Source organism: Culex quinquefasciatus, chromosome 3 (genome assembly GCF_015732765.1).
Source record: "Culex quinquefasciatus strain JHB chromosome 3, VPISU_Cqui_1.0_pri_paternal, whole genome shotgun sequence".
Taxonomy (NCBI): Eukaryota; Metazoa; Arthropoda; class Insecta; order Diptera; family Culicidae; genus Culex; species Culex quinquefasciatus.
Window position 1 is genome coordinate 74,238,647 of NC_051863.1, and position 244,619 is coordinate 74,483,265.

General features: G+C 38.1%; 4 protein-coding genes and 1 long non-coding RNA gene across 6 annotated transcripts in view; 1 reads left to right on the forward strand and 4 right to left on the reverse strand.

The window, feature by feature from the left end:
- Window positions 1-33,349, reverse strand: part of LOC6039236 (acetylcholine receptor subunit alpha-like 1) — a 232,809-nt gene extending 199,460 nt beyond the window's left edge. The window contains exons 1-2 of the mRNA XM_038264193.1: window positions 32,507-33,349; window positions 650-1,970 (exon numbers count right to left, since the gene is read on the reverse strand). The gene's annotated coding sequence lies outside the window, so the exon portion shown is untranslated. The remainder of the gene's footprint in view (window positions 1-649; window positions 1,971-32,506) is intronic.
- Window positions 33,350-129,058: 95,709 nt separating this feature from the next.
- LOC6039226 (acetylcholine receptor subunit alpha-like 2) lies at window positions 129,059-206,672 on the forward strand. Its single transcript, XM_038259016.1, has 9 exons — window positions 129,059-129,851; window positions 149,816-149,860; window positions 150,737-150,846; window positions 173,539-173,719; window positions 195,442-195,601; window positions 196,191-196,594; window positions 203,092-203,273; window positions 203,479-203,680; window positions 206,169-206,672. Exons 1-9 carry the CDS (start codon window positions 129,633-129,635, stop codon window positions 206,370-206,372), a joined length of 1,707 nt encoding a protein of 568 aa, XP_038114944.1. The 5' UTR covers window positions 129,059-129,632; the 3' UTR covers window positions 206,373-206,672.
- LOC119768654 lies at window positions 136,327-141,736 on the reverse strand. 2 transcript variants are annotated; one of them, XR_005278127.1, is made up of 4 exons: window positions 141,502-141,736; window positions 141,128-141,436; window positions 140,909-141,059; window positions 136,327-136,531 (listed from the first exon to the last, which is right to left on the reverse strand). It is a non-coding gene; the product is annotated as an uncharacterized LOC119768654 (long non-coding RNA). The 2 variants fall into 2 exon arrangements; XR_005278126.1 differs by lacking the exon at window positions 136,327-136,531 and having other exon boundaries at window positions 140,491-141,059; window positions 141,502-141,733.
- LOC6039227 (carboxylesterase 5A) lies at window positions 191,697-193,815 on the reverse strand. Its single transcript, XM_001848816.2, has 2 exons — window positions 191,973-193,815; window positions 191,697-191,920 (listed from the first exon to the last, which is right to left on the reverse strand). The coding sequence occupies exons 1-2, from the start codon at window positions 193,709-193,711 to the stop codon at window positions 191,746-191,748; spliced, it is 1,914 nt and encodes a 637-aa protein (XP_001848868.2). The 5' UTR covers window positions 193,712-193,815; the 3' UTR covers window positions 191,697-191,745.
- Window positions 206,673-222,194: 15,522 nt separating the features above from the next.
- On the reverse strand, window positions 222,195-242,143 carry LOC6039224 (acetylcholine receptor subunit beta-like 2). The gene is made up of 9 exons (XM_001848813.2): window positions 241,933-242,143; window positions 241,358-241,869; window positions 241,162-241,294; window positions 240,978-241,105; window positions 240,739-240,914; window positions 240,522-240,674; window positions 236,926-237,005; window positions 233,578-233,687; window positions 222,195-222,782 (listed from the first exon to the last, which is right to left on the reverse strand). Exons 1-9 carry the CDS (start codon window positions 242,003-242,005, stop codon window positions 222,567-222,569), a joined length of 1,581 nt encoding a protein of 526 aa, XP_001848865.2. The 5' UTR covers window positions 242,006-242,143; the 3' UTR covers window positions 222,195-222,566.
- Between the last annotated feature and the right edge of the window lie 2,476 nt (window positions 242,144-244,619).

A 244,619-nucleotide genomic window follows, 5' to 3' on the forward strand; every position in this document is an offset into this window, starting at 1 on the left:
TGACAATATTTAATTTAAAGACTACACAAACTCTCTAATCTGTGATACCCTAATTTTAATGTAAAGCTTGCCAAATCCTCCTATTTGCCCATGACTGATTAAGGGGCAAAGTAGAGCATATAGCCGCAACGGTAACAAGACAGCCCCAAATTCTGAATACATCCATAATTTTGGTCTAATAAATTGACATTTAAGTATGCACAGCAACTAAGGGAGCGATCTTTGATTATGTAACGCAGTTAGGAAGAGGGGGAGGGTCTGAGGTTGTGTTACGCTCGATACATTTTTTTTAATTTTGTTACGAGGGGGAGGGGGTCCAAACATCCATTTTATTGCGTTACGTAAAAAAAGAACGCTCTCTTAGGAAGTTATGGCCTTCTAATTTAAAAATTTGCTAACTTGTGGACCCAATACTAAAACAATCTGATTGTAAAAATAGTCAAACTAGATTCTAAATTATTTTGTAAACAGTACTTCAGAGGATGAATGAAATCTTGTAACTGATTTTTTTCTGAAGTTTTGATGAAACGACGAAAGAAATTTGAAGAAATATTATTTTCTTTGATGCGGTTAATAGAACTCCACTACTTTGTAATATGCTCCGCAAAATGTGTGAATTCGAAAAATAAAATCTGAAAGGGTTACTCACGGTCGATCCGCAAATCGGTGCATCGCCTGCAGCTGGCAGCCTAGCGCCCCTGCGGAGCCCCCTTCCGTAAGAAGGCGGCACCTTTGGCACCTTTAGGGGGCGCCGTCCTTGAGAATCGTTCTTGGCTCGTGGTGTGTAAACGTGTGTGTGGTCTAAATTCACTTGACGGACACCCTAGTCCTTCTGCCTAACACACACGCACCCTGCTCACACACTACCTCTGTATTCGTCGTCGTTGATGTCGTTGGAGGTTGTTGGGGATGGGCCCTCAACCGAAAGGACCGCAAGGAGCTCTCTACCTTTGTTTACTGTTTACGAGTGCACTGTGATTGAACTGTAGGTTTAATTTTATGCATTATTTCTTGTGGTTAACATACACTTACACACACGCGTCAAACGTCGAGATTTAAAGCCATTTACATGAATTAGATAATATACTCATTAACTAGACTAACACGCTAAAATCTTCGTCGAGAAGCGCTAGTATCAATATTTTATTTTTTTTACTTTATTTATTATTTGTTGTTATTGTGGTAATCTGCAATCGTTATCGCGTACAAATAGGATGCAAGAGGAGACTATTTTACAGGTGATGTTGGGGTGTGCGCTATAGGGGAGTGGTGGTACAAACACTATCCCGCTTCACCGTAAACTCGTGGTTGCCTTCCGGAGGCACGTCCCGTCGCTGAAGAGGGCAGCAGTTCAGTTCCCATCAAACCCGTCAACTCGTCGTCGTCGTTGTGTGCGCTGAGCTTTACACACTCTCACACAGACACTTCAGTTTCTGATTCACCTTTTGTTCTTCCTGTGCTGCTCCCGCTTTTCTCTGTGGCTTCTTTTGTTTCTCCCACGAATGCCTTTGTTTTGCGCCCTCACTTCTGTTTCTTCTTTCACTTTTTATCCACTTTTCTCTCTCCCCACTCGCTAACGGACACTTGCGAAACAATTTCGCCCTCTCAAACCGAGTCGTTCTCGTTCGCTTCTTCCCGGGAAGTCGACGACGACGATTCTGCTTCTGCCCCGTGCGTCATCTGCTCTCGGAACGCTCGCGCACAGTCACTTTCTTCGTTCAACTTTGCTTTTGCTTTGGCTGCTTCTGCCTTGATGCACTTCGTTTCGCTCGACTCGGCTCGAATTCATTAAAACTCATCAAATGCAATTACGTCTCTCTTTCCGGATTTTGCTCGGTGCGTTTCCGGTCGGTCGGTCGGCTTCACCTAGCTCAGCTCAGTTCCGGGCTGGTTTGGTCTTCCTGGTGCTCTAGCGTGGTGCTGCTGGTGGTGGTGCTCCTTCGCCGGTGGCCATTTAGATCGTCGGCATTCTGCGGAAAGAAGAGAAGATTTTCTTGGGTGAATCTGCCGGGATGTCTTCCAGAGTGGCTACTCGAGTTGGGAAATTGGGTGAGCAGGATATTTTTCTCGTTTTTACGCTCAAACCCCGATGGTTTGACACCAACTGTTGTCAAACGAACGTGGTCACTTTTTAGTTTGACACCCCTTTAACACGGAGTTCACACATTCTATCAAACGTTTGTTTTGATAGTGTGCGTGAGCGCCGTGTAAAAAGTGACAGTTCGTCACTTTTTCGTTTGACTTTGACCAACCAACGGGGTACAAACTAAAAAAGTGTCAGAGGAAAAGGTGACCAACCACCGGGGGTTGAGTGTACCCACAACATTGATATCATTAACACACTTCAATTTACTACAGTCTATACTTGATTGTTCGGATTCCCTTCGAATACAAGCAAAAATTCCATGCAATATGTGGGAGTTGCGGACAGCACTAATTCTTCAAACAAACTTTGGAGAAAAATCATTCGGCTCTGTCTAAAAATTTTTGGGACCCCAAAGTTCCTGCTTCCCCTCGGGTTGAACCTGCGTAGAAATTTTGTTAGTCGGTGATACACATCGTTGGATAGGTAACTTTTACAAGAGAAAATTTGGCAACCCTGTCTCAAGTTATGCATACTTTGCCGAGCTATAGTAATCGTGAGGTTACGAGTTTCACCCTGTAAATGATTCGATTCCTGTTCAGATATCTGTTCTATCCGCTTCAAACTAAAATTTAAAAAAAAAATCAAAACTATTGTTGTTTTGAACATTTTTCAATGAAATTGGAACCCGCACTGTTCCGGATTTATTACGGATTCTGTTTTAAGTAGATTTAAATTTTGAAAATAAAATTACATTTTGGAATTTTCTCCCACACAAATTTTTGATTCTAATTTTTTTCAACCTTTCTTGGAGAACAAGCTACAAGTTAGTTGAAAACTACGAAAGTAATAAATTTTTGAATTTTAGAAGTTAGTCTGGTAGGTATCGATGTCACAATTTCAATTTGACATTAATTAGTTAAAAATTATAAAAAAAAATATTGTTTATTTTTAATGTAAATTATCAGATAGGAACTTAAAAAACGCTCTCCGTAATCCCATATAAATGAAAATAATATTGCATTTTCAAGGATAAGATCTTAAAGCAAAACACAAAGAATTTAATTTCATAAAGCTTGAAAACCTGTTTCAGCTTTGACTCAAAACTGGAAAAAAAGTAAATCTTAAACTATAATTGCACCCTGCAAACCCAGCCGCCTTGGAAAGGCACGGGCAAATGTGAAAGTTTGTTCTTTTGCTAGAAACTTGTTCTCGGTCCGTCTGTCAGGAATTCTTTCGTTGAGTAGGCTGCCCCCAAGGGATAAGGCAAAAACTCGGCATTTCTGGACGGCCGAGTTGTGTGGCAGGTTCGATGCAGGGAAGAGAGAGAGTGAAAAAAAAAACTTTTCTTCTCAAGTGCCTCAAGGTACACTCACATCCGCAAGAAAAAACTCTCACGTGGCGCACGGGCAGGCAAGGGGTGGGCAATATGTGATGAAATTTGTTAGGAGCTTTTTGCTCGGAAAAGTTCACCCCCGCACCCGCCAAGGAAGAATCACACGCACATCAAAGTGCCTCCTCCTGGCTGGGGTGCTGGAAGGAGTGATGAATGTGTTGCCGTGCAATTTATGGGCCAAAATTTGGGGGTAAATCTGGAACGAGACGCGGGAGAGGAGGGGGTGGTAAAAATTATGAAACAAATCCAATTCTCGAGGGGTTGGAAAAGTTTGGCGATATGTGGCACCTCCCCTGGGAGGAGGAAGCAAGAAATGGTGACGCGCATTTTCCCACACTGACATCTGCGATTTACGACTTTTCGGGTCAGTGCAATAATCGGGCCCGAGACACGTGACTCGCTGGAATCGGTTTCAATTATGGTTATTTTAATTAACCTGGCGGCTTAGGTAACGATGGTGCGAGAAGTGTTTTGGTTATGAATTTCATTGAAGTTTTTTTTTGTTGCCTATTTGGCGTTGGGTTAAGTTTACTGCGACCATCTGAGCAGGCTATCTTTTGTGATGTACCCTGGTTACTGTACATACTACAAATTACTCGTATTCATTGGATCGGAAGACGACGGGTTATTTTGCAGACATGGTTTATCCCAATTCGGCGCAATACAGTCGATGAACTGTATGACCTTCTTGGGATGGGTGTGGTGCCATACATCGTACGGCGTAAGAAGGTGCGATCCAAAGAACCGCAGCCTTCGAGACACAAGTGCTCCGCAGAAGCAGAGTAAATGTGCCGAGCTTTCCAGCTCATTTAAACAAAAACGACAGAGGTTGTTAGGCCACCTGCCGATTTTGTGCAGGTGATATCTGGCAGGACTATGTCCTATTAGAAGCCCTGCGAGTATTCGTAGTTCCCTACGGTTTAAGCCAAGAAGTTTCTTGGCAATTGAAGTACTTGGAGTCATAACAGTTTTAGCTTTTCTCAATCCTCGCATCTCGCCCCAGATTGAAGCGAATTGCGATTGTCCCCAATTAGTTATTTCTTGCTTCACGGCACATTTTGAGATTTCCAGTTTCATTGAAATTGAAGACATGTTAGGGTAAAGGCAGTGGTGATTCAAATCACGAGCGCTCATTGAGTGGTTCGCGGCTCATTTGTAGTGCTTTTCCGAGCAGGGGTAAATAACAAGGGAAATGCGTAATAATACCTTTCTCTGGTATCAATACCAAATTTTGGCATTTCTGGACCCTTTAAAATTTGTCTTAAGGATTATGCAAAAGCAAAATGTGGTACCATACAAATTTAAGGTATAGTTTTGAAATTGCAAAATTGCAGAATTTGCGCTAAAATGATGTTTCAAAGCGAATGCCTTTATTAAAAATCGAAAATTTCAAACTTGATTTCAAACATTTTTGATATACCCCCTAAAAAAATGACCTAAAATTGTGGAAAATTTTCTAAGTCAGGATGCTCCATTTAGGTATTATTTAGATATTTAAGTGTTTTATCAAATTCCTCTAAAACCATGGGAAAATGTTGACCAATTTTGACAAAATAATTAATTTTGTGCTCAACTGATGTCTCAAAGCGAATGCTTTCATTGAAAACCGAAAATTTCAAACTTGATTTTAAACATTTTTGATATAACCCCTAAAGAAAAGACTTTGAATTGTGGTAAATGTTCGAAGTCATGATACCCCATTTGGGTATTATTTAGGTATTTAAGTGTTTTATCAAATTCCTCTGAAACTATGGGAATTTTTTTTATAAATAATGACGAGATAATTATTTTGCGCTAAAATTACTTGAAACCCAAAAATGTTAAAGCTAATTTGATTTTTTTATATACCCACCATGATTTTTCTTTAAATCGTTGAAGTTTTTCTAATTTATTGGCAAGGAATTTAAAAGACCTTTCAAAATAGTCAAAAATATTGAAGATCTGGCATCCTTGTCTGATGTTACGACCACTTATGTTATGTTTATGTAGTTTGTTTTAAGCCGGATCTCACTTAACTGTATGAGAGCTATGTCCGGATTCATCATCCGACCTATCTTTAGTTAGGTAATTAAAAGACCTTCCAAACGAGTCTAAATGATTAAAGATCTGGCAACCACTTAATACCACTTCAGTGATATTTATGTGTTTTCCAGAAAAAACATTCGTCCTTCATAAAAAATTAAATAATTACAAACAGCACGTGGTTTTTGAGACACTCTGTTTTTCCAATAAGTAAAAGTTGGTCGGAGTTATATCCAACACTATTTCAAGCAAAACAAAGTAAATGGATAAGTATGAATTTGTAATTAACAAGTGCGTCCGACGCAAGTAAGATGTGTTTACAAAACCACAGTGATGTATTTTCTTTGTATTTCTTGAATTGTAAATGTTTTGCCTTCCTCACTGAGGTAAGGCTATAATCCTGCTCGAAAAATGAACTTTTGAAAAACAGCTCGTAGACCTATATTCATGTATACCTATCGACTCAGAATCGAAAACTGAACAAATGTCTGTGTGTGTGTGTGTGTGTGTGTGTGTGTGTGTGTGTGTGTATGTGTGTGCGTATTCCCCTTGGTGCTCAAAATTCTTGCCAAGTTTTCTCGGCACTGGCAGATCCGATTTGAGTCAAATAAGTTGCATTCGATCTGGTTTGGTGCCCCATACTGCACTATTGAATTGTTTGAAGATCCTATAAGTAGTTCAAAACTTAAGTATAAAAAAGTGTCAGAGTTGCGAATCGGATCTCACATAAATGCATCTAAACTATGTCCAGACCCATCACCCGACCCATCGTTGGTTAGGTTATCAAAAGACCTTTCCAACGAGTCCAAAACATTGAAGTTCTGGCAACCCTGTCTCAAGTTATGACCACTTAAGTGATATTTATGTACTTTTTTGATGCCGGATCTCACTTAAATGTATGTAAACTATGTCCGGATCCATTATCCAACCCATCGTTAGATAGGTTATCATAAGACCTTTCCAATGAGTCCAATACATGGAAGATCTGGCAACCCTGTCTCATGTTATGACCACTTAAGTGATATTTATGTACTTTTTTGATGCCGGATCTCACTATGTCCGGATCCATTATCCAACCCATCGTTGGATAGGTTATCAAAAGACCTTTCCAATGAGTCCAATACATTGAAGATCTGGCAACCCTGTCTCATGTTATGACCACTTAAGTGATATTTATGTACTTTTTTGGTGCCGGATCTCACTTAAATGTATGTAAACTATGTCCGGATCCATTATCCAACCCATCGTTAGATAGGTAATCAAAAGACCTTTCCAATGAGTCCAATACATTGAAGATCGGGCAACGCTCAGTCACAAGTTATGACCGCTTAAGTGACATTTGTGTATTTCTTTATTGAGAAACAAGCCTTACCTGATAAACTTCGTTCTGTCTTTTTTCGTTTGTTGACGTTTTTGACTTTTTTGCTTGTTCAGCCTCCTGTGATCGAAACTTGATTTTAACCTTTCCCATACAATCTGCAAATTTTCCGGAATCAATTCCAGAGTGGCCAAAGTTGTAACTTTTGGCGTAAGAACCTTCCTTGGACTCACGAACTTACCATACGAACCCAACGCAACAAAGAGCACCTCGATCGGACGTTCCGTGTTGAATTGATTCGTGTTCGAACAAAACCGTCGAAATTTTGTATATATATATATATATATATATATAGATAGAATTTGTGTCCAAACCCACCACATCACCAAACGTTGGTAAAAAGTGAGGAAGGCAACAACCACATAGGTGGATTAAGTTAGTTTTTCAATACAGTCTAGACTCGATTATCCGAAGCCTCGATTATCCGAAGTTTCGATAATCCGAAATTCGATTATTCGAAGGTTTGTATGGGACTTCGGATTATCTTGTTTCAAACATCAAATTCGAGTTCTGCGACCCTATTTTAGTCAAATTTGAATAGTTGATTGCTTATTAAATAATAAAATACATTTTTTCATTATCTCGTCACCACTTTAGCGTAGTTTTTTTGCATATATCACCATCATTTTTTGTTGATTATCCGAAGTGATTTTTTCCGAGGCCTTCGGATGATCGCGTCTGGACTATATTTGATTGATTTTAAATGAGAGGAATAGAACAAAGCTTTGAATAGCTTGTATAAAAATATTGCATTAACAAAAAACCCCGCGGAATTTTTGGCGATTTTTTCCACGTGCTAAAAAAAAGATGGGTAATTCTCTACCAACTCACACGAAATCGGAAAAGTTGCCCCGACCCCTCTTCAATTTGCGTGAAACTTTGTCCCTGATCACGAATCCAAGGTCCGTTTTTTGATATCTTGTGACGGAGGGGCGGTACGACCCCTTCCATTTTTGAGCATGCGAAAAAGAGGTGTTTTTCAATAATTTGCAGTCTGAAACGGTGATGAGATAGAAATTTGATGTCAAATGGACTTTTATGTAAAATTAGACTCCCAATTTGATGGCATACTCAGGTACGGTCACCCACCACAGACACGGACGACGAAACAAAGAGAAACGCATAAAGTAACCTTATCAAAACTTTTTTTCGTAAAATCGCGATAACTCGTGATGTTTATAAGCAAACCTCTTATGTCTATATATTAAAGTTTTTGTCATTGTCTGCTCTACAACTTTTTAAAACATTGTTACACTCTAAAAAATAACCCTGCAATGTAAGAAAAAACATAAAATTTTTAAATGAAAAATTTTGTTCTAAATGAAAAAATGACCTTTCTGGGTCAATGTTGATTCGAAAAGTACATTAAATTTCCCTTAAAATGACATGTTTCAAATTTTTTTAACAGTCGAGTAACGGAAAATGGGAGAATTTTTAAAACTTTTTTAGTGTTTTTTTCGATGAAAAATACGTTTTTTTCGGAATTCTGAGTACGCCATCAAATCGGGCGTCTAATTTTATATAAAAGTCTCTTTGACACCAAATTTCTATCTCATCACCGTTTTAGACTGCAAATTATTGAAAAACACCTCTTTTTTTCGCAAAAATGGAAGGGGTCGTACCGCCCCTCCGTCACGAGATATAAAAATAATGGACCTTCGATTCGTGATCAGGGACAAAAGTTACCCCTTAGGACAAAGTTTCACGCAAATCGAAGAGGGGTCGGGGCAACTTTTTCCGATTTTGTGTGAGTTGGTAGAGAATTACCCAGATAGAATGATGTTTTTGATCGCAAAAATTACAAAAAAATCGAGTTTTGCAAAGTTCTAGGATCATCTAGACATCCTTACAAATCACTGGATTGGTTAATATATGTCTGAGAACCAGCAGCGAGTTGAAGTTACCGTTCCAACTTTTTTGAGCCTTGGGAGTTGGATTTTTAAAGAACAACTCTAGAAGTTTGAAGAAACGTTACTTAATCCACCCTTAGGTTGTTGGTGCCTCTCTCACATTTAAAGTGTAATGCTATGTAATTGAATAAAAAATACAAATTTTGGTTTTGAAATTCAAATTTGGTTGAGAAAATTGATAAACAGTTGAATACTTACGAAATCGATAAGAATTGAAAAGCAAAAAATGTATTTTTGCATATATCACCATCAATTTGGCTAATTATGGAAAATTGTTAAAATTTTAATTCACAGATCTGAAAAATGCCAAGCGAATTTTATTTTTTTGTTTAAAATCGAGTTTTGCAAAGTTAAGTTTAAAAAAATATCAGAAAATAAGTAAAGAAATTAGACATCTGTTTTGGTCAAATTTATAGTTTTTTATTGATTTCGGTTTAAAAAGGAACACAACAAAAGAATTAGTGAACCGATTTCCAAATTTATTGCACTAAAATCTCCAGTAAATTAAGAATTTCATTGTTGGAGTAATTTAACAGCCTTTCCTCAGTGAGGTGAGGAAGGCAAAAACTAAAAAATGTATGGACAAGTTTTTCTATAATTTCATTGGCAGGCAGAAGGTTATTATAGAAAATTTGATGCTCTACAACTTTATTGAGCAGACCATAGCTGTACAACTTGGTCCTGAAAAGTAATCAGCATTGAAAAAAGTCATTTTTGTAAGATAATCATTGTTCTCATCAACTTTAGCTAGGGTATCAATCAATGCAATCAGTTGAATTTGTTTAAAAATGGCCCGGACGCCTAAAGTAACCCAAAACCAGTTATCTGCTTGTGGAGCAGGGTGTCATTTTTTCTAGGCACCCTAATCTGCAATCACTTTATTTTTAATCAGAAAATGGATTAACTTGTTTAGAAATTCTACAGGGCTGAAAAAAATATGAGTGTTAAAATTTGATTTCAAATATACGGAGACTACAAGTGCAAAAAATGTAGCCAAACTAGATTATAATTTCCATTCAAAGATCACCTCAATAGGACACTAATCAATTACCGTAATATGAAGACAATAAAAAAAATGCTCCAACTCACGATATCTCCAATTGCCTCACAGAAATCATCCTTCTTTGCCCCATCGTTGGGGCTCATAAAATCAGCAGTTTCCTCCATTTCCACCCCCTCCTCTTATTGTCAGTGTTCCCAGTATTTCCGAAATGAATCCGTCCTCGCATTGAATTACAGCATTTCCGGCAGTCGGTGGAAGCAACAAAAAAAATGATTACGATCCTTTCAAGCGGAAATTCAATCACCTGATGGATCGACAGAGCGTCCGCCACCGACGACGGTTGGTTTGGCTCAGAATCGATGAACTGGCAGTCATCGTCATCCTCGTTGGCTGTCGTCGCCGGTCGATGGCAGATGCAATAAACAACACTCACACCTCCCACACCCACAACCCCCACCCAGTCGGTGCAGAAGGAAAACATAGTGACGACCCTCGTTGACCAAGTTTGAGCATTTTCATTGACGATTGTCGCCCGCTCGTTGCTGGCGATATTAAATTTTGATGACCTTTTGGGGGTGCAGAGCGAGCCAGCCAAATCGTTACAGAATCGAAACGTTACAAATCATTGGCGGTTGAGGGGGGAATTTTGGCAACCGGAGTCTGTCACAATGATGTGACAATAAAAAAGAGCTGATAAGTTGATTTTTGCTGTCAGTTTTCTAACAAAAAATTATTCGCATGCAAAAGAATTTATTACCGTAATCTGGGGTGAATCGGGACTTCAGTCTGAATAGGGACAGCAGTTTTTAGAGCACTTAAAGCTTTTAAATTTGGAAATGGATGTACAAATTTTGTTGGTCTGAGTTTGTTCTAACCAAAACCAACCAGAAAAATTAAAATATTTTGCTCCAACATGGTTGAAACTGCTGTCCCAATTCGCCCCATATGTCCCGATTGACCCCAGTTTACGGTACACATCTTTGTTAGCTAAAAATAGTGCAACAACTAATGTCGATCGTCGTATTGTTTGTCAAAACGTCAGTGGGCATTGGAAATGAAATAATGTCACCGTTATCGCTCCATTTTGCTGTAAATATTTGTTTTAATTAGCAAAAGGATTTAACTGAAACCGATACTTTCCAGGCACAAACCCCCAACAAACTCAATAACGGTAGCAGTGGTGGACAATATAATGTTTGACATCGTGCCTTAGAGTGGAAAAGTGTGTACAAACAAACGTCGATGGCCACCAGAGAGCCGACAGTTGCAAGTCAGCAAAAAGTTAATGAAACATCGTCATGATATCGTCAGCCACAAGCATAGATAAGTACACACACACACACACGCTGATGTGATGATGTTTACCGTGGTCATGTGGCACACTCCAACCAGCGTGTTTGACGATGGCTGGCTGGCTTGCTGGTGATATAATTATGTTGTATCTTGATACGGGACGGAAGGAAGGAAACATTATCAGAGTGGCTAAGCTGGCACTCATCCGGCGGGTGAAGTGGATTGAGTTTCCATTGGTTACAGGATTATGAAAATTCAAAGTTGAGTGGAGTATTATGTAACGAAGTAGTGATTCATTCGCGCAGCGATTTGAAAATTCAGTTTTTATTATCACAAAATTAATATCTCAGAAACGTACAGGTCGACATCTCCATATTTTTGTAATATTTTGGTGAAATGTTTGATCTTGGAGAAAATTTACTTCGGATAATTCAAAGGTTTCCAGTAGCTTTTACTACTTGCCAGTCTGCCAATTATTCACTCAAAGTACTGGTTTGGAATGATTAATTACATACATTATTTAATTACTTTTCCAAAATGATAAAAAAGAATAAATATTAAATTATTTTAAGTTTTTATTTCTACGGTTCTAAACTTAATTAATCATAAATAGCTCATTCGATTGCTCTGTCAAAAATAAAACTTTATAAAATAAAATAGAAACACTCAATATCAGGCAAAGGAAGAAAGTTTTTTTTGTTCAACCAAACCGATTATTTTTTAAGCCAAACATAAACTTTAGAAAATATTTGCAGCGGCTCTTCATGAAAACTGCGAAATTCATCAAATAAGCGTTAAGCTTAAAAATGTTTTTCGAACATTGGTTTAACATTATTTTGTTAGTTTTTTTTTCAAGCATATTAAAAAAAATCCGTTACCAAAACTACGGATAATGTAGAATGTGACATTTACATTGGATTTAATTTCATCATCTGAATATTAGTCAACAACATTGAATCATTTGTCTTAGAAATATCTGGAAATATTTCAGGAAAATATTTAAGCTCTTAAAAAAAGATATTACAAGACTCTCAAATTCTGCAGACTATGATTTTTTTCACGCTTAATTTTATTTCTATTGGTTTTTAAACGGCTATCACTTGAAAACTTTGCCTTTATCAATGATAATTGAAATATTTGATCCACATAAACTTCAAATTATTTTGACTGCATATTACAAGGAAAACATACAAACATAATCAATTCTAATGTAATTCTGGCAAAATAAATCTTATTTTTACAATTATTTAATAAAAAATAAATAGATTTTGGATTCATAAAACATTTTTCACTGGGTAATATATCATGGCGTTCCTTTTTGTTGGTAATCAGCTTCCCTAAACAACACGTTAACAATAAATTTTAGGAAAGTTTAAGAAGAGAACTATAGTGAATAAGGCCTTCTACATACAGAAACAGTCTTTTTAATCTTTGTCTTTTTTATCTTTGTGTGAAACTCTTATTTGAAGTAAAAAAAACTGTTCCAATAGATTATATATAAACATCTTAATGTTTCGTTTAATTAGAACAATTTCACAAAAAAAACTTGATTTATTCAAAAATGACTTAAATTACCATTCAAAAACTTTAAATTACTGTAATTACCATGAATTAGCATGAATAAACTAATTACCAGCTTAAAATCAAAGTAATTATTAATTACTTGTGAGTCTGAGGCCTAGCTGGAAACCCTTGTATGAGCCTACGGTCTTAGATTTTTGCTCAAGCGCAGTTTTTTTCATAAAATTACGATTTTTTTATTACAATATTTTTAAACCGTTATCTTTTGCCCTGTAGGTCAACAAGACAGCACTTTTTGGTCTCATTTTTTAAATATTTGGAATCCTCGAAATTCTATGTATGTTTGAGGTATTGTACACGGAGAAAAAAGAGTTCCCAAAATCGCGAACAAGCGTTCATCGAAATGGGAACCACGAACAAAGTGTTCAAACCCCATAGTACGATTTTGAAAAACGTACCATGGCATTTGAACACTTTGTTCGTGGTTCCCATTTTCATGAACACTTGTTCACGATTTTGGGAACTCTTTTTTCTCCGTGTAGTCATAAACTTGTCATTAAAAAATGCCTTTTAGAATGAATTAAAATTGTTTTTAACAAATTGGCGCATTAGGTGCAAAAAGGGGTTGATATAGCATTTGACGTTTTGATCGCAGGGTAAACAAATTCCATGAATTTTGGGGTTATTTCAAAGAAAGCTAGAAAACTGGTAAATTTGGGTTGGAAACTTTTTATCCGAGGTCCAATATGTAATTTAGAATCTCTTGAGGCACATTCCTAGGAAATGTGATGGATTTGAACATGAACTGGGACCGTGGTGTAGGGGTAAGCGTGGTTGCCTCTCACCCAGTCGGCTTGGGTTCGATCCCAGACGGTCCCGGTGGCATTTTTCAAGACGAGATTTGTCTGACCACGCCTTCCGTCGGATGGGTAAGTAAATGTTGGCCCCGGTTTAACCTAAAGGGTTAGGTCGATAGCTCAGTCCAGGTGTAGGAGTCGTCTCCCTGGGTCCTGCCTCGGTGGAGTCGCTGGTAGGCAGTTGGACTAACAATCCAAAGGTTATCAGTTCGAATCCCGGGGTGGATGGAAGCTAAGGTGTGAAAAGAGGTTTGCAATTGCCTCAACAATCAAGCCTTCGGACACTTAGTTTCGATTAGGAATCTCGCAATCGAGAACGCCAAGGCAATGGTGTAGAGCGAATAATTTGATATTTTTCGAACAAGAACCCATCGATTTCCATCGACTTTTCTGAAGAAAAAACATATAAAATCGAAAAAAATCTTCAAAAAAAAAGTTGCTCTATACCCCCCGACGAAATATTTCGCCAGACCCCGCAAAATGTCGGGAAAGAGCACTTTCTTTCATGGTGCCAAATATCTGACTTGCCGAATTTTTTATCATAATGTTCTCGGAAAAATACACCGTGATTAACTTTTTAAATATTTAAATAAATTATTTTTTAAATCAAATTAACAACATAAACACCTCAAGCTTACGTGGAATTTTAAAATTAAGAACAAAACGTGCCGTCTTGTTGACCTACAGGGCAAAAGTTAACGCTGTAAAATGTTTGTCTTACAGAAATCGTTAAACCATGTGAAAATCTGTGTGTAAACAAAGCGAAATACATGATTTTAAGTGGTGCTGACAAGGAAATTGACAAAAAATCATCAACAGGTTGGTTTTCTTGGAGAAGTTCGCCTGGATGCAGCAATAAATTTAAACGTCTGTAGAATAGCTCTATCTCAATCAAGCTATAAGTAATGCTTAGCAACTTTCAACTTGCCATAAACGTTTTTATTTGAAAATCTCATCAATTTGTGTATACAGCATATGGACTTGCATTCAAAATTAACATTGTTTTTCATCAGCAAGATATACAAACAAGCATCTGCTTTCGCTGATTAAATTATATCCAGCATCGACAGGGATTAACTTTCCTCTTCCAGTGGAGAAGCTCAGCAAACATTCTGCAAACAAAGTTCTAATCAAAAATGTCCATTCCTTTCAGGTCCGAACCCTCCAACTTGGCAAGTGTGGCCAGCAGAAAAAAAAGAGGAAGAAAAAGAAAAAAGTACGATCCTCCAGGCCACTACTGAGCAAACATCACTGAAACCGTCAAAGCCACACTCACACACTCACTCACACGGGGACGGAAGTGGCGAAAAACAGTCTCAAAACAAACATTGGCTCTATTTTAAGCCGACGACATCAACAGCCGCTCAGCAGAACCCGGAGCAGCAAATTTATTCCATGAATACCAGCTGAACCCCCTGATATGATGTTTATTTTAACGAAACATGGCATATCAGTGCGAAGAAGAAGACCTTCTGGTAGTGGCGGTGAAAGCACCTCCACACACACACACACTATGCAAACTCACCGGAAACGGCCTAACCGGGAGGAGAAAAGCCTCGCCAAACAGTTTCCGCGAGAGACCAACAGGGGGGGTTGGGTTTGGTTTGGGGTGTCGACAGCATAACCGACCTGGCTTTGCACTAGCGAAAAGAGGGACTTCGCTGGGAACGCTTTTTTTCAACATTACGTACGCATAATGATATGAACTGGTCGTCCCCCCCAGGTCGTCGCCCGGTTTGTTTGCCAGCTGCTGCCGGTGGCGATTTGGTGGCACTTTGAGCATATCAGTGTCAGCAGAATCAAACAAAAAATGAAAGACATGAAACGACGGAGTAAAGCGACATCCAATGATTAAAAAATTAAGGTGACTCAATAGACATGGATGGTGGAAATGGGGAGTAGAACTACTTTACTTTGAGAATCTGGAGAACAATTTCAGTAGTACACTGAATGCGTTTATTTGCGTCATAACACTGATAAAAGCTAATTCAAAATCCAAACACTTTTGCTTATGAATCGCTTTAATTTGGACTGGTCTCAAATAAGCTGGTTACATCAAAATAATAGATATTTTGTACAAAAATATGCAAGAATTTAAGAAAATAAAATAACCATTAACTTCTGCTTTGCCTTCCCGGTGCTTCAAATGCCTATGAAATATTTCAATAAGATGATTCACATTTTTGGTAAAATCATATTTTTATTTTATTGTTTTGGTAGTTTGAAATGAAAGTTCATGTTGAATTTAGCAAATAACACATTAAAAAAAATATTATACGAACTTATATCCAAATAAATAATAAAAGAAAATTTGGTGTCCGGGTTTCAAAGCGTCCGGGAATTCGAAGCATGACGTTACACTTAAAACATGGTTTTGAATAGTAAAGATAACACAGCTCAAAATTCTTAGCCAACTAACACGAAATCGCCAAAAAAAAGTTGCACCGACCCCCTTCGATTTGCGTGAAACTTTGTTCTAATGGATAATTTCAGTCCTTTATTACAAATTGGAGGTCAATTTACGATATCTCGTGACGAAGGGACGAAACGACCCCTTTCATTTTATGGAAATTTAATGTTCTTTACAAATCGTCAATATCCCAGAAGAGTATTTTATCATATAGAACAACAATTTTCATTTGTATTTGTTTTTTGTTTTTTTTTTTATACTTTGCAGATTAAATTTTTAGAGAGTAATAAAGAGTGTTCGACCATTTTAAAGTAAAAAATAACAAGCAAGCAAGCCTTTGTTGATTTTTCAGAAAATGGTGTGTTGATATCAGAACACTGCAAAAGTCAAAGAGCTTAAGGTTGTCGATGGTGTAATTCTCTCTTTTTGGCAATAACTGTCAATTATGGTTCTGGTACGTTACTAGAATTTGAAGGTTATAGTTTAAAAAATACAATAAATGACTATTCGTTTATCGAAGAAAAATCCCCACATTCCAGCAATGCACGAGCCACAAAAAACGTCCAATAAGTCGTTTTTATGACAAAATTGCTGAATTTGCACACGTTAGAATTTTTATGTTTAAAAAAAACAGGTCTAAACATCACTAGGGTAAGTAAATTTTCACGATTTCACGGACTGCGTTTAATCCGTGAATTTCCACAATTTTCGCAAAGCTCGTGAAATTCAAAGATTTTCTGAAATCAATGCATAAAAATAACAAATATTACAAATATTTTATCCACAAACGGATAGTGGTACCCGTGAAAATTGCACTTTTTTTCGTGAAAAGTCACTATGCCTAATCATCACATTTCAAACATCTTTTTCATAGATTTCAGATAACTAAGAGAGCAAGCAATCTCCTTATTTATGCGTAAGGCTACCAACTCTTGCTGAGCAAAAATCCGTACACTTTGCCGATATGACACCATGGTGTAACAAAAACTGTCAATGAATTATTTAGATAAATTAAATTTAATAAATTTGAGAATTAAAAATATAAAACTGTGTCGTTTTTAAAGCTAACAAATTTCACAAAGTGCTATCAGAATGCTTATGACTTGCAAGTTTAAAAGTATTCATAAAATAAACCGTGATTTGAATCAAATCATTATGTTCTTAATTTTTTTTTTTTGTTAAACGTTTAAAAGTTTACGAAATGTCAAGTTTGCTTTTACGAATAATATCGTTCTTAGTGTTTTCAAGTACACTTTTCCAGAGTTTTTTTTTATTGAAAAGGTCCTATAACATGTGAAACACAACAGTTTATAGGACCTTAAAAAAACTCTAGATTTGTTAATTTAAATGCTCAAATGTTTTCACAAGTTTTAGAAAGCCTTTGGAAATGGATAAATATATTTAGTAAGGAATTTCTAGAAAAACAATTCTTAAGTTTTTTTTCAAAAGATCCTATCAACATATGAAAGACAATAGTTAAAAAAAACTCTAGAATTATTGATAATCAAGTTTGAATTGAGAAAACCCCGGAAAACTCTCCCTTTTTAAATCAAACCCATTGTAAAATAGAAATTTATAGTTAACAAAAGCTTCGACCAAATCAAAGCTTGATTAAAAAGTTGTTAAAATTCCGTACAATTCCGTATTATGCGTAAAATTCCCTACCAAAATTCCGGCCTGTTAAAAATCCGCTAAGAGGTTCGAAAATCCGTATGGTAAGGAAAAAATCCGTAAAGTTGGTAGCCTTATTTATGCGTCATAGGTTTTGTTTTTCTCTACTCTACAACTTCGAACACTATTGTTAAGAGGCAGTATTTGTAGATTCTGCTCGGTTTGTTCTAGAGGTCGTATCGAGGTGCTCCGATTTGGATGAAACTTTCAGGGTTTGTTTGTCTATACATGAGATGAACTCATGCCAAATATGAGCCCTCTACGACAAAGGGAAGTGGGGTAAAACGGACTTTGAAGTTTGAGGTCCAAAAAACATGAAAAATCTTAAAATTGCTCGCATTTCCGTAAAACTTCATCAATTCCAACTCTCTTAGATGCATTCAAATGGTCTTTTGAAGCCCTTCAAAATGTGCTATAGACATCCAGGATTGGTTTGACTTTTTCTCATAGCTTTTGCAAATTACTGTTAAAAATGGATTTTTTTAAAACCTTAATAATTTTTCCCAACAGCCTCCAACACCCATACTCCCATAGGTCAAAAGTTAGGGAATTTCATGGACTATAAGCCTACGGTATTAACTTTTTGACCAATTGCAGTTTTTCTCATAGTTTTACGATTTTTCTAGAACAAACATTTTACAACGTTGGTTTTTGCCATATAGGCCTCCATAGCGGCACTTTTTGGTCTCAATTTTGTCATATTCGGAATCCTCGGACAATTTCACGTAAGTTAGAAGTATTGGAGTTGTAATATTGCTTTAAAAAATAATTAAATAAAACATTTTTGAAAAAAGAAATAGATCTTATTTACCCTATGCTCAATACGTCAAATCGTCGCCATCGTGCTAACTTGTCGTACGTGCATTTTGGGCCAAATTGAGTTAAGAACGCCATTTTGTGCAGCTCACAATGCCTCACCTTTTGACCTTCACAGATCCCCAAAATTCGACTTCAATCCTGAGATATTCAACAAAAACCGAAAAAACTCCGTGCATTTTTGTCACTTTACATATGAAAGTAGTTTCAATCTTGTCGTGCTATCTTGTCACTCCATGAAAATTGATGTAAGTGCGACAAATGGCCATAGGGATTTCAGGCCAGGAAAGTCAGGATGCGTTTGTCGCACGTACAAGCTAGACTACCGTAAACATTTGTAATTATAACTCGGGACTCCAGCAACCAACTTCAACCAAACTTTGGGACAATGCACAGAATGGTGAGCCTAACAAAACGTGTTTGTTATTGTTAACATTGCGTGCTCTCGTTTTTGTTTATTCAAGGTCAAACATTAAAACGCGTTTTTCTCGGAACGTCAAAATGGCGGGTGCGACAAGATAGCACGACGACGTCGAAATGCTGTATCAAGTAGGCGGAAACTTGTTTTACCCTTAATCCGACAAAATGCTAAATAATATTTTAATTAATTCTAAATGGCATTTTTTACAATCAAATTCAAAATTACAACACCTCAACCTAATGTAAAATTTTCTGAGGATTCCGAATATGTCAAAATTGAGACCAAAAAGTGCCGCTATGGAGGCCTTCAGGGCAAAAACTAACGTTGTAAAATGTTTGTTCTAGAAAAACCGTAAAACTATGAGAAAAACTGCGATTGGCCAAAAAGTTAATACCGTAGGCTTATAGTCCATGAAATTCCCTAACTTTTGACCTATGGGAGTATGGGTGTTGGAGGCTGTTGGGAAAAATTATTAAGGTTTTAAAAAAATCCATTTTTAACAGTAATTTGCAAAAGCTATGAGAAAAAGTCAAACCAATCCTGGATGTCTATAGCACACTTTGAAGGGCTTCAAAAGACCATTCGAATGCATCTAAGAGAGTTGGAATTGATGAAGTTTTACAGAAATGCGAGCAATTTTAAGATTTTTCATGTTTTTTGGACCTTAAACTTTAAAGTCCGTTTTACCCCACTTCCCTTTGTCGTAGAAGGCTCATATTTGGCATGAGTTCATCTCATGTATAGACAAACAAACCCTGAAAGTTTCATCCAAATCGCAGCACCTCGATACGACCTGTTTCACATCGGTGAAAAACTCGCTCTTAACCATTTAAATTAATCCAGCAAGTTGCAAAATACGCAGATTTTAAATGTACAATAAATTTCCTATAAAACTCTCGATTTTGAGACACAAAATTGCAGCGGCCTAATAAAAAAATTATGAAAAATGCGTTTTTTTTTTTCTTTTTCTTATTTTGAACACAGTTATTCCACGTATTTGGTACACTCACAAACATGGAACACTTTTATGGCAATTTGAAGCAACTTTTCTATTGACATTTCTTAAGGCTTACTATCCCAGTAAAAGTTGTTTTATTTTTCAACAAAATACTATGTTTCAAAACAATTTATCAAGTAAAACTAAACCTACTTGTGAGACGTTATTGTACTTTCCAGTATGAAGAACTTCGATTTAACAATTCAACAAATAAAAAGTAATGCGACAATTGTTAAGGCCGAAATAAAGCTCCAGTTTTTAAGTTTCAGCGTTTGAATTCATTGTTTTGTTTAAAATGTGCTCTTTCAAAGAGAATCTAGTTTTGCTTACATCTCTAAGAAAAAGATAGAAGCACCAAGAAGTCCATTGATGACGAATTGTTTTTTGGGATATAACCTCCTGTTTCATAAATCTGTTCGCAGTTCACTGGAAAGATGTTCCTGGACATGAATTAAAGCGAACTTTTTTGAAAGGATTGGTGTAAATATGAGATTTATGCCCCTTCGGCCATACCATACCTTAAAACACTTCGGAGCCCAGGGTGGCGAAGTCCTTGTAGATATGTTTGGTACTAGCAATAGTGGCCGACAGCTATAAAGTCAACTTCGTTTCTACCAAGAGCCATGCGCCTCCATATTCTTGTAGGTGGCTCATGCTTTTTGAAGGGGTCGCATGGTGTTTAACACTTGTAGCACCAACGGGGTCAAAACTTACGCGAAGCACCAAGGGAGTCAAAAAAGTTGGAAATGCAACTTCATCCGGCTGTATCTCGGCGAAAACTCAACCGATTTGGATTATTCTTATTGCATTCGATCCGGAAGTATGTCAAGAATCACCTCCAACAAGGTAGATCCAAAACAGATGCGTCTACCTTAAGTTATAATAAAAAAGGCATTTCCAACTTTTTTTCAGACGGTTGTATGAGCCGGTGAAAATGCTACAAGTTTTAAGCATAGCTCAAACTGTTCATGTTCAGAATGTAGCATGAACAGACAAATGGTGAATTATCAACGTAGAAGTTGCTGGTGAGTTGCTGGATATGTAAGGAATCCAACCTCTTGAATTTTATTGAGCTAATACTGCCCAATCACTCGATGCATGAGATCTCGAAACAAAAACGTTGAAAATTGAAATAAAATGGTTTTGAATATTGATCAATCTAGAATTACAACTAACTTCAACAAATTGACTAGTTAATTTTTAATTCTGTCAACCTTTCACTAAATTTTAATAGAACTCAACCAAGTAATGTTCAAATGTTTATCACGGATACTTATTTTGTCTAACAATTTACTAAAGAAATTTAAATTAAAACCCATGTTAAACCCCCTCTGAATTTAAAATGTTAATGAACCCCCTCCCCCCCTTTGGTTTCTTTTTTGGGGGGCCATCTCAGTTTAATGCACTTTTTCTCGGCTCCGCTCCGCTTGGCGTGTGGCTGCAAATTCGAGTATTTACACACTTTCAAAACAGATTTCCGTTTTAACACCACTCTTATAGTGCTATAAACCGGCCAGAGGAGATTCTGGAGACCCGGGGTCTGAGCCCGCGTTTCGGCAAACGACACCAATTCAGAGGGGGCTGACTGGCTGGCTGCTATGCAGAAAACAATAAAATGCCGAAAGTAATCACACATTTTTATTCGGCCTCTGCCCCGGACTGCTGGGCGCTGCTGGCACTCTCTGGCTGGCACTGGTACTTGCCAACTTGAGCGGTTTTTTTGTGGGCCAACCCAGCAGCCCAAAAGCAGCGATGACGACGACGACGACTGGCTGACACAGGAAAAAGGCAGAGGAAAATCGATAATTTGCCGAGCAGGGGGAAAAAGCAAAATAATAACAAATTGTGGGGTCGTGGGAAAGCTCCAATTTTGTATTTGGGAGCTTCGTTTGTGCAAGAAACAAAGCAAATAAATTCCTTACTAACATTTATGATTTTTTTGGGATTGTTTAGAACATATATACAAGACATATTGTTTGTAGTTGATACTTTTTGAAGTCGGGGTGTGAACTCAACGACATTTTGAATAAAAAAAAACTACTTCCTTGGAGTCACTGGTCAGTGGATGGATTCGCAATCCAAAGGTCGTCAGTTAAAATCCAAAGGTGGAAGGGTCCCTCGAGTAAAAATAGATGTTGGTGATCTCTCCCCATTCTAGCCTTTGGATGCCTAGGTTCACATGAGTAAATCATTTTGAAACGTTTTCTATTTTTAACTCTTAAACAATTTTATTAAACTTTATGATTTTCAATGCCAAGCTATAGGACTTGAAACTGGGCCGATGGACAAAATCCGTTCAACTGGAGCCGAGAAAACTGAGTGCATATTTTTTATTAACATCCCAGCACAGACATCAACTCATAATTTGATTCTGAGTCGATATGTATAAATTAATGATCTAGGATGGCCTAGGAAGTATAATTAATGTTCGTTTTTTGATTGGTTTTAACCCTCTACAACTTAACCCCACTTTTAGACGGACTTCGATCTGAAAAATCGCGAAAAATCCATTTTCAAACAAATTTTGATCTTTTAAAAGCATTGGAAAGAAGAACTCTTTAAATTTTAGAAAATTTTTGGGTTGGAGGTTTTACTTGTTTCATTTAACTTTGCCAATGTTTTTAAAAAAGTCATTTTTTAGGGTTTAACCTAGGCAGTGTCTTTTACTAACATTTCCTATATTTTAAGTAAAAAAAAAGTATGCAGTATTTTTCTAGTGAACCAGACTATGTCTCTACGCTTTTTTTACAATTTAAAAATGCCTATGAAAACATGGGAAAATTAGATAGGCAAAATGTAATGATAGGAGGTATTAAAATAGGCCAAATACTACCAAAAACAAAAATAAACTAATCAAGATAAAAATACAATTAAAATACTAAAAATAAAACAAAAGAAGTAAAGATTTTCGTAAAACAAAAGCTGCTTAAAATGACCTAATGAACACAGGAAAAATAAACATTTTCGAAAAAAAATTGGGATGTAGAGGGTTAATGCATTTCTTCAGTGAGGAGGGCAAATAAACCATAATCAAAGTTAAATTTATTTATCAAATATGGTCATTATAAAAAATCAACTTTACTCAATGTTATTTTTGCCTTCCTCACCTTACTGAGGAAAGGCTATAAAATCACTCGAAAAATTAACTTCTAAATTCGACCTCGTAGACCTACCTTCACGTATACCTATCGACTCAGAATCAAATTCTGAGCAAATGTCTGTGCGTGTGTATGTCTGTAAGTCCGTGCACCGAAAAATATGCACTCGATTATCTCCGGACTGGCTGAACCGATTTGGACCGTTCTGGTCTCATTCGATCCGTCTTGGGGTCCCACAAGACCCTAGTTAATATTATGAAGTTTTGATCAGTACTTCAAAAGTTATGCTAAAAAAACGATTCTGGCTAAAGTTTGAAAGATTGTAAAAGGGTGGTTTTTGTAAGCAAACTCGTCTGATCATACATTTTTAGAAAGGAATTTGAAAGACCTTTCCAACAAGCCCAAAAGATTGGAAATCTGATAACCCTATCAAAAATTATGAGCACCTAAGTGTCATTTGTACACATTTCAGAGGCCGGATCTCAAATATGTTGATGAAAAAGTTGTCCGGATCTATCATGCGACCCATCGTTGGATAGGTAATCAAAAGACCTTTCCAACAAGCCCAAAAGATTGAAGATCTGATAACCCCATCAAAAGTTATGAGCACCGAAGTGTCATTTTTACACATTTCAGAGGCCGGATCTCATATATGTTGATGAAAAAGTTGTCCGGATCTATCCGGAGATCTGGCTCCCGGGATTTTGTTGATTTGAAACTCCCGGGAAAAATTAACAAATATTTTTTTTTTACTGCCTGAAGGCTTACAAAACTTTTAAGTAATAAAACTATTGAAAGTGAACAGTTCTCGTGAAACAGTCCCGTAAGTGTTGTTCTAATATTACGTCCAATGATTTTTGGGATTCTAGACCCCATACTCCATGTAGATATTTTGTTAGAAGTAAAATTTAGATAAAATTTGTAGGTTTCACATTCTTACTACAGAAACAAATATGTACATAATTGTGAGGAAGGCACCAACCACCATCGGTGGATTAAGTAATGTTTTTTCTACAAGAATCAAAAGAACTTCATTTTTTGTGATAACATGTTTTGATTTCTCAGCTAATTAAAATGTATAATAAATTGAGATTTTCACTTTTATATTTCCACCCGCCCAGATTTGAAAAATGCCTCAAAACGGACGCCACCATGGGATAAAAAGAAGTGACCGGAGAAAAAAAGACCACTCCAGCACTCTCGAAGAATGCTGTTGTTCTGACAGACTCTGCAGAGAAGACCGGTTCTCTGGCCACCCCGACCGACCGGCCCGGACTCTGAGCTGGTAGATTAAATTTGGAAAGCCTAAGATAGCAGAGCAAAAGCACCAGCACCAGCACCAGCTTATCTGCTTTCTTGAGCTCTTCCAGTTAGTTGGGCACACAAGTCTGCCAGAGTTTTTCCTTTTCCTGGAATTGGCACAAGAGGAAAAAAATCGCTGCACGGAATGTTTGCGTGTGTGTGTGTGTGTTTGTAATGTAATGTGTGTTTCTGTCGGAAGGGAAAACAAAAATCCTACTCACTATAGAGCGCAATGTATTACACATCGCACACACCTCTGTACCGGAAAGGACGACGTCGACGGCGAGGACTGACAGTGTTTGTGTTTGTTTTTCGCACACGGCAAGTGAAATCACTGTTCCGAGACTAATAATAAGCCGAGCTAGGGAGCAGAAGCGAAGAAACGATGGGATTTTTCATTTGTAATTTGAAGTTGTTCTTTGCTGAACAGCAGACGTTTGCGAGAAACAACTGAAAATAACAATCACGTGGCTGTCTCAAACAGGGGGAAGGCATTGTGAGCCTGCTCGCAAGTGATAACAATTTGGAATTCTAAAGTAACTTTCAACTACACGTGGGAGTAATGCCAACATGTTTGGCCGAGGCTTTAAGGAACAGGAAACAGGGAGAACATCACTCCAACATGACGGATTATCTTTTTTATTGTAATGATTCAGGATTTCAAAACTATTATTTTTTCAAAGGATGAAGGATGAATTATATTATATAAAGTAAACAAATTCGTTGAAAAAACAAAAATTAAAGTTTGAATGGAAATATAATAGTTCAAATAATTAATAAATCGTAAATAATTTATTGGCTCACAGCTGAGTTCAATACCTCGTCATTGGGATTTGTAAGCAAAAATGCGATTTCGTAAACCCAGGGTTGCGAATGAGCGAGCGTTCACGGAAGGCGTGCTCGCTCCAGTTGGAGCATGAGTTTTTATCAGGTAGTTCGTGCTCGCTCGCGCTCACCGGAGCGTTTTGCGTTCACGTGAGCTGGTGAGCCAAAGTAGGTACATTTTTCCCTGTTGAAGCAGCTGTTTGGCATGAAGTTTCTTGAACTATCTCCGCACAGGCAGGGAAAACAAACAAGACAGTGGTCAAATAAACAAAAGTAAGTAATGAAATGGAATTGGAAAATTCATTGACGTGAAAGATGAACTTTTATTGAAAAATCCACATTTGAACCAATAACATTGTATTGATCGAGCAAACATGTACAAACAGTTTAAATTATTGATTTATTATTTTAATTTTTTAGTTTTTAAAATTCGGAGATTTTTTTAAAAAAAGTTCCAATAAACCATTTTTATTGTTTTTGTTCTGTGTTTTTGAATACCTTAAATAGATGGTTTTAACAGGTGTCGCTGTTTGTGTGCTTGGGTGCGTGGTTATTATAATTAAATAATGGCATCATTAGTGCGCTGACCACGGGGACGCGTTGTCTTGTTTTTGCATGCTCATTTTCATTTCTTTTGTGTCGCTGTTTGTGTGCTTGGGTGCGTGGTTATTATAATTAAATAATGGCATCATTAGTGCGCTGACCACGGGGACGCGTTGTCTTGTTTTTGCATGCTCATTTTCATTTCTTTTGATTCGCTGTGATTCGTATGGAGTGAGTGATTGTGGTAATCGAATAATAGCATCATTGGTGCGCTGGAAGTGGGGACGCGAAATCGTGATTATGCAGGTTATTTTTTTTTTGTGTGCTTTTGTGTCGCTGTTCGTTAGGGGTGAGTGATTGTGGTGATCGAATAATAGCATGACTTACTGAATTATTTGTTTCTTGAGCGTAATTTTCGTTGAGTAATTGGTGTTTTTTTTGTGATTTTTTTTTTTGAGATCTTAATTAATTGTTTTGTGATTTTCAAAGCCCTTCCTATATCATCGTTGATCGGAAGGCACGGCGTCGGGTAAATTGTGTATAATGTTTTGAATCAGGTTTTATTTTTTATGGTGAAAAGCCATTTCTATATAATGATCGAAAGACGCACTGACATTTTGGATTAATTAATAGTGGAGTGAAATAATTGTGTGTGAGTGACTTTGTGTGTTAACCAAAAAGACCTCCCCATAGCATCGTTGCTCGGAAGGCTCGCCGACGGGTCTGCTATGAAAGTCCTCCCCATAGCATCGTAGCTCGGGAGGCATCGAAAAGCCAATACCTTATCCTACTAACCCAAAAAATAATAATCACGTGATGCTTGAAGGAGATGCTGTGGATTCAACGGTCTCAAGCGGTATCAACAAGTATATAGCGAAAAACTGTGTGCTTGATGAGTCTGCAACTTCAACTATCGGACTAACATTCCTCCCTTTCGTTGAACTGCAGGCTTCTTGGGAGGGCGCCGGTATTGACTAATAAAGTAGGGATCTTCAGAGGTTAAACAGTGAACGGATGGTTGGCTCCCACTGATCATTTTTGATTCATTGTTTAACTTCAGCTGATCTGTCAATAACGGAGTAGCAGCTCATTGGCAGTCAACCATGCTCATGCTCATGCTCATGCTCACCTTAAATAGATGGTTTTAACACAAAAAACTAACTTAATCCACCTATGTGGTTGGAGCCTTCCTCACTTATTACCAACAATGGCTGATATGATGGAATTGTACAAAAATTTCATCTATTTTTAAGATCCGGAATAAAAAAGTACATAAATATCACTTAAGTGGCCATATCTCGAGACAGGGTTGCCAGATCTTTAATGTTTTAGACTCGTTGGAAAGGTCTTTTGATAACCCAACCAACGATGGGTCGGATAGTGGATCCGGACATAGTTTACATACATTTAAGAGAGATCCGGCTTCCAAAAAGTTCATCAATATCACTTTAGTGTGCATATCTCGAGACAGGGTTGCCAGATCTTCAATGTTTTAGGCTCTTTGGAAAGATCTTCTGATAACCTAACCAACGATGGGTTGGATGGTGGATCCGGACATAGTTTACATACATTTAAAGAAGATCCGGCATCCAAAAAGTACATCAATATCACTTAAGTGGACATATCTCGAGACAGGGTTGCCAGATCTTCAATGTTTTGGACTCGTTGGAAAGGTCTTTTGTTAACCCAACCAACGATGGGTCAGATGATGGACCTGGACATAGTTTACATACATTTAAGTGAGATCCGGCATCCAAAAAGTACATCAATATCACTTTAGTGTGCATATCTCGAGACAGGGTTGCCAGATCTTCAATGTTTCAGGCTCTTTGGAAAGATCTTCTGATAACCTAACCAACGATGGGTTGGATGGTGGATCCGGACATAGTTTACATACATTTAAAGAAGATCCGGCATCCAAAAAGTACATCAATATCACTTAAGTGGACATATCTCGAGACAGGGTTGCCAGATCTTCAATGTTTTGGACTCGTTGGAAAGGTCTTTTGTTAATCCAACCAACGATGGGTCAGATGATGGACCTGGACATAGTTTACATACATTTAAGTGAGATCCGGCATCCAAAAAGTACATCAATATCACTTTAGTGTGCATATCTCGAGACAGGGTTGCCAGATCTTCAATGTTTCAGGCTCTTTGGAAAGATCTTCTGATAACCTAACCAACGATGGGTTGGATGGTGGATCCGGACATAGTTTACATACATTTAAAGAAGATCCGGCATCCAAAAAGTACATCAATATCACTTAAGTGGACATATCTCGAGACAGGGTTGCCAGATCTTCAATGTTTTGGACTCGTTGGAAAGGTCTTTTGTTAACCCAACCAACGATGGGTCAGATAATGGACCTGGACATAGTTTACATACATTTAAGTGAGATCCGGCTTCCAAAAAGTACATCAATATCACTTAAGTCGGGATATCTCGAGACAGGGTTGCCAGATCTTCAATGTTTTATGCTCGTTGGAAAGGTCTTCTGATAACCTAACCAACGATGGGTCGGATGATGGACCCGGACATAGTTTACATACATTTAAGTGAGATCCGAATATATGTGAAAACACATTTTTATACATAACTTTTGAACTACTTATCGAAACTTCAATCTGTATAAAACTCGATCTATGGGACCCTAAACCAAGTCGAATGCAACAGGTTCGGGTCAAATCGGTTCAGCCAGTGCCGAGAAACATGAGCTAGTTTGTTGGTCACATACATACATACACACACACATACACACAGACATTTGTTCAGTTTTCGATTCTGAGTCGATATGTATACATGAAGGTGGGTCTACGACGTTTTTTTGCAAAGTTCATTTTTAGAGCAGGATTATAGCCTTACCTCAGTGAGGAAGGCAAAAAGCAAAATATTGAATTTTTTTATTGTACCTATAAATAAAACCAGAAATAAGCTTTAAAAGAGTAACAATCATCCCCCATATTCTGAACATTGTATACCCTATTTTTTAGAATAAGAAAGACAAGGATTAACTTTATCAAAAATAATCAGCCGATTCCAATCACTGAGGGATTTATTAAATGTAATGATTTTTTTTAATGGTTGCACATTCTGACCCGCACTCTGGAAAGGTAGTCATAACAATTTTTAGGTACATAAACCAGTTCAACATTACACATATTTTAATCAACCAACACATAACATTGAATCGAACTTACCAGAGCATAATTCTTCTTGAATCAATTCATTCTTTTGTAATTTTTTTAAGGGTTTTCAGGCCCTTTTGTGTAGGCGCCCATACCCTTCCCCCAGAAATTGTCTCTGCTTACCTTAATTTGTATTAAGGTAAGGCCTGTCCTGTATTCAAATATATGTATACTTTAAACTCTGACTGTAGGTCTCCAAAATGTTTGACCCTTTTGAATCCAACCTATTATTCAAAAGCAGCAATTCCAATTAATATATCCAAAAAAAAGTTCGCTAAGTAATGTTTCCACTGACCTGCTGCGCCTTAAGAAAAAATCCACCATTTCTAGTACCAACCACTGGTGTCTTCCTTTTATTTACAAGGACTTAACCGCCCTGGGCTCCTAAGTGTAAGTATGACAGTAAGTATGGCACGGAGCGATGGCGCCGAGTATCCATTGTTACACAAAATTTTTTGAGCGCCCGCTTCGGGTTTCGAACCGGAGATATCTGGATTGTGAGTCCTGTGCGCTATCCGATTGATCCACATGGGCGGGATAAAAAATCCATCCAGAATTAAAAAAAAACTTTCTCAAACACGTAAAACGATTAGCGATGATTCCACGCGAGATGAAAAAATTGGAGCAAACGTGAGCGCGGGCAAACATGAGCTAGCTCGCGCAGCGCTCCTCCTCACAAATGAACGAAAAATGAGCGCTCACGAGCGCGTGAGGATCACAACACTGCCTAAACCTCTTCCAATTCGTCTCAAAATTAGCACGGATACTTTTTTTTCACTAAGCAATCATAGCCCATAATGTCCATTTTATTTTATTGTCTCCCTAAATTACAGATGTTCTGCACCCACAAAAATATTTGCATCCTGTGTGATTCAAACTCAGCACTCACAGGTAAGGATCGGTGCTTTAGCCATCAGACCGTTGAATTGCGGGAAGGATTTCGGTCAATATTAGCTTGGCATTTTGGTCACGTAGTTTTCCCATAATGGTGGGCTGCATAAATTAGCGTGTAAGTTTACATGAAATGACATAAAATGATGCCTTATAATTTTCTTGCTCACATTAATATATCTTTTTTGGTAAAATAAAAATGTCTAGCCTACAAATGTTTTCTTAAAAAAAATCTTCGTATACTTTTAACTCGATAGGGTTGTCAGATCCAGAGCTGAAAATGTCAGGGGTCCTGACGCGAAAATAGGCGACGCATACACGATTTTTTCAGATCCATTCACTGAACCGCAAAACCGTGACATAAACAAACCCGACTCAGTCGTGAGTGCCCTAGCTCACTGAGCAGCTGCAATGCGAGGCAGTAGTCGACCAACGCTCATTCGACGTTGCACGCACACACATAAAGAAACAAGTTTTTACACAAAAAGTTGGTATTTATGCGTGGAAATGTAATTTTGAATATAAGTTATGGTTGTTTTAAGTGTTTTGCACAGTCTAGAACCATTCAATTGTTAAAAAATAGTCAAAATAGTGTTTAGAGAGGATTTTACGAGTCAGTCATATGACACGGATTGAGTGAGTGTAGCTCAATTTTTCACGTCTCTCATTCTCCAGCAGCCGACCGGCACGAGTCAGGCGGCAGTGGTTGAACGGACACAGTAGGCTTACAGTCACATGCTAGCAGTGAACTGACATTTTGGTTTGCTTCATGTGTACGCTGGGTTGGAAACATTTTGCAGGCCTGGTCAGATCTTTAATCTTTTGGACTCGTTAGATAGGTCTTTTGATTACGCATCCAACGATAGGTCGCATACGGACATCGTTTCCATTGAAATATCTGAGATCCGACTTCAAAATAATGTATAAACAACACTCAAATGCTCATAACTCTTGATAGGGTTGACAGATCATCGATGTTTCATTTTCTCATTGGAAAGATCTTGTAAATACCATTCTAAAAATATATAACAAGACGGGTTCATACAAAAACCACCCTTTTACAATCTTCCGGACTTTGGGCAAACTCGTTTTTTTATTATAACTTTTGAAGTATTTTTCTAAACTTCATATTATCAATTAGAGTCTTGTGGGACCCCAAGCCATATTGAATGAGCCCAAAACGATCAAAATCGGTTCAGCCAGTCCGGAGATAATCGAGTATTTATCGGTGCACGGACTTACAGACATACACACGCACAGACATTTGTTCAGAATTTGATTCTGAGTCGATTGGTATACGTGAAGGTAGGTCTAAGAGGTCGAACAAAGAAGTTCATTTTTCTAGAGATTTTATAGCCTTTCCTCAGTAAGGTGAGGAAGGCAAAAATAAAGTACCGAATGAATTTTGCTCTCTCTAAATTTGGTCGTAGAAGGCGTAGATTAAAAGATGAAAGTTTGGTGTCTTCGACCAAGTTGCTTGGATTGGCAAGCCCAACAACTTTCTAGAAGACAAAAATAACAAAAAATATTCCTGAAATTTTTTTTTATTTTTGAGATATCATTTTTGGCCAAAAACGTACCTCAACTTTAGACAGCTGCCAAAATGACAGGATTTGTTCTTGGAACAAAATTTATTTCAGCTTAGTCATCGTAAGATGTCACATCCCTTTTAACAGAATTTAATTTCATTGATAAGAACCTTAGAAATAGTTTAATCCGTAATAAATCGCTTTCATCCAATCTCACTTCCCAGATCGAAATTAACCCCCACTGACGGTAACAAAAAATGAATTCAAAAAAATAGAATCAACATACCCTCCAATTCCCACCGTACACCCTAAAAATAATGTTTTATGGTGCGTAGCTTAGTGTGGATATTCTCGTCCAGCCTAAATTTTGAATTTGTATTCTTATAGGCAATTACTCGTAAGTTGAACGCAAACCAATTTTAAAACGGTATTTAGGAATGCCACTTTGGACTTATTGCAATTGGTAACGAAAAATGTAAACAACCAGAGATCATAGCGAGCGTTGGGAGATACGCCCTTGTTCGTTGGATTGCAAAAGGAATCTCAGCAAACATTTTCATTCAGTAAATATGAAAATCAGAACCAGTTTTTTTTAAATATATATTCAAAAGCATATTCTGCATCTTTCAATTTATAAGCTTCAAAACACTCTCCTTCAAACCCTTTATCCCTCCAGACACTCTCGAACACGTCAGCAAAATTGCACACTGCTTTTATACTATGCTTCAATACTTGGTCCAGATGATGCGACGACCAGCAGCAGCAGCAAAAAAAACTCCCAAAAACCAAACCCCAGAACACTCCCATCCCGAGCATAACGTCATCGCGCCCCAACAGCGTCATCAACACAACAGAGGACACCCCAAAAATGGGCACACAGAATCGCACAACAAAGGGGCTAAACCCGTCACACACCGCAAGTAACGTTGCAATTTCGGGTGTCCCTCCCAGCGCCTCAACCTTGGTGCAATGTAAAAAAAAAATCCCGAAGAAAATGTAAAATTAAAAGCTCCAAGGGTGTCCACCCCAGCAGAAGAGAGGGGTGCGGGGTTGGGGGTCACCTCCTAACCTCAACTTTGACTCCCACACCCCCTCCCAACCTCCTTTCCTGCAAAAGAAAGTAGGTGGAAATTTTGGGGTTTTGCTTTTCATCTTTCAATCTTTTACCGCAGCGGCAGCATCCACCCCAAGTGCGGTGACGTTCTTGTTTTCGGCTGTGCACGCCTTAATCTCGGTCAGCACCCCAAACGTCAGTCAACCCCGAGCGCGATTCAGCGCGCCACCACGTTCCAACAGGTAATGATTAGGGATGATTAATGGGCCGCTTGGAGTTGGTTATCCGGAAACTTACTGTTGAATTTTTTGGTGGGGGGGAACTGCTGGATATCCACAATGTCTAGGTAGGGTCTGCTCACTTTGGAAACACTAAATTTCACTGTTTTCTGACTTTTTTTTATTTTCTTTTCCGGGGGTTGAGCTTCCTCGAGATTCACTCACTTTGGCAGCATCACTTGGGAGGAGGAGGATGAGGAGGACGGGGAATTTGTAACCATTCTGGCCTTCACTTGTGACGGGTATCGTCGCCCCATGGAATTTTCTTCTCGTGCGCCCCAAAAATATTCCGTTTCACTTGGCCAATCCGGGACCTTTCTCAAACAATGCACATCTTGAACTCACACTGCCAACACTGCTCTGCACAACCCCGTTCTAGCTGCTGGGACTACGTTTGCTGGCCAAATTCAGCCATCCAGGCGATTCCAGGATCTGGCCCAGCTGAGGTTTTGGGGTTTCAGGGGAGGTCGTCAGCATTCGTCAGCAGCAGCACTGTCTCGACATTGTCATAGTACACGTCGAGGGACCTCACGACTCTGTGCACGCACGCACAGGATTTTTCCTTTGCTCACCAGCAGTACCAGCAGCACTACCTTCTTGTTGGGCTTGGCAAAACGGGGAACACTGCTCTTGGAGCTGGTGCTGCTGTGCTCTACTGCATCGGTAAGGTCGTCCTCCTTGCGGCGACGACGACGAACGGTTCCGTTCCGCACAATTCCTTCGACCGCGACCTCGCACGTCCCAGGCGCCGGGATGGGTGTTACCTTAACGAGCTAGGTTAATTATAGTAATTTTTAACAAAAATTATCTAATATGACAACAAATCGCAATCGTAACAAACAGTCGAGCGATTTCATCAATCCGCGGGCTCAAAGGCAACTGGAGATGGCTGAGAAAAGATCAGTAGCCGCGCAACTGCGCAGGTCTGCAGCAGTTCCACGCGCAGCCCACGGACGGGAGAACCTCCGGCTCTCCCAGCTCTCGCCGAACACAGTAAAGGGAGTGTCCCCTCCATGGAATTTGCCGCGATAGTCCCGTAAAAAAATCTAACTTTATCAATAACATCTAAAAATCTCGTTGGAAGCATTTAAAGCCTAACCTCAATCGAACCTTCCCAAAACTCCAACCAACCTGTCAAACCACAAACCAGCCCCAAAAACCCCCAACTCCCACATCCTCTCATCACACCCAAAATCCTTCTCATTCCGCCCGATTCCATGGTTCACGTGTGCGTTCGCACACAGCATCCGAGCATCCGAAAGCTCTCCAACGCAACCATTCTCTCTCTTACTCTCTTTCCGCTTCTCGTGCTCTAAATGGACCACTCGCTCTCAAATTGAGCGAAAAATCTGTGTGCGTGAGCTTTTTTTCGCTCCTTCTTTTATGGGAGTTGGAGCACACACCAGAAAAAAAACGCACATCTCGCTTCGCACCGCACGTCTGTGTGTCACTTTGTCGGAAAATGTGCGAGTGTGTGTGTGTGTGCGTTCAAGTTCCGTTTTGGGTTGGGTTGTCGTCGTTTTGCATCCGACGACGACGCCTTGGTGCGATCAATTTTCATCTCGCGCGGCCCCGACCAGTGTGCGGTGTGTGGTCGGTTGTGTGTGTGTGGTGTTGCTGTAGGAAAAAAAACTAGCGGCTGTGTTAAGTCCCCAACACAGCACACACTGTGTGTGATGTGGTGAGCGGATCATACGGATGCTGGAAACCGGAACAAGTTTGGGTGGCACAGCTGGACTGCATAGTTTAATAAGAAAGAAGAATTTTTTGATAGTTTGAGTTTTGACCCAAAACAGTGATAATAAACCATAATTTTACAAAGTTATGAGTTTTAGTAAAGCATGGCGATTTCAGTATTTTCAAGTAACAAACAATTTCATCTAAAAGTTCTGAAAATGAATATTTAAGACAATAGTTGAGCCAGTTGCAATGTAGCAACAGGCATGCAACGGATAAAATTTTTGAAATATCAATGAATTTTTGAACATATCGATTTTCCTAGAATGTTTTGTCTATTTTTGATGTGTGGTCCGTTTTTTGATATCTCGTGACGGAGGGGCGCTACGACCCCTTCCATTTTCGAACATGCGAAAAAAGAGGTGTTTTTCAACAATTTGCAGCCTGAAACGGTGATGAGATAGAAATTTGGTGTCAAAGGGACTTATATGTAAAATTAGACGCCTGATTTGATGGCGTACTTAGAATTCCGAAAAAAACGTATTTTTCATCGAAAAAAAAACTAAATAAGTTTTAAAAATTCTCCCATTTTTGGTTATGACGGTAATAAGTTTTGGAACATGTCATTTTATGGGAAATTTAATGTACTTTTCGAATATTCATTGACCCAAAAGGGTAATTTTAACATTTAGAACAAAATGTTTCATTTTAAAATTTCGTGTTTTTTTTTCTAAATTTGCAGGAATATTTTTTAGAGTGTAACAAAGTTGGGAGCGGCCGTGGCTGACTGGTTACGGTGTTTGCTTTGTAAGCGAATGGTTCTGGGTTCGATTCCCATCTGCTCCCAACGAGAAAGTTAAGAACACAGAAATTTGAATTGATGAATATGAACGAAAAACCAAAGTCGGGCGATTCGATCCCCCGTCCTTTAGATTGGTAAGCAAAAATGCTAACCACTAGGCCATGACGAATTAGTGAGCATAGAATGGAATTAGGAATACTGTTACAACCAACCCGCAACGCCTTCCGAGGTGTATCCTAGGGTTTTACCTCTCCTACTAACATTGAGTCCAAAACTTCCCTACAAACATCTATACCACTAAAGTGACGTAGGGGTCCTTGCGCACTTTAGATAGGTGTTTACTAACGATCCTCCCCATCCCTGAGGATAGCTTGGACCCGGCCCGGACCCCCTTATGCCCTGGGTTGTATTACACACTCATCAAAAGATGAAGACATGGTATCTCCCGTGTTGGATTATTGTTCCGGATGAGGGTCTAACACAACCACACCAAACAGTGGGATAAGCGTTGAGGAGCCTTCCGGTGGTGGGGCGTCCTCCAAAATGCTAATGCTAATGCTAATGTAACAATGTTCTACAAAGTTGTAGAGCAGACAATTACAGAATTTTAATATATAGACATAAGGGGTTTGCTTATAAACATCACGAGTTATTGCGATTTTACGAAAAAAAAGTTTAAAACGTTCCAAAATGTTTTAATGTTTATTGTTTATTCGTCAAGCTTATATAGACTACTTACAATTTTCTTACATACTAGATATTATTTCTATTGTATAGATTTTTTCGTAGTTCCGGTTTAGACATGTCGAAATGTATGTACTGTGAATTTTCATTATAAAAGCGCATCATTTGATTTAATGGCGAATTTTTTAAATAATTTGTCGTGTATGCAGTTATTCTAAAAAGTGGTGAATGTTTACAGTCGAGTAACCGAGTATGGGAGAATTTTTAAAACCTTTTAAGTGTTTTTTCGATGAAAAATACGTTTTTTCGGAATTCTGAGTACGCCATCAAATCGGGCGTCTAATTTTACATAAAAGTCCCATTGTTCGTGCAAGACGGTATTTGTGTCCATCCCCTGTATGTTTACTTCCTTACCACTATTGTACTGACCAGAACAGAACAATAAAGCTTTTGCCAGTTCGCGCGCTGACCACCGTCCGAGACGGTTGGCTCAGCAGTCACCTCTAACGATTGTTTTATTCAATTAAGAAATTCTACGCGCCTGGACTACAACAACAAAAACACAACGTAGGGAATTCGATTATTGAAAAATACCTCTTTTTTCGCAAGCTTAAAAATGAAAGGAGTCATACCGCCCCTCCGTCACGAGATATCAAAAAACGGACCTTGGATGCTTGATCAAAGACAAAAGTTACCCCTTAGGAAAAAGTTTCACGCAAATCGAAGAGGGGTCGGGGCAACTTTTCCCGATTTCGAGTGAGTTGGTAGAGAATTTTCCATTTTATAAAAATTATGAAATGATTTAGACAGAAATATAAAAATATCTCATTGAATTTTGAATTTTTAAAAAATCATTTATTTAATTTTTTTTGCAAACTTTACATTTAAGCAATGAATTGCCGGATAAACATTGCTCAAAATAAGAAAAAAAAAAGTTTACCAACCTTATGACATTTTATTAGAGGTGATAATTGGTACTATTTACAAATTTGAAACAAAACAAAATAAAAAATCTAAAAACTCGAAAAGGAGCATAGCATCATAAAACATAAAACAAAATTATTTTTTTCAATTTCGTCGTTAAACTTCTTACTTTTCCTGTCATTCTCGAACGACGAAACAGCCTACTTTTCTCTACCAAAAATAACAGAATCGAATTGTAACCCTTTTCCAAACAAATGCTGAAAAGTTCCAAAGTAGAACTTTTCAGCACTTGTTAGGAAAAGCTGTACTTTTCAACATTTTTTTGATTTCAACCATTCATTGACTAAATGCATGGATATTATTTGTCCTATAATGGTGTTTTTCGGAATTGCAAAAAATGGTGTGTGCAACTCGTTGCAAAACTTGATTTTTCATCACTCGTCGTATTTATCCAACTCGGTGAACCTCGTTGCCTAAATGTACGACTCGTGCTGAAAAAAACCTCATTTTGCAGCTTGTTGCATAAATTACTATTTTATTCATTTATAATATAAAAAAATAAATGTGGTGGTATTATCGAAAATTTCTAAAAATCTTTTTACAATTCTAAACAAAGCACCAACAACAATTCCTAAAATTTTTATACATATTAAAAAAAAATCTACGCAAACTTTGCCAAAGTTTGGTGATCAGAAAATCCAATCCAATCAGATTTTCAAATAATTTCTTAGCACTTGAGAATTACAAGCCCCCATTTTGGGCATAAGATATCGTTAGACAAAGTTCCAAACAAATCCAAAAGGGTAATGAGAAGTTGATTTGCGAATACGACGAGAATTAAACACTTCGTGGAAAAAAGGGTTGGGAAATTTTTCGATTGCGAAAAGAGATCAGCTGACGTATAGCCTCACTTGTGTGGTTCAGGTCCCACTTTGGGAAACACTGATCTTGGCCCATCGAGACATCCTGCCAATTCACTGACTAAAATCTTCCTAATTGGTTGAGTTTAGGTCGGGAACCATATCAACTAATTTGGGGCCAACATATCTTGGCTGTTTTTGGAGAGCTCAAATATACTGTTAAGGTATAATTTTTACAAAACAAAAAAGATTGAAAACCTGCGAGCTACAATTACCTTTTAAATTTTAATTTCAGATATTTTATTACAAGCACCCACTATGCATAACTCCGGCTGGAAAACTTCCCAGCATTTTTCGCATGGCATATGGCAAAACATAAACACGAGCGACGAACACACAACCAAGTTCCAACGACGACGACAGAGGAACTCCCCGAAGGGCAGTTAATCTTTAGCCCTCTCCACTGACTGCTGCTGCTCCGTTGAGAGGACAACAATCAGAGAACTGGAGCTGTAGGTTTGTGGAGCGAAAAAGGTTCAAAACCACACAAAAGCTGGGAGGGTGGCCAACCAGATGGTGCGGGTTTTATTTTTTTTATTAACTATTTTTAAGCTACTTTAAAAATTTCGAATTCAAAACAGCTTCAAATTCATTTTAAAAAAATAATAATACAAAATAACAACATTAGAAAATACTAGCAACCACCGAAAAAAGGGATTGTTTTCCTTCGCTCAAATTTTCCGCACGTTCTCAGTCACGGCCGTGCCCGTCGTCCACGTGTCTCTGTGAGCTACTCTTCAGGACTTCTCTGGGTGAGAACGGCTGGAGGAGATCTCTTATCTGCGATTTCATGCCGTGCCGAGCTCACTGTTGTTGTCTTCTCATCGACCGATAGACATGCTGGCTGGCTGGACGAAAATCTCCGCGAAAAGTCCGTGAACAGTTGGGCGTGAGACCTCTCACGAAAGCATCACAAACTCGGCTGGTTTTTCTTGCTTCCTCCGTGGAAATTGGCACAACAGACCCCGAAACGGGATGCTGGAGAGAGGACAACCGAAAGAGAGCGAGAACAATTTTCCACGAGAGCATTTCCCAAAATTCTCGCTCTCGCACGTTCGGCAAACTCTCTTTTTGTGTGTGCAATTCCGTGTGGCCACTTTGGCCAACGCCGATCTGCCGATCCGCCCTGATCCAGGCTGCCATCCATCATCGTAAACATCACCCTTCTGGCTGGCTGGCTGGCAGCCTGGCTGAGAAGTTGACACCAGTTTTGAAGTGCTTTTAGAGCGGAGCAAAAAAGCAAAAACAAGCAGTAAAGTTAAACACCCACCCACACTCTGCTGCGGCAGCTGCTGATGGCAGCACTTCACGACTGGTTGGTCGTCGCCAGCAGGACGAATATCAGTGCCACCAGGTCATCCCGCTGCTGCTGCAGTGTGGGAAATGTGACGGGGAAAAATAATTGACGAGAAGAATCGGAACTGGAAAGTGGAGCAACCTGTAAGACGTAGCGGAGTGGAATGGGGTGCTCGATTCAACTTAATGATTAAGAATTTCCTTTAACCCTTTTAGAGATTAAAAAACTAATGACTTCCCAAGATCATAAAAAATTATAAAGTAGTTTTGGAAATTTTGATTATTGGGTCATACATGGCCAGAATGGTTAACCATAGAATTTAAAATTTTAAATAATAAAATAGCTTAATGGAATGATACTGATTGCTTCTTGTGACCATTTGAAATTATGTTTTCACAAGACAAGTGACACAAGACATAAACGATCAATGCTGTAAAGGAGCAAACCCACATCTTTGTTAAATAATGTAAAACTGTGGTTCATGTATTTAGAAAATCTAACACTCAAACGCTCGGGTAGTCATTCGACCCGTACTTTTTTTTTCTTAAAAAATCTAGTAACTTTTGGTAGAACTGACCAAATTGGATGCTTCCGGTTGCAAAAGATTCAGATTTGTCTATATTTTGAACTGTCAGATGTCGGACAAATATGGTCCATTTTTACTGGAGATATTCCGGATTCCGTTGGGATACTTCGGACCCTTGGTCAAAATAACAAAATCTTTTCGATAGAACAACCTTCGGGGCACCGGAACAGGTTCCACCCGAAAACGATGCCAAATGGAACCGGCCCCGGTGCCCCGTACGATTTAACTAGGTCAATTATTTTTATGTTTTATGTTTTATGTTTTATGTTTTATGTTTTATGTTTTATGTTTTATGTTTTATGTTTTATGTTTTATGTTTTATGTTTTATGTTTTATGTTTTATGTTTTATGTTTTATGTTTTATGTTTTATGTTTTATGTTTTATGTTTTATGTTTTATGTTTTATGTTTTATGTTTTATGTTTTATGTTTTATGTTTTATGTTTTATGTTTTATGTTTTATGTTTTATGTTTTATGTTTTATGTTTTATGTTTTATGTTTATGTTTTATGTTTTATGTTTTATGTTTTATGTTTTATGTTTTATGTTTTATGTTTTATGTTTTATGTTTTATGTTTTATGTTTTATGTTTTATGTTTTATGTTTATGTTTTATGTTTTATGTTTTATGTTTTATGTTTTATGTTTTATGTTTTATGTTTTATGTTTTATGTTTTATGTTTTATGTTTTATGTTTTATGTTTTATGTTTTATGTTTTATGTTTTATGTTTTATGTTTTATGTTTTATGTTTTATGTTTTATGTTTTATGTTTTATGTTTTATGTTTTATGTTTTATGTTTTATGTTTTATGTTTTATGTTTTATGTTTTATGTTTTATGTTTTATGTTTTATGTTTTATGTTTTATGTTTTATGTTTTATGTTTTATGTTTTATGTTTTATGTTTTATGTTTATGTTTTATGTTTATGTTTTATGTTTTATGTTTTATGTTTTATGTTTATGTTTTATGTTTTATGTTTTATGTTTTATGTTTTATGTTTTATGTTTTATGTTTTATGTTTTATGTTTTATGTTTTATGTTTTATGTTTTATGTTTTATGTTTTATGTTTATGTTTTATGTTTTATGTTTTATGTTTTATGTTTTATGTTTTATGTTTTATGTTTTATGTTTATGTTTATGTTTTATGTTTTATGTTTTATGTTTATGTTTTATGTTTTATGTTTTATGTTTTATGTTTTATGTTTTATGTTTTATGTTTATGTTTTATGTTTTATGTTTTATGTTTTATGTTTTATGTTTTATGTTTTATGTTTTATGTTTTATGTTTTATGTTTTATGTTTTATGTTTTATGTTTATGTTTTATGTTTTATGTTTTATGTTTTATGTTTTATGTTTTATGTTTTATGTTTTATGTTTTATGTTTTATGTTTTATGTTTTATGTTTTATGTTTTATGTTTTATGTTTTATGTTTTATGTTTTATGTTTTATGTTTTATGTTTTATGTTATTTGCTGTTAAAAAATCGTAGAAGCATAGTCTGGGGCAGTAGAAAAAAAATGTAATACTTCTTTTGACTTAAAATGTAGGAATGTGAGTAAAAAGCACAGCCAAAGTTGACCCCTGAAAAAATACATTTTTTTAAACATTGGTAAAATCAATAAAACAAGTCAAACTTCCAAACAGTGAATTTTCTAAAATTTTAGGAGTTCTTCTTTCCAATGCTTTTTAAAGTTGTTTTAAAGATTAAAAATTGATTGAAAATTGGATTTTTAATGTCGAAGCCCGTCTAAAGGGGGGGTTGGGTTGTAGAGGGTTTATGAGTTTTTTTTTGCCTTCCTCACTGAGGTAAGGTTATAATCCTGCTCGAAAAATGAACTTTTCGTAAGAACTGCGTAGACTCACCTTCATGTATACATATCGACTCAGAATCGAAAATTTAACAAAAGTCTGTATGTATGTGTGTGTGGCTGTACCGATTTGACCAAACCAGTTGCATTCGACTTGGTTAAGGTTCCCATAGATTGAGTTTTATACAAATTGAAGTTTCGATAAGTCTTTAAAAAAGTTATGCATAAAAATGTGTTTTGTAAAATTTACAGATGTTAGATAAATGGTGAGAAATTGGTTCAAATACCGTCATGTTACAGAGCGTTGGTTAGGTAATCAAAAGACCTTTACAAAGTGTCCAACACATTGATGATCTGTACCACTCTAATGCATATTAAACCAGCCCAGTTGTGTTGCTATCATTCTTATATAAATATCTGAGTAATTAGCAAATTTTAAATTTTGCCTGAAACATTTTTTTTACTTACATCGCAATTTCACAAAACCTAAAATATTGTTTAACTTACTAAAACATTCTTAATATGATTATCAACACAGAAAAATGCATGACAAATTGTATTTAGTTGCTAAGACATTTATTTCCATTATCACTAAAGAAAAATGTATTTTTAGTTTTTTAGATCATAATTTTATTTTAAAGTTTTTTTTTGGTTTTTTTTCTTTGTTTTTGCTCGAGAAATACCTAGTTTACAAGATAATGAAACGTATCTGATATTAACTTCATACTTTTTGAGTGTTTATTGAACCAAAGTTCAGGATGAATATTCATAAAAAGTGTCTAAAATTTTGAATAATATTTTGAAAAGTCTTTAAGTTCATTTCATCCAGCAGGACCTACAAGTTCTTCACCTTTTGGTGTAAGTTGAAAATCCACATTTATTTAGTTTCAATACGAAATAGAAGTTTATGTAAAGAGTTGCAAAAAGACGATTTTTTTCAGCACGAGTCGTAAATTTATTCAACGAGATTCACCGAGTTGGATAAAAACGAGTTCCATGCAACGTTTTTTGCAATTCCTAAAAGCACCTTTTAGACAGAGTTATAGGACATATGTCCATGCATTTAGTCAATGAATCGTTTAAATATTTTTTTTGAAAAGTATAACTTTTCCTAACAAGTGCTGAAAAGTTCAACTTTTTAGCATTTGTTTTGAAAAGGGTATTCGATATTCGATCAGTTATCTTTAATACAGAAAAGTAGACTGTATTGTTGTTCAAAAATGACAGGAAAAGTAAGTAGTTTCACGAAGGAATTGCAAAAAAACTGATTTTCTGCTCTTCCAATCAAAGAATATATTTAAATCTCTGCACTAGACTATATATAGTTAAACATTTAAATACCATCATCTTCAAACGACTCGTTACACCCTTAAGCAGCATGCTCCTTCCTACAGATACACTGTAATTTATATCGAATGCGCTCTCGCGGAACCCAAACAGTACGTGATTAGCGCCATGATTGACTCCATTCCGTCGGTGCCTGTCGACGACTGCTCCATGAACCCTAATATCAAACCCTTAAAAGGGGGTGAGGTACGACGCGGACGGTACCGCAAAAAGATATAAAGAGAAAGCACGTGGGAAAATGTGGGAAAATGAAAAAGCTGATGCCGAGCCCGGAGGTTGATGATTCCAGATATTCCTGTCAACCCCAACCCCCAACACGAAGGGCAAGGTGTTGAAGGAGGGGCACTCCACGCCGAAGAACCAAAGAAAGGAGAAGAAAAAAAAGAGTCACCAGCACAGCAACTCAACAGGGCAGCACCCTCCCACCGCCCACATCTGTCACCACCCAGAGAAGGAAAGATAAATGGGCGCAAGAGTGACGGCGAAACAAGGACGATCAGCCACTTGGCCATCCGCGTCGCGGCGGCGATGATGGTGGCGACTTGCAGCCCCTCAGCTTCACACCCAGAAGCTAAAACACGAAACCATTTTTTGTCGCGCCACTATTTCTGCTGCTGCTGCTGCTGCTATGAAGTGAAATAATTTTAAATAGTTTCCTTTGCCGTTGGCTGCACTCACTGTTGTCCTCAGCCGCGCCATCTTTTGCCCATGATGCAGCTCTGGCCAGCATGCCAGAAATGTCCTTTTTTCGGTGTGTTTACTATTTTTCCAGAGTGCTGGAATTTGTACTACTCGTTTGCAGTTTACTTTTTACCAAGTGAAAAATGAATTGCAGGTGATACCGGAGACTAATAAGATGAATTTGTAATAAGATTAGGGAGGTAAAAAAAGATTATGTTTCTTACAAAGATGGATAGAAGACAATAGTTATTGTTATCTTTCCTTTTCTGTTATCGGCTTATCAGAACTTTGATCATATATTACAACTTTCATAAAGTAGGTTTGACTATTTCAAAGCAAATAATTGCTCAAATAAAAATAAGCAAGTAACTCTGTCTTGTTGATTTTTCTAAAAATGTTGTTTGAAAAGCGGCAAACTGGAAAAGTGACGAGTACACGGAGAAAAAAGAGTTCCCAAAATCGTGAACACCCGTTCATGAAATTGGGAACCACGAACAAAGTGTTCAAATGCCATGGTACGATTTTCAAAAACGTTACTTCAAACCACCTTAGTGATTGATGCCTTCCTCCTAAAATCAATTGAAAACGCTTTCTGCTTGTATTCAAATGCGCCTGAATACATGCAAACAAATGCTATAAAAGCTTTACTTACGTTTCTGCTATAAAAAGCCATAACATGAAGAAAACTTGGGCAAACGAGGCCGATTCCATAAAGCTTAGTGCTGCCTCAGCCAGATCTTTTCCAATGTTCACGCTTTTTTGTATCTGTCACAATTATGTTTTAGCACAATTGCTCATAACTTTTGTCAGATCTTCAATCTTTTTTGCTCGTTGGAAAGGTTTTTTGATTACCTATCTAACGGTGAGTCGTATGATTGATCCGGACAAACTTTTCACCCAAATTTTTGAGATCCGGCCTCAAAAAAGTGTATAAAATACACTTAAGTGACCATAACTTTTGATAGGTTTGTCAGATCTTCAACATTTTGGACGCATTGGAAAGGTCTTTTAAATACCTTTCTAAAAATGTATAACATGACGGGTTTCCTTACTTAAAAAGTTCTGCTTAAAAACGGTTTTGCCTAAAGTCCGGAAGATTGTAAAAAGGGTGGTTTACAATCTTCCGGACTTTAGTCAAAACCGTTTTTAGGCATAACTTTTTAAGTACTCAACTAAACATCACCATTTATAGATAGTCACTTAGGGGACCCCAAGACGGATCGAATGGACAAAAAACGGACAAAATCGGTTCACACAGGCCCGAGATAATCAAGTGCAATTATTTTGATCAACATCCAATCACCCGCACAGACATTTGCTCAGAATTTGATCCTGAGTCGATATGTTTACATGAAGGGTGATCTAGGAGGTCAAAGTAAGAAGTTCGTTTTTCGAGTGATTTTATAGCCTTTCCTCATTTAGGTGAGGAAGGCAAAACGTTCCATGGAATTTGAACACTTTGTTCGTAGTTCTCAATTGCATGATTTGGTTTGGTGTTCACGATTTTGGGAACTCTTTTTTCTCTGTGTAAAAAAAGGCTTAGTGTGAAGGAGATGGGTATATTTCTTCGAATTGAAAAATAATACTGATTAATATACCCCTCTTCGATTTGCGTGAAACTTTTTTTTTTATTTTTTGCCTTGATCCCGAATTTAAGCTCCATTATTTGATATCTCGTGACGGAGGGGCGGTACCTCTTAAATTTTTAAACATTCGAAAAAGTTTATCAATAATTTGCAGTCCGAAATGGTAATGGTTAGGAAGTTTGGTGTCAAAGGGGTATTTATGTAAAATTTAACGCTTGATTTGATGTCGGACTCCAAATTCCGAAAAATCGTACTCTTCTTCGAGAAATACAAAATTAGTTTCAAAAATAGTTACTCTACTGTTAAACAAAAATGACACATGTCATTTTATGGGAAATTTAATGTTCTTTTCGAATCTGCAATAAACCGGGTCATTTCAACATTTTTAAGAGTGTAACAATGTTGTATTAAGTTGTAGAGTAGACAATTTTTAAAAAGCTGTTTCTCGGAAAAGGTTTGGTTTTGTTTGAGATATTCAATGATTCACACGGCGTCCGGCGAACACGATGGTGATCAAATAAAAAAAACAAAAATAGAAAATGGATCAAAAACAAGTTTTTAATTATAAACTGCTAAGAAACAATCATGAGAGGCATTTGAGGGATCGTATTTTACATTTATTGAGTTCCTTGGAAAATTGCCTATAAAATGCAAGAAAAATAAAGTATTTTGGTCTAGTAGTTTTAAAGTTACAAGAAAAGAAAAAAAATTTTTTTTTTAAACTCGTCAAAGAAGAGGGCGGTGCCAAAAAAAGAGGGATGATCCAATCGGCACCATACTGTGGATTTCTGTTAAATATCGATAGATGAATGTTCCCTCCAAGTTTGGTCACAAATTTCATCTATTTTTTTAGATCCGACTTCAAAAAAAAAATATATTACTTAAGTGGTCATAACTTGAGACAGGAATGCCAGATCTACCAAACGATTTATAACATGATGATTTTTGATGCAAATTCCTGCCATTTATTCAACTTCCGGAAATATGCAAAAACACATATTTTATACATAACTTTTCTACTATTTATCAAAACGTCAAACAATTCAAAAGCACCTTAAACCAAGTCGAATGTGACTGGTTTCGTAAAAATTGGTTCTGCCAGTGCTGAGAAAACTGAGTGACAACATTGGTCACATACACACACACACTTACATTTGTTCAGTTTTCGATTCTGAGTCGATATGTATACACTAAGGAGGGTATTACTTGCTGGGACACCGTACCCTTTTGGACCTGAAGGGCCCTGACAACGCCCCTGCCGGTTGGTCTTGGAGATCAGCAAACAAGAGATCGTAGTTCAAGGTCGGCTCGATTAATCAAATCAAAGTAACAAGACACTACTTTTCAACTACAACTTTTATTCACTTACTGTGTGTGTGTGTATGTGGGGGGGGGGGGATCTTGCTGGGCTGGCGTTTACTTCTGCTCCTCACGGTCGTCGTTGGCCATCGCTGAAGAGACGCCCGTTGCTCGCGCTGGAAACCTCGGCGATGCGCTCGTGCTCTGGCCCAAGCGTGGCCCCAGGTTCTTGAGCAGCTCATCTCGGTTCTTTAAGCTTGAATCGTGTAGACAGCGTGGGGGGGAGATCGTCGACGCTCCCGCGGACCACGTGGTTCAAATAACCTTCGAGTGCTGGCGTACAGGTCAAAGGGCTGGACCGTACAGGTGACTTGATGAGTCGGTGGGCTCTGGGGTCACTGGAGCAGCCACCTGACCACAGGTTGACCTTTGATGGTGTGGTCTGGTTCTGCGAGGCAGAACCACAAACCGCGTAACTTTTAGTTCACAATTACGGGTCCTGTTGGGATTGCACGTGGGGAACGGAGGGGATTAGATATTTCTTGCTGTAATCGGGCTACCGGTTCCACCATCCCGTTAACGTCCCAAAAGGATCACTCTCATACCTGATTCGTAGTCGTATCCACTTATTTGGTACTCTTTTCAACCTTGCCCTACCAAGGCTGAGGTGGACAAAACGTGCACTTGAAGATGCTTCTTTTTGATCGGCTTGGTGACCTAGTCGATCGCTGGTTGAAATGGAAGAGAACACTCAAGATCAAGGGCATCAGAGAAGACCCCTCAATCTCTCCCAGATCATCGTTTATTCCCTTTTTCCTCTTGGCCAGTGTACACTCCTCTCTTTCGGCTAACCCTTTTTCCCTTGCAGCATTTGCGACTTGAGTGTGTTAACAAACGGTTGGCTACGGTTCGCAAATACAGTGTGTGCTTGATTTTACTCCCTGACCTTGCTCTGATTTTAATCTGTTTGTATTGTATTATTTATTATTTTAACATTCCAACGCCCAAGGCTTCAAAAAATTTGGAACGATAACTTCAACTCGTTGGTTCTCGGGCATAACTCAACCAATCAAGATGATTCTTCTTTCCAGTGATTTGTTAGGATGTCTAGATGATTCTAGAACTTTGCAGAACTTAATTTGATCAAATCTTTAATTTTTGCGATCAAAAACATCGTTCCAACTTTTTTTTTCGCGTGTAAAAAAAAATCGCCGAAAATTCCGCAGAGGCAGTCTTTTTAAAAAAGGTGGAACGATGTTTTCGGTCGCAGAAATTACAGATTTGTTCAAATCAAGTTCTGCAAAATTTTAGAATCATCTAGACATTCTTACAAATCACTGGAAACAAGAATCGTCCCGATTGGTTGAGTAATGCCCGAGAACCTGCGAGTTGAAGTTACCGTTCCATCTTTTTTTTGGAGGCTTGGGCGTCCGTGTAAGTTGGACATGCGTTGGGTGTTCCAGTGTTAATATACACAATTAACATTAAGAAAAACGTGCAAAACACAAACATCCCTACACAACAATTCCCATACTATTTAAATACATTTCCCTACTCCTACCGGTTCTTAAGCGAACAGGAAAGATGATCAATCGCAACGGTAACAAGGGCTTTGAATAAAAAGATCATTTTTAGAGCAGGATTCCTCAGTGAGGAAGGCAAAAATAAGGACAAAAATCGCAATCAAGAAAAGTAAAATAAAGCAAACAAACTAAAAATAAAATATTAAGAAAAAAAAATTTGGTAGTGGCAGTCATAGTTTGGACAGATTTCCGCAACAATTCCACACACAAAAACAGCTATCTTAATATCAAAATAGCCGTGTTAAGGTGGTCTGGAAACGGTAATTTAATGTTTTTTTAATCTATAACATATCTCAGTCCAGTTTGTTTCTTTTTTGTTAAAACATTTTTTGGAGGTTGGAAATTGATTTGATTTGTAAAATTGAATATCTGTACAATAAAATCCAAGCTGAAACTATCTTAATCGAATTCCTTGGCTAGTTATGTAATTAATTTAAAAAAGGGCAGAGTTCCCTCAACAGGACCCCTAGATATCACAGGGTAGATATTTAAAGAACACTTTGTTGGACACAAATTATAAAAAAAAGTACACGAGACACTGTAGTAAGATTGATTGATGTCTTAATCCCTTAAGATGAAGACTTCGCCATCACTTGATACTAACTGTAAAATCCCCCGTTCATCGACCAAGCATTTTCATCGCAAGTCCTCGATACACTCTCTAAAGAAAGCTCGGGCTGCCATTACTCAAGCAGCACGCCCTAACAATGGGGAAATAATCAAGATATCGACGATTTTTAATTAGCTTTAACTACTTCATTAGAGGGGGCTCATCTGCTAGACAAAAATAATGTCCATCAACTGGAAAAAAAAAAAGAAGAACTGGATGCGGAGGGGGGAAGATCCTTCCTGTCGAGCCATCATAGTTAATCCAGTAGTACAACCCTCCAAGAGACTCAGTCAACGCGCTCTGGAGGATACAAAATCACTCTGTGCCGTGCGGTCGTAGCAACCCGTACTGTCGGGGAAAAGATTGCCTTCCGAGTGTCTGCTTCCGGTAGCACCGAGAGGAATGAGAGGTGGCGGAGTTGGACGGAGGTCGATGTTGGCAAACGATGGCACTTCCTTGAGCTGCCAACCGACCAGCATCCATCTATCGTCCGTTCACATCTCTGGGTTCTCCACAGGGGGAAGTTGGCGGTTCTCGGCAGTGAGTGTGTATGTCAGCTCCGTGCGCCCATTTCCCCCCCGAGGGCCCAGACTCTCAAGTGCTGCCGGCGGAGAAAAAGAGGAGCTCGTACAGAGCTAAATGAGGAAAGTCAGCGAGCAAACGTGATGATTTATTACTTGAGCCAGAAGTTTGAACGACTTGGAGCGCTGTACACTCTGACCGGTCGGGCTGGCCATCAGAGCCCCGGAAGAGCTAATGAGAGCGGGCCGAGCGGGTTTCCACCAGAATGGCCTTCTCGACGAGAGATTTCTTAAAGTGTGAGCTCGATCCCAGAACGGACCGACCAGCCTGCTTTGGCTCAACAACCCCTCCGAAACTTGGCTGAAAATGACCAAAAACAAAATCTGGAACCAGAGGAAAATGGATGAAAAATATGCGAGGCAAGATGATAAAACATCGCTCAACAGATCCCAAGTATTTGTTTATGGACCCGTGTAATCCGTGGCGCTTTTTCTTTTTTTTTGCTCTCTTGGGCCTTGCAAAACCAGCAACGTAATAAATCTATCTAGATCTTGTTGCGCTGCAAAACAAGTATATTTTAGAGCTAATGAAATTGTTAATCATGAAGTACAGTTTTTGCATCTGGGACAAACAAAACAACTTGAAAATGTTTAGCATTTGAAAACTCTTGAAAAACAGATTTTACGCATCATAACAGGTTCCTCACTCAAGCTTTCTAATCAGATATTTAAAAACAACGTTGAATCTGCATATCAACAAGTCCATTCCAATAATTCTACACCAACTTCAATCAACCAATTTTACAAAATGTTTTCAACTAGAAAACTACATTTTTAAGACTAAATATAACGTCATGATTCGAATTCCCGGACGCTTCGAAACCCGGACACTTCAACTTGTTGTATCAATTATTTGGATATAAGTTCGCATTATGAATGTCAAAACTGTGTTATTTGATGAATTCTAACATCAACTTTCATTTAAGGTTTGTTTGAACGCTGTAGTTAATGCCAAAACAATTAAATAAAATAAAATTATAAGTTTACCCAAAACTGCGAAACATTTCAACGGAAATATTTCATAGGCGTCCGAAGCACCGAGGAGGCAAAGCAGAAATTTATGTTTTTGATTTCCTTAAATTCTAGCAAATTTTTATATAAACTATCGATTGTTTTGATGTTAACAGCTTATTTGAGACCTAAAAGAATGCCATTCACTAACATTTCAGTCCAAATTTGTGCGATTCATAAGCAAAATCGAGTGTCCGGAATTCGAAGCAAAAGTGTCCAGATTTCGAATCAGCTTTTATCAGTGTCCGGGATTCGAAGCACAACTGGTCGTTTTAATTTTCAAATTCTGATGAAAAATTGTTAGAAAAGACATATTTTGCATGTATTCTCTTAAAACTGACTGTTTGTACTAAATCCTGATGATATCTCTACATTTCCAACTCATTACATATTTTTTGCCAGCTATAACAAAAATAATATGGTACTAAGTGTCCGGATTTCGAATCATGACGTTAGTTCATCCGTAAACAGAAAGGTTACAACACCATCAATAGTTAAACTGCCCGAAAAGTATTTGTTTTCCTTGTCAAACTTTGCAATTGTTCTCGGGGGCTTCAATGAAGCAACACAAACATTGCCACCAGTTCTTGAATGCTCGCCAAAATCAGTCTGGCCACACCTAGAACCGAGAGGGGGTTTCCGACAAATGTTTGAACTTTTCCAGGGTGGCTTTCCAATCAATTCCCCGAAATGGACCAGCAAACACAGTAAAAGCCATAAACACGTTCAGCTGCTGCTGCTACTAGCTACAGAACGTTGTTGGCCGTTGGTACACAGAGCACATCGGGTACTTGAAAGCCGTCGTCGTCGTCGACCCTCCCCGGAAAACCCTGGTTCCTAGGAACCGTTTCCGCTCATGCACAACGAAATTTGGTCAAATATATTTTCAGCATCGCGTTTCTTGGAAGCGTTCCAGGAAAATCATTTAAGGAAGCACGGCAAAAGCAAACACACACACGAAATAAAAAGTACGAGGACATACAGCGTACATGTAATCGCCATTTTTCGTATTGCGATTGCAAGGATTCTTGGTGTGGCCCCAATTCCAGACCAGCTCCCAGCAGGAGAAGATACCCTACACGTGAGAGTGCGATGTATGTGCCGGTTACCGTTAAGATTGGCTTCTTGAAATTCAAGCAAAACATTGTAATAGGTTCGAAAGCGGAGTGTAAACAAAGAGTCTATCCTACTCACGTCAGTGAATGTTTTCATTAGGAACGAGCAGGATAGACTCTTTGATTACACTTCGGCTTCGGCCCTATTACAATGTTTTGCTAGAATTTGAAGTATTGTTATCTTAACATTCCAACGCCCAAGGCTCCAAAAAAGGTGGAACGGTGAATTCTACTCGCTGGTTCTCGGATTCTAGAACTTTGCAGAACTTAATTTGATCATATCTGTAATTTTTGCGATCAAAAACAACTTTTTTTTCGCGTGTAAAAAAATTCGACGAAAATTCCGCTAAGGCAGTCTTTTTAAAAAAAGGTGGAACGATGTTTTCGGTCGCAGAAATTACAGATTTGTTCAAATCAAGTTCTGCAAAATTTTAGGATCATCTAGACATTCTTACAAATCACTTGAAACAAAAATCGTCCCGATTGGATGAGTAATGCCCGAGACCCAGCGAGTTGAAGTTACCGTTCCACCTTTTTTGGGAGGCTTGGGCGTCCGTGTAAGTTGAACATGCGTTGGGCGTTCCAATGTTAAAGAATGTTAAGGAAATCATAAATTAAAACGTGCAACAAAATTGAAGAAAAAAATCTGCGCTTCAAGGCTTATTCAGTGGAACGATTCGGATAAAGATAAAGCCTTCTTATGAGCAACATGAGCAACTCTCTACGAAATCGGCCGATTTCGACCATTTTTATTTTTTGTATTTTTTTATTTGACTTAAACTTTGTGAGGGCCTTCCCTATGACCAAATAAGCTATTTTGCGTCATTGGTTCACCCATACAAGTCTCCATACAATTTTGGCTGCTGTCCATACAAAAATGGTATGATCAATCTGGTGTCTTGGGCAAAGTTGTAGGTACTGTTGAGGACTTTTGAGAAAAAAATAGGTACACGGCAAAAAAATGCATATTTTTTATCAACTTTTTTCACTGAAACTCAATTGCCCATCTTTAATATTTTTTTTTATTTTCGAGATTTTCTGATATGTTTTAGGAGACAAAAATCCGCAACTTTTGAGCCATAGAGAAACATGGTCACAAATCTGCCGCCGAGTTATGATTTTTTGAAAAAAACAGTGATTTTTGGAAAAAATCGAAGTTTCATGCAAAAACAACTTTGACATTATTTTTTAATGCAAAATTGAATTTGCAATCGAAAAGTACTTTACAGATTTCTTGATAAAGGACTCCGTTTTCAAGATATAACTGCCGAAAGTTTGATTTTAGCGGAATATTTGAAGTTTTTCAATTTTTAAAAATAGTGACCAAAAGTGATTTTTTGATAGAGGGCTCTGTTTTCAAGATATAATCACCGAAAGTTTGATTTTAGCGAAATATTGGCAGTTTTTCAATTTTTAAAAATAGTGACCATGTGAATAGTGACCATTTCTAAAAATATTTTTTTGAGAAATTCAGAAAATTTGCTATAAAATTGTCTAAGAGACATTGAAGATTGGACCTCGGGTTGCTGAGATAGAGCCGCTTTAAGAAAAAGAAACACGAAAATTGAAGTTTTCTGAATCTCCCCAAAACAACCCACCATCTTTTAATGACGATATCTCAGCAACTAATGGATCGATTCTCAATGTTAATGCATGAAACATTCATGAAATTTTCCGATCTTTTCGATTTTTTTTTAAATCAACACTAACATTTTAAAAGGGCCAAGCATTGAATATTACGCCCATTAAAAATGCAAGTCTTGATTTAAAAAAATTCAAAATATTTTTTTTCGAAAAGAAACATTAGAAAATGGTATGTTGTTCTGGTGAGTTTAAGAAAACTTCAATTTTCGGGTTTCTTTTTCTTAAAGCGGCTCTATCTCAGCAACCCGAGGTCCAATCTTCAATGTCTCTTAGACAATTTTATAGCAAATTTTCTGAACTTTTCAAAAAAAATATTTTTAGAAACGGTCACTATTCACATGGTCACTATTTTTAAAAATTGAAAAACTGCAAATATTTCGCTAAAATCAAACTTTCGGTGACTATATCTTGAAAACAGAGCCCTTTATCAAAAAAACTGCAAAGTACTTTTCGATTGCAAATTCAATTTTTCATTCAAAAATAATGTCAAACTTGTTGTTGCATGAAACTTCGATTTTTTCCAAAAATCACTATCTTTTCAAAAATTCATAACTCGGCGGCAGATTTTTTTACCATGTTTCTCTATGGCTGAAAAGTTGCGGATTTTTGTCCCCTAAAACATATTAAAAAATCTCGAAAATCAAAAAAAAATCCGTCTACCTATTTTTTCTCAAAAGTCTTCAACAATACCTACAACTTTGCCAAAGACACCAAATTGATCAGAAAATTCACTCAAAAGTTACAGCTGTTTGAATATTTACATACCATGAATGGATGGACATATGGTATGGATGAACAGAAAAATAGTTTATTTGGTCTTAGGGAAGGTCCCACAAAGTTTGAGCCAAATCAAAAAATACAAATAAAATCCATTCCCAGTTTTAGTAGAGAATTGCTCACATGTACAAAAGTATGTAGACACAAAACCAACTGCCAAATCTTCCTAGTTTCATTTGATTGCTGCAAGAAAGGCATTTAATAACACTTTGTTAAGGTAGTTTCCAAATATCATCGCAGTCCGAACTGTAAAAATCATACCATATAACATTTTCAATATCTTTTTTGTGTACATTTTTTAACGTACTTACTTTTAAAAAACCTAACCTTTTCCTGGGCAAATCTATGTATGAGATGTAATATAAAATTAAAACCATGTTTTTATGTTTTTACCGACAAAATAGTCCTGTTCGAAAGCATCACCTCACTACGGTATCCATTTGAAAACCGCGAAGCCCAAAAAAAGTCCAGTCCAGTGCCCAGAGAGTGCATTGTGTGTGTGGAGTTGTGCGGTGGGCCATCGGAGTTGAGAAAGGCCGTAGAAATTATCGTTACGATTATGGAAGCTTTTCATGCCTCTTGTGATAATGGCCACGCGCGCCAGAGTTGTTCCCAGTGGATACGGTGCCTACAATGTGTGACCATTTTGGACCCGTTCCGTCGGTACATATGTGCATGCCGAAAACCCGTCATGGGTTCCACGGGAGAATCCTTAGAAATGTGGGACACGGAACGACAGACTCGTATGGACCAATTACAGAACAACTTGAGCTAAATTGCTTTTGGCACTAGTTTTGCGCCCGACGAAAAGAAAAGGGTGCTGCTCGTAGCGTCCAGCTAATTATTATTGCTTGGCGAAACTTTCTGAACGCGACAAATCATATTTCCTCTGGCATGTATTTCATTTTTGTTATAAGCTTCAGCTCGTAACTTGTGGTAAGTTAGGGTTGAGCGTATGACCATTCCTGGGCATGGTATTAGAGAGACAAAGGTTGGCGCCAAACTTCTGGCTACATTAAGATTTTTTTCTCTAAACATTCAATAAACCTCGATTTTATCAACCACCATCTAATCACACTGCGCAAGCTGCAACGGTCATACGAATCTGGTTAGGACATATCAGTGATAGTGTGGTCTGCATTCGAATTGACAGCATGCTGAAACAATGTGGCACAGCAAATACTGTACAAAATACTTTGTGTGGTTTCACGGAGCAGATCGCAACCACACACCATCAAGACCGTTCTAAGCTGCTCCATGGTCTGGTCTGGTCTCGCTGGCCGTCGTTGGTTGTTTACTACTTGTCATGTGTCAAATTAGTGCGCATATTAGATCGCGTCATGTAAATGTATAATCAAATTACTAACCAACCATTGTGGCTTCGTTCCAGCTTCCGTTGACCATTTTGGCGCGGACAAGCCTGACTTGCTGGCTGGCTTTTGTAGGTCTTCAAAGTTGTTGCTGCGCGAACAATGTGTTCTGACCTGGCGGTTGCAATTATATTTAAGGGATGACATTTACAACGAATTATGCGACTGGCACCGAACACTGGAATGGTATTTATGCTGTTGTGTTCGAATAAGTAAATTTCATTTCTGAGGACAGCAAAAAATATTCATAACGAGGGTTCTATTGCATGAGAAAATCATTGAACAGTTCAAAAGAACGCAATAATAGTTACGATCATGCCCCGGTTTTGCACTGCCCCAGTTCTGATTCGTTCAGCTGCCTCGGTGCGGCCCAGTACTTAATTGAAGCTTATTGGATTTTGGCTATATGAGAGACATTGGCTATAATCGTATGAAAAATCATACTAACATTAAAAAATTATAGTGTTTTGGAATCGAGATTATGTCAGCTATCGATTACACTTATTATTACATGAAAATTCTCACAAAAACATGTATTTTTCCTTTTTTGAAAATGCAATGTTTCTAAAAAAAAATACTCAAAATTATTGTTATTGCAATATGGGAATCATAGTATCGGGATTTTTCATACGTTTCGAATGTAATATTTATTAGGAAAATACTAAAAAAAATCACAAAACCACGTATTTCTGAAAAAAAAAATAACTCAAAATTTTAGTTTTTAAAAATATAGGTATCAAACGATCGGGTTTTGCCTTCCTCACTGAGGTAAGGCTATAATCCTGCTCTAAAAATGAACTTCGTATAAAAACGTCGTAGACCCACCTTCATGTATACATATCGACTCAGAATCGAAAACTGAACAAATGTCTGTGTGTATGTGTGTGTGTATGTGTGTGTATGTGTGTGTGTATGTGTGTGTATATGTATGTATGTGACCAACAAACTAGCTCATGTTTCTCGGTACTGGCTGAACCGATTTGACCCGAACTTGTTGCATTCGACTTGGTTTAGGGTCCCATAGATCGAGTTTTATACAGATTGAAGTTTCGATAAGTAGTTCAAAAGTTATGTATAAAAATGTGTTTTCACATATATTTGGATCTCACTTAAATGTATGTAAACTATGTCCGGGTCCATCATCCGACCCATCGTTGGTTAGGTTATCAAAAGACCTTTCCAACAAGTCCAAAACATTGAAGATCTGGCAACCCTGTCTCGAGATATGGCCACTTAAGTGATATCGATGTACTTTTTGGAAGCTGGATCTAAAAAATAGATGACACTTGTGTACAGCCATTGTTGTGAGGAAGGCTCCAACCACATAGGTGGATTAAGTTAGTTTTTTTTATACATTTCAAAAGTTATAACAGAAAATTTTTGAAAACACTAAAATCTTTCACAAAACTTCGTATATTTGAAAAAAAAAACTCAAAATTTCATGATTTTTTTTTTGAAACATTTTTTTAACATTTCAAATGTAATAACAACATTTTTTTTTTTGAAAATACTAAACAATTCACAAAACTACGTATTTTCGAAAAAAAAACCAAAGTTTTAGTTTTTTTCAATACTGGTATCAAATGATTGGGATTTTTTATACATTTCGAAAATAGTATTATTTTTTGAAAATACTCAACATTTTCACAAAACTACATAATTTTGAAAAAATACTCAGAATTTCAGATTGGATATCAAACGATCGGGATTTATTTCATACATTTCGAAAGTTGTAACACAATTTTTTGAAAATGCTCAATTTTTTCACGAAACTACATTTTTTTCGAAAAAATTCTTAAAATTTCAGTTTTTCGCAATATTAGTATCAAATGGTCGAGATATTTTCATAGATTTCATAAGCTATAACATTTGTTTTTGATAATACTCAAAATTTTCACAAAACTACTTATTTTAAAAAAATACTCAAAATTTCAAAGTCTCAAAATTTGCTACATTCGAAATGTCTGAAAAAAATCCGATCATTAGTTACCCAACTGAAATTTTGAGTGTTTTTTTCGAAAATACATAGTTTTGTGAAAATTTTGAGTATTTTCAAGAAGGGTTGTTATTACATTCGAAATGTATGAAAAAATTCTGTTCATATGATACCCATATTGTGAACAACTGAAATTTTGACTATTTTTTCGAAAATACGTAGTTTTATAAAAAAAAATTGAGCATTTTCAAAAAATGTTGTTATTACTTTTTCTCCTGCTTTTGGAAAAAAATACTTGTGGTTGTTATTTTGTTTCACAAAGAACAACAGCTCAAATCAGGAATTTTTATGGTACTTTTGTATCCGACCCTCTCCGATTTCAATAAAACTTTGTAGACATGTTATCCTAGACCTATATAAGCCATTTTTGTGTATATGGATCCATTTGTACTCGATAATAACATTTGAGAAGGGCGTAAGATATTTAAATATTTATGTATTTCGCAATTTAAAAATTACTGTATCTCGAAGCCGTTGCGTCGTATCAGTGGTCAAAGACAAACTTGTAGGAAATCAGACGGGCTTTCTGAAAAAAATACACTGAAATAAAAATACACGCAGCTTTTATATGTTTTTTATGCTTAAGTTTAAAAGAAAAATTTTAAGGTCACGAGTTTTTTTTTTCGTTCAAAATTTTTGAGGAAATATCCTAAGACGTTACAAAAAGACTCACGAAAGATACAGGAATACAAAAATTACTAAAACTGTTTTTTTAAGTGGTCTAAATGTCAAAATTAAAAAAAAACAATATTGGGATTCGATTCTCCAGACAATTGTACATAAAGGTCTCAATATTAACCATTGTTCTATGTTCAATCCATGTGAAGATACAGCGATTTTAAAAATAAAAAATATGAAAAAATAGGTTTTTTGGTGATTTTTGGCAATTTCTATATGACAGTATTGAATTTTCAGTCTCGTAAATATTTTTACTCTCTTCTTTGCTTTTACTCTCTTCGGGAAAGTTTTAAAGCTGCTTCCAAAGAATCCAAAAATTAATCCGGTTTCAGTACAGCGTGAAACGTGGATTTTAATAATCAAAATCCAAAAAAATGTTTTTTCCCATACAAATTCCCAAAGAAAATTGAATCGCTTTGCACCAAGTGAGGACTAAACCAGTCGTTTCCAAAAGGAACCGAAAAAGTGCTGTGCTGGAAAAACGATTTCGATATTACACCCTACTGAACTGAAAAATCCTCATCTTAGGCTATTTCCTCCACCTTTAAATTTGACTTTTAAACTAAAAAATAAAAAAATCTATTAAAAGTGGCATAATTTTTTCTTTCAGTGGATTTTTTTTTCAGAAAGCCCTCCAATTTCCAACAAGTTTGTCTTTTGCCACTTTTTGATACGATGCAACGGCTTCGAGATACATTCATTTTTGAGTTACAAAATACAAAAATATTTAAATAACTTACGCCCTTCTCAAATGTTATTTTCGAGAGAAACTGGCTCCATATACACAGAAATGGCTTATATAGGTCTATGTCTACAAAGTTTCATTGAAATCGGAGAGAGTCAGGTACAAAAGTACCTACCAGAAAAAATCCCGATTTGAGCTGGAATTGCTCATATTCCAAAAAGTTATGTATTTGTTATTATCTTTGGCAGGCCCCTAAATCACTATTAAACGAAACCTTTTTGAAAATATTCGCATAAACAAATATGGTCAAACCAACTTTCAACCTCCGACCTGTTCCTCCCTCCCCAATCCTTTATCCTAATCGCCCATGTGGGGAAAAGGTTTACCGAACCCAATTTATTTTTCATCCAATATTATCTACAGGTACCTGCCCCAAACCTAGCCTCTGCGCCAGGAATGTGACGCCATGGCGCCAAAAATCGAACAATAATGAAGTGGTTTGTGCGTCCTCGGTCGTCGGCTGTTGTTTTCAAATTCTCGATTTTTGGTCCAGGACCAGGACCTTCTCTCCCCCTCCAAAGGATCGAAAGGTGGTGAAAGCACACCGCCGGGAAGAACCCGTCGACGACAAAAACATTGGGGGGGCTTAGAAATTAAAAGTCAAAAGCAGTCAATTTCAACCCAATGAATTATAAAAGCAGTGTCTCATTAAATAAATATAATTTGCCTCTCGCCGGACGAGCTGCTAGCCCGCCTCCCCACTCCCCCTGAGTCGGGGTGAGAAAGATGGTGAGGATTTACTTGATTGGATGTATTGGATGGGGCCATCCAATGAATTATTCAACCGCCTCACCGGCTTCGGATGCGTGGGTGAGTGGGTGGAAGGTGTGTCGGTTGAGCAGCCTTGGATGATTTATACTGCATTGGGCCGGGGGTTGGGGGAGAGTCAAAAGTTTTGGTTTTGTTATGTTCTGGAACGAGATTAGAGCAATTGTTCGAGTGTGATAACAATGACCAACTGATTTTACGGATCTGCTGCAGGTTTTTTGGTACGAGAACAATTGAGGCCCTAATATTTCGATTTGATTGAACAATAATCGCATTATACCTTTCTACAAAAAGGGTTTATCAAGATCCTTTATGTTGCTTGTAAATTTGGAAAATAACATATCACTGCTCTGATTGATTTCCAAAATGGATTAAACTTTTCGAAGGGCAAACAATGTCACTGAAAAGAGCATAAAAGGTAGAATAAATCGCATTCTCTGTTTGAAACTGTCTCCTTTCATCATTATTTAGGGGAACAGCATCCAACTCCATCGTGCCTCTAATGTTGCCATATCAGCACTTTTAAGTTCAATGGTAGCCTATAAAAACGTTTTAAACTGAAATCGCGTGATAAATAGCTCAATAGGAAGTGAGCAAGAAAGTTTCAATCAACAGTTTTAACAAAAAAAAAGTTATAATTCTCTTTTCTTTATATTGTTTAATGAAATTTCAAGACCAGTTCTGCTGCATTGATATAATGATATTCGATGAAATATTATCTGCGGGAATAACATCAATCTTATAACTTTCGGGTCTACTAGGGTGACCCACTTAGTTAATTAATGCTACAAGGCAAGGGGATCGAACATAAAACTCAATGGGGTGAGTGGGTGGTCCAAATAACTCGCTTTTTGAACCTCAGGGTCGGCATAAATTATGCTCACGAGGCTGGAAAACACTGATGTTCGCTTTGAGATAAACTCCTCGGTTTTCTCGTCAAGTCGTCACTTTATTGGCCACGGCTTCCTCCTAAACCTGACCTTTCCTTCCGTCCTAACCCACTTCCTTAATGTCTATCTCCTACCTTAACACTCTTTCTTCCTTGTCCGTGGGCGGACCTGCTGCTCGGGGCCCCTCAGCTACTGCTGCCGCTGCTGCTGGATCTGCTGACGCGATCGCTGTCTCCGACCTCGGCCTGCTCGCGCTGCTCGCTGGCCTGGGGTGGCTTATCGTGGCCGTCGGCGTTCCGACGCACGGATTGTTGCTGCTGCAGCCGCCGCTGGACCCTCGTTGCCTGCCCTCTGCGCGTCCTCGAGTATGTTGACGGACTCGAGCTTCAGCTGTCCCCGAAGGTACCGCTGGTCTTGCCCGGTCTCCGGCGCAGGGGATGTTGGTGTAGGGCAGGTCTTCGTGTGTGGCTCGTGGTTCCCGGATGGAGGACTCACACGACTCAGCATGAGCGGCTGGTCGCTGATCGTCTACACCGGTAGTGGTTACGGTGGACGGGTTGGGGAAACCACTGGCGAGCTACGGGTTGATCCGGGATATCCTAGTCGCGGATTCCGGTTTTTGTAGCTATAACTACGGGGTCCTGGATGTCCTAGGGTGTCTTCCACGGTCTTTCCGTGTCCTCCGTGAAGTCCTTCTCCTTGGTGAGTCGCGGCACTTCACTTTATCACGCCGCGGAGCTTTAAGCGTAGCTCGGACGGCTTTCTTCGCGATCGTTACGACGCGTACTCTATTCGATACACCGGGCAAAATAGCCGACCTACGGCAGGACATGGAACCGCGAACCTCTGATCCGGCGAAGTCCCATATTTCGCCCCATCATCATCATCATACTTTTCGCCACCGCTACCATCCTTGCGATGTTCTTCGGCCCTCTAGTGGTGGCTAGCGGCGTTACTCCTTCTCATTGGCAATCTCATACGGGGTGGTCGCGCTCGCTCTCCGTGGGTGACACAAACCGAATCGTCTAACTCTCAACGAACACACTCGCTAACCTGCCCCTGTGTCACTGGAATTCACTCACTACACACCCACTGGTTACAATCTATGTAGGAAACTTTCAGTCGATAGATTCATTTTTCATTCATAAAAACGTACGCCAGAAGGTCGTCGGTTTGCAGAACTAGAAAGTATAAAGCAAAGGCAGCTCATTGCCAGGATAAAGCAGTTCTTATAGCTTGTTTGGGCCAGTCACATTCTAAGCTCAATTGAATCATCTAAATCCCCAAAACCGGTAAAACAAACCCATCCATCACCCAGCAAATACACTGTCCCGCAAATGTATCCTAATTTGTACGTATTACTCATCATTTCATCCGAGCTGTTTTTGATAACTTACTTTCCGGACCGGTGTCTCGAATTGACAAATGGGCACTTCTGCCCAAACGGCATTCTATTGCCAAAATCGAGGAGGGGTTGTTGGGATGCGGCTTGACCCATTTAGCTTTTTGCTGTAGTTGTTGTTGGTTCTACTGCTGCCGCTGTTGATGTTGTAAATAGACGAAGAAAGGAGAAAAACCCAAAATTAGCTCCAATTTTTCTCTGCTCCCCCGAATCAAACTCCGGGGTCCGGGGGTTGGTGATGGTCATCGAAAAATGAAGGCAAATAGGGAGCAGCCAAAATGGCAGTCATCGAAGAAATGGGTCAAATAAATAAATCTGTTAACAATCCTTTTCTCTATTATAACACAAGAGAGAGGAGCAGTCAGGGGCGAAGAAAGAATTCAACAGAGCGGCGAAGAAAAACGAAGGAAAAACCAAACCCACCACCCACCATAGAAATGGCCAAGGACGTTCGCGGCGTGGGTGGTGCGGGGGAGATTGTACAAGAATTGGGAGCGAAAAAAAAATTGACGACGACTAGCAGACAGAAGCCAACTCGAATTCACACTGCCTGATTCTGTTGGACCTTCTCCTCATCCTATTTTCGGCAGCCTTGAAAAACTCTGTCGATTTTCTCACCATCATCAGTCAGGCTCCCATTTCGAGTTGGCTCCGCGTGGCCGTTTTCCACTCGGTGATAGAAAATGGAACTTGTTTGATAAATTTCTAGTTTCTATACTTTTTTGTCGCTACTTTTGAAGAACTTTTTCCCTGAATATAATTGTTTATTTTTTAGTAGTTACAAACCATTATTTTCAAATCATATTTTCAAAACTTTATTTAAATTAAGTTGTGTTATCACTTTTCGCCATCAAGTTTTAATTTATTCACTGCACCGTTACAAATTACTTATAATTCAATTTATACATTTTTGTCAAATTCTTATTTTTTTCTAAAAACAAAAAATATTCACCTTCTCGAGCACCGCAGCACTATCGGCAGTTTCCCGGACGAATGAGGAACGATTTTGATACGCCGAACTTTTTCCAGGAAAGCAAATGTAAGTTTTCATTCCTGATTTTTGAACCTGCCTTCACCCCACACCTCTGATCCTCCCCCCTTCGCATGCTGTGCTCTCGGGTGAAAACTTGAATAAGAGTTATTGTTGGACTTTCGTTATAGATGAGCTACACCGGGAGGCAAAGATATGGACTGGAACAGCCTTATCCGCAGCTACTTTCTTGGTTGGTTATTTTTTTCTCGCCTTGTTCCCTCTTTGGCGCTTCCGTTGGATTTTATTTTCCGGGGTTTACTTTGGGTCTGCTTGTTTTCACCCGGTTATAAGTTGATTCTGTTCATTAGTCCTTTTGAGCAAGTCGAGAAGGATTTTCTTTCGGTCATTCGGTTACACGGGATTTCCTCGCCCACCTCCTCTACGGTTGGAAACTTGTTCTGGGGCATATTATCGGACTGAAACCAACCCGGGTCCACCGTTGGTCCGAGGGGTGTGCGCGGAAGTTTTTCTTTTATCTCACTCAATCAAAAGAGAGGAAAAAAGAAAAAAAAGAATGTGGGGGTGGTGGAGGGTGGCGGCTTGCCAAAACTTGATATAAATGATACAGCTGGCTAATACATTTAACGGAGCCAGATAAATCGCACCGACTAAAGCCCCATATGCCATGATGAATCGATGTTCTGGAAGCCCCCGAATCGAGAGGAGCACAATGACGATGAAATGGAAGAGGAGCCACCCTTAACAGACAAGCTCAGACAGAGAGACAATGGGATGAAGGAGGATTTTACAGAGCTATTCATTCGCTTAATTCAATTTGACATGTACGAAAGTTTGATTGGACAAATCATCGCGAATAAAAAAGGCACAATACAGGGCTTCAAGAAGGGGATGATTGATTTTTCACTAGTGAAAGAAGGGATTATTTGAGTGTTCCAGGAAAGGAGCAATTTGACAGCATGTTAAAAAATACAGAAAACGATTAAAAGGGGTCGTTATGAAAAATATTGCAAAAACATAAATAAAGGAAGAACTAATCCAATTCGGGAGCAATTATATCCTCTGGACCAAAGTAGTCGGGTGAGTTCATAGTGATACCTGAGATAACACTGAACATGAAACATGATAGAAAACATGGTACAATTGTGTTGTTACGGCGGTAGACTCCAAGATCAATATTCCAGCCAGGACACTTTGCAGGAACCAAAATATCCAACAAATCGTACCGTCATCAGGGGTGACGATGGGTTCCGGGAGAATGGCAACCCTATTTCAACCAAAGCAAACTGACAACAGTCGACATTAGCACGGTTGTCGAATGAGAGCCCACAACAACAGCACTAGCTGTCAAATGGTAGCCCATAACAAATCATTGTTTGGGTTTTTGATTTTCAAACATTCCACAATTTAAACGATAAATTCCTTTAAAAACACGTGAATTTTGTTGTTGATGGCAAATTCTATCATATTCTAGTAGATTCCCTCCCAATATTGGCTGAAAATTCATATCGAAAAAGTGATTTTTCTGCTTACCTTTTTTTTGCTTTTTTTCTTTTGGTCGACAAAACAGTGCGCCCGTACACTGAGAATCGGCATTACACATTTCAAGTTTGCTTTTAAGCATTGGCATAGGACTTTTGAGTTCAACCAGGATAACGCACTTCGTGTAACCATAGTAATATGTATAATACTGATACTCAGTGTTTGTTTTCTGAACTTCCAAGATGGCGTCTTCTTCGTTACCCCCTGATGGGTTCGGCAGGTGAGATTGGGTTAAACAAATTTCAGCATTTTTGTATGACCCTATCTCACCCGCAAACCTAATGCCACCCCTGATGACAGTAGTACATGTAACATGCAACAAAAATCGAGTTTTGCAACGAGTTTCATGCTCAGTTTTTTGCAATTCCGAAAATCATCCTATGAATGGAATTTAAAGTAAAATTTGATTCACCTTTTAAATCAAAACAATATTGAAAATTATTACTTTTCGATTCTGCTATTTTTGGTAGAGAAAATTATGCCGCCGTCGTTCGTTCAAGAATGACTGAAATAGTAGTTTAAGCAACAAGTTGCAAAAAGAGGATTTTTTCAGCACGAGTCGTACATTTAACCAACGAGGTTCACCGAGTTGGATAAATACGAAGAGTGCTGAAAAAATCAAGTTTTGCAACGAGTTCCATACAACATTTTTTGCAATTCCAAAAAACACACACTGAGTGAAATTTTATGCCAAATTTTCATGTATTTTGTCAATAAACCGTTTAAATCAAAAAAATGTTGAAAAGTTCAACTTTTCGAAACAAGTGCTGAAAAGTTCAATTTTTCAGCACCCATTTCAGTGCTGAAAAGTAGAACTTTTCAGCATTTATTTTGAAAAGTGTTGCTATTCGATTCTGTTATTTTTAGTTCAGAAAAGTAGGCTATTTCGTCGTTCAAGAATGACAGGAAAAGTAAGCAGTTTCACGACGGAATTGCAAAAAAGTAGTTTCATGACTGAATTGAAAAAAACAACTATTATTACTTGAAATTAGAGCAATTATTTCCAGCGGACCTATATCTTGGTATTGGCATATCATAACTAAAATTAATTTTTATCTGATATCAAGTGGAAAATAGTTTAACAGGAAGTGAGCAGGCCAGTATCTCAGACTTAATCATCATCCTTTATGCAGTTCTTGGCAAACCAAATTAAATTCACTAGTCGACGACGATTGGTGAAAAAATATGACAGAACAAAACATTTCAGTGATTTTTTAAAACTGATTCAGAAAAGTGTTTTGAAAAAAAATCTTTTTCTACGGGTTAAATCCCATTTAAAATTCAAATGCAAAGCGCCAGCTCTTGTTACATCCAATCAAGCTCATATTTGTGATTTGGGCTCAGTATGCCCGCCGAAACAAACCCCTGAATGCCCGCCAAAAAGTCATTTTTGTTACACTCTAATCAGTATAGTGATGTACAAACAATACAAAATGTATTTTGTCACCTTCGTGCTAACTTGTCGAACGTGCATTTTGGGCCAAATTGAGTTTCAATCCTGAGATATTCAATAAAAACCAAAAAAGCTCCGAAATGTGTTGTCACTCTTCATATGTAAGAAGTTCTAATCTTGTCGTGCTATCTTGACAGTCAAATATTGTTGAAACTTGTTCAATAGAGACTCTTACAACATAAAAAAGCAATTTTATAGAAATAGTAGTTTATAAACTAATGTTTTGATAAGTTTAACTTAAAAGACTAAATTTTAACCATTTTTTATATAAACTTACTAAACAAAGTTATCAGAAGGTCAAAGTTGTCACAAACTGGCTAGAGGTAAACTGCCCATGTTCGCATAAATGTCCCATATGCAAAAATAGCAAACTGAGAAAAACGCATTTGAAGTTTGTCCCACACATAAGGCTACGTGTTAAGTTTTCACGAAAAAACTGGATTTCCTCCCGATTTCTAGAGAGCAATTCTCTGAGATTTCGGTCATTCGATTTTTTCTGTATTTTTTAATCCGGCTGAAACTTTTTTGATGCCTTCGGTATGCCCAAAGAAGCCATTTTGCATCATTAGTTTGTCCATATAATTTTCCATACAAATTTGGCAGCTGTCCATACAAAAATAATATGTGAAATTACAAAAATCTGTATCTTTTGATGGAATTTTTTGATCGATTTGGTGTCTTCGGCAAAGTTGTAGGTATGGATATGGACTACACTGAAAAAAAATTATACACGGTAAAAAAAATGGTGATTTTTAATTTAACTTTTTGTCACTAAAACTTGATTTGCAAAAAAACACTATTTTTAATTTTTTATTTTTGATATGTTTTAGAGGACATAAAATGCCAACTTTTCAGAAATTTCAGAATGGGAAAAAATCTTTGACCGAGTTATGATTTTTGAATCAATACAGATTTTTCAAAAATCGAAATATTGATCGCAACAATTTTCAACTTCATTTTCGATGTAAAATTGAATTTGGAATCATAAAGTACTTTAGTGAATTTTTATAAAGTGCATCGTTTTCAAGTTATAACCAATTTTAGGTAACTTTTTGAAAATAGTCGCAGTTTTTCATTTTTTAAAATTAATGCCCATGTTTGCCCATCTTTGAAAAAATATTTTTGAAAAGCTGAGAAAATTTTCTATATTTTGCTTTATTGAACTTTGTTGATACGACCCATATTTGCTGAGATATTGCCATGCAAAGGTTAAAAAACAGGAAAATTGATGTTTTCTAAGTCTCACCCAAACAACCCACCATTTTCTAAAGTCGATATCTCAGCAACTATAGGTCCGATTTACAATGTTAATATATGAAACATTCGTGAAATTTTCCGATCTTTTCGAAAAAAATATTTTCAAAAATTTCAAATCAAGACTAACATTTCAAAAAGGCCAAACATTCAATATAACGCCCATTTGAAATGTTAGTCTTGATTTTAAATTTTCGAAAATATTTTTTTCGAAAAGATCGGAAAATTTCACGAATGTTTCATTTATTAACATTGTAAATCGGACCTATAGTTGCTGCGATATCGACATTAGAAAATGGTGGGTTATTTGGGTGAGACTTAGAAAACATCAATTTTCCTGTTTTTTACCATTTGCATGGCAATATCTCAGCAAATATGGGTCGTATCAACAAAGTTCAATAAAGCAATATATAGAGAATTTTCTCAGCTTTTCAAAAATATTTTTTCAAAGATGGGCAAACATGGGCACTAATTTTAAAAAATGAAAAACTGCGACTATTTTCAAAAAAGTTACCTAAAATTGGTTATAACTTGAAAACGGTGCACTTTATCAAAAATTAACTAAAGTACTTTTTGATTGCAAATTCAATTTTACATCGAAAAATGAAATTGAAAAATTTTTGCGATCAATATTTCGATTTTTTGAAAAAATCTGTATTGATTCAAAAAATCATAACTCGGTCAAAGATTTTTTTCCCATTCTGGAAATTTCTGAAAAGTTGGCATTTTATGTCCTCTAAAACATATCAAAAAATAAAAAAATTAAAAATAGTGTTTTTTTGCAAATCAAGTTTTAGTGACAAAAAGTTAAATTAAAAATCACCAAATTTTTTTTTACCGTGTATAATTTTTTTTCAGTGTAGTCCATATCCATACCTACAACTTTGCCGAAGACACCAAATCGATCAAAAAATTCCATCAAAAGATACAGATTTTTTAATTTTCACATATCATTTTTGTATGGACAGCTGCCAAATTTGTATGGAAAATTATATGGACAAACTAATGATGCAAAATGACTTCTTTGGGCATACCGAAGGCACCAAAAAAGTTTCAGCCGGATTAAAAAATACAAAAATTAAAATTAAAGAAAAAAGACCGATTCCGTAGAGAACTGCTCTAGAACAAAGTACTGGATGTTATAGGCTCTTTAGAATGAGCACACGATTTTGAACCAAACTGCATCAATAACTCAAAAGTGATGAAAATGCATATGGGTCATTTATGCGATCATGGGAAGTACAGTCGACTCTCTGGTTGTCAATATCCAAGGGACCGTCGAGGAAGAGAATCATCAGTTTACAGAACGATGCAAAATGAAGACTCGATTGAAAATATGTTTTTCTTGGTACCCAGCTATGGGAGATAATCATGGCAACGTCCAGCAAACAAAATCAAACTAATGTCAAACACCCTTCAAAGCTTCGTTTTGCAAAGAAAAATTTCTATGCAAGCCATGAGATAGTGACAATATTGACAACCGAAAAAGATTTTTAAAGCAAACAGAATCCAAGGAACCGTCGAGGAAAAGATCCTTCAAGCAAGAGAAAATGACTGAAGAATTCATCGATAGATGGAGCAATATTGATATCGAGAAGATCGACAGCCAGAGAGTCGACTGTACTTATATTTGACACAGAAACATCATTTCATAAAAGAATTCACATAAATCGATCAGATTTTGTACTATTACTTGGGGTACGGGCAATTATTTGACCTCTTTTTTTTACTTTTTTCGGTAAACTATTTTTGTATTTGTACAAATCCAATGACAAATCTTGAAGAGGACATTCTGCCGCGTCGATTGATGTATAAAACTTGGTACTTTATTCGAATTTTATGTACTTTTACATCACAAAAAGTTTTCGTACGGACAAATATTTGACTCACTTTAAGTGCGAAAATTGGCCAAAGTGATTGCAGGTCACAAACCGTTTGACACAGGTACAAGCTCAACTAATGTAAACATTTTCAATTATAACTCGGGACTCCGGCAACAAAAAATCAACCAAACTTCGGGGCAATGCACAGAATGGTCAACCAAACAAAACGTGTTTGTTATTGTTTACATCGCGTGCTCTCCTTTTTGATTATTCAAGGTCAAACATTAAAACACGTTTTTCTTGGAACATCAAAATGGCGGGTGCGACAAGATAGCACGACGAAGTCGATTTAAGAACCTTGTCAGAAAATCTGATCCTCGGACTTGCAATATCCTAATGTTTTAATTTTCAATGATGACGTGTGCACCCAGGTGGCCAGAGACAGAGACAATACATTAGCAGTTCCATTCTCCTGCCCAACTTCATTTGTGTCCAGTGCTCATGTTTGCTTGCTCTAGCATGACTTTTACATCAACAACAGAATCACTTAACCAACATGTGACATCTTCTGCGGCGATAGAATCATATCTTGCGAGCGATAGCAAAAGGGAGCCCAGGCTAATGTTTACCAAGAAAACCGACCACGACAGGCACTGCCACTGCTGGAGTGAATCGATATACTGGGATAAAGCCAGGAAGAGGCGGAGAGAACTTTGAGGACATGCTTGAGTTAGGGTAGTGGTGGTGGCGGCGGAGGTGGTTGCCTGTTAGCATTTATGAAATATTTATGCAATGTTTTGCACAAATTCTCATGGTTTTTCGGTAAAATGAGGGAATGAGACGAAGGCACTGCTGGAATCGGTCTATCCTTTATCCCGGGCTTCGATCATATATCATCAGAACCTTGCCCAAATGTCCCGGAGGCCACTACTCTCCGGTATCCGACCACATCGTTGCCTTCGTGCTAACTTGTCGTACGTGGATTTTGGGCCAAATTTAGTTAAGAGCGCCATTTTTTGCAGCTCACAATGCCTCACCTTTTGACCTTCACAGATCCCTAAAATTCGATATCAATCCTGAGATATTCAACGAAATCCGAAAAAACTCCGTGCATTTTTGTTACTTTACATATGAAAGTAGTTTCAATCTTGTCGTGTTATCTTGTCACTCCCTTAAAATTGATGTATGTGCGACAACTGGCCAAAGGGATTTCAGGTCAGAACGCGTTTGACGCACGTACAAGTAAGCATCCAACTTCAACCAAACATCGGGACAATGCACATAATGGCCAAACAAAACGTGTTTGTTATTGTTTACATTGCGTGCTTTCGTTTTTATTTATCCAAGGTTAAACATTAAAACGCGTTTTTCTCGGAACGTCGCAATGGCGGGTGCGACAAGATAGCACGACGACGTCGACATACAGAACACACATCCTTGCGTGTTTGAGGGGTGGAGAATGGGGCAAGATTTGTGATAAACTTTAATGAATTCGAATTGACCAATCAATTAGATGTAGCAACATTTATGATTGCTGAAGAATGTAATCGCTGAAGTGCCAATATCGGTAAACTCACGTGAAATTAGAAAAAAATGTACCCAATGGCGATACCAACAACATGTCAGCTTTTAATTTGTTTTTTTTTTTTTATTTAAAAAAATCAAAAAACAGTATAAGTAATAAACACATACCTTTTTTGACCTCCGCAAATCTCTAAAATTCAATTTCAATCCTGAGATATGCATTATTGTCATTTTTCATATGATGAAAGTTTCAGTTTTTTCGTGCCCTGAAATTTTTTGTAAATGCGACTACTGGTCAAAGGAATTTCAGGCCAGAGCGTGTTTGACACACGTACATGCCCGACCACGGTATGGATATGTACAGTTTTAGAAAAAAAATGTTTCCTGATCAACAGAGATTTTTAGAGTTTTTCGGAGGTGGAGGAGGTTGAGGTGCTATTCTGCCGATTGATTTTTCGGTTTATTGTAGTTATCACTTCGCTTGCGTCAAATGTCGAGTGGATAATTCTTTATATGTATGTAAAAGTTTATTTCGGAAGCCTTAAACTTTGACATTTGGTTTTAAAATTATTCCACGGTTGTACCAACCCGGAGAATTAGTCAATACCGAATAAAAAGCTAACGAAAATATCCTTATCGAATAGTACTGCAAAAGATTTGACTGTTTTACCCCAACGCCCCAACCACATCCGGTTATTGTGAATTCCGCTCACATATTCACTGTCAACACACTGCCAGCCTGCCAGTGAGAGGAATTCGTGCGTTGGAATGGCGCGCGCGTCTGCTGTCGGAGTGGCCGGGAAGAGTTGGGCCTGGAAACCGGGCCTCCTCTGCTTGTTGGGCTGAAAGGCCTGCCTACCCCAACGAAACAAGCACAGAAGCCAGACAATCCTGTCCCATTTTATACTTTCTTTGTTTGAAGGGTTTAGAACCTATAGGCTGAAATTGTTTTGCTTTTTTAACGAGAAATCTACAATATTCATTTCAAACTTTTTAGAAGAAAATCGTGCTTTAAAGCTAAGTCCTTCCAAATGACCAAAAACAGGACATTCCACCCTAAATGACTGCTGATGGCAACACTCCACTCCAGGGCGCGTCGCTCTGTTAAAGCGTTATTACATATTTATAAATGAATTTTTGGTGACAACCGGAAATTAAAATGCAAAGTTGCTTATAAATTAAACACACAGTTCTGTCGAGCCGTGCATGCATTCGGTGCTCACCAGCCCGTAAGGACACATTATGGCCGTCATTATCTGGCCGAGTTTATTCGAGTGTCAGGAGACTGCTGGCGGCTTGCGGGATTGTGCTGATGATGCACCAACTTGGTCCCTAGCTGGAGGCGTTCGAATTTGTTTGGGTCAGGTAAAAATTAGGAATTCGGTTAACATTGACCTTTTGGCACTCGTGGATAGTGTTTGAAATGAAATAGAATGGAAATTGTTTGAAACTAAATGAGCCAAATCCACAATAACTGTATTGACCACAGCCTAGGTATGCAAATGTTTTAATTAAAAAAAACTTTAATATTTTTATGTTGTGATTGAATTCTAAGCCCAACTTTTACAAAATTTAAAAAAAATAAAAAAATTTGAGGATTCTTTTTTTATTTCTGAGATAAAGCCAAAAAAATTATCGCCAAGGTGACTTATTTCCAAAAGGGTAAACAAGCAAACTTACGCCCTCTCAAAAATTGCTCAAATAACAATTTCTACGAATTGCAGGAGCTAACTTTACAATGAATCCTGCGGTTCCCTTAAAAAGTGTTCTTACAGCTAAATTAAAATTCCCTCAAAAATGTTCTAAAATTTGAATTCAAATTTCCTCGGCCACTTACCGCTTGAAAAATGGTCCATTCCGGACCATATCCTAGTGGGGTCCAGAGCGGCAAATTTATTGCCCCACGACGGCACTGTGAGCCCAGCGCAATGGCGCGGCGGCGTAGGTATTCTCTCGTGATGCATGAAAAACTGCAATAAAACTGCTTAGTGTCAGCCATCGCATATATCTACGTATAAAGTATGTTGGTCACACTTTGGCTTTTCAGCACACATCAGCCCGGTCCGGGGAGGACCTTCTTGTGTGTTCCTCCCTGTTGGCTCGGTGAGAGTGGCTGGCCACACCGTCGTCGCGGCCATGTCCAGGGAAAGTGCCCATAGAATATGGTTCTCCGTCCACTCGAAGTATAGTGTGCCGAGTTTTGTTCTGGCCAAGCACACAGAAGTAGCAACATGGTTTATGTTTATTTTATGGTGAAATCTAGCGCAGGTGTAAATCATCGTGAATTTTTATTGCACGTACATATACAAACATTATTTATGGGTTATTCTAGTGGAAGTTTTTATTCCCGTGTGGGGGTACAAGAAACTGTCCCCTGCTCGGTGTTTACGGAAGGTGAAGAAATCATTGCTGGATAAAAAATGAGCTGAGCTGAGCTTGATTGTTAGTATTACTCTGACTAAGTGAGGATATTTCAAAGTCAATAAAATTAAAACGTGGTCTAGTCGTCAACATTGGAGCGCAAGAATCGATTTACCAGACAAACATACATAAAAGTCTCCGTATTAACCACAGTCCTAAGTCGGTTATAAAAATAAAATGCTGAAATAACAGAGGCTTCAACCACTTTTCTGTGTTTTTTGGCCGTTTCTAAATGTAAAATTTGATTTTTCGGTATCATACATATTTTGCTTTTTTTTATATATGGGACATTTATGCGAACATGAGCAGTGCACGATACTGAAAAATATAATGTTGTATTTAGGCTTAAATCTGTAAGCTCATACTTCCAATTGAAATGCCCAGTGATTCTACCACTGGTCGTAGCCAGCGCCGGTATTGATCAGCGTGATAGCGGCCTTTGAAAAGTTGCGAAACGTGGAAAGATTGCTGCCCAAGTAGCACACTTTATTCGTCAAGAGATTTCCGAACTGCTTGTTGAACTCGTTTACTATGTTTTCCCAACGTCCCTGAGGACTCTTGAACGCTGGAAAAAGCGCACGTTTTTCTGTTGTTGAACATCACTTCATCTGTCAGAAATGTGCGTGGTTTAAGTTAGTTTTGCAAATGCAAATCATCCTTGCATAGAGAACGTTTGTTGAACATGTCATGAGAACTCTTGACTATAACATTCTGAATTGGGTTTGGTGAACGTTGTTAGAACCGTTTAACAACATCCTGCCTTTAAGATTCAGAAGTGAGTTAGGAAAACCTTTTGAGAACCGTTCAAAAACATAACGTGGCAGACAAGAAATTTAAAGAGGCTTTTCATAATATACGTCCCAAGCGAAAACGTTTTAAATATATTTTTCTTTATTTTAAACTTTATTTGTGAGTAATGTCACTTTACGACACTTTAACTACTAGTTTGGTGATTTATCAGTTTTGGCAGGGATACGATGAATAATAAAAATATCAACCAAAAAAAAATTATTCAAAAATTTCATTATTATGCTTTTGGAGATATTTTTTTTTTTTCAATTTTTGAGTACTAATCAACATCGCTTGCTGCTATATAATACTCTGCTGCTGGTTCCCCCGGTGGCTGCATTTTCAGTTTTCCTTTTTGATGAAGAATCCTCACGGCAAGTCTCGAACCCTCGATCACTCCAAATGTCAAATCCGGGCGCGCGTCTGCATCTTTCCACGAGGGGTTATGTTGGATGAGCAGGCCCAAACGTCAATTAGAAGTCTGCGGTCATCTAGCTTTTACCAAGTTCACTAACAGTTTACTAAAACTTCCCTTGAACATAAGCTGTTTCTATTTTTTAGAACTATCTGTGCTTGTTTCTTCAACATGTTCTTTCTCGGTATTTTAAAACACGAAGGCAAACTACTCATAAACAACTTGTTTACGAGAAATCCCAGCCGAAGCCAAAGGTCAAATCTACTATGGTATCATGTTTAGCAAACTGAAATGAAACATCATGTCTGCAAATGGGTCATTCCATCTCAACTGTGCACGAAAAAGTGCAAATTTGAAAATTACCCTCTCCGATCCTGCTCAAATTTGGCAGAGCTGTTGATACTATCAAAACATGCAAGAATCCCGAATTTCATCCAAATCGGACCACCCCCTCCATTTTTGTACCTCCCCAAAAAATCGACTTTTTGGCGATTTTTGACCAAACCTCCTAGTTTCAAACAACGATAACTCAGGAACCACAAATCTGAGAGGGTTGGTCTTAGGCTCAATTTTGAAGGAAATTGGACGTAGAATCCATTTCCGTGATCAAAATTTTGATTAATTTATTTTTTCTACCTGTATTGCGCAATTGAAAACTTTAAACGGCCGTATCTCAAAACACCCCAACTTATTTTTTTTATTTTACCTCTCCATCGTGTTCCCCGGCCAATTTTACATAAGAATCACTTATCGACAGAAATGAATATGTTTCGTTCCAGAGATATCGAATTTTAAAGTTTTGTGTTTTCGAGATTACCTACATCAGCTTCATTCGCCGCATCTGCTAGAAGCACACAGGCGGGCTGTTCAATAACTGCTACCTGGTGTTCTGGGAGATGATTAATTTAATTTATATTTTTATAATTTTACGCAAATATTTATTCATATAGCTAATACCTAGAAATTCTAGTATGTTTGGCAGGTTAAGTCCTCGCTCCTAGTTTTGTCCAATTTGCTCATTTTCACTATTTAAACAACAATTTTTGCAAAACTTTTAATGGAAACTTGCTTGTTTACTTATTATTGAGCTATTTATCACTCGATTTCAGTTGAAAACGCTTTTAATCAGCTGTAATTGAATGCCAAAGCGCTGATATGGCAAGATTAGAGGAACGCTGGAATAAGATGCTGTTCCCCTACCTTGATCAATCTATTTTTGTGAAAGGAATATTAATTGGGTAATTTTACGTGTTGCTAACCGTTTTAGAGTACCTCCGAGGTCATGACTAGGGCCTTTATCATGGGCGGTAGCAAAATAGTGCCATTCAGCAAAAACCCCAAAACCTGCTTTATTATTATTATTATTGTTATAGTTAATTATTGACACTTTACCATAATTTGGCAAATCCGATTTATGGTTAAAATGATTGATCATATTAAATCAATTTTATATTGTGAGCCAGCTCCATTTGATAAAAAGAATCCAAGAATGATATAAGAAAAAAAAATACTGTTGTTCGGACGGTGTCGAAATCATCGCAACTAAATTTGGGGAATTAGCCGCATTGCAGCAGATTAAACTTTGTGATTTTCTTACATTTTTCAGTTTTATACTTTCCAGAAATCCTTTTCCTGCTCCTTGTGATCGTCCTTCATTAGAGTACAACGTATCAACAAATTTTATTAATTTTAGTTCATATTTTTTACTCACTAATGTATCGTGCACTTATTGTTCAGTGTTACTAACAAGATTAATTGCATTTTCCTGCTCGCTCCGTCGGAATCCAATTCTGCCCTTTACTGTGTGTCGTTATTGCTCTGTCCTGTGGGTTAGCACAGAAATTCACTTCATTCATTTTTTTTTAGCAGATAAACATTCGTGATTCAACTCCAGTTTCCTACAGTGTTATACAGTAAATTTTTGCCCAATTTGATAAAGATTATTTATGATGAAATATTATTTCAATAAATGGCCAGGTAGCAGTTATTGATCAGCCCGCCTGTGTGCTTCTAGCAGATGTGGCGAATGAAGCTGATGTAGGAAATTTCGAAAACACAAAACTTTAAAATTCGATATCTCTGGAACGAAACATATTCATTTCTGTCGATAAGTGATTCTTATGTAAAATTGGCCGGGGAACACGATGGAGAGGTCAAATAAACAAAATAAGTTGGGGTGTTTTGAGATACGGCAGTTAAAAGTTTTCAATTGCGCAATACAGGTAGAAAAAATAAATTAATCAACATTTTGATCACGGAAATGGATTCTACGTCCAATTTCCTTCAAAATTGAGCCTAATACCGACCCTCTAAGATTTGTGGTTCCTGAGTTATCGTCGTTTGAAACTAGGAGGTTTGGTCAAAAATCGCCAAAAAGTCGATTTTTTGGGGAGGTACAAAAATGGAGGGGGTGGTCCGATTTGGATGAAATTCGGGATTCTTGCATGTTTTGATAGTATCAACAGCTCTGCCAAATTTGAGCAGGATCGGAGAGGGTAATTTTCAAATGCTGTTCCGCTTCAGATGGAATGACCCAAATGTCATTTTGCTCTCCGAGTTCTACAAGCATGTTTCATGTAAGTCAGAATAAACTTCAAAATGAACTTTTCGTAATCCGTTGCTAGATTTGGCATTTATGTTACACAACCATGTTTAACAATGGTTTTATGATCAAAACTTGAACAATTTGCTAATTGTTATGACACTTGTTCAATAATTAACGTGTAAAAACGCTTGTGCAGCAATTGTTCAACAAAAAAAATAAAAAGCGATGTTTTTCTTGCTACTTGGGTGCCACTCATCTTTCGTGGTACCATTCAAATATTCTCAAAAGTGAAATTCTTATTGAAAATTTAATGTTCTACAACTTTGTCGAACATGCCAAAGCTGTAAAACTCGTTCCTAAAAAGTTATTAGCGACATTAACAAAGCAATTTATGCCTCGAGTATCAATGGGTGCATCTTAAACAAAATAACCCAACAAACTGATTTCCGCTTGTGGAGCAGGGGGTCAGTTTTTCTTTGCTGTATAAAGCATATAAACAGTCTACACGAGTTCGCTATGGTAACTGATGGGTACCCTTACGTCTAAAAGTAAGCTCTCGACGTTTATCACGCTACAAACGAAAGGTGTTATGAACTATTGACATTTCTTCCTTTACTCATGAACCATGATGAATTGCACAAGTCCTGCAACCTTCTGTGACTATACAGAGGAGCTGCTGCTCGTGTCACGCGACACGACAGGTGGCAGATTCAGCGTGCTACGGAGAATCGAATCAAAGTTTATCGGTAAAGAAGCGAGGAAGCGCTACCGGAAATTGAAATCATCGGCGGAAGTCTCCATTCGTTGGAAATCTATTAATCATGTTTCCAGTTCCAGTTTCTGCTGCCTCACATGCCACGACGTGAGATTTGAGCAGTAAAAGGAACACCTTCTTTGCACGAATAACGACTGCATCGTCGCACTGCTACGATGTAACATGCTGATTCACACTTGTTGTTGTTGTTGTTGGCGTCTTTTGACTCTGAACGGGCAGCACCACTTTCTCGTTTTGCTCCAAAAGTGGATTCGATTTTTGTTTGATGAAGATGTATGGTTGCTCCGGGAAGGAAGTGACACTTATTGGAATCATCGCTGTTTGTTCTGCTGCTGCTGCTGCTGCTGCTGCTGCTGCTACGGGACGGAACGAAGCTGTCGATGTCCCAGCCAACTCCTTGTCCAAGTCTTCACTGTGTTGTCCTTTCTTGATTGGCCCCAAGCTGCGGGCCCGAAGTGGAAGCGCTTTGCCCTACAAGTGCCTGCCGGAAGGACGATGATCGGCGCTGTCGAGGACGATGGCCGCAGTGACGTGGGGGAGCTCCTCCAAGGGGAGATTTATTAAGCCAATGTTTGGTCAGCTAGAGAGGGTGGGAGTGGTGGTGAATAACTGCTGCTTTTCCCCCGGGGGACATGGCAAGTTTCGCAGCTTTCCACTTTTAATTATCTACATGACTTGTCGGAAAGATGATCCTGGTTTCAATCCTGGCGTCCGCGGTTTGAGGAGGAGGGAAAGAAAGAGAAAGATTGATTAAAGAAAGGCAATGACTGAGTGAGTTGTGTACTCTCTGCTGGCTAGTATTTTAGCACTGACGAGGCACTTTTTTTCCTAGATGATGAGCGGTTTTCTTCGATTGAGCTTAATTGCATTGTTGTCCGCGAGCAAAGTTGTTTGCGGATTTTCTCAGCAAATAAAGCGCGCTGGACTTCTTTGTTAGCGAGCTTCTTTTCGCGTTGGATGATCAATGGGTACCGTTTTTTGTAACAAAACATACGAACAGAGTAATAAGTAGTGGAGCTTATTTTCAAAATTATTTCTATTTATAACTTAAAACTTATCAAATTTCCAAAACATATTTAAACGTTTTTTTTTTTTTTTTTTTTGCTGTAAATGATCAATTATCTGCTCAGGAGCCTTCGCTGTGATTACTACGACCCAAATGCTCAAAATGTTAACCTGTGGCTTCTTGCCTACACGGACCACCTTCGTGACACTCCTCGTGGCTTCTGTTGCACAGCGTAATGAAAACCGTCAGCAAAGTGGAATATCCCAAAATGTTGGGCCCCGAAATACCTCTGACTTTCATTCATCCCACGGGGTTTTGAGGATGACGGTTTTCATGACTGAATGACCGTGTAGAAGAATGTAATGTTTGTGAATGTTGAAGTTTTAAGAGCGAGTTTTTCACCAATGTGTAACAGGTCGTATCGAGGTGCTCAGATTTGGATGAAACTTTCAGCGTTTGTTTGTCTATACATGAAATGAACTCATGCCAAATATGAGCCCTCTACGACAAAGGGAAGTGGGGTAAAACGGGCATTGAAAATATGAAAAATCATAAAATTGCTCCCATTTGCGTAAAACTTGATCAATTCCAATTCTCTTAGATGGATTCGAAAGGTCTTTTAGAGCAATTCAAAATGTGCTGTATACATCTAAGATTGGTTTGACTTTTTCTCATAGCTTTTGCAAATTACTGTTAAATTTTTTTTTTTAAGGCTTTTTAATTTTATTCGTTTTATTCGGTTTTAGAAATTTCTGAACTTCAGATTTGTATGTAAACATTGTACATGCCTAATTCTTAAATCACCACTGTTTTTGAAGATTGAATCACAAGGTGACCACTTTTTCCAGCAAATAGTATTAATGAGAATACATAAACATTTGCGATTAGCACATGAGTACTACAACAATATGCAGTCCATTTTTCAATTCAATAAAAATGTCGAACATGTTTTCAGAGTGAAACATGACATTTAAACAGTATTTTAATAATTCTTATTTAGAAACATTTGCACAACAATTGCTAATAGCTTCAAATTATATCAAATTTAACCCATGTTACATACATGTACATCAGTCAAATTTCTGAATGTTTAAATAATTAATATTTGCATTTTACGTTTTTTGGTATTGAGTATACATTTTCAACTGTTAAAATTCAGCATTTATGACATACGGTCTAAAACTGACTGAGATATGACAGCTCAAAGATAACAGGTTCTGAAAACGGGTTCTACGATATCTCATCACTGCGTTTAAATAAAAGGTTCATATTTGGATTGTTGACGCTTTAAAAAGGTTCCGTATGCGAGCATACTGTGCATGAAGGAGACCGATTTTCAAAAAGTTATACAAAAAACAAGCCTTACCCGACAAACTTCATTCTACAGTCGTGCCTCGGTTTAGCACCGCATATGGGGGATGCAAAACCGAGGCGTGCATAACCGAGGCACAGAGCTTATGGGATTTTGGTTATATGGGAGACATTGGCTTTAGTCGTACGAAAAATCATGCAAACATCAAAAAATTATAGTGTTTTGGAATCGGGATGATGTCGGCTATCCATTGAAATTATTATTTCATGAAAGTTTTCACAAAAATACGTATTTTTCCTGTATTTCGAAAATGCATATTTTTTTCTCTAAAGAAACCAAAAATATATTGTAATTGCAATATGGGAATCAAATGATCAGGTTTTTTTCATACATTTTGGATGTAATAACAACATTTTTTGAAAATACTCAACATTTTCACAAATCTACGTTTTTTTCGAAAAAATACACAAAATTTCAATTTTTACAATATGGTTATGAAACAATCGGGATTTTTTTATACATTTCGAATGTAATAACAACATTTTTTGAAAAAAACTCAAAGTTTTCACAAAACTACGTATTTTCGAAAAAAATACTCAAAATTTGAATTTTTGCAATATGGGTATCAAACGATCGGGATTTTTTCATACATTTCGAATGTTATAAAAATATTTTTTGAAAATACTACAAATTTTCACAAAACTACGTTTTTTCGAAAAAAAATACTCAAAATTTCCGTTTTTACAATGTGGGTATCAAACGATCGGGATTTTTTCATACATTTCGAATGTAATTACAACATTTTTAGAAAATATTCCAAATTTTCACAAAACTACGTATTCTCGAAAAAACATTGTTAAAACGGAAACTTTGAGTATTTTATTAGAAATTACGTAGTTTTGTGAAAATTTTGAGCATTTTCTAAAAATGTTGTTATTATATTCGAAATGTATGAAAAAATCCCGATCGTTTGATACCCATATTGTAAAAATTTAAATTTTGAGTATTTTTTTTCGAAAATACGTAGTTTTGTGAAAATTCTGAGTATTTTCTAAAAATGTTGTTATTGCATTCGAAATGTATGAAAAAATCCCGATCGTTTGATACCCATATTGTAAAAATTTAAATTTTGAGTATTTTTTCGAAAAAACGTAGTTTTGTGAAAATATGGAGTATTTTCTAAAAATGTTGTTATTACATCCAAAATGTATGAAAAAAAAACTGATCCTTTGATACCCATATTGCAATAACAATATATTTTTGGATTTTTTAGAGAAAAAAAATGCAAGTTCAACATACAGGAAAAATACGTATTTTTGTGAAAATTTTCATGAAATAATAATTTTAATGGATAACTGACATCATCCCAATTCCAAAACACTATAATTTTTTTATGTTTGCATGATTATTCATAGAATTATAGCCAATGTCTCCCATATAGCTAAAATCCCATAAGCTCTGTGCTTCAGTTAAGCACTGTGCCGTGCTTAACCGAGGCAGCTGCACGGTGCAAAACCGGGGCAGTGCAAAACCGAGGCGTGCAAAACCGAGGCATGACTGTACTTTTTTTTCGTTTGTTGACGTTTTTTGATTTTTTGCTTATTCAGCCTCCTGTGATCAAAATATGATTTTACGTAACTTTCTTCATACAATTTGTCGATGCCCCGGAATCGGTTCCAGAGTGGCCAAAGTGTCAATCAGTTTGCGTAAGAACCTTCCTTGGGCTTATACGGACCCAACGCAACAAAAGCTCCTCGATCCGACGCTCCGTATCAAACTGATTCGCGTTCAAACAAAACCGTCGAAATTTTTTATATATATAGATCATGAAAAAGTTTTACGATTATTAAAATTAACAAAACCGCTGTTATTTTTTAATCGTAATTTTAAACTCCGACTTCGTTATGCACACGGGATTTATCTAGAAAAGTCTTACCTGAAATTTCAGTCAAGTGATTTTTTTTTAACTTAAAAGTTTAGTATTGTACTGGGATCACGAAAGTGAAAAAAAAATGCTGAATTGTGGATTATGAATGAAACACTCTTCCTTTATTATTTCGTGGAGTATGTGCTATTTTGTGACACGTCCTACTTTGAAAAGCACACGAGCACCGATAAAAAAAATCTTTACTTGAAACAAAAAAGGTAATTAAACTATGTTCAAATAACGTTTCACCCGAAACGTCACGCTAGCGTGTAAAAATGAGTAAATTTGCAACGGAGAGCAAAAGCTGAATGAGCTTTTTTATCAGGTTTACGAAGGAAAAAAACTGCAACTATGCTGCCTGCGGCTGTTTATCCTTTTTATGATTACCTCTGTCCTTGTGCTTCCTCCCTTCCCTCCATCCCTGACCATTCCCAGGATCAACAAACCCCGCAGCCACGTGTGGTTTTGCGTGGCAAGAGAAAGTGTATGTGCAATAATGCCCCATAATGTTATCATTTTATTTTGTTAGTGCTGCTTTGCTCCCTCAAAGGGCCGTCTGGCGTTTTTAGCGCTCGTCAACGCGCCCTCTGCCAACTTTTTCCCATTTTTTTTTCTCTTCTTGTTCTTCTTTCACTATCCAAAGCTTTCACTCTGTCTGTCTCTCTCTCATACACTTCCTCTTTCGCCCTTTGCGTAGATTTTTCCCTGAAGCATTTTCTTTGTGAAGCTTTTTTTCTTGCTCTTTCTCTCTCTCCGTCAGGCCACACGCTTTTCATTGCTTTTCCTGATGAAGTGCTTTTATGCTGCCACATTCTTTCATCTTTCCCGCTACTTTCTTGCGCCTCAAACTTCCTTCTATCGCTGTTTTTTTTTCTTGATGCTACTGCTTTCTCTTCTTCATACTTGTACATTCCGTGGTGCAGCTGGTGCAGAGGTTATCAACTTTTGAATTTTTTTCATTCCTACAAAAAAATATTATTTCAGTAAATAATATTCAACATGTTAACTATAACGACATTGCATACGCATAAAAAAATAAAATGTTATACAAAAGCATTCAAACAACCAATGAACTATTTTGTTCGTCAGATAATAATGGGATACTTTGACAGCATCCATTTCTTCTCAATCAAATATGTCTTTATTAAACTTTCTAATAATAATTACATTTCTCTTACATGCTAAGTGGTATGGCTTAATGCTCTTAATCTTTGTAGTATTTTTGTTTTATTATCAACTGATTACATTTATTTAATTTACTCCAAATTGTTTTACATTTTTGCATTGAATTGAATACATGTGGGTAAAAAGAAAAAAACACTTTAACAACTAATCCTAACTTAAAACAAAAATAAAAATTCCTTCGAATTATTCAAAATCATAAGAACGAGTAAACTACGAACTGTATTTTAAGATGAATGCTCCAAGGGTTCTTACTTGTTCCTAGCGAGTTTTGCACCCACTCAGAGTTGTCATTTCGTTCAGAAGTTCTTGTGGTGAAAACAGGTCACTACAGCCTTTATCCGTTGATGCTGGTTGGTTTCCCTCGGTTGCTGACTAAAGACTGGTGGTGTTGTATTCTCTGCAACTTTTTGCCGCTGATTCATTTGGATTTGGAACCACTCGAACAGATCCCGCTCCTGGTGGCGTCAAAGCAGGAAAATCCACGTCCGTGAATGCTGGTGGTGTTTTGCGACGATTTGGTTGGTGCCTCGTCGTCGCTTGCTGCCGAATTTTTACAAACTCAGCACGTTTTGGGCAGCTCCGATTCTTGGTCGAATGGTCGCCACCGCAATTGAAGCATTTCGCTTCGATGTTCTCGTTGATTGTGTTGCATGGGACTGGGCCATTCGGCAGAAAATTATTCGGCAGAATGACATTCGGCGGAAAGCCGAACGGCAGAAAAACAATCGGCGGAATGGGTCATTCGGCAGAAAATACGTTTGGCAGAAAAGCTTGTTCGGCAGAAAATCAATTGGCAGAATGTCATTAGGCAGAATGGTACAAATGGCAGAATAACTCGTTAGGCCGAATAAGTCGTTTGGCAGGATGTCGTTGAGCGGAATAGTACAAATGGCAGAATAACTCATTGGGCCGAATAAGTCGTTCAGCAGAAAACCATTCGGCAGAAAGCTTTGTTTGGCAGGATCTCTTCTTAGTTGGAAACGTTCGAATACAATATACAAAACAATAATGAATTAATAAATCTATTTGTTTAGACTCAAAATCAAAGTACAAAAATATTTTTTGAAAATATTTTTTGAAAATACTACAAATTTTCACAAAACTACGTTTTTTCGAAAAAAAATACTCAAAATTTCCGTTTTTACAATGTGGGTATCAAACGATCGGGATTTTTTCATACATTTCGAATGTAATTACAACATTTTTAGAAAATATTCCAAATTTTCACAAAACTACGTATTCTCGAAAAAACATTGTTAAAACGGAAACTTTGAGTATTTTATTAGAAATTACGTAGTTTTGTGAAAATTTTGAGCATTTTCTAAAAATGTTGTTATTATATTCGAAATGTATGAAAAAATCCCGATCGTTTGATACCCATATTGTAAAAATTTAAATTTTGAGTATTTTTTTTCGAAAATACGTAGTTTTGTGAAAATTCTGAGTATTTTCTAAAAATGTTGTTATTGCATTCGAAATGTATGAAAAAATCCCGATCGTTTGATACCCATATTGTAAAAATTTAAATTTTGAGTATTTTTTCGAAAAAACGTAGTTTTGTGAAAATATGGAGTATTTTCTAAAAATGTTGTTATTACATCCAAAATGTATGAAAAAAAAACTGATCCTTTGATACCCATATTGCAATAACAATATATTTTTGGATTTTTTAGAGAAAAAAAATGCAAGTTCAACATACAGGAAAAATACGTATTTTTGTGAAAATTTTCATGAAATAATAATTTTAATGGATAACTGACATCATCCCAATTCCAAAACACTATAATTTTTTTATGTTTGCATGATTATTCATAGAATTATAGCCAATGTCTCCCATATAGCTAAAATCCCATAAGCTCTGTGCTTCAGTTAAGCACTGTGCCGTGCTTAACCGAGGCAGCTGCACGGTGCAAAACCGGGGCAGTGCAAAACCGAGGCGTGCAAAACCGAGGCATGACTGTACTTTTTTTTCGTTTGTTGACGTTTTTTGATTTTTTGCTTATTCAGCCTCCTGTGATCAAAATATGATTTTACGTAACTTTCTTCATACAATTTGTCGATGCCCCGGAATCGGTTCCAGAGTGGCCAAAGTGTCAATCAGTTTGCGTAAGAACCTTCCTTGGGCTTATACGGACCCAACGCAACAAAAAGCTCCTCGATCCGACGCTCCGTATCAAACTGATTCGCGTTCAAACAAAACCGTCGAAATTTTTTATATATATAGATCATGAAAAAGTTTTACGATTATTAAAATTAACAAAACCGCTGTTATTTTTTAATCGTAATTTTAAACTCCGACTTCGTTATGCACACGGGATTTATCTAGAAAAGTCTTACCTGAAATTTCAGTCAAGTGATTTTTTTTTAACTTAAAAGTTTAGTATTGTACTGGGATCACGAAAGTGAAAAAAAAATGCTGAATTGTGGATTATGAATGAAACACTCTTCCTTTATTATTTCGTGGAGTATGTGCTATTTTGTGACACGTCCTACTTTGAAAAGCACACGAGCACCGATAAAAAAAATCTTTACTTGAAACAAAAAAGGTAATTAAACTATGTTCAAATAACGTTTCACCCGAAACGTCACGCTAGCGTGTAAAAATGAGTAAATTTGCAACGGAGAGCAAAAGCTGAATGAGCTTTTTTATCAGGTTTACGAAGGAAAAAAACTGCAACTATGCTGCCTGCGGCTGTTTATCCTTTTTATGATTACCTCTGTCCTTGTGCTTCCTCCCTTCCCTCCATCCCCTGACCATTCCCAGGATCAACAAACCCCGCAGCCACGTGTGGTTTTGCGTGGCAAGAGAAAGTGTATGTGCAATAATGCCCCATAATGTTATCATTTTATTTTGTTAGTGCTGCTTTGCTCCCTCAAAGGGCCGTCTGGCGTTTTTAGCGCTCGTCAACGCGCCCTCTGCCAACTTTTTCCCATTTTTTTTTCTCTTCTTGTTCTTCTTTCACTATCCAAAGCTTTCACTCTGTCTGTCTCTCTCTCATACACTTCCTCTTTCGCCCTTTGCGTAGATTTTTCCCTGAAGCATTTTCTTTGTGAAGCTTTTTTTCTTGCTCTTTCTCTCTCTCCGTCAGGCCACACGCTTTTCATTGCTTTTCCTGATGAAGTGCTTTTATGCTGCCACATTCTTTCATCTTTCCCGCTACTTTCTTGCGCCTCAAACTTCCTTCTATCGCTGTTTTTTTTTCTTGATGCTACTGCTTTCTCTTCTTCATACTTGTACATTCCGTGGTGCAGCTGGTGCAGAGGTTATCAACTTTTGAATTTTTTTCATTCCTACAAAAAAATATTATTTCAGTAAATAATATTCAACATGTTAACTATAACGACATTGCATACGCATAAAAAAATAAAATGTTATACAAAAGCATTCAAACAACCAATGAACTATTTTGTTCGTCAGATAATAATGGGATACTTTGACAGCATCCATTTCTTCTCAATCAAATATGTCTTTATTAAACTTTCTAATAATAATTACATTTCTCTTACATGCTAAGTGGTATGGCTTAATGCTCTTAATCTTTGTAGTATTTTTTGTTTTATTATCAACTGATTACATTTATTTAATTTACTCCAAATTGTTTTACATTTTTGCATTGAATTGAATACATGTGGGTAAAAAAGAAAAAAAAAACACTTTAACAACTAATCCTAACTTAAAACAAAAATAAAAATTCCTTCGAATTATTCAAAATCATAAGAACGAGTAAACTACGAACTGTATTTTAAGATGAATGCTCCAAGGGTTCTTACTTGTTCCTAGCGAGTTTTGCACCCACTCAGAGTTGTCATTTCGTTCAGAAGTTCTTGTGGTGAAAACAGGTCACTACAGCCTTTATCCGTTGATGCTGGTTGGTTTTCCCTCGGTTGCTGACTAAAGACTGGTGGTGTTGTATTCTCTGCAACTTTTTGCCGCTGATTCATTTGGATTTGGAACCACTCGAACAGATCCCGCTCCTGGTGGCGTCAAAGCAGGAAAATCCACGTCCGTGAATGCTGGTGGTGTTTTGCGACGATTTGGTTGGTGCCTCGTCGTCGCTTGCTGCCGAATTTTTACAAACTCAGCACGTTTTGGGCAGCTCCGATTCTTGGTCGAATGGTCGCCACCGCAATTGAAGCATTTCGCTTCGATGTTCTCGTTGATTGTGTTGCATGGGACTGGGCCATTCGGCAGAAAATTATTCGGCAGAATGACATTCGGCGGAAAGCCGAACGGCAGAAAAACAATCGGCGGAATGGGTCATTCGGCAGAAAATACGTTTGGCAGAAAAGCTTGTTCGGCAGAAAATCAATTGGCAGAATGTCATTAGGCAGAATGGTACAAATGGCAGAATAACTCGTTAGGCCGAATAAGTCGTTTGGCAGGATGTCGTTGAGCGGAATAGTACAAATGGCAGAATAACTCATTGGGCCGAATAAGTCGTTCAGCAGAAAACCATTCGGCAGAAAGCTTTGTTTGGCAGGATCTCTTCTTAGTTGGAAACGTTCGAATACAATATACAAAACAATAATGAATTAATAAATCTATTTGTTTAGACTCAAAATCAAAGTACAAAAAGATCACATTTTCGCGGCACTTTTGTACACCTTGCTGAGTCCGTCCATCGTTTGTCGTCCGTGCAACCGTACGACGTCAAAATTCAAAATATCAATATTTTTCGACATTGTTAAGCGGTTTTCTAGCGACGACGCACGGTTTTGTTATTCAGGACCATTGTGGTGTGCTGTAATTTTGGTTTTCAGGTCAATCATACAAAACAAATAACTTGTTCGAGCTTCAGCATTATCTTGGCGTTTCTCTATTGCGTGATTTCTACTCGAAACTAGAGGGCTTTTGTTAATTTGATTCGGTTAACCGCGGTGGATTTTCTTGAAATAATTCGAACTGTCAAAAATCCACCAAAGGATCTACCGGTGGATACTTTTCTACCACAGTTTTTTGTGTGATCAATGTGGTAGATGTTTTGGTGGATTTTTGACAGTTCGAATTATTTCAAGAAAATCCACCGCGGTTAACCAAATCAAATTAACAAAAGCCCTTAGGTGTCCACAGGTTTGAAACGGTAAAGGTGAGAACAAGATTATTCGTTTGACGCAGTGGTGGACGCAGCACTTTGCGCCAGTTCGATTTTTCTGTGATCTGTCAGTTGAACAATCTACAGAGCATACTATGTTCAATGGTCGATGACAGGCAGGCTATTATGACAGCCGCAAAGTTCTGCGTCCATCACTGCGTCGAACGGATAATCTGGTTCTTAGCTTGAGGTGAAGCCGTTGATCATTTTCGAAGAAAATTGATCATCATCATTATAAAATACAAGCCTTACCCGACAAACTTCGTTCTGCTTTTTTCGTTTTTTTCGTTTTTGCTTTTTGCTAATTCAGCCTCCTGTGATCAAAATTTGAGTTTACGTACATTTTTCCATACAATCTGCAGATGCTCCGGAATCGCTCCAAGAGTGGCCAAAGTGGAAATTTTTTAGCATATAAACCTTCCTTGGGCTTACACGAACCTAACGCAACAAAAAGCACCTCGATCCGACGCTCCGTATTGAACTGATTCGCGTTCGAACAAAACCGTCGAAATTTTTTATATATATAGAAGATTCTGTATTAAGCCACCACCGGAGACGGAAAATCGTCCACCCGCCCAAGTTTCATTTCTATTACCAGAACATGAAATTGACTCGATAGATTGCTTTCAAACTGTTCCAATACCTAAATTAATATATCTTGAACAAACTGAAAAGTTTTCAATGTTATCTGTTGAACCCTTTTGTTACATTGAAAGTTTGAAATTATAATTTTGCTAGATTGATTCGCGAATGTATGGGAAATATGAAATCGTTGCCTTTGCTAATCTATTTCTCCGATACGGCTGAAGGAATACTAGTTTTTATTGCTACAATTCCTTTTGAGTAATTTACGTTTCCAAAATGCCTATATGTGTTGAAGAAAATCTTTCGCATTTAGGAGATTTGTTAGTTCAAAATTTTGAATCGATTTTTCAGCGGCTGCCATTGCAGAACCACTGGTTGATCAAGATTTTCACCTTCGCCAGCGGACGGCGTCGTTTTCCTGCTGTCGTTACTATGACCACGCGAAGTTTGTTTGGTGCCCGCGAACAGGGTGCGCGCGGATTCAAGCATGAACTGTGACTCGATCATGGTAACCACGTGGATGAAGTGATGGGTGAAGAATCATGATCATTCAACTTTCATATATTTGTGTGGCTTTGTATTCAACAGAAAATTTAGTTTTTTTATTTCGACTTTTGATTTTTTTCAAGTTCTACAAATACATACTTAGTTTTCAGTATATATATATATTTTTTTTTTTTGAACGAAAACACGTAGATTTAGTATGGAAAAGATAATCATCATGCTTTTTAGGGAAATGTTCATTCTTGAACATGCTTTTTAGATTCTTTATTTGATGATGCGTCAATTATGGGCAGTAGCCATCTTCGAAACAACGCAGGAGCTCCCCCAGTGAAACTGTGAAAATTACTGTTTGCATGATTTGACCAAATCACGTCATGTGACGGCTCATTTTTCCTGGAATCGGTTCTGGGAATTTTTATTGAAATGCATCTTAGCACATTTTAACGGACTTTTATGCTTCTGGTTACATTTGACTGGTAATTCGTGTTATTTTCAAGGAAAAATATGGATCAACGGAAATTCGTATCACGTACAAAAATAAATTACTTGTTGACATGGTTCCGGAAAACCGCACTCAAAAAAATGAGTTCGCGTAAACGTGCACAGAGTTCATGCTAACGGGAACCAGGACGAAAACTGTTCAACTTTTATAGTGCATTGCACCATGAAAGTGAACAGTTCTCTTCCTGGTTCTCGTTGACATGAACTCTGTTCACGTTTACGCGAACTCATTTTTTGGAGTGCAAGCATTTATCCGGTGACCTTGGTCCAGTCCATTTTCTATAACTTTTATAATTATCCTTTCAGAAATTCAAAAATAAAAAAACTAACTTAATCCACCTATGTGGTTGGAGCCTTCCTCACTTATTACCAACAATGGCTGATATGATGGAATTGTACAAAAATTTAATCTATTTTTAATATCCGGAATAAAAAAGTACATAAATATCACTTAAGTGTCCATACCTCGAGACAGGATTGTCAGATCATCAATGTTTTGGACTCGTTGGAAAGGTCATTTGATAACCTAACCAACGATGGGTTGGATGGTGGATCCGGACATATTTTACATATATTTAAATGAGATCCGGCTTCAAAAAAGTTCATAAATGTCACTTAAGTGGGCATATCTCAAAACAGGGTTGCCAGATCTTCAATGTTTTGGACTCGTTGAAAATGTCTTTTGATAACCTAACCAACGATGGGTCGGATGGTGGATCCGGACATAGTTTACATACATTTAAGTGAGATCCGGCATCCAAAAAGTACATAAATATCACTTAAGTGGACATATCTCGGGACAGGGTTGCCAGATCTTCAATGTTTTGAACTCGTTGGAAAGGTCTTTTGATAACCTAACCAACGATGGGTCGGATGGTGGATCCGGACATAGTTTACATACATTTAAGTGAGATCCGGCTTCCAAAAAGTACATCAATATCACTTAAGTGGGCATATCTCGAGACAGGGTTGCCAGATCATCAATGTTTTGGACTCGTTGGAAAGGTCTTTTGATAACCTAACCAACGATGGGTCGGATGGTGGATCCGGACATAGTTTACATACATTTAAGTGAGATCCGGATATATGTGAAAACACATTTTTATAAATAACTTTTGAACTACTTATCGAAACTTCAATCTGTATAAAACTCGATCTATGGGACCCTAAACCAAGTCGAATGCAACAGGTTCGGGTCAAATCGGTTCAGCCAGTGCCGAGAAACATGAGCTAGTTTGTTGGTCACATACATACATACACACACACATACACACACACATACACACACACATACACACACACATACACACACACATACACACAGACATTTGTTCAGTTTTGCCTTCCTCACTGAGGTAAGGCTATAATCCTGCTCTAAAATTGAACTTTGTATAAAAACGACGTAGACCCACCTTCATGTATACATATCGACTCAGAATCGAAAACTGAACAAATGTCTGTGTGTATGTGTGTGTGTGTGTGTGTGTGTGTGTGTGTGTATGTGTGTGTATGTATGTATGTGACCAACAAACTAGCTCATGTTTCTCGGCACTGGCTGAACCGATTTGACCCGAACCTGTTGCATTCGACTTGGTTTAGGGTCCCATAGATCGAGTTTTATACAGATTGAAGTTTCGATAAGTAGTTCAAAAGTTATTTATAAAAATGTGTTTTCACATATATCCGGATCTCACTTAAATGTATGTAAACTATGTCCGGGTCCATCATCCGACCCATCGTTGGTTAGATTATCAAAAGACCTTTCCAACGAGTTCAAAACATTGAAGATCTGGCAACCCTGTCTCGAGTTATGACCACTTAAGTGATATTTATGTACTTTTTGGATGCCGGATCTCACTTAAATGTATGTAAACTATGTCCGGATCCAACATCCGACCCATCCTTGGTTAGGTTAACAAATGACCTTTCCAACGAATTCAAAACATTGAAGATCTGGCAACCCTGTCCCGAGATATGTCCACTTAAGTGATATTTATGTACTTTTTGGATGCCGGATCTCACTTAAATGTATGTAAACTATGTCCGGATCCACCATCCAACCCATCCTTGGTTAGGTTATCAGAAGACCTTTCCAACGAGTTCAAAACGTTGAAGATCTGGCAACCCTGTCTCGAGATATCCCGACTTAAGTGATATTGATGTACTTTTTGGAAGCCGGATCTCACTTAAATGTATGAAAACTATGTCCGGATCCACCATCCGACCCATCGTTGGTTAGGTTATCAAAATACCTTTCCAACGAATCCAAAACATTGAAGATCTGGCAACCCTGTCCCGAGATATGTTCACTTAAGTGATATTTATGTACTTTTTGGATGCCGGATCTCACTTAAATGTATGTAAACTATGTCCGGATCCACCATCCAACCCATCCTTGGTTAGGTTATCAAATGACCTTTCCAACGAGTTCAAAACATTGAAGATTTGGCAACCCTGTCTCGAGATATCCCGACTTAAGTAATATTGATGTACTTTTTGGAAGCCGGATCTCACTTAAATGTATGTAAACTATGTCCGGATCCACCATCCGACCCATCGTTGGTTAGGTTATCAAAAGACCTTTCCAACGAGTCCAAAACATTGATGATCTGGCAACCCTGTCTCGAGATATGCCCACTTAAGTGATATTGATGTACTTTTTGGAAGCCGGATCTCACTTAAATGTATGTAAACTATGTCCGGATCCACCATCCGACCCATCGTTGGTTAGGTTATCAAATGACCTTTCCAACGAGTCCAAAACATTGATGATCTGACAATCCTGTCTCGAGGTATGGACACTTAAGTGATATTTATGTACTTTTTTATTCCGGATATTAAAAATAGATTAAATTTTTGTACAATTCCATCATATCAGCCATTGTTGGTAATAAGTGAGGAAGGCTCCAACCACATAGGTGGATTAAGTTAGTTTTCGATTCTGAGTCGATATGTATACATGAAGGTGGGTCTACGTCGTTTTTATACAAAGTTCAATTTTAGAGCAGGATTATAGCCTTACCTCAGTGAGGAAGGCAAAAATAAAAATACAAAAATACAAAAATACAAAAATACAAAAATACAAAAATACAAAAATACAAAAATATAAAAATACAAAAATACAAAAATACAAAATAACAAAAATACTAAATAACAAAAATACAAAAATACAAAAATACAAAAATACAAAAATACAAAAATACAAAAATACAAAAATACAAAAATACAAAAATACAAAAATACAAAAATACAAAAATACAAAATACAAAAATACAAAATACAAAAATACAAAATACAAAATACAAAAATAAAAAATACAAAAATACAAAAATACAAAATACAAAATACAAAAAAAAAACAAAAATACAAAAATACAAAATACAAAATACAAAATACAATACAAAATACAAAATACAAAATACAAAATACAAAAATACAAAATACAAAAATACAAAATACAAAAACAAAATACAAAATACAAAAGTACAAAAATACAAAAAAAATACAAAAATACAAAAATGAAAATACAAAAATACAAAATACAAAATACAAAATACAAAGTACAAAATACAAAATACAAAATACAAAATACAAAAATACAAAATACAAAAATACAAAAATACAAAATACAAAATACAAAATACAAAAATACAAAAATACAAAATACAAAATACAAAATACAAAAATACAAAATACAAATACAGAAATACAAAAATAAAATACAAAAATACAAAAATACAAAATACAAAATACAAAATACAAAATACAAAATACAAAAATACAAAAATACAAAATACAAAATACAAAAATACAAAATACAAAAATACAAAAGTACAAAATACAAAATACAAAATACAAAAATACAAAATACAAAAATACAAAATACAAAAATACAAAATACAAAAATACAAAATACAAAAATACAAAAATACAAAAACAAAATACAAAAATACAAAATACAAAAATACAAAAATACAAAAATACAAAAATACAAAAATACAAAAATACAAAAATACAAAAATACAAAATACAAAAATACAAAAATACAAAATACAAAAATACAAAAATACAAAATACAAAAATACAAAAATACAAAAATACAAAATACAAAATACAAAAATACAAAAATTTTTTTTGTTTGTTTTTGTTTTTGTTTTTGTTTTTGTTTTGTTTTGTTTTTGTTTTTGTTTTTGTTTTTGTTTTTGTTTTTGTTTTGTTTTTGTTTTTGTTTTTGTTTTTGTTTTTGTTTTTGTTTTTGTTTTTGTTTTTGTTTTTGTTTTTGTTTTTGTTTTTGTTTTTGTTTTTGTTTTTGTTTTTGTTTTTGTTTTTGTTTTTGTTTTTGTTTTTGTTTTGTTTTTGTTTTTGTTTTTGTTTTTGTTTTTGTTTTTGTTTTTGTTTTTGTTTTTGTTTTTGTTTTTGTTTTTTTTTTTGTTTTTGTTTTTGTTTTTGTTTTTGTTTTTGTTTTTGTTTTTGTTTTTGTTTTTTTGTTTTTGTTTTTGTTTTGTTTTGTTTTGTTTTTGTTTTTGTTTTTGTTTTTGTTTTTGTTTTTGTTTTTGTTTTTGTTTTTGTTTTTGTTTTTGTTTTTGTTTTTGTTTTTGTTTTTGTTTTTGTTTTTGTTTTTGTTTTTGTTTTTGTTTTTGTTTTTGTTTTTGTTTTTGTTTTTGTTTTTGTTTTTGTTTTTGTTTTGTTTTTGTTTTTGTTTTTGTTTTTGTTTTTGTTTTTGTTTTTGTTTTTGTTTTTGTTTTGTTTTTGTTTTTGTTTTTGTTTTTGTTTTTGTTTTTGTTTTTGTTTTTGTTTTTGTTTTTGTTTTTGTTTTTGTTTTTGTTTTTGTTTTTGTTTTTGTTTTTGTTTTTGTTTTTGTTTTTGTTTTTGTTTTTGTTTTTGTTTTTTGTTTTGTTTTTGTTTTGTTTTTTTTTTGTTTTGTTTTGTTTTTGTTTTTGTTTTTTGTTTTTGTTTTTGTTTTTGTTTTTGTTTTTGTTTTTGTTTTTGTTTTTGTTTTTGTTTTTGTTTTTGTTTTTGTTTTTGTTTTTGTTTTTGTTTTTGTTTTTGTTTTTGTTTTTGTTTTTGTTTTTGTTTTTGTTTTTGTTTTTGTTTTTGTTTTTGTTTTTGTTTTTGTTTTTGTTTTTGTTTTGTTTTTGTTTTTGTTTTTGTTTTTGTTTTTGTTTTTGTTTTTGTTTTTGTTTTTGTTTTTGTTTTTGTTTTTGTTTTGTTTTTGTTTTTGTTTTTGTTTTTGTTTGTTTTTGTTTTTGTTTTTGTTTTTGTTTTTGTTTTTGTTTTTGTTTTTGTTTTTGTTTTTGTTTTTGTTTTTGTTTTGTTTTTGTTTTTGTTTTTGTTTTTGTTTTTGTTTTTGTTTTTGTTTTTGTTTTGTTTTTGTTTTTGTTTTTGTTTTTGTTTTTGTTTTTGTTTTTGTTTTTGTTTTTGTTTTTGTTTTTGTTTTGTTTTTGTTTTTGTTTTTGTTTTTGTTTTTGTTTTTGTTTTTGTTTTTGTTTTTGTTTTTGTTTTTGTTTTTGTTTTTGTTTTTGTTTTTGTTTTTGTTTTTGTTTTTGTTTTTGTTTTTGTTTTTGTTTTTGTTTTTGTTTTTGTTTTTGTTTTTGTTTTTGTTTTTGTTTTTGTTTTTGTTTTTGTTTTTGTTTTTGTTTTTGTTTTTGTTTTTGTTTTTGTTCCGATTCTTTTAGTATAGAAACTTATGGTTTTTCATCATTCGGGAATTACAGGAAGAGAAAGTAGTTTTAGAACGGAATGGCAAGAAGTTTTTATTCCATAACGGTTTCTATTATCAATTTATTTTAACTTTCTTTAAATATTTAGTAGGCAATTTTCAATTCAAACAAACAAACAAAAAACAAAAACCTGGTGGAATTTTTTGGCATATTCACAACGCATTTTGGGTTGCTTATATTTTCAGAAAGCCATCCTGGTTGAAGGTGATAAAGCAGGAAACAAGAAGGCCATTGTCATACTACATAAAATAGCAGACCACTAACGTGTCAAGCTACTCGGGAAAGTTTGAACAATAATATGATCGTTTCGAAAACTTTGTCTTATATGGACAATCCATGAACAAAAAAAAAAGAGTAGCTGACCAAGAGGTTTTTCTATACACGGATATAAATCCTGTAAGCTTATCTGGATACAAAGCTGAATCGACTAGAACAACGGTTGAGCGGATAATCCCTTGTTTTCGAGGTTAGGAAACTCTTATAAAAAATGAGTGTAGGATTTCCGTAAGAAATATAGATAATATAGAAATATAGAGTCCGAAAATAGACCTAGTAACTCCAGAAGTTTTGTAAAAGACCAACAAAGCTAGAAAAGCAATTTTCAAAAAAAAAACTGGTTTGGAAGTGGTAGAAAATCCTATTCACGAAAATGACCGGGAACGCGCTCCTGCATGTTTCTGTAGCTTCTTTTTCTGCTGGTGTTCTGCACGAGAAAGAAGTAACTTTTGTTGCAGAAAACTATTTGAACACTCTGCTTCCGATTGTATGCAGAATTGCAGAATTCTTTGATTACGGGAATTGCCCAATTATATTCTTACATGTCTGTTATGCCCGCCCGTGTGGATCAATCGGACCGCTCTGGACTCACAATCCAGAGGTCGCCGGTTTGAATCCCGCGGCGGGCGCTCTAAAATTCTTTGTGTGAATATGGGTATTCGGCGCCGTCGCTCTGTGCCATACTTTCATACACTTAGGAGCCCAGGGCGGCGAAGTCCTTGTAGATAAAAAGGAAGACACTAGTGGTTGGTACTAGCAATGGTGGCCGACAGCTATAAAGTCAACTTCGTCTGTTATTGCAAAAAAGAATGCATAGTACTAACTTTTGACTTTTTCTGCTTTTTACCATTTGCTATTTGAAATATTTCGTTACAACTTGAATAGCGTGATTACATGAAAACACTACCTCGCCACGTGTTATGTGCCGTATGCAAGGATTTTAGGTAGGCTATGATTTTGGGCCACGTGGTTGGCTCGATGCACGCGCCTTGGTGCGAACTGATGTTTTTCGTTAAAGTCATCATAGTAGCAATGAAATTTCCCCTCTCTGGCAGTGGTTCCAATAAAAATAAAAATCATCCAGTTTTCCTCTCCGGTGGGCCCTTAAATTCAATTTAACGAATTTCAGCACCAAAAGGAATCAGCATGTGCCGGTTGTTACCTTCTTGAAGTCATTGATTAATGACGATTTCCATAACTTTTCAAGGAATGGGATAATCGTTACCAAAAGGAATCAGCATGTGAAGGGCACTATTCTAAACAACTTGTTGGAAGAATTTTGTCAAAATAATGAAAGCGACGCAAAATTTATATCTTTGAACGAAAAATCATGACAATGATGGAAGTCTTCACGTTAAGATAATCCAAACCTCTCTTTACAATTATTTATCGCTGTCGTGCTGTCTTGTCGTACGTCGTATTTGACGTTCCGAGAAAAACGAGTTTTAAAGTTTGATCTTGAATAAACAAAAGCGAGAACACGCAATGTAAACAATAACAATTACGTTATGTTTGGTTGACCATTCTGTGCATTGCCCCGAAGTTTGGCTGAATTCGGTTGCCGGAGTCCCGAAATATAATTGAAAAGGTTTACGGTAGTCGAGCTCGTATCTGTGTCAAACGCTTTCTGACCTGAAATCCCTTTGGCCAATTGGGTCCTAAAATGAAGTTTAAATTTGTGATATTATTGGTCATAACGATAAAGCTTATTTTTCTGAGTACAACGACCGCAAAGGATTTAAAATGGATTTTTAATTCTTTTTTTTTAAAAACCCTTGAAAATGATATTATATATAAAAATACAAAATTTTCGTTTTACTTGCTACTGGGACTGATAAGCCGAGAACTAAATTTGAGAATTGATCCACCAGTTAAAAAATTAACTTCACTGTCCTTCTTGACAGGAAAGGTCCTACTTGACAGCCCGTTCCAAGGGGACCATACTTGATCCATCAAAAAAATTTTGTCTCGTCAATATTTTTTTTTGCATTACAATAAAAAAAAAAGTGATCACAAATGGTTTTTTATCGTGTTTTTTACAATTGTTCATAAAAATTTACATAGGGCTTTATTACCCAATTGTCGCACTTACATCAAATTTCAGGCTGTGTCAAGATAGCACGACAAGTTTCAAACTTCTTTCATATGGAAAATGACAAAAATGCACGAAGTTTTTTTTTGGTTTTTGTGGAATATCTCAATATTGAAATCGAATTTTGGGGGTCTGTTTCTATAATGGTACGTTCGTTTGAGGGCTAGTTTCGCACTGAGTGCCGCACTCAGAGCTGTCAAAGTGTTTGTTTGAAGAAACTCGCGCTAGTTCCGCACGAGTTTCACCGCCATCTTGGAACTGAAACTCTAGTGCTTTTCAATATATTTTTCAGTTTCATGCGAGTTCCACGCACACTGACAAATTACGTTCGATTGAACCAAAACTGGCACCGACGAGTGCGTCACTCAGTGCCGCACCGGCTCTTTAAACGAACGTACCATAAGTTTACAATAAACTAGCGCTCCTATTCCGTGTACGTATCGGTTGTTGCGTTTGACACGGAATACGTAATCGATTCGAATTGAATTCCGTTTCAGAATTCCGATTGATTGACTGGGAATAATTTTTACTTGTACTGCACAAAATTTCACAATTCTAATGATAATGGCAAACACGACAATGTAGATTAGGGTAGAGTAGTCATCAATGAGACACGGGGAACAATGATAAAATGGCTCTCACAAGTAGTAGTTTCAACCAAACAGGCTCATATTTTGGGGAAAGGTGTGTCTACACGATACACGTCTGCCATAATAGTGGCTTTGGTTATGGAAGCTCCCTTGAAAAGTTATTCATTAATGTTTGATTCTGGGGTGTAACAGTAAATTATGGACAAAAATTAGTTTTTCGCTCATAGGCAGCCATAAACACCAAAACTAACATTTCTCCAGATTTTTTTTGACGTTTCATAAGGAAAGAGTTGGGCTACAATGTCCTTTCATTTGGTTTGGCCAAAATTAAGAATATATGTACCAAGAATCCAGGGCTACCTTATTGTTTATCACTCCTTTCAGCCCATGGGTAACAATGAGACACTTTGATTTTTCTTCTTTTCAAAATCTATTTAACTTAGGGCGATAAAAATCATGGATTTAGCTCAATACTGTTCATTGGTGAAAATCTAGTCTTCAATCTGAACAAGAATAGCCGTTTTAGATAGCTTGAAAGATTAGTTTTTGCTCTTTGTTGTGCTTTGGTTTTTAAATGCATCAAAATTTTTAATCCAGTGTGATTCAAATTAAATAAGTCTCTTATAAATACATATTTTTAATTTTTTATATGACATGACCAGAAAAGCTTCAACAATTTTTTAAAATGTCTAAAACAACAAATAAAAAAAACAGCAAATAAAATCATAACAAACAATATTTTACAAATTATCTTAATGTCCCTACCGCCAACTGGAGAAAATCTGGAGTACAAACTGAATAAGTACACGAGATTTCAGAGCTATTAATTTGGAGATCGGTGTACTAATTGTTTTGTTCTGTTTCTGTTTTAACCGAAATCAATCAGAAAAATCAAAACATTATGCAAAAAATAAACTAAAACAGCTGTTCTGATTCGATACATTCGTCTTTGTTGCCAAAGATGTTTCATAAAAAATATTTAAAATTACTTTTTTTCAATTTAAATTCATGAATATAAAAGTGAAGAGAAAATATTTCAAGCGCTAGGCAATTTACGGATCTAACCATTATTCTCTATAAGGAAAATTATGCTTAATATTTTATTTTTATTTTTGATTCGTTGTTCATCTATTTCCACAACAAAATCTGAATTTCCAGACCAAAATTTGATATTTTTTGCCGATTTCGGGGATTCCCGGGATAAAATATAAAAATCCCGGGATTCGGGAATTCCCAGTTTTGGAAAAATCCCAGGAATTTTGTCCCGGGAATTCCCGGGATGGACGCACTATATGTAACTCTTTCAAAATATTAATTGAAAGTGATTTTTGGCAAATTTATTGAGTTTTAACTCCATTTAACAAAAAATATAAAGTTTTTTGGTATAAATATATGGATTTCATTCTGCGTGTATCCTCCAGAGCAAGCAGCAGTTAAGTGCTCAGAGCTCTAAAAGTTTTTTCGAATTTTCCGCCGTAATCGACTTTGATTACCCGCGAGTTTGCTCCACCAGCATGCCGAAGGCCGGCCGTGGCCGTGGCAGTTCGAGTGCGGCCTCGAAAAAACCCGCGAAGTTCGTCTACCGGCCGAGTGCAAAAAGGTAAACAAAACAACGCCGCCGCGTCGTCCGCCATCGCGCAGGGGGAGCGTATGTGCTGATGGATTCAATCCGGAGTTATTACACGCTAATTACCGTGTCCAGGATCGCAGCCCTATAAGAAGCAGACTCCGCTCAGGTACTTCCGGCAATCTGTCGACCGGTGGCGCATCAACATCCGCCAACATTCCCACCAGTAACAAGTTCGCGAGACTGAGTGACGAGGAAACCAACAACAACAACACCGACGGTAGCAGCACTACCGACGACGACGACGACGATGGACGTGCACGCAAAAGGTAGTACGACAAAAAGATAATTCTCCGAAGGAACGGCGACCACCTCCAATTTTTGTTTTGGATACGTTGGCGGACGATGTTGACGAGTTGCTGGAAGGCCTCCAATATAGTCTGAAAATTGGAAAATCGAAAGTACAAGTGATTACTTTCAACAAAAAGAATTTCGACCTGGTGGTGAAAGAACTGAAGTGTAGCAACTTCAAGTTCTACACATTCGATCCAGTTGAGAAGACCGCGGTTAAGGTAGTCCTGCAGGGCTACCAAGACCGCCCAATCGCCGACCTGAAGGGACACCTCTCGGGTGCCGGAATAACGCCACGGGAGATAAAAGTGCTCTCGCGCAAGACAACAGTCACAGGTACGCACACTTTGTACCTGTTGTACTTCGACCGCGGCACCGTCAAAATCCAAGACCTGCGACGGACTAAGGCGTTGGACGGTTTTTGGGTAAACTGGCGGTTTTACTCCAAAAACCCAATGGACGTAGCGCAATGCCACCGATGCCAGAAGTTCGGCCACGGCTCGCGGAACTGCAACCTCCCGCCCCGCTGCGTGAAGTGTGGTGAAACACACCTCTCAGAGAAGTGTGCACTGCCGTGCAAGGCGGACTTGGGGGACAAGGCAGAGCACACCAAGGCGCGGATTAAGTGCGCCAACTGTGACGGCAACCATACCGGTAATTACCGCGGATGCGTCGCGCGCAAGGCGTACCTCGAGGAGCAGGAAAAGAGGAAGAAGAATACAGCAGCATCCCACCCTTCTCAGCGCAATACGAGCGCAACCGTTCCTGCAGCTGGACAGCGTACGGTTCCCGTAAACAACTTAGCGTTCCCTCCTGGATGGGGGCGATCGTTCGCCAGCGTGGTCGCTGCCGGTAGCGGTGATGCGGCCCAGCTAGAAGTAACCGGGGAAGATCTATTCACCTTGCCAGAGTTTTTTTGCTCTAGCGGGTGAGATGATGACGCGGTTCCGGACCTGCCGTAACAAGGCGGAGCAATTTCTGGCCCTCGGGGAGCTAATGATTAAGCACATCTACAATAGATAAAAAAAACTGTGATCTAGTTTAAGCTTTTTCTATTTCTATCCCCTTTCCTTTGCAATTTCAGTAAGTTTTTCTAAATTTTTTCTTACTTTTGGTAATCTCTTAGTCATAAGCAATAATCGTTCCAAAATGGATTGAGATTTAACACACAGTTGAAAGGAACTCCAAAACTCTGTTATGTACTGCAAATGAACTAATTGTAACATGATTATTCACTAATAAAACCGAATTGAAATTGAATATATGGATTTTACAAAATTCTAATACTTTTTGGTATAACTTTTGTTAATTAAAGTTTCAAGTTGGTAAAATTGCTTTAAAATAATTAAGGCAAGTTACCTGCAACGGAACAATACTAAAACATGACATTTTATTAGAAAATAATTGATTTTCGTAGAGTGTCTCATTGTTCCTGCCAAGCCATAATGAGACAGACAGTAACTCGGGCTGTAGACGTAATACCGATGTCATATTTTGGTCAATGTTGGTACACATTAAAAGAAAGTACTGTATGTAAAAAAAATATTTACACCCCTTGGGCACTATACACATTTTGTGATGAAACATATAAACAATTAAAAGTTTGACAAAACCTAGTACTACGTTTTATTCAGAAACTCATGCCGAACATTTTGCTATAAAAGCTCATGAAAAGATGATTTCCATAAAAAGTTATATAACTAATACTATTACAGAAATAAAAAAAGGTGCAACAAAAGTTTGTACACCTTTCGAAAAATTAACATAAATAAAGTTATTTGTTGATAAATCACCATAATTCCAGTCTCCCAACTCCAAATAGGCATCCTTGACTGATTAAAAAATAATTTGGATTGAATATCAAGTTTACTACTTACTTAGTATGAAAGTTTAAATAACTCTGGAAATTCTATATAAAACTTATCTAAACTTAGTTTTGCAAACATTTAATTTAACTGAACGTCAATATATTACCATAGAATTGCTAATTGTGGGTATAACACCGTTTTGGGAGTCTTTGTATCGATAGAATAGATTTTTCGTTGGAATTTCGTTTAAACCCGAAATTTCGTCGTCGGAAAATCCGCCGGCATCCGAACCGGTCCACGATTCACAAGTCAATCTCTGTGGCATTGGAAAGGGCATACAATTTCCGATCTTTTGATACCCATACATCAAGGTTTTCTATAAAACCCACGTTTTTAAATACTTAGGCAAAAACGTTGTTATGGTTTCGTTTGAGCAATCTGCCAAAAATGTATGGACTTTCGTAATTTTTTTTCTCGTGGATCAAACTGGGCAAAAAGCCCAGGTATTTAAAAACGTGGGTGTATGGGTATCAAAAGATCGGAAATTTTATGCCCTTTTAAAGATTTGTCTGGTCACGCCTTCCGTCGGACGGGAAATTGAATGTTGGCCCCCGTCGGACCTACAGGTTAAGTCGTAAGCTCAGTCCAGGTTGTCTCACTGGGTCCTGTATCGATAAAGTTGCTGGTAGGAAGTTAGACAAAAATGACTTTGTCTGCCAAATAATATTCTGCCTTATGATATATTCTGCTTAATGATCTTTTCTGCCATTTGTTTGTCTGCCTTCTGTACTTTTCTGCCATATGAACCTTTCTGCCTTATGTGCTTTTCTGCCAATCGACGTTCCGCCAAATGACCCTGTCTGCCATTTGACCTTTTCTGCCGAACATTTTTCTGCCATTCGTACTTTTCCGCCGAATGTACTTTCTGCCGAATGTTTGTCTGCCGAATAACCTTTTCTGCCTTCTGGTTGTCTGCCGAACGTCATTCCGCCGACCGTCATTCTGCCGAATGGACCAGTCCCGTTTCATGGGACGTTTACCTGGATCGTCATGGCTGTAGTATTCAATCTTTGTGTTGATCAGGAAATCCCGAACGTAGTTGTAATCCTTTCTGGTAGGTAGCAGAATTTTGAGTCCATCAGCACACAAGCGAATGGAAGCTCGGACTTCTTCTTTCTCGCTCACGTCCACAGGGAGGGTAGCGAACAGGTTTCCAGACGAATTTTGAGCGTCCTTGCTCAAACTGCCTGGCTTTGCAGGGAGCGCATTGGCATTCTTTAGATTCATCAAATCTACCGATTTTACTGGTGAGGACCGCATCTTTTTCTTGCCGTGAGGCATTTTTGCACTTTTTAGCACTTTTCTGGAGCTAATATCGAGGAGTACCTCACTGATCGGTGGTCCATAAAGAAATCAAATGGTATCCAATAAAATAATCAAAATGCCAATTTCACTTTTAAGAAAAAAGACGATAAAACTTCACATTTAAAGGGTAATGCTGTGATTGAAAAGATTTGTTCAAAAATATTGTTGGTTTTATTTTATCTAATAAAAGAGATCATTATTGCTCAAGAACAATCATTAAAATATCCCAACTGTAATATTAAATAGCCTCTGTTTACTATTCCAACCTGCTCGGGAAGAAGTCAAAATCAAACCATCCACATTAACGACCCCCGGTTCTTTTGTGGTCTCTATTGCAAGTTTCTGCTCGAACCTAGGAGTCCGAAGGCTTGAATGGGGAGAGCACCCAAACCTCTTTCTACTCCAAGGAATCTTTCACCCCAGTGTTTGAACTGACGACCTTCGGATTGCGAGTCCAACCGCCGCCAGCGATTCAACCGGAGTAGGCTTGGTTTGGTGTGTTGTTTGTACTTATGGCATGGAGACGACTCCTACACCTGGAATGACTTAACGGCCTAACAACCAAGGCCGGGATCGACATTTTACTTCCTCATCCGATGGCAGGTTGCAGCAGATGGGAATCGAGCCCAGAATCATCCGCTTACAAAGCGAACAGCGTAACCATTCGGCCACGCACTGCCACGGGAAGAAGTATAGGACAATATTAGAGTTGATATCTGTAGAAGGCAATAACCCTGCATCAAATTCAAATTCGTTGGTCTACCTTCATGTATGCCTACTGACGTGAAAACTGAATAAATTTCTGCGTGAAAACGATTCCCGGATCATAATTTGATGAAATAATGGAATGATCTTTCCAATGAGTCATCGTGTTTGAATCTAGGAATCATAGGGGAACAGCATAGCGTGCCTCTAATGTTGCCATATCAGCCCTTTGACAATCGATTACAGCTCATTAAAAGCGTTTTCAACTGAAATCGAGTGATAAGTAGCTAAATAAGAAGTGAGCAAGCAAGTTTCTATCAAAAGTTTTGCAAAATTAATTGTCTAAATAGTGCAAATAAGCAAATTGGATGGAGTTAGGAGCGAGTGCTTAACCTGCCAAACATACGAAAATTTCCCCTATTTCAAGATAATCATATAAAATGGGCTAAATTTTAATTTAATTTGTTGAATCCATAAGTCAGTTTTTATAAAAAGATGTTTATGTTTGAACGTAGTACAAAAACCATTTAATTAATATATTTTTAACTACATACCGTCAGTGGGGGTGACATTGGGTCTGGGGGGTGAGATTGGGTCAAAGTGATTTTTTACGGATTTCACCATTTCTCAGATTCTTCTCAATTAAACTGAATTCTGTTAAAAGGGTTGTGTAGGGGACATCTTAAGATGACTTCGCTGAAAAAATCTCGTTCCTAGAGCAAATCCTGTTATTTTAACAGCTGTCTAAAGTTGAGGTACGTTTTTGGCCAAAAATGACCTCTTGAAAAATCATTTTTCTAATTTTTTTGTCGGGATTGCTCAAAAACTACCCAAATATTTGAAAATCTCCACTTCAAACATTGTAGCATGTCAATACGATTCCCTCGAACAAGAAACACTGTTGGATGACTTGTTTTTACCATAGTATTTGAGCATCATTTTAGTTTCATTTGACCCAATGTCACCCCCTCTAAGGGGTGAGATTGGGTAAATTTTCAAACTCTTGGCATTTAAGGTAGTGTTCATCAAAATCCACCATATTTTGGGAAAATGTTAGAAAACTATCTAAGAACAAATCTACGTTGGAAGATTTTCGATGTTATTTAAATTGTTTTGTTATTAAGTAATTACGAGAGGTGTATCGTTTTTTGACCCATAGTCACCCCCATTGACGGTATCTTCTATTTGACACATAAAAGTCGTTATAACATTGGATGAAAGAATCATAAACAAAAAAACATAACGTAACCGACTTTAAACAAAAAAGGAATGATCAGAACCACTGAATAGGTAACACACATTTGAGCTAACTTCACTAGCCAGCAAACGACGGCGACGAATGGCCCTATAGCTGGATATATGACCACTTCTAGCAGCGCAACGTGCCACACGGCCAGCCCAGCTACCTGTTATGCCTCATGCTGCAAAGGAGCGAAACCGGCTTGGCTTACGTTGGCTGCCACGCCGCACCACCAGCTGACTGTATTCGGCTGGTGCATTACATATTTTTGTGAACCCTGGTTCCGTCTTATGGAGTAAACTGCTGCAACTTGGATTAGATTTTCCGCTTTTATGTTGCTCTCGTTTTTAGAGACGTTTTTTTTTCATTTGGTTCCCGTTTTGGTCTTCTGCAGTCGACATATTTTTTTTTCTTGTCGAAGACATTCCCCATGTAACATGCTGCCAGGATGATGTCGCCAGTGCGATGTGAAAAAGTCACCTTCTAGCCGAGCGGAAGTTACGTATTTTAGGTGGCCAAATGGGGATGCATTATGTATTCGAACAAATTGATTATGGCCGCGATCATAGAAGAATGGGTAGTCATTGGATAATCTTGTTTTCTATTTTACCGAAATGGGGAAATTTATGCTATACAAGCTACATTAGCAATACAAGCATTACAAGATCGAATGATTAAATTGGATCAAACTTTACAAACAAACACGAAATTTTGAAAATTTGTATTGACCTCGAAAAGATATTTATGAAATCTTGCTCTAAGAGATAATGATTACACGTCAAACAAATGGATAAAATCGGCATACTTAATTGGCTATTCCGTAATACGACAGTTAAGTGTACAAAAAGTGCTAGAGTTGGATAAGTTGATTATGATACTTGATAATTCAAACTATAAAGCATTAGGTATGATTACATTTAATTTGAGAGTGCAAATTTTAATTAAAATGTTATTTCCACGTTGTCCCAAAATGTTCTATAAACCAGGAGCAATAATAAAGAGCCTTGATTAACATTACTGCACTTTTGGACTCAACATTCACCAATTTGGATCAAACTTGGAGGAAACGTTCATCTACCGATAATAAACAGAAATCCCAAGTTATTTGACGATTTTCTAGAAACCTCTTTGTTCATGGCTTTGCAGCTATTATAGAGCAATTCCATGGCAAATAGGAAATCGGTTGTACCCGACCCTCTCCGATTTCAATGAAACTTTGTAGACACGTTATCCTACGCTTAAATAGGCCATTTCTGTGTATATGGAGCAAGTTACACTCGATAATGACATTTGGGAATGGCGTAATTGTTTTAAATATTTTTGTATTTCGTAATTTAAATATTGCTATATCTCGAAGCCGTTGCATCGTATCAAAAAGTGGTCAAAGACAAACTTGTAGGAAATTTGATGGGCTTTCCGAAAAAAAACTGAATGAAAAAAACACTCCACTTCCACTTTTATGAGATTTTTTGATTTTTAAGTTTAAAAGTCAAATTTAAAGGTTTTTTTGTGAAAGTAGCCTAAGATGATACAAAAAGACTCACGAAAAATGCAGGATGGAGCAACTAACCTAAAAAAATACAAAAATCATTTACTGAAACTGTTTTTTTTTTTTTTTTTTCAAAAGTGCTCTAAACATAAAAATTTTCTAAAACTGAACACGAGAGTCGATTCACCAGATAATTTTACATAAAAGTCTCTATATTGACCATTGTCCTAAGTCCAATACTTGTGAAGTTACAGTGGTTTTTAAAATAAAAATGTTGAAAAATTGATTTTTTGATAGTTTTTGGCAATTTCTATATACAGACTTGATTTTTCAGTAACGATCATAACTCATAACTGAAAACATAATATTTTTTCAGTGTAGTATAGTAACCTGGATAGTTACTTAGCTTATATCTGTAAGCCCATACATCCAATTGAAATGTGAATCAAAAAATCTCATAAAAGTGGAATGTTTTTTTCTTTCAGTGTAATTTTTTCGGAAAGCCCGTCAAATTTCCTACAAGTTTGTCTTTGACCACTTTTTGATGCGATGCAAACGCTTCGAGATACAACAATATTCAAATAACGAAATACAAAAATATTTAAAACACTTAGGCCCTTGACAATTGTTATTTTTTTTCGAGTGTTTACGCTGTCCGCTTTGTAAGAAGAAAGATAATGGGTTCGATTCCCATCTGCTCTAACCTTCCATCGGATGAGGAAGTAAACATCGATCCTGGCGTTGGTTGTTGTTAGGCTGTTAACTCATTCCATGTGTTAGGAGTCCATCTCCCTACTATAAAGACAAACAACACACCAAATCAAGCCTGCTCCAGTGGAATCGCTGGCGACTGTTGGACTCGCAATCCAAAGGTCGTTTAACAGTTTAACGAGTTAAATTTAAATTAAAATTTATGAGCCGATATGGTCAAAGCAGTGTTGAGATATCGTGGCACCCAGTTTTTAAACTGACAACTTCAAATTGTTATATCTCGGCAATGGTACAACCAAAAGTTTTCGAATTTATTATGTTGATAAATGAAAATATATATTTTAATGTCTTGAAAATAGATTTAGAAGAGTTTAAATGTGTTCTCATACCAACCTCTGACATTTATGCCGATTTACATTTATGTAACCTCTTAAGCTATTTAAAAGCTGTCGTCAATGTTTAGATTAAAGTGTAGATTATGACCAATTAATATAATTGAGCTGATTCTATGATTTAAAGCTTGAAAACATAACAAATATAATGAAAATATAGATTTCATGACTGTTTAAAAAAAATCCCTGGTTCCAGGGAATTCCCGGGATTTAAAAAAAATAATCCCGTTTCCCGGAAAATTCATAACCCGGGAAAATTGGACGCCCTAAGTAGAGGCTATCCATAAACCACGTGGAATATTTTTTAAATCCTCCCCCCCCCTTTCCACCACCGTGGACAATTTCCATACACAAATTTTGCCACGTGGTTTATGGATGGTCCCTATTCAGAGAATATAAATGAGTTCAATTAACTTCCATTGTTGCAGTTTTTTGTGAACTTTTCCTGCACTTGCTGACCCCGTTGTCCTTGAAATAATAGAAATCATTTGATTAATGTATTAAGCCGTAGATGAAAGGATCTCCATAACACTACATTATGTAATAAGTTAAACAAATTGTTCAATGGTAAGCATTAAATAAATATGAAATGAAATTAACTTCCATCATGTACATCAAACGTGCAATGATTTAATACTGATCGAAGAGGTACGCTTAAAAATGAATTGCATATAAGAACATTCAATGCAAGTTCAAAGGCTGTGTCTAGAGATGTTATCCACTGCAAAACCCCATCTGGTTTGCAGATCACGTAAATCCCCGGGGTGGTGACCAACGTAAAAGCGGCAGCGGTCACTACCTACAACATGTCCAGGTAAAGTGCTTTCGGCGAGGTGAGCATAAATTGAATTAGGTCCAACAGCGTCCGCTAAAGTCCTGCAGATTGAAATGCAAAAAAAGAGGTTGATTTAATCCACACTCTTGTATTCCATCCATGGGGTTTCCTCTAGCTCCGGCAATCCCTGTCCTGGGTCCGGTCTTGCTTCTCACGGTGGAAATTGCCCCAGTGGAAATGATGCGGCGGTGTAACGACGACGACCGGGACTGTCCACCGTCTGCCCGTCCCGACGTTCAAGGGCTATTAGTTTTGTCGTGCCAGCCAGCATTCGTCGGTTTTGTCCCGCAACCCAGATGACTAGACCCGTACAGACAACGACTCGGTGCGGGTCGACAAAAGGACATTTTGAGGAACGAACTCACTCGTTCCGGGGATGCCGCGTCTGACGTCGGACAGGGCGTTCCGTGGACACCCTTGATTTATTTCAGATTCATTTATTACCAGATTAAAGCAGACCCTGGCAGCGGTCCCGACTGGGCTGGGTTGGTTGGGCCCAGTGCGAGCCTGTCTCAGCTGTCAGTTACAGCACGGGACCGACTCTAAATAGATAACGGCTGAAGAGCTCCGGGAAACCGAAACCAAATGCACACGCAGAAAGGGCGGGGTATTATTATGAACCTTCTGTGGAGACATCAACGGTAGCTCTCGAAAACGGGGCAAACGGTCATGCTCTTGGATAACCTGCTAGCACAAAAATATGTTACAAAATTACCAGGCAACTGGGCTGGAATAGTATATCAACATTCATCTCCATAGTTAGTAGTTGCATTTAAAGAGGTTTTAGACAACTTCAGAGCTAAAAGAGGAAATATTAGATTTATGCAATCAAAATTCAAAGGAAAGTCTTCCAAACATAACGTCAGGTCCAAAATCAGGAATGTAGAGTTGTTTCATTTTTATGAGTGAGATTGGGCCGTTTTGTTTCGAAAAGACGGACTAATTCTCATAAACAAAATAAATGTATGGCAAAATGCCATAACATAAGCAAGATATTTTTCCTAATTGACTTTTGCAGGATTTTTTTAAAGAAAAAGTTAATCCAGCTCAATGTCACAACAATTTGTCCAATAAAGAGTTGATGGGCATAACTATTAATGTAAATAATTATAATAACTAAAGGCAAATTTCTTCCAAATTGTGAAAATTTATCCTATTCTCAGCCAATCATCACTTTAATCATGAATTAGAGATTTCATAAAGCGTTTTTGTCAATACCACAGTAATAAATAGGTCAAAAAAATTGGAACTCTCTATTGTTGATGTATCTATAAATGTTGTTTGGATGATGGAAAACTGCAAAAGTGATAACAATAGGTCTAGATGCATAGTGTGACGTAAGTGAGTATATTTTTCCTATAACCAACAACCCTTTAAAATGTAATATAAAACAATGTTTTGATTCAACATTTAAATTAAACATGCTATATGGGTAATTCTCTACCAACTCACACGAAATCGGGAAAAGTTGCCCCGACCCCTCTTCGATTTGCGTGATACTTTGTCCTATGGGGTAACTTTTGTCCCTGATCACGAATCCGAGGTCCGTTTTTTGATATCTCGTGACGGAAGGGCGGTACGACCCCTTCCATTTTTGAACATGCGAAAAAAGAGGTGTTTTTCAATAATTTGCAGCCTGAAACGGTGATGAGATAGAAATTTGGTGTCAAAGGAACTTTTATGTAAAATTAGTCGCCCGATTTGATGGCGTACTCAGAATTCCGAAACAACGTATTTTTCATCGAAAAAAACACTAAAAGAGTTTTAAAAATTCTCCCATTTTCCGTTACTCGACTGTAAAAAATTTTGGAACATGTTATTTTATGGGAAATTTAATGTACTTTTCGAATATACATTGACCCAGAAGGGTCATTTTTTCATTTAGAACAAAATTTTTAATTTTAAAATTTCGTGTTTTTTCTAACTTTGCTGGGTTATTTCTTAGAGTGTAACAATGTTCTACAAAGTAGTAGAGCAGACAATTACAAAAAATTTGATATATAGACATAAGGAGTTTGCTGTGCTTTTTTGCCTTCCTCACTGAGGTAAGGCTATAATCCTGCTCGAAAAATGAACTTTTGAAATACAGCTCGTAGACCTATATTCATGTAAACCTATTGACTCAGAATCGAAAACTGAACAAATGTCTGTGTGTGTGTGTGTGTGTGTGTGTGTGTGTATGTGTGTATGTGTGTATGTGTGTGTGTGTGTATGTATGTATGTGTTGAAAATTCTTGCCAAGTTTTCTCAGCACTGGCTGGACCGATTTTGATCAAACCGGTTGCATTCGACTTGGTTTAGGGTCCCATACATCGCTATTGAATTGTTTGAAGTTTCGATAAGTAGTTCAAAAGTTATATATAAAAATGTGTTTTCACATTTATCCGGATCTCACTTATATACATGAAAACTATGTCCGGATCCATCATCCAACCCATCGTTGGTTAGGTAATCAAAAGACCTTTCCAACGAGTCCAAAACATTGGAGATCTGGCAACCCTGTCTCGAGTTATAACCACTTAAGTGATATTTATGTACTTTTTTGAAGGCGAATCTCACTTAAATGTATGTAAACGAAGTCCGGATCCATCATCCGACCCATCGTTGGTTAGGTTATCGAAAAACCTTTCCAGCAAGTCCAAAACATTGAAGATCTGGGAACCCTGTCTCGAGATATGTCCTCTTAAGTGATATTGATGCACTTTTTTGAAGCCGGATCTCACTTATATGCATGAAAACTATGCCCGGATCCATCATCCAACCCATCGTTGGTTAGGTAATCAAAAGACCTTTCCAAAGAATCCAAAACATTGAAGATCTGGCAACCCTGTCTCGAGATATGGCCACTTAAGTGATATTGATGCTCTTTTTGGAAGCAGGATCTCACTTAAATGTATGTTAACTATGTCCGGATCCACCATCCGACCCACCGTTGGTTAGGTTATCAAAAAACCTTTCCAACGAGTCCAAAACATTGAAGATCTGGCAACCCTGTCTCGAGATATGGCCACTTAAGTGATATTGATGCTCTTTTTGGAAGCAGGATCTCACTTAAATGTATGTTAACTATGTCCGGATCCACCATCCGACCCATCGTTGGTTATGTTATCAAAAAACCTTTCCAACGAGTCCAAAACATTGAAGATCTGGCAACCCTGTCTCGAGATATGGCCACTTAAGTGATATTGATGCTCTTTTTGGAAGCAGGATCTCACTTAAATGTATGTTAACTATGTCCGGATCCACCATCCGACCCATCGTTGGTTAGGTAATCGAAAAACCTTTCCAATGAGTCCAAAACATTGAAGATCTGGCAACCTTGTCTCGAGTTATGATTACTTAAGTTATATGTGTGTACGTTTTTTTCTGGATTCAAAAAAATAGCTGAAATATGTGTCCAAACCACTCATATTACTAATTTTTGGTAAAAAGTGAGGAAGGCATCAACCAAATTGGTGGATTAAGTTAGTTTTTTTCGTAAAATCGCGCTAACTCGTGATGTTTATAAGCAAATCCCTTATGTCTATATATCAAATTTTTTGTAATTGTCTGCTCTACAACTTTGTAGAACATTGTTACACTCTAAAAATAACCCTGCAAAGTTAGAAAAAACACGAAATTTTAAAATGAAAAATTTTGTTCTAAATGAAAAAATGACCCTTCTGGGACAATGTAGATTCGAAAAGTACATTAAATTTCCCATAAAATAACATGTTCCAAAATTTTTTACAGTCGAGTAACGGAAAATGGGAGAATTTTTAAAACTTTTTCAGTGTTTTTTCGGAATTCTGAGTACGCCATCAAATCGGGCGTCTAATTTTACATAAAAGTCCCTTTGACACCAAATTTCTATCTCATCACCGTTTCAGGCTGCAAATTATTGAAAAACACCTCTTTTTTCGCATGTTCAAAAATGGAAGGGGTCGTACCGCCCCTCCGTCACGAGATATCAAAAAATGGACCTCGGATTCATGATCAGGGACAAAAGTTACCCCTTAGGACAAAGTTTCACGCAAATCGAAGAGGGGTCGGGGCAACTGCTGTGTGAGTTGGCGGAGAATTACCCATATGCTGTTTGTATGAACAATAGAGTGTAACAAAAATGACTTTTTGGTGGGCATTCAAGGGTTTGTTCCGGTGGGCATACTAAGCTCCAAATCCAAAATATGAGCTTGATTGGACGTAACAGGAGCTGGCGCTCCGCCCTTCAATTTTAAATGGGATTTAACCCGTAAAAAAAGATTTTTTAAAAAATGACACTTTTTGAGGCATTTTGGCCACCAATGCGTTTACCAAAAACATCACTGGCGTGTTGGCCAGATCCTTGCGCATCTTTTGGTATATATAACATTGACATTTGGAGCACCCTGGAGCTTGGTACAGGCCTTCAAAGTTTGGCATTTTTTTCGAAAAATCGGCCCCGGCAAAAAAGATATGCATCGCGCCTCGCGACGCCCTAGACGCCATTTGATTTTGCCGGGGCCGATTTAAAAAAAAAAACCAAACTTTGAAGGCCTGTACCGAGCTCCAGGGTGCTCCAAATGTCAATGTTATATATACCAAAAGATGCGCAAGGATCTGGCCAACACGCCAGTGATGTTTTTGGTAAACGCATTGGTGGCCAAAATGCCTCAAAAAGTGTCATTTTTTAAAAAATCTTTTTTTACGGGTTAAATCCCATTTAAAATTGAAGGGCGGAGCGCCAGCTCCTGTTACGTCCAATCAAGCTCATATTTTGGATTTGGGCTTAGTATGTCCACCGGAACAAACCCTTGAATGCCCGCCAAAAAGTCATTTTTGTTACATCCTAATGAACAACATTAAAATAATCGTTTGCTTATTGTTGTATCGGAAGCAATTTCGACGTTATCACCTTATCATGTGGCCCTCTTTAACCTTGTGCTTTCATTATTGACAAGAGGAAATGTGTCGAAAGGTCGTTTTGTCAAAAAAAAGCGGGATGGCACTTTATTAAAAACAAATTCAAAGTCCTACAATTTCCACAAAATGCACAGGAAAGACATTTTCATCAGCTTGAAATCCGTTAATTTACACACAATGAGAGAAAACTGTTTATCTGTGGAATTCAGGTTCACCCGAAAGTGACCCCTTTTTCGGATTTATTTTAATTAAATCCAGCACCCTTACCTGGCGCGTGTAATGCGACTGTCACAACCACCCAGCACAAGGGAAAAGGCTTTCCTCATTGTCCGGAAGAAAAAAAAAACAACCAACTAGGAAGTGGCTTCTCCCCCAAACTCAGTGGCACGGTGGGGTAAACAGATTTACGTCTGGGGCTTGTGCCGCCAAGACTCTTGAAAGTCCTGAAAACTTCAAGTTGGTTATTTTGCAACCACTCCAGCGCGGCCGGCAGCACCCGATCCGGGCCACGTGCTCCAGATTATGGGGGTGGAGGGGAGGTGGGGGGATATTTTCCGCTGACTTGACTACTTGAGTGGATGTTGTTGATATTGCGCGAAACGAAGTAAAACTTCGAGCCGGGAATCGTATTGTGTCTTTTATTTTTGCTTTCCCCGATCGGCCGTAAGGCCGGAAGTAAGCTGGGCGAAGGTCCTTCAGGGAGGGAGATCTGATGTGTAATACAAATTAGAGAAAAGTTTCTGTTTATTTTTCCTCAATATTTATAAAGCGTGACAAGGAATAATGATATTTAGTATTTTTATTATATGCTATTCGTATAAAACTTTGCATAAGTTGCTCAACTGCGAAAGAAAGTTTGATTCCTGATCAAGAAAGTAAAAATGAGTCATAAAAATTTGAATATTTCAACAAAAGGAAGGAATGATAGTCCAATACTTGAATTGGCAGACTTATCAGGCATGGAGTTTGTCGCTCCGTTCCTGACGACAACGACCGTTGAACCAACATTAATGATGGGTGTTCATATGTTGAGGTAGTTGGATAAGGGATTGGTGTTTCGAAGACTCCTGCGCAACATTGTTACGAGGAAAACTTTATCCCTCTCAAAACCCATCCTGGCCGCGGCTTGAATATTCCAATTTTCCAAAAATCTATTTTCCGATCAAAAATTCATTGTCAAAAAGCCTTACAAAGAAAAACTTTAAGAATTTTAGAAAAAAAAAAACAAAGTTAGAAGTTTGTCTTGATTTATGCATCTTTGCAATTTTCTGTAATTTTTTATGAGGAACTTAGACTGTGTTTTTTTTTACAAAATATTCATTTTTTATTCATAAACAAGTATCAGTATTTTTTGTAGTGTTCCAGACTATGCCACTTCGCATTTTTTTCCAGTTTAAATAATAATGGTATCATTCTATAGCACAAAAAGTGAAAAGCAATCTCAAAATTGAAAAAGTGACTGTAAAAATTGGAAAAACTATAAAGGCAACATGTAATAATAGGAGGTGGCTACTAATCATGATAATTGCAAATTGAAATTCTGAAATTGAATAAATAGAATAAAATAAGTAGAATAAATAAGTAGAATAAAAGTTGCTCAAAATTACCTTCTGAATAAAGGAAGAATAACAAATTTCGAAACTAATTTGGGCATTACAGGGTTCTAATAAAAACTCACAGTCCTCCAAGCTACGATGCTATGGAAAAAAATTCTGATGATCTCACAAAAACACTCAAGCACAGCTATTCAATTTGAAATTTTGAAAATAAATTACTTGGGTTAAAGCAAATTCATTACTAGAATACTAATTACATGGATAAGGGTTGAACACTCATCCTCATCTTTATTTCTTATTTAAATGTTCTTTCAAAATCCTACACAGTCATTTTTGATTTTCGAGCTCGGCAGAATTCTGCCGAAAACAAAACAACTGATTTTTTCGGCAGAAAAATGCCGAACTTCGGCATATTAACTGTCATTTTTCGCCGAGAGTTCGGTAGAATGACTCTCATTTTACCATATAACGTCATGATTCGAAATCCCGGACGCTTCGAAACCCGGACACTTCATCTTGTTTTATCAATTATTTGGATATAAGTTCGCATTATGAATGTCAAAACTGTTTTATTTGATGAATTCCAACATCAACTTCCATTCAAAGTTTGTTTGAACGCTGTAGTTAATGCCAAAACAATTAAATGCAATAAAATTATAAGTTTACCAATAATGCGAAACATTTCACTTGAAATATTTCATAGGCGTTCGAAGCACCGGGAAGGCAAAAAAGAAATTTATGGTTTTGATTTCCTTAAATTCTAGCAAATTTTTATATAAAACATCGATTGTTTTGATGTTAACAGCTTATTTGAGACCTAAAAAATGCCATTCACTACCATTTCAGTCCGAATTTGTGCGATTCATAAGTAAAATCGAGTGTCCGGAATTCGAAGCAAAAGTGTCCGGATTTCGAATCAACTTTTGTTAGTGTCCGGGATTCGAAGCACAACAAGTCATTTTAATTTGGAAATTCTGATGAAATTTTTTTAGAAAAGACATATTTTGCATGCATTTTCTTGAAACTGACTGTTTATACTACATCCTGATGATATTTCTACATTTCCAACTTATTGCATGTTTTTTTGCCAGCTAAAACAAAAATGATGTGCTACTAAGTGTCCGGATTTCGAATCATGACGTTATTTCTGCCGAGCGATAAGTTGTTCTGGTTTCGGCAGAATTTTGCCGAAGTTCGGCGTAAGAATCTAAGTGTGTATATAACCATCCATAAACTAGCAGATTTGGTTGTGTACATGAAAATTATTACATTTTGTAGAGTTTTTTTTTTTTTGAGTGTCAAAAAATTGGACGTATCTTTGTCCCGGAAAATGAACTTCATTCGTTTTATGTTAATTGCCCTAGTCACATTTTCAAACCATTTACATGGATGTAAACAAAAAAGTTTTATTGAGGTTTTAAGGTAGCATCTTGTCTGCTTAGTAATATTATTTTGACATTTACAGCAACCATTCAGCATTTGTTGAATTATAGGTTCTAACAAGGTTTTAGGAAGGTTTTAAGGGAGTCATGAAAAACCCAATGCCAAACGATTTTAACACATGCTTCTTTAAAACCAAGGGCTTTTAGCTGTCAAGTGTCGTTAGTTATGCAAAAAAAAAGCCTAAACAGAAAAAAATATGTAAATTTACACAACACGTAATTACTGTTTCTTATGTAAACTCACTCAATGTAATGTTGAAATATGATGTAAAGAGTTAAAAGTCATGGAAATAACTCCAATGTAAATCTAAATCTAATGTAAATCATGAATCTAATGGAAACGTTGAGCATGGAAACTCAAATCTGATGAATTTCTACCCGTGTTCGGCTTCCTGTAAATTCTCATTTAATGTAAATCATATAACCAATGCATTTCTGCCAAACGTTGACTTCAAAACTACCCGAACTAAAAATAGTAATATTTGGTTCTCTTTCTATCGCTTTCATACTTCGCTGACCCACTGCCTGAGCCTCGCCCTGAACAAGTTGATGCTTTAGCCGCTCGTTTATAAAATGCGAAGATGGCTCAGTCGGCAGCGGGTAGCAGCAGTAATACCGAACATCCTACCCGCCGTCTGTTCGATTCCAGTCCAGCGTTATTCCACTTGGCCGTCGACGAGAAAGCGTCCCCTACCTGTGAAACAACTTTTTAAAATCAGAATTTCCTTTTGCTGCCCTCTTCACTCATTTTAAAATAGAACATAGGCCACACCCTTTTCCTACTGCAATCCAAGTCGAGCTTCTCATTCCCATTGGCCAATCAGAATTAGTTGATTTGAACTAATGTAAATTTCAAAACTAATGTCAATTCCAAAACTAATGTAAATTTCCAATGAATCTAATGTAAATTTCCAATGAACCTAATGTAAATATACATCTTTTATCATGATACCTTTTGGTACATGATAAATAATGTAAATTTACAGAAATATTTTTTTCTGTGTACCTAAAACCAATAGCTCCTTAACAGCATTTAACGCAGCCAAATAGCAATGCTTAAATATGGCCCTAAACACGTCTATTGGTTGAATGTTATTGGCCACCATTAATTTGAACGTTTGAAAAAATAGAATTATTTAAGCTTCAGCGAGTTGATTTTTTGGGCTTTAAAATTTCAACCAATTTCGAGAAGGCTAGATCCCTTACATCATTTGTGTATAAACACAAGACAGCAGAGTTTGCAAGAGCACTTGAAGAGTACGTCTAAACAGCTAAACAGCTATGCTGTGGCTTAAAGAGATTTCTTGTAGAACTCCTGAAACATTTTGTAACTCGTGTACTAGAAAACAACATCTCGAAAAGCAATTTCAGACGTGAAAGCATTTTCATGACAGGAGAAAATTACTGTCTGCTCACATTTTTTTTCAGAAGACACTGTTTCCGAATATTACTGCAGATTTATTGCTTAACATCAAAGAACAAGGCAAATGCACCGAACAGAATTCCTTTGTACGGAAAACCACCTGCTACCCCGGCTGGCTATCCGAAACCCTGCCTCCCGGAAGGTACAAATGTTAGCACTTAAGCCCCACGTTTCGATGATTCATGCAGGCCGGCGAATCTCACAGAACCCGACAATTCCTCACTGCTTAAATGGAGCCTCTCTTGTGTGCGTTCTGCCTCCATGGACGGGTATTTTGTGTACACATTTCAGTTATAAAATGTTATTACTCACAATTCACAGCACGTATCCAATATATACAAAACGGGTTTTCCCGCTAAAATGGGATCACCGAAAATGTATATATAATGTACAGCTTTTTTATTTTTGCTCCCACCCTTCCAGTCAGTCTGCCCACTTGCTCAAGCTCAAAGTCATTTTCATCGTGGTGAAAGCAACCCCAACCACAGACAAACCAACGCGAAGCTTTTCCACACACACAAAAAAGTGCGCGTTTATATTCATTTCTGTTGCCAACCCTGCCCGGTGGCTGGCAACAGTGGTTGAGATATCAGACGTTTGATGGGAGTCTTTCCTGGCTACAATCAGCGGAACGTGCCTATCGGTCAGGCGATGAAAGCTCACTTTGAAACGCTGGAAAAGGAAGCATTCCAAATATGTGAGCTCGGGAAATTCTAACAGCAAAGGCACATTATAATTGGGCACATCTTGCAGCAGCGGTCAAAATTTGCTGAAAGGTAAAATTTCCGAGTTTACTCCAAAAACGCCACAAAACCCCGTCATGACCGCCCTGTGGATTTGGTTTCGTTAAGCCCTCCTACGGAAAAAGGACCACGGTGGTACGTGCCAAAAATCCCTTCTCCTTGATGGTGCTATCCCAGCGGATGACTGCCAGAACCTCCGAAGGACTCTGGAGGGCTTAACTTATATGCAAGCGTGGTTACGCCGGTTTTTTTTTTTTTGGCTGCCGGTCTGTGGGTGGAGGTTGTAAATAACAGAACAACAACATCGACACAAGACAGCAAAGAGGCCAGAAATGGCATCTTGACTCGGGAAAGCAAGAAAATTGACAACAAATTGGATTATCCAGCCACATGCCCCAGCCCAGCCCAATCCCAGGGTCATCGAGCCTTCCCCGAAGAGCACTGCCGAACATGGCCAGATTATTGCAGATGTTATGCAGATTGCTGGCAGTGGGGAGTTGTTCGATTTCTTTTTTCGGAGGGACCGAACAATTGCTTGGGTCAATTGACGAAAGTGGTCTTCGTAGAATACTCAAAATGTATAAAAAACGACATGGAGTTATTGTTGCTTATGGCAAGTCATACAAACTCATACAAACTATTGCACGTGTTTTCTTTTGCTTTTGTTTTTGTCTTTGACATTATTTTTGTTTTTGGCTTAAAACTTTCTATTGCATTTGTTTTTTTTTTAAATGGAAAAAAATAATAGTTTTTTTTTTGAAAAAACGTTCCTAAAAAAAGTTTCTAAGATCTCAAATGTCTGTTTTTGTTGTGGTTTCGAACATCAAACATTATACAAATAAGTCTTTTTTATCTTTATAAAACAATAGAGATATACACTATTGAATACGTTGCAACGCGTTATTGAGGAATCCTATTTAGGCAGAATTTTTGAATCTCCTGAAACCACTTAAAGGGCTGCAAAAAACAATCTACAGCACTACAAAATTTATATTGGATGCTGGTTGCGTTCATTGAAAAGCCTCATTGCTATTCACTCTTCGAAATCCAAACACTGTGCAACTATCAACAAACAAATCCCGCGCTTCTCCACAAGATGTTTCAAACTAAATCTAAATCTCCAGATGATTCACGAGAAACATTGCTCTTCCATTTATTATGTTTTCGCAGAAACCTATTTGCTTGCCGTGTCACGAAATTTGCTAAAAAGAATTTACTCCCATTCAAGTTTTTTTTTTCGCCTTTCTCCCCTCGTGCGCTGGCGTTTCAGGTATGATGCTAAATTTCCCTTTGTGAACTTTCCCCAAACTTATCTTTTTTCCATCAACAAATTATATTTTAGATTCACCCCACCAAAGGCAGAGCCACGCCGCGAACGTTGAGCCAAATCCCTAGCGTTTTTTGCCGGTTCGACTTGGAGTCGCCCTCTGGTTGTTCTTTTATCTTAAGCCAACCAACCGCTACGACCGTGTCGACGTTGAAATTTTCGCGTCCTTTCTGCCCGGCACACTCCGTTCTGGTTGATGGCACGATGGGCATCCGGTAGACCCCTCCATGCTACTTGCTCCACCCCGGAAACCTTTCACCTGATCTGCTCCCCCCGGACGAACAGCGCTGAAATCTTGTGAATATTTGAAAATCGCAAGTTTCATCGTTATTCATTACATAAACAATCATTCTGCCGCACACCATGTCTGCCTTCCTACCTCGGCTATTTATGTTGGGTTCTATGAGTTGACTGGTTGACTAACCAGAACTCGCGGCACAAACTTCATCTCACGCTAAGGCTGGAAGGATCGACAACAAGCACGTAGCGCTGCTGGTGGGGGTTTAAATATACTCAAAGAATCCATAACTTAAAACAAAGAATCATGCAAAATTCTGGAATTCCAAACACATTTAAATTATCAGGACACATTTCAAAAACAATGTTTATGGGCGTTTTATAGATTCTAGGCTGTAATTATAATTAAAGCATGAAAAATAATCCCAATTTTCACAATACCAATCACAATTGTATGTAAGTATTCAAATATGTGTCTTTAATCTTGAGGTACCGTCATCAGGGGCAAATTGGGACAGATGTTTAAGCTTTGTAACTGCACAATCTCCAATAATTTCAAGATTCAAGTGCATTCAAATTTGCTGTTCTTATTCAGAATGTAAAATTTCGATCGAGTATGTATTTTATTGCTAAATACTCCAAATTTTCAAAACACTGTGCATTAAAAAACATTTTTTAGGTTTTGACATAGGACTACGTCTCTACTTACTATATTGGGGGGCCAGTTCAGAAATTCGATCCAAAGCGTCACTTTTAAGGGTTCAAAAAAGGGGACATTTCGAACGCTTATATATTTTCCCCTGTGAATTAATCCAGACGGTTGAACCACCAATCGAAAGGAAAAGACTTCAGCTATCGTTTACCCAAGTAGCACACTTTGTTCGCCAAAAGATTTCCGAACTTGTTGTTGAACTCATTTACTATGTTTTCCCAACGTCCCTGAGAACTCTTGAACGCTGGAAAAAGCGCACGTTTTTTTGTTGTTGAACATCTCTTAACCTGTTAGAAATGTGCGTGGTTTAATTAAGTTTTACCAGCGCACGTCCTACTTGCATAGAGAACGTTTGTTGAACATGTCATAAGAACTCTTGACTATAAGATTCTGAATTGGGTTGGATAACGTCGTTAGAACCGTTTAACAACATTCTGCCTTTAAGATTCAGGAGGGAATTAGGCAAACGTTTTTATAACCGTTCAAGAACATATCGTGGCAGACAAGAATGTTAAAAAGGCTTTACATAAAATACGTCCAAGATGTTCGCTCAAAAGTTGTTTTTTCTTTATTTAATCCTTTATTTGTGAGTAATGTCGCTTTACGATACTTTAACTACTAGTTTTTTGTAATTTATTAGTTTGGACAGGGATACGCCATTTATGAATAATAATAATATGATGGATGAAACAAAAATATCAACCATAAAAAAATCATTCAGTTTCCTAGTTATGCCTTTGGGGAATTTTTTTCAATTATTTTTGAGTGCTAATGAACATCGCTTGCTACTACTACTCTACTACTGCTGCTGGTTCCCGGTGCTGCATTTTCAGTTTTCCTTTTTGATGAAGAATGCTCAGGGCAAGTATCGAACCCAAGATCACTCCAAATGTCAAGTCCGGGCGCGCGTCTGCTTCTTTCCACGAGGGGTTATGTTGGATGAGCAGGCCTAAACGTCAATAAGAAGTCTGCGGTCATCTAGGTTTTACCAAGTTCACTAACAGTTTGCCCAAACTTCTTTCGAACGTAAGCTGTTTCTATTTTTAGGATTATCCTTGCTTGTTTCGTTAACATGTCCTTGCTCGGATTTTAGAACACGAACGCGAACTTCACATAAACAACTTGTTTACGAGAAATCCCAGCCGAAGAGAAAGGTCAAATCTACTATGTTATCACGTTCAGCAAACTGAAATGAAACATCATGTCTGCAAATGTCATTTTGCTTTACGAGTTCTACAAGCATGTTTCATTGAGGTCAGAATAAACTTCAAAATGAACTATTCGTAATCCGTTGCTAGATTTAGCATTTGTGTTACACAGCCATGTTGAACAATGGTTTTTTGATCAAAATGTGAACAATTGACCAAATTTTATGACACTTGTTCAATAATTAACGAATAAAAACACTTATGCAGCAATTGTTCAACAAAAAAATAAAGAGCGATGTTTTTCTTGCTACTTGGGTAATTACATAGAAAGTTTGACTAAACATAGTTAAAGCACTTAAAACATGCAATCAAAATGAGTAATTTTTCAGTACAAATCGGACAGATGACCAATCAGAGCGAGCGTATGCATTCGAGGCCGCGCCCCCTTTGCCCCATTCTCCGGCTCTGCCGCCTTTGAACTTCGTACAAAGCCGCACCAAGCGGACCGGTGGAAGTCGCCATGATGTGGCGGTTCTCATGAAAATGACAATTTCGACAACCTGGAGAGGCAGGTGATCTCAAAGCAGGTTCCCCCGGGGCCCGGAGGGACATTTACAGAACCATACGAGTTGTGGCAATATGGGTAACAAAATTCATAGTTTTTGATACTGAACATGAAAATTGACATTTCTACAGTAGTGGCCACAACCTGGAGTGGCCGGTGCCCTCAAAGCAGGTTCCCCTTGGGCCTGGGGTAACATTAACCGAATCATACGATTGGTGGCAATATGGGTAACAAATTCATAGTTTTAATATTGAACCTGCAAATAGCCATTTTGACAGTAGTGGCCCCAACCTGGAGTTGCCGTTGCCCTCATGGAAGGTTCACCTTGGGGAACATTTATGACAATTTTGCCGACAAATCTATGAAACAAAATAAAATAATCTTATTCTAAATTTTACTAGCAATCCAAAAACATCAACAATCTCATTAAAATTGTTTGGTCCTATGTTCTGTTATGTCTCTGACATACCATCTTGAACTTTTTTTTGCAATACGTGTCTTGAACAATCGGGTTATTCGCATACATTTCGATAGTAAAAGATGTTTTTAAAAAGTGGTAAAAAATACAAAACCACACACTAAAGTTTTTTCGCTGCAATTCAGTAAAGTTTTTTCGCTGAAATTCAGGAAAGTTCAACTGAAATTTCAGTTAACATTCCAACGCCCAAGGCTCCAAAAAAGTTGGAACGGTAACTTCGCGTGTAAAAAAAAAATTCGCCGAAAATTCCGCGGAGGCAGTCGTTTAAAAAAAGTTGGAACGATGTTTTCGGTCGCAGAAATTACGGATTTGATCAAATCAAGTTCTGCAAAATTTTAGGATCATCTAGACATTCTTACAAATCACTCTGAACAAGAATCGTCCCGATTGGTTGAGTTATGCCCGAGAACGGGCGTGTTGAAGTTACCGTTCCAACTTTTTTGGAAGGCTTGGGCGTCCGTGTAAGTTGGACATGCGTTGTGCGTTCCAGTGTTAAAAATTCAGTAATTTAGATTTTACTGAATTCTAAGTTAACTGACATTTATCACGTTGACAGATAGTTTACTGAAATTTTAGTTAAGGGCTTACATACATGTAGAAAATCACAAAATTTCATATTATAGAAAATTTATTGAATCAACTAAAAATGAAGATATAACATGATAAAACTGAGTTTAAGACGATTTTGCGCTCAACATTTTGCCGTGCGCAAAGCGGACTGTCAAACTTTCTGAGCGTTTTTCTCGAAACACCGAGTTGATTTACGGGTGCCACGATATTTCGAGACCAAACTTGCTGAAATTTGAGGTGAAGACTCTCAAGACATTTCTGGGTGCATGACTGAGCCCGATTTTAAAATTTTGCTTTTTAAAAAAATACAAAAATCAAAAACTGACGATTTTTTTATATAAAACACAAAAATATTTTTATCTTTTTTTAAATTAAGTTTTTTTTTTTTTGAAAATCGGCCTTCGTCATGCACACAGGACCGGTTTAACGAGTCTTCACCAAAATTTTGAGCCGATTTGGTTAAGGCAATGTTAACATATCGTGGCACCCGCTTTTTAAACTGCTAACTTCAAATAGCTATATCTCGGCAATGATACAACCAAATGTCTTCAAAATTGTTTTGAAAATAGACGAAAATGTATATTTTAATGCCCTGAAAACAGATTTTAAATAAAATAAAGTGTGTGCTCATACCAACCTCTGACTTTTTTGACGATTTGCATGTATGTATCCCCTTAAATAGTTATCAAAACAGACACTTATTTCATCAATCCTCCAAACCTAACAAAAAGGTGGTTAGCATCAAGACATTTGTTATTTACATTTTTGTTACTTTTATTTCTTAAGATCACAACACAAAATTTAAAAACACAACACATTTGAAAGAGGATTTTCTCTTGGCAGCATCCAAACAATCATAAGTGACATTTCAGTGAGACAGATCCGCACTTGCTGATTATTCTGCCATTTTTTATGTTCATTGCCAAATTTCAGCAAAAGTGATGATAACTGAATCGTATTCAGTTATTTATTTTACTGAAAGGGCATTCCAAAACTTCCTGTGTAGTTATTTTAGGAAAGTCAAACTAGGTTTTTTTTTGTTACATTAATGTATTCATTTTTATAGTGAGTAGGAGGGAGTCTTAAATAAACCGTTGACTCTACACCCGACCGTTTGCACGTTATAATAAATTTCTGTTCGCGTTTTTCTGGGTCCAAAATCCACGAACCGACCACACGCGCGAACATTTGGTCTAGGTCATATGAAAGCCCATGTGAAAAATGCGTGACAGGGGAGATGGTAGTCTGAATTCCCAGAAATCTCTGGACGAAATATTTGAACAAACCCTAATAGAAATATTATGTGTTGAAATAAGGGTTTCTTAGCATCCGGTTCTTCCATACAAACTTTGGAGAAAAACCATTCGGCCCTATCTAAACATTTTTGAAAAATTCAAAGTGTACGTGTTTCTAAGGACCCCAAAGTTCATGCTTCCCCCTGAGTTGATCCAGCGCAGAAATTTCGTTGGTCGGTGTTACCAATGAAATTTTGATGTTAACTGAAAAAAATTGTTGTCCATTGATATGTTAGGTCGATTTTGAAGGGATCGAATCTAAAAGGAAAAATATTACTTGTGTCAAGTCTGAATTCTTGCTAACTTAGATTTCTTATTATCTTTATCAATGTGAAACTTTTAACATACCTCCTCCATCGTATAAAATGATCAATTTTCAAGATTAGTCACCCACAAAGCCGTCACTTCACATGGCCTGAAAGCATGCATGCTTGAATTTGGAAACCAAGATAATCTCGGGAAATTCAACAATTCTCACCGTGCTCAGTACACGCAACCCTTTCTGCATTCCATTAGCCCGTACACGCCAGACCCTAATATGCCCTAGAGAGAGACAGACAAAGACAGACAGAGAGAGAGGATGAAGGCCCAAGAATCCACCATGCACGGATACGTCCATCCGCCGGGGTTGCGCTTCGGAATTATAAATGCAACGGTTGGAAATGTTGTCGGTGAAATATTTCCAGCTTCCACTGCACACACACACACACACACACACACACACACACACACACACACACACACACACACACACACACACACACACACTCTCTTACATACACACACAAACATCCACTTTCCCATAGGCTAACAGATTAAATGGAACCGCAGCATCTCAACTTGGCTCGACCCGGCGGGAAAGCATACATTTTGGAGGTGGCGTGCACCAAAAACACACACACACAACATATCCAAGGCATCACAATTAAATCTCTCGTGTTATTTTTCTTTCCGCCCACCACCTCCAAACATGCAACCTTCTTCGAGTATGTGTGTGTGTGTGCGTGTTTGTGAGCAGGATTCCTCTGGAAACCGTGTAAAGTGCTTTTCGGAAAATCTCGTATCGTTCAAGGCAAGAAAAACTTTACTCCCGCTTCTATCTCTCTCTCTCTTTCGCTCTATCTGCATAATTTAAGTGCGGCGAATGAGAAAACTATAAAACAGTCCAACTTTCGCAATTGGATTAGCTTTTAATCTGAAGAATTGTAAATCAGGTTTGTGGAACGAAAGTTTTCAACCGCATCCTTCCATCACGCAGCAGCAGAGACAAACACACGCGTTCGGACCGAAAGGGGTGGTGTTTGTGGAGCAAATTACAGCTTGTGAAGTTATGAAATCATTTGGGAAAAGATAAAAACCTTGTTCTGGGCAAAATATAATTAACCTTGGGAGAAAGAACAACAACCCCCGGTTGCAGAAGATGTAAGAATTAGCATATCTTAAACCAGTGTCAATATAGTATGCCAAATTTCGCAATGTTATCATGCTTTCAATATTAGGATTTTGACAAACAAAATATAACAAAGAAATTACTCAATTACCCGAGGGTCAAACAAGCTCTAATTATTATTTTATATATATATATATATATAGAACATCAAATCATTGATGCCAGAAAGGTAGGAAAATTTATACTTCCGCTTGTAATTTACAAATTTCCCGGGAAACGCGAAATATTTTTTCCGGGAAAAAAAATCTTTTATAAGTATCTCGACGACGAGAACAAGATGTAAACAGGAGGAGATGTAAATTGCTGCACAAAAAGGGCCAAAATGCACGTGCGACAAGAAAGCACGAGCATAACGATATCAATTCGTGGTTCCAGAGATAACGCAGCAAAAAAGTCGGTTTTAAACACTTTTCATAAAAATGGCAAATGGATGGTTCCTTCACAGAAAAAAATCCGATGGTATAATCGCATGCAAAAGCATATAAACTTCGTCAAAGTAGACATTTAATATTACACACTGCAAAATTAATTTCACGGCAGGCATTTTTGCCTTCCTCACCTTACTGAGGAAAGGCTATAAAATCACTCGAAAAATGAACTTCTTAATTTGACCTCGTAGACCCACCTTCACGTATACCTATCGACTCAGAATCAAATTCTGAGCAAATGTCTGTGTGTGTGTGTGTGTGTGTGTGTGTGTGTGTGTGTGTGTGTGTGTGTGTGTGTGTGTGTGTGTGTAGGGATGTGGGTCTGTGCACCAAAAAATATGCACTCGATTATCTCAGCACTGGCTTAACCGATTTGGACCGTTTTGGTCTCATTCGATTCGTCTTGGGGTCCCATAAGTCCCTATTGAAAATTATGAAGTTTAGTAAAGTACTTCAAAAGTTATGCTAAAAAACGATTTTGGCGTATGTCCGGAAGATTGTAAAAAGGGTGGTTTTTGTAAGAAACCCTGTCATGTTATACATTTTCAGAAAGGTATTAAAAAGACCTTTCCAATGAGCCTAAAACATCAAGGATCTGACAATCCTATCAAAAGTTATTGGCACTTAAGTGTTATTTATACACTTTTTGGAGGCCGGATCTCAGATATTTCAATGAAAATGATGTCCGGGTCCATCATGCGACCCATCGTTAGTTAGATAATCGAAAGACCTTTCAAATGAGCCTAAAACATCAAGGATCTGACAAACCTATCAAAAGTTATTGACACTTAAGTGTTTTTATACACTTTTTGGAGGCCGGATCTCAGATATTTCAGTAAAAATGATGTCCGAGTCCATCATGCGACCCATCGTTAGTTAGATAATCGAAAGACCTTTCAAATGAGCCTAAAACATCAAGGATCTGACAATCCTATCAAAAGTTATTGGCACTTAAGTGTTATTTATACACTTTTTGGAGGCCGGATCTCAGATATTTCAGTAAAAATGATGTCCGGGTCCATCATGCGACCCATCGTTAGTTAGATAATCGAAAGACCTTTCAAATGAGCCTAAAACATCAAGGATCTGACAACCCTATTAAAAGTTATTGGCACTTAAGTGTTATTTATACACTTTTAGAGGTTTGATTTCAGATATTGTGATAAAAATATTGTCTGAATCTTCCATGCGAACTATCGTTGGATAGGTATTTTTATCAGACCTTGCCGATGAGCCAGAAATATTGATGGTCTGCGAACCATATCAAAAGAAATGAGTAATAAAGTTGATTTGTTAAACATGTTAAGGGGGAATGTTGCTATTTTTACTGAATGTATTGACTTTATGAATATGAGGAAGGCACCAACCACCTAAAGGTGGATTAAGTAACGTTTTTTTTTCAATTCAATTCAATTTATTTGATTAGTAAATAATCACTTTACAAATCCGTATTTCTTATAACCTAATAGAGTTTTGGAGTTCCTTTAAACTATGATTTGCACTTTGGCAAGAGAAGAAGAAATTAAAAAAAAGCCTTCTATATTTGCTAAGGAAAAGAATAGAAAGAGAAAAGCTTTAAACTGTATCACAATATGTTTTGTCTATTGACGTCGCACAACTTCACTGCACAAGACAGCTTATCCGTTGTAGATGTACTTCGTCATCAATTCACTGAGAGCTTGGAATTGTTCTGCCTTGTTTCGGCAGACACGAAAGCACGTGAGCATCTCTCCAGCAAGGGCGAACAACTCAGGAAGCGTGATAGATCATCACCGGTAACATCAGCTTGTCCCGAGGGAGAACCGCCCCGGCTACTCTAGCATACGAACCTCCCAGGCATTTTACACGCAGCTGAATCACTACATTTTTTGCTGTGTGTAACTAGGAATCAATTTGGAAAAGGCTGATTTTTACAACGGAAATAATAAATAACTGAAAATAGATTTCATATTGAATTCTATTATAGCATAAGTGTTCCTATTCGAAAACGTCATTGGTGCAGGTCTGTGTGTACATTTCTTGGTAGTTCAAATTTTTAGTAAATTATTTTAACAATTATTTTTATATATTAATGCCCAAACTTTGTAGAATATTGTAATTTTCTAACTCATACGATTCTGAGATATTTGAAATAAAACATAACATTTTCCCCATACAAGACTGGCTCTGTTCGCTGTAATAGCTTTGTTGTTCTTCAAGAGCAGAGCAGGTAAAGAGTATTCATTGACCCGATAGAGCTCCATGCGTCTCTGCACAACTTTTTGCTCCAGATCAACCACCCGTGGTCAGTAATGTTTATTTTAGAAATCATTCTTAGCTCTAATGAATTGCACAGTGATTTTTTTACTCATAGATTCATCATAAAATGACATTTGATGTATTTACCGTGCCTACAATCAAATTGTCGTAATCTAATCAAACTAAAATTGTAAAGTTTACAGAGCATTAAACGGTGTTCGTCCGACCATTAACCATTTCTAGGCGTAAATACCAATTCACTCACCAAAACATTCTCAAACAGAGAAAAATGTGAAAAAAATCCTGGTGTGGTCGCCTCTCAACCGCTCTCAAAGAGCTATACTCTCATCTGCTCTGCCCAGCATCTCTTCCGGAGTCTTTCAACCCACCACCTCTCCCAGCATCATCCCCCACGTGAACATGCGCACGTGGTTGCCCTGGCGCTCTTCTCTTGTGCTCTCTCTATCTCACCAACAACGTTACTTCCAGCATCCCAAAAAGCACCGAGCGAGAGCGTTCTTTTCCTGTATCGGGTACCAGTGTGTGCAGTCCGAACAAGGAGTAGCAGCTGAAGGTGTTGTTTTTCTCCACGAACTGACGTGACGTTTTCCCCGGATCCCGACCGACCGCTCCTCTCCGCAACTCTGGGAAGGAAAACGAAGTGACGACAGCGCCTCTGTCGGAATTTCCCGGTTTTGCAACTCTCGGATGGTCGCGCGAGGGACGATGCTGTCGCGGAGATGGCTGTCGTAAATTATCGCTAGTTTTTATCGGGAACCAAGTGGAAAAATAAGCACAGCTCGGAACAAAAGTGACGGCAACGCTAATTTCATTAGAATAAAGTGAACGTGACGAAGAGTAATGTGTCAGTGGCGTTGAAAGACCGGTGTTAAATTGCAAACCCCAACAAGGAATCCTTATCTCTCGTTCAGTGGAAAATTTGGCACGATAGAAAAAAATGACAGCTCGTAGCTGTCGGATGACGGCCACGGCGGCGACGGCGTAGTGGCGCAAGGTGTGACAAATCCCCCAAAGAAGAGCATTCCCACCGTCCCAGTCCCTTGTGTGCGTGCGTAACCACAAATGTTTACGAAAATGTCCCAACTCAATCTACCTCTAAGAACGCTAGTGTCGTGCTGCCTGCTATGGACGCTGTTCACACTGTGCGAGGCGAACCCAGACGCCAAGCGGCTGTACGACGATCTGCTGAGCAACTATAACCGACTGATACGCCCCGTCAGCAACAATACCGACACAGTGCTGGTGAAGCTGGGCCTACGACTGTCACAGCTGATTGATTTGGTGAGTGGGTGGGGCGGGATGAGGAAGATTCCGGGATGAATAATCTTAAACGTTGTTCATTGAACCCAGCCGAAACGTTCGGTCACACTCGGGCAGCTTGATCCGGTCTAATGAATTTCATAGTTGTAACACTGATTACGGCATTGTCCGAATTGAGATCGTGATGTAGTTTCAGAATTCCATTCGGCACATCCATTCCTTGCTTTGCTAAACTGTTGCATCAACAACTCGTCAGTTGTGTGCTATCTTGTGACAACGACCATTAAGTACTTTTCGAGAAAATCGATTTTTAAAGTTTGTTGGTAAATGATTCCAAAACTATGAATAATAGCACCAAACGTTTTAAAGCAATCGGTTCGTGTACTATCGCATAACAAACGCTCCAAGTTTCAACTAATTTGGTTACACCAGTTAAAAGATACAGTAAATAATGTAAACAAAAATCTGAAAAGCACGTGTCACAAGTGTGTTTCGAAAGTAAAATTGTACTACGTGTCACAAGTGTGCACAGAATTCCCATACAAACTAAAATAAGCTCAAATCAATGGTATAATCGACTTAATCAGTATATTTTTATAAACAAAAGGTTGCATTGCTTTTAGAAAGTATGAGTGTACATAAATTTGTGAAAAACAAGAAAAATTTTCCACATTTTCCAACAACATGTACAGAGCCGTACCTTGGGTCCACGGCGCCCTTGGCGAATCATCAATTTGGCGCCCCACCCAAAATTACAAGCATTTTGATAAACTGGTTTTATTTTTACTATTACTACTTTTTTTTGCTGTATGTATGAATATTTCCTATTTGTTTGGTTTTAACTGAAACTATTTTTTCTGAAAATAAAGTTGTAAATAGTTTCTCATTGTTAGAGCTTTTAAGACGATTAAAAAAGTAAATGTGTAAATTTTGGCGAAATAACACTCGAACAGTAGCGTGGCTCACGGATATATGAAAAAGACAAAAATGTTTAATTTCTAGTGCCTCAAATGGAATTTGCAAGTACTATAGTGTCAGAAACTATCCTGAAATTTTAAGCGCATTTGGTTAATGTTTAGTTGTTCCACTCTCGTCCTGAAGTTATAATTAAACTTAAATAAATTTAATTAATTCATTTTTAACATTTTAACACATCTTCAAGAAAGTTTTCCTATACCCTTTGATTTTTTTTTCTCAAATTAGAGGTTTCTTATAGGTTTTGAACCGGGGAACAACTTTGTAGAACATCACAAATTTTTAGAGCACTTTTTATTTTTTTCCATACTCCAAAAAATATCCTGTATCTTTTCACGATCAATTTCTAGCGCTTTGCGATGTTTTACAAAGTTGTTCCTTGGATCAGAATCTGTAAGAAACCTAAGAATGGGAAAATTTGATAAGGTTTTGAGAAACTTTCTCTGAGAAAAGGTTAAAACTGAAACATTCCTAAAGTATTTTTTTGAAGTTCCATACTAACTTCAGGTCAATGGTGAAAGTACTAAACCACAGAGTAAGACAGAGTTCGCATTGCCTCTTGATTTTTGGTTCAACTTGGTGGTACATCGCAGGTACATCGCACGCCTACTACCAACAAACCTTATGGAGCCAAAAAATTTAATGACATTTCTTCGGACTGGGCACTCTGGGTTACTCTGTGACTAAACCTTAACCAATTACGCTCAAAAATTCAGGCTAGCTTTTGGGGCCATATTGCTCTAAAATTCCGGTATAGACGTTCGAAATTGAATACTTTTGTCTTTTTCATATAACCGTGAGCCACGCTATTAATCAATAAATTGTGAAAAATATAAGTGTGTAGAAATTTGCCAACACCGGTTAAGCTAAAAATAGAGAATGAGATTCAGAGAAGCTTGTGTGTTCTGTAGAACATTTTTTTTTCTTGAAAATATATTGTTGATTTTATTAGTGAAAATTTACAGCAGTTTTCCTATTTCAAAACTCTAGTATTTCGAAAAAGCGTAGGCAAATTTCAATGCACGAAGTTGCTTATAAAAGGGAAATCGTGCTGAAAAAGTCTAAATTAAAAAAAAAAAAATATGTGTTTCAATGCTAAAATCTACACCCAAACGGCGGTCGCATGATTGTGATGCATGGCGGCATGAAAGTATATCAGAATCTGCATGAAAACTGTCCTCATGCATTTTCTGCGATATAGGGGTATGACATTTTTGCCCGTTACCGACAAACATCGACATTACCGAAAGCTTTTTGGTTGTATTTTACAAAAAAAAAAAACCTTTAACAGAACGAGGATTGAACCACCAACATTTTGGATATTGATCCGACACGCTACCACCGCGCCATGGACGCTTGATGAAATATGAGAAACATATTCTTCTCTTTGGATTGTTGCTCGGGGACGGGCCATCTTTATATGTGTTGGTGAGAACTGCAGATCGCTGAAATATTTACACGCGGGCAAAAATGATCTAAGGGCGTGTTTCAAAAAATGTTTTAAAATGAGACATTATCTGCAACAAATCCACTGTTGCAGATTTTGAGATATATTTTTCCTTTGGGTGTAGAGTATTTTTAAAGGTTCTATCCTATAAACAAAATATTCATTTTTAGCTTTTTGGATGTTTCTTGATACCTCTGATTCAAGGCGCTTTGAAAAACACTCAAAAAGCAAAAAGTCTAAATTTGGTTTATAGGACTACTTCAAAAAAAAATCTAGAAATAATTTCTATTTTAAAGAAGTTCAAAATATGACAACAACGTGAAAAAAACATACAGTTGGACAATATTTTTAGTCTGGAAAGTATGGCTTAAACTTCATTGTATAACTCTCTAAACTTTAACGCTGTATTAATTTTGAAAAGCTCTTTTATAACTCCTTGATCTATCTGCCACTTCAGCGCCCTGCCCCTTCTTTGATGACAAATTAAATTTAACATTAAATGTAAATTTTCAAGAACACTTCGGTAGAAATATTCATACAATTGATTTTGACGCCCCTAAATCATTTTTTTATTATATGCTAAACGAAATTATCTAGTAATTTGTAGTTATACTTTATATTTTGGCGCCCTTTCTCTTTTAAATTCCTAATGAGGATGTTATAACTGACATTAAAAATAAGTACAATCACCGATTTCGGCGCCCCCAAAGGGCTTGCGCCCTTGGCGGTCGCCAACTGCGCCAACCCCTAGGTACGGCGCTGAACATGTATGACGTGTCACAAGTGTGCCCAATCATTTTGATGATAAATTGGTCTATGTCACAAGTGTGTATTGCGATATCCGGGAAACGGAAGCGAGTTTCCAAAATCGGGTTAAAGCATCTTGTAGTGTTTGTTAAGTAAAGCAAAACGCCATCATTAACTCATTTTCGACCAAAATGGTCTATGTCACAAGATAGTACACAGCTGACGAACTGCCAACGGTGGTCAAGATATGTTGTATGGAAAAATGTTAAACCAACCCCTCTTCAATTTGCATGAAACTTTGTCCTAAGGGGTTTTATCCCACCCCTTCCATTTTTGAACATTCGAAAAAATAAGTGTTTTTTTTTCGTTAATTTGCAGTAGAGAGTCGATGTAGAGAGGGGAATAATTGATATTTTCGGGGTTCCAACAGAGCTGTCAAATCGAGCGACAAGACCTTTCAAGAACAAGGTTCGATTCACCTTCAAAATATTTTTAATCAAAAAACGAGATTCTAAACATCATATGTACATTTAATGAAACTATTCATTCCAGTCTTGTTCTTGTAAGGTCTCGTCACTCGGTTGGAAACCTAATTTGACAGCTCGATTGGAACCTCGAATATAACAATAAACCTCTCCATATAGGCTCTCTAATTTGCACCGAGGTTTCTCTGAATCATTTTGATAAATTCAATGGAAAATAAGGAAATCTTGAGTTTTATTTGAAATCAAAGTGGTTCTTTCAGCTTTGTTTTTGAGGTTACTTAAAAAATATGATTTTTTCAGAGAAACTTAATGTTAACAGTCAAGCATTTTTTTAAATAATATGATTTAAATGGCCAAACTCATGTTCGAATTTATACATTATTGATTCGTATTCAAGTGATGTTTCTTCAGAATTCTAAAAAATGAAAAAAAAAATACTTTAATATGCTCTTTTTTAAAAGTAACTAACATCAAATCAGACCAAGCCACGTAGCCCAGTGGCAACGCTCCCGCCTCGTAAGCGGTAGATCGGGGTTCAAATCCCGGCTCGGACCAACACAACTGGTGATCTTTTCCCTTCTGGATTTGATTGCTTAGTAAAAGGAAGGTAGGGTATCGTCACAAACTGGACCTTATCAAGACACCTTAGGAAGACAACCTATGGAATGTTAACATTAATCTTAACATGTTAACATTAAGTTGATTAATAAACCGCTACTGAATCAGCTTTGTAAATGCCGGTCCCGATACTCTTCACGGGTGTTCCCCTCAGGAACAGGGAACGGTTTACGTAACATCACATCAAACCTGCCGTATTCTCATAACAGTCCAGACTCGATCATCCGAAGGCCTTGGATAAATTTCACTTCGGATTATCGAATCACATTGGTTTATATTAGATTTTCTAGCCACGCTTTGAGCTCTAAACTACTCTGAAGGGATTTAGAATTTTTTAATCCAAGATGGCAAAATATTGAAAAATACACAGAAAGTTCTTGATTGTGAGATTCCATTTTAAGATTTTGTGTTTTTTCTAACTTTGAAGGGTTATTTTTTAGAGTGTATCAATGTTCTACAAAGTTGTATAGCAGACAATTACAAAAAATTTGATTTTTAAACATATGGGGTTTGCTTATAACCATCACAAGTTATCGAGATTTTACGAAAAAAAGGTGACCATGAACGGCCATGATTAACGACTACCAACTTTTTCAAAACTTTTTTTCGCATAATCGCGATGACTCGTGATATTTATCAAAAAAAAAAAATATAATTGTCTGCTGTGAATCAATTTTTCTGACCGCGTTAGAAAGTTTTGTTCTGTGGCGGCATGTTTGGCTACGTTCTGTTGACGGGGGATGATTGTGAATATGGTAATGAGAGAGAAGAAGAGAATGTCACAAGAGATTGTGTTAGCACGCGATAGAGACCGCCAATTCTTGATACTGAGAATCTCGCGACGGAAAGAAGAGTAGTTGAAGTTAGGAGATAAAATTTCGGGCATGATGATTGTTGTCGCTGAGAGCTGAAAGTTTGATAGCTTTAAAGCACTGATGTGTGGTAAACGATCTATTTCAGTTCAAAGTGAACATTTATCTGAACAATCGCAGCAGATCAAAGATTTGTGGCTTCAATTGATCTCGCTGTGATTGAATTTTCATTCAAACATAAAGCAGTGCATAACTCTTCAGCTGCGGCGCCGACGGGCCACTCGAGTCACCCAGCGTATTCCTTGCATTTGCAATCATCCCTCCAGCATAAAACGGCGACGTCACATAAGCCCGCAAAGTGACGTGTGTGTGTCTGATGTTATCGGGGTACTACCACCAGCACGACCCATTTTAAATTAAATATAAATCTGCTTTACGTTTTCCATCGCCGGATCACGGTATTTAAACAACGATAATATCCTGCTCGTGGCCAAACGGCGAACATACGTTATTCTGTGATCCTTTTACAGAATATGTGAATGTGAAATGGAATGCATCAAACCGGCAGAACTGCACTTAGCCCAGTGCCACTTCTCGGTGCAGCACCATTACAGCTACCAGTGCATTTACTTTGGAGCTTTGCACAGTTGTACACAGAAAAAAATAATTGGGTAAATTTACATCATTAATGATGTACCAAAAGTGCACGTCATTAATGATGCGAATTTACATCAAATTCATTTTAAATTTAAATGCCATCCGATGTAATCGTTCAAACAGACAGCGCTCCGAAAACATGTAAATTTCCGATGAAATCTACGTAAATTTACCAAAGTCGAATTTTTTTTACTCCGTTGAATCTTGAATCTGATGTAATTTTCAAATTCTTTTGTATCCTGATGCAGTTTAGAGAGGCACACATTTAGATCACTTTCTTACCAAACTAAACAAGGCTTCATCCATAAAGTACATCACGCAAAAATCAGCCAAAATTTACCCCCCCCCCCCCCTTTGTCGTGCTTTTCCTATACTTATAACACGCAATGTCACACTTGCTGCTCAGACCCCGCCCCCTGGAGTGTGACATACTTTATGGATGATTCCCAAAGAAACAACTTTTGTTTGGCCAGAAAATAAACTAAAACGAACCTTTTTAAAATGCCAAGGTAAAGATTTTGAGAATTATCATACAGACTTTTGATTCAACGGAGTACTCAATATATAAACTTGAGTAGAAATCAAAAGCTTTTGAGTTCTTAATGAAACAAATAAATCAGAAAAGAGTGGAAATTAAAAAAAAACTTACTCGTGTTCAATACACCTTTCCATCCAACCAGCCCACTTCTGTACTTTTGTTTAAACAGCATCTCTCTGGAGGATTGTAATCATTTGACCTCGCGCATGTTGGCCGGATTAGCAGAGTACCGACGGCAGCAGGGAACGCGAAAAGGAGGGACGGATCCGGTTAACTTTGTCGGAAAATAAAATACGCGCGAGTAACAACAAAACGTGTCTTTATTGTTGCGAAGCTGGCTTTGAACTAACTGTGTGTGACGTATCACTTTTTCTCTTGAACGGCTGCGCCGTTGTGCGCAGGGTTGCATCCGCGCACGTCACCTCAAATAGGGTGGTTCAACACTCCTCCTCGCGGATTCATCCCTGGGCTCCTTCGTCGTCCAGTTTTGGCACCAGACCCATTGCGGCAGCGAACTTCCTGACTTTGGTTGATCCAAGTGGTTTGGTCAGAATGTCCGCGATCATGTCCTCCGATGCGCAATACTCCAGTTTGATGGTGTTGTTCAAGCACAACTCCCGGGTATAGTGATACCGCGTGTCAATGTGCTTGGATCGTTTCTTCTGTTGATCCAATGCAGCAAAATCAAGGCAACTGCGGTTATCCTCGAAAATCACTGTTGGCCTCAACTGTTTTTCGTTGATGTCTTCGAGCAAGCTCCGCAGCCAGACCGCATCTTGAGCTGCTTGGGAGAGTGCGACGTACTCGGCTTCCATGGTTGAAGTTGAGACGCACCCTTGCTTCTTGCTCGTCCAGTTCACAGTCGCACCTCCGAGGCGGAAAAGGTATCCGCTGCACGACTTCCGATCAGCTGAATCTCCCGCCCAGTCCGCGTCGCTGTAGCCCACCAGTTTGAAGTCTTCAGCTCCTCCTAGCACCAGCTGGTGATCTGCGGTGCTGATCAGGTATCGCAGAATCCGTCGTGCCTCCGTCCAATCCAGCTGCGATGGGCAGCTTACCTTCCGGCTGAGTATTCCAACGCTGGCTGCTATGTCCGGGCGAGTGTGTGTCGAGAGATACAGCAGCGAACCGATCAGACTGTGATACTCTTGGTTGTCGGCTAATTTCTTGCTGCTTCCGGATACTTTGAAGTAACCTGGATCCATCGGGAACTTGGATCCCTTGGCACCGTCCATGCCGAAGCGTTTCACGAGTTTGTTGATGAACGCTTGCTGCTTCAGGGCGTACACTCCAGAGGTGTCCTTCGCGATTTCGATCCCAAGAAAGAGACTAATGTCACCGAGTCGCGTTATTTCCAGTCTTGATTGCAGCTCTCTCTCGATTCTGTTGATCGCCTCCTCCTGATTGCAGGCAACAAGGATGTCATCTACGTAAATGAGTAGAAACATCCAGTCCTGGCCGACCAGCTGCTTGTAGATGCACGAATCCGACTTGCACTGCTCGAAACCCAACTGGGACAGTATTCCCGTGATCGTCTGGTGCCAGACTCGCGCCGCTTGTTTGAGACCATAAATGCTCTTGAGCAGTCGGCACACTTTGGTCTGCTTCTCCTTGTTGGCGAAACCGGGTGGTTGCCGCATGTAGATCTCCTCGCTGAGCGATCCGTAAAGGTAGGCGGTCTTAACATCCAAGTGCCTCACGGACATCTTCCGGTGACCCGCTACCGCCAGCAACACTCGAAAAGATGCTTGCATGGCAACCGGAGCGTAGACTTCGTGGTAATCGTAGCCGTAGCGTTGCGAGAAGCCTTGGGCTACGAGCCGAGCCTTGAATCTTGCGACTTTGCCATCTGCATCCTGCTTCTTCCGGTAAACCCACTTGCAGCCAACAATGTTGCGATTGGCTGGGGGGTCCACGAGCTGCCAGGTGCGGTTCGACATCAAGGACTTGTACTCGTCTTTCATTGCTCGTACCCACTCCTCCTTTTCGGAACAACGTACAGCCTCCTCGTACGTCGCTGGTTCGTCCTGCTCCATCACCACCAGGCCGACTTCGTAGTCCTCCAGTCTGGCCGGCAGCTGTCCTCGCGTAGATCTGTCCGGCAGCAATCGCAGCTGTTGTCCTTGACCTGCTGGCTCTGTATCCGGTGCTCGCGGTGCGGCCTCCAGCGCTGTCTGGTGAGCATCCGCCTCGCCCGGCCCAGGTGGGTCACCCGGCGCCGCCGCCTCTTGCACCGCTTCTTCGCCGTTGAACAGATCCTCGGCGGACTCGTAACCCTCGAAAGAGTCATCATCAGACAGCTCGTTTCGCACGATGGACTCCATCGGGGACACTTCTTGATCTTCACTGTTGTGCTTCGCTGATTCACTTTTGAATTCACTGCACTTTCGCTCGTCCGGCATACGCAAATCCTCGACAAACTTCACATCACGACTTATCGTCACACGTACACTTTGTTTGTCGACAAAACGGTATGCTTTGTGTTCGTTCGAGTATCCCACAAACACTAGTTTTCGCGCTTTCACGTCCATTTTCTTCCTTTTCTGTGCGGGCACCTGCACCCACGCCTCACTCCCGAAGATCTTCATGTGCTCTAGGCTGGGTTTCTTCCCGTACCATTTCTCGAACGGACTCATCCCAATCGACCGTGACGGTAGACGGTTCTGGATGTAGGTCGCCGTCAGCACGGCTTCGCCCCAGTACTTCGGCTCCAACTCTGCGTCGCGCAGCATACACGACACGCCTCCTTGAGGTATCGGTTCTTCCTCTCGGCAACTCCGTTCTGCTGCGGAGAGTACGGCGCCGTGAACTGGCTCACGATTCCTTCTCGGCGCAGAAAGTCCTGCAGCGCCTTGTTGACGTACTCGCCGCCTCCATCGGACCGAATGACGTGCGGGGTCTTTCCGATCTGGGTCTTGCAGAACTTGACAAAGTTTTCGATCTTGCCCGCAGCGTCGGACTTGTTCCGGATCAGGTACACGAACGTCATTCTGGTGTAGTCGTCGATCAGCGACAGGTAGTACCTGTTTCCGCTCGGGGTTTCCTCCATCGGGCCGCTCAAATCCGTGTGCACCAAATCCAGCTTGTCCTTCGTATCGTGCACAGACTGCTTCGGGAATGGAGTGCGAGACATCTTTCCTTCCATGCAGCTGCTGCAGAGCGTACGTACGCCGCAGTCCTCAACCTTGATCCCTTCCGCAAACTTCCCCGGAATCGCTTGAACCACCTCTTGATCACGGTGACCGAGCCGACGATGCCAGGTGTGTTGGCAGTTGGCAGTGTGGCTCCTCTGCACTGTGATCATGGCTTGGTCCGGAGTGCACAATCGGTAGAGGCTTCCGTGGCGAGTCCCTTGGGCTGCTAATACTCCTGCACGGTTCCGGACTTCACAGCGTTCGCCGTTGAACACAACTTCGAATCCTTTCGCTGCAAGTGTGCTCACCGAAATCAGTCCGCTGGTGAGTTTGGGAACGTAGAGGACGTCGTGGAGCTCGATGTCGACCGGATTTCCTTCACCGTTGACTCCGACGATGGTTCCGCTTCCGGTGCCTCGAACTTCCGCCTTCTCTCCGTCAGCGAGCGTCACGCTGACGCTCACCTTCTCTTGAAGCGCCTTGAAGAACCGTTTGTCGCCGGTCATGTGCCGCGACGCGCCGCTGTCGACGTACCACTCTGCCGATCTTCCGTGACCGACCATCCAAGCGAGGGGTTCGTCCGAAACATCTGCTTGCTTTGCCTTGACCTTACCCTCCTTGCTTGACTCTGGCTTCTTGTTCGTCGACTCCTCCTTCTTCCGTTCGGGGCACTTCCTCCAAAAGTGGCCAGGCTGGTGGCAGTGATTGCAGAGCTGCTGCTGCTGCTGTTTGTTGCCACCCTTGCCGCCCTTTCTTTTGTTTACGTTCGAGCGTAGAGCCTTGTCTCCGCTTTCAACCGCGCTTGAACGTTCACGCCGCTTCTCCGCCTCTGCCATCAAGCTGGCCTGCAGCAGATCCGACGTGATTTCCTCGACAGGCCGTTGTTGAATGGCCGTGACGAGCGGATCGAACGAGTCTGGCAACGAAACCATCATGAGCGCCACTCGTAGTTTGTCCGGAATCTCCTGGCCAGCATCCTCGACTCGTTGCACCAGCTCGTTGAACACCTGAATGTGCTCCTCCACCTCGCCGCCCTCCGGAAGGTCCAGCCGGGCCAGCTTCTTGAGGAGGTACACAACGGAACGCTGGTCGTGGTGGTCCTTCAACTTCTCCCAGGCCTCCTTCGCTGATTTGCAAGTCTTTATCAGCCTAGCCTGGTTGTCGTCCACCCACAGGCCAATCGTCGCACGCGCCACTTCGTCCTTCTCCACCCACTGCTCCGAGGGAACTTGCGGCTTCTCCTTGGAGATTACTGACCACAACCGCTCTTTGATGAGCAACATCTCCATTTTAAACTTCCAAGTGTGGTAGTTTACGCTGGTCAGTCTGGGAAGGGCGTAGCGCTGGTCCGCCATCTTGCCGGAACTTTTCACCAATCGTCCGGCTGCAACTTTTCCTCAGCTTCCGCGCGACCGAACTCCTCTTCCGCTGCGTTCCTGGGCACAAAACCTGTTGGCCGGATTAGCAGAGTACCGACGGCAGCAGGGAACGCGAAAAGGAGGGACGGATCCGGTTAACTTTGTCGGAAAATAAAATACGCGCGAGTAACAACAAAACGTGTCTTTATTGTTGCGAAGCTGGCTTTGAACTAACTGTGTGTGACGTATCACTTTTTCTCTTGAACGGCTGCGCCGTTGTGCGCAGGGTTGCATCCGCGCACGTCACCTCAAATAGGGTGGTTCAACAGCGCACAGCTAGCCCGGAACAGACAGAGCGGCGCAACGTCGGCACTCTACGGCATGTGGTTGTGCACTTCTACCCAGCGACGACCGATGTACCGTCTTGAAACTATATTGTGGCTATCGTGTAATGCGACCTAAAATACCCAAAAATAATAATTATCATTTTGACAAACGTCCTAACTATTGTCGGAGCGTTTCTCACCGTCCATTTCACGACCCAACTCGTCCATCTTGCACACCAGCTGATAGCTGGATCGGTAAATTACGCGAGGGAATCTTTTGCTTCACCAGTAGCTCGGTTACGATGATGACAACCGACAAGGTTCATCCATCGAACTTCTCGTTCTGGATCAGGATCAACGTAAAAAGCAACTTGAGGCCGGATGCTCGACCTCCAGGCGCAGGCGCAGGATGGGGGATCCGTCGTTCCTGATCGTCACATTACTGTTGTCCTCCAGCACTGGTCCAACCCGATCGAGCCCAGCAAAAAAAATGTGTCGATGTGGCATCACTAGAAACCAACAAAATTTTATTTATTTATTCTCTCACCGCAACTCCGTCGAAGAAAACACTTACCTGCCCTCTGGTTGACCACATCCCATGAAGGATAGTATACTGGCGACGGCGGTCATGCAGTAAGCTGGATTTGCAACGTTGCTCACAGAAACCGGCACCCAAAAATTTTGCGTAAGGAGTCCAGCGAGTTCGAGACTTTTCAGATTTGACAGATAGTTTCTGCTTTGTGTTGTTTTTTGAGCTCGCTCGCTGGAATGTCGCGAATGTCGACTACCCCTGTGACTGAGTTTGCTTTCAGCCCAAGTATAGGGTTGCCACGTACAATTAGTATGTATTGGCAAAGCAAAAAATCTGCAAATATAATATTTTTTATCTGGAGCAAAATGAGAATAGATTATTAATTTATTAGATTAGATTAGATTAGATTAGATTATCTGGAGCCAAATGAGAAAAGGGTGGATAAGCAATTGAACATTTTTGTCTGATTTGCGAATTCCCTTGTTTTATGTTACTTTCTCACGCAACTCGAAATATAGAATTATTTTTAAAAGTCCTATCCAGCTTTTTAAGCGAAAATGGCGTTCGAATTGTGAACGCCCGAAATTTCAAAATCACGCAGTGGTACCAACATTACGAAAAAAGTGTGCCATGGCATGACAGCCGCATTTTTTTACTAATGTTGGTGCTACTGCGCGATTTTGACATTTCGGACGTTCAACATTCGAACGCCATCTTCGCTTAAAAACCTGGATAAGGCCGATGCAAATATTTTTCAAAGTTTTTGTCCCTCGTACTTTAAATAAAATTTGTATCAGTCTAAGCTATGAGATTTTCTATTTTTGTAGAACTTTTTCGATCTAAAAACAATAGCTGGCCTTCTCAGCTACCTTCTAACACTGTGAGTTTTGTTCCATGTTAACTAATAAAACCTGTCAAAATTTTTAAATCATATTCGCGACACAAAACAAGAATCGATCAACAGTTTGCATGGATTAAAAATTAACCCGAGATTTAAACAATGACAAATAAAAATAAAAATGGAATTGATATTCATGACGATCAAAGTTCATGCTCCACTTTTTATGATCAACTTTTTTGAAAATTGAACCCCCTTTTCCTAAAGAGTCTACGTAGTTTATGGATGAGCCAAAACCCTGCGCAGGATATCGAAAGTTTACATTTCGATGCCCGTGTGCTTTCTTGTTATATCTAGATAGGAATTCCAACAAGCTTAGTACAAACGAGCACACCGGCATCGATTTGTAGAATAGGTCTTAAATGTGCAAGAAACACAACTTTGGCAAAAGTTGTTTATTGCTTGTTTGCAGATTTTTTTTTAAGTATATGGCAATTTATCTTTCGAAGCCTTTGGACAGAACAGATTTTTATCAAAATCTTTCGATTTTAACGACTGCAAAAAATATCTACAAAAATTTACCTAAATTTTTGGTCCTTGGTTTTTTGATAATCGTGATCGACCGTTAAAATCGTGTAAAAATTGTAATAATAATTGTTATTTTTTTCGCTTCGCCTACTGAGCTCAATTTTGAGTTAGAAAATAAAATGAAAAATAACGCAATAAAAGTACGTTCTCTAACACCGAACTTATTCGTCAACATCATGGCAATTCCAGTCACATGGGCATTCACCGCACTTTCCCGATTTCACGTGAAGTGTCGAACCAAAATGTCATAATATTATTATCAAAAAAAAGTCTGCGTTTTTGCACATAAATTTGGAGGCCGTATCATTTTAAAAGCGATAAATTCAACTTGGTTTTACCGAGGTTTTTACTTAATTATTCCAATGAGCTTTTTGGTAATTTAAATATGAAATCATGAAAAACTTATATGATTACATAAATACATGAATTAAAAAATACCAGAATTATTTCTGGAGTTTTTTTAAAGGTCCAATAAACCAAATTTCCAGTTTTTGCTTTTTGGGTGTTTTTGAAACCACCTTGAGTCAAGAGTATTAAAAAACACTCAAAAAACAAAAAATTAAAATTTGGTTTATTGGACCTTTAAAAAACACTCCAGATTTTTAGAATAGGTCCAATAAACATATGAAACACAATAGTTTATTGGACCTTTAAAAAAACTCTAGATACCTAAAATTACAAAAATGTTCAATATTTAGAAGCGCGCTGCTAAACCAAACATTACTTCGGTAGTGTTTCTACCCGTCACCAGGATGCGCGCACGTTTCCTGCAAATCCCTCAATTGATCGTTACCTTCAACTTACATCACATTACTCCGCTGTAGCTGAAACAATTTCAGTTACAGGGGGTGCCAAGACGTCAATTGTCAATTTTGTAACAAAAACAAGCCAACGGTTCCGTCCAGAAAAGTCCAGCTGCAGTTTTCAGGCTTTCGACTACTCCACCGCCGATTTTAACATCAGGTTGTGGCAGCTACTTCCGTGCAGTGACTCGTCCCTTCCGTACATCGGAGTTTCTTTGTTTTCGCGCTCTTCTGGGTTGATCGTGGACAGATTGTCGACGGCACTGGCATCCATCGGGAGCACGTCAGGTGGTCCGAAATCTTCCGGTCGTGGTCGGTGTCGATCACGTCCAGCAGCACAAACAGCAGGTCGAAACGCGATAGCAGTGAGTCCTGTAGGCCAATGTTTTCCATCGGAGCTTTGTACTGATCGTACTGAAATAAGGAAAAAGGGCAATTAGTAAGGCCTTCAACGAGAGAGTGTACACCGGATTGGCAACGAACAGCACGAGTTCCCGCCTTCGAAATGGTCATCCGGCCCAGTTGCATGACCTCGTGAATCGCCGTATGACCGTTATCTATACAAATGACGTCTCGATCGGCCAACACCATGGCACCAGCCTCAAACCGACGCTCGCCCGTCGCCAGTCGGTGGTCAAGGCCGCTGTTAAATCAATACCGCTGGAACCGCGACCCTTCAGTGTGATGGACAGCGGAGCCTTGTTTAGCACGTAGCGCAACATCTCGACTTGTCCACCTAGGATCGCCGATCAGCAGCACGTTGACAACTATTCGGAGGAGCATTTCGTTCGTCTGCTACCAGTATCACCTAACCATCCGGAACCATCTCTAGAAGTCAAAGAACTGCCAAAGCCAGAATGCTTTGAAACAGGTATCGGTCTCGGCCCGGATAATCCAGAGAGAACATATTACAGAATCTACGAGCTTACCCGTGCAGATGGAAAACCAAAGGGTAACCTTAAGAGTATTTGCAAACGTGGTTTTGGTCCGGGGAATAGTTGGTGGCGCTGGCCAAGTAAGCGGATGGCCGCCTCCGGTCAGGTTGTGCTCGAAAATCCCGATGCAGTGGTAAAAACGTTGCCGTTGAAGCTGGCCAACGAAACAACCAGAACGGTCAGCATATCATCCTGGACCAGCGGAGTCACTGGCGGGGACAAGTTCCCGGCCGTCACTCCCGCTGCGCAACAAATGCACGGTAAAAGGTGAGTCGTTTCTGGCTTGCCACGGCATAAATCGTTGATCCACAAACTGGGTGCAGATCAAGGAGCTAAAATTTGAATGATCTGAACAATTAGAATGTAACAGTAGCTCTTGAATAAGAAGTAAAAACTACTTACGTTCTTCAGGAACATAAACATTTTCAACAAGTAAATATTGCAAAGGAAAAGATAAAATTACCTGTCGAAACTACACAAAATATTGTTTCTCCATCCTCAAGAAGAGTCTCAATTTAACCTTGGGTTGCTCCGTGGATACGTGTAGCAAGTTAATTACAACAACAACAACTTCCACTTCACTCTGGTGACGACCACATTTAGGTTAAAGTCACCTTAACTAAATAAACAACAACTTCCACTACGAGCGCTCCTAACTTTGAATCGACTTTGTTTTGTTTTGCGCTTGAACTGTCATTTGCAAAACAAACTCTCAATTTAAAAATAAATGCTTTTGTATTTTACATTTTGAAAATTTTACATCTGAAACAAATTTACATGTTTTTCATACTTTCAAATTTAAGTTGTGCCAAAACAAAAATTGTGTTTCCGAGAGATTCATGAATTACATTGAATCTCATTTTACATGAAGGCTGTTTAAGTGGAATACAACTCTTTACATCAATTTTCAAATTTACATTGAGCATGTTTACGTGTTAAGCATAGTTTCAGTCTTGGGTAAATTTACATTTTTTTTTCTGTGTAGGGTTATTTGGGGTAGGTTATCGAACGATTCTATGATTTAAGTTCAATACTTCGTTAGAGTTGTAATCACTATCGGTCGAAAAAATATTTATTTTTTCAGCTTTAACTTCATATTTCTTTTGATTCATTCAACCCTAACTTCCCTTATCGTGGAAGAGAAAGCATATCGGTTTCACAAAAAGGACAAAATTCCCACCCGGGATCTACCCTAACCCTCACACGACGATTCATTCATCTATGAATGCGTTTCACAATCACACGATACTGTCTGTTCCGTCTCTGCCTGGCCGTCTTGGTTGTCTTCGTGCAGTAAGCTGTACCACAATCCCCTTTTCCATAACCATCGTACAAATGAATGGATTTGATGGCATTGAAGTCGCCCAGGCCATCAGGAACACGCGGTGCACCTCAGTTCCACACCATGACCGCTCGGAAGCTGCGGGAAACCATCTAAATGGATTTTCATTTGTGAGAAACTATGGAAAACTTAATCTGTTTTAAAAAGAATGGATGAGAGTGGCGGCTTAGCCACTGCTCTCGTTTCATATCCAGATGCCCATCGAGTGAAAGAAATACAATTTCAAATCGGGCCAATACCGTACGTTAGAGTTGGATCACATTTTTTTTCTTAATGTTTAAAAACACATTTAAAAAATTTACTCGTAAAAAACATTCAATTGGGCAAAAATTCAATCACTCGTAGGAATTCTCAGCATATTGAACTATGATGCAGAGTCAAATTCAAACTAACCCCTTACCCGTTTTCATATTGGGCTTGCTTTTGGAAAGAATGTGACTGGATTGTAATTCTTATGTAGCAGATCCAACAGAATGGTCTTTGTATTGCTTTTCATATAAATATTTCCCAACGGGTTTCAACTGCTGAAAGTCTTCAATTTTAATTGCATCCAGATAATGGAGCAAGTAAAGGATCATAATAATCCTCTTTTCACATGCGAGACAGCTGGACTTGGAAGGAAGCTGCAAAAGATTCGTATAACTAACAGTTTGGCTTTCTTTTTATGTGTATGTGCAATTACCCGGAAATTTGGTTTTTCTTTCATAGTGATAAACCTAAAGCTGTGTGCAAAAAGTACGCCAGAGATAATAGTTATTGATGAAACATGACTTTCTACACACAAAAAAATATTTCCGAATGTTACATCATTTATGAATCGAATCTTAAGTTTACATCAACTGAGTTTACATGTGATTAATTTTTTCCGTGTCGAGTAAATTAACATATTTTTTTTCTGTGTATTCTATTCTTGAAAGATGTGGATATTATTATCAATACTTTTTCCATTATTTTTTGTCCAGGTGTTGTCACTTAGATTCTTAAATTTTGCCTTCCTCACTGAGGGCAGACTATAATCCTGCGCTAAAAATGAACTTTTTATTAAAAGCTCGAAGACCCACCTTCATGTATTGTATACATATCGACTCAGAATCGAAAACTGAACAAATGTATGTGTGTGTGTGTGTATGTGTGTGTATGTGTATGTGTGTGTGTGTGTGTGTGTGTATGTATGTGACCAAAATTCTCACTGAGTTTTCTCAGCACTGGTTGAACCGATTGTGACCAAACCAGTTGCAATCGACTTGGTATAGGGTCCCATACATCGTTATTGAATTGTTTGAAGTTTCGATAACCAGTTCAAAAATTATGTATAAAAATGTGTTTTCACAAATATCCGGATCTCATTTATATGCCATCATCCGACCCATACATAATATTTATGTACTTTTTTGAAGCCAGATCTCAATTGAATGTATGCAAACGATGTCCGGATCCATCATCCGCCCCGTCGTTGGTTAGGTGATCGAGGGACGTTTCCAACGAGTCCACAACATTGAAGATGTGGCAACCCTGTCTCGAGTTATGACCACTTAAGTTATATCTGTGTACTTATTTTTCTGGATCCAAAAAAATAACTGAAATATGTGTCCAAACCACTCATATTACCCATAGTTGGTAAAAAGTGAGGAAGGCATCAACCACATATCTGGATTAAGTTTGTATTTTTTTTTTTTGCATTTGGTTTTATTTCTCTTAACACTTTAATGACCCATTGCACAGTGGTCCGAAACCGAAATCTAGCGTGACAAAATTGATAGCGGCCACACGTTAAGATTTAGAGCTTTGGTGTCTTCGGGACAAATGATCAGGGTCAATAGGGGCATCTTTTGATATGTTGGACATTAGGGTGGTCCTAGTTTTAGGGTGGTTCAGAATTTTTATTTTGGCGGGATGACGAGATAGCGCTTTGGTTTCTTCAGAAAAGTTGTAGGTAACACCATTCTGAGCAACTTTGCTGAAGAGCACAAAGCTCTATCTTCAAACGGGAAGTTTCTAGAGCCATTTTTGTAATTTAGGTTGAAGTGTTTATGAAAAAAATAGTTTTTTGAATTTATCAACTCAGGATTGAGTCGAAGCGAGTTAGTGTCTTCTAGACATTTGTAGAGCTTATCAAAACACGCATTGATCTTCCAAGAAAGCAAAAATCGGACCTTTAAAACGAAAGTTATAGCCACAATACGACGAAAAAGACGCCATTTTGAAATGTGAATAACTCGAAAAGGTGGTGGAGTTTGACCTCGCTCTTAGAAGCATCTGAAAGTACACATTTTAGAGTACATTTGCTGAAAATATCTCGGAGGTCTTTTTTGTTTAACTTATTTAATCTCAATTTGAAAATGAGCATTTTTTAATCGTTTTTTGCCCATAACTTTTGATAGAATTGACCAAAATTCATTTTTCAAGAATAAAAATGTTCATTTTGACAAGCTCTACAATTGTCTAGAAGGGCGCAAAAATGTACAAAATGATCTAGTAGTTGTAATAGAAGAAACAAGTTTTGGCTGAAATATTTCAGGAATAAATTTAATTATTTAGTTGATTCCTGAAATATTTCAGCCAAAACTTGTTTCTTCTTTTACAACCACTAGATCATTTTGTACATTTTGCGCCCAATTGTCTTGTCAAAATGAACATTTTATTCTTGAAAAATGAATTTTGGTCAATTCTATCAAAAGTTATGGAAAAACGATTAAATGCTCATTTTCAGATTAAATAAGTTAAACAAAAAGACCTCGAGATATCAGCAAATGTACTTTCAGATGCTTCAAGCGAGGTCTCCACCACCTTTCGAGTTATTCATATTTCGTTTTTCGTCGATTTTAGGTCTCATTTTTGCTCTCTTGGAAGATAAATGTGTGTTTTGATAAGCTCTACAAATGTCTAGAAGACACTAACTCACTTCGACACAATCCTGAGTTGATAAATTCAAAAAACTATTTTTTTATAAACACTTCAACCTAATTTACAAAAATAGCTCTAGAAACTTCCCGTTTGAAGATAGAGCTTTGTGCTCTTCAGCAAAGTTGCTCAGAATGGTGTTACCTACAACTTTCTGAATAAACAAAGCGCTATCATCCCAAATAAAATTCTGAACCACCTAAAATAGAACCACCTAATGTCCACCATACCAAAAGATGTCCTATTAACCCTGATCATTTGTCCCGACAAAAGCTCTAAATCTTGTATCAATTTTGTCGGTTTTGGACCACTGTGCATTGATAGCAGTTTTAATGAAAAAAGTTATTTTTTTGCCAATTTCGTCATTTTTCTGTTTTTGCGCGTGGCGCGTCGAAAAACTCAGTTTTTATTTAAAAAAAAAACATATCTCGGAAACGTACGGTTCGACATCGCCAATTTTTTTTAAATGGTATGTGAAATTTTCCAAGGAATCCGATAAAAATATTTTCTGACGTAGGCTCTTTGGTTCAGACACGGTCAAAACGCCATTTTAAGTTTTCATACGACTTTTTCAAATGTTAAGCTAGATTTTTGAAACTTCTTACTATACTAACTTCAAATTAATCATTTTTCTTTTGCGTCTAAGATAGCTAAAATCGGATGAAATGACGTGGAGATATGATATTTTGAAAAAGTGGTTTTTGCGAAAAATGTCGAAAATTGCCATTTTTTGAACCACCCTAGCACGATGTAGGTCACCCTGATGGCCAAACAAACAAATACGGGTCTAATTATTTTGGCCAAGGAACCCCCAGTAATTTTTTGAGCCAAATGGAATTGCTGACTACATATCACACAAGCTCTTTGTATAACAAAAATGAGTCTTGAAACCAAGTCATGTTTACGTAGATAAATAAACTAATCACCCAATTCAATTCTATCGTTTCAGAATTTGAAGGATCAAATCCTCACGACAAATATCTGGTTAGAGCACGTAAGTATCCCGGAAAGACCGCCCACAAAACTCGTTTGTTTACGCTGTCGAAGGCGACAAAATTGACACGCGGACGGCCCCGCCGATGGACGTGACAGGCCGCATGATAAACATGTTTGCCATGATTACTCGACAAAACAACATCCAGTTATCCGGAAATCCTTTGGTTGACTTTTTTACCATCCGTCCATGTCTATCCTGCCATATACTACCCCGGTTCTAAGAACCAAACACACTTCGTTTGCATAAAAATCAAACCAAGCCTGCACTAGTAGTAGTGTAAGGGGAGAAGAAATTATGTCTTGTTTGTGCTTCGTGGTAACTCCTCTACTCTCCTCCTGTATTTTAGTTTTTTCCTGATTTTAGCGTGGACCAGCGCGCACCATAGATTTGCTCTATCTTCTTAGTTTGCCTAGTAATTCTAACGAGTGATGTGGGGTAAAATGACGACACATAATTTTCAATTAGCAAGAAGAGTTCATTTAGTACAATTCTGACTTCATTCAACATTTTAGCTATAGCTATATACTCACAAGTGACTACTTTAGCCAGATTCCCTACTAAAACTTTCGTAAGGTATTAGGACAAGACCGGCAAACTACCACGAGACCACACCACTCGGGCCCAGTGTGTGAACATTCCAAAGCCCGAGAACATTTTTCCACCTTTTCAGCATTCCATCCCTTATTCCCTTGTTTCCCATACCCCGCAATTTTCCCCAACCAGCATTTTCCCCCCCAAAGAACAAAAAGAACAGACCACCACGCGACCGTTGGACATTTCTAGTGATACGTACTCACGTGGCCCTTTCTCTTCCCAAACACACCCTCTCTCTCTCACACACACACACACATTCTGTTGGATCCTTTTTCGCAGGAGTGGCAAGATCATAAATTTAAATGGGATCCTGCAGAGTACGGCGGTGTGACGGAGCTGTACGTGCCATCCGAACACATCTGGCTGCCGGATATCGTACTTTACAACAAGTGAGTATCATGTGATGCGGTAATCTAATTTCATTTAGTTCGTGTTTGTGTGGGTGAATGTTTTTCCTAAGGTCGGAAAACCATCGAACGTCCTCGTGCACTACTCTTGTCGAGGTTTTCTTTTTTCTTAGCAATCTAGAGTGGTCCTGCTACTAACTTTGACTAACCTCAAGTTATTGAACGTATTCGTTCAACCAAATCAAAAAAAATGTAGCCAACATAGGTACCTCTACCCTACCCAAGCATTCCTCTGTGTTCAATCAAACACGTGTGGATTGCACGAACTCCGGATGCTACCGAGCAGAGATTAGTGAAAATACAAAAGTGCCCCGGGAGAAGGGGGGAGAACTTTGACGACTGTCAGGTAATCAACTGTCAATGGTGAAAGCTTGCATCGTTTCAATCTGAGCTCTTTCGATTATTTTATATGCATTGTTTGCAAAAATCCACATGTTTTAAAGATACAACTTTTGACGGTTTGATTCAACGGAAAAATCTTTCGATTACTCATCGATTGAAAAAAAACCAGACATCATTTCCTCAATATTTCTATACTCTGGCCCAGAGGAGCCAGGTCAAAATTGATAAAATCTTACCAAGTTCAGAAAAAAATCTGTCAGACGAAAATCATAAAATTTTCAATTAGGAAGAGGAGGGAGGATATGAATTTTTTTAAAAAAAATTGTGGAATTCAAACGGTTTACAAATGTTTCGGCCCCAAAAAGATTGAATTCACTTTTTCAATCAAATAAATACACTGAAACCCTGATGATTTGACACCAATCGTTGTCAAACGAACGAGGTCGCTTTTTAGTTTAGTGACAGTTCGTCACTTTTTAGTTTGACTTTGACCAACCAGCGGGGTACAAACAAAAAAGGGTCAAATCTGGAGCTTTTTTTTTGAAAAGGTTCAATAAACCAAATTTCCAGTTTTTGCTTTTTGGGTGTTTATGAAACCGTCTTGAGTCAGGGGTATAAAAAAACACCCAAAAAGCAAAAACTGAAAATTTAGTTTATTGGAACATTTCAAAAAAAAAAACTCCAGAAATGAAAAAGTGACCAACCACTGGTGGTTGAGTGTACTTAGTAAGATAAACATCAACAGCAGCATCAACATATTTTTCATGAAAATAGACAATCACACCGTTTTATCAGACTGAATTTACTAACTAAACGGGACATACACAAAACACCCAGAGGAGATGGGCGGGAATCGAACCCGGGCTCCGCAGAACACATGAGGGATCGGCAGCCGAAGCCGCTTACAACCGCGCCACGGGGTCCTCAAAAAAGTCCAACTAATAACCGTTCTTTTGAAAAAAAAAACAAATTGAAGTTTTTACAAAACTCGTAGCTTACTTGTTAGTATACAAAAATTAGCATTTTTTAAAAAAAATCAGTGATATTATTTCTTTTTTTGTTTTGAACAGATATTTCTATCATGTCCAGTGTGACAAATAAAAATCCGTAGCTGGAATTAAATCTTATTTTGTTTGTTTTAATCAAAACAAGTTAACAAAAAAGTATTAATCTTACATTATTCGGCTAATCAACGTTGAATAACAATGTTTCATTGACGGTGTTTAAAAACAGCAATAACCTACGCAAACGGCTTGGTCAAACTAATTTGTGAACGTCTTTTAATCTAATCTAATCTAACCCTAGCGCAGCCAATCTTTCGAGGGCATCCTGGAAAATGCCTTAGGTTGATTAACGCCTAACATCCTCTTGTCATTATTAACAATTGCAGTGCCTCAATGCACTAAATTGCATTGAAACATCACAAACGTTAAAACGGCCAGGCCTACAGCGTAAAGTTAACCGCAAAGATGATTCGTTGAATTGGATTGAGTTTGAGCACGAATGTTCAAACAACAACACATTTCTGAATCTACAGGGGAGGAAGAAACGTGGGGATCCCCCGCACACGTTCCTGTTTGTTAGAACAATTAATCGTTGAGAGCACCATGCTAAGAAGTTTTGGTGCTCCGGGACCCTCAGGGATGAGACATCGTATTTCCACAAATACGATTTTGGGAACTCTTTTTTCTCCGTGTATTTGCCGTGGTTATAGCGCCACAACTCGCTCTAAACTAATTTGTGAACGTCTTTTGTTTTAAAAATAAGAATTAATTTCAACTCAGGATTTTTGATTTGTCATATTGGACATAATAAAAGGAGCTGTTTAAAACAAAAAAGGAAATGGGTAATTCTCTACCAATTCACACGAAATCGGGAAAAGTGGCCCCGACCCCTTTTCGATTTGCGTGAAACTTTGTCCTAAGGGGTAACGTTTGTCCCTGATCACGATTCCGAGGTCCGTTTTTTGATATCTCGTGACGGAGGGGCGGTACGACCCCTTCCATTTTTGAACATGCGAAAAAAGAGGTGTTTTTCAATAATTTGCAGCCTGAAACGGTGAATGAGTTAGAAATTTGGTGTCAAAGGGACTTTTATGTAAAACTAGACGCCCGATTTGATGGCGTACTCAGAATTCCGAAAAAACACTAAACAAGTTTTAAAAATTCTCCCATTTTCCGTTACTCGACTGTAAAATTTTTTGGAACATGTCATTTTATGGGAAATTTTATTTACTTTTCGAATCTACATTAACCCAGAAGGGTCATTTTTTCATTTAGAACAAAATTTTTCATTTTAAAATTTCGTGTTTTTTCTTAGTTTGCAGGGTTATTTTTTAGAGTGTAACAAAGTTCTACAAAGTTGTAGAGCAGACAATTACAAAAAATTGATATTCAGACATAAGGGGTTTGCTTATAAACATCACGAGTTATCGCGAATTTACGAAAAAAAAGTTTTGAAAAAGTTACTTTTGCGTTTCTCTTTGTTTCGTCGTCCGTGTCTGTCGCGGGTGACCATGAACGGCCATGATCGATGACGACCAACTTTTTCAAAACATTTTTCGTAAAATCGCGATAACTCGTGATGTTTATAAGCAAACCCCTTACGTCTGTATATCATTTTTTTTTTGTAATTATCTACTCTACATTTTGTAGAACATTGTTACACTCTAAAAAATAACCCTGCAAAGTTAGAAAAAACACGAGATTTAAAATGAAAACTTTTGTTCTAAATGAAAAAATGACCCTTCTGGGTCAATGTAGATTCGAAAGTAAATTAAATTTCCTATAAAATTACATGTTCCAAATTTTTTGACAGTCGAGTAACGGAAAATGGGAGAATTTTTAAAACTTTTTTAGCGTTTTTTTCGATGAAAAATACGTTTTTTTTTTCGGAATTCTAAGAACGTTATCAAATCGGGCGTCTAATTTTACATAAAAGTCCCTTTGACACCAAATTTCTATCTCATCACCGTTTCAGGCTGCAAATTATTGAAAAACTACTCCTTTTTCGCATGTTCAAAAATGGAAGGGGTCGTACCGCCCCTCCGTCACGAGATATCAAAAAACGGACCTCGGATTCGTGATCAGGGACACAAGTTACCCCTTAGGACAAAGTTGCACGCAAATCGAAGAGGGGTCGGGGCAACTGCTGTGTGAGTTGGCGGAGAATTACCCAAATAATATCACAGGATTTGAAAAAATGGCAAATGTGTTCTGACAACACTGCTGCACGGCCGCAGCGGCGCCGAAAACCTACCCAGTTAACTTAATCCGAATTCTGAAACGGAAGCTAATTAGAATCGGATACAAATTCCGTTTCAAACGCAACAACCGGTTCCGTGTTCAAACCGGTTGTTTCGTTTGAAACGGAATTTGTGTACGATTCTAATTAGATTCCGTTTCAGAATTCGGATTGATTTGACTGGGTAAACGCGACACGTCGGCAACAAGTGATAGTGATAGAGAGAGATATTAGGGAGAGAGAAACACGGGAACATACACGGAGGGAAATAGTCTCGTAAGATCGACTAGCTCAGAACAGTGAGAACGGATAAAAATTAGAAAATTATTTCAAATTAGCGGGTGGGTCTCGTGGCGCAGGGGTAGCGGCTTCGGCTGCCGATCCCGATGATGCTATGAGACGCGGGTTCGATTCCCGCCTTATCCACTGAGCTTCTATCGGATGGTGAAGTAAAACGTCGGTCCCGGTTTCTCCTGTCTCGTCAGAGGCGCTGGAGCAGAAATCCCACGTTAGAGGAAGGCCATGCCCCGGGGGGCGTAGTGCCAATAGTTTCGTTTTTTTTCAAATTAGCAAGTACCCGCAAATTGAAAATCACACACAAAATGTGCACGTTAAAATGAGCACACAGAAAAAAACCATTACAATCTTACAGTAACCAAGTTGGACGGTTTCGAGGAGTATTACGAAGAGGAAAAGCCCAAAGGAAGGCAAACTAAAATTGTAAGCACATACACATACACAATAGAAAACACTCTAAAATATATTTCGCAGTTTGATCTGCCTGCGAATAAGGCACGATACAAAAACGGTTTGTTTTTACTTCCCCGTTCCAACAAAATCAAAAATTTTATGTCGGACGACCTTGAGCCATGCCTTCCCTTCCTTCTTACGTAGGGTGCCTGTCGTATGATTCAATTGACTACATGTACGACGCTAAACATGAACAAGCAATTTGCTTCGTTCCTGTTTCTAATTTGAAGTCTGCTTTTTTTCCACCCACTGACCATAAATGTTACAGGCAAAAGAATTGGTACATGCATTTTTTTCAATGGTTACGTAGTCATCAACAGACTAATAGATGATAACTGGAATTATAACGCAAGTGCCACAAAAAGCACAAAAATGGCATGGCAGCAGCGATGAAGCAAGCAGAACTGAAATAAGTTTTTACTTAACTTAATAACATTGTTTTCCTTTATTTATCTTATAAGGATCACGCGGGAGCAAATGGCCGCGCGGAAGGTGGTCACGCATGCTCTACCGAAATCCGAAGTTTCGAATACACCACGGCAGCGTGTGATTTCTCGAATCTGGAGAATTTGACGCGACTTGTAGAAACACTAGACGGCTACGCAAAAACAAATCAACGGCATGACTCGTACGATTGCTACTGTAAACTTGCACTTATCCGGTAGAGCACTTGGGACATCCGGAGAAGCAGCAATTAGACAGCAGCCGAGAGCTCATAGAGGTGGGAGATAGTTCACGGCCAGACGTGGCGGGACTACGTCGATAGTAAATGTCGTCAGCGCCACGGGCCGATACCGGCAAGCTGCCACAAGCGTGTTGTCGTCATGACGGTTACAACCTTCGTTGATAGGAATACTGGAGTTTCGCGAAAGATACCTTCTGTGGCAATGAACGAAATTCAACGGAACAGCAAGCTGGCAATAAGAAGAAACCGTGTTTCGGTGGGACGCACAGTGTTGACAGAAGAGAGGGGAAGACGCAACGTGGGATATGTGGCTCAGGTCGGTCAGTATGTTGGACGGTTGATGCCGGAAGCTGACGGATTGACAACCTGGAGAGTCGGTGGACCAACGCAACGGAACCGTCGGGATTGGCCGTGAAGGCCGGGTGGGCCGCACGAGAACAACATCCGAAGCATTGTGAACGAGACAAGCGTGGGCATGAGCGACCAAATGCTGTGAGCATGAGTGAGGCGGAGCAGGCAGTGTTGACGTGCTGCAAGAGTAACATTCTACCGGAAACGAATTCCGAGACGGGCCGGAGAATGTTCCGACAACACTGCTGGGGTATTAAAAAACACCCAAAAAGCAAAAACTGAAAATTTGAATTATTGGACCTTTAAAAAAACTCCAGATTTCAGAGCTCAATTGAGATTCAAACCATGTATTTGACTTTCCCTTATATTCGGAGGCAAATCATTTAACCTTCACATTAAAATCAATGAACTTTGCGAACAAATAGCTCCTACGACCATTAGCCATCTTTCAGTTATAATGACACAAAATGGCCCTCTACGCTGTGGTTTCTTTTAAAATGAAAAAACAAATCAAGAATAACATACTAAAAAGGTTATTAAAACGCTAAAACATAATTATTCGAAATTTATATACTTAATAACAAAATAGTAACCTTTATCTCCAGGCTCCTTTACGCCACATCCAAAAGCATGTCTCGAAGGGCGAAAAAAATCATTGAGCTCGCGTTACTTCAAAGCCTCCTCTCCCATTTCCCGACCTCGGCAGCAGGCTCGGCGCGAGGGAAATTGAAGCATAAATAAAGTTAAATGAAAGAAAAACCATTTCCGACATTTTCCGCTTTTTAGCGGGCCCAAGTGAAAGGGCGGCGTCACATCAGCCATGGCCGGGCCACCCGCGAACCCCGCTTCCGAGGGAAAACTTTGCCCATTTCCGTGCTCACCGCCCAAGTCGGTTTGGGGGGTGGTGGTTCGTTCGTCCTCGATGCATTTTCGCTCAGCTATCAAAGGGGGAGGAAAACGCGGTGCAAAGCGAAAAAGCTTGCGGCAAAAAATATGGGTTTTTTCTTCACTTCAATACCGCACAAAACAGCGATAGAAGCATTCCAAGGGGAGAGGTGTAATTTTTGGTTTTAAAAAAATAGTGATAAAAAATAAAAAAAAAATCTATCAAAAATCATGAAAAAATGTATTTATTTGTTTGTTTTGAAAAGGAAAACAAAACTAACTTTAATAAAAGTTACACTGTAGATCACTTTACCTTAAAATTGTGTGAGTATCCGGCTCGATGGCTAAACTAAACAAAAAACGGAAGTCCTCTCACCCTCCTACTACACCGTGGTAACGGAAAGAGGAAGCAGGTGGAGTGGCTCTTATTGTAATTTAATTAGGTTGCCGTTTTTTCACAAAGTTTTTCATTCTATGGCAACTTTTTTTTTGTCATTAATGACGCTGACTTTTTTTTTGGTCCTATCGCGTCCTATCGCGAACACAGCATGTACACACCATTTGGTTCCGGGAGACTCTTGGGCTGGAACCGCAAGTAACTTTAGAAAAAAACGATTCATTTTAAAGTTGACGAAAAACAAAAAGTTATGTTGACTTTTCATTCCAGCTAATAGCTAATCCAACAGTCGGTGGATTAATTTTCATCCTGAAGAAAATATATTCTATTTTTTTTTAAGTTCTAGGTAGTATTAATACGGCTAAAGTTAACTTAACTATTCTTGAATTTGCCTTAGCCAGTCCCTTCGTGCAACTCTCTCACGGTCCTCAAAACACCGTCATTAAAAAAAAATGTCTAGATTATGATTTGATCGAGTTTGAAACACAACCATTAAAAAATTAATAAAACAAACTGTACAACTTCATCATTTAAAAACTAACTTAATCCACCTATGTGGTTGAAGCCTTCCTCACTCATTACCATCAATGGCTGTACATAAATTTCATCTATTTTTTAGATCTGGATTAAAAAAGAACATAAATATCACTTAAGTGGCCATATCTCGAGACAGGGTTGCCAGATCTTCAATGTTTTGAACTCGATGGAAATGTCTTTTGATAACCTAACCAACGATGGGTCGGATGGTGGATCCAGACATAGTTTACATACATTTAAGTGAGATCCGGCTTCAAAAAAGAACATAAATATCACTTAAGTGGCCATATCTCGAGACAGGGTTGCCAGATCTTCAATGTTCTGAAATCGTTGGAAAGGTCTTTTGATAACCTAACCAACAATGGGTCGGATGGTGGATCCAGACATAGTTTACATACATTTAAGTGAGATCCGGCTTCAAAAAAGAACATAAATATCACTTAAGTGGCCATATCTCGAGACAGGGTTGCCAGATCTTCAATGTTCTGAACTCGTTGGAAAGGTCTTTTGATAACCTAACCAACAATGGGTCGGATGGTGGATTCGGACATAGTTTACATACATTTAAGTGAGATCCGGCTTCAAAAAAGAACATAAATATCACTTAAGTGGCCATATTTCGAGACAGGGTTGCCAGATCTTCAATGTTCTGAAATCGTTGGAAAGGTCTTTTGATAACCTAACCAACAATGGGTCGGATGGTGGATCCGGACATAGTTTACATACATTTAAGTGAGATCCGGCTTCAAAAAAGAACATAAATATCACTTAATTGGCCATATCTCGAGACAGGGTTGCCAGATCTTCAATGTTTTGAACTCGTTGGAAAGGTCTTTTGATAACTTAACCAACAATGGGTCGGATGGTGGATCCAGACATAGTTTACATACATTTAAGTGAGATCCGGCTTCAAAAAAGTACATAAATATCACTTAAGTGGCCATATCTCGAGACAGGGTTGCCAGATCTTCAATGTTTTGAACTCGTTGGAAAGGTCTTTTGATAACCTAACCAACAATGGGTCGGATGGTGGATCCGGACATAGTTTACATACATTTAAGTGAGATCCGGCTTCAAAAAAGAACATAAATATCACTTAAGTGGCCATATTTCGAGACAGGGTTGCCAGATCTTCAATGTTCTGAACTCGTTGGAAAGGTCTTTTGATAACCTAACCAACAATGGGTCGGATGGTGGATCCGGACATAGTTTACATACATTTAAGTGAGATCCGGCTTCAAAAAAGAACATAAATATCACTTAAGTGACCATATCTCGAGACAGGGTTGCCAGATCTTCAATGTTTTGGACTCGTTGGAAAGGTCTTTTGATAACCTAACCAACAATGGGTCGGATGGTGGATCCGGACATAGTTTACATACATTTAAGTGAGATCCGGCTTCAAAAAAGTACATAAATATCACTTAAGTGGCCATATCTCGAGACAGGGTTGCCAGATCTTCAATGTTTTGAACTCGTTGGAAAGGTCTTTTGATAACTTAACCAACAATGGGTCGGATGGTGGATCCAGACATAGTTTACATACATTTAAGTGAGATCCGGCTTCAAAAAAGTACATAAATATCACTTAAGTGGCCATATCTCGAGACAGGGTTGCCAGATCTTCAATGTTCTGAAATCGTTGGAAAGGTCTTTTGATAACCTAACCAACAATGGGTCGGATGGTGGATCCAGACATAGTTTACATACATTTAAGTGAGATCCGGCTTCAAAAAAGAACATAAATATCACTTAAGTGGCCATATCTCGAGACAGGGTTGCCAGATCTTCAATGTTCTGAACTCGTTGGAAAGGTCTTTTGATAACCTAACCAACAATGGGTCGGATGGTGGATCCGGACATAGTTTACATACATTTAAGTGAGATCCGGCTTCAAAAAAGAACATAAATATCACTTAAGTGGCCATATTTCGAGACAGGGTTGCCAGATCTTCAATGTTTTGGACTCGTTGGAAAGGTCTTTTGATAACCTAACCAACAATGGGTCGGATGGTGGATCCGGACATAGTTTACGTACATTTAAGTGAGATCCGGCTTCCAAAAAGTACATCATTATCACTTAAGTGGCCATATCTCGAGACAGGGTTGCCAGATCTTCAATGTTTTGGACTCGTTGGAAAGGTCTTTTGATAACCTAACCAACGATGGGTCGGATATTGGATCCGGACATAGTTTACATACATTTAAGTGAGATCCGGATTTATATGAAAACACATTTTTATACATAACTTTTGAACTACTTATTGAAACTTCAATCTGTATAAAACTCGATCTATGGGACCCTAAACCAAGTCGAATGCAACAAGTTCGGGTCAAATCGGTTCAGCCAGTGCCGAGAAACAGCTAGTTTGTTGGTCACATACATACATACACACACACACACACAGACATTTGTTCAGTGTCGATTCTGAGTCGATATGTATACATGAAGGTGGGTCTACGATGTTTTTATACAAAGTTCATTTTTAGAGCAGGATTATAGCCTTACCTCAGTGAGAAAGGCAAAAGATAAGGCGCCTTCCACAATCAACGTATACAGTCATCCCACATATTCGGAACACCCACAAATTCGGAACACTTTTATGATAATTTGTCAATAGCATGCCAAAAGTAGCTTTTCTGTCGATCTTACTATTTTTAGAACCTTCATTTGGACATTATCTTGCTATTTAACTAGTAAAAGAAGTATTTTTTGAACAAAAAACTTCATTCCAAGACTATTTTGTCCAGAGCAGCAAAACACTGCCTCCAAATGGCCCGTTTCATAATTGTGGGATGTTATTGTGCCTCCCACAATTGTGGAACACCTGAATTTAACTGATATTTTCACAAAAAAAGTTATCAAACAATGTATAAAACATCACTAAGCTTGAGTTTCATTGGTTTCAGTGTGTGAAGTCATTATTTGGTAATAAATATGTACTCCTGGAAAGATCCAAAGTTTGTTTACAATCGTAAGAAAAAAGTGTTCCGAATTTGTGGTTTTCAAGGGTCAAAGTAATTCTTCAAAAACTTCATATAAAAGTTAAAATTTCCAGATGTTCGATACAGTATTCGATAGATCGCAAGAAAAGCTTTCAAATGAAGGTGAAAGCGAATCATTAAGTTCAATTATCGATTTGCTATGATTTTTTGAACATTGGCCGATCTGGAAACCGTTCCGAATATGTGGGATGACTGTACCACCTTTGTGGGAGAGGTTTGATTTCCACGCTCCTTCAGTTAAAATTGGTTAAAATGTTGGTTGAGGGTTTGAGGTGACAAGCTAAGTGCCGTTAAGAAGTGCTCTTAGTGCCGATGCATGTCTGGTCTGGGGTGTTATGCTGGGTTATACAAATTCTAAAATTATTGACATTGATTACTGAAACAATGGCTGTTGAATAGAGTGCCCAGAAAATAATACCCCCTGATTCACTAGCAAAACGCTTGTTTGAGTTATTTTAGCATCTGTGCCAATTATGAGCAAATGTGATAAATATCACTAGCGCACACAGGGTGAAGCAAGGTGGCGGAAACTACCCCACCATCCTTATAATTTTATTTCTGGAGTGTTCTTTTTTTTAAAAAAAAGGTCCAATAAACCAAATTTCCATTTTTTTTATTTTTTAAGTGTTTTTGAATCCGCCTTGAGTCAGGGGATTAAAAACACACCCAAAATGCTAAAACTGAAAATTTGGTTTATTGGACCTTTAAAAAAACTCCAGATTTAGGCTCTCCCAAATTTAAAGCTAAATGAAAAATAATAATAAATTTGCAAACTAAACCTGATATTGAGGAGGAATACTAAAACACAGCATTAATATACGTTCAATGAAATCAAACTCATAAATTGTTCAGCCACAACGCATCGGCCCAATTGATGTGGTCTCAAACGATGCAATTAGATTATGTCTCCTATGTAGCCTATCTGAATTCATTAGCATTTGATTTAAAGCGCCAAGCTAGTAGCTTAATTGCTTCAGTATTGTGTTAGCTTTTGGTTACCAGCTAAACGATAGAACTGGATTTGAAGGATAACAAAGTACAGTTGTTGTGAATGATTGCATATTGCGTTCTGAAATGGTTTCTAGAAACAAATAACTTCGAAATTATTTAATTCGAATAAGAACAGTTTGTGCAAGGTTCCCATTTTCATGAACGGTTGTTCACGATTTTCGGAACTCTTTTTTCTCCGTGTATTTAAAATGTTAGATTTTTACATTTATTTTGCCTAGTTTTTTTTTTATTTTCAGCTAAATTTTAGTCACATTCAAATCTCTGAGTAAAAGGTATTTTTCTCTGGTAGAGTAAGTCGAAGAAAGTCACAGCTTCAAAAATCAAAACAGCACGGCACCAGATTACAAACTGTTTGATTTTCCACTTCCATGAGCTCACGTTTTAGTGCCAACCACAAAGCGATGAAACATCACACCAAATGTCAGTGTGACGGCGGCGCTCCGACTAGATTCCGGTTTCCGCGGATATCAGGCGTGAAAGTTGAAATTAAATTAATCCTCCAGATTGCAACGACCACAATTCACAGACAGCCGAATCCGCTCGGAGGCCAAATTCAATTATAGTTTCGAAACACATTCGGTTGCAGCATCAACCGGCACGAAGTTCCATCCGCGCGGGACGAACAACTTTGACACCGGTTCCGGCAATCAGGCCGGAAATCCAGACCAGACCACATTTCTACCTTCATTAGGGGTGCGGCCAAGTTTACGCTCATCGATTCGCCGTTTTTACTTCACGCACGTATTGCTAAAAATTAGAAATGCTACCTCCGGATTTCGCCACTCCCAGCGCGTTACACCACTCAAGGACCATCGTCCCCGTTCCCCTGGAAATCCCGGGGCCCAGGAACGTGGAGTAATGTGGGTGAATTGTGCCTGGAACGTGACTGCCTCTCGAAAGCTCTGCCAGGCACCGAAAAGTCTATATATGGGAAACTTTTATTGCAATTTACTGTCAGCAGGTGCGTGTTATTGGCTTTGGTGCCACTTGGAGGCTTCACTTCCAGGAAACCTGGCGACGGGAAGTTTACTGGTTTTTACACTTGGGAACTGGGAGGAAAACATTCAACAGTTGAATTACTTCCACATTTTTTTCATTCATTTTTATTGAGCCTCAAACAAATAACGTCTCGGTTGCAACACTTCAAAAGCTCAAATGAACCAACCTCATTATGTTACATTTAACGGCAACTCCGCATTTCTATGAAAGACATCATAGAAAAATAAAACCTACTGTCGCTCAATAAGGGCTGTTAGTGTGTCATCATAAGATTTGGACTTCTGTGGATAGACGACAAATGGAATTCAGAGTAAAATCTAGAGATAACTTTCAAAACAACCTATGAGTCAAGTTTTCTGGGCATCCTAGTGATCATGGACAAAAGTCATCCATTAGGACAAAGCTCAAGCAAAGGGGTCGAGGCAACTTTTCCCGATTTCGTGTGAGTTGGTAGAGAATTACCAACATAGGAAACCCATCCTATTGGTGAAAATTGCTTTTTCAATTTCTTTTGGAAAACACTCCATAATAGTACCTTGCTTTCATCATAAGATATTTTGTATCATGTCACTTTCTTTGTTTTGAATTGAAAGAAGATTCATTCTTTAGTAAGAAAGGCTCTATCTCACTCCTGGTGGGATTAAATCGGGCTTTAAATTCAAGATGGCGGCCAATATGGCGGTGACGAAATATTGAAAAAATGCATTTTATTATTTAATAAGCAATCAACTATTTGACTTAAATGGGGTCGCAGAATTCGAATTTGATGTTTAAAACAAGAAGAAGAAAAAAAAAATGTCCGTGATTCGATTATCCGAAGTCCCGTACAAACCTTCGGATAATCGAAACTTCGGATAATCGAGGCTTCGGATAATCGAGTCTGGACTATATATAATAGGGTGGGTACGTTTTTCAAAAAGTTCTCCGATCAAGTTTTAGTATGGTTCCCCTTGTAGGGCATACCTATAGGGACTTTCATGCCAAATATCAGCTCATTTGGTTGTAAACTGGCTGCGCGCATCAGGGTTAAAGTTTACATGGGAATTACTATGGGAAATTAGAACTTTTTGTTCAAACGCTCCTACAGGTCTGGGAAAATCACGCGCCAACTTCTGGTATAGTCAGGCCTATGGGGAATGGTCTGGAGAACACTTTTCCCGAAGAGAGCATATGGATTCGTTTTACCTAGAGCTGGCGCATCGGCAAACAATCCGATGTCTCCGGAATCAACGGTTTTCCCCCAAATAGCATCAAATTTTCCTTAGCATGCTATGAAAGTTTGATGAACACCGCGACGCCATATGTCAGACAGCTACCACGTGGTTGAAATATTAGCAACAAAACACAAATTTGCTATGCAAAGATTCTGAATTCAACTAAATAATCAGGATTGCTCGAAATGTTCATTTTCTAGTAAAAAGAAAATTTGGAATTGAATATTCCAGCAATTTCTAACCCACGTGGTAGCTACCTGACATATGGCGTCGTAGTGTGCATCGAACTTTCATAGCATGCTAAGGAAAATTTGATGCTTTTTCAGGGAAACTCGTTGATTCCGGAGACATCGGATTGTTTACCGATGCGCCAGGTCTAGGGACAACGAAACCATATGCTCTCTTCGGGAAAAGTGTTCTCCAGACCATTCCCTTAGGCCTGACTATACCAGAAGTTGGCGCGTGATTTTCCCAGACCTGTAGGAGCGTTTGAACAAAAAATTTCAATTTCCCATAGTAATTTCCATGTAAACTTTAACCCTGATGCGCGCAGCCAGTTTACAACCAAATGAGCTGATATTTGACATGAAAGTCCCTATAGGCATGCCCTACAAGGGGAACCATACTAAAACTTGATCGGAGAACTTTTTGAAAAACGTACCCACCCTAATATATAATATAGTATATAGTATATGGAAGTAGTGCACACTGTAGACCAAACCATATGAAAATTTGGGTTTCCAGACATTTTTTCGATTTTTCCCATACAAACTTCACCTTCGAGTATCAATAGGTTAATGTTGACCGATTTTGCTCAAATTTGGACCAGAGTCCTAAAATAGCTCTGGGCACCCTAATGATTACGAATCTGAGGTCCGTTTTTTGATATCTCCTGATGGAAGGGCGGTACGACCCCTTCCATTTTTGAACATGCAAAAAAGAGGTGTTTTTCAATAATTTGCAGACTGAAACGATGATGACAAAGAAATTTTGTGTCAAAGGGAATTTTATTTAAAATTGGACGCACGATTAGATGGCGTAGGGGAGTTTGGGGTAATATGGACAGTGGGGGTAATTTGGACACCCCTTTAAAAATCACGTTTTCTTCAGATATAAAGTGAAAACGGCAATTTAAGTGATAAGGCTAGTACTAGTAATGGGCTAGGAGTATGGACAAACCAAAAAACTTGGAATAAGTTAAGTAGTTTTGGTATAATATGTAAAAGCAGTGTTCCCACTAGCCTAAGCCATCGGCTAGGCTAGGTTCATTTTTCTGGTTCAGGTTCACTCCACACGTCGGCAAGCATCGTCGGCTCAGGCTCAACGAGCGCCGTGAGCCATGGTTCATTTGGTTCAAACCAGGCGAGGCTAGCCAAAATGAACCATTGGCTTGAACCAGGCTTGAACCTGATCAAAGAATGTTAGGCTAAACGGCGAGCTCTGTTACACCATGATACTGTTCAACCCTAAATCTACTACTGCGTAACAGTGTTACACCGTAGCAGTGTTACACCGTAACAGTGTTACACCGTAGCAGTGTTACACCGTAACAGTGCTACACCGTAGCAGTGTTACACCGTAACAGTGTTACACCGTAGCAGTGTTACACCGTAACAGTGTTACACCGTAGCAGTGTTACACCGTAACAGTGTTACACCTTAACAGTGTTACACCGTAACAGTGTTACACCGTAACACTGTTACACCGTAACATTGTTACACCATAACATTGTTACACCGTAACACTGTTACACCGTAACATTGTTAAACCGTAACATTGTTACACTGTAACATTGTTACACCGTAACACTGTTACACCGTAACACTGTTACACCGTGACACTGTTACACCGTAACACTGTTACACCGTGACACTGTTACACCGTGACACTGTTACACCGTGACACTGTTACACCGTAACACTGTTACACCGTAACACTGTTACACCGTAACACTGTTACACCGTAACACTGTTACACCGTAACACTGTTACACCGTAACACTGTTACACCGTAACACTGTTACACCGTAACACTGTTACACCGTAACACTGTTACACCGTAACACTGTTACACCGTAACAGTGTTGCAACGAATGTTGTGGTGTAACAATGTTACGGTGTAACAATGTTACGGTGTAACAATGTTACGGTGTAACACTGTTACGGTGTAACAATGTCTCATCATTATATTTGTTACACGGTAGCATTGTTGCACCGTAACACTTATGCATAGTCATAGTTTTCATTAGCCGGGTTAGCCTGGCTTAAGCCATGGTTCATGGTTCACTGAACCAGGATTGAACCACAAAAGGAGGCTTAAGCCGAACCAATTTTATTGGTGAACCTAGCCTAACCGGTTCATTTGGGAACTCTGTGTAAAAGTTTCCAAAGGGTGGTTGGCACTGCCTTAAATTCTAATATTTGAAGGTTAGGAAATAAGGTTTTGCAGGGGTTATATGGCAAAAAAGTGGACATTTTTTGTTTAAGGGGGTTGCTTGGACGATGCTAGAGATATGTACGTATAAAAATTGTGCATTTTATCCATTTTTATCATTAAAAATTGCAAATTATGATAGAATATGCTATGGGGGTAATTTGGACATGCCTTGTGGGGTAATTTGGACATACCTGAAAGTCTAACTGTCAGGCAACAAAAAAGTAACTTTCATGGTTGGATGAGTTTTTAAAGGGATTTAGATAAATTTAGAGGGATTTAATATGTCAAATCAATCAAAAAGGAATGTGAGCAATGAGAACTTACACAAAATCCCTATTTTTTAATTTAGATGAATTTATTCCAATATTCGAATTGATTGTGGGTCTCGTGGCGCAGGGGTAGCGGCTTCGGCTGCCGATCCCGATGATGCTATGAGACGCGGGTTCGATTCCCGCCTTATCCACTGAGCTTCTATCGGATGGTGAAGTAAAACGTCGGTCCCGGTTTCTCCTGTCTCGTCAGAGGCGCTGGAGCAGAAATCCCACGTTAGAGGAAGGCCATGCCCCGGGGGGCGTAGTGCCAATAGTTTCGTTTTCGAATTGATGAAAATCTGATTAATGTACATTTGGCGTTCAACAAGACTCTAATGTTAATTGCTTTTAATTAATTTCTTTGACATTTCTAATTTGTATGCTGAATTACAATAATAATTAAGTTTGAAGGGCTACAGAATGTAAAATAAAAAAAAATGATATTTTCAGGCTAGTAAATTCTATATAAAGATTGATTTACATAAGCATAAACGATACCTTAATCACTAAAAACTAAACTTGTGCCTAATCCAGAATCAATGTTAAAATCATTTCAGTATTAATGATTAAATTATGTATACTACACTGATCTATTTGTTATCTTCCTATTGAATTATAGTTCTATCACAAAATCATTATTTAAATCTTTGATGAAATATTGTGAGCAAAACAACACTTCAAAATATAAAGCAATTACAAAACCAGGTTGAAGGATAAAAAACATGCCTAAAAAATCAAATGTTAGACTTATTCTTCAACATGTGTCCAAATTACCCCACAAAAGGTGTTCATATTACCCCACAAGGTATGTCCACATTACCCCACAAGGCATGTCCAAATTATCCCACAAGGCATGTCCAAATTACCCCATAGGGGTGTTCATATTACCCCCACAATGTGGGGGTAATTTGGACACCTTTTAATTTTTGCGATAAAAATGGTATTTTCATCAAAATTTATCGAAATGAATGACATTTTTCCATCAAATATGGTCTCCCTTATCCTCTGGTGTCATCCACATTCCTTTAAAATATCCATACAGCCCGTGACAGAGCAATTTCCTTAGGGTGTCCAAATTACCCCACACTCCCCTACTAAACATTAAAAAAACTATTTTTCACCGAAAAAAAAACACTCAACTGTATAACATTTTGGAAGATGTAATTTTGAGGGAAATTTAATGTACTTTTCGAATCTACATTAACCCAGAAGGGTATTTTTTTCATTTAGAACAACATTTTCCATTTAAAAAATTTGTGTTTTTTTCTAACATTGCAGGGCTATTTTTTAGAGTGTTAAAATGTTTTACAATTACAAAAAAATTGATATATGAATAAAAACATAAAGGGTTTGCTTGTAACCATCACGAGCAGAGCCGTACCTAGGGTCCACGGCGCCCTTGGCGAAGCATCAATTTGGCGCCCCTCCAAATTTTTCATCATTTTGATATGTTTACTTAAATTTTCAGCGATTGCTTCAAAGAGTTTTAATAATATAATGGTAATTGATTGAATAAATATAACAGCTAAAAAATACAACCACAATTTAATTCTTTGAAGAATATTCAAATTAATGTTTTATTATTTTTAAACCATTTCAATCGATTTATATCTTTCCAATACAGATAGGTTGTAACGAAAGGGTGCTTTAGGATTAATGTTGACTGAAAATAGCAGAGTGTTGTTTTATCGTTTTAAACAGAATTTGATCTGACCTAGCTTAAATTTCATTGTATCAGCATTTTCCCGCATTCCTGAAAAAATATTTTAACTGATTAGGAAATGGACTCCTTTTCAAACTTGTTTTTGGATGGATTCCTTTTGAAACTATTTTTTTTTCAATTTATTTTTGAAAACAATATTTCTCTTCTCTGTGACTGTGTTTTTTGATTGATATAAAATTCCTAAAATTTGTTTTTTGAAAATTCATAGCTTCAAACAAAGGCAATTAGTTTTTACCTTTTAACACATTGAAATTTTTGTGTTTATTTTTCGACATCTAAAGTTTCTTAAAATTTTGTATAAAAACCATTACACTCAAATAGAGGGTGACGAGCGGGAATTCCCGGGAAATCGATCATTTTTGGACCTCTCGATTCCCGGGAAATTTGGTCGAAGCAAAATTATATAAAAAAATAAAAAAAAAAATTGAAAATTCGAAATTGTTCAGAACATTGGGTGTTCAATGTAAGATGTTCAAGTTCGAATGAACCAATGCTTCTCTTATCTTCTAATTCAGAAAGTGTAAATTTTAACTTATTAAAAATTCAAACATCTATAATTGGGAAAACTTAAAATAATGTGGACCCCAAAATTAACCTTAAAGCATACTTAGCAGTTAGCCACAAGAAGAAAGTCTATTTTTTTTATATTTTTGTTTATTATTTCTAAGAGTATAATTTTCATATCCTCTATCAAGCATAGCAATTCTTATATTCCATTTTTTTTATTCTTATTATTTTAATTTCGCTGTATCAAGGTAATTTCCTTTTTTGATGTCATGGAGTGTTTTGTGTTTCGCTTAAACCTCAATATTAAATTATATCTTAGAAAAAAAACTCTGGAAATCTTTGTAAAGTCCGCCAAATGTGAACATTCGGGTTTTCCGGATCACTATTTCTTCAATGCATATTTACAGTTTTAAAAAAGAAAAAAAAATATTAAAATTGTTGTTTTGAGTCGCTATTTATTATATTGTAAAAATCCCGATACTGGGAAATTATATATTAGCTATTTTGTTATTTCACAAAAATCTAATAACAAGTTCATACAACAAGTTGTATTGCAGATTCAGAAAAAAATCAAGAAGTAGATGATAGTTCCCAAAAATAATGAGGCTACTAATTAACGTTTCATTAAATAAGCATGAATATATCGCAACTGAATTCATTGAAAAGAAACACATTTATAACTTTTCTTTATACATTACTGGCACTACTGGCATAGTTATAAACACTACCAGGTCCCGGGAATTCCCGGGAAATTTCCAAATTCAACTCTCGATTCCCGGGAAATTGAAAATCTCGAGAATAGTCACTCTCTACACACAAAGCTTTTAGAACCGTTTGTGTAAATGTGAAAATATAGGCGAAATTACACTGGATAGCCCAACACATGGAATCCATGAAATAAAAAAAAATGTATGTGGAAGATAAGCAACTTTATCCATTCCATTAAAACATAACAAAACAAAAAATTTCAAGGAAAATGTTACTAACATTCTTAAAATTGTTGACCCTAGAAGCAAAATTAAGTGGAACTTTGTGTTTTCCCAAAAAATATTGCTGTTTTTGGGGTTGGAATTTTGCATTGGTTTAAATTCTAATGGGTCCGCGATAATGGTATTTCTGCAAATCAAAATTATACAAGAAATTGTATAATATTTTACTTTTACGACTAAAAAGTTGGTGGGCATGCCAATCTATGCAACTTTGTCGAAGACACCCAAATTTTACTTTTTCACTCTTGCTAAAAGCAATTGAATACAAGCAGCAGAATATAATATATTTAGAGCAATTTATGTGCTCTTAAAAAACCAACATTTTTATGTTGAAAAAAAAATATTTTGCTAGAAATTTAACAAAAGTCAAAGCATTTTTTGTGATAGAAATATTCAATTTAAACACCTCAGTATTTCGAAAACGTAGGCCAATCTCAACGCACAAGATTGCATTTAAAACGATAAAAATATCTCAAATGCCATTTTCTTTAAACTTGAAATATCTTATTCTTTTTATTTCAGATTTTCAATAGAAATGTGTAAATTTCAATTAGATAGCTGATTATATAAAAAAAATACTTCAAAACATAAAAAAGCTTGATGGTTCCTGATGCTGGAAAAAATGGTGAAATTTAAATTGAATTTTGTATACTGTAGTTGAAATATAAAATCTCTACCTATTTCAAAGAATTGTTATAAAACCCTGAAATTTTTGCCACTTGAGCGCCCCCTTTGATAAATGAATTGAGAGAATTTAATTTTAAATTTAATTCTGGTACAATTATTGAAATAGTTGATTTTGGCGCCCCAAGTGTTATAAGTAATATTTGTAATAAATATTCCGACCAAGATTATCGAGTTATTTTGTAGTCCTACTTTAAAATTTGGCGCCCCTTTTGTTCTGAATACCTTTGTAGGATTTTATAATAACATGACAAATTTGTACAATCATCGTTTTCGGCGCCCCCCAAGGGCTGGCGCCCTTGGCGGTCGCCAACAGCGCCAACCCCTAGGTACGGCGCTGATCACGAGTTATCGAGATATACGAAGTTCTTAAAAAATGAAGTTCAGCCTGCATACATTTGGCTTTGTTTGCGAGTTTGGCATACTGTCAATCACAACAAGTGCGAGTTTGTTTATTTGCCATTGTCTAATAGCTCCATCAGAAATAATTTTCTATTTGAATTTTATGGACACTTGAAATAATTGTAATGGCTTTTGCTTTTGTTTCTAGCGGTCACTAGTGCAACAATCTTACTGATCATGGAGCTTTAAATAAAATGTTTCTTTTTAAAGAAGGTTTATTTCCTTTCCTCAGTAAAAAATGTCAAAATAAAATTCTAAATTATTACTTTTGAAATCGGAAATTTGTTTGTTTCAACGACGACTGTTGGCCACATTGAGTACGTTTAAAAACATATATTTTGTGAAAAATTGTGCACCACAATCCCATTTTACTATGAATGCGCGGCCTTCCCGCAATAACCACTCGTGTCGTCCCCGGACCACAATAGATGTGTTTTTGTGTAAAGCGCGCACAAAATATCGAAAACGCGTTCTTTTATTAATTTATACAATTATGCTCGTAAATTCATATTTGACATATTTTCGTGCCTGGCCACACATACATTGCCTGCTGGCCAAAATCCAAACGTGCCTCTCGTAACCTGAACAGACACCACGACCGTATGGGTGTTTGTGAATGTGTGTATGTATGTGTGAGCGAATGCGATAGGGTGCAAAATTGTTTACACAAAGGATTGTCCCCCTTTTCCGATAAGCGATTACAGCTTCCGGAACGTCCTCGATAATCGTTGTTATTTAATTCTTATTTTATTTATGGTTCCAGTGCAAAAACCATACACAAACAATATACTTCACCAGTGCATAACAAGCATTCCTCTCACCCACCCTTGTACCTACTACACCCACTCACAAAATTTGTTCCTCAATATGTGTGAACATTTGCACGACAATTCCCACATGCTCTGCCATTTAGTATAGCGCTTAATGCAGCTTTTTCTACGGGGTGAAGTAGCAAATTTTGTTAGTTTTTTTTCAGCAAGTTGAGTTTAGATTTTTTTAGGCTGAATCCTACATTTATCATCGATGTTCTGCTGAGTTGCATTCATACGACGAGTGCTGAAAAAATCGAACTATGCAACGAGTTTGGCCTTCGTGTGTTAGGTCAACGCATAAACCAAAACAGTGTCGAAATGATACTTGTTGATACAAGTGCTGAAAAGTTGAACATTTTCAATACAAAATTATTAAAAAGCTTTTTTTTTAAATTCCGCCTTGAAACTACTTACTTTTCATGTCATACTCGAACGACGAAAAATCCTACTTTCCTCTACCAGAAATAATAGAATCGAATAACACTTTGAAATTAATGCTGAAAAGTTGAACTTTTCAGCACTTGATATGAAAAGTAGTACTTTTCAACATTTAAACGGTACTTCGACTAAATATATGAACATTTGATTTACAATTCCATTCAAAGAGTGTTTTTGGGAATTACAAAAAATGTTGTATGGAACTCGTTGCAAAACTTGATTTTTTCAGCACTCGTCGTATTTCTTCAACTCGGTGAACCTCGTTGGATAAATGTACGACTCGTGCTGAAAAAATCTTCTTTTCGCAACTTGTTGCATAAACTACTTTTTTGCAATTCCGCTGTGAAACTGTCAACTTTTCCTGTCCTTCTGGAGAAACGAAATGGCCTACTTTTCCCTACCAAAAATAACAGAATGGAAAATTAATATCTTTCAATAACAGTGCTGAAAAGTTGGATAAAAGACATAAATTCCATTCGACTCTTACGACTCGTGCTGAAAAAACTGCTTTTTACAACTTGTTGCACAAACTACTATTTAACAATATCAACGACAATAAATTTCACAAAATGCCACATTTACCAATTCTACCCTATGATACACCCAAACAAGCATAAAAGTATGTCACCAAAGATCCCCTTTACCCCCCTGATGCAGCATTTGTCCCCTCACACGCCACAGAGCGAGTGGCCCCCACGCTGAACTCAATTGGTTTTTATAGCACGTGTTTTTCACATCGTTGGTTCTGTCGGCATCGGCCAAAACCATCAGACAAGAGTAGCGTTGATGCCGTCCAAAGATAAAATAATCACCCATCGAACAAATGGATTATATCGATGAAAGATACTCCACACAGCAGTGCCGACTGCTGAGTAGAATCATTTTTTGATAACGATGCGATTTTCCTTTTTTTTACTATTTTGCTGCCCTCTTTCCAATCCGTTTCCTGCAGCGCCGACGGAGAGTACGTGGTGACGACCTTGACCAAGGCCATCCTCCACTACACCGGCAAGGTCATCTGGACGCCGCCGGCGATCTTCAAGTCCTCGTGCGAGATCGACGTCCGCTACTTCCCGTTCGACCAGCAGACGTGCTTCATGAAGTTCGGCTCCTGGACGTACGACGGCAATCAGGTAGGTTTTCTCGGTGCCAAGTTACACTAGTTTGCATTTCTGTATAAAATAATTAAAACAAAAAACAAACATATAGCAGATACACCCACTTGAACGAAGCGCAGCAGAAACAGTCATTCAAGTCTTGCTACATTGAATGACAGTTTTGCTGATGAAAATTGCCTTTTTGTTCTTGGATTCTTACAGTATGTAAAAAAAGTATTTACACCCCTTGGGCACTATGCACATATTGTGATGAAACATCTAAACAATTTAATGTTGAGAGAAACCTAGTACTATGTTTTGTTCAGAAACTCATGCCAGACATTTTGCTACAAAAAGCTCATGAAAAGATGATTTCTATAAAAGGTTATATAACAAATACTATTACGAAAATAAAAAAGGTGCAAAAAAAGTTTGTACACCTTTCGAAAAATTAACATAAATAATGTTATTTGTTGACAAATCACCATAAATCCAGTCTCCCAACTCCAAATAGGCATCCTTGACTGATTAAAAAAATAATTTGGATTGAATATAAAGTTTACTAACTACTTAGTATAAAAGTTTATATAACTCTGGAAATTCTATATAAAACTTATCTAAACTTAATTTTGCAAACTTTTAATTCAACTAAATGTCAATATATTACCATAGAATTGCTAAATAAACATTTTGGAGTGGGTATAACACCGTTTTGGGGGTATTTGTATCGATAGAATAGATTTTTCGTTGGAATTTCGTACCAACCCGGAATTACGTCGTCGGAAAATCCGCCGGCATCCAAACCGGTCCACAATTCTTAAGTCAACCTATGTGGCATCGGAAAGGGCATAAAATTTCCGATCTTTTGATACCCATACATCTAGGTTTTCTATAAAACCCACGTTTTTAAATACCTGGGCAAAAAGTAAGTTTGATCCACGAGAACAAAAATTACGAAATTCCATACATTTTTGGCAGATTGCTCAAACAAAACCATAACAACGTTTTTACCTAGGTATTTAAAATCGTGGGTTTTATAGAAAACCTAGATGTATGGGTATCAAAAGATCGGAAATTTTATGCCCTTTTTGTAGCAAAATGTCTGGCATGAGTTTCTGAACAAAACGTAGTACTAGGTTTCTGTCAACATTAAATTGTTTAGATGTTTCATCACAATATGTGCATAGTGCCCAAGGGGTGTAAATACTTTTTTTACATACTGTAAGTAACGTCATGATTCGAATACCCGGACGCTTCGAAACCCGGACACTTCATCTTGTTTTATCAATTATTTGGATATAAGTTCGCCTTATGAATGTCAAAACTGTGTTATTTGATGAATTCCAACATCAACTTTCATTTAAAGTTTGTTTGAACGCTGTAGTTAATGCCAAAACAATTAAATACAATTAAATTTTATGTTTACCAAAAATGCGAAACATTTCACTTGAAATATTTCATAGGCGTTCGAAGCACCGGGAAGGCAAAGCAGAAATTTATGGTTTCGATTTCCTTAAATTCTAGCAAATTTTTATATAAAATATCGATTGTTTTAATGTTAACAGCTTATTTGAGACCTAAAGAATGCCATTCACTAACATTTCAGTCCAAATTTGTGCGATTCATAAGTAAAAACGAGTGTCCGGAATTCGAAGCAAAAGTGTCCGGATTTCGAATCAGCATTTATCAGTGTCCGGGATTCGAAGCACAACAAGCTATTTTAATTTTAAAATTCTGATGAAAAATTGTTAGAAAAGACCTATTTTGCATGCATTTTCTTGAAACTGACTGTTAATACTACATCCTGATGATATTTCTTTATTTCCAACTTATTACATGATGTTTTGTCAGCTATAACAAAAATGATATGCTACTAAGTGTCCGGATTTCGAATCATGGCGTTACTCAGATATTCAGCAATCATTTGACAGTATTCCTATTGTGGCCTAACATTATGTGTCAATTCATACGTCAATAAAATAAAAGGTGTTTTAAATAAATAATTTGGAAGGCAGTTTAATCATATTTGTTGTGGTAAAGTTACGAAACATCGAAAAACTTTGAATAAACTTCGTTTCGAATGCTGTCCTATTCGTATAATATGAATTTTCCACAGATTACCACCCTCTTGTCAGCATATTTCTGGCCATAATTCATGATTATTTATTATGCTGTTGTGCGTTTCCTATCAAAAACATTTTTACGCAACAAACAGCAACTTATCATCCGCTCTCCAGTTGACACTGTCTTATTTGTATTTTTCGGCTACATCTGGCCATCTCGGCTTCCCCCCGGGTTCTGCGAAGAAAATCTCCCATAGGAGACGGAGAAGACCGGCAATGGTTTTGCAGTTTAATGAAGTTCGTGTTCGTGGCAGTGAGTTTTTCCTTGTTTTTGCCCCCAGCTCGCGCCCGGATGAAAACTTGACGCCCAGTAATTGGCAAACATTTTTTACTCTGACATTGCTTATTAATTTTGCGCCTTTCCGGGACGAAACGAAACGAACCGGACCCCGGACAACTGCGTCAGTCTGTCGTGGTTTGGCATTACATTATTCCATTATTTATTCGTGAAAAAGAGACTCGACTATGACTTGGCTTGGCTTGGACACGCGATAGCCCAAAGGCGATGGCGCAAGCTGATTTATTTCCTCGTGAATGGCAGCTTTCAACAACGGCGATGTGGTCGGTGATGCACAACAACAAACGCTCCCCGCCAACGTCCGTGATGGAATCTAATTTTTCAGCTATGGAAAAAAACTGAAGTTTCTAAGTGATGTGAAAATGGGATTAATTTATATTTTGAACGCGTGCTGTAAAGAAAATAAGTTGCAAGTATAGGATGAAATACACCAAAAAAGTTTCCGAAGCCAAATTTTTCAGATTTTCAATATTCTTTGAAATTAGCCATTCAAAAACGATAAAGTAAACCAAGAAGACAACAACAAAATATTTTCGAAAATATCAGATTTGGTTGAACATTGGAAGAGTTATGTTCCATTTCATAGATAAAGAACGACTTTCTCTAGAATTAATAGTTCATCCCGCCTTTTGATTTAATGACCATACCCAACACAGAAAAAATATGGTATACATCAGGGAATGGTTGCCAACTTGTGTAAAAAATGTGTGATATTGTATCAAGAACTTATGAAGTTTTTAATAGGTTCACATTTTCACACATTTTTTGGTAAAATTACTCAAAAAAGATGTAATATTTAACCAACAGAATTTTCAACCTTCCAAAATTCACCTTTTTTCTGCGTACTGAAAATTATTTATGAATTAGATAAAATTATTTTCAAAAATTTCTAAAATTTTAATACCATTCGTGGAGCAATATTTGAAAAGGGTGCATCAGCATTTTGAAAATTATCAGGTGATAGGTAACGTTGTGAATAAATGAAATGTGTAATATTGGAAGTTGTAATATCACCATCTTTATTGTGTGATAACCTCAATTTAGACTAAAAACGGGCAAGACAACTGAATTATTGTGATTTTTTTAGATTTTAAGAGGTATAATTAGGCCGATGCAAATATTTTCAGAAGTTTTTGTTTCTCGGCTAAAAAAGTATAAAAAATGAAATAACAAGTTATAGTCTCTACATAGTGATGAAAAAGTGATTTAGAATACATTTGGCACTAGTTCAGGTGTTTTCCAATCATAACTTTTCAAAAAATGTAAGATTTGACGAAAACAAAAAAAAAGCGAAATAAAAACTTTTTGCGGTACTGTACATCGAAAAATTCAATAGATTTTAAAAAAACCCAAACCAGGTAAAAGTTCTTTAGAAATTTGGAAGCTTTTTAAAAATAAAATTTATATAATATTTAACAGTCTTAAAAAAATTCTGACATGCAAAATTATACCTGTTTCCTAATGTAATTTTACTATGATTTTACCATGAGTAAAAAAATGGAAGCCAGGTCTATTGTTGTATTATAAATCGAGTTCGGTAAAAAAAAATTACTCGAAGTCGGAAAAATTTAATAAAAAATAGGGCGTCTAATTTTCCCGGGTTTTGAGTTTCCCAGGAAACGGGAAAAATATTTTTTGAACTTCGGGAATTCCCAGAATCCCGGGAAATTTTTGAAGCAGTCATAAAATTTATGTTTTCATTATAGTTGTTATGTTTTTCAAGCTTAAATCATAGAATTAGCTCAATACTGTTAATTGGTGATAAGCAACACTTCAATCTGAACAAGGACACCAGTCTTTAGATAGTGTAGAACCTATTAAAAATGTTTTTGTTCTTTGATGAACTTTGGAATTTAAATGAATCAATTGTTTCAATATATTTCTTATATTTATTTATTTATTTATTTATTTATTTATTTTGACTACTAATGCTTAAACAATGTAATTGAAAATGTTTGAAAAAAAAACAAGAAACGAAAACAAATAAAATGATATAAGAAAATGGAACACTCTGGATAAGTTTAGAATTTTATGTTTTATATTAAAAACCTATTTTAAAAATTATCTTTAAGTCACTACCGCCAACTGAGGATAATCGGGACTGCAGGCTGAATAGGTACAGGAGATTTTAAAACATTAAAATTTGACATCCGTGTACTAATTATGTTGTTCTATTCCTGTTGTAACCGAAATCAATCAAAACACTAAAAAATATAGCTTAAACAGCTGTCTTAATTCGTTACTTTTGTCCTGATTTGCTTTAGATGCCGGTGCCGTGTACTAATTATGTTGTTCTATTCCTGTTGTAACCGAAATCAATCAAAACACTAAAAAATATAGCTTAAACAGCTGTCTTAATTCGTTACTTTTGTCCTGATTTGCTTTAGATGCCGGTTTTTGATGAAAAATCGAATTATTTTTTAAATGTTATTTTTTTTCAAGTTAAAAGTCATAAATATACGTGAATATAATATAAAGTCTTTTTTTTAATAAATAAAATTTCTTAGAAAATATTTTAGGCGCAAAGCATTTTGCGGATCTGTAAACTAAAATTCTAACAATTTTTCCACACCAGTTGTTATAAACGGACCTCGGATTCGTGATCAGGGAAAAAGTTACCCCTTAGGACAGGGGTGACCAAAGTATGGCCCGCGGGCCAAACGTGGCCCACGCGGTGATTTTTTTCGGCCCGTTTGACACTTGTAAAGCGATTTTATACTTTTTCAAAATTAGAATTATTACATTTTTATGGAGTAGTGCGGTGCTTGTGGGGACGCGCAGTCCTGCTTTTTCGTGTTATTTTCGTCTCTTTTATGTCGCTTTTTGTGTACATGGGATGATTGGATTTCTTCTTCTTATTTTTCATTTTTTTTAGTTCGCGCGTTCGTTGGCCGATGAATTTTATTTTTGTTCTCTTTATATAGTTTTCGATAGAAACGATCCGATTTTTGTTTTTTGAGACAAGCAAGTCGTATTGCTGGAATAAGTCCTTTCCATATCATCGAGGATCGGAAGGCACGTCGACGAATATTTTTTAAGGCTTATGATATAAAATATTTTAAAGAATGAAGCCCTTCCTTCATCATACCCATCTTACTAACCCCTCAAAACTCATGTGATACTTTGTCGGAGACGCAGCCGATTTAGCGGTCCCATCACTCAAGTATCGGCTAATATTCTCATCCACTTCTCCGTGTCTTACCTCTGGTCATGGCCGGCGTCGGTATTGATCAGCACGATAGGGACCTTTTAAAAATTGCGAAGGGGTGATGATTGGTTCCTACTTTTCATCTGCGGTCCACGGAGCAATGTTTGGGGGTCCTGGCCAATAACGAAGTAGCAGCTACGGGTAGACACCAATGCTGTACTATGCTATTAGAATTATTACATTTTTATGCTGATCTTTTTTTTGTTTATAAAAATAAGATTAATATTTTGATCCCCATTTTACGACACAAATATTTTGTCCAATAATCACAATAATTCAAACAATTTCACACGTTTTAATTTGAGTAAACTAGTTAATATCGTCAAAACTTTAATCAAACATTTTTGGAAATATTTATAACACGTTCGAATTTGATTTTGGTAGAAATCTGTTCTAATTACAAAAAGTACTTATTTCATTATTAACACTTAAACTCCCAAGCTCGAGAAAAAGGGGGAATTTGTATGAAAATTCCCCCTTTTCTCGAGCTAGGGAGTTTTGGTGTTAATGAGAAGTCATAATGACCCTTTTCATGAAATTACCATCAAATTTACTTTGCACTTAGAAACCTTCCCTCGGGATTCAAACTCATGACAGGTGGATAACGAATCTAATTGACTACCATTTGATTCAGGCAGACAAAATGTTGAAATTGGACGAATAAGGCTGATGGAAATATTTTACAAAGCTTTTAATAATTGAATCGAAAAACTAGGAAAAAAACTTTTTTTTCAAAAACTTCAAAATATCACGGAAATTTACGTGCAACTTGCTGCTGAAATTCATTAAAAATGCATTCCTCTGCGTTCAGAAGCATTTTGATCATGGTCGGGTTTATTCAAAAATAATTTGAATTTTAGTTTGTTTTCGATGAATACGTGTTATTCGCCAAACTGTATTTTTTCGTCGAGAATTCAAGGTTTTGAAAATAATAAGGCCGATGCAAATATTTAAAAAACTTTTTGTCCCTCGGCCCTGGCCGAGATCAAGGGGGGGGCAAAAAAATAAAAAAATATAAAAATTTAAAGAACAAGCCATAATTTTCACATTTAAATGAAAAAAGTGTTTTAAAATGCATTTTACACTAGTTCAGTTGTTTTGCAATCATTAGTTTTCAAAAAATCTAAGATCTGACAAAATAAAAATTGTATCGAAAAAAAAAGATTACGCATAGAAAATTTTCAAAAAATCTTAAGATTTTTTAATAAACCTAAACATGCTAAAATTGATTTTAAACGCAGGAGAATGTATTTTAATTTGATTTCAGCTGGTTGCACTTGAATTTTCATTGAAATTTTGAAGTTTATTGTAAAAATATTTTTTATGCTCCTGATTTTTTGGGCCAATTTTGAAGGGGGGGGGGGGAGTGACAAAAACTTTTAAAAATATTTGTACCAGCCTAATTGAAATTTAACTTTACGGGAGCTTAACAAATTTTGTAACATTTTTTCATTGAAATTACATGTCACAATTATCAAAATAAAAAAATGAAATTTTAATGAAAATATAAGTTGAAAGTTCAAACAACTTAATTTTGTATTAACCTTAAACAATAAAATCCACATGTCTGATAAAAAAGTGACATTTTGTCTTTTCTTTTTTTATTATTAACGAAAGTGTTTTAAAAATAACAGAAATTTCTGAAAACTTCAACGTATTTTTTTTAAAGGCCTATTTTGTAAATTTGGCCCGCAAGCTCATTTGAGTTTCAAATTTGGCCCGGCATTGCAAAACTTTGAGCACCCCTGCCTTAGGACAAAGTTTCACGCAAATCGAAGAGGGGTCAGGGCAACTGCTGGGTGTTTTGACGGAGAATTATCTTGATATATTTTATATTCAAGAGAAGTTTTGATGAATATGTGCATATAATCACAACATCCAAAATCACATGTTCATGCCCTCAAAATTGAATGGAGACAGGTATGAAAAAACTAACGATGCAAAGTGGATTATCATAGGGAATGCATGGACAAACATCCATCCAAATCAAAAACTTCAAAATTAAAAATTAAAAAAATGCGGTATTCTAGAGGTTAAGGTCCCAAGTTAAAAGAACTTTTATACAGGGATGGTCGAAAAGATCTTAATATCTTAACTTTTAAGTATTGCTTGCATTTTTTATTTGTATGCAGAATCGACAGGATAGGGGAACACACATTCGAGACCCTCACAAAAAAAAATAACTGTTCAGGAAGGGTGCCAAACTAAATGAACAACATACGTCAGTGACCGGTTTACGAGATGTAACAACATCACTAAAATAAAACTTTGCTTGAATCGTCCAACATTTGCCAAATATCTCGATACGACATTAGTTCGTCCAACTTTAGCGAGCGAAGACTAACCTAACCTATCGCCTATATCTATACAAGCACAAGCGTTGTAGATGTATGTTGCAAGGCACTTTGGGTGAACTTTTCACATTAACATAATCCCGTCTTAGTTCATTTCACTTTGAATATAATCAGTGGTGACGAGTCAGCCAGGCTTGAAGCGCAAATCTTCTTTCGTTTGCTTCATCTTCTTGTGTTGTCTGTCTCTCTCTCTCTCTCTCTCCTCAGGCCGCCGGCGACTTGAAGAGTGCGAAAGAAAAAAGAAGAACAAGAAGAAAAAACTTGTTTTAGGAAGTTCTGAAAATAAGACATAACTTTTATGTAACCATGGCCGAGGGAAGCGCAAAAAACAGACGCCAAGCTCCCCACCCCACCTCCGGGAACCGGCGAAAAAAATATGATAGGCCATAAGGCACTGGCTGGCAGAAAAGTTTACGCGAAAAACAACGAAAAGGACGAGAGAATTTGCGAGAAAGTGCTGATTTTCTGATATATTCCCTGCGCGCAGTTCCATCTCTCAACCATAATTCCGTTGTAACATTTGGGAGAGTGCGTGGGGGGGAGAGAGGAGGCAAGAGTATCGCCGAGTGATGAAGGATTTCCGGGGGAAGAAGTTCCGAATCGAAGTTTTTCGCCATTTATCGATTCCTATTACCGACTCCAATCGGTGCGGACTGTCACCGAAACGGTGTGGAAATGTTTGAGATACTAAATCGTAATGATTTATTTGAATTTCTTGGAGAAGAGTAATCTCCTTCGCGTTATCAAGATCTTTTAGCTTTAGCAGGTTATTGGGAGAGACCTGTAGTTGATGCTTTAACAAACTGTTATTTATTGTAATTTGCTTTACATTCACTTGAAAAACTCTCACGTACCGTAAACTGGGGTCAATCGGGACACATGGGGCGAATTGGGAGAGCAGTTTTAACCATGTTGAAGTACAATATTTTGATTTTTCTGGTTGGTTTCGGTTACAACAGACTCAGGCCAACAAAATGTGTACATCTATTTCCAAATTTAAAAGCTTTAACGTGAATACTTCCATCATTGTCATGATTTTTCGTTCAAAAATATAAATTTTGCGTCGCTTTCAATATTTTGATAAAATTCTTTCAACAAGTTGTTCAGAATAGTGCCCTACACAGACTGATTCCTTTTGGTAACGATTATCCCATCCCACACCTAAACATTTGAGTAATTGAATAGCATCCAAACTTAAATAAAGGATTTTGAAAAAATTGCTAATAATTTAAAAAAGTGTTTATTTCAGTAAGAATCGAACTAATGCTGAATTTTATTTGGAGAAAATATTCTGTGAAATCTTTTCTACATCCTGATTTAATCGATAAAGTCTATAAACGCTAAAGTTTGATCGGTCAAAAGGATTTATTTTTTTCCAAATCTCTAAACAACTCAGTACCATCATTAGGGGTGACATTGGGTCTGGGGTGTGAAATTGGGTCATACAAATTTCAGCTTTTTTGCTGACCCAATCTCACCCCCCAGACCCAATGTCACCCCCGAAGGCGGTAGATTTTTGGTTATTATGCAATTTAAAATGCTCAAATTTGTATTCCAGTAATACTTAAATGTACTATCATTTGTACAATGAAAAGTTTTTTTATTTCATTTTGTTTAGAAAATCATTTACTATTGGGATTAAATTGGGATTCAAAAAAAAACAATTTACAAGCATTGAAATATTTGAAATTGCATTTACATTTCTTAAAAACAAATTTAATGCTACTTTTTTTTCGAAATTCAATAAATTACATTTATAACAAAAATCATGCCATCTTGAAACGGTTCTTTCAAGAAACCGGAGTTTGAAAAAGAACCGTGGTTCTTTTTTCGTGAGTCTTTTCAGTGATCCGACTCTTTGAGCGGCTCGCTCTTTTTATGCCCACCTCTAGAAAGAGCCGTTCAAAAGAAATGAGCGAACAAAAATGAGCGGCTCTTAAAAAAGAGCGGTTTTGCCCACCTCTAGTGTATACTATACATAAATGACGACTAAAAATACAAATCTGTTGAGGCTTCTTATCGCACTACTGTCTCGAACATTGTACAGTAGTCCAGATCGCAAAATTAAGTGGAAAAATGATTATTCGATAAAAAGTGATGTTTTGGAGCTTTGCTGTCTTAAGAAGAGTTGAAGCAAATGGAAAGGGTCTACTTTTGGTTTGGTAGAAAATTAGGTTGGTTCAATATTAGAGTGATTTTGAAAATCTAACTATTCATGAATATTTTTTTGAATGTGTTATCTTCTAAAACTTTGTCCAAGGCATCAACATTTTAACTCGCATTCCACGCTTTCAACGACCAAATTTAGAGAAAGCATCTGAGCAAACCTTCAAAAATCAGTGTTTTGAACGTAGCAATTCAAAGTTAAGTTTTAGAGAAAAGTGAAGTTCACTGTTTTAGCTCTAAAAAACAAACATTTTAATATTTTTGACGAGTCAATTTGGCCTTAAGGGTCAAACTTTACAGCCATTTCAACGAAAAAAAAGAAGCAAATTTGAACCCTAAATATCTCGAAAAAGCGTAAAAAAGTTTAAAATTATGATATAAACCAAAAATATGACCAAAAATCCATATTTTGACACTTTGGCTCACTTCTGAGAGCAGATTCAAATTCAGTGGGAAAAATTACATGGAAAAACAAATAATTGTATAATATTTGAATTTCGTTACGGTGGTCCAATACACTTTTCCCTTGCAACATGCACTTTTTCGAGATATTTGAGTTTTTCTTTAGGAGTTTTTTAAAGACGTGTCAAACCACAAAACTGTTTGTTTTTTAGAGCTTTAAAAGTGGCCCGAACATCACTTTTCTCTAAAACTTAACTCAGATCAAGCTCAGATGCTTTCTCCAAATTTGATTGTAGACGTGGATTTCTAGGGAAAATTGTCCTGGACAATTTTTTTTTGGATTGGCAAGCCCAGCAACTTTCTAGAAGACAAAAATATTCCTGGAAAGTTAGATTTTCATAATCGCCTTAATCGTGAACCACCCTAATTTTCAACCAAACCAGAGTTGCCCCTCTCCATTAGCAACAATAGCAAAGTTCCAAAGTTTTACCATTTTTCATTTTCCACTTAATTATGCGATCTGGACCTCTGTAAATTGTTTAGAACTTAGGCTTTTCATTGGATTTGCTGAAATTTAATTTCTCCCCGAGTTTTGCTCTGTGATGGTGAATATTTTGCTGAAAAAGTAATACATTTTTAAATATTCTATTTTCTTCAAAAAAAAATGTTTTCAAAACTCATCACGCAAACGCAAAACAACATGTGTCTCTACCATTCATAACTCAATAATTTTAGTTAAAATATGCGCTCAATTTCAAAATTAGGCAACAACTTTTCATTTGCGAAAATGGACTAAGGCAATCGATTTGTGTAAAACGAGTCCTGGCTTGACTTTTCACGGCTTGCGGTTCCAGAGATATCGCAGTTTGACAATGGAGACATTTAACATTTTTTGTGAACAAGGCGAAACTTTGGGGCGGTATCAAATGTCTGCCTGTGTGGATCAATCGGACCGCGCACTGGACTCACAATGCAGAGGTCGCCGGTTCGAATCCCGAGGCGGACGCAAAAAATTCTAAGTGTAAATAAAGGTATTCGGTGCCCTCTCCCCGTGCCATACCTTCACACTTAGGAGACCCGGGAGGCGGAGTCTTGTCGCAAAAAGAACGATACACACCTGTGGAACCGTTGACGAAACCGCAAGGTTTAAGAAGGCCACATTATAAGGTGTTACGTCGATTCCGTTTTTCATTCCGGTATCAAATAGGAGGGGGTGGTCCGATTTGGTTGAAACCGAGAATCTTCTGATTTAAGCTTTATAAGAAAATGTTGTTCTCAATTTTGTACTTTTTTGTGCACGATTGAGGTGGAGTAACTCATATTGCACTTTTTTAACAAAACCAAACTGCAGCATTATTATAAACGAAAAGGTCATAAGAAACGAAACTATGTTTGGACGTTAAAGATGAGTAAAATTAAATTTTATGATAAGTTTTATTCAAACGCATATTTTTAATGGCTTTAACCAGACTTTGAAAAACCTTTGTTTAATAATTTATTTTGAGCAAAGCTCTGACTAATTCAAAGCACAGTGCAATCAAGCTAATCTTTTGAAGAAGCTCTCCAGCTAATGACAATGATTTTTGGAATAAACTGGGAAGCAAACGATTTCATTCCGTCGTTACGAGCACCCTGCCCTGCAATGAAGAATAATTGAGTCCAACCTTGCCCGCAAATCCAAACCCTGGAATGCAATAAATTCTAGTGGTAGATGATCATTCCAATTATTCCGCTAAATTAACGCCGAATTGTGACCCCGGCCCAAGCAATGACTCGGGCTTAGCAGCAGCAGCAGCAGCAACAACAACAAAGGTCACCCTTATTCTGGCAGCAGGCCTGAAAGAAGCTCGTTAATTCAAGAACACTTTGCGGAAACGACGCTGGCGCCCAGGCACTTCCGGTCCTTCGAAATCCTAAATTTATACTCTCTCCCTTCCGCCGATCGACTCTCGAGGCGAGCGAAGACGATGAAATTCGCCGATAACCCAGGCATAAATAATGTCCTCTCTAGGACACAGAATTGAAACGCTGCTTGTACTTGCGTTATTTTATTTTGTTGAAGGATTTTTTTATTATTTTCAGTATTCAATTATTTTCCATCCGTATACTTGCGTCGCGATGAGCTTGGAACGGGACAAGAAAAGCGAAATACTTGTGATTGCTTACGATGCGTCTATGGCTATGGAAGCAAAAAGCCTCTTCCGAGAGATGAGTTGTCCCTGGGAAAGTTGTCACAGCCATCACGATGGCAAATTCTCAGTGTATGCGGGAGCCATTTGGCGAACAAGAATGGAAGAAAACGCGATTCATGGATTATGGAATGACATTAGATAACGAGGAAACGGCACCCGAGCTTGAATCCTTAGTGTACATATCGGCCAAAAGAAGGGAAATCCTGTAACCAGTAATAATGTTAGACGAGGGAAATTTCTTAGAAATGATACGCATCAAGTATTAGTATCTGTCTGCTACTGAATTATTTTCAATCTACTTTATCTCATCTCGAATCTCGTGAAGAGATTTTCTCAACCCTTCCAACCAAAGCATAACCTCAAAACTGAAATCTATCAAGAGTGTGATTCCCAAGAGAGCAGAACGTCCTCGAATAGGCATTGAATTGACTTAAGTGAGCAACTCGTTTGCCCTCCCCCACTTTTGCTCCCTCTCCAGATCAATCAGTATCACTTTATACCTCCATTCATAGCTCATTGCTGGGCCTGCATGCTCTATAATGTCTTCGCCTATCGGCGCGGTGTCATCCCCAGGGTTGCAAAGAGGCTGACTGCCCGCTGAAGGTGGATGTCACCCAGAGAGCGTATAACAGACCATCACCATAAACGACAGCAAACGACGTCAATGTTGATTAGGGTTCCGGCTGAATGACAAGAGTATTGACTCTTGCCACCCACCATCGCGACGTCCGTCGTCTTGAGGCTTCTGGTTGTACCATAAACTGTGATAAAAAAATATTTGATTAAAAACCAACGCCAAAGATACGACAGCTCTGCCAACAGGATGAGGAAGCTTCATCGAAATGGTGTGTCGAGTGTAGGAAGCGATAGGTGGCCCCCTCGAAAGGGCGTGGGATGTTGATACTTTCGATCCCACTTTAATCCTACTTTTTGGGTTTAGAAGGATAAAAAATGCGTTGCATTAGGAGTTTTTTGTTAAAACAACTTGGAGGGAGGTTAGTTAAAAGCGAGTGCTCCAAAAATTGCTACAGCTAATTTCACAAGATTTGATTGATTACTTGAAAAAATACTAAAAACTAGAAGATGCACTTGAAACCCATAGGTCTTGGCGGTCCTTATATCAAGATTTTTACTCGAACCTAATCGTTCGAATAATTGAAAGGTAGCCGAACTTAAATCTAGGACTATGGAAAAATTTACTATCAATTTTCGAAATTGCTTTTATTTGTATCATAATTAAACAAATGCTTATATTTTATGTGAAGATAATATTCCTCGAAATTTTGTCTATTTTTTTTTTTTTGCTAAGCAATTTGAAATGCTCAAATTTGTGTTTCTTTAATACGAAAATTTACATCAGTTGTTGAGTGAAATGTATTTTTCTTTTGGTTATAAGTTCATCCACTTTTGAAATTAAAAAAAAATGAAATCTCAAAATATGAGCAAACATTTAAGTTGTGTTCAAATATTGGCATCGATGCTATTTAGAGTTTTTTTTTCAATAAATATTGATGAGAAAGTTGCAGTAACAAACTATGATGATCCAACTTGCAAAATTTCGAGAAATTGTCCCTTTTTAACTTGCCGTTTTTTAACCTATGTTCTGAAAAAGTACACCGTGGGACAATTTCTGAATTAATTTTATTCTGACATTTGAATGTTTGAAATTGCATTTTCAACTCACAAAAACAAATTCAACACTACAATTTGTTGGTAATTCAATGAATCATATGTATGGAAATATAAAAATAAACACAAGATTAAAAATCATTCTATCGGTTCTTTCAGAAGACCTGAATTTCAAAAAGAACCGCACATTTTTTTTGTGAGCCATGGTTCGTTCGCTCTTTTTAGCGAATCGGCTCTTTGAGTGGCTCACTATTTTGTTGCCCATCTCTAGGTAAAACTATGTTTTGCCGCTCCATTTGTTTTGCCTTTCTCACCTCCAACATTCCAACCCGTTCAAAATTTTGATTATCTCGTCGCCTTCGTGCTAATTTGTCGTACGTGCATTTTAAGCCAAATTGAGTAAAGAACGCCATTTTGTGCAGCTCACAATGCCTCACCTTTAGACCTTCTTAGATATTCAAAATTCGATTTCAATCCTGAGATGTTAAAAAAAACCGAAAAAAACTCCGTGCATTGTTTTCACTTGATAAATTGTTTCAATCTTGTCGTGCTATTTTGACACAGCCAGAAAATTGATGTAAGTGCGACAATTGGCCAAAGGGATTTCAGGTCAGAACGCGTTTGGCACAGGTACAAGCTCGACTAACGTAAACATTTTCACTTATAATTCAGGACTCCGGCAACCAAATTCAACCAAACTTCGGGACAATGCATAAAATGGTCAACCAAACAAAACGTGTTTGTTATTGTTTGCATTATGTAGGGGAAATTCTCGTATGTTTGGCAGGTTAAGCACTCGCTCCTAACTCCATCCATTTTGCTGTTTTTCACTATTTAAACAACTAATCTTGTAAAACTTTTGATAAAAACTTGCTTGCTCACTACTTATTGAGCTATTTATCACTCGATTTCAGTTGAAAACGCTTTTAATAAGCTTTAATTGAATGTCAAAGTTCTGACCTTCCAACATTAGAGGCACGCTGGAATTAGATGCTGTTTCCCTACTCTCGTTTTTGTTTATTCAAGGTCAAACATTAAAACGCGTTTTTCTCGGAACGTCAAAAAGCGACATACGACAAGATAGCACGTCAGCGTCGACCCTACCAAGTGTTATGATCACTTAAGTGCGAAAAATGAGAAACTTTGGGGTGGTATCAAAAAGGAGGGAGTGGCCTGATTTGAACAAAAATCGGAGATTCTTGCTCGTTTCAATGGTATCAAAAGCCCCACCAAACTTGAGCTTGATCAGAAAATGTTGTTTTCAATTTTGCACTTTTTTTGTGTACGACTGAGATGGAATGACCCATTAGGGTGTAATATGGTTGTATGGAAAAAAATAAATTTGTCCAAATTTAGCGAGCACAACCATTTTTCAGATCCTTTTGGGGTCCTAAACAACTCCCCAAAGTTTGGGAACGATTGGTTTAGTCCTCACTTTGCGCAAAGCGATTTAATTTTCCATATAAATTTGTATGGGAAAAACCATTTTTTTGGATTTTGATATTTATAAAATCCACGTCTCACGCTGTACTAAAACCGGATTCATATTCGGATACTCTGGAAGGTGCTCTACAACTTTCCCGAAGAGAGTATGGTGCTAACTTGCTCCTATAAAAAGATACAGCGTGTTCAAAACTCGTCTAAAACGTGTTTTTTGCTCGAAAATCACGTTTTAGACGAGTTTTGAGGACGCTGTATCTTCTTTCAGGGACAAGATAGCACCATACTCTCATCGGGAAAGTTGTAGAGCACATTCCAGAGCATCCGAATATGAATCCGGTTTTAGTACAGCGTGAATCGTGGATTTTATAAATATCAAAATCCAAAAAAATGGGTTTTCCCATACAAATTTATATGGAAAATTGAATCGCTTTGCGCAAAGTGAGGACTAATCCAATCGTTCCCAAACTTTGGGGAGTTGTTTAGGACCCCAAAAGGAACTGAAAAATTGCTGTGCTGGAAAATCGATTTTGATATTACACCCTAATGACCCATATGTTGTCAAACAGTTGTTTCATTGTCTTACACATGGGGCTTCTGCAGAATTATGTTCTTTACTAAGCAGATCCCCAACAACTTTGCGAAGCTCATCATGTGTAACGATTCACAGCAGTGGAAACTGTTCCTAAAACAAGGTTCTTCCTCCTTTGAAATGATCCCACAATTTATCTCTTTCACTTTTCAGTGAGCTCGCATGCATATACGGTTGGGGGATGGTTAGAATTTATATTCAATTTACTAGATGTCGTAAATTTTTATGTTCCATTTCATCTTTCTTTTATTTTGCCCTTACACGCTGGACTAGAAGAACAAGGTTTCTACCGGTCTTGGCGGGAGCCAAAACCCAAAAATGTTCGTTTACGCAAAGTTTTTTTTCGAGGGCATTGGGACGAGCTGGCGCGCCTCGAAGAAGGTCGAATCTACGAACTAAGCGCCGCAAAAGATGGCCACATAGTTTTCCGGGGAACATGCGGGAAAGGATTTTTCATTTCGGGAATGTTGAAAGTGAAATATGCATGGAAGGGATAGATTTCTCTGTTCGAACAGGCGTTGTTCTCGAGATTCGGATGCCATATTTCTTCCCATAGTTGGACCAGAAGCTGAAAAGGCAGGAGATAACTTTTGGGTGTGCTCGCTGGGTCCTTTAGGGAAATTATGCGTCTCACGATTTCATTGTTAAGAATTGTACCTCGGGGAAGGATAAGGAAACCGGAAACATGAAAGTATGATAGGTTAACGGCAATAAATTTAAGTTTGGATTTTCGTGCCGTCGAGGGTTGACAGCCATTCCACGTTACAATGAACATTCCATGCATACGAATGATGGGTTGTTTTTGTCATGACAAAATTACCATATTCGGGCGGATTCATTCGATTTGCCGATGCGGGGAATAAATCTTATTTGGGTGAAATAATTTCGTAGTTTAATCGAATCGTGCCGTCGAAAACATATTTTGCCACATTTATCTGAATATGGCCTTGCTATTTAATGAACTTTCACGCTTCTACGAGGGTGTGAATTTCATAACATCCATCCCAGCCCAGACACAAACCAGAGCACCCTTCCAAACACCTGCTGTCCCTCTCCTGCGTCAGGTGACGACGATGGCGGCCGCGAATGAGCTCTCGCTGGCTGTGTCAAAGGTGTCATTTGCCATGGTACAAATTCATTTACACAGTAAATTGCATTATCCAGCTCCATGCATAGAAATATGAAATTATGAAAATTACCATCCAGCAGAAGAACGCAAAAAACACCTCAGCACCATGTTCATGCATATGGCTGTTGAGTGCATACACGAACGGGAAGGTGGAGTTGGTCGCTCTTTGCGAGACACTGCCTGGAGGATGATGTGACGTGCGAAAACATATGGTGTAAGTTTATGATTTTTAATTTAAGTTTTTTGTTTGGAAGCGAGCATAGCATTACATCCAGTGAAATTGTTACTTAAATTTAAATATTTGTTACAACATGTTTTCTACTATGATTATGTTCTTGCTGAAAAGGTAGTCAAAATGACACAACATTGAACCTTAAGAAATGTGCTTAGACGTCCCTAAAAACAATACCAATAATTAAAAAAAACTCAAGACTTAAAATGTTCTATAAAAGTAATATGGATTTGAGTCTAAAAAAAGAGTTTTTTATTGCTACATTATCTTTATTTCTCAAATACCAAATACAAGCTTTCAGAACAAGCCCAGAACTCTGTTCGGTGGCGCTGCTGGAAGAGACTGGCCACCAAGAAGTCCAGTGAGTCCACCCACGACCTTGCCAAGCCCGCCAAGCCCATCGCCCAGAAACTTGCACGATATGGATTTCAACGCCTCCAGTTGGGCTCCCCAAATAGACAGCTGGCAGAATCTGTAAAACACAATTATGCACTAGTGGTAAATGAACATGGCATTCGCCCTACCTAAAGTCATTTTCCAACGAAACCTGCTCGCCAATCCGGATGTACGGCGTCCCCTTGCTGGAAAACTGCTTGAACAAACTGTCGTCCCTGGGATTGCTCGCGTTCATGTGGGCAAACTTGGCAATAAACGTGGCGAACGCCTTCCTGGCGTTGATGTCTCGTTTGGACTTTACTGACGCCCTTTCGATACGATTCCCGTGCACGTCATGGCTGTCAAACAGAATCCCAAGCTCGTCTCCGTGAGCGACAGCGCCCTTCTGTTTGGCAGAACTCGTTTTGGAAACCAGCGGAAGGCCCGCGAGGAAGTCACTTCCTTTGGTGGATTCCGACCGGTGCTCGAAGCTGTAGAAGAACGACTTCGAAGACTTGCTCCACGATTGTGCGGTTACGATAGCCGGGAGGTTGAACACTGCGTCTGTGGTAGCTTCCACAAGCTTGTTGAAAATCTGCGTTACATTCCACGATTTTGGTATTTCCAAATATTTCGACAAGTCCAGTACACCTCCAAGAGAGTCCACCAGATTTATGGATTTGTTAAGGTTAAGGAATCCGTCTAGGCCAACTTTTTTGCTGGTGGTTTGGAGGAAATTTGTCGCAGAGTTGAACGAAAACTCAATTTCTTTGACATCGATGCCGTTGGCGGTTTCATCCTTGGTAACACCAATCAGTAGGGGAATTTTGGGGAAATCTCCTTCCTTCATGGTCATCTCCGGCGTCGAAGTTAGTACTCCCAACAATCCACGGCCGTCATCTTTCTGCTCAACTGCCGGATTCATGCCTACGTTACCAGTCAACGCTTTGATAGCGTTCTTACCACTCAAACGAGTCACTTGCAGGTCGCTATCAACTTTGATAAGCTCTTCGACGGTTTTTCCCCGCATGCACTTTACAATCTCAGTTTCGTTTCCAGCCGAGCAGCCGTGATTTGAGACGATCTCGTTGAGTGATGTGACCGGTTCTTGATCGTACGAGTTCGGCTGTAGCGAAGAACCGGACATGGCCACAACTCCGCTGATGGAACTGCGTGACATGCTGGCAGATGATAGGATCATGGCCGCTGTAGCTCCGGAGCCATGTCCAATGACCTTTATCTGGGTGGGATCTCCGCCGAACCACGAGACGTAATCTTTGACCCAGCGAACCGCACTAGCCATATCCAGCAGGGCAAGATTTCCGGAAAAGTCGCGACTGCCATCACCAATTACGCCAAATGATCCTAAACGGTACTGAATCGGAATGAATATGACACCATTTTCGGTTAACGGTTCCGCGCCGTACTGGGCGGCCGACCCGTACCGATAGCCTCCACCGTGGATCCAAACCACCACCGGCAGCCCCGTTGTCTCGTCTGGCATCTGGGGCGTGAAGATGTTGAGCAATAAACAGTCCTCGTTTCCAATTACTTTATACGGGTTGTTTGGCTCCGGCTGCGGACACGGTGGCCCGTTATTGATCGCATCAACGTCGCCGGCGAGTCTTTTAAAACGTGGCCTCTGAAAGCGATACTCCCCGACGGGGGCGTCCGCATAACGAATCCCTCGGAAGGCGTACAGCCCCGTCTGACGGTTCCGCGTGCCCTCCACCCGGGCTGATTTGCCAACGTGGCGTACAAATACTACCGGATCGTCCACCGGGGGTGGCGCCGCCTGTGACCCTCCGACGATGGCCTCACTGCGCTTTATGACCGTCAGCAGCAGCAATAAACCAACCGAAATAATCAACCAACGACCACGCCACATGGTCCTGACCTGTGCTCCGTTCCGTTCCTGTTAATCAAGGATCTGCTTGACCTTAACTGGCGTGTGACTGCACTCCGAGAGGTCGCAACTTTGTCTCCGGTCGCGGCGACACTGGCCGTAAAACTGCGTATACATATAAATACATAGTAAAGTTTTGCTAAATATGCACTCTTATCAACATTTTATAGCGGATATGATAGCCCTTGGTGGATATCGTAAACTGACCCATTTTGCACTGGGTTTGTGTTTGCTGTTTTATCGTAATGTTGAGTTTTTTCCTCTTCAGCTTGTGCTTGACCAGCAAACATAATTTTTTGGAATAAATTTCAGCTGCTCCTTATAATTTTTGGCTTGTTTGCGGTTCTAGACAATAAATTTACGTGGAGATGATTTGCGATGAATAGCTTTATGACATGCAATTAACGAACAAATTTGTTTCACTGTAGTTATATTCTCTAAAAAAAACAAATATTTTTTTATGGAATGTAGGGGAGTTGAGGGTAAGACGGCCATGCGCTTTTTTACTACTAAACATGATAAAAGTTATCCAAATATCTAATGATATTGTACCTTAGGCTAAATAAGTTACTTTGAGCCACTTTTTGCAAAACAAAAAAGTTATTTGTTAACAAAGTATTACTAAATTGCCTTAATCACCAATGTGCCGTAATATTTATCATTTGAAATAAGTGAAAAAAGTTAATAAACATTAACTGTTTTAAAAACATTTAGGAGCATATTACTAAAACCTTTTCATTTCACAGTCATGATGATTATGTCCATTACAGTACAAATACAAATATTACACAGAAAAAAAATATTGTAAATATGGAAGCTGTAATTTTGGAAAGTTGAATATTACCTCTTTTATGATGTAATTTTATCTCAATTTAGACTGAAAAAGTGACATTACACCAGAAAAGTGGTAAAATTACACATTTCCAGAGGTAAAATTACACCTTTTTTCTGACATTTTTATGAGATTTTTCAATTTTTGATTTCAAGGGGATGTCACGATTTTTTTCGTTGAATTTTTTTTTTTTGAAAATAGCCTAAAAAGTGACAAAAAGACTTACGAAAAATGCAGGATGCTATGTCTCTCCTAAAAAAATACAAAAATAAATTTCGTAAAACTACTTAGTTCAAAAGTGGTCTTAACGACAAAATTTTCAAAAACCGATAGTGGTAATCGATTGTGTATATGATTGAAAATTTAATAAAATTAGGTCGAAAACAGTTTTAATTATAAATGATACTTTGTTTTAACACCCTCTCGTACATTCGTCACAGATTCTTGATCATGGTTTCGAAAGGTTTACGGTAGACTAACCAAGATTAAGATTGACTTGCATATTGCAGATCTTTGTCGTACTCTTGCGAAGGAAAAATCCAATATCCTTCGTAGTCAAATGCATGAATTCCTCCAAGATGATGACTCAACCAATTCCGGTGGTGCCTCGAGGCGAACCCCTACTCCTCGGGTTCTGCTCTCGGTTCATGTCAGTCTATCACATGTCGGCATGTGTCAATTGTGGTTTCATATGATGCATTTCGAAAGCTCTCTCACCCGCAATGAAAGATTCATGGTGGAAGCTTCCGGAAAATACACACGATGGAATGTCGTTGGCTTTTGCTGCGAGTCACTTTCTTCTCCTTTGGATGGATTTCAATCTTTCTTATAGCATTTCCCCTTTCTTTTTCTGTCTCTCTCTATCTTTTGCTCCTGGCAGATCGATCTGAAGCATAAAAATCAACTCAACAACTCCGACAACATGGTAAAGATTGGAATCGACCTACGTGAGTACTACCCGAGCGTGGAGTGGGACATCCTGGGGGTGCCGGCGGAACGCCACGAGAAATACTATCCGTGTTGTGCAGAACCCTACCCCGGTAAGTAATCGAATTTCGCCAAGCGTGTAGCATTTTGCCCTTTTTTCCCGCCGAGTGTAGCAGAGAGCTTTTCATGTGAAAACGTGCACCAGTGCGGAACGGAACTTTGGGTGACAAAAACTGCTCTAGCTCTATCCCCCGGGGACGCATTCTTCCACTGCATCAAATTCACATGTCTCGCCTTTGTACGAGGGCTAGGGTTGGCTGGGGGGACTATGACTTTGGCAAAAGTTTACCAAAAGCTGACACTTAATGATACAAACTGCTGGAATGTTAAAGAAAACAGGGGGAAGTGTCTTGATCGGGATTTCTTAAACTTTTGCTATTGTCATGGAAAATTGTCGGTTTTTACATGACTCTTAATGAGTCATGAGTAAAAACCGGCCATTTTTTTCGGCATTTCAGAGCATTTTAGATTTTGAAATTTAACTAAATTTATTTCGTTTGATACCATTTTGCAAATACTTTTAGCTGCCCTGACTAACACTAAAAACTAGCACTCTCACTACCCCAACGTCATTTCGTGTCTTGCCTTTGCCATGTCCCTACATGCTGTGCTACAATATCGGAAATCTCCCTTCCATTGCAGACATTTTCTTCAACATCACATTAAGGCGAAAGACACTGTTCTACACCGTCAACCTGATAATACCCTGCGTTGGCATCTCGTACCTCTCGGTGCTGGTGTTCTACCTGCCCGCCGATTCCGGCGAAAAAATTGCATTATGCATCAGCATTCTCCTATCGCAGACGATGTTCTTCCTGCTGATATCGGAAATCATCCCGTCGACGTCGCTGGCACTGCCCCTGCTCGGCAAGTACCTGCTGTTTACCATGATCCTGGTCGGGCTGAGCGTCGTGATCACCATTATTATCCTCAACATACACTATCGCAAGCCGAGCACTCACAAGATGGCACCGTGGGTCCGGAAGTTCTTTATACTGCGTCTGCCGAAACTGCTCCTGATGCGGGTGCCAAACGATTTGCTCAAGGTGGGTGTTTTCTTTTTCTTTCCAGCCTTGATGTGACGCTCTTCGTGCTTTTTCATTGCAAATGCATAACACGACCCTGCCTGCCGGTGACCGGCTGGTGCATCCTTGATAGTCTCCACCCCCACCCCCTCTTTCCGGATGTGCTGCCGTTGCGAGAAACGGATGACGCCAGTTGGTCTTCCACCGCAGCTCAACCTTCCAGTAGTGGTCGAGGGGGCAGAGGCAGGTGTTCAAATGGCACTTGATGCAATTTGCAACTGTGTTTTGCTAGCTTTTCGGATGCCCTCTTGAAGAGCAAGAGCAGCAGCACATATCCGATATTTAGGTGCTTCGTGGCACATTTGGACACATTAATGGTGCCATCAGTTTTGCCTTCCTTCGCTTTAATTGAGGGAGTAATTTGGGAAATCGTGATAAATGCATTGCATGCACGCTTCATGAATAGGAAATCAACTCACTTAATGTGTGCGGATGGTCATCGTACGGTTGGGAAACACCTTAGGTTATTTGGGATTGAGGGTTTCTTTTGGGTTGAGTTTTCCAATTCCAATGTGCTTGGAGGGTGACAACAAGGTGGAGATTAACGATCAACCAACCTATAGCACTAGATAGTATTACAGTCATCCCACATATTCGGAACACCCACAAATTCGGAACACTTTTGTGGTAATTTGTCAATAGGATACAAAATGCAACTTTTCTGTTGTCCCTGCTATTTTTAGGACCTTCATTTGAACATTCTTTTGCTATTTCACTAGTATAAATAGTACTGTTTTAACAAAAAACCTTATATCAAGACTATTCTATGCAGAGCAGCAAAACACTGCCTCCAGATTGCTTGTTCCATAATTGTGGGATGTTATTGTGCCTCCCACAATTGTGGAACACCTGAATTTAATTGATATTTTCACAAAAAATGTTGTCAGTCCATGTTTAAACCATCACTAAGCTTGATTTTTATTGGTTTCAGAGTATGAAGTCATTTTTTTTGTAAAAATATGTACTCCTGGAGAGAAAAAAAAGTTTGTTTACATCGTAAGAAAAAAGTGTTCCGAATTTGTGGATTTCAAGGGTCAATGTTTTTCGTTGAAAACTTGATATAAAACGTAAAAATGTACATCTGTAAACTGTTCCAAATATGAGGGATAACTGTACATCATTTATTTTTTTTGCATGGAACTTTGGGCATCTGTTAAAGTTTCCCGGGAATTCCCGAAATTTGAGCATAAGTTGACATTTTCTATACCTTTTGGAACCATTTTTTTTAGATGCTCAGAGAAAAATTAATGAAGATGATTTTGTTCAATTAAATTTATTTTATAGCTCATATACAATTAATCAGATTATCAGACACTTTGATATCGGATATATGTTTATATATATTTTTTTTTTTTTTTTGATAAACAAGCCTTACCCGACAAACTTCGTTCTGCCTTTTTTCGTTTGTTGACGTTTTTAACTTTTTTGCTTATTCAGCCTCCTGTGATCAAATTTTGAATTTACGTGACTTTCCCCATACAATTTGCCGATGCTCCGGAATCGGTTCCAGAGTGGCCAAAATGTCAATTAGTTAGCGTATAAATCTTCCTTGGGCTTATACGAACCCAACGCAACAAAGAGCACCTCGATCCGACGCTCCGTGTTGAACTGATTCGCGTTCGAACAAAACCGTCGAAATTTTTTTATGTATATAGATTGAGAATTTTTACGTTTTTGCTTACCATGATCTTATGAGTTGAAAATCAAATTGATATCTTAACATTTTTAAAATAGTTTTGTGCAAGAAGAATTATTTCAATCCGTTAAATACCTGGTACAGTCATGCCTCGGTTTTGCACACCTCGGTTTTGCACTGCCCCGGTTTTGCACCGTTCAGCTGCCTCGATTAAGCACGACCCAGTCCTTAACTGAAGCACAGAGCTTAAGGGTTTTTGGCTATATGGGAGACATTGGCTTCAATCGTATGAAAAATCATGCAAACATCAAAAAATTATAGTGTTTTGGAATCGGAATGATCTCAGTTATTCATTAAAATTATTATTTCATGAAAATTTTCACAAAAATACGTATTTTTCCTGTATTTTGAACATGCATTTTTTTCTCTAAAGAATCCAAAAATATATTGTAATTGGAATATGGGTATCAAATGATCAGGTTTTTTCATACATTTCGGATATAATAACAAATTTTTTAGAAAATACTCCAAATTTTTTTCGAAAAAAAATACTCAAAATTTAATTTTTTACAATATGGGTATCAAACGATCGGGATTTTTTCAAACATTTCGAATGTAATAGCAACATTTTTAGAAAATACTCAAAATTTTCACAAAACTACGTATTTTCGATAAAAAAAACTCAAAATTTCCGTTTTTACAATATGGGTGTTAAACGATCAGGATTTTTTCAAACATTTTGAATGTAATAACAATATTTTTTGAAAATACTAAAAAATTTCACAAAACTACGTATTTTCGAATAAAATACTCAAAATTTCCGTTTTTACAATGTGGGCATCAAACGATCGAGATTTTTTCATACATTTCTTATGTAATAACAATATTTTTTTGAAAATACTCAAAATTTTCACAAAACTACGTATTTTTGTAAAACTTTTCAAAATTTCAATTTTTTTCAATATGGGTATCAAATAATCAAATCATTTTTTTCAAAAATACGTAGTTTTGTGAAAATTTTGAGTTTTTTTTTCATTTTTTTAATAATTTTTGAAATGTATGAAAAAATCCCGATCGTTTGATACCCACATTGTGAAGACGGAAATTTTTAATATTTTTTTTTCAAAAATACGTAGTTTTGTGAAAATTTTCAGTATTTTCAAAAAATATTGTTATTACATTCGAAATATATCGAAAAATCCCGATCGTTCGACACCCACATCGTAAAAACGGAAATTTTGAGTATTTTTTTAGAAAATACGTAGTTTTGTGAAAATTTGGAGTATTTTCAAAAAAAATAGTTATTACATTCGAAATGTATGTAAAAATCCCGGTCGTTTGATACCAACATTGTAAAAACGGAAATTTTGAGTATTTTATTCGAAAATACGCAGTTTTGTGAAAGTTTTGAGTATTTTCTAAAAATGTTGTTATTACATTCGAAATGTATGGAAAAAATCCTGATCGTTTGATACCCATATTGTAAAAATTTAAATTTGGAGTTTTTTTTTCAAAAAGACGTAGTTTTGTGAAAATTTTGAGTATTTTCTAAAAATTTTGTTATTATATCCAAAATGTATGAAAAAAACCTGTTCATTTGATACCCATATTGCAATAACAATATATTTTTGGTTTCTTGAGAGAAAAAAACATGCATTTTAGAATACAGGAAAAAACGAATTTTTGTGAAATTTTTCATGAAATAATAATTTTAATGGATAGCTGATATCATCCCGATTTCAAAACAATATAATTTTTTGATGTTTGCATGATTTTTCGTACGATTAAAGCCAGCGGTGCTAAACCGAGGCATGACTGTATACAAGAAATTACAATATGTAGTAAAAGAAAAATGGAGCACTGGTGTAACAATGGGTGTTAGAAGGTTAAATATCAAAACATGTAAGACTGATTGTGACATGATGTTGATTCCAAATATATGAAAACATTGAGTTGTTTGAAGTAAAACAAACAAGAGAAGTTTGATTTTTGCTTTGCCATTTTGTCCATGAACTGAAACCATTATGACTTTTTTTAGAAAAGTTATTTGTCATGAAAAACATAATTTCTGCATGTTTTTTTTTCAACTTTTTGTATCAAACCACGCTCTCTTTTACTGGTCACAGAGGCAAGAAAATAATTTGAATGATTGTGGAGTATGGATTTTGTTCAGAGGAAATTCTCGAAGGTTTCGCAGGTTAAGCACTCGCTCTTAATTCCATCCAATTTGCTATTTTTTTGCAAAACTTTTAAAAGTTGCTTGCTCACTTCTTATTGAGCTATTTATCACTCTATTTCAGTTGAAATCGCCTTCAATGAGTTGTAATTGAACGTCAAAGTGCCGACCTGCCAACATAAGAGGTACGACGGAATTAGATGCTGTTCCACTACTCACTGTCTAATTACCTTGCTAAAAAATGACATTATTTGTTGATTTATTGACTATTGGAGCTTATAAAATAAGAAAAATTAACATTTTCTTGCAGTTTTATAATATTTTACATGCAGTTAAGCTGTTAATTGATCTTCACACTTGTTTTAGCCTTTCAGTCACTGTTCTAAACATTTTAGTTGCAGCAGAACCAAGATCAAAACAATTTTCAATAAATTTAAATTCCCGGGAATTCCCGGGAAATTGGTTGAAAATTTCCCGTTTCCCGGGAAATTGAACGCTCTATTGCAAACAAAATAAAGAACAATTTTGCTGAAAAAAGTGTGACATTTTATCCTTTTACAGTAAAGTTATGTCTATTTTAGTGAGAAAATTTCTGCCAATTTTCAAATTCTTCGATATTAAATTTTAACTCATTCCTGTTATAAACAGCTTCTATGATCATACTCAGGAGGATGTAACAAAAATATAATTTGGTGGTCATTCAGGTGCTGGTTACGGTGGGCATACTGAGCTAAAATTCCAAATATGAGCTTGATTGAACTTAACAGGAGCTGGCGTTTTGCATTTGAATTTTGAATGAGATTTAACCCGTAGAAATAACTTTTTTCAAAAATGTAGATTTTTTAGTCCCTTTAGCAACTGAAGCGTTTATTTTCAACATCATTGGCGTGTAGGACAGATCCTTGTGGATGTTTTGGTTTATAGAACATTGAATTGAAGCAGTCTGGAGCTCTGTACAGGCCTTCAAAATTTTGTTTTTTTTTTTTGTTTGGAAAAAACATCTCAGCAGAAAAGATAAACGTCGCGCCATTTCATTTTGCTCAAAACATCAATGTTGTATAGGTCAAAACATCCGCAAGGATCTGTCCTACACGCCAATGATGTTTAAAATAAACGCTTCAGTGACCAAAGTGATTAAAAAATCTACATTTTTTGAAAAAGTGTTTTCTACGGGTTAAATCTCATTCAAAATTCAAAGGCAACACGCCAGCTCCTTAATTCAATCAAGCTCATATTTGGAATTTGAGCTTAGTATGTCCACTAGCCTGTCCCATTTTGAGGTCATGTCGAGGAATTTCAGGTGTTCACTTCTTAAATGATAGATTATGATGTTAAAATAACAATCAAAATGGAACGAAAACCGAGAAAAGTATGACCGAACTTGCAAGCTGTTTGAATTGCAGCGATTTAAACACGCAAATAACATTCCAAAAGGGTGTAGCTCCAAAACATCACTGTTTACACGAAATTTGATTTCAGATTCGGATTCAGCGGCCAAAATTATTATAAGAATGCATACCCTGACCTTTGCGACACATGCTTGCAACATCGTGTAATTAGTAGGCCTTGTTTTTGAATTCTGAGAAATGTTGAAAATTGGCACTTTTTTTCTCACTAAAACTCAAATATCTCGGCTCTGGAGTGTCGAAATTGCATTTTCTCAGAGGGAAAAATGTTAGCCATGAAATTTCCTACAAGCTGCATGTATTGGTTTTACTGGGAAAAATAGGTTACTCTAAATAAAATGAGCACTTCTGAAAAAAGTTTCGAAAAAATGCGATTTTTTCGACATAAATCCGCCTGGGAGAGTAAAAAAAACTTAGGTTTTGGGCCAATATTGATAGTGCATCTTAATCTATCGACAAAAACCTATCGTTTGAAGATAATACTCACCAGATCGAATCAGTTTTTGTATTGATTCCAAGCGATTTTAGAAAATTTGTTCAAAAAAGTGTCTTTTTTCAGTAAATCGCCTAGGGGGTGCGAGAAAGTATTTTATTATTTTTTCTTGTCTAAGAAAACATTGTTCCTAACATCATAATCTATCATTTAAGAAGTGAGCACCTGAAATTCCTCGACATGACCTCAAAATGGGACAGGCTGATGTCCACCGTAACCAGCCCCGGAATGACCACTAAATTATTTTTTTTACATTTACATCCTTCTGAGTATGATCATAGTAGCTGTTTATAACAGAAATAAGATAAATATTGAAGAATTTTGGTTTTTTAACTTCAAATTTAGATAAAATCAGTTTTCACCGACAGAATATTTTGGGAATTGATTTTTCTGACTCAGAATAGTCCCCCCAACATCCTCCCCAGAAAGAATTTCCGAGGTGCAATTTGCAAAGAATTTTATGTTGCTCTACAGATCCATAAGATGTCTTTTTAAAAGTTGGTATTAAAGAACATTTTATAAATATTCAAACGATACAAATCTTGATACAGTTCTGAACTACATAAAGTTGGAGCTCAATGAATACAATTCTTCGAGCTTGGCAAAAGTTTTAGCATTGAAAGTTTAGCAAATGAAAAATCGTTCGAAGGGCAGCTCCTAAGGCAAAGGCTAAACCACAACTCTCTTCACCATCTCTTTCTGACTTTGTCTCTCGCCCTCTTCTTCTCTGTATAATTTATGTGGCAGGAATTGGCAGCCAACAAGATAAATTACGGAATCAAGATCAGCAAGAGCAAGTTTGGCGCAGCACTAGCAGCCCACTCCCAGATGCAGCAGAACTCGGGCGGCTCCAGCCCGGACTCGATCCGGCACATGCAGGGCCGGCCGGGTGGGTGCAACGGACTCCACTCGACGACCGCCACCAATAGGTTAGTACTCTTGTGTCATTGTGTGTGTTTGGTGTGGTTCAGGTTGTGTGTTTTGGGGTTAAAAAGCCTTGAACCTTTGAATGCCTAACCCCTACACCGTACCGTGTGTTCATATATGTAGTTCATTCAATGTATAGCAAGCTCTCTTTTTGGAATGAGATTTGGTTTCTTTTTTTTTTTCTTAATTCTCAAAATCCCTTCCCAGATTCAGCGGACTCGTCGGAGCCCTCGGAGGTGGCCTGAGCAGCCTCGGAGGCTACAACGGGCTGCCGTCGGTGATGTCTGGCCTGGACGAATCGCTAAGCGACGTGGCGCCTCGGAAGAAATACCCATTCGAGCTGGAAAAGGCCATTCATAACGTTATGTTTATACAGCACCATATGCAACGCCAGGACGAGTTTAATGCGGTAAGTATTGCTTGCTGCTCCGTTCTGAGGGCCTGTTTTCTTCATCCGCTTTTGCTTCTTTTATATGGAGCAAAAAAAAGGAATCCATAAATGAAAGAAATCTTTCGCCTGCCAGTGTCAGTACCGGACCCTTTCATTCAGCGGCAGCAGCAGCATACAGTGAGACTGTTTGCCAACTCAATCAAAGCCAAAACGCCTGCCCGAGCTCGGCAACCATTCCACCTTCACCACCACCACCACCCACTTTAGTTTGGCTGTTCATGTTCACTCATTTTGAACCAGAGTCGTATCTGGAACATTTTAAGAACGGAACGATTTTTTTTTTGTGAGGTGTCTTACTTTGTAGAAGACACCAACTTGATCAAAAATTGACATCAATACAGATTATTTAATAATTACATACCATTTTTCTGACAGCTGTCCAACAGTTGTACGTAGACATATAACCAATGATGCAAAATGGCTTCGTTGATCAAAGGTACCAACAAAAGTTTCTTCAAATAAAAATTTACAAATAAATTCCTGGGTGCTGAAAAGACAGAATGCGTAACGTGATATTCGAAGGCTCCCAACTGCTCCTCACTACTACACAACTGCACTCCAGCTGTAAACATAAACAAAGTTAAAGGTTTTTGTTCAAGCCCAAGCGTGACATGATTTTAGTTGCTGAAGTGACTTGTTTTGAAACATTTTGGTTCTGTAGATGTTAGAGTTTTCGCTGAAAAATTAAGTGCTTTGCGCATTTTTTGTTCGTAGACTAAACTGTGGGCGGCAAAAGAGGCCTTTTTTATTTTCCACGTAATAAAAAATTGCACCAGAAGTGGATAGAATTTTGTGAATCAGAGAAAAGCCGAATGGAAGTTCCGAGATTATGTATCTTTGAAGAGCAGAAATAATATTGCATTAAGATTATTCAATATTATTTGGCAGGTGCCAAATGACAAATCTAGATAAAATTTTCAAAACAACCTATCCGTCATGGGTTTCCTATGCAGATAGGACATTTTGAAAATTCAATCTAGAAATCTAGATTTCAACCCTCTTCTTAAGATTGATTGACTTCGAATAACTCAAAAGCTCATCTGACAAAATAAATTATAGAACGATTACAATACTTGCCACTTCTTGGTATCATTTTGCAAACAGTAAATTGGTTCTGCTTTGACAGTTCTAAATTGAGACCACTTTGCGAATCACTATTCTGTACCCAGATAAATTCCATTTCCATTTTTGGACTGTTTTTAAAAAACACGATATAATGGAAAATTCAAGTTTTGATTGCCCGTTTAATTTAAAAGAAAATATTATCAATATTCCATCACCGCCATATCGGTAGCCAACTTAGAATCATGATTACATGTCATTTTGGAGTCATGTTTTGAATCGTAGATCGACAAAAAACGATTATCTAAGGAACTTGAAAACTTTGGATAATCCAGTCTGTACTGCATTGGTGCAACTTTTATTGTCAAAGTCTATCTTTCATGAAATCCCATTTTCTTTTTTGAAGACATTTTGCTTGGGCCTTTAAAAGCTTTCATGAAGTAAGGCAAAATTTTATAATTCTGAACTTATTTTTTTGAAATTGTAAGCAAATGGCGTCTTTTGGTATAATGAATGTGCATGCAAAACCAAACGCACTAGACAGTAATATAAATTCATAATTTAAATACTATTATTTAAAATTTACAGGCGCTTTTGTAAGCGAAATAATGGTGTAAAGCACCTGCCATTTTTTTTTTTTTTTTGTTATATAATTATGTAGTCATAACGCAAAAAAAAACCTGAAAATAAAATTGATTAAATAAAGTTTTTAGCAACTTTGTTCAAAATTTAGAAGAAAAAAAACTTTGATATACATATTTCACAATTGGTAATAAAAATAAATGATGAAAATGATATTATAACACAACATTCCCAGCAGGATTCGGTCCTGTGTTGTGGCCGCTTTATTCTGAACGGTTGGAAAATCCAGTCACTTGATGTCGAATCCTCCTTTTAGCCGGCTTTTATCCATACTACATTGCTCATTGGGGCGCCCTCTCCTTCATATCGATGCTGTGATGCTGCTCGTGGTATTGATTTTTTTTTATATCAGCCCCATTATCTTAGAATTTATATCTTCTCATTTATTCGTCCCCATGCGCCCCTCTTAGGGTACGATGCTGCTCCTCCCCTATGCAATACAAGACTTCCGGACGCTCCTCTCATTTATTGAATTAAAAAAAAAGCAGCGGAAAAGCCCATGGGAAAACAGTTCCGTTGAATAATTACACTCCAAACACATACCTCCGGTTGAGGGTCACTGATTATCTCTGTCTTGTCTTTCCATTTATTTTCGCATGCCTTGACCAACTTCCGGCTGCCGACTGCCAAAACACTTCCTCGGAACTTTTTCGTCGTCGCCTCCGTTGGCATCCTCTTCGTTTTCTTCCCCGTGGCGGCGGTGGACAAAAAATAAAATAAAACGCCCATAACAATAACACAGGAGGATCAAGATTGGGGATTTGTGGCGATGGTATTGGATCGTTTATTTTTATGGTTATTTACACTAGCATCATTATTCGGCACATTTGCAATCCTGTGCGAGGCGCCCTCGCTGTACGACGATACTAAACCGATTGACATCGAGTACTCCATTATCGCCCAGAAGCTGTTCAATCTCACCGTCAAGGATCCACGGCATGCATAAGAAGTGCACGAGGGAAGGACCTCCCCACTAAGAACCCAAAAGTTGACATTTATAGGCTGTTCCATTTCTATAATAGTACACTTAAGCAGACACCATCACCCCCCACGTACACTATCTAACATTAATCTAAACAGAGTGTTTACGCGAAAATCCATCGACCGGTTAATCGTTGTTGTAATGATGTAAAAGTGTAACCTATATCGAACCGAGCAAGCAATTTTTCACCAGTGTTATTACTAATGAAGAAGAAAAAACTCACACACTTAACAGTGTGTCAAACGAAAAGAAAGGAGTAAAAAATGAAGCAAAAATATCCACAACACTTAACTATGGTACGATTAAACAAAAACAAACATAAATGCCAGTAAAGGTGACTATCAATTACAGACAATTTTTGAACCTTTGAAATAAATTGATCTGTTTTTAATGAATATTCTTCTTAGTGTGTGTTTTGAAATAGATACAGATATCACATTTCCATAGTAGTCACACAAACATTAGCTAGTAAAATCTAATCGTAGTCAAGTGCAATATCGAGTTTCCCAACACTATAATTTCTGGAGCAACATATGAAAGGGACGGTACATACAAATTTAAGGTATTGTTTTGATATTGCAAAATTGCAGAATTTTTCAATGGTCGAACACCACATTTTGGTATTCTTTTGGTATTACAGTATGTTATCAAATTCCTCTGAAACTATGGGAAAATTTTGACCAATTTTGACAAAATAATTAATTTTGCGCTAAAATGATGTCTCAAAGCGAATGCTTTCATTCAAAACCGGAAATTTCAAACTTTATTTTAAATATTTTTGATATACCCCCTAAAGAAATGACTTGAAACTGCGGAAAAGTCAGGATGTCACATTTTGGTATTATTTTGGTATTGAAGTGTTTCATCAAATTCCTTTGAAACTATGGGAATTTTTTTTATAAATTTTGACGAAATAATTAATTTTGCGCTAAAATGACTTGAAACCCAAAAAAGTTAAAGCTGATTTTCAATTTTGTTGTTATACATATACCCACTAAGATTTTTTTTTTAAATCTTTGAAATTTCTCTAAGTCGGGATAACAAAATACTTTGAAAAACGAGTCAATTAACATATTATTGAATTTTGGTGAATTTTAATCCAGTTTCATTTTAATAACACTTATTTTTCAGAAGCTTCAAGAACTTCAAGCACAGACCGTTCATCAATGACAAATGCATTCGATGTGGTGAAGAATATCACTAAGAAAAACATGGAATCATCAGGTGAGTAGATTAAATCAAATTTTGGCGTTAGCATATGGATCATTTCCGTTTTTTCACTTACTGCAACGGCTGCACTAAAAATTGTATAAAAATACCATATTTTGGTATTACTTGTGCAAATACCAGCGACCAAAATGTGCTCTTGATTGCTCAGTAATAGATGGTAAAATGCCATGAAATCATACCAAAATCATGAATGTGGAAGACCACAGGAATACCAAAATCTGATCTTCCAAGGGCACGGGAATACCTAACAATAATACCATGGCAATACCAAGTTTTGGTATTCAAGCAATGTTCATATATCCAGAAAACCTCACCTTGGTATTGAATTGGTTTTATTTTGAGGTATTATTTTACCTTTGGAATAACATGGTTTGGTAGTATTGTGCCCTTCCACATACAAGACTTTGGTATGATTTTATGTTATTTTACCATCTATTACTGGGCAAACAAGGGCACATTTTGGTCCCTGTTATTTGCCCAAGTAATACCAAAATTTGGTATTCCCGTGTTATTTACCCCCGCTCGGGTATGAGTAATGTCGTACCGCCCCTTTCAAATGTTGCTCCAGATTTATAAGTTTCTCTTGATTGATTGTGCATTTTTATAAGTATTGCTGCTCCAAAACTGTAGTTTGGTCTCATTAGCGTCCGAAGATTGGTTCGCCACCTCCTGCACCTTAATCGTGGCCCTGGATCATCTCTTGCCGGTCTCGAAAGCCGTGCAGCTTCATCCAACCGCGTGTACGTACACGTAATACATGCGCACGTAGATAACTGTACACCGTTGGCATTGCACCGGGTGGCAGTGCGCCCATTTAAGCGGTCGCAACAATAATTATGGATTACAGAGCGAACACGCTAATAGGGTCCTAAAGCCCCATGTCAATTTGTATGTACAACGGTAAAAAACACGATTAAAAGCCTTTTCTATGGTCCCCTTGGAACAAGCTGTCAAATAGGAACTTTTCTGTCAAGGGAGGCTGAGATGTTAATTTTTTTTATTTTTATATTCAATTTATAATCCTTTGCGGTCCTACAAAGGGTCAAATAAAAAAAAAACAAAAAAACAAAGGGTCATTGTACTCAAAAAATAAGCTTTATCGTTGTGAACAATAATATCTCAAATTTAAGTTTAATTTTTGGACCCAATTCGAATGAAACTTCAATCGAATTAGCGACTCAAAAATCGCAAATTAGAACGACTTACAGCTGTCCAAAGTCGCCGAACAATGGGGAAAAGTTTTCAAAATCAGTTAGACAACTTGTTGTGTTTAAAGAGGTTTCGGGGAGGCCGGAATAAAACACGCGGTTTACTTAGCGGATAGAAAAATAGCGTGTAATCTCTTTGTTGTTTGGTTACAGACTGGTAGCGGAAGTGCAGCTGTCAAACAGCAGCAGCCCGCGTGTGCCCAGTGGGCTTGAGCGTCGTAGGGGCGAACAGAGTGCGGTGGTTGCCAACTTATCACCCCTGCTCAATCACAGCACGTCTCCTCCAATCCCAGCTTGGCGCGAAGATCCTTGAAGACAGCTGCCGGTAGACCTTTGGTCATGATGTCCGCTTGTTGCTCCGCCGAGCGCACGAACTTGATCTCGATCGTCCTCTGCTGCACCAGCTCCCGCAGGAAGTGGAACTTGGTGTCCACGTGCTTCAGGCGCTTGCAGTCTCGAGAATCCTCGGCAATCCTGATCGTGGACTGGTTGTCCTCGAACATCGGTACGGGACCGTCCACTGGCTTGCCCAGATCGTCCAGCACGCGTATCGTCCACAGGGTGTGACACGCCGCCGTGCAGAGTGCCGCGAGCTCCGCCTCCGTCGACGACAGAGACACCGTCTGCTGCTTCCTCGTCAACCAGCCGACAGTACATCCGAACAGCTTCACCACGCAGCCCGTGATCGAACGACGATCGGTAGAGTCGTTCGCCCAGTCCGCGTCGCTGTACACTTCCAGCAGTGGAGGGTTCTCCACGGCCTTGTACACCAGACCGACGTCCAGTGTCCCCTTGATGTACCGCAGCATCCGCTTCAGATGGACCCAGTGTTCATCCGTCGGACACGACTGGAACTGACTGAAGTAGTTCACGGCCGCAGCGAGATCCGGTCTTGTTGTGAGGGACGCGTACGTCAGGCAACCGACCAGCTCACGGTAGGGCTTCGACGTTCTCTGCTTCTCCTCTCCTTTCACCAGCCTCAGCCGGTGCTCCATCGGTGTCGAGATCGACTTGCAGTCGTCCATCCGGAAACGCTTCAGGAGGCCATCGAAGTAGTCGCGCTGACTGATCTTCAGAACTCCTTTCAGCTTGTCACGTTCAAAGCGCATTCCTAGGAACTGCTTGATCTCACCTTCGTCCGTCATCTCGAACTCCTCGGTTAGCTTCTGCTTGACCACCTCCAGCACTTTCAACGACGTTCCGGCCAGGAGGATGTCGTCGACGTACAGTACCAGGATCAGCTTCTTGTCTCCAGCTCCTCGGGTGTAGAGACACATGTCGTTGGCGCTCCGGACGAATCCGAGTTTGCTGATGACGCCATGGAATCGGTCGTTCCACGCTCGGGACGCTTGCTTCAACCCGTAGATGGAACGGTTCAGCTTGCAGACCAGGCCATTCCCCTGCTGAAACTCTTCCGGCTGGGTCATGTAGATCTCTTCAGCTAACTCACCGTTCAGGAACGCGGTCTTCACGTCCATTTGGTGCACGAACATCCGATTCTCGTTAGCCAGCGCCAACACCGCCCGCAGCGTGTCCAACTTCGCCACCGGAGAGTAAGTCTCGGTGTAGTCGAACCCGGGCTTCTGGGTGAAACCTCTGGCGACCAGTCTCGCCTTGAACCGGTCCGGTTTCTCAGCGTCGCCCCGCTTCACCTTGAACACCCACTTGCAGGTAACGGCTTTGCGTCCTGCAGGCAACTTCACCAGCGTCCAGGCGTTGTTGCGCTTCATGGAGTTCATCTCGTCTTGCATCGCAGCTCTCCACTCGTGCCAATCGTCCCGCTTTTTCAGCTCAGGGACCGAACTCGGGATGTCCTCGATGAAGTTCATCGCGTTGAGTGCAAAACTGGCGTACTCAACCTCGAAATCCTTGTGCCAAGCGGGAGGGTTCTTCGGTCTTTGAGGTCGGCCGCTGCCATCAGCTTCCTCAGCTTCGGGTTCATCGGCAGCACTGCTGAACTCGTCTTCCGAAGTCTCGTCTCCATCGTCGGCACAGCTTGCGTCATCGACGCAGCTCTCTTCATCGGATTCAAGTGGCACAAACTGCGAGTCGGGTTGCGCGACCTGCTGCTGCACCGCGACAGACTCCACGAAGTCCACGTCGCGCGCCGTGACGACCGTCCGTTTCTTGGGGTCCCAGACTCGATACCCGTTGTGTGAGTACCCGACGAGCGTTCCTTTCCACGCCTTGTCGTCCAGCTTTCGGCGCAACTCCTTCGGGACGTGGACGAACACATCGCTGCCAAAAACGCGAATGTTCGACACGTCCGGCTTCTTTGACTCCCACAACTCGTACGGCGTTTTCTTCATCTCGAGAGCAGCGGTCGGGCTTCGGTTCGTCAGGTAGGCCGCCGTCAGCATAGCTTCCCCCCAGAACTTCTTTTCGACGCCAGCATCAGCAAGCATCGCCCGCGCCTTCTCGACTAGCGTCCGGTTCATGCGCTCGCTCAACGGGTTCATCTCCGGCGTGTATAGGACAGTAGGCTCCATCCGGATCCCCTTTTGCTTGCAGAACCCCTCGAAGCGCTTGTTCCGATACTCGCCGCCGTTGTCGCACTTCAGCCGAGAGATCGGCCGCTCGAACTTCGCCGTCACCAAGGCCTCGTACTCCTCGAAACACTCCATTACCTCGTCCTTCGAGCGAATCAGGTACACCATCACGAAATGGGTCCAGTCGTCGATGAACGTCACAAAATACTTCATCCCGTCGAGTCCCTCCGGCGATACGGGACCACACACGTCGGTGTGTACCAATTCGAGCACTCGCGACGATCGACGACCTTCACGCGGTGGATGAGGCTTCCGCGTTTGCTTGCCGACAACGCACGACTCACACACGACGGTATCGTCAGTCCCGGCGGTACTGAGGTCGAGTCCGGATACCATCTCCTTCTGCACCAGACACTTGAGGCTTTGCTCGTTCAAATGTCCAAAACGACGGTGCTAGAGCACGAACCCCTTCCGCACGCGACCGCACGTCAACAGCGAAGAATCGTCCGTACCGTGCCGAGCCAGAAAGTTCATTTCGTACAGCTTGTTCTGCACAGTAGCACACGCGACGATTTCGGAACCACTGTACACTGTCGCTTTCCCGTCTTCGAACACGACGCGCATCCCGGCTTGTTCAACGCGCAGCACCGAAAACAAATTGCAGCGCAACTTCGGCACGTACAGCGCGTCTTTGATCGTACAGTTCACTCTCTTACCGTTCACGACCGCAACCACCTTTACCGTGCCGGAGTGCTCCGCCTGGATCGTTTCACCGTCCTTGGCCACCGTGATCTCGATGGGCTTCTTCAGACGATGCAGCTCACAGAACAGCTCCTTGTCCCGCACTAGATGGTCCGTCGCACCGGAATCGATGAACCAGCGCGTCCGCGCCTGCTGAGGGTTCGCCTCGCTCACGAAGCAAACTTCTTTCCGGTTGCTGCCGGAATCCGCCACGTTCGCCTTCGACTTCTGCTTCCTCTTGCTCTGCTGCGGCTTCTTCTTCTCGGGACAGTCGGCCACCCGGTGGCCCTCCTTGTTGCAGCCGAAACACTTTTGCTTCTTCTGCGGCTTCGCCCCGTGAAACGCAGCATCGCTCTGGGACGGGGTGGACGATTCGATGCCCTTCTTCGTCTCTTCGTCCAAGAGCCGGTTCTTCACGAAATCGAGCTTAAGGTCCTCCTGCGACATGGTTTCCAGCGCCGTCACAGCACCGGAGAACGCCGATCCCAACGAGATGAACAGGTGGCAAATCACGTCGATCTCCTCCAGCTTCGCGCCGGCAGACCGATACTCCCGGATCAACTTTTCGAACTGCAAAAAGTGCTGCTGCAGCTTTCCCCCATCGTAGCGCATCGTCACGATCTGCCGTTGGATCCGCATCCGGCTCGCTACGCTCTTCCGCGCGTGGATGTTGTGCAGCTTGTCCCAGATGTCCTTCGGGAACATGTCCTCCTCCAGGTGGTCCATCTGCGCATCGCTGATCCGCGCCATCAACTGCGAACGGCAGTGACGGTCCTTCCTGATGCGCTTGTCCAGCAGCTTCATCCGGGCCGTCTTTTCCTCCGGCTTTTCTCCCGGTTTCTCCTTCAGTTCCGCCACGTCGCCCACGTCCGACCGCACACATTCCAAGAGCTCGTGCTCCTCCAGGAACGATAGCATGCGGAGCCGCCACGGGTTGAAGTTGGACTCGTCCAACATCGGCACCTGCACCGGAGCGGGTTTAGCATCCGTCATGACGCCCGACGATTCCGCGCACTTTTCCCGTTAGACCGAAACGCGACTTGGGCCCACAACCTAAAGAGGTTTCGGGGAGGCCGGAATAAAACACGCGGTTTACTTAGCGGATAGAAAAATAGCGTGTAATCTCTTTGTTGTTTGGTTACAGACTGGTAGCGGAAGTGCAGCTGTCAAACAGCAGCAGCCCGCGTGTGCCCAGTGGGCTTGAGCGTCGTAGGGGCGAACAGAGTGCGGTGGTTGCCAACTTATCAGTGTTGACGTTTGAGTGTTTTCTTATTCGAATCTGTTCGCATTCGCTGAAATTTTCAAGTTATCGCAGTTTTAGTGAAAAAAGTTGATTTTTCTCACATTCGCCATTTTTCCGTTTTTGCCTGTGGCGCATTGAAAAACTCAGCTTTTTTTTAAACGGAAACAAACGGGTTAGAAATGGCACGGAGTTATGATTTAAAAAAAATGTGTTTTTTTTAGAAAATTGACGAAAATTTCAGTTTCTTAACTGGGTGCAGGTCACCCTAACGACAAAATAAAAAAAAAACTCGTGTGAGTTTTAATCGATTCTCACAACATTAAGGTGATCCACATATCAACCCTCTTCACTTCGTTCTACTCACAAATGCCATTTGTTGGCATGATTTTTGCTAAAACCAACATGCGACTTCATTCCACGCGCAGCCCAAACCTGTAAAATTACCGTCTCAACCAAGCTTCCGCAAGGATAGTTGAAACAAGTTTGACCCGGGTGGCTGTCATATGGGACGCAAACAATGCACTAATTACAGCACACGGTGGATTGTGCTATTTCATGGCGGTTTCCAACATTATTTGCTCAAAACTTTTGCCCCTGAGCAGCGTTGACCATTAGTTCATTTTCCCACGTTGGCGTCAAAACCCGAAGTGCCGCCACAAAAACCCCCGGTTTCGAAAAACTTGCATGACGCCTCGACAACAAAAAATATTCCCTCGGAGTGTAATTAGAGCAACTTTCATATTTAACGTTCATTGAAAACTCGGTGTATCCACGGTGCAACCTCCGTCGCGTTGGTGCACAAAGTTCTCTTCAAGGGAGGACCTGGGCCAGGGCCACTGCCGTTGGCGTGGTGTTGGCTGTGCCATTTCCCGCCAGGTAAGCAAAGAAATACAAAAACAAACATTAAAATCTTTCGATTTCATCTCTTTCTCGTGGAGAGTAAGACTCTCTATGGGAAAACTTTAAATCCGTGTAATTTATACCGGGGTTGTTCCGCTCGTGAGACTCAGCAACACGGACCAAGTTTGCCGCCGTTCCGGTTTGCCCGGGAAAAGTGCAATAAATTGTACTTTCTTTCCTTTGTCGGCATGTCGGAACCGAGTCCGGCCCGGGACTCGTGCCAGGTCTTGGCTGTAATTAAAGCTTCTGGCTGGCTAGCTGGCTGCCGCTGCGAACACTTAATCTTTATGCCCAAACAGGACGTCTACGGTGGGACCATTTCCAGCTAAATGCATTGTCTCAAGAAAAAAGGGGTCATTTTTTAGGAGCAGATTTCGCCTTGCATTGCAACTTTTGGTAGATGTAATTTGCCACGTTTGGAACGCGATGTGCCAGGAAAATGATAATGGTAAATCAAAAAGAGATAAATTGCTCAAGCAGATTTCTTAGGACAAAGAAGATTGTACAATAGTCGTTTTTAAGCATTTTGTTTTTATAAATTTAAAAACAACTTTGACTAACTTATATTTGAAGCATTATGAGAACCTTAAACGTATCAGCACTTGAAATCTATTTTTTTCTAATTCAGCTAAAATTTGATGGGGCTGTTGATACCATGAAAACAAGCAAAAATCAAAATTTCATCCATACCGGACCACCCCTTTCTATCAGCCACCACCCCCAAAGTTTCACCTTTTTCGCGAAAATTGAAAAACATCATTTTTAAACAGCTATGTCTTGGTAAAATGGTTGTAAAGTCGATAGATGCAATTCATTTTTTGAATAAACAATGTTTTCGGAGCGTGTTGCTCAAACTGATAAGTTGAAGCTTAATTTTCACATTAACAATTGAACAATAAGCATTTTAAAAATTCATGATTATAATCGTCAAAATATTGACAACCTTTGTGTTACTCGGACTAACAAAAAATGCCAAATCGTAGAAAAGCAATAATTACGATTTAGGCGAAGAAAAAAAAATTTCGTCCCTTTCATCAGCCGCAGCTGGAATTGAATTAACATGAGGCATGAGTGATGAAACCGCCCGTATAATTTCCACCGGAACGAAAACAATCACCACACCATCAACATACAAACACACACAGAGAAAGCATAACAAAAGCAGACAGACAGAGGCCATATTTGGTGAACCGCCAAATTAGTTTCACCTCGGCAGGAAATACCCAACGTTGCCACCTTCGTTGTCCCTATAGGCAAAGGCGTCCAGCAGGGACTGTCAGTCCAAAATGACCGCGCCACCAAAACAGCATCAACCAAAACCCGGACATGGGACCGACCGGTGTGCTAAAGTTGCAGCACTGTCCCCAGTACGATGTGTCTGCCACAAGTGTGTCCACTGTCCAGCTGTCCTACCTCCTTTGCCCTTCCATGGGTTCCGTGACTTGGCTGCTGCTGCTGCTGCTGCTGGACTGGAAACGGTGCGGACAGTTCGGTCTACAGAAATCCATTTTCCCCTTGCTTGTTTGCTAGAATTTTCAAATGGTTCCGTTGTCACACTGACCGTTGGGGGTCTAATGGCGTTGAACAATTTTCACCTCATGCATGCTGTCTCCTGGTGGACTTATACGGCGCTTACCATGACTTGGCCTGCAACCCAATGTCCGAATTGTCACGTGGAATTTATGGAAGCAATATTTTTGAAGTACTAACAGAAGGATTAATACAACTTCAAGCCTCTTTCGAACTGAATTTTTAACATTTTAAAGAAAAATACGAAATGTGAAAAATAATGTTCAAAGCTGTGGAATCGGATTTGGTACTATTCAGCTCCTTACCCAAACCATTCTGAGAGAAGGGGGTGTTAGTGGTTCAAATCCGGGGTTTCTCGGGGTTACTCCCTGAATTTGAGCTCATTTTGACCACGGGAACCCCTCCCTCTAATCGCTTGAAGTTTTTATGGAAAAAAACTAACTTAATCCACCTATGTTGTTGATGCCTTCCTCACTTTTTACCGACAATTGGTAATATGAGTGGTTTGGACACATATTTCAGCTATTTTTATATCCAGAAACATAAGTACACAGATATAACTTAAGTGGTCATAACTCGAGACAGGGTTGCCAGATCTTCAATGTTGTAGACTCGTTGGAAAGGGTTTTCGATTACCTAACCAACGATGGGTCGGATGATGGATCCGGACATCGTTTGCATACATTTAATTGAGATCCGGCTTCAAAAAAGTACATAAATATCACTTAAGTGGTCATAACTCGAGACAGAGTTGCCAGATCTTCAATGTTGTGGACTCATTAGAAAGGTCTCTCGATTACCTAACTAACGATGGGTCGGATGATGGATCCGGACATCGTTTACATGCATATAAATGAGATCTGGATATATGTGGAAACACATTTTTAAACATAACTTTTGAACTAGTTATCGAAACTTCAAACAATTCAATAACGATGTATGGGACCCTATACCAAACGTTTGCAACTGGTTTGGTCAATCAGTGCTGAGAAAACTCAGTGAGAATTTTGGTCACATATATACTAGGATGTAACAAAAATGACTTTTTGGCGGACATTCAATGGTTTATTCCGGTGGGCATACTAAGCCCACACCAAAATATGAGCTTGTTTGGACGTAACAGGAGCTGGCGCTTGGCATTTGAATTTTAAATGGGATTTAACCCATAAAAAAAGATTTTTTCAAAAATGTCACTTTTTGAGGCATTTTGACCACTGAAGCGTTTATTTTCAACATCGTTGGCATATAGGCCTCATCTTTTGGTATATATTGAAATTTGGAGCACCCTGGAGCTCGGTACAGATCTTCAAAGTTTGTCATTTTTTCGAAAAATTGTCCCCAGCAAAATCAAATGGCGTCTAGGGCGTCGCGAGACGGACGATTTTTCGAAAAAAAAATACTAACTCTGTACCGTACCGTGTTATATATACCAGAAGATGCGCAAGGATCTGGCCTACATGCCAATGATGTTGAAAATAAACGCTTCAGTGGCCAAAATGCCTCAAAAGTGACATTTTTGAAAAAAATCTTTTTTTACCAATTAAATTTCAAAGGAAAAGCGCCAACTCCTGTTACGTCCAAACAAGCTCATATTTTGGATTTGGGCTCAGTATGCCCACCGGAACAAACCCTTGAATGCCCGCCAAAAAGTCATTTTTGTTACACTAGAATACATCAATAAACACACACACACATATACACACACACAGACATTTGTTCAGTTTTCAATTCTGAGTCGAAAATGTATACATGATGGTGGGTCTTCGAGCTTTTAATAAAAAAATCATTTTTAGAGCAGGATTATAGCCTTACCTAATGAGGAAGGCAAAAATCTTCAAAATGTGTGGAGAAAAGCAACTGTTTCTTTTTTTTATCTTTTGAGGGCGCAATAATCGTCCAATCAATTCTCAGATGTTGTACCTTCATTAAATTTAGAAAAACTTTCGCAAAGTCAATGTATTTTTAGGATTTTTAGCTGAAAAGTTATTAGCTTCTGAAAATGACAATTTTTGCGAAGACGTCACTTTTTAACAAAAACAATTGATTTGCACAAATATATTATTTTTGGTGAGTTCCTTTGGTGTTTTGTTCGTATTCAAATTTATTTTTTTCGAAAAGTTTCTAAGAAACTGATCGGGAAATGAACATATATCCTCGCGAGAAATTTTGAAACACTTATCTTCAAGAATAACATCTGGAGTTTTTTTTTGAAAAGGTCCGATAAACCAAATTTTCAGTTTTTGCTTTTTGGGTGTTTTTTAATACCCCTGACTCAATGCGGTTTCAAAAACACTCAAAAAGCAAAACTGGAAATTTGATTTATTGGACCTTTTCAAAAAAAAAACTCCAGACATGATCGTGGTACAAAATTTCTTTCAAGGACAAAGATTCACGACAAACGAAAAGGACGACAACAGGTGGTGAAGATTCAACAACGTTCCGAGAATAGCAATACTTTCCTTCCGCACTTGAGGAGCTTGCAGGAGCTATTCTCTACCACCCTTCCAAGAAAGTGGCGATAAAAATAAATACTGGTCAACACACCACCCACCCTGGCCATTGGCCATCGCTTTGCATAACCCCGTTCCGGCACCCCCGAAATGGGCCTCTCGCACCGAAAGAATTCGCAAGTGTTGCATCGCCCAGCTAAGGATAAAGAGCATCCAGGCAGTACTTGACTACCATCGTTAAAAACTTATCTGGTCGAAACGCCGAGTCCTTTTGCCCTTTTCTCTGCTCTGTGGCGTGTCCTTTATACAAAGCGCTCTCGGAGTACCCGTTGGCGTCCTTTAGGGATGATGATGGTTAGCTTCTTCCTTTCTTGGCCCAGGATCTTCCTGTTCCGTGTGAAGTATCATAAATCTGAAAGAGATCAGTTTTATGCTTTCGTTCACTGCCTGATGGCTGCAGGATGAATGAACCAACAACAAAAAAGTACAAAAAGTGGAGCAGGGGGTTGGTTGGTGCTCTCAAGTGGATCGCCAGTTTGAACGACTTTCAATATCTGACTTTTTACACCCCAGTGCTTCTGCCGATGCTTGCTTTATCTTTTCAGGGGTTTCCTCCCTTGCTCATCCATGCCGCCACCGGAATGAGGGGCTGTTGTTCAAGCAGTTAGCTTCTTGATTGCTGCAGCAAAACTCCTCCAAGTGGGGCAAAATTTGCCACTTTATTTCCACCGATTTTGTTTTAATTGAATATTTATGCTCTTTTTTGTGCGCCCATTTGCACCCACTTCTCTACGCTGAATTGTTTCCGCGGGGAGTTTATCGCTTTTGATGCTGCCTCTCGTCAAGTATGCTGCACCTGGAGGGCTGTTGTTTGAAACAATTTATAAAGTTGAGTTGTACTGCGTGGATTGGGTTTCAGTTTATTTTTTTGTTTTGAGTTTTGAAAGATGAACAGTTTACCTACAAATTGCTGGAAAACTGAAAAGAGCACGAGAAGCTTGGAAGATAATTCAACAATGAAATATAAACCTGGTCGTTTGTCTGCTTTAAACAAGGTTTAAAACTTCTAGGGGATGTCTAGAATAAGTTTTATCTGAGGTTTTTCCTGGAAATTTAAGAATAGTGTTCCCGTTTATTTATTTTTTTTTTTTTTTTTTTGCAAATTCCATTGGGAAACTCGACGGAATCATAAGGTACACCAACGCAACCGTAATTAATCTAAATCAATCCAGTATTCAGTTTCCATTTTTTTAAATTATTTATTTTAAAAAAAATATGTTTTTTATGTGTTTCAGTGACCTAAATGGGACCTTAAACAATACACTAAACAAAAACATTATGTTTTAACTTCATAACATATGAAAATCTTCAAATGACATTTTTTATGTTTAAGAGCATTATCCAAATATGACCGAACCTTGAGAGGGCAATAGTATTCCTTCATTGAGGAGTTCCAGCCCAAAACAGGATTTTTTTGTTACTTTTTTCTCGACCCTCTTCGATTTCAATTAAACTTTGTAGACATGTTATCCATGGCATATATAAGCCATTGTTGTGTATTTGGAGCCAGTTATACTCGATAGTAACATTTGAGAAGGGAATAAGTGTTTTAAATATTTTTGTATTTCGTAATTTAAGTATTGCTGTATCTCGAAGCCGTTGCATCGTATCAAAAAGTGGTCAGACACAAACTTGTAGGAAATTTGACGGGCTTTCCGAAAAAATACACTGAAAGAAAAACACACTCCTAGGTATAAAAGTTAAATTTGAAGGTGAGTTAAAAAATATGTTTTTTACTGTTTTACTGTTTTTACTGTTCTACAGCTAACAAATTTCACAAAATGCTATTAGAGTGCTTATGACTTGCACGTTTAAAAGTATTCATAAAATAAACCGTGATTTGAATCAAATCATTATGTTCTTCAAAACGTTTAAAAGTTTACGAAATGTCAAGTTTGCTTTTACGAATAATATCGTTCTTACTGTTTTCACGAACACTTTTCCAGAGTTTTTTTTATTGAAAAGGTCCTATAGCATGTGTTCTATAGCACACAATAGTTTATAGGACCTTTAAAAAAACTCTAGATTTGATAAATGTTCAAATGTTTTCACAAGTTTTAGAAAGCCTTTAGAAATAAAATATATTTAGTAAGGAAGTTCTAAAAGAACAATTCTAGAGTTTTTTGAAAAAAGGTCTTATCAATAGTTCAAAAACTCTAGAATTATTGATAAATAAGTTTGAAACTCCGGAAAACTCTCCCTTTTTAAATCAAACTCACAGAAAAATAAAAATTTCTAGTTAACCCTTTACAACCTAACCCCGGCTTTAGACGGGCTTCGATCTAAAAAATCCTCAAAAATAAATTCTTAAAACGGATTTTTGATCTTTAAAAGGCATTGGAAAGAAGAACTCTTAAAATTTTAGAAAGTCTCAGGGTTGGAAGTTTAACTTGTTTTATGAGACTTTGCCATTGTTTTTAAAAACGTCATTTTTTTAGGGGTCAACTTTGGCTGTGTTTCTCAACAACATTTCCTATATTTTCAGTAAAAAGAAGTATGCAGTAATTTTTGTAGTGTCCCAGACTATGCCTCTACGCATTTTTTGCAATTTAAATGAAGATGGTGCCATTCGATAGCAGAAAACTTGAAAAACATGCAAAAAAAATAAAAACGTGAAAAAAATAGATAGGCAAAATGAAATTAAATTAAAATACTAAAAATAAAACAAGAAAAACATAAAACAAGAGAAGTAAAGTTTTTCGTAGAACAAAAGTTGCTCTAAATGACCTCTAAATGACACGGAAAAAATAAATATTTTAGAAAAAAAAATTGGGCAGTAGAAGGTTAACAAAAGCTTCGACCAAATCAAAAAAGCAATTCATTGATTAAAAAGTTGTTGAAATTCCGTACAAATCCGTGTTATGCGTAAAATTCCCTACAAAAATTCAGGCCTGTTGAAAATCCGTGAAGAGGTTCGAAAATCCGTATGGTAAGGAAAAAATCCGTACAGTTGGTAGCCTTAGGTATGAACAACTTCAAGTTCGCAAAGAAATTCAACTCGAGCTACAAACTCATCTTATATGAACTCTTCCCTCACAGAGTACGCCCATAGCCAACAGCTTCGGAAACTACCATCCTGAACAACCAAAGTGGCCCCGTTGACTTTTGCTGTGGTTTTGGTTGAAGCCAAATTGGCATTGCTTAATTATTGGCTGTATATGTATACACGTCGTTTGCGTCGTCGTCGTCGTCGTCGTCGTCGTCGTCGTCGTCACGAGCAACACGAGGCTGCCACCGGGAAGACTGAAGCTACTGACAGGAAAAGTTTAAATGAATTTATATTTTCTTAATTAGAGATTAGTATAGTTTGCCATAGCTTCATTGTGCCCGAGAAAACGCTCTTGGAATCAAATTTTGATAACCTCTTCCATACCTCATGCTACACGTTGGATTCCGGTGTTTATGTGTCCTGGATGGAGAAGGTTCTCCTGGTTGATGATACATGAAGAAGTTTCGTACGATTTATAGTAAGAGACGTGCCATCAACAGTTTCATTCTCTTGCTCGACAAACAATACGCACACACACACAGACATGTTACACACACACATGTTCAAGAACTTCAGACTAAGGTGGAAATCATCAGCTCGAACAACTCAAAGAATATATGACTTCCAACCCTCGTTGTAAAATCTTGCCATATATGAAGACACTATACGTACATGGATCATAGCATTTGCTCAACACGTACACCTTCCTTAATTGTGAAGTCTGCGAAAGTCTTTCAATAGTTTGTGGTTGGTTCTGAAATTAAGTTCGAAACTAATTAATTTGAACACAAAACAGTCTTGGAATGGATTTTTTATCAGTATTGGGATGACAGTAGTCAAGATTGAAAAAGCATTTTAACAAAATTTCGGACCGGTAATACTAACTGTGAAGTAGGAAGGGATGTGATAAACCAGCATGTTTTATAACGTAATAATAGAGTCAAAAATCTTGGAACAGCTTTTTTTATTCAAATATTTCGATATTGCATAATGCTTAGTGACTTGTGTGGATTACAAATATTATTAGTTAATTTATTGCAAGTTTATTTTATAAAACTCCTCAACTAACGTGACCAATTCCAACGATTTCGGCCCCTCGGTCGTGCGAGCATCCTTCTGATTTGTATGTTAAATGTGCACGAGTTTTCGACTACATTTGCGTACCATTTTGTCTTCATTTGCACTCAACATGCCACAATAAAAATCCCACTCCGGAAAACAATCAAACTCCAATCGGCCCCTCTCCCCTTGCCTGCTTGTGCTGACTAACTTCAGCGGTGAAGGTGAAGAAGTCAGCAGCGAGGAGGTCATCAAACAATTAGTCCAACGTGATGCGCACAATGTCCGGGGGCAGCATGAAGTTGTTCTTCCGGAGTGGAATCTCGCTCAGCTGTTGATCGACCGGGGCGCGGGTATCGTACAGCGACGGGCTCTGACAGATGATGGCGAGCGTGCCAAAGATGCAGGCAAATGTGAACATGAACAGGAAAAATCTATCCAGCACCATCGACACGAACCGCCAATCTTCGACCACCTGGAAGAGAAAGATATTTTAGCTTGTTCCAGCAGGACAAAAATTCTCTTTTCCAATTTTAAATCAACTGGGCTGGATTTTTCATTGTTTGTTTAGAAAAAATAATTTGAAAATCTACAGTTTTAAAAAAGGTTAAATAAGCAAAATAATAAATTTTTGATATTAACGTTTTTTTTAAACCCTGAGTCAATATAAAAATTTTGTTCAACGAACCTTTAAAAAAACTAGGAATGATGATTGACAATGTAAATTTAACTTAGCTTGAATTCCAAATTAAGTTATATTGTATTTTTGTTAAGCTACATTTGAGCAATTCTCTACCAAAACCGGAAAGGGTTTGTTGTTGTATTTTTTTATTTGGCTCAAACTTTATGACCAAAGAATTTTGGCAGCTGTCCATACAAAAATGGTACGTTAATATTCAAACAGCTGATCAATTTTGGAACAATTTGGTGTCTTCGGCGAAGTTTTAGGTATTTTTGAGAACTATAGTGAAAAAAATGGGTACACAGAAAAAACAATAAGCCGATATTTTATTGACTTTTTTCACAAAAACTCAATTTCCCAAAATAGGATTTTTAAGATTTTCGAGATTTTTTGATATATTTTAGGGGACCGAAACCCGCAACTTTTGATCTATAGAGAAGTATGGTCAAAAAATCTGCCGCCGAGTAGTAGTAGAGATAGTATTTTTTGGAAAAAATCTAAATTTCATACAAAAAAAATAACCTGATTTTTTATGTAAAATTGAATTTGCAATCGAAAAGTACTTTACAGTTTTTTTGATAAAGGGCTTCGTTTTCAAGATACAGCCACTAAAAGTAAGAATTTAACGAAATATTTGCAGTTTTTTTATTTAATAAAAAGTGACCATGAGTGACCATTTCCAAAAAAAAATTTTTTTTTGAGTCTGAGGAAAATTCACCAGTTTCTGATGCAATACTAAACATTTTTTGACACAAAATCTGTTACCATTTCCTGATGAATATTACCATCATTTTTTTCTGTGTAGCACGTCAAGATTGAAACTTCTTTCATATGAAGAGTGACAACAATATACGGAGTTTTTTCGGTTTTTATTGCATAACTCAGAAATGAAATCGAATTTTGAGGTACTGTGAGGTGAGGCATTGTGAGCAAAATGACGTTCTTTACTCAATTTGGCTCTAAATGCACGTGTGACAAGAAAACACGACACCGACCGTATGCCCTTCTACCATCATGGTCACCAACGGCTCACGCCATGCCAAAATGTAGACTTCAGTTTTCATAGTTGACGGTTTTAAATAAATACTACTGCTTGATGCATTCAATTTACGTCCAACAAGTTTCAAGTAATCATCACGTGCCCAATTTTCGAAGACTGTTTCAGGTACCCTCTGAAAACCCGAACAAAACCCGTGTCCCAGCTGCTTCCGACCCTCTTCTTATGGTTAATGCAAGTCATGTTTCGGGTTACTGCCCCTCTCAACAGAGTGGTGGTGGCGCAGCCACCCAGACAACAAAAGTCCAACTTCCGGGAACAGATGCTTACTTTCCATTATTAGCATACATCATGCCGGAACATGTCCCCACGTGGCTCTCTACACTACTATCTGGGGCAGGAGTGTGCACTAAACACTCTCTCTCTCTCTCTGCCTGGGATGGCGTTGCCTTGGCACGGGATGACACATCCCGTTCCTCTTCATCTCGTGGCTCGTTTTTTTTCTGGGCGTGTTGTTAAGTTATGATATTTATCTTTACTACATGAATAATTGAGAAAGTTGCAACGTTTGGGTTACGCTAACTGAAGGGAAACATGTGTTAAACAGAACATATGGGAAGAATGCACTACCAGCTGAAAGGGCATGTTCCCTAAGTCAACTGAGTAGACTGAAAAATCCAGGGAAAAGTGTGAAAAAGGGTGTATTTCCCCAATAGACTTTTCCTTTGGAAAACTAGAACACGTGTGATGCATTATGACATTCCAACTTATCTTTGTCGGTTCTCCCTGCTTTTTATTAGGTGTTTTGAAAAGTTACTCTTTCCTTATATTGAAAGGCCCGAGTTGAAAGATTTCCCTTGATGTCATCCAAGGGGAAAAAACAAGAAATCGTTTAGAAATGCAGATAATGTGCATCCAACATACGTGATAGATGCCTTCTAGGCAGCCGATTGATCATTATGACAAAAATCAGACACTGACAAGGCCTTCTTCTAAAAATGTTGTGAGGTAGTTCGCTCCTTGTGCGTTTTTTGGGACTTAAGTCAACCCTTATTTTCCATACAAACTACAGAAAAAAACATTTAGGGGAGCTGGGGCTAAGACGTCCAGGCGGGGTAAGACGGCCACCCCACTGTTTTACTAAGTATGCTAATGAATATTACTCAGAGTTCGGAAAACCACTCACACTCACAAATTGAGTAGGCTTCCTCACAGTAAACACTCTCGATACTCACCGTGAGTGTGAGGGCTGAGTAAATTTACTCATATTTGAGTAAAATGAGGGTGTGAGTAGGCCGTTTCCAACAATTTGTTATTTACAAAATCAATGACTACATCAATCCAAAATCAAGTGACTCTATCAATCGGTTGTACATTCGAGGTAGCGTCAATGTCTATAAATCCGAAGGTTGTGTGTTGGTATTAAAGTGGAGAAACTATATTTTTTTGTCTGTCTCGTATTTTTTTTTCATTGTTTCAAAAGAAACCTTGGATTGTCAAAGTCCTGCGGATGGGCAATTATTTTCATAATTTTAAAATTGGTGACCGGTCGAATCCGTTGCGGATTGACCTACCGCAGGATAAATCGGAGGCCACAGACGAGGGCAGCTTCTGCGGGTGGATGTTGGCAGCCATACCAAAAGAAGATGGCCGTGTTGCTGTGGGTAATGGTCACTCCCTTTGATAGCTGTGCAACTGTGGCCACTCTCGATCGCTGACAGTTCTACCAATATGTCTTGCCTAAGAACCAGGATACGCCAATGGAGCCTCAGCGGCCGCCGGTGGCCCTAGCCTAAAGCTGTCCAAAGCACTGGATCGGCCTTTTTTTAGTTTTCAGTGAACCTCCAAGCCAAACCCACCGGTGGCTACTGCAACTTCTCTGGCATGTCCCGATTCTTAACCAAAACACAATTGTACAAATGTCGACGAGCGTGAGTGGCCACTTACCTCAGCAACACGGCCATCCACTGCTGGTAGAGCTGTTAAAATTCACCCGCAGAGGCATTCTCCGTCTAAACAACATTCGACCACTCCGTCGGTACACAGAAAAAAAAATCATGGTAATATTACATCTGGGAAGGGGTACATCTTTTATGTCAGAAAAAAAGGTGTAATTTTACCTCTGGAAATGTGTAATTTTACCACTTTTCTGGTGTAATGTCACTTTTTCTGTCTAAATTGAGGTAAAATTACATCATAAAAGAGGTAATATTCAACCTTCCAAATTTAAAGCTTCCAAATTTACATTATTTTTTTCTGTGTAGGACAGCTGGAAGCTGACAACAAACAGCTGAAAAAAAAAACAGATTAAAATCAGGATTTGAACCACTGTGATAAAAAAAACTACTAATTGATAGCACTGCGCCTCTACCATCAGGACTACTTTTTCGCTGTTGAGTGAGCAAGAAAATTATCGATGTAGAGTTTGACATCTCGAAATTTGTTTTCTAAAATAGCCCTCATGAGCGCTCAAAGCCCTCTTTGTGAGTTAATGAGGAAGGCCCTCACACTCACAGAGAGTGATGAGTAATTTACTCGCAGGTAACTTAGTTTTTCCTCATGGTTGAGTAACTTGTGAGTGAGTTTCCGAACTCTGTCTAAAATGTTAAGAGGCAGTATTTGTAAATATTGCTCGGTTTGTTCTAGAGGTCGTATCGAGGTGCTCCGATTTGGATGAAACTTTCAGCGTTTGTTTGTCTATGCATGAGATGAACTCATGCCAAATATGAGCCCTCTACGACAAAGGGAAGTGGGGTAAAACGGGCATTGAAGTTTGAGGTAAAAAAAACATAAAAAATCTTAAAATTGCTCGCATTTCCGTAAAACTTTATCAACTCTCTTAGATGCATTCGAAAGGTCTTTTGAAACACTTCAAAATGTGCCATAGACATCCAGGATTGGTTTGACTTTTTCTCTTAGCTTCTGCAAATTACTGTCAAAAATGGATTTTTTTAAAACCTTAATATCTTTTTCCAACAGCCTCCAACACCCATACTCCCATAGGTTAAAAGATATGCAATTTCATGGACTATAAGCCTATGGTATTAACTTTTTGGCCAATCGCAGTTTTTCTCATAGTTTTTCTATTTTTCTACAACAAACATTTTACAACGTTAGCTTTTGCCCTGTAGGCCTCCATAGCGGCACTTTTTGGTCTCAGTTTTGTCATATTCGGAATCCTCGGACAATTTCACGTAAGTTAGAAGTATTGGAATTGTTATTTTGATTTAAAAAATAATTAAATAAAACATTTTTGGAAAAAGAAATAGATTTTATTTACCCTATGATCAATACGTCAAATGCTGTATCAAGTAGGCGAAAACCTGTTTTACCCCTAATCCAACAAATTGTTAAAAAATATTTTTGTTCATTCTAAATGGCATTTTTTCTAATCAAATTTACAACTCCAATACTTCTAACTTACGTGAAATTGTCCGAGGATTCCGAATATGACAAAATTGAGACCAAAAAGGTTCCGCTATGGAGGCCTACAGGGGAAAAACTAACGTTGTAAAATGTTTGTTGCAGAAAATTCGAAAAACTATGAGAAAAACTGTGATTGTCCAAAAAGTTAATACCATAGGCTTATAGTCCATTAAATTGCCTATCTTTTGACCTATGGGAGTATGGATGTTGGAGGCTGTTGGAAAAAGATATTAAGGTTTTAAAAAAATCCATTTTTGACATTTATTTGCAAAAGCTAAGAGAAAAAGTCAAACCAATCCTAGATGTCTATGGCACATTTAGAAGTACTTCAAAAGACATCTAGAATGCATCTAAGAGAGTTGGAATTGATGAAGTTTTACGGAAATGCGAGCAATTTTAAGATTTTTTATGTTTTTTTACCTCAAACTTCAATGCTCGTTTTACCCCACTTCCCTTTGTCGTAGAGGGCTCATATTTGGCATGAGTTCATCTCATGCATAGACAAATAAACGCTGAAAGTTTCATCCAAATCGGAGCACCTCGATACGACCTGTTACACATTGGTGAAAAACTCGCTCTTAAGCAATACCGTTCCTCATGCTAAATAATGCATATGGAGTCACCTTTGCCAAAACAAATATTTTTTCTACTTGAAACTGGATGTAATTTTTATGATTCACAACTTAAGCATTTTGATTAGGTAACAATATGTAATACTTTCTTTAAATATTTTTTCATGTTAAATTGAAGTTTTCCCATGATTATGTCCCACGAAAAAGTTTAAAAAATGCGTTGAGGTATTTGCAAAATATATTTTATAAAATAAGTAATTTGGAGGTAAGACGGCCACCCGTTATTTGTAAATTTGGTTAGATAAAGGTTGCATTTTTGAAGGATTTTCGACTGTTAAGGCATATTTAAGACATATTTGACATACTTTCGATAAAACTATCAATTTTCTATCAAAATGCTGTTAACTGCCGGTTCGTCAATATTCCTTACTGTGATATAGAAAAATTCATTAAAAAGTATGAAATTCATTCAAACTTTTAATAAAAGTCCCTAATTCAATATTGTTTACATAATTATGTTTTACTAATTCTAATCGAAATACACAAACCAGTTAATTTTCATTAAATTGGGTATATTTTCGTGTAAAAATTCATAGTTTTTCATGAAATGTGGTCGCAATAATATGAAATTCACATAGCCAAAATATAAAATTTGTCGAATAACATTTTTCTTCACATCTGAAACTTGTTATTTTCAACCAAAATAGTCATGATTTTCAGAGAAGTCTGTTCAACCAATCATGTAGGTATTTGGGTGGATTTAGCAAAGTTATCAAGTTAATTTATAGCACTGACCGTCTTACCCCACATGGGTGGCCGTCTTACCCCACGTGTTTCATATATATCCGATTTCAATTATTTTTTTAAAACTGAAATTGATTTTTTTTAAAGTATTGAAAATTGGGTTTTAGACCAACTAATTTATGTCATTTCTATAATGGACTATTAGTAGAACAATATGTACCTGATTTGAGATCAAAATAATCTGTAGTGTTAATTTTATGAGACTTCTCGCTTAGGGTGGCCGTCTTACCCCCATCTCCCCTAAGTTCGATTTTTTCTTAAGGTCACAATGCACCAGAGATTAAAACATTCTACTTCATGGTTTCTTGTGACACGTCCTATATATAAACAAATTTATGCAGGGAAATGTTCAAAATGTTCAAGTTTTATCATGAATTTTCATCATCCAAACAGTACAAAATGCCTTTAGGTCATCTTTGAGATATGAGTGGATTTCAAAGGCGTTTCAAGTGAAAAAAATTAAGTTAAAATTAAGTGAACGAAAATTTAAAGTAATATTATAAGAAAATTATGTAACATCCAGAAGCCAGCAAAGGAACGAGTGGCACGTGGAGTGAAAAAGGAGTCAAATTCAAAGTGCCTCTGCTCCGTCAAGCTACTTTGCCCATAGAACAGAACCGAGACACAACACAAGTTTAGTTTCTTTCCTCCTTCTTTAGCAACACTCGTACAAACACCCGCACATTGCCGCCGGCGAAGGAAATTTTGCCATGGTATCGCTTGTGTTGTTTGTGTTGTGTGTGTGTTGTAGCTTCTTGTCGAGAGGAATGCAAACAACTCTTTTGAAGTTAGTAAATAACCAGCAAGACAAAATAGTTGAATTTAAGTACAAGCACGTATCCGGCAGTGGCTAATTCGAGAGGAGGGGAAGCCCCGGAAGAATTGCCCTCAGGGAACTGATTAGCTGTCGCCGGAATGAAGGACGTAGAACTATGCCATCAGGTCAGGAATAACTTTATAGTTTACCCTAGTTGAATCTTTAAAAGAAAATCGTCACATTTGCCAATAAAATAAATTTTACTGCAATGTTAAACTGATTTATAACATTAAACCTTTTGACTTTCATAGACCCCCAAAATTCGAGTTCAATCTTGAGCTACACGTCGTGTTTCGCTCTATACAACATATTCTGAATTTGAATGTAAATTTTGTTACGAGGGGGCTCCTTTTATGCAATTCAGTTCTGATCGGATTGTGCTATTTTGATACTCCCTACTATTTCGACAAGTTTCCCGAAGGATTTCAGTAATAGACCGTTGTATAACACTTGCATGAACGTCTACTGTTTACATTTTTGATGTACATAACTCAGGTTTTCTTATTTTTTCATAGAATATTTAAATAGAACTCTCTTCTGATTGAGACGTCAGCAAAAATAAAAATGGAACGGGAAGAAAAATGCCCAAGTTTAGAAAACAGTAATCCACAGGAATTTTTTTTTCAATTAATCATCCGAAAAATGGGCAACAGCACGAAACAAGCCGTGACAGTAACAGCATTTTAAGGAAGAAATCTCAAATATCACCATTAATTATAACGGCAAAAAAAGGTAAGTTCAGCCTAGGTATTTCCCCTCCCAACCTGGTGGACAAGTAGGGAGCGTAAAATGATAAACCGGAAAAACGTGACGTTCTTGCTGTGTCGCAGTAAAATCGAGCCAAACATTTCATTAGGGCAAAAAACCAAAAACCGCGATTCGAGAAAATCGCTTGCAAAAAGTGCACAACTTGTTTCAATTCCTATTTAAAAAAGAAGCTTGACTGATGGTATTTTTACTTATGATACGATAAAACACATCATTATCCTCAACTCTGCTTGAATGCTTTTTAATTTATGTTGATTTTCGCAATAAAACTCATTAATTAAAAAAATCTCGTTATTAGGCCCTTTTAACTTTCCAACTGTTGTTTATAATGGGCCCTTTCTAGATGCAATTTCAAAGAGAATTGAAAGGGCACTAAAGCGCTGTCATCCGATTGTTGTGTTGAATGATGTTTATTTGACCTTTTGTTCAGTTAGAAATAAAGAGGAATTCAGCGAACATTATGTTAATTGGTGAAGTTTTGTGATCGAATGGTGAGAATAAGGCATGTGAAACATAAAAATTCTTCAAATGTGTACTGAACAGCATCCGCGGGACCGTATTAAATATTGAGTTTCGGCGAAGTTTTTTTCTGCAGAAATCTTTGGTGAAACGTAAACCAAACGTTGTTTTGAAGTGAATTAGTGTTAAGAATGTATGAAAAGTTCACTTTATAACATAGAAAGTTCCTCAACTACGAAAAACTAACGAAAAAGAAAAGGGCACAATTGAACTTTTTTTCTGATTCGGAGTGAACATTGTTATGGGCCCTTTTGAGTTTTTGATTTTTTCAATAGGAAATTGTTTGTTATCAATCTGATTCTTGAAGGGCATGTAGGGAGTGTACTAATGAATGGAATAGTGGAATAATCCCGAATGTTTACGTTTTGGTTTTGTGCCCTAATGAAATGTTTGGCTCGAAATGTTTCCCCTAATCGCATTCTTAATAGAAATGTCAGCGTACCATGAAACAACACTCTGCATTCTGGAATCATATTGCGGTAGGTTGGAAACGAAAACTTCCACTGAAGGCATTACATCACCTCCCTCCCGAAACAGGTTCGTGACGGTTCGCGGGATATTTTAAAATATTTGATTTTTGATAAGTTTATAAAGTTATGTCAGTTATTTATGTATCATTCACTAATGGACTTATACACATCGGGTTTGAAATTAAATCTCAAACCATTACTTCACATCTACAAGGCATTAAACAACACCAAAAAGATTAGCCAGACCTACCAGACGACCAAGTCCACCCAGAACCACTCGGGTAACGGACAAACAGAGCCAAAATCAGGTTATAGGCCGTGTCCGCGGTGTGATATATCTCCCGCTCTCCACAGCCTAATGAAGGTTGAGCATCATTAGTTAAGAGCATTTCAAACAAGCCTGGCTGGACCCCGCACCAACAAGATAAGTCGTCCGTTCCAGGTCCAGGTCCAGGCCACCACCAACCATCGGACCAGGGCAAGTTTCAACGCAAGTATAATGGGCGGGAAAGACTTTGTTAATTAAATTTTAACCTCATTACCATAAAAAGGTGGTAATTTCTCCCTTTTGTTTACTGAAGATCAAACGGGTCTGGTTGTGGGGATTTTTTTTCGCCAGCTCTGTGAGCTGTGTTGAAAATTAGGTCTCAAACGCATAACAGATCTTAAGGATAAGTTGATGAAACTTGGAAAATAGCGATATGCGATGCAATGTAAAACGCTGGTCTTAACATAAATGATTAGTCTTAAATAATTTTTGCTCAATTTGATAGAAATTTAAGCATACCAGCTTTGATTGCCAGTATTCTAATTAATAAATACCTACCTGTTTTATCCGATTTGAATTTATGAAAATAATATAACTTGGATAACTTGGACCCGGCGAGGACCCCCTTATGCCCTGGGTAGTATTACACACTCATCAAAAGATGAAGACATGGTATCTCCCGTGTTGGATTATTGTTCCGGATGAGGTTCTAACACAACCATACCAAACAGAGGAATAAGCGTTGTGGAGCCATCCGTGGATAGGGCGTCCTAAAATGCTAATGCTAATGCTAAAATTCCGCGGGGGCAGTCGTTTAAAAAAAGTTGGAACGATGTTTTCGGCCGCAGAAATTACAGATTTGTTCAAATCAAGTACAATGTACTGCAATTTTTTTGGGAATCATTTAGACATTCTTACAAACCACCGGAAACAAGAATCGTCCCGATTGGTTGAGTTATGCCCGAGAACCAGCGAGTTGAACTGTTCCAACTTTTTAAGAGGCTTGGGCATCCGTGTAAGTTGGACATTAGGGTGCCCAGAAAAAATGACCCCCTGCTTCACAAGCGGAAAACGTTTTTTTGGGTTATGTTAGGCATCTGTGCAAATTTTGAGCGAAATTGGTTGAGATAAGCCCATTGATACCCGAGCCTAAATTAGATGAAAAAAAAATGTTTTTTTTTTATACAAAAATGAGCCAAGTTTTACAGTTTTGGCATGTTCTACAAAGTTGTAAAGCATTAAATTTACAATGAGAATTTCACTTTTGGGAATATTTTGATGAAATAAGCGTACCGTGCAGACCAAACCGTAAGAAAATTGGGTTTCCCATACATTTGTTCGATTTTTCCCATACAAACTTCACCTCCGAGTGTCAATGGGTAAATGTTGACCGATTTTGTTCATATTTGTCCCACAGTCTTTTTACGGGTTACATCCCATTTAGAATTCAAATGCAAAGCTCCAGCTCCTCCTGCGTTCAGTACGCCCTGGAACAAGGCCCTGATAGCCCGCCAAAAAGTCATTTTCGTTCCTACATGCTACATACTAAACATATCTGCAAATGTATCAATGGTCTATTGCTACATTTCGAGAATCATGTAGAGTTTAGTCGGAATGTTATTGGAGTTGTTGTGATTGAGTATTGAGTATTGCAAAAGATCTACTATAGATAACAAGCAAGTAGAATCTACCCTGAGGTACAAAACCTAAGATATGAGCACATCAATAGCAAATTTGTCACGTTCGATTGACGCAAACGTACTTGTTTTTGATCAGCATGGCAACTTCCGTTAACCGTGGGGCAAAATAAATCATAACCCCTGAAACACCGGAAATGAGCGCAAACACCTTCTCTGAGTCCGATTTGTTTTTTCTCACCTGCTGATCACCCATTAATCACCGCCAAACCCATAAGACAGCGCATTGCCACAAACTCAACAAACTCACCTCATTATCCTTATCAGCATCCTTGATGTGTTGCGCAATAAATCTTACCGCCTGTATTGCAGAAGAGAGCTCCGGTGACAATTGCTTCGGTATGATATTATCGGGTTCAACTGCAGCAGTCCCAGGAAAAGGGAGCCCACCGGCCAAGCCGTCCCAAAAACAACGACGCGGTTGGTCGGTCCGTCCAACGGTGGTAGTGGCGGCAGCATGATGGTACAAAAAGCATGAAATAAATCAAATTTTAATTATAAATTATCACGCAGACTGAACGCGAACGGGCGGATCCTTTCGGCACGACGTTGCGGGAACGGAAATTTTCTGAGGGAAGGTGATTACTTTCTATTTTAATATTTTTGAATTATTTCAAATAAATTAAATTTCGTATGCAGTATTTGTCTCTTACCCAATCCCTTTCAATTTTTTGCATCATCAATAACTAAAAAAACTTTCAACTTTTTAACTTTACTATAAGGGAAATTCTCTACCAACTTAAACAAAATCGGGAAAAGTTGCCCCGACCCCTCTAAGATTTACGTGAAACTTGTTCTAAAAAAATCCAATGACACCCTTACCAATCTAACACATGCAAAAATGTTGGTTGTATCAGCTTAATCAGAGTAGACACGTGATATACAGCAATTCCATTTGAAAAGAGCCTAAACCAAAAAAAAAGTTCTCCGATCGGGCTCAAAATTTTTCTGGGGGTTCCTTGGCCAAAATAATTAGACCCGTATTTTTTTGTTTGGCCATTAGGGTGGCCTACATCGTGCTAGGGTGGTTCAAAAATGGCAATTTTCGTCATTTTCGCAAAAACCACTTTTTCTAAAATCATATCTCCGCGCCATTTCATCCGATTTTAGCTGTCTTAGACGCAAAGAAAGGTGATGAGTTTGGCTATTTGGGAAAAATAGTAAAGTTCCAAAAATCTAGCTTAACTATTGAAAAAGTCGTATGAAAACTTAAAATGGCGTTTTGACCGTGTCTGGACCAAAGAGCCTATGTCTGAAAATATTTTTATCGGATTCCTCGGAAAATTTCACATAACATATCAAAATTGGCGATGTCGAACCGTACGTTTCGAGATATGATTTTTGAAAAAACTGCGTTTTCGACGCGCCACGCGCAAAAACGGGAAAATGACGAAATCGGCAAAAAATCAACTTTTTCCACTAAAACTGCGAAAACTTTAAAATTTCAGCGATGACCTATAGATGTTATGGTACCAAAAGTTGCGTCTCTCAATTACGAAAATTTTGGTACCCAGACATGTATAGGTCATCGCTGAAATTTTAAAGTTATCGCAGTTTTAGTGAAAAAGTTGATTTTTGCCGATTTCGTCATTTTCCCGTTTTTGCGCGTGGCGCGTCGCAGTTTTTATTTTCAAAAATCGTATCTCCAAAACGTACGGTTCGACATCGCCAATTTTGATATGTTATGAAATTTTCCGAGGAATCCGATAAAATATTTTCAGACATAGGCTCTTTGGTCCAGACACGGTCAAAACGCCATTTTAAGTTTTCATACGACTTTTCAATAGTTAAGCTAGATTTTGGAACTTTTTACTTTTCCCAAATAGCCAAACTCATCACCTTTCTTTGCGTCTAAGACAGCTAAAATCGGATGAAATGGCGATATGATTTTAGAAAAAGTGGTTTTTGCGAAAATGACGAAAATTGCCATTTTTGAACCACCTAGCACGATGTAGGCCACCCTAATGGCCAAACAAAAAAATACGGGTTTAATTATTTTGGCCAAGGAACCCCCAGAAAAATTTTGAGCCCGATCGGAGAACTTTTTTTTTGGTTTAGGCTCTTTTCAAATGGAATTGCTGTATATGTACACAAAAATTATGTAAGAATCTAGTAATTTTAGTATTATTTTATTATATGCTTCTAATTACTGAATAAATCCCGCAAATTAAAAAAAAACAGTTAAAAATAAAACACATCATTTAACTAGTTTTCTGACATGTTGTTAAAAAGTTTCCAATAAATAATGAAGGAATTTAAAACAAAAAACTTCAAATAAAGATATCTCAGCAATTTCTCGATAAAACATTTCGCTCTTAGAAGCATTGGAAAGCTGAGAAAATTTCCTATAAGACATTTTTGAAAGTAGCGATGACTATTTTTTCCAGAAAAGGTTGTTGTAGAAAACAAACCGTGGCGGAACGACCCCTTCCATTTTTGAACATGCGAAAAAAGGTGTTTTTCAATCATTTACAGCCTGAAACGGTGATGAGATAGAAATTTGGTGTCAAAGAGACTTTTATGTAAAATTAGATGCCCGATTGGATGGCGTACTCAGAATTCCGGAAAAACGTATTTTTCATCGAAAAAATTCTAATTTTTTTTTTAACTCTGCCATTTTCCGAAACTTGACTGTAAATTTTTTTGGAACATGTCATTTTATGGGAAATTTTTCGAATCTACATTGACCCAGTAGGGTAATTTTTTTATTTAAAACATTTTTTTTTTCATTTTAAAATTTCGTGTTTTTTCTAACTTTGCAGGGTTATTTTTTAGAGTGTAACAATGTTTGACAAAATTGTAGAGCAGACAATTACAAAAATTTTGGTATAAAAACATAAGGGGTTTGCTTATAAACATCATAAGTTATCGCGATTTTACGAAAAAAATGTTTTGAAAAAGCGGAGTACTGGGCTTTATTTTTTTAAGCGGATGCTAAATTACCGTTTTGAATTAATTTGTCCGACGAAATGTGAATTTACTTATTTACAAACGATTTAGTAAACCAACTTCCTAGAGAATTGCGCATAGCTTTCTATGTGCAGGTAAATGGAACAGCCCTTGTTTAGATAGAAAGGACAAGGGAAAGGGATTCGAGTGTCTACATACCAGGGTTCTCGATTTTAGGCCAATTTTTAAAAAGTATTTCCAAGAAGTTGGCTCGTAAATTAATCTAGTTGAAACGTTAATAAATTGACTAATAAGTTTTCTCTTGAAATACTTGTGCAAAAAGCCTTTAAAAAGAATTTTAATTTTATTTTTGTTTTCAAGGGACGCCCCTACTCCTTCTCTATGATGAACATGGTGCGCTCCCACCGCACACTCTACTTCATTCACCTGTACGGGTCTACTAGAAGAGAAGCGAGCTGACAAGGATCACACAGGGACAACCGGGACGGGGCCACGCGGTCAAATCCTGGCCCACTTCCCATAGACCATCGTCGTCGGCGTTGATAGCAAAGGGAGCAAACTGTGGAACCTAGCGATGACCCGGGGGATTACGCTCAGGAGCAAGGTATAACTATACTAGAGAGTATATGAGTTTGTCCTTTCACCTTCTATATCACACGAACCTTAGAATGTGTATTTAAGCGCTTACCTGAACCGTGCGGAAGATTCATTCCAATGTTATCAAAACTGTCGCCACCTTCCTTGAAATCGCCGGGAAAATCACTGACACTGCAAATTAAAGTGGAAATGGGAATGGGTACGAAAGAGCGTTAATAAAACCATTCCAGTACGGTGGTTGGGGTAAGGGTGAAGATGAGGAAAGAACAGCCATGACAAGACACGTGGATTGTGCAAGGTGCTTATATTATGTTATTACCACCACCACCACCACCACCGACACATATCTTTTACGACTCCGGGAGTTCTTTATCTGGCAATTTATCTTCTCACTTGCCCCCGCACACAAACACACACAACCAACACACAGACAGCTGAGTGGCATACGATGATCAAGGGTGGCAAGTTAATGAGTTTAATAATAATACGGTGAATCGAGAAGATGAGAAGTGGAGTTTTTCGTAGAAGAGCAGTGGGTAAATTCTAGGGCACTTGGAAAATGTCTTTAGTCACGTTTCCAATTCTGTAGAATATATGAGCACAATTGGAGTCTATTATCATCTGGTTTGGCTCTTAGTCAGTTCAAACAATTTCCAATCAATTATAACTTTTAATAAAATGGAGGGAATATTTTTCTCAGCCTAAACGATTGACTAAAAGTGCACAACCATGCTCATCGCGAGGTTTAGCACAAGGGTACAATAGTTTTTCTTCAATTAATTTTTTTTATTTCAAATCTTAAACTCTCTCCGTGTACGGTGATTAGTAGGCCTATCAAAGAAAAATAGTTAGAAGTTTCTAAAATCTAGCCTAACATTTGAAAAGGTCTTATGAAACATTAAAATGCCGTTTCGACTGTGTCTGGACCAAAGATCCTATGTCTGAAAATATTTTTATCGGATTCCTCAGACAATTTTACGTATCATATCCAAAAACGGGAAGAGTTCCGGGTTTCCGACGCACCGCGCGCAGTCTGCGAAAACTTTAAAATGTTTGGGACGACCTAGGGGAAATTCTCGTATCTTTGGCAGGTTAAGCTCTCACTCCTAACTCCATCCAATTTGCTGATTTTCACTATTTAAACAACTAATTTTTCAAAACTTTTGGTAGAAACTTGCTTGCTCACTTCTTATTAAGCTATTTATCACTCGATTTCAGTTGAAAACGCTTTTAATTAGCTTTAATTGCATGTCAAAGTTCTGACCCGCCAACATTAGAGGCACGCTGGAATTAGATGCTGTTCCCCTATATATGTTTGGGTACGAAAATTTTCGTATTTATAAGACGGGTGGGCGGAATTGGAAAACACAATATTTCAACACAAATCAATTTATTTATGATTAAAAAAAAAACCTTATGGAAACATGAGACTCAATAGTTTTACAATCTATTAAAAAGTCAAAATATTGATTGATTTTTATTTATTCCTGGGGTCCTCTACCCTATTCCCAGTTTAATTTTAACACTAAAAATTTACAGAAATGAAAATGTTGTTCCAAAAGAGGCAGAGGTTTTAATACTATTTTTTTTTCTTTTTTTCGATAATAGGTGCACAGCAACTAAGGAAGTTGTGGAGCAGCTGTGGCTTGCTGGTTACGGTGTTTGCTTTGTAAGCGAATGGTCCTGGGTTGGATGGTCCATTAGAATAGCTCGAGATGGTCGATTTATCAAAACATGTTTTTTTCGGTTCCTTTTAGGCCCCTAAACAACTTCCTGAAATTTGGGAGCGATTTGTTGCATCCACACTTTGCGCATTACATTTGAATTTTGTATGGGAATTATTATGGAAAACCCCTCTTTTTTACATTTGAGCAATTCTCTACCAAAACCGGAAGTGGATTTTATTTGTATTTTTTTTTATTTGGCTCAAACTTTGTGGGGGCCTTCCCTATGATCAAATAAACTATTTTGTGTGATTGGTTCATCCATACAAGTCTCCATACAATTTTGGCTGCTGTCCATACAAAAATGGTATGTAAATATTCAAACAGCTGTAACTTTTGAGTGAATTTTCTGACCAATTTGGTGTCTTCGGCAAAGTTTTAGGTATTGCTGAAGACTTTTGAGAAAAAAATAGGCGCACGGAAAAAAAATTGCAGATTTTTAAATCAACTTTTTTCTTACTAAAACTCAATTTTTCAAAATACGTATTTTTTGATTTTCGAGATTTTTTGATATGTTTAAGGGGACAAAAATCCGCAACTTTTGAGCCATAGAGAAACATAGTCAAAAAATCTGCCGCCGAGTTATAAATTTTTGAAAAAATAGTGATTTTTGAAAAAAAAAATCGAAGTTTCATGCAAAAACAAGTTTGAAATTATTTTTGAATGCAAAATTGAATTTGCAATCAAAAAGTACTTTACAGATTTTTTAATAAAGGGCTCCGTTTTCAAGATATAGCCACCGAAAGTTTGATTTTAACGAAATATTTGCAGTTTTTCAATCTTTAAAAATAGTGACCATGAGTGACCTCTTCTAAAAATATTTTTTTTTTAAGTTCAGCAAATTCTCGGGTTGCTGAGAAAGAGCCGCTTTAAGAAAAAGAAACACGAAAATTGAAGTTTTCTTAATCTCACCAAAACAACCCACCATTTTCTAATGACCATATCTCAGCAAATAATGGTCCGATTTTCAATGTTAAAAGTCTAACTTTGTTCTTAATTAGCAACACCACAACTTTGCACTGAGGAGAAGGGAGTCATCTCGCGCATCCCGACAACTAGGAGATTTCATCTTACCACGGCCGTACACGGAGTATGGAAGGAAAACAGCCGAGCATAATTCCAGGTCAATCTTGGAGTAGGTGAATATTCCAGCAAAATGCTGAGAAGTGTGCAATTCGCTCTTCACAAAAAAAAACAGCTTATTTCCAAATCATTACCATTGCAGGCTGCAAATTTTGGAAAGACACGTCTTTTTGAATGTTTAAAAATGAAGGGATCATAACGCCCCTTCGTTACGAGATATCGAAAAATTACCCATCAGTACAAGGTTTCACGCAAATCGCGAGTTGGCGTAGAATATCCCAATTTGAAATGCATTTTCCCACGTTGATAACCATATTTAGCATGTTTGGGAGTGCCCAGAAAAAAATACCCACAAAAAATGTTTTTCATACAAAAATTACTTTTTGATCGCAGATAAATTATCAGAATCGAGTTTTGCAGCTTTGGTATGTTCGACAGAGTTGTAGAGCATGAAATTCCCAATGATAATATCACTTTTGAGAATATTTGGATTGAAGTAGCGCACCCTGCACACAGTAACAAAAAAATCATTGTAACATTACATCTGGGACGGGGTACATCTTTTATCTTTATTTTACCTCTTAAAATGTGTAATTTTACCACTTTTCTGGTGAAATGCAACTTTTTTCAGTCCAAATTGACGTAAAGTTACATCAATAAAAGAGGTAATATTCAACCAGGTTAAATTAAAAACAGCTGATTTCTCGTTTGACTTGTTAGACGAATTCAGCATAAAAAATTTATGCATGCTCAATTTGATTAATTTTAATGTGTAAAGTTTGTCAAAAAAAAAGCAAATTATGTATGGCTTAAAGAAGAAACAGAACATCAAAATGTTTAAAACACAAACATGCATTCAAACTGCTGTTTTCCCAAATACCTCATTTCGATCTCGTTGGTGTACACGTTGCTCTGCATGGAGTCATCGTAGTCCGGTAAGGTGTATTTGGCACGACGCATCATCAAAATTTTCGGCATAATTTCCAAAAACAACCGCTTCACAAGCCACGACATTTTATGCGTAGAGGTGCTCCTGTAATGAGAAAATTAATGATTGAAGTAATTTCCGATTGATATTGATGATAACTTCATCATACCTGTACCACACATTCAGAACGCACACGGTTGTCCAAACCGATAACGATACCAAAATCATGGTGAAAAGCAGGTATTTTCCAAGCAACGGAACCGCTAAAGATGTTGGAGGAATAATCTCGGCCAACAACAGGAAGAACACAGTGAGCGACACGAGAATGGAGATACACAATGTGACCTGTAATGTTTCAAACAAACATGTTAGAGTGCTTGCGGAAAAGTTTTCATAACTGCACCGCACCTTTTCTCCAGAATCACTTGGAAGGTAAAACACCAGAACGGTGAGGAAGGTAATTCCAACGCACGGAATGATTAGATTAACCGTGTAGAACAAAGTTTTACGTCTCATAGTTAGCTTGAACGTGATGTCTGAAATCCAAAAAATTAGAAACTTTATGCATTCTCGTTTTCGTAAAGCAACTTACCCGAAAATGGTTCAGGACAGCACGGATAGTACTCTTCGTTACGACTAGCAGGAACCTCCAGAATATCCCACTCCACAGACAAATAGAACTCACTCAAATCAATGCCGATCTGAACAAGGTTGCTACCGGGAACCTATTTCAAAGAGCAGAGTTATAGTTTTTTTTTTCTATAGATTAATCAATTGTCTCCATATACCTGATCCAAATGTCGCAGCTCCACCTGGGCTCCATTGTACGTCCATGATCCAAACTTCATCAGACATGTCTGCTCATCGTACGGAAAGTACTCGACGTTCATTTCACACGAAGATTTGTAAATCGCCGGCGGTTCCCAGAAAACCTCTCCCGTGTACTTGAGCGTGGCCTTCGTCATCAGCGTCACCTCGTAGTTTCCATCCCAGTTGTTGTACAGGACAATATCCGGGAGCCAAATTTGTTCGGACGGAACGTACAGCATCTCAACTCCACCGTACTCTTCCGGATCCCACTTTAGTTTGTAATCGAACCATTTTTGCTTCACCCAAAGATTGGTCGTCATGACCTGATTCCGCAGGCTCACCTCTATCAATTGGGACAGCTTTAGACCAAGCCATACCGTTAGGGTCTCGGTATTGTTCACCACCGGTCGAATAAGTCGGTTGTAATTGCTTAAAAGATCATCATAAAGTCGTTTCGCATCCGGATTGGCCTCAATGTGCACTACAGAACCTGAAAATACAAAATTAAATCAAATTATTTCACTTTCAGATAAGCATCCCCATCTAATCTTACCTTGAGCATATCCAAACGCGATTAAACTTAAAAAGCACAACTTAAAGTTCAAAAACTTTATAAATTTCCCCATCAGTAAAACACAAGGATTGCAATCATCGAAAATTTAGCACCGTAAGCCACAGAAAAACACCTAATTTTGCATCCGAAAGGTCCACTCCCTAAACGAGACGTAAGGATTCGACGGGAAAAATCTTTTGGGATGCTGTGAAATTTTAGCAACATGAAAAATCAATAAGCAAGAGCGGAAACTTTCTTACGCTCCCAGTGGCTCGGAAAACGCATGCGTTTGTTTACAAAACAGAGAGCCTGCGAGCACGTGGCTTTGTTGATACACGTGCTACTTGTTGATGCCGGGCACATGGTTTTGTAGCGTAAACAAGCGGGTAATTTGACAAGGGATATTTTGGGAATGATTTTGGGTTTGTTTTTGAAACTTCTGGAATGATATCATGCGTCTCCATAGAATACTTTTAAAATTTGCGTTTTGATGGAGACGCATGGTAGCCAATATTATGAGCATTGATCATATTGTTGAAACATGTTTTTGAAAATGCGTCGTAGTCACTGTACATTTTAAAATGTATTATTAAACAATAAAGCAATTTCATGATTCTTGGTTATTCAATTAAAAAAACTACCTTTTACCTACTAAGCTTGCTGGGATTCATATTTATCTACACAGAAAAAAATATAAGCATAGCATAGCATAAGCATAAGCATAAGCATAAGCATAGGTGCCCACCCGCAGTTGCTACTCCGTTATTGACCAGGACCTCCAGAAGTTACATCCACGAGCCGTGGAAGATAAGTGGGTGCTATCTTTCCTCGCTTCGCAACTTCTCAAAGGCCCCTATCATGCTGATCAATACCGGCGCCGGCCACGACCAGTGGTAGGGTCACGGGGAAGTGGATGGGAATGTTAGTCCGATACTTGAGTGATAGAGACCGCCCAATCGACTGCTTCTCCGACAAAGTATCACATGAGTTTTGAGGGGTTAGTAGATGGGTATGAGGTCAGGATTCACGAGTGGCAGTGATGTGACCATGAGCATTTTGTTTATCGGTTGAAATTTTAAATCTTAGGCAGCCGGCTGCGGAAAGATAAATAATTGATTATTTGAAAAGTTTGTTTTAATCGAACGCGTGCCAACCGAGCGGTAGTGCTATGGGCTGGACTTATCAGTATATTTTTACTGTTGGTACAATTAAGATAACGCGAGCAAATGTCAAAAATAGTAGTTGAGTTAATACTAAAGCTGCCAGTTGGAATAAATTATTACGATCAACGAATATAAACGAAAAGAAAACAGGACACCACGTAACCGATTGTAATGAAATTAAAACAATAACTTAAACGAACTTAACCGGCGGCGTGCCTTCCTATCAACAATGATAAAAGAAGGACTTATAAATTTAAAATATAAAAAGACTCCAAAAATACGTTGCATAGTAACCGCGAAGTCCCGCTACTCACAATCGAATCCGAAAGATAGCTATCTAGAATTTTAAATATAGTATTAATTCGACCGCGATCCTCCAGAAATTCTTCGTCGGCGTGCCTTCCGATCAACGGTGATGTAAGAAGGGCTTTATTCATTAAAATGATTTTATATCATAAGCCTTAAAACATATTCGTCGGCGTGCCTTCCGATCATCGATGATATAGAAAGGACTTAATCCAGCAATACGACTTGCTTGTCTCGAAAAAAAAAGAATTCGGATCGTTTCTATCGAAAACTATGTAAAGAGAACAAAAATAAACTCATTGGCCAACGAACGCGCGAACTAAAAATAAAGAAAAAAGACGAAGAAGAAGAAGAAGACCAATCACCCCATGCACACAAACAACGACACAAAAGAGATGAAAACAACACGAATCAGAAGAAATCCAATCACCCCATGTACACAAATAGCGACACAAAAGAGATGGAAAATAACACGAAAAAAACAGGACTGCGCGTCCACACAGGCACCGCACTACTCATTTATCTACACAGAAAAAAAATATGTGAATTTACTCGACCCGGAAAAAATTAATCACATGCAAACTCAGTTGATGTAAACTTGAGTTTCGACGTAAACGGTTGAATCACACTAAAATAATGTTTTTACGCATAATTTGTTGCAAATTTACATCAAATTGCATTTAAATTTAAATGTTTAATGACGTGCAAAAGTGTAACATCATAAATGATGTAACATTCGGAAATATTTTTTTGTGTGTAGTTAGAACAAGGAGCACAGAGGCATCGAGATGTCGGAAGACGAGCAGCCTACGTACCATATTTTTTTAAAGAGACAGTAACAATTTTTAATTTTATTGGTGAATAATAAAGTTACAATAAGTTCTTCAGAAGTGCTTTACAGAGTTTTGGAGTTCCTTTAAACTATGTTTACATTATGATCCATTTTTGAACAATTAGAGCGAGTTGTGGCGCTATAACCACGGCAAATAGTGTCCAGGGCATTCGCGGAAATTCGATGTCCCATCCTCGAGGGTTCCGGAGCACCAAAACTTCTTAGCATGGTGCTCCCAACGATTAAGTCCGGCAGCATCAGAACCGGAGCTAGGGAAAATGGCAACAGTCGCCCAGCAAGCAGGGAAGAGGCTGTCGTTTCCCATGGAGGCAGAGATTAATGGTGGTAAGTTTGCAGTGTGAAGAAAAATGTATTTTTAGACAGGT

Excerpts from the sequence above, each read along its gene's own strand:
- LOC6039227 (XM_001848816.2), bottom strand. The coding sequence starts at position 193,711 with ATGTGGCGTGGTCGTTGGTTGATTATTTCGGTTGGTTTATTGCTGCTG. Across the intron at positions 191,921-191,972 it reads TCGTTGGAAAATGACTTTAG|ATTCTGCCAGCTGTCTATTT; the intron begins GTAGGGCGAATG and ends TGTGTTTTACAG.
- LOC6039226 (XM_038259016.1), top strand. The coding sequence starts at position 129,633 with ATGTTTACGAAAATGTCCCAACTCAATCTACCTCTAAGAACGCTAGTG. Across the intron at positions 149,861-150,736 it reads CAAATATCTGGTTAGAGCAC|GAGTGGCAAGATCATAAATT; the intron begins GTAAGTATCCCG and ends CCTTTTTCGCAG. Across the intron at positions 173,720-195,441 it reads GGACGTACGACGGCAATCAG|ATCGATCTGAAGCATAAAAA; the intron begins GTAGGTTTTCTC and ends TGCTCCTGGCAG.
- LOC6039224 (XM_001848813.2), bottom strand. The coding sequence starts at position 242,005 with ATGGGGAAATTTATAAAGTTTTTGAACTTTAAGTTGTGCTTTTTAAGT. Across the intron at positions 240,915-240,977 it reads CAAGTGATTCTGGAGAAAAG|GTCACATTGTGTATCTCCAT; the intron begins GTGCGGTGCAGT and ends GAAACATTACAG. Across the intron at positions 237,006-240,521 it reads ACCAACGAGATCGAAATGAG|TGTCAGTGATTTTCCCGGCG; the intron begins GTATTTGGGAAA and ends TTTAATTTGCAG.